Source organism: Gorilla gorilla, chromosome 5, assembly GCF_029281585.2.
Source record: "Gorilla gorilla gorilla isolate KB3781 chromosome 5, NHGRI_mGorGor1-v2.1_pri, whole genome shotgun sequence".
Classification (NCBI taxonomy): Eukaryota; Metazoa; Chordata; class Mammalia; order Primates; family Hominidae; genus Gorilla; species Gorilla gorilla.
In genome coordinates, this window is record NC_073229.2 from 162,610,884 (window position 1) to 162,899,241 (window position 288,358).

Here is a 288,358-nt window from a genome sequence, read left to right on the forward strand (position 1 = left end):
GTAGAAATAACTCATAATGCATGGGTCATCAGGTGGAGTCCTCCAAAGGGTGTTGCCTTAGTACTGAGGTCAAATTGTCCCTAGACCAAAGGCTTCTTTGGACTTCCCCTAACAAAGCTTAAAGACAAGCCTTGGAAGAATCAAACTAATTTCAAGAAACTTAACTGTGAATCAGAATAAAGCCCAATACCATTTATAGGAATATAACAAAATCCATCAACAAACAACATAACACTCATAATTACCAACATTCAGTAAAAAATTACTGGAAACAGAGAAATATAAATTATGGCCCATAGTTAGGAAAAAAAGAGTAATCATTAGAAGTAGAACCAGAAGTGACAGATATGAAGAAATTAGCAGCTTGAATTATGTGATGTGGCAGATCTTATGTATTGGAGGTAGGGGGAAAGAAGATGCAGTGTGGAATAGATGACAAGGCCCAATGAGAGAAGCACAGTGCAGGTCCCTGGGGCCCTGAAGCAAGGTGGTTCTAACCACAGGAGAGAATCATATGCTTTTTGAAAAACAGCCTCTGCTGTGCTACTGGGCTCTGGTAGACATGGAACTTTGAGACCCAGTGATGCTGTATCCAGAACTGCTCGTCTTAACTAGGTCCTGTGGGAAGCACTAAGTCATAAGCTAGTAGGATCGGCAGCAGCCCATTGGAAGATGGAAATGATATGTACAGGAGCAGTTCCAAGCCAGACCGGAGGACATAAGCAAACTGCAAGAGCAATTATTCCAACCGCCATGTCTGCACAGTGGCACCTACATCCCCCCTCCCTGTGGTTGTTGGAGGACCTGTATGATCCACTGAAGGAAGAGGAATGCTTGGGCTTGGTTTATTGATTAGTTATCTTCTGTAGTTGCAAGCTGAAAATGGACCCTCACTCAAAGGTGACATTGAAAAACGGGAAAAAAATTGCAATCTTCCTGCAAAAACTGGGCAGAATTTTTTGAGGTACACTGGATCATTCACCTTGTGAGGGAGGACAGGTAAAATATTTATGGAAATGGCAGAAAATGGCCTGCCAGCTGATCAGGAGTTTGGGAGGAAAAAACATGGATTAGGAGGTCTGGGGTAGAGGCATGTGGATGGGCATATGGAGTGAACACAGAAGTTGAAAAACTGTATCACATGTTAATGCCCACTAGATAGCACCCACCACAGAAGAGGCACTAAACAACCAAGTAGATGAAATGACTTAGCCTGTTCTATTAGCTTTTGCCAGTGCCCACCTCAGTGCTGGTAAAATGCACACACAAAGTGGCAGTGGTGGCAAAGATGGAGGCTATGGATGGAACCCACCAACATGGGCTCCCACTTACCAAGGCCAACTTAGACACTGCTCACTGTGACTATCCAACCTGCCAGCAACAGATACCAATGCTGAGACCCTGATGAGGCTGTGAGGACCAACTGGTCACTTGATAGCAAATTCACTATGGTAGGCTCATTCTTTCCTAGAAGCACCAGCAGTTTATTCACACAAGGACAGACTTCCTATTCTAGGTATGTGGTTCCTTTTGGGCCTACAGGGTCCTGAACACAATCTAGGGACTTACAAAACATCTGAACTGTCAGCGTGGATTTGCTGAATACGTGATCTATACATGTTAACACCCAATCAGGGAGAGTTCGCCACTGGCCATAGGATCCACTGCTCCTATCACATACTGCGCCACCTAGAAGCTGCTAGACTGATGGCATGTTGGCATGGCCTGCTTTAGTGCCAAGTGGGAGACAATACCCTGCCAAGATGTGCCACCATCTCCTGCACACAGTATACTTATTGAATCAGAAAGCCTGTATGATGCTGTGTCTACAACAGGAATATATAGATTTCAGAACCAAGGAGTGGAGGCAGGAGTGACCCCACTTACCATCACACCCAGCGAACCACTGAGGGACTTAGTACTTCCCATGCCCGCAACTCCAGGTTCTACAGCATCGGAAGTCCTAGTTCTCAGAGACTGTATACCTTCTCTAGGCAATATTGCAAGAATCCCATTGAACTACAGTCTGCTGCTACTACGTGGGCACTTTGGACTCTGTGTTCAGGGACCAGTAGGCAAGAAGTCACCATCTAGTCAAGGGTAATTGACCCTGAACTGCAAGAGGAGGCAAGCCTGCTGTCAGAGGATAGGGGCAAGAGCAATGTGTGTGGAACTTAGCGGATCCACTGGAGGCACCCTCTGTACTCCTTGCCCAGTTGTAACTGAATGGACTAGTGCAGCAACCCTGGTCTGAGAAGGGTTTGGCTCCCAGGAGCTCAGGACCCTCAGGAATGAGAGCTTGGTTTATACTATCAAAAAAGCCACCAAGACCAGCAAAGATGACAGTTGTGGGTGAGGGGAATTTAGAATGAAGCAGGGAGTAATGAGAACCAGTTGTGGTTCCAAAACCATTTGCAGGAAGGTGCTATAGTTGGTCCTACCAAACTCCTCTTTCAACATTTATCCTCAGGAAGAGAGGGCCATTGGCGCCCTGGAACAGTCACTCTCTGCGTGTTTTTGGGAAAATGGATCCACATAGGCAAGGGGTGGACCATGGCAGGCATGGAGTGGTGCCACTTAAATCCCCCTTCAAGACAAGATATGCCATCCAGCTGCAAGGAGTGTGGGTAGCTGGCAGCCACCAGCTGCTACTTCACCAGGATCCACCTTAGCTTTCCAGCTGAGGTCACGCTATTCTCAAGACAGGAGGGGTTGGTGGCCAATGATTTCACTAAATTATGGAAATTGAGAGCACGCTTTTCTGAGGGGGCCCTCTTGCGAAAGACCAAGCAAGGCCATGGTACAAGGACCTAGCTGTTTCAGTCCAACACAGGACTCCTCCAATGAGTGACCTTTTTCCCAGAGTTCCCCTGGGATGGCAGCTTGCCTGCTCTCCCTGCCTCGTCCTGCTTCCTCTTTTCCCTTCAAAGGTGCTTACTCCAATAATAAATCCTTTGGTATTCTAACTGTCTACTTCTTGAAGAATCTAAACTGGCAGTAGGATCATGCCCCTTACTGATAGCTCAACCACGTTTTCTATCTTTGGGCCTCCTTGTCTTTACCTAGCACATGAGAAGCATTCATTAGGACTTTTTTTCCCCCATTGCTGAACAAATGACTACAGATTGCTCTACTCCTTGTTCTGTGAATAAAGGCTGGCCGCTGTGGAAGGTAGGTCAGAGCAGGCAACTGAGAGAAACTGTATTACAGTTACCGAGTGGCTTATTAAGGAAAGTGGTGCAAGAATCAGGTCCATGTTTCATTCAAATGACCCTCCATTCCCCCAACAACATCCTCACATCTGCCAAAGCAAATTATGCTGCTGTGCTCATTTGATGATGGAATCAGCATTGCATGCAGGCTGAACCCCTACTACGGCAGAACCAAGAAAGCCACTCTTTCCCCTCTCCTCCTAAGATGCCACCACAGAGCAGGGTGCCAGTGGTGGGTGGGGAGAAAGACGGAGACACAGAAACGTCTCCTTTTCACTGTGATTCTCCTAAGGAATATACAGTCACCCCCACAGGAAAAGCAAGAGTTCAATCAATCAAGATTTTTCAGAAATAGTAGGATGGCAGAAAGCAGATCGCATTGAGGTTGTTTCCAACTGACAGACCAAGCAGTCATTTGTTTCTCTCCCCACTGATAGTAAAAATAAAGTGGAAATAATTTAGGGCTGGGGCTTCTATGATTATCTGGAACTTAAAGTATGAGGGTATGAGAGCCATCAGATCTACCCCTGTGGAGCTTTTTAAGATGCAGTCCATAACAGAAGCGGGCCCCAAGGAGTAGAGTAGCCACATGGAAGGTGCCATGTTTCAGGGATGAGTCTCGATTCTTCTCTCCCTGTATTTCATCCATGCCTGTAAGAAGTTCTCACGTCTCTCCACATGCCACGTCATCTGAACCGCCAGGCGATAGGTTATTCGTATTTTATTCCAAAGTCCACAGGACATGATGTGGACTTGTTTTTCCACATGCCCTTGTAGATGGCGCCATCCAGTGTCTGTGATGTTCCACCTCCTCTGTTGGGTTGTCACCTCCCCCAGAGACCTTCTGGTCTCACTGCTTTTCTGTTTGTATCCAGCAAAACACTAAACAATTCTGTATAAGAACACCTATCTCATTATTCAAAAAAAATGCATGTATAAACAAAAAGAAATGTTTCAAATATTTACTTTACAATTGTTTTATTCAAAGCAAATTAAATACAAATGTATATTTTTCATTAAAAATGGGGATTTAAAAATAGTTTTATAATTAGTGTTATGTTGCTTTATCTTATCTTTGCATAAATTATGTATTAAAGGTTTCTGATATCCATATACATTCTAGTCTTTTTTAGGCAGCTATAAGAAGATTTCATATTCAAAAGCCAACGCCACTTTTCTAAAGAACAAACGATCTTTGTGCCAAATTAGTAGACAGTTGCTCCAAATCTCTGGTCTTGACTTCCAGTTGTGTGAAGAGCAGTGCTTTGTTTTTTTCAGAGAAGGGAAAGAGCCTTCATTCTTTAGGTTTGTTTTTGCCTCAAAGACATTTCTAAATGGGTATCTAAAGTTTTAGTTTATAAGTCTCATAATGATTTGACCCATGCAGTCCAACTTTTAGATAGTATTTCCATACCCCCCAAAAGCTGGCAGGTGGTAGTCGCACTAGATTCAGACCAAGACTCTCCGCATTGTCATCCTAGGTCCTTCTAATGAAGAAGACAATACTCTAGTTTATTTAACAAATAAAGGAGTCTAGGTACATGGAAGTTAAGGGAGTAAGGGTGGGGTAATGAGATTATTACATCAAAATAAAGACTTCACACACTTGTGTCCCATGTCTAAAATTGTTGAAAATCTGATTGGAGATTAGAAGTAATTAGCAACTCAATTATTTATAAACAAATATAAAAACGCACAAACCAAATGATGCAAAAAAACCTTTTTAATCTAAAAATTCATTTACCAGGGCTAATTGATAGCCAGGCCCTACCAATTTTTATCAGTTTATTTGACTAACAAGAGCTATTCAGCATTTTCTTCAAAGTAAGATAATATATAATAGATTTTGATAAATCTTTCTGAATTAGGACATGATACTGTAGGTAGTTCAAGGAAAAAAAAAATAGCCATAACTTTTTCTTTGGTGTAACAAAAAGGATATCCAAAAGTTAGCAAATGTTGACATTTCAAGTGACAGGAAATTGCCTAATGGAAGTTTAAACTCTGGTTAAAAAAAAAAAAGAAAACTGTTGTAAAAGGAAAAGCTCCACCCATAGTTCTGTAGTGCAAGTTTTCAAATTTAATTCTGAAAAATAATTTTATTTCATAGGCAGGAAACAAATTCCAGCAGTGTATCACTTACTCCTTTCCAACCCTTCCCCTCTCTCTATGTCCACACCATCACTTCAGTTGTCAATGACCTCAGCTGCTACTCAAGGAGGAAATTCATTAAAAAATTACCCACACTTCTAAAAATCAGGCTACAATTGTGTGTATGTGGCTGCACAGCAGCAGGCACCAGGTTACAGCATTGCCACTTCTACATGTTTGTCATTTTTACAAAAAAGAAGCAAAGTCTACCTCCCCCAGAAAAAAGTACCTGAACCAATTAGTCACTTAGCCCCTTCCCAGCCTCTCCGTGCTCACCAGACCTGCCTCACCTCAGCAGCACACGTATGCATATATCTGTGTGTTCTGTGCATTAAGAACCAGCAACTCTACTGCCTCTTTCTTGAAGTAACATCTTCTCCTTTCTTACAGAACTCGCGGATTTCCATAAACGTAATGCTCTGAAAGCAATTACTGCCTAGTCCAGAGGACTCGTTACTCTACCAAGCTTAAGTCTGGCTTGCTTTCTTCTATTTCTGTACATGTTGTTTGTGTATATGTGTATTTTTTAAAAATTAAAAAGTGTTGAAAATGCACACACACACACACACACCCAGCATTTAGCAAAAAAAAAAAAAAAAAAAATCTTCCCCAGGAAGCACTTTCAGAAGTTTAAGCTTCTACTTGTTCTTAAGCCACAGGGCAAGTGCCAAGTGAGTCCTAAATAACCCTTCACTCACACTGCAGGGCTGGCAACCCCGGGGCCCACAGCACAGAAGCAGAGTGGGCTCCCCGGGTGAGCCAGGGAAGGGCGCCTAGCAGGCTTCCTAGAGTGCTGCATTGCTCATCTCCCCCCGTGTCACCTGGGAGAGTTACGTTCTTGGCCCTAACTCTCCTCGCTCAGAGAACCGCCACACTGTGGGGAGGGCTCTCTGCCCTCTGCACTGGCTGTCCCATCCACAGGGCCGGGGGCCTGGGGCTGCAGGGAGGCGGCAGGCCCCTCCCCACAGAGCAGGCCGCCCTCGTCCATCTCCTCCCTCGCCAGTCCATCCAGGGAACATCCCTCCGCAGCGCCCAGAGCCCCGCGGGCTATGCTGTCCACAGGCTCCACGGCTTCCCCTTCTCCCTCCGAGATGACGGTCATGGGGCTGCTCTGGATCCGGTTCCGCATGCTGTACCTGCTGCTGGCGGCAGAAGGCGGCGTTCGGCTGCGGCCGTACCTGGGGCCGGAAAAGGACAGACTCCGAGGCATCAAGCCTTCGTTCTTGGCCCACTCCTCCTGCGCCCTTCTGTTCTTGCTTGGGGAGCAGCTTGACGGGCTCTCGGGGGCATCTGGGGAAGGCTCTGACCTCGACCTCTGGAATCTAGGGTCTGTGTTCTTGAGCATCTCTGCTGCAGACATGCGGGCGCTGGTGTCTGAACGACTGCCCTTTTTCAGCAGCAGAGCTTTGAAGTTGTCACTGCTGGTGCTGCTCTTTCGGATGCTTCTCTGAATCGACCCCACTTGCTTTGGAGAGGCCAGGCTCGGGGCAGCGCCGGTGGGTGTCACGGGCGGGGAGGGAGAATGGTTTCGGGAGTGGTCATCATCTGAATCTCTACGGCCGAGGACTTTCCTTTTGGATCTGAGATTTAATAACATTAAGAAAAAGGTTAATTCCCACGGGACCACAGGCTGTCAGCCACAACCACTCTGCTTCTCTTATCGCATCTTCAGGTCACTATCTACTTAAGATTCACTTTCAGAAAATTTATTTTTGACTGGGCACAGTGGCTCACACCTGTAATCCCAGCATTTTGGGAGGCCACGGTGGGAGGATCACTTGAGCTTAGGAGTTCGAGACCAGCCTGGGCAACACAGTAAGACCTTATCTCTATTCACAAAAAAGAAAAAGTAATAAATGCATAATTTATTTTTTTGAGACTCGCTCTGTCGCTCAGGCTGGAGTGCAATGGCGCAATCTCAGCTCATTGCAACCTCTGCCTCCCGGATTCAAGCAATTCTCCCTGCCTCAGCCTCCCAAGTAGCTGGGATTACCGGCGCCCGCCACCACGCCCAGCCCAGCTAATTTTTGTATTTTTAGTAGAGACGGGGTTTTGCCATGTTGCCCAGGCTGGTCTCAAACTCCTGACCTCAGGTGATCCGCCTGCCTCGGCCTCCCAAAGTGCTGGGATTATAGGCGTGAGCCACTGTGCCTGGCAAATAATTTATTTTTAACTTTGGAAAATTTCAAACACCCACACAAAAGAGAACAGCTCACTGCAAGACCGCATGAGCCCATAACTCACCTATGATAATCATTAATTACGGTCACCCTTCTTTTGTCTCCACCCTCCCTATTTGAAACAAATCTTAGACACTGTATTAACTTACTTTGGATAGGACCAAAAGTTTTAATAATGGCCAGTTTTCCTTGATCTCTCCTAGACGGGCTGATCCGGAGTGAATTTCACATGCTGACCCTCCTTTCTTTCTATGCTTCCTTTTCTTGTTCCATGCCAGAATATCCCCTGTACTAAGATGTACCCCACTCCAGGTCCTAGAACAACTCCTCAGCTTCACATTCTCAGTTATTCTAGAAGTTGCCATCAGACCAGTCTTCCTCAGCTCTTCCAGGACCATGTGCCAACTTCTAAAATCCAGCCTTCCAGAAAACAAAGGCGAACCCTCCATGCCAGACCCTGCTTCATGATCGACTCAGCAAACCTTGCACTGATCAAGAAAATGTGAGGGGTGGGGTGGGGTGGGGGAAGACGAAGGGGCAATCAAAGAAAGCTGAAGGTTTCCTGTAGTTATTTCTTGTCCTGAGTCTCTGAGAACCTCACTGTTCAATGTGCTTTCCATTGCCAGTGACAAAGAGATGATAAAGCCAGTGACCCAAGTGGCCCCTTGCTGGTCTCTTCATGACAACAACTCAGTGTGTGTCTCTTAGCTAACTGCAGGAAAACTTGCTTTAAGGAAACTCAACACAGTTAATAGAATAAAAACGTGGGTATATCTCTTTTCCTGCTATAAAATTGTAGAATATGCAGCAGGGAAAGGTTGAGAGTATGATATCTGTACACACAGATTAAGAGTTGAAACCAGACTCTTCCCACCTCTCGCTGTGTGACCTGGGACAAATTACCCATGCATGCCATGCCTCCTCACTTATAAGATACCAACCTCACAGGTTTGTGAAGATTAAGTGAAATAAAGAAGCTAGCTACATAACTCCCACTGCTAAAGCTTCCTTGTTCTGTCACCTTGGACAAGTTAACATTTCTGACTGTATTTTTCCTATCACAAAAAGGGTAATAACAGTATATAGGTCACAGTTTGTCAGTACACATGAATGCAGTGATAGCCATAATTGGTCAGGCACAGAGCAGGTGCTTAACAAACCTTTGAATGTCACATAGAAAATGGACTTAGTTTTTACGTGGCTTACACAGCAAGACAGAGGGCAGCATGGGCCCATGCTGACTGCCCTGGGCTTGGTGTTCCTGGGGTCATCTCCATTCTTCTGGTCAAAAAGATGCCACTAAAGCAGAGGCTGGGAAATGGTAAGGACCCAATACAGAGTCTGAAGGGTGGCCAGAGTGGACAGGGCACCAGACTCTTTGGGACTGCAGAACACGGCCTACCATACAGGTTTCATGGTCCCGCTCAGTAGTTAACAAGAGCAGTCTGCCCTGATAAGAGTTAGGACCGGCTGACAAAACTACAGACATCCTAACATCTAGAAACTGTAGAGCTAGAAAAGACGTTAGAAATGGTCTAGTCCAACCACTTTGGGTTTCAGAAAAGGTAACTGAGAAAAGGTAACTTGTTAGTATGACAACTAGGACTTGAGCTTATAGCACATGGCCTCACCACTTACATGGTCTACTCCCCAAAGCAGCTCTGCTCATTTCATTCTTTTAGGTATTGGCTGGTGACTTAATTTGTAATTTAGATTTTAAACGGTGAGAGTATGCTGAGATCCATTAAACAAGTCACAACTAAACTTGAGTAAAACTATGACCTTTAATTGTAGACATAGAATTAAGAAAGAAGATGGGGTGACCAGCCTGAGCAACATGGTGAAACCATGTCTCTACTACAAATAAGAAAATTAGCCGGGCATGGTGGCACATGCCTATAATCCCAGCTACTTGGGATGCTGAGGCAGGAGAATCATTCGAATCTGGGAGGCAGAGGTTGCAGTGAGCCAAGATCGCGCCACTGCACTCCAGTCTGGGTGACAGAATGAGTGAGACTCTGTATCAAAAAGAAAAAAAAAAAAAGGAAGAAAGATGGGATTTTATGAAAGCACTGTCATCTCTCAAGAGCAGGTGCCCACTAAAATAATTAAATCTAAATGTACAAATTCTTTGCATATACATACACAACACACACACACGAATATGTATTTTTAATGAAGACAGCTATAAAAAGTGCTTAAACAGTTAACACTGATTTTAAAACTAATTACTTCAATAAATATAAAAACTTCACACCTCAACTGGTGTTCTACATTTTCCATCTGGCTTTAAATCTGAAGCGAATTAATTTGCATTATAAAATTTGGAAGCTGTGTTTCAACTTAGATATTCTTTATTTTAAATTATGAGCTTAAGCGCTGAAGGACATAAAAATAAAGCCCTAAAAAAGCACAGACAGTAGATGGATTTTTACTATGTCTGCTAATTTATTCTCAACGCTACAACAGAAATTAGCATGTGTCCTCACTCTCTCTCTGCAATCCATTCCTAAGGCCTACTTGGCTTTGACTTCTCTCATACGTGCACTGAATAACACCAACTGACCGATTTCTACATCTGCAGTCGATGTAACGTCCTAGTAAGAGAAACAACACATTTTTCGATGCCTTAAGAAGGTTGCCAAAATATAGAAGAGGCCTTTGGCATATTTTTGGGAAAAAATATGCAGTAATTTGGACCCACAACAGTTGGGTTTCCTCACTGGAACCAAGTATCTAGTACACAGAACAACCAGGCTATGCAAATCTTCTCTGTGGATGGCTATTATAAATAGATAGATATGCCTGTATATTTAGCAACCCAGTGCATTCCATACTAAATGAAATACTCTGAGTCTTGGAAGAATCTTCTAATGGTTAACTACCAGTTGGTTTCATTTAATTCAGGAAATATTTATTGAGTGCTTCTTATGTGTCTAGCGTGGTTAAGAGTTAGAAACATCTATGGGAACTTCTAGAATCGCCACTGAAGTTTCAAAGGATGCATCATTTATCATTTCTCTGTTTTGAGAAATAATTGGACAACCAGCTACCTTTTCACTTCTAATGAGATTAAAGAAACCAGTCCATGTTAAAAGGGGCAGTCTTTAGGATCTACTATACCAACACTAGAGGAGCGACATAAAGAGCATAATTCTTGACAAGCACATTAATTCACCGGCTTCGTTCCCCCCACACCAAGTTAGATGTTTATGTGTTGCATGAAGAGTTTCAGGTAGGTACAGCACTATGTTTTTCATCTTATGCAATAGTCTTTTCAGGGAGAGTCCAAGAATTGGGAAAGCAGTGCTGACATAAGATCATTCACACACAGAATCAAATGATTCTACAGGATGCTTTGTTTCAGGAGGTTAAAAAAAAAAGAAAGGATCTTCATTCAGGGCAAAATAAGGCCTTGGCAGCATAAGGACATTCATTAGAGTTACCTGGAAATACTGTGGTAGAGAAGTCTAGAAGGAAGCAAAAGGTTTATACAGCATTACGGCTTAACGTAGTTGCACATATACAGTCATCAGCTTTTACAATGACACTGTTGTGGGAATACTCAGCTGTTTACAATCAGAAAAGTGACGCAGTAAGTAAAACTTTAGTGCTAAATCATATTTACTCTTAAAGGTGACCACATATAAAAAGTATAACAGTTCAGGCCATTACTTTGAAAATTTTACCCTTTTTGTTTGTTTTTAAACCCAACGATTTCTGATGCCAGTAGATGGCACTAGTGGTATATTAACAAGCATAAATCATTCTTTTGCTCCCGCTCGAAAGGTCGTACTCTTTTATAGAAACACTTAAGCAGCCACATAAATTGCTCTGTATAATCGTGGTTTTTCTGTAAAATGAAAAAAATTAGAATAAACTAAAACATCTTTAGGAAGAGAGTCCCATGGAGCTAGTCTGTGCATCCTAAGTCCACAGAACGTAGCATTCCTCCTCCTGACTGCACTGTCAGTCGTTTTAATCCGACTCTTGCTAATATACTCTGTCTTATGACTGCCACACTGCGCTCCTTGCCAGGAAGAGCAGCGCCTACCAGAACGTATCACATTGAGCCACTGTCCCCAATGTCATAAAAATCAGTGAGACAAAGTACAACAGAAATTGGAGCCAGAGGAAATAAAACTGTAGAAATCCACTAAAAAATCAACAGTAAAGTTAAGGAGTTATGATTGGGTGACAGAAGAAACCTCAAGGAAGAAAAGTAAATTGAGGTGCTGCTTGGAAAGAAGGAATTACACAGTAGATTAAAGTCAGAGGAAGGAGTTTGAAATACCTGTGAATAGCTGCAAAAAGGTCTTCTGTGGTCCTGGGTCGACTGGGGGTCATTACCTCATCACTCCCGTCTTCCTTGAGGAAGTCACAGGCCTCTGAGGATGAACCGGCTGCGTTGGTCTCCGGCACCCCAGCTACAGAAGAGCAGGCAGGCACACAAGACGCACAAGTGACTGGAATTTCAGTCCTCAGCCAAGCTTCTAAATATGCTGCTTCCCTGCCATTCCCGACAATGTGAGAACCACAGGGAGATGCCGTGGGTCTGTAGTTTGATAGTTTACAAAGAAGGGAGGAAATAACACTAGCCTGAGAGCCAGAGCTCATTCTTTGTTAAAGTATGGAACGCCCATGGCATCTCTCTTAAATTTTGTTGCAACGTTTCTTTGCGCGGCTCTTCGGAAGGGAGGTGTTACCCATTGCTATTGAATACCCAGCCTGCTGCAGATCATCTCCATCCCCCTATTTTCTGCCATGTCTTTAGGTCTAGATTTTAAAAATAATAACAAAATGCAAAGTTGGTAACTTAATCTGTGTTTTAACACAGGAAGCCTACATACTGCTAGCTTTAACAGGAATCTGATCTACCTGGGTTCTTTCCACGTGTGAGCATTCAACAACCCTATCTGGTTCAGCTGCATATGGGCAGAGGGCACAGGAGAGAGAAGCCAGGAAGCCAGACTCACCTGCTCCGTCCTGTTGAGATAGGCAGCTCTCCCCATCGCCCCCAGTATCCGCACTGTTCTCGGCTGGCTCCTCCTGCTTGGGGGCTGGTGAGACATCGGGCTGAACCATGGGGACATTGGCTTCCACTCTGCCGGGAGACATGGATCCTGCAGCTCCTCCCTCAAGAACCGAGGTGCCAGGGTGCGTGGCATGAGAGCCAGCTTGGGCTGCAGAACTCTCTTTTGCCTCCCTGCTGTGCACAGAGCCCTCCTCTCCCCTCGTGGGGCTGGGCACAGCTCGGAGGGCTTCGCTCACGTTCTCTGCGGGCTCCACTGCAAAATCTTTCTGCGGAGGTGGTACCACCAGGAACAGTTTGGGCTTCTTGGAAATGGGGGGTGGCTTCCTGCTGGGTGAAGAGTCTGGGAGTGGGGTGGTGCTGGGGCTGGGCCGAGCCTCTGCCTCCCCAGCGCTTGGAGCTCCAGGGCTGCGGCTCACAGGGCCACCGCGCTCGGCCGCACTGCCATGGTCACCCTGACTCGAGCTCTTGGCAGGCGTCGGAAGCGAGCTTGTCACAGAGGCAGGCTGGCTTTCACTCTCCATTTCATTTGTGCTATTTCGGGATTTCAGGAAAGCAGATGGCTTTAAGTGGTACTGTGGAGCAACTGGAGTTCGTTGTTCCTGAGCTGTTCGTTCAGACAACTGTGCCGCCTCAGCGCCTGAGTTCTTTCTCACGGGCCTCAACTGCACCATCTGCAATGCTTCCGTGGTTATCAGGGGCATGGGGGGCCTGCTGGTCTCCTCCTTGGTAGAAGGCGGCCTCAAGGATCCCCGGGAGGATTCTGGCTGGCCAGAATTTGTGAAAGGCGGCCTGGTGTCTTTCATGAATTTGGGGTCAAGAGGTGGGGCAGGTGGGGGTTCCGAGGAAGCTAAGAGAGGTGGGGGCAATGGCAAGGACACAGGTGAATCTGGAAGAATGGGGCTCAGTGCAGGGCGGGGAGGAGAAAGGCACCAATCAGGTGGGGAGCAGAAAGGAATGAGAGCTTCTGGCGGCGGAGGGGGGAACACAGGAGAGTGAGGCAGAGGAGAGCCCTGGGAGCAATCTGCGACAGGAGGTGGGGGAGGAAGGAAAGGAGACCTGTCTGCAGGACAAGGGGATGGAGGAGAGGGAACAGGAGGAGGAGGAGCCGGGGTAGAGCCCACGGCTGGATCCAGCTTCTTCATAGTGCCACTTCCTTCAGTAGAAGTACTAGAAGAAAGAGAAGTGGACGATGAGGAAATGGATACTGAAGATATCAGAGAGGACTTCCTTTCTGGTACCTTGGGCTTGGGCTTCCCCTTCCCGTTTGCTGGTGACATTGATTTTAAAAACACAGGCACAGGGGTGAGTGCTGTGGGTGTATTTGACTGGCTGGAATACCCACTGGATGGAGAAATGACTCTGTGTGACTTCTCTGGTGACATGATCTTTGGTTTGACTGAACCACCGGGCACTTGGGGCATTGTGGCTCTGGACCCTTCTTGGACATGGCGGACTGGCCCGTTCCCAGTGGGCACCCCACTGCTGGTTGAACAGCCCCCTGCTGGGTTCCCCGGATCTTCCTGCATGCCTGTGTAGTCAATGTAATAACCCCAGGGGTCTGTGTACTCTGACTTGACGCTGCTTGTGTCACTCTGCGACGGCGTGGCCCCGCACAGGGAGTAGACATTGGGGGTGGTGGCAGAAGTCATGCTGCTGCTAGCACTAACTGTGCTCTGGCTCCGGGAGCGGGGCAGCCAGGGCTCTTCCAAGTCACTGCAGGGGCTCTGGGAGGGCGAGCTGCCACTCTTGCCTGGGAGGCTCAGCTGCAGCGAGTGCTGGAGTGTGGCAATCAGGCTCTCGTTGAGCACCTGCCCGTTGCACTGGCTGCTCTTCTTGGGAATCCTGCGGAGGGAGTCTGTCCGGGAGGGTGGCAGGGGAGGCTTCTTTGCTTTCTTCAAAGAGATGTTTCTTGATAGGGATTTATCCTGGTAATTGGACTGGTCCGCTTGGTTTTTCTGAGCTCTTCCAACAAAAACATTGATCACGCTGTGCCTGGGGTTCCCAAAGCCATCGCTGCTATTGCACAGATTCCCAGATCCATGTCCAGAGTCAGTGTGCACAGATGCACAGTAGCCATCGTGGTCCTCAGAATACAGCGACCCAGCATCCTCTTTGTTGGACGTTTGGTCCAAACTGCAGCTGCTCATGTTACTTGTGGGAGTGGAATAGCCAGGAGTTGCTAAATGCGGCTTCAGGGGGGATGCCCTTCCATTACCTGAGGATTTGTATTCCCAGGGCTCCGAGCTGCTGTGCCCTCCGCCCCCTGAATAACTAGATTCACTCTTGCCATCCACATCTTGGGGGTGGGCTGGGAAGGCCAGGTTGTTTCTACAATTATACGGCATAGCTTGGGACCCATTCTCCCTATTTGCTGGAGCATTTAGAGAGACGGCTGAGTCACAGAGGGACAACAGTGTGGATTCGCCAGGGGAATGAGGGCCTAAGTCCTGTGAGAGAATGGTGGTATGGCCCTCATTCCAGTGGCGACCGGACGACTGATGATCACCTTTCACAGCATGCCTGGAGATGAGGTGGTCTCTGGATTTTATCCTTGCATGTGATGAGCCAGAACTTTTACTTTCCCGCTGTCCCGCACTCTGAGCAGTGGGAATAGCGATGACCTCGGAAGAGGAAGACAGTGTGGCATTTGGGATGATGCTGGTGGAGTAGGTTGCATGAGGAGAAACCACACACGCTGGGCTCATTACATTTTCACTCTCGAAGTGTCTCAGTTCCTGGGATTTGGGTCTCAAAAGTGTTCCAGTCCCTGAGGCACCTCCTAAATGGCCTAAGTTTTCATCTGCTTGTGGGTGACCTCTCTGGTAGAGGAAAGTGCCATTCATGTCTCCTGCAGGGCCGAGGGCACCCAGCCTCGGCTCAAGGGACTGAATGTTTGCCCTTGCTCCAGAACGCGGAAGACTATGGAAGCCAGCATCACTGTTGAGGCGGGAAGGGAATACGATCCCTGCAGAATCGCTCAGCACAGACATGTTGCCAGAGGAACCTGAGAAGTGGCCCATCTGGGCAGCAATGCCTTGCCCCTTCTGTGCCCTGATTCTCCTCATGGAAGGTGGTACGACCTTCACATCCTCCGTCTGACAGCTGGAGTCCCTGGTTTCTGAGCGCTGCCCAGCAGACCGACAGCTATCGAACCTTCCTAGTGTAGAGTAGTGATCAGGGGTGTACACTGAGTGGCCATCAACATCATCTTGGCCAGTGCCTGATGCTGGAGATAAAGCAGAAAGAGGCTTGTTACCTGAAAATAAAATCCATAGTTCATCACGTGTACCCTCACCCCTCTGACAGAATTTTTAAAAAATTTTTCTATTTGATTTAATTTCCTTTCTCCTGTAGGTATCTAAGTACATTTAAAAAGTTACTGATAGCTCTAAAATAAAAATTATTGTCATGAATGTCAGGTACTTCTCTTAATTTGTACCTCCAATCCTCCTATGGCTTGAGTGCTGCGTATGGAATTCTCAGGGTATCCCTTCAAGATCAAGGCTGCCGAGGGCTCAGAGGAGGATTTACTTTGAAATAATCACCTTTCAGTAAAGTCTTCAAGGTAGCCTTTCGCCCACTGGGTGACTGTGCAGACCATCTATCAAGCAGTGACACATCTTTCCCAAAGGCAGACGAATGTAGTAATTGAACAATAGGGCCACAGAGATACCATATTTGAGGCGTACTGGTATAAAACAGTGTTAATTACATTAATTCTTTATGTCAGAAGGAAATTCTAAGGCAAAGAAAATTGATTTACAGGCCCATCTGTGTTCCAAACATTTCATTATCCATCTGAAGCCATTATCTGTCTGTTGGTGACATTCAAAATTCAACAGCAATCTGTTGTGTTCTAGTCGGGGAAACCGGCAGGAACTGATCCAGTGAACATTTCCTCAAATTAGGATGATTTATTCGTTGGAGTTTTACAACCAAACAGAGAATAGTATGTTAAAAAAAAAAAAAAGACAGAAAGAAAGAAACACAAAGAAGGGCCAACAGAGAGGGACGTGGATGAGGTAAACTTTAAGTGTAAACAGTTAGATTTCAAGCTACCCAGGAAAGAACAGAGCTTATGAGAAAAAAGAAAAAAAATCACAAAGACAAGAACCTACCCAAAGTGTACTGAGAAAAAAAAAAGTCAATCCTTAAGACAAATCGAATCTCTAAAAATAGTAGTAAAACTATAGTTCTCCCTATGTTATCTCCATCCAAAAAGGACCCAAAAGTATCTATCTCAACACGGGCTTTGCTGAGCAACGCGAGTCAAGCACACCCCTCTGTGTCAGTGGACACCTGGATGCGACCCTAGGACTCATGGGGTTTCTAAGGCTTCCCTCTCTCAACACATAATCTAACCAGGGCATGGACTGGATATAGGTTGCCTTTTGCTCACTCAGATAGCAGAGGGTAGTACTGAAATGGCAGCACTGTGCTTGTATCAACCTCAAAGGAGATGGCACCCTGGAAGGAAGGATCCTGGCATAAAGCCTTCTCCTTCACTGTGATGATGGAGAGGAATTTTTATACTTGTATTTTTAGCGAAGATGATCTATTTCCTCTCTCTACCCTCTTTCAAGTACTCGCTCACTGAAGACAGATAGACAGACACATACACACACACGAGGCTGTACCACACAGAGAGGGAAATGGGCAAAAAGGCAGGACAGAAGAAAAACCCATTTTGAGGAGGTGCAAAATTTTGCCATTTAGTAATTGAGAAGATGGGAAGTTGACTGGTATCGGTGTATCAGTGTATACGAGTTCAATTCCAAACACTCAAAATATCTCATTCCATTCAACAATGAGTTTTGAGTGTTTGGAGTTGAACTCATATAAACAAATACATTTTTTTCTTTCAAAATTGTTCTAGTTTTTGCATGGAGTTAGTGGTAGATTTTTAACTGTCTTTAAGTAGCATAAACAAAATCCTGATACTTTTGGGTAGCAGTTTTAAATGTGAAACCATTCTAGGCATGTAAAAAAATAGAAATATAGCTATTTTATCACCCTCTACAGCTAAGTATAACTTTCTTATTAAAACAAAAACATTTCCTAAAGACCTTAAAAAGCATATGAAAAAACTAATATATCTTATCACAAGGACCACCAAAATTCTATTCCCAAAACAGACCCTCCAATATTTTCACAGTATAAAAAGTTTCAGAATATGATAGGAAACAGATGAATGCTATAGATGCATACGTCATTGTACTGTGCTTAGCTTTATTGTGCATTGCAGATAACTGTGTTTTTTGTTTTTTGTTTTTTAACAAGTCGAAGGTTTGTGGCAACCCTGTGTTGAGCAAGTCTATTGATGCCATTTTTCTAACGTGCTTACTGTGTGTCTGTGTGTCACGTTTTGGTAATTCTTGCAATATTTCAAACTTTTTCATTATTATTAGATCTGTTATGGTGATCTGTGACCAGTGATCTTTGATATTACTATTGTGATTGTTTTGGGGTGCCACAAATCACACCCACATAAGACAGCAAATGTAATTGATATATGTTGTGTGTGTTCTGACTGCTCCACTGACCAGCTGTTTCCCAGTTTCTCTCCCTCTTCTTGGGCTTCTCTATTCCCTCAGATACAACAATAATGAAATTAGGTCAATTAATAACCCTACAATAGCCTCTAAGGGTTCAAGCGAAAGGAAGAGTTGCATGTCTCTCACTTTAAATCAAAAGTTAGAAATGATTAAGCTTAGTGACGAAGGCATGTCAAAAGCTAAGATAGGCCAAAAGCTAGGCCTCTTGTGCCAAACAGTTAACCGAGCTGTGACTGCAAAGGAAAAGTTCTTGAAGGAAATGAAAAGTGCTACTCCAGAACATACACAAATAAAAAAACAGCTTTATTGCTGATATGGAGAAAGTTTTAATGGTCTGGACATTAAATCAAACCAGCCACAACATTCCCCTTAAGCCAAAGCCTAATCCAGAGCAGGGCCCTAACTCTCTTCAATTCTGTGAAAGCTGAGAGAGGTGAGGAAGCTATAGAAGAAGAGCTGGAAGCTAGCAGAGGTTGTTTCATGAGGTTGAAGGAAAGGAGACATTTATATAACATAAAAGTGAAGCAGCAAATGCTGACGGAAAAGCTGCAGAAATTTATCTAGAGAATCTAGCTAGGTTAATTGATGAAGGTGGCTATACTCGACAACAGGTTTTCAATGTAGATGAAACGACCTTCTAGTGGAAATGTCATCTAGGACTTTCAAAGCTACAAGAGGAGGAGTCAATGCCTGTCTTCAAAGCTTCAAAGGACAAATTGACTCTTGTTACAGCCAAAGTAGCTGGTGACTTTAAGTTGAAGCCAATGCTCTTTTACCATTCTGAAAATCCTGGAGTCCTTAAGAATTATGCTAAATAGAGTCTGCCTGTGCTCTGTAAATGGAACAACAAAGCCTGGATGACAGCATGTCAGCTTACAGCATGATTTACTGAATACTTTTAAGTCCACAGTTGAGATCTACTGCTCAGAAAAAAAAAGATTTCTTTCATTTACAGTGCACCTAGGCCAGGGGGCAGTGGCTCACACCTGTAATCCCAACGCTTTGGGAGGCCAAGGCAGGCAGATCACCTGAGGTCAGGAGTTCAAGACCAGCCTGAACAACATAAAGAAACCCTGTCTCTACTAAAAATACAAAAAAATTAGCCAGGCGTGGTGGCGCATGCCTATAATCCCAGCTACTCAGGAGGCTGAGGCAGGAGAATAGCTTGAACCCAGGAGGCGGAGGTTGCAGTGAGCTGAGATCGCGCCATTGCACTCCAGCCTGGGCAACAAGAGTGAAACTCTGTCTCAAAAAAAAAAAAAAATACACAAATACACACACACACACACACACACACACACACAAAATACAATGCACCTAAGTCACTCCAGAGCTCTGATGAAGATGTACAAAGTTTTCATGCCTGTTAACACAACATTCATTCTGCAGCCCATGGATTAAAGAGTAATTTTGACTTTCAAGTCTTAATTTTGTAAGGCCAAAGCTGCCATAAATAGTGATTCCTCTGATAGATCTGAGCAAAGTAAGTTGGAAACCTGAAAAGGATTCACTACTCTAGCACAGTAAGAACAATTTTAATTCATGGGAGAAGGTCAAAATATCAACATTAGTAAGAGTCTGGAAGAAACTGATTCCAGCTCTCGTAGATAACTTTGAGGGGATCAAGACTGAAGTGAAGGAAGTGACTCCAGAGGTGGTAGAAACAGCAAGGAACTAGAGTTAGAAGTGGAGCCTGAAGATGTGGCTGAATTGCTGCAATCTCATGATCAAACTTGAACAACGAGGCATTGCTTCTTACAGATGAGCAATGAAAATGCTTTCTTGAGATGGACTCTACTAGTGAAGATGCTGTGAACATTGTTAGAATGACAACAAAGGATTCAGAATATTATATGAACTTAGGAGATAAAGCAGCAGCAGGGTTTGGGAGATTGACTCAAAATTTGAAAGCAGTTCTACTGTCGGTAAAATGTTAATAAACAGTATTACGTGCTACAGAGAAATCTTTCAAGAAAGGAAGGATCTGTCAGTGTGGCAAATGTCACTGTTGTCTTATTTTAGGAAACTGCCACAGTCATTCCTACCTTCAGCAACCACCACCCTGATCAGTCAGCAGCCATCAAATTCGAGGCAAGACCCTTCACCAGCAAAAAGACGACGACTGTGTGTAGGCTCAGATGATCCTTTGTATTTTTTAGCAATCAGGTATTTTTACACTGTACATTTTTTTTAACATAATGCTATTGCAAACTTAGTAGACCACAGCACAGTGTAAACATAACTTTTATAGGCACTGGAAACCAAAAAATTCGTGTGACTTGCTGTATTGCAATATTCACTTTATTGTAGTGGTCTGGAACTATAGCTGCAATAACCCTGAGGTATGTCTTTACAGATTAAAGGATGAAACAAACTACAAAAAGACAACTACAAACAAGTGTAGACCACTTAGGTGCTGCTCAAACTTGATGGGATTTATCTGATTTTAAGACATAATGTACAGAAATAATTACTTATACTTTTTCTTTTATTAATAATATTTTGAATTTCTAAAAAAATATATGTAATTAAGGATGCTGAATATTTACAAGTTAGTTTATTTAAGGATTAGGCTATGAGTTTTTAAAAAGTCTTGTCAAGTAGATAGTTTCTTAGTATAAACTACCAAAAATTATTAATAAAGGGATTCCTTTAGATGAGGCCTTTTCTGCTTAGAGAATATGTATGGGGATAAGTTCAGTAGCCAAGTGTTATATATATATATCAACAAAATAATCCTATCTGATTCTAAAAGATGAAACCTCATAATATGATGTTCAGATACATTTCTGTACAGATTTAAGATAAAAGAAAAAATTCAAAATGTCCAATTCACTGAAACGAAAGGCAACAAATTTTAGCTTATCAGATAAGTTTTGGAAATAAGCATTAAATATCATACCTTGATTTTAAAGTGTTATATATTGGCTAGTCTCCAGAGTCTATTATTTGTGGATTTTGAAATAAAAACTGCATATAATTAAGGATAATATAAATCCTTTCTAATTCATGGAAGTACCTCTCTGGTTAGATTTTTTTAAAAATCCAAAGCCGCTGGCAACTTGGGCAACGTCTTTTGAACAGGGTGCGTCTTTCCTAGTGAATGCCTTTCCTTTGGGACATCATTTTCTTTTTTGTCTAATTTGTTTGTTATACTTCCCCTGTGTGTCTTATATCTAGAAGACTAATTTTAAAGAAAATATAAAGTGTCTATTTTTGATCATCATTACCTAGGTATGATTTGATAATCATTACCTAGATATACTACCTTGGTAGTTTAAGACTTCCATACCACAGTCCTTATAAGTGTAAAATACTGGGGAAAAAAAGGCAAGATCAACCAGAAGTCCTGAAAGGACAGAACAAATAAATATGTAATCCAATATTTTTGCTAAATAAAACTGTATACAAATGTTAACTCCTCATTCTATCCAGTAATCCTCCAACTGGCCTATCTATAAAACTACAGTCCTTGTCTAATTATCTTTTTTTTTAAAAAAAAACTAGCTCTTAGATACGGTTGTCTCAGTTGACCTCCAGTTCTAATCCAGGTCATGTCATCGACCGTAATGATATTGACTGTCTCGTGTCTGGCAACAGTCACAACCCAGATGATGCGGGAAAAGCTATTTTCTTCCCTCCAGCATTAGTAACAGTTCCATGTCACATGTAAAAGAAATGAACGTGGATTCCAGAGATTTTAATCACTGATTTAAAAAATACTAAAATTACAAAAGATACGATTTATCTAGCTGGCCAGAACATTCTAGTAAGATCAAAGAAACAACTAAGTTATTGGCTTCCATACTGGTTGGTTCAGTAATAAAAGTGATAAAAACTTGCAACTCTCATTCTAGACATCATATTACATATGCATACAGACAGTGCATATGGAATACTTATGTGTATGTGCATCTTTACTTGGGCCACACTATCCTTCTGATCTTACAAAGGGCCTAAATGCCTGTCTTTAAAGTCACTCCTTGAAGGCACATCTCCTAAAAAGACCAGTTAAAGTATAAATGTTGCTGGAGTGCTTTAGGAAATTACTCCATTAACTATCTACTGAACATATGAGTACAGATTAGTTTCCAAATTAGTTAGCTGTCACTTCAAGAATGGAAAAAAGAGTCTGAAAGAATAAGGCATAAACTGAGAGGAGAGAGAGAAAGCACACATGTTTCCTTAAGGTAGGTTGAGGGAAGGTGTCTGGAGACCTCAGGTAGCCACAGAGGAACCAGGCCACTAATAGCAGCAGCATGTGGGGCACGAACCAAAGACAAACTTCACAATCCCACAGGAGCTGCTGCAGTCTTGCCTTCGTTTGCAATAAACCAATCCATGATAGAACAGGGCGGACATCTGTATACCATCTGGGTCACTGTGGCTGCCTGCGGCAAAGGCAGAGCATTGCTATTCTCACCTGACTATTGCTACAGCATGGAAGGCAGAGCATATATACTATAAAAGTGGATGGCAGTAAAGGAGAAAATGCCAGCTAAAGAAAAGTGAGTCTGTGCTCTCTAATACAAGGCATTCAATCAGGGATGTTTGGGAAAACAAACAGAGAAGCACAATGTCTGTAGCACCCAGAAACTGACATACAACCTCAAGGTGCTATCACAGATATATCACTATTGCTGGTTACACTCATTTTGACTAAAAGACTAACTGCAAACTTTAGAAATAATGACTCTGAGTTTCTAGAGTGTAACTTTTGAGAGTAAATAAAAACATCAGGTGAAAGTAACTATTAGGAAATAAGTCCATAGGTTGGCCAAAGAGGAAAGGACACATTTCAAGACAGGTAGTATTAAGTTTCCTATAATAATGACCACAGTAGCTATTACGTTTATGGTAGTACCAGGTACTAACCAAGTACCAAGGGCCTCACATGCACAAATTGTCCTCAAACAACCCTAAGAGGTAGGTTCTATTAACATCACCAAGCCCATTTGTTAAATGAGGAAGTAGACTCAGAGAGATGAAGTTAACTGAGGTCACCCAGAGAGCAAGTGGCAGAGTTAGGGTTCAACCAAGCGGGCTGGCACTGGAGTCCTTAGTCCTAACCCAGGAGCTATGCTATGGTGCCTCTGCAGACCTTCTGGTATTATGGGCCCTATTAGAAAACAGTGAGAGGAAGTTAACCTAGAAAGAGGGAAATGAAGGGATTATCCAAAGCATTTACAATGATAACCAGAAACAAAATGGGTAAGTAATTAAACAACCCTCTTCACCAGCCAAACACAGATTGAACAAAAAGAATTAAGAATAAAGAAGCTATGAAATTGTTTCACTGAAAGTAATAAAGGCACCATCCAACATAAATGACTATTTTCTATCTTATCGACATTTACCAATAATCCCAGACTGTTGTTTCTGATGACAAAATGCCACCAGTAGTGTCATTATAGTTATAGTGAAAGTCCATATTCATAATGTGACGTCCTAGAATGACTTCTGTTTCATGAAAACTTAAGATCTAAATGACAAGCAAATTTAATTGTGGGAATAGCCAATGTTCCATGTCACATAGCAATGATGAGGTAACTATGAATTCTATCATCCCAGTTAATCGTTTTCATGTAAGCTCTTCCTTCTCCTTGTACCTTCTCCCCAAAATTCAATCAACTCTCTCTCTCCACGGGATGTTAAGATTTGCACCTAATGCCTCATTCAGGAAGGAAGCTGGCCTGTTGGGGCACCAAACGGCTATCAGAATGTATCGATTTTATAAGCACCATGAATGAGGTTAGCGCAGTAAGGCCGAGCAGCAGTGAGGGGCAACAGAATACAGTTCTGATGAGCCATACCTAGCTCCTTCTGTATGTTGTCAGGGACTCCTGTAATAGTCTTTCTCCTTTTGACTTTCGTCGGTCGTCTTACCAGAGTGTCTGTGTAAATTAGAGACCGCCGAAGGCTGGCCTGGCGATCGAAATTCTCCCCTAATGTAGAGTAGTAGAACAAGCAAAGCAATGTTATTTTCAAGCAAGCTGACACCATGCACTTTCTTCCAGAAGCTTGTTGTAAAATGATAAGAAGGTATTAATAATGTTAGCCAGTCATATGATGATGAATGCTGAAGGGCAAAAAAGGAAGGAAAGCACATTATCACAGTAAGGCTGTTTTCCAAGTTCTACCTTCCAAAGGAAGCACCTTGATCTCATTTTCAAATGAGCTGGAGTAGCAAATGCAAATTTAATAACACACTGGAAGAGTCACTCTGTGTTATTTAACAAAGCAAAATTTTGGAAGTGTTTCAAATATATCCTCTGGTCACCAAAACCACTCTACATTAGCGTGTAGGTGGTGATGGTAATGAGTATGTTTCATTCATCTGGTCATCTTGCAGAGATCAACATTAATTTCTTGCCTTGTGTGATGAAATAAGTAACTTAATAAAGATTTCTTGAATGAAAAGCTTCTTCTTCAATCAAGGAGGCTGACAATTTGGATAGACTGTGGTAATTGTTGTGGTGTGACATACAACTATAGTGAAAAATGAAACGCCTTATAATGATAAAGTACTTTTACCACAATGAGACCCAGTAGCACTGCTGTTGTTAAAGATGAATTGCTTCTATTTCACAATTACTTTTTAAAGTTGATCTTAATTCAGACATTTCAAGTGATTTTGCAATCAAACCTGGAATGCCACATCATGGGACTTCTTTTTTTCCTTCTAGAGTGTAGGTGTGTTTGATTAACACATCATGAGAAACCATAAAATAATAAAGTATATAACAACATCTGTTATTGATTGATCTGTTTTAAATTACCTGCCAGTTTAAAGTCTTACAGCACTGACCTTTTTGAATGGTTATTCTCCTCAAAAAGTTATTTTCAAATACACATATATATACACATATATATATATACACACACACATACACATTAAAAACTTCTATCATTTTATGCATAAAAGTATAAAACGTTCACTTTTAGCATTATTGACACACATTCAATGTAGGTATATTGTGGACAATGTAACTTCTATTTTGGTAAGAAAAAATTGGGAACCTTATCTAATCAAAACAGAGAATAAAACATCTGAATGATCAAAACACACTTCCCCTACTGAGGAACAAACTTAAATAAATGCTTGCAAACTTACAAACGCTTACAGCCTTGTCGCTAATGGAGAAAAACAGAAATGACTGAGAGAAGACCCTTGAATACCAGAAGGTGCCAATGCTGTGAAAAACTGGGTCGCTAAGTGCAATGGCATAAATGGCACATGTGAGGGGCAAGTCACAACTGCAGTGCTTCATTAGTTCCCTGCAGCAGAAGAAAAAACTTCCTTCCTTGTATCAAGACATTAAAGAACAGACAAAACATTAATAGAAAGTTACACTTAGGCCAGTGTGGTGGCTCATACCTATAATCCCAGCACGTTGGAGAGTTGAGGTGGGTGGATCACTTGAACTCAGGCGTTCAGGACCAGTCTAAGCAACATGGTGAAATCCTGTCTCTACCAAAAATACAAAAAAGGTATCTGGGTGTGGTGGCATGTGCCTGTAGTCCCACCTACTCAGGAGGCTGAGGCGGGAGGATCGCTTGAGCCTGGGAGGCGGAGGTTGCAGTGAGCCGAGATTGTGCCACTGCACGCCAGCATGGGCGACAGAGTGAGACCTCCATATCAAAAAATAAAATAAAATAAAATAAAGTTGCATTTAGTCTCCAGTTTTGCTTCCTAGACAAAAGATAAAATCACCCAAGCTCCCAGAAAATTAAGAAACAAACCATTTGAGGATGAACACCTAAGACACACGTCATTGAAGGCATCAAATGCTTGATCTTGCATCATGACCTAAAAAAAGTCTGTCTCTTCTACTGGATTATACATTTTTTGAGGGTACAGACTGTGATGCATGTACTTTAGCATCCCCTATGGCACTCAGCTAATGCCTGGCACAAAGCAGTTATTCAATAAATATCTGTTGAATTAGTCACTGCCTTTAATTGAAAAATGGCATTCATCAGTCATGGTTACTATTCAGAAATAAACTTGAAAGTCTGTGGGCCTACTCTGGCTCTGGAGGCTGCCCAATTCATGAATTGTTCATTGCTCAATTAAACTCTTAAATTAAAAAAAAAAAAAGAAAAAACTTGGATAGCTCAAACACCAGCACAAAGCCAGTTTGTAAAAATTATTTAAGTATGTTTATCCTCTACACTTATCTTCCAGATGGAAGAGTTGTTGTCCCACATAGCAGATGATAGAAGATATTTATATGTACATATTAACTTAAGTATTTTTTCCTCCAGTTTTAGAACATGCCGAGTGCCCACAAGACTATAACTAAAGGGATTAAATCAGTTTTCAAGCCAGCAGCTCATGGTGCTAACATTCTACCTCTATGCATGGTGGGCTGCACTCTGGATTTGAAATCGCCATTTTTTTTTTCCTGCTGAGCCTTACTAGGAAAATCAAACTAGAGGCTCAATGCTAACCCCAACGAATGAGCACATGACAGTTCCCTAGAGGAATTTTCTTTTTTTAATCTCAAATATCTTCTAGGACTTTAGAAATACATAATTTAAAGAGCAGGAAGCTGTATAACCTATGTCAATTCAACCACTAAAAGTGAAAATTTTAAATTTATTGCTTCTTTATGACAGATTAGAAAAACTAATTCTTTAAGAAATATGTGTGTATATGTGAACACACAGATGTAGAAAATGGATCAATAAATATGTTAGGTATTATATTTACTTTTGGCATTTCTGCAAAATGTTAATCACTCGATTAAAAGTAAATTACATTTTGACATAACTCATACTGCTCTTTCTTTATTGTCATTCACCTTTCCTGAGTAGCATTTTAAAGGCCTCTCTTTAAAGTCTAATTCATCTCTACTTAGTCATCAGATAGGATAGAATTAAAGCTCAGAGACATGACACTGTCTTCTGTTGTGACAGTGTAATTCATTGCAAATAATTCTTCATTCCTGAAACTCTAATTACTCTATTTTAAATCTCTTAATCTCAAGATAATGCATTTCACCTTAATTCCATTAAGGATTGTCATATTTCATTGCACAATCTTATAATATTATTTCATAGGCACTTAATTATATATAATGTAATTACATTTCTGCTGCATTTAATCAATCAAATAATGTAATTCATTTTCTTATAGAAAATAAGCAGCCTTGTATTTCATTGACCAGTACACATTATACTTTGTTCTAAAACATAGTTATACTTTTAAAAATAATCTTTAAAAAATATGATCTAGGTAAATAAGAAACATATTCAGAAAGATCAATAACATTGTTTGCTGAGAAAATGGCTTAAAATGCCCTGCTATTCTTTTAAGATTTAAGTAAAATAAATGTGGAAAAATATATACTGAATTGAAAATAATTCATGCACTTATTTATTAAATTTCTATGGAATTTAAAATATGAGTTCTAAATGTAATTTCTAAATATCTGGTAAGGTTTTAAAAAAAATCTTCAGTGACTATGAAAATGCCATTAGCCCCTTACAAGCTCACCAGTGCCATGGCAAAAAGCTTTCTAAAGCTTTCTAACAGCAGTAGCCTCAGAAGCACAGCAAGGATGCTATGGGTTTCCAGAGTAAATGTTCAGGAAAACTCATTCTTTTTGGTCACCTAGTTTTTTTGTTAGCTTCTGGCCTTAAGGGCCCTGCTTTGTATGAATTGATTATCAATGACCACTATTAGTCATCTGCTTCCATCAAACATACAATTCAATTAATAGTTGAAGCTATTAACTCTTCACATGTCTATTTTGCACTTTGTGCCCTCCCCAAACCACTAACCCATGCTCCTTGTGGGCTATGGAGGTGATAAGGCAGGAAAATTTTGATTTTTTTTTTTTTTTTTTTTTGAGGTGAAGTTTTGCTCCTTTTTGCCCAGGCTGGAGTGCAATGGTGCGATCTCTCGGCTCACTGCAACCTCTGCCTCCCGGGTTGAAGCAATTCTCCTGCCTCAGACTCCAGAGTAGCTGGGATTACACGCACGTGCCACCACGCCCTGCTAATTTTGTATTTTTAGTACAGACAGGGTTTCACCATGTTGGCCAGGCTGGTCTCAAACTCCTGACCTCAGGTGATCTGCCCACCTCAGCCTCCCAAAGTGCTGGGATTATAGGTGTGAGCCACCACGCCCAGCCAATTTTGCTATCTTTTTAGCAGCTCTCCTAAGTTCATGAAAGATCATCTTTGAATTTTATGTACCTTGTCACCTTAATTGTCACAAATGATTACAGGCTGAGTATAATATTCCATAAGAACCTGAATTTCAGGTTTGGTAATTAATATTTGTAGTCTAGCTTAATATAACATATTCTGAAAATTTTATATTCAGAAGAAATTTCGATTAAGTAATGTCTCCTTTTTTCTACTTTAGGAAATTTCTAGAAAATCTATCATTAGAAACATCACAAAATAATTATTTACTTCTGTAAATATTACTTAACCCTTTAGAAGGGAAATATATACTTTTTCTTCATACCTAGGACCACATTTACAAGATGTTTCTATATAACCAAAGGCTTACTAAAAAGCAATTTAATTAAAAGAGACACTCTTAAGATGAATGGTTGGACCACTGAGTTCTTTGACACCAGTGTTTGGCGACATAGTCTTCAAACCCAACAAGCAGTAGACATTTTATATGCACACACATATGTAGTTTTAATATTCCTCTCATTAAACAAAGAGCATGAAGTTGGACCACAGCTATTCACCTTTGATGTAGCAATGAAATGCTAACAGCGTATAACAAAAAGCTGTAGTCATTCTCCCAAGTACATTCTGAACCTGTCTGGCTAGCAAAGCGTACCAGTTATGTTAATAGGCACCACGTCAGCCTGGACTGTTTGGGCTTGCTGTCGCATCTTCTCTTCTGGTGTTGGCAGTGGAAGCGACTTGGTCCAGTTCGTCTGAGTATTAAGGTCGGAGAAGTCACTTGAGGTTGGTGTTTTAGGTCTCCTGATGGAAATAAATCTTTCTTCTTCTGATGAAGACAGAGAACACTGCAGAGAAAAAAGAAGCAGCAGCCACAGTGTATAAAGAGCTGGCAGAAACATTTTAAAATATATTTCTTATTTTTTAAAAAATTGGACTGGTTTAAAAGAAGCCAAAATAATTGATCGCTTTTAGGAACAGAAGCAATGGTTTGCTCAGCCTCTTGAGTCTGACCTATAATATGCATGATTCACACCAGCCTTAGTCTGTAAACTGTGAGGACTGCAAAAGGTTCTGCTGACCCACAAAATCTTTGAAGTCCTTTCTGCTTTCCCTCTATCTACTGTGGCCAGAAAGCTCATGTAATGGCCGGCGTGGTGGCTCATGCCTGTAATCCCAGCACTTTAGGAGGCTGAGGCGGGTGGATCATTTGAGGTCAGGAGTTCAAGACCAGCTGGCCAACATGGTGAAACCCCATCTCTACTAAAAATAAAAAATGTAGTCAGGCGTGGTGGTGGGCACCTGTAATCTCAGCTACTTGGGAGGCTGAGGCAGGAGGATTGCTTGAACCCGGGAGGCAGAGGTTGCAGTAAGCCAAGATTGTGCCACTGCACTCCAGCCTGGGCAAAAGAGTGAGACTCTGTCTAAAAAAAAATTTAAAAAAGAAAGAAAGTTCATGGGTTTAGTTTAACATTAGAAGCCTAGAGAAAAACATCATGGCTGTGGCCATCAGTTTCCATTTTTATTAAAATTTAGTTTTGCTCAAAGTAATTTCTAGCCTCAATCTTATTTCCTTTAGGCTCTGACTTCAAGGGACATTTCCAAAATGATAGAGCTATTGTTGTTCAACTATTTGTGGTCTTCCGAAGCCATTTATATGGGAAAAAATCAGTGTGAAATTGTTAACTTATACGGCACTGACTAAAGCTCTGCTCTGAGCCATATCAGAATTCTACGAAAACATTTCTAGCAGTGTCTGTTTTGATACAGATTAACATCCTCACTGAAGAGCCCTTCTTCAATACCTTTCTTTCCCATAACACCTTAAAAAGTGTAAGCAAGAAAGTTGTGTTGGCGAGCATTTTTTGATGGACTTCAGCCTGGCTCCACAGCAGCTGGTTCTGTGACTAAGATGCTCCAAGAAGGCCAAATGAGTGCAGGGTGCTTAGGAACACAACAAAAAAGGGTAATCGACTTTCGTGGGGGAAATGACAGCTTATAATATAAAATAAATGTGTAATAACTGCTCTTTAAGTCCGAAGCATTTAAATGGAACTACCAATTATGAAAATAAAGCTTTTAGAAAGAATTTCACTGGAGAATAAAAAGTCAGTGAACCTTCCCAAAGGGAATACCTGTACAACCAGCACCCAGTTCAATACACCCGCTACCCCAACCACATACCCACAAACGAGGGTAACTGCTATGCCAACTTCTAATACCACAGCTTTGTTTTGCCTATATTTGAACTTTCTGTAAAGGGAATCGCACTGTCTGTTCTCTTTTGTGACCTATTTATTTCACTTAACGTTATGTTTGTGAGGATTTATCTAACTTTACAAGGCATGTTTTAACCTTTCTGGATTTAATGCAAGTCTCTAAGAGGACACAGATGAGAAATATAAAGAAATGCATTGATTAGAAATTTTAGGCCAGGTGCGATGGCTCACGCCTGTAATCCCAGCACCCTGGGAGGCCGAGGTGGGCAGATCACCTGAGGACGGGAGCTCGAGACCAGCCTGAGCAACATGGAGAAAACCTGTCTCTCCTAAAAATACAAAATTAGCTGGGCATGCTGGCGCATGCCTGTAATCCCAGCTACTGGGGAGGCTGAGGCAGGAGAATCGCTTGAACCCAGGAGGCAGAGGTTGCAGTGAGCCGAGATCGCACCATTGCACCCCAGCCTGGGCAACAAGAGCAAAATTCTGTCTCAAAAAAAAAAAAAAAAAAAAATTCAAACACAAGAATACTGTCATCACTGTTTACTGCTACTGCATTCATCTTGCTGCAAAAATCTGTATTTATTCTACAACTACTAGAGCTCTATAAATCTGAAAAAGACTAGGTAAGAGCTAATGAAAATAGTTTGCTGTTGGCGATAGGGCCCTAGACTAAGAATCCAAAGACCTGAGTCTGTTCCTAAACTTTGATGTTTCCTTTGCTGTAAAATGGGGCTATACAGCCTACCTTTGTGCATCCACAGAGGTGCTCTTAGGACCCAATAAGATGATAAATATTAAAGTGTCTATGACTGTTAAATATCATGGATATGGGCCAGGCGTGGTGGCTCATGCCTGTAATCCCAGCACTTTGGGAGGCTGAGGTGGGCAGATCACAAAGTCAGGAGATCGAGACCATCCTGGCCAAAATGATGAAACCCCGTCTCTACTAAAATAAAAATAAAATTAGCTGGGCGTGGTGGTGTGCACCCATAGTCTCAGCTACTCGGGAGGTTAAGGCAGGAGAATCGCTTGAACTCGGGAGGCTGAGGCTGCGGTGAGCTGAGGTTGTGCCACTGCACTCCGGCCTGGCAACAGAGCGAGACTCTGTCTCAAAAAGAAAAAAATTTGTGGATATGGAGGTGGTGCTGATATAAATAAGACTTTAGAAAAGCAAAGTCATGAATTGACATGTACTCACTTTTTTTTCTTTTACCACAAGGAGACTAACAATAATAAAGGCATGTGGAAAAGATAAATCATATAATTAGATATCTCAATACATTTACTTGATGTTCTTAATACATAAAACACATAAAATGATCATCCAGTTTCTTTTCCACCTAAGGAAAATGTGAAATAATGTTTGTAATTAAATTGACAAATATACTCAACTTATAAACTGAGCATGTTGTTGGTGTCTTATAATACTAAATTGCACTATATCCATTGATACTTGATCTGATTCTGGTTAAAAGGGTTAAAACTCATTTAGATCCTTAAAGAATATCAAAGGGGTTTTTGAGTCAGCAGCAGCTAAGCCATACTGATGTAAATCAATTATTTCCAGCTGTTTTGCAGTTGTGACACTTAAGTTTGATTTATAATACATATTCTCTACCCTTGAGATGTGCACACACACACACACACACTTAAAATTAATGTCACTGAAGAATTTCATGGCAGTTTGTATAAAGGCCACATGTCTGAGTTTGAATTTCAAGCTAGTAAATTAGAGGATTACTCCAATTTCCTGATACATACACATAAATATAATTTTTCAGGCAACCTTGAATTACAGTATAAAGCCTGAAGGCAGTAAGAAGCAAATCCTAACCAGAAAGGTTTAAAAGAAAGAAAAGTAAAGCTTTCAGGCTACAGCTCTCTATGCCCTGGAGCAAGGGCTCCCTTTTCCACATGACGTCTGCTGTGGGAGCAGGATGAAGCACTGTCTACCAATTGTAAGCATCTCAATGGTGCTCATCAGCCCCACTAACCTACTTTTCTTCTAGTTGACTGACATTGTCAGAATCGATAACTCTCATAATGAAACAGCACTTCCCCGTAGGGACAATCACCACGGATCACTCCAGCATGACAACTGACAAAGAGAGTCCATTTTGTAAAGTGCTCCTTTCTCTTACAAGAAAATTTCCCAGACAAGCAGGGCACAGATAAAGTTATATGCAAATGTGACTGTTAGGTCTCACAATCTACTAAATGACAGTAAAACACCAGCATGGATGACTTCCACAATGATATGACTTTCATGCCTCCCAGTGTGTATAAACACAGCAGAGGCACAGAAAAACCTCCCTCATTTCAGCGGCAGAACACATGATTAGCCCATTAAGATGGACATAGTAATACCGGATTATTACACTGGCCTCTTAACTACCCCCATTTTTCTGCCCTTGTTGACCATCCTCCCCTGCTCCTCCTCTTCCAGTAGTCTACTCTCAATACAGCAGGCGAAGGGATCCTTTTAGAAATGTAAGTCAGATCATGTTGCTCCTCTGTTCAAACCCTCCAAAGTCCTTACTATGACCTCCAAGACCCTACATGATCTACCAGCTGGCCACTGTTATCTCCCTGACTGCATTTCCTACTGTTCTTTCCCATATTTATTCTACTCCAGCCACACCATCCTCCATGCTGTACCTTGTACCTTCCATGCACACTCTCACCTCAGGGCCTTTGCACTTGCTGTTCCCATGGCCTGAAATGCTCCTCCCGTAGACATCCACACAGGTAGCCCCTTCTTTTTCTTTAGGTCCCCTTAAGAGTCCTCTTTTGTTGGGGTCTTAACTGTTCATCCTATTCAATTTCAACCTCTTTCTAATATTTTGTATCCCCTTTCCCTGCTCTCTTTTTTTCTCTTTAGTACATATAACTAGTACACATATATTTTATTTATGTATCTTGTCTCTCCGACAAGAATATAAGTTCCATGAAGCTTCGAATCAGAATTGCATAGAAGGTTATTTCAGAATTTGAGCTTCAGAAGGGCCACCATTTAGTAACTGATGGCTATATGCCTTGCCCTTGGTGGGGACATTATAGAACTTATCTCACTTAATCTTCACAGTGTTTGCCTTGTTTAATAATAAGGAAGTGGAGACTCAAAGGAGTAAAGTAACTTGACTTTTGGAAAGTTCACAAGTGGGCAGTTGAGATTAGAAGTCAGAACTGACCCCAAAGTCTCTCCTGTGAAACAGTGTAAAATAACAATGTGGCAATATTTACAATAAATTACTAGGTCTTCTGGTCTCAAAACAAAATCTCCCTTTATGTCTGTAAATAAGAATGGAACCTTTTGAAAAGCTATACAAGTAAAAAAACAGTGTGTACCAGCATCCTGGCACTGTCACTTACTAGCCGTATGTTTTGATCAACTCAATCTCCCCATACAGAGAACAGAATGACCCAAGTAGCATTCAAATGCTTCATGTTAATGAAATCCCTCAATATAGGGTGACTTTTTAAAAAACTGAGTTTAAAATTGCCTTGCTCTCAGAACTTAAATGCAGTTTTGGGATCTGTCAGTTGGTCAATAATGTTCACCAAAACCCCATATCCTGGTCCTGGGAGGAATGGAGAGTCACAAATGAAACATAAGCCATGATTCCTTGTGTCAAATTGCTTCATTTAGAAAGGGAGAGAAACAGGCAACACTGACAGTTACTTTGTAATTTTTGGATGCTGGAAGACCTGTATTTTAGAGACTTCTAGGTTCTACCCGGAAATCAGACAAGCTCTCACCAGATGGACAGTGTGGGGCCTGAAATAGGGTCTCTTTCCCATATATTCTCATACGAAATATGCTCTCTTTCTCAGAACAGCCAACTGATCCAAAAGTGGGATTAACTAAGAAACACAGATTAATTCAGTCTTTTTTGTTTTGATTTGTTAGTAAAAGTTAGAAAACTGAATTATAGCCAGAGCTAAACTTAGTATTCATTTAGAATTATTACATGAAAATAGAGAACAGATGAAACTATATAGAACACATCAACAATACAGAACTATATAGTTGATGTCTTTAAGAAGACAGCCACATACATTCCAGTCCTTTTTGGAAGACACTTAGTCTTTGATGCTCTTCCTCCCAGAATTAAACCTCTTGTGTTGACTCTCGGTTTTCAAGATCCTTAATAGTTTCATAGGGTGCCAAAACGTCTGCAGCCTTTTGGCTATATGCTTCTTCTGTCTTTAGTAGATTTAGACACAAGAGACCCTCACTTATTTCTGTTCTCTGTGCATTCTTTTTTGTTTTTTCTCCTGGCACCACCAACAACAGAAAAAGTGGGGGTAGTGGAAATGAATCCATGTAGAAGCACAGTTCATGGTTCATCCAGCAACTCCATGATGGCCAACAGGTGACTTCCACATCCTATTATTAAGTAACTTTAATTGTTCATTCTTTTTTTCTTTTGAGACGGAGTCTCACTCTGTCGCCCAGGCTAGAGTGCAGTGTAGTGGCGCAATCTTGGCTCACTGCATCTCCGCCTCCCAGGTTCAAGCAATTCTCCTGCCTCAGCCTCCCAAGTAGCTGGGATTACAGGCACGTGCCACCATGCCTGGCTAATTTTTGTATTTTTAGTAGAGATGGGGTTTCACCACATTGGCCAGGCTGGTCTCAAACTCTTGACCTCAGATAATCCGCCCGCCTCAGCCTCCAAAGTGTTGGGATTACAAGTGTGAGCCGCTGTGCCCAGCCTAATTGTTCATTCTTTCATATGTATTATATTAGTCCCTTTACCTCAAATCTAATTGCTTTATCAAGAGCTTTAAACTTTCTTTTGTTGTTGTTGTTTCTGAGATGAGGTCTTGCCCTTTTGCCCAGGCTAGAGTGCAGCAGAGTGATTACAGCTCACGGCAGCCTCAGATTCCTGGGCTCAAGCAATCCTCCTGCCTCAGCTTCCCAAGTAGCTGGGACTATGGATGTGCACCAGTGTCCCTGGCTAATTTATTTATTTTTCATTTATTTTTATTGTATTATTTTTTTTTTGAGACAGGGTCTCACTCTGTCACCCAGGCTAGAGTGCAGTGGCAGAATCACAACTCACTGCAGACTCAAACTCCTGGGTTCAAGCGATCCTCCCACCTCAGCCTCCCAAGTAATTAGGATGACCAGCACAAGCCACCATGCCTGGCTAATTTTTGAAAACTTTCTGTAGAGACAGGGTCCTGCATGTTGCCCAGGCTGGTCTTGAACTCCTAGGCTCAAGCCATCCTCCTGCCTCAGCTGCCAGAGTGCTGGAATTACAGGCTTGAGCCACTGCACCAGGCCCTAAGAGCTTTAAACTTTCTTATCACACAGTGAATTAAAATATTTTGGATCTTAACTATCCCATATTAAGCGATCCTTTCCTCAAATGAAAGAAAATACTTAATTAGAACATATATGTTTAAACTGATATAGTAAGTTGTTTGTAATCATATTTTAGAATAACAAATTATGTATTAAAATCATATAACATAATGAATATTCAAGAACTCACTACTCAACCCATGACCTAAAATATTACTAATAACCTGCATCTCCCTCCATGCCCCATCCCATCTCCCTACTTCCCCAGAGGTGACCACTAGCCTGAATTTTGTGTTCCTAATTACTCCTTGTTATATGTGTGCATGTGTGTGTGTGTGTGTGTGTGTGTGCATAAACTTGCTTTGACTTTTACAAAAATAGTATTATTCTCTTTGTGTTTTTCTTACTATTGTCTTTCTAAGACACATCCACGTAGTTGTGTGAAACTGTAATTCATTCATTTCACTGGGGTATACATTCCACTCCAGTACTAATTTATTCACATTTTTTATTGATGGACAATTGGGTTGTAAAAGATGCTCTTTGTATTATCTCAACAATGCAAAACTCCCCATAAGAGAATGAGAATGGTTAGGAGGAAAGGGCTGTGGCAAAGGCTCTACTCCCCATACACTCATTACTGGGGGAAAAACACGAGCTCTAGAGTCGTAAGTCTAGGTTTAAATCCTGGTTTTGCTTTTAGGGGTGATAGATGTGTTCACTCTCTTGATTATGGTAATGGTCTCCTGTGTGTATACATATGTCAAAATTTATTAAGTTGTATACTTTAAATATGTATAGATTATTTTATGTAAGTTATACTTCAATAAAAGGCGTTTTAATAAAGAAAGATCTTGTTTCAGTATTTAAAAACTATGTCATCTTAGGCAAGTGATCTAATCTCTCCAAGATACAGTTTTCTCATCCATGATATGGGCATAATCAAAGCTACTTTGCATGGTTGCAATAAATACTTAATATATTCACATACAGCACTGAGCACAGTCCCTGGCGCCTGAGCCTTTCCATGCGCCAAGTGCTTGGCATCATACTGGAAACACAGAGATCAACAAGATAGGGATGCTGTCCATTAATCTAGAAGAGAAGGCGGGTATAAACAGACCCTGATTATAGAGTAGTGGGATGGAAACAGCAAGAGAAACTGGAATGGGTCATTGGAGACATTCTCACTGGTTTGCAGGCAAAAAGGCGTGGGAATAACAGACCCCAATTTTCTCATTTTTGTCTGCAATAGCATGGAATAAGAAGGTGCCATAACTGCAGAGCAGTGAGCATCGACTCATTTGTGTTTCTACAGTTTCCTGAAATTACTCACAGAGACCCAGTAACACATGATTGGACACGGAGTAATCACTTCTCGACTGTAAGCTGCCCTAGGCCAAGAATGGGATCCATATACTGAGACCAAGTAGCACTTAAAAACTTTTTTGGGGGAAAAGAAAATTGAGTGAAGCATACCAGACAAGTCAAAGAGGAATAAGAGATGACAAAATTGGGCATAATGAGGAGGAATTGAGGTAACTGAGTAATCTTGCCCTTTTGCTTAACCAGCATGGTGCGATGAAAAGAAATGAGCTCCAAGGAGCCCCGCCTTCACATGCTCCCTGCAAGAAGCCCCGCCTTCGCATGTTTCCTGGTGCTTTCGAGCTATGTGATCTTGAGAAAGCCATTTCATATTTCTGAGTCTCCATTTCCAGATTAAAATAATAGTAATAGCTATTAAAATAATCTGTTTCATGGGGCTGTTTGTGGAAAATAAGATCTAATTTGTGAAAAAGTTCTATATCCGAACGTGTACCCCGATGAACAAGCTAGCAATAGCATAAACACGGTAGTTCCACACCTAGATAACCTGTAAAGCCATGACAATCAGAAATTCGTCAGTAGCTGCTGAAACCTCTCAAATTTATTGCCTTGGGCAGGAAATTCTATGTGGGTGGAACAAAAGACAAGATGATTGGGAGAGCGGCCAAATTTTTATAAAAACAGACATTGTCTATTGCATCATTTTCTTTGAAGCGTGGTTTGAAATACCAATCAGCTTAATAATACTTATCATCATCATCTGAGCATCTACTCTGTGCCAGGCACTGTGCTAAGGGTTTCACAAACATTAATTTACTTCAACCTCACACCAACTCTCCAAGGTAGGTAGGGTAACTATGTAATTTTATCGAAACCAGAACACCTCTGAGAGTGAAAGGGGGTGCAATTAATAATTACACAGAATAACAGCTGTAAACCAGGGCTGTTCTAAGCAAACCGGAACATGTGGTTTATATCTCTTTACAGTTGAGGAACCTGAACCTCACAGACGAAAGCAACTTATCCAAGGCCACTGAGCTCTGACAGGTGGAAAAGCTACCCCAAACCTACACTCTCAAGCATCATGTTAAATAAGCCTCCTGTGTTTACAGGTATGGCAGCAAGGTTACTGCCTTTTCTTCAAAGTCTTCCTTTGATTTAAATATTTCTTATCAACAAAGCCTAAAACAGAAGCTGACATGCCAGTTCAAAGAATAACAGGAAACAGGGAAATTTCGATTTCTGTCACGACTATTAAAGCCAACTGTTTACTGCCAAAAATCTAGATCTAATACATCTCTTTAGGGGTGAATTTTACACAAGAGATTGCATAACTCATGATTGATATCCTTTCTGCTAAGACAATGGGGATTCTGTGAAGGTTTCCCAGATTCAGTGAACATATCATCAAATATAACTTCCGATAATGGCAGGTGGAAAAATTCCTTATCGACTCACAGTAAGTATTTTCGCACTGATAACTGACCTGCCTTCAAATGCAAGAACCTCTTTGGCAGTACTTGGCATATGCTGAAAACTGAAAAGAGAAAAAAGTCAAAAACAGTACACAAAGCAATGGTGTACTCTTTGATTTCAGAGTTGAATGAAAAGGTATTTTCTGGAATTTCTTTCTTTCTTTTTTTTTTTTTTTGGAGATGGAGTCTCACTTACTCTGCCGCCCAGGCTGGAGTGCAGTGGTGCGATCTCAGCTCACTGCAACCTCCACCTCCCAGATTCAAGCAATTCTCCTGCCTCAGCCTGAGTAGCTGGGACTACAGGTGCATGCCACCACGCCTGGCTAATTTTTATATTTTCAGTAGAGACAGGGTTTCACCATGTTGGCCAGGCTAGTCTGGAACTCCTGACTTCAAGGGATCCGCCTGCCTCAGCCTCCCAAAGTGCTGAGATTACAGGCGCACACCACCATGCCTGGCTTATTTTCTGGAATTTCTAAATTGCTTTGCCAACAGCATTTTTTTTCAATGCATCATGTTTACGTTTAGATAATATGCATAACATATACAATTGGAAATATTTTCAACAATTTTCTTCTTGCTACACTATATTCCCACTTTGAACATCAAAGATATGTGTGGATCTCATTAGCAAAACATCTTTCTTCATAACATAACACATAGAGTCCTACTTGGTGTTTCACATTAGGATAATGAGGATAATTATTCTAGAACAATTAGCCAGAGTAAATAACCAGAATCGACGTCCTCTAGGTTCTCTTTTCTAATTTATATGTCCTTAACCTTTGCCATATTAGCAACTCATCTTAAGCACATAATGGATTTTTAATATTTGTTGAATGCAAATTAGATGATTTTTGTAAGAAATACCTCTTTTAAAGTCAATAATTTGTTAACTCATGCATCCCTTCTTCCATATAGTCACTGCTCTTTGTAACACACCCCTCCCCTCAACACCTACTAGGAAATACAAAATAAAAGGTTTTCCAGATCGAATTTCCCTTCCAAATTGACTTCTACACACTCTATATTTAAAATGATCACCTTTGGGAGGCCGAGGCGGGCGGATCACGAGGTCAGGAGCTCGAGACCAGCCTGGTCAACATAGTGAAACCCCGTCTCTACTAAAAATACAAAAATTAGCTGGGCATGGTGGCACGTGCCTGTGGTCCCAGCTATTCGGGAGGCTGAGCCAGGAGAATCGCTTGAACCTGGGAGGTAGAGGTTGCAGTGAGCCAAGTTCACACCACTGCACTCCAGCCTAGACAACAGAGTACATGAGACTCTGTCTCAAAAAAAAAAAAAAAAAAACCAGAAAAAATCTACTCAACGTTTTTATTGGTATTGTGTTAATCTTATAAATTAACTTGGGCAGAATGGTGAGCTTTTTGATATTAACGCCTCTGAGGATGTGATATGTCTTTTCAGTTATTCAAATCTTATTTGTGTTCCATAGTTTGTTTTTGTTTTTGAGACAAGAGTCTTGCTCTGTCACCCAGGCTGGAGTGCAGTGGCACACTCTCGGCTCACAGCAACCTCCACCTCCTGGGTTCTCCTTCCTCAGCCTGCCGAGTAGCTGGGATTACAGGCACACACCACCATGCCCAGCTGATTTTTGTATTTTTAGTAGAGATGGGGTTTCGCCATGTTGGCCAGGCTGGTCTTGAACTCCTGACCTCAGGTGATCCACCCAACTTTGCCTCCCAAAGTGCTGGGATTACAGGCATGAGTCCCACGCCTGACCATATAGTATTTTTTAAAGTTTCTTTCATATAGATCTTGTCCTTTTCTTATTAAATGTATCTGTACTTTGCAATAGCTATTTTAAATAGATTTTTCCTGTTATATCTTCTAATTTGACTTTGTAGATATGAAAGTTATTGATTGCTGTATATTAATTGTATACCTTACTATATCATTGAACTCTGTTATTTATAGAAGTTTTGAAATATTACTTTCTTGGATTTACCCAAGAAAGACTTAACCATGAACAAAGAGTGATAATATAATCTCAATCTTTCTCACTTCTGCACTTTTTATACTACAGCTTTCCTGATTGTGTTGGCTACCTCTTTCCATACTATGCTAAGTGGTAATGATAGTGAATGTCCTTCTCTTATATCTCATTCTAGTGGGAACAGCCCATTAAAAATTGTTGGATTTGGAGGACAAGGCAGATAAATTTTGTTAAGTTCTGCTATATTTTTTTAAATCAAGAATGGCCATCAAATTGTACCAAATAACTTGTCAATATCTACAGTTTTGACTATATAAAATTTTTCTCTTCAGATCTATTAATATTATTAATATATAATTGGATTACCTAGTATCAAGCATCCTTGCATTGCTATCAGAATAAACCCAGGTTGATTTTGGAATATTTCTCTTAATGAGCTGTCAGATTACGTTTCCTAATGCATTATTTATGATCTCTAATGCCAATATTCATGAGTGAGACTGGCCAGTTAATTTTCTGCTTTGTATAGTCTTTGCCAGGTTTTGGCATCAGTGTTAAACTAATTCATTAAAAAGAACCGTACTTTTTCCCTTTGCTCTGAAAAAGTTTTAAGCATTGGACTTACTTACTCTTTAAAATCTTTGGTAGAAGACCGCCCCCACCCAACATACACAAGACCATCTGGGCTTGGCATTTTTTTCAATTTGATGTAAACGTTTGATAAGATTTCTTTTTTTTTATGGTAATCACTCTGACAAAATATTTCCTCTTTTCTAGGGTCAGTTTTGATACAATGTATAAACTGGAAAATCAGTTTCAAAATTACCTATGTATCTCCCATCTATCAAAAGATGATACACGTCAGCCCTCTATAACGTGGGTTCCGTATCTGTGCATTCAAGCAACCATGGATTAAAAGTATTTGAACAAAAAATAAAAGAATGGCTGTGTTTGTAACTGTATATATACAGACATTTTTTGTGTCATTATTCCCTAAACAATACAGTGTAACAACTCTTTACATAGCATTTACATTATATTAGTTATTATAAGTAATCTACAGGTGATCTAGTATATGAGAGGATATGTGTAGGTTATATGCAAATACTACATCATCTGATATAAGGGACTTGAGCATCCATAGATTTGGGTATTTGTGGGAAATCCTGGAACCAGTTGCCCATGGATACTGAGGGATTAGTGTATATAATTTTTATTCCTAATCATAAAATTCTCTGCTTAAAAAATGTATTAGAGATTTCCTGTTAGCTATGCAATAAAGGAATTCCTTCACTTAGCACTGCCCCTCTGTGAGCGCACCTCAGCCTTCCTCCACCAGCATTCCTGTTATCACTCCTGGTGAACTCAATATCCATAGCACGGCCCATCCAACCTGAATCCTTCACAGCCTCGCTTCTAACCTGCCTTGGCTGCCTACTCTATGGACATATTCCCTGACCTACCCATTGCAGGATGCCTGAATTGAGGTTTCAAAGGTGTTTCAAAAATTGGTAATCCTACAGAAGGTGCGAGAAAAAGAAAAGAATTGAGACCAGGCCTAATGTTTTTGACTTAAGTGACTGGTAGAATGGAGTTGTGGTTTACTGAGGTGGTTTTGAAAAACTATGAAAGAAGGAAGTTTTTTTTTTGGAAATGTGAGAATCACATATTTGGATTCGGACAAGTTTGAGATACCTGTAAGACATTTCAGTGGAGATAGACAGTAAGCAGATAACTGCATGAGTCTGGGCTAAAGATATACATTTAGGAAACATCAATGCATGGTACTTAAAGCCACGGGACTCAATGAAATCACCCAAGGAGTCAGCCTGTTACAGAGTAGCGGGGGTACAAGGTTTGAGCCCCGAGTTAAACCAACTTTTACATATTTGGAAGAAAAGGACTATCCAACAAATGATTGAGAGGCAGTGGCTAGTGAGGGAAGAGGAAAACCAGGAGTGTGTTGTGTCATGAGAGCCAAGTATTCTTAGAAGAAAAGAATCATAAACAATGTCAAATGCTGAGAGGCTGAGTAAGATGAGGCCTGAGAATTAACTATTAACTATTAGATTTGGCAACGTGGAGGTGACTGGTAGACTTAACAAGAGTAGTTTAAGTGTGCGCTGGGGATAAAAGTTTGTTTGGAGGGGCTTCAAACGAGATTGTGAAGACAGGAAGTGGAGATGGCAAGTCTAGACAGTTCTTCGGACATGTTTAATTATAAAGTTGAACTGAACAATGTGGTAGAAATTTGAGGGGGATGAAAGGTCAAAGTAGGGTTTCTTCAAGATGAAAGAAAATATAGCATGTTTGTATAATGATGGTTATGATGCAATCAAGACAGAAAATTGATTAGGGCTAAGAGAGAGGGATGAATTGCAAATATGAAGTCCTTGAGAGGTTGGCCTTATTCATCCCACTGGAAAAATACTGAGTGCCTACTGTGTGCCAGGCCCTGAGCTAGCCACTTGGGACACAGCAGGGCATTACAATGGCGGGAAAGGGTGAGTCCATTAAGGAGGAGATGTAAGAAGTTTGATGGGTTTGGTGATGAAAAGATAGGACCCCTGATTGCTTTTGTTTTCCTAGTGCAGCAAATACCAAGGGAAGAGTCTGAGTCTGTTTTCTGTTGCTATAAAAGAATATCTGAGACTGGGTAGTTTATAAAGAGTAGAGGTTTATTTAGCTTATGGTTTCACAGGTTGGGAAGTTAAAGGGCATGGCCCTGGCTTCTGGCAACAGCTCTCATGCTGTGTCAAAACGTGGTGGAGATGATCAAAAGGGAAGCAGGCATATGCAACGAGGGGAGGATCTGAGGGGCTCCTGGCTTTATAACAACTGACTCTCACCGGAACTAATCTATTCCCACAAGAACCAATCCCATCGAGAGAGAGGGCAGAAACTCACTACCAAGCCAGAGAACACCACCAAGCTATTCATGAGGGATGTTCCTCCACAGCCCAGACACTTCCTACTAGGCCCCAACTTCCAACACTACCACAGTGGGATCACATTTCAACGTGAGTTTTGGTGGGGACAAACTCCATCCATATCCAAACCACAGCAGGCAGGATCTGCAAGTGAACCAGAGGAAGTTGTGTTTGGAGATTTGAGAAGGTGTGAAATATTACTTGGGAGAGTGGAAGAATGAACTGATGAGTTAATATAGTAGGACTGCTAGGCAGCACTTGAGGCTTGAGGTCATACATTTACAGTGAAACATACCTTGGCGTTCTTCTCTAGCCTCGTTTAACTAACCAATCAGGCTTTAGTGCAAAGCAGGGAAAAGTTGGATCAAACTGGAGTTGGGTTCTTTGCCAGGAAAGTGGCAGAAGAAGAAAGGAGCCAGCAGAGTTGAAAATGTGTGCAAAGAAGTGAGTGCAATGGCAGGCCATGTAATATAAGCCAAGGAAGGATGAGTGTGGAGATGAAGAGGGCAGGGTTAATGGGTGAGAATTTCTCAGGGGGTGAAATAATTTTTGTAATGAGATTCTAGAGAGACCAAGCTAGAAAAATAGCAGACGGAGTTATCTCAACTCTTCTTTGTCTCATAACTTAAGCGAATCCTGCAGGATTCACTTTCCAAATAAACCTAGAAACCCCACCACTGCCACTCTGGTCCCAGCCACCCTTGGCTATCACTTGCCTGGATTACTGCAAGGGCCTGTTGTCTTGTCTCTGTGCTTCTGTCTTCCACTCTCTATGGTCTAATTTTCCTACAGACAAATCCCGTTAAATAATCAATCAGATCATGTTACTTCCCTGCTCAACTCCTTCAGTGACTCCCCATCTCACCCAGGAGCAACTAATCCAAAATCTTTACTATGGCTAATTAGGTCCTATGTGATCTGGTCCTTGGTTATTTCCTCCAAAGTCATTATCGCCACTCTTCCCCTTGCTCAGTGCCCACTTGCTCTGGTGTGTGGCTATTCTTCTCACAGGATAACTACAATAAGGTTTCCAGGCCTTCCCATGTGCGATGTTCTTTTTAAAAAAAAAAAAAAAAGTTTTATTTTTTATTTCACTTTAAGTTCTGGGATACATGAGCTGAACGTGCAGGTTTGTTACATAGGTATACATGTGCCATGGTGGTTTGCTGCACCTATCAACCCGTCGTCTAGGTTTTAAGCCCCACATGCATTAGGATTTGCCCTAATGCTCTCCCTCCCCTTTCTCCCCACCCCGCTGACAGGCCCCGGTGTGTGATGTTCCCCTCCCTGTGTCCATGTGTTCTCACTGCTCAACTCCCACTTGTGTGACGTTCTTATATGTCACTCGGTAGTCTGCTCTAATGATGACTCTCAGAGTCCTTCTTGGACACTCAATCTAAAATGGCAGTCCTGTTGCTCTAGAACTCCCCTTACCATTGTTTTATTTACCTTCATAACACGTATGACCACCTGGTGTTGTATGACGCTTGTTTGTTCACCATGATCTTTCCTTCAACAGAAGTGGCTTTGGTTCACTTGATGGCTTCTCAGGACTTAGAACAATGCTTGTCATATTGGTAAGACTGAATAAATATTTACTCAGTAAATGAATGAGGGGGTGAGCAAGATGGCGGCCGTGCACGAGGTCAGGTGTTCAGCTATCCTCACCGTTATCTGGTCCTCGATCTCACTCCATGGTTTCTGATGGGAAGCAGTACAGTTATAACTGGGCACCAAGGGCAACCTGACAGAGGCTGAGAGGCTGCTGGCCGCCAGCTTGGCCATCACGGCTGGCACCGTCCTCCTCTCTGCCCACTTCCTGCTTTGGCAGACCCTGGTGTTGTGGGTGGACTGGGCCCTCAGCGCCACACTCCTGGAGCTCCACGGCCTGGAGGCCATCTTGCAGGTGGTCGCCATCGCTGCCTTTGCCAGGGGCTTCTGAAGACAGGTCAGGGCAGGAAGGCCGAGGATGGGAGCGCTGCAGAAGAGAGCAGCCCTAGGCCGCTGGAGAACAGCTGCAGTGCTTAAATTCTGAGCCTCAGTCCACTAACATCTCAGCAGCATTTGCACTTAGCGCTAAACAAATTCTGTCTCTGTGATTTTTTTTTCTATTTCTAGATTTACTATAAGTGATCCTTAAAAAGTATCTAATCTGTTATTTTATAGTAGCTTTCCTTCACTTGTTTTAATTGTGTGTTTTCGATGTTTGGAATAATTACGTTCAAATAGCTAGATATTTTCTCTTCACTTTTTTTTTTTTTTTGAGACAGGGTCTGGCTCTGTCACCCAGGCTGGAGTGCAGTGGCATGATCTCGGCTCACTGCAACCTCTGCCTCGCAGGTTCAAGTGATTCTCCTGCCTCAGCCTCTCTAGTAGCTGAGATTACAGGTGCGTGCCACCACGCCTCGCTAATTTTTGTATTTTTAGTAGAGACAGGGTTTCACCATGTTGTCCAGGTTGGTCTCAAACTCCTGGCCTCAGGTGATCCACCCACCTCAGCCTCCCAAAGTGCTGGGATTACAGGCATGAGCCACCTTGCCTGGCTCTCTTCACCGTATGTTTTACATAAAGCAATATGTATGCCTTCAAAAAAAAAAAATGAATAAACTGCTTGTTCAAAAAGCTCACAGGGTACAATAATACCCTAGGCCTTCACATTCACTCACCACACTCACTGACTCACCCAGAACAACTTCATACCCTAGGCCTTCACATTCATTCACCACACTCACTGACTCACCCAGAACAACTTCCAGTCCTGCAAGCTCACAGAGAACAATCTTACTCCACTCCCCACTTTCTACATAAGGAAATTAATGCCTTAAAGGGGTGTGATGCATCCAAAGAAACACAGCAAGTGGCAGAATTAAACTTGAAACTGATCTCCTAACTCTGAATGCCACCATCTCCTAACTAACCCCCTTCCTCATCATTGACACAACTACACTTTTGGTCTCAGTCCTCAGTGCCGTTTTGCCTGTTGCAACAGCCCCACAACTATTCTTCTTACATACTTTACCCTCTCTGGATCCCACCCCCTTTTCCTGACTATCCAAGTCAGAAGAATTTCTTTTTCACCTAGTACTGTATGCCAAACACTTATAACAGCAGGTTATATATAATGCTTTTTATTCTACTTAGTTCTCCCTACCCTGGAGAGCTGTAAAATCCTTAAGGCATGTAGAGATATCTTATTAATCTTTGCATTTTGCAGCATCTGATATATCTCCTACACTTTTATTTTTTTTTGAGACAGAGTCTAGCTCTATCGCCTAGGCTGGAGTGCAGGGGCATGATCTTGGCTCACTGCAACCTCTGCCTCCTGGGTTCAAGCAATTCTCCTGCCTCAGCCTCCCGAGTAGCTGGGATTACAGGTGCCTGCCACCATGCCCAGCTAATTTTTGTATTTTTAGTAGAGACGGGGTTTTACCATGTTGTCCAGGCTGGTCTCAAACTCCTGACCTTAGGTGATACACCCACCTCGGACTTCCAAAGTGCTGGGATTACAGGCATGTGCCACTGCGCCTGGCCCCACATACACTCCTTTTTTTGGTGGGGGGCGGACAGAGTCTTGCTTAGTCGCCCAGGCTGGAGTGCAGTGGTGCGATCTCAGCTCACTGCAAGCTCTGCCTCCCGGGTTCACGCCATTCTCCTGCCTCAGTCTCCTGAATAGCTGGGACTACAGGCACCCGCCACCATGCCCAGCCAATTTTTTTTTGTATTTTTAGTACAGACAGGGTTTCACCATGTTAGCCAGGATGATCTCAATCTCCTGACCTTGTGATCCACCCGCCTCAGCCTCCCGAAGTGCTGCGATTACAGGCGTGAGCCACCACGCCCGGCCACTGGCCCCACATACACTCTTAAGAAACATTTATTGCACTGGCTGCTTTCTGTTTCTAAAACATTCTTCCAGAAACGAATGATGTTTCTGTTTCTAAAATATTCTTCCAGAAATGCTCATTCTTTCAATCCCAATCACCTCTATGCTGAGTAAGGCCTATCCTTTTCATTTAACATTGCAACCGTCCCTCCAGTTTATTTTACTTGAGCATATGCCACTTTCTAACAGAGCAAAATTACTTACAGTCATATGCAGCATAATGACATTTCAGTCAACAACAGGCCGCATATACGATGGTGGTCCCATAAGATCATAACGGAGCTGAGAAATTTCTATTGCCTAGTGATGTTGCAGCCATCATAACACAGCACAACGCATTACTCTTGCTTGTGGTGATGCTGGTGTAAACAAACCCACTGCCCTGAGAGTCATATAAAAATATGACACATATAAAAATATGAGGCCCGGCTCAGTGGCTCACACCTGTAATCTCAGCACTTTGGGAGGCTAAGGTGGGTGGATCACCTGAGATCAGGAGTTTGAGACCAGCCTGGACAACATGGTGAAACCCCGTCTCTACTAAAAATCTACTAAGTATTGCTGGAACCCAGGAGGCAGTGGTTACAGTGAGCTGAGATCGTGCCACCACACTCCAGCCTGGGTGACAAGAGTGAAACTCCATCTCAAAACCAACAAAAAAACAAAATATGACACAATTATGCATAATACATCATACTTGATAATGATAACAAGTGACTATGCTACTGGTTTACGTATTTACCATACTATATTTTTTGTTATTTTATTTTATTTTATATATATATATATTTTTTTGAGACAGAGTCTCGCTGTCGCCCAGGCTGGAGTGCAGTGGCGCAATCTCGGCTCACTGCCGGCTCCGCCCCCCGGGATTCACGCCATTCTCCTGCCTCAGCCTCCAGAGTAGCTGGGACCGCAGGTGCCCGCCACCTCGCCTGGCTAATTTTTTGTATTTTTAGTGGAGACGGGGTTTCGCCGTGTTAGCCAGGATGGTCTCTATCTCCTGACCTTGTGATCCGCCCGCCTCGGCCTCCCAAAGTACTGGGATTACAGGCGTGCGCCACCACGCCCGGCCAGTATTTTTTGTTATTTTAGAAGGTATTCCTACTTATGAAAAAAACTTAACTGTAAAACAGCCTCAGGCCGGTCCTTCAGAAGATATTCCAGAAGTGGGTATTGTTATCATAGGAGATAACAGCTCCATGGGTGTTATTGCCCCGAGGAACTTCCAGTAGGACAAGATGTGGAGGGGAAGACGGTGATATTGATGCTGCTGACCTTGTATCCTGTGTAGGCCAAGGCTAATATGTGTGCTTGTGTCTTAGTGTTTAATAAAAAAGTTTAAAAAGGAAAACATTTTAAATAGAAAAATGGTTACATAATAAGGATATAAAGAAAATATCTTTGTACAGCTATACAATGTATTTATGTTTTAAGCTGTGTTATTACAAAACAGTCAAAAAGTTTAAAAAATTTAAAAGCTTACAAAGTAAAAAAGTTACAATAAGCTAAGGCTAATTTACTATTGAAGAAAGAAACATATTTCTTTTTTGTAGAGATGGGTTCTCAGTTTGTTGCCCAGGCTAGTCTTGAATTCCTGGACTCATGCAATCCTCCCACCTTGGCCTCTCAGAGTGCTGGGATTACAGATGTGAGCCACTGAAACTGGCTAGAAAAATTTTTCTTTGTAAATGTGCTGCAGCCTAAGTGTGCAGTGTTTATAAAGCCTACAATAGTGTACAATAATGCCCTAGGCCTTCACATTCACTCACCACACTCACTGACTCACCCAGAGCAACTTCCAGTCCTGCAAGCTCCATTCATGGTAAGTGCCCCCTATTGAGGTGTACCATTTTTCATCATTTCTACTGCATTTTTATTGTGCCTCTCCTAGGTTCAGATACACAAATGCTCACCATTATGTTACAATTATCTAGAGTATTCAGTATAATAACATGCTGTAGCCTAGGAGCAATAGGCTATATACTGGGGGTCCCCAGCCCCAAGGCCGTGCACTTGTACCCATCTGTGGCCTGTTAGGAACTGGGCTGAACAGCAGGAGGTGAGCGGCAGGCGAGCAAGCATTACTGCCTGAGCTCCGCCTCCTGTCAGATCAGTGGCAGCATTAGATTCTCATACGAGCGCAAACCCTATTGTGAACTGTGCATGTGAGGGATCTAGGTTATGCGCTCCTTATGAGAATCTAACTAATGTCTGATGATCTGACGTGGAACAGTTTCATCCCAAAACTGCCCCACCCACCCCAGTCTGGTCCATGAAAAAATAGTCTTCCATGAAACTGGTCCTTGGTGACAAAAAAGCTGGGGGCCACTGGGCTATCCCATCTAGCCTAGGTGTGTAGTAGGCTGTACCATGTAGGTTTGTGTAAGTACACCCTATGATATTTGTACAATGACCAATCACCTAACAATGCATTTCTCAGCATGTATCCCTGTCATTACACAATGCATGACTGTATTTGCTCTTAGTGCCTCCCCGTGAAATCAAAGCTCCATCAAAGACAGAGATTTCTTGCATTTGCTTTACTGTTACATCTCCAACACCTAGAATAGTCTCTGGCACATAGAAGGTGATCAATAAGTCCTTATTTTACAGAGGAATTATAATTTTGTGCTTGAAGGAGCTCTTTTTCAGAACACATTACAGAGGGGTGAGGAGTGTTTCTGGGTCCTAAATGACCACCACTGCTGGCTGTACAGCTTGGATGCATCCGTGCATCACAGTGACCTAGTGAATGGCAGGAAGGGCCATGAAGATTAATAAAGATTTGGACTCAGGGCAAATATTTACTTAGTAGCAATAACTCAAAGAATTACTGTTGAATAAATAAGCCAACTAAGCAGCCAATCACGTACTATGCGGATGCACACAAATGAAACCCTCACTTCAACCTGAAGACATTCCCACATGAGTTACGTAGAGGGACCTGCAGGAAGCGGTAGAGAAAACATAAGGCTTATGCGTTTAATTTCCACACCAATTTCAGGATCTTTGTCACTGACAGCAGCACTAAGACTTGTTAACTTTATATAGTTAAGAAGAACAAGGCTGAGCGTGATGACTCACGCCTGTAAGCCTAGAACTTGGGGAGGCCAAAGCAGGCAGATTGCTTGAGCCCAGGAGTTCTAGACCAGCCTGGGCAACATAGCAAAACCCCATCTCTACAAAAAAATACAAGAATTAGCTGGGCGTGGTGATGTGTACCTGTAATCTCAGCTACTCGGGAGGCTGAGGCAGGAGGATCACTTGAACCCAGGAGGTTGAGGCTACAGTGAACCGTGACTGCGCCACTGCACTCCAGCCTGGGCAACAGACTCAACAGAGTGAGATCCTGTCTCAAAAACAAAAAAACAAAACAACAACAACAACAACAGAAACACAAAAAAACAGAGTGCTGCAATTAATCCAATCATGATGAATAAGCAAAAGGATGGAAAATATGCCCTAAGTTCATCGAATTGGCTACGTTATAGTGGGTGGCAAGTGGCTTTTTTGATGCTCCACAGAATCAAGAAATGGTTAATACAACACTGAATGAGGTAGCTCAAAGAGAAGAATGTTAAGGAAAGAAGGGAGTGGGGGAGGCAGGAAGGGGAAGCAGGCAGTTAGCTATTATGACAGTATAATTTGTTAGCTGATATTTAATTAGTATATAATAATATCTAATTAATATATATTTGATAAAATAATTTGATATTTATTTTATTCTGAAACCAATTTCTTAACAGAGATTGCCTTGAGATGACACTCAGATCTAATGATTTAACATTTTTCTAATATACTTCAGCTTGGTTCTACATATTTAAGAAAAGGAAAAATACAAGTTCCCCATAAATATCTCTAATGATATATTCCAAGGATTTCAAAATACTTTTACCCGAGAACAAGATTAACCTGAATTTTTATTTTTATTTTTTGAGACAGGGTCTCACCCAGTTGCCCAGGCTGGAGTGCAGTCGTGCAAACACGTCTCACTGTAGCCTTGACTTCCCGGGCTTAAGCAATCCTCCCACCTTAGCCTCCCGAGTAGGTGGCACTACAGGTGCGCTACCACACCCAGCTAGTTTTTGTTCTATTTTCTGTAGAGACAAGGTCTTGCTACATTGCCCAGGCTGGTCTTGAATTCCTGAGCTCAAGTGATCTGGCCACCGTGGCCTCCCAAAGTGCTGGGATTACAGGTGTGAGCCACCACGCCCAATCAAACCTGGATTTTTAAAAATCACAAAAGTAACGAAAATTTTATAGCAGCAAAGAAAGTTAAGATTTGAAAGTGGCTGGTGCTTTTGTAAGAGACCAAATATAGGAAAGCCATGAGGGCAGACACTGTAACTTGGAGAGGGTTGGGAGGGACCCCAGAAAATAGTTCTCCTCCCACACACACCAGGCAGGTCCTCCCCACTGCCTACCTCCTCCCTTTCACAAAAAGAAGGATGCTGTGGGTCCCAAGGAGACCTGTCAAGGGTCCCACAGTCAACTTCTCATTCCTGGTCTAGTGATGCCAGTGCCAGCAAATCACACTAAGGTAATTATTATGGAAACATTTGTGTATACTGGGATGTCATGACATATCACATCATATAAAGGATGACTTTTATATATACTCCCTTACACACGACCATTTTCTTCGCACTCATTTTCAGCAGGATAGTAGCCTGTTTTCTAGGGGGTGATTTGTCGACACTCTCACACACATCTGGGAGAGGGCTGCTTGGCCATCGGGGTCCGTGGCAATGGTACAGAGGAGTAGAAACTAATGCAGAGGCTAACTTCCCTCAGAGTTGAGTGTCATGATAAGCAAAGAGCTATGTGAGAATTTAGAAATTATTTTTCCATTTTCCAGAAAAATCTTAGGATGCTGTCATGACAATGCCAATTTGCCAGGGGTCTCTATACACCCAGAAGCCATCTGTCTCACTGGACCCCACTATAAACTTCTCTTCCTTCTCTGAGCATCAGTATAAGGCTAAAGTGTATCTGGATAAACAAAAGTCTCACTCTGTAATTCACCTTCTGGTTTTCATTTTCCACTCATGCCAACAAGAGAAAAATAAAAATTTTCAAAACTAAGGTTCAGATTAATTTTGAAATGGCTGCTTTACTCATTATAGTAAGATACTGTCTTTGTATATTTTAAAGGCTCAAAGGAGTAATCCAATATGTGAAAATACCTTTCAAGAAATAGGAAAAACATTCTGTGATAAAAATCTGGGTGGGGAGGTAAGGAATAGGAAGTTGTTGATCAAAGGGGACAACATTTCCGACAGGAGGAATAAGTTTTTAGATCTATTGCACAGCAGGATGACTACAATCTCTAATAATAAATTGTATATTTCAAAATAACTAAGAGTGTAAATTTCAAATGTCTTGCCGTAAAAAAAAAGGTAAGCACAGTGACAGATATGTTAGTCTGATTTAATCATTCCATATTGTATACCTATATCAAATCATCACATTGTGCCCCATAAATGTATATAATTATGACTTATCAATTTAAAATATTAATTAAAAAATGTAGACCAGGTGCGGTGACTCATGCCTGTAATCCCAGCACTTTGGGAGGCTGAGGTGGGCAGATCACTTGAGGTCAGGAATTCAAGACCAGCCCAGCCAATATGGTGAAACCCCGTATCTACTGAAAATACAAAAATCTGCCAAGCGTGGTGGCGTGTGCCTGTAATTCCAGCTACTTGGGAGGCTGAGATACGAGAATTGCTTGAACCTGGGAGATGGAGTTTGCAGTGAGCCAAGATTGCATCACTGCACTCCAGCCTGGGCGACAGAGCAAGCAAGATCTCACCAAAAAAAAAAAAAAAAGAATCTAAAAAACAATCTGGGTGAAGATCATTTGAAGATCAAAAATTTAAGGTAGTAATTTCCCTTTTGCTTTTTGAGGCAGGGTCTTGTTTTATTGCCCAGGTTGGAGTACAATGGAGTGACCACAACTCAAATTCCTGGGCTCAAGGGATCCTCCTGTCTCATCCTTCCAAGTAGTTGATACAACAGATGCATGCCACAATGCCTGGCTTAATTTCCCATTTTTTGATCAACTATTATTTTATTCTCTGAAGTTACCTATTTGAGGAAAAGGACAATAAATTTTGAATAATGTTCTTCAATCAATAAGGCATTTATAAATTGGCCTAATTCCATTGAAAGTTTTTAATTAATTAAAAATGGTTGTGAAACAAAACACTATTCATCAAATCTTATTTTAAGTAATTCCAGTGTCAATCCACATTACTTAGTAAATGAAAATAAAACTACATAAATCAAAATCTTCATACATTTTTATTCTTTCATGTGTATTCAGTATTGAGAAAATTACTTATCTTAAGTGGTTTGTGCATATCACCAGAGACGGCAGAGGAAAAGGAACCCAAATGTAAAATAGCATCACTAAATGAATTGGCTAGTGCAATGATATTAAGTAAATGCACTTCTTCTATTCTGTCTCTATTAATAACACTGAGCACTGTAAACAGTGGGTTCTGCTATTATGATCAGAGTTCTTCTTTGTCATACAACTGAGTCCTTGGTCATATGAAAACTCAAACAACAGAAATAAGCCCTTTATTTTTCTAACCAAAAAAGAATATTTGAGATGCACAAATACACTGATTTTACGTCTCCTTTATGAATTCCTTAGATTATAATCTTACCTTTTAAAAAATTAGGATAGTTTTATATTTTCTGAAAAGCTGCAAAGAGTATTGCAAGTTTCCTGTGTACCCTTTACCCAGTTTCCATTTATGTTACTCTTACATAATTATGGCACATTTGTCAAAACCAAGAAATTCACTTGAGACAATACTATTGATTAAAATACAGGCTCAATTTTGATTTTACCAGTTTGTCCACATATATCCTTTCTCTGTTCTGGGACCCAACCCAGGACCCCGTGTTGAACTTTGAAGCTTACCTTTTGATCTGTTTCTTCATCTTCGTCTTGGTAATCATCACAGAATGGGCTGGCGTTGGCCGCAAAGGTGGGTCCCTGAGAGTAGTACTGAGAACTGCGGTAGCCATCATGCCGCAACTTATCGCATTCTGCAGAGGGGCACGCAGGGAGGGGAAGAAGCCCATTAAAAAGCTGTACTCCTCTTTGCTTACTTTACGTTTACTCCTCTTTTTTACTTTTTAAAGTTATATTTTTCTAGGCATTAATAGGATTTTAAAATAATGATAAAAACAGCTAAGAATTATTAAAGTACCCACTACACACTACATACCATATTTCAATTAAATATTAATTAATATTAAATTAATACTTGATAAGATTGTATTCAGAGATCACAACCATCCTGTGAGGTAGACACCATCATTAATTCCACTTTACTCACAGGACATTGAAGTTTAGGGTAATTATGTTATTTGCTCAATAATGTTATGCAAGTGAGCAGTGGACTCGGAATATTAACCCAGGGCCTTAGTTACCTATGTGATGATATTATTCCACATAAAAAAAAAGCGCGATGCTCATGCTATGCTTGTTTCCTAGACTCATTAGCTGGCAGCGACACATGAGATCATGGATTATAATGCTCTCATTTTATATTAATTTTCTCAATTTAATTTTGATGTCAAACAGCCTGTAAATGCTGTGTGGAATTTAATAGGAAGGCAGGTGCCAGCCTGAGACATCTGCCAGTCCACAGAGGAATGCGTGGCACCACTATGGTGCCATGGATCTCGGGGTACTGGGGCCACTGGCTGTGTGGAAAGGAGGATCCTCTTCGAGGAGAAAGCACTGTGCTGGCGGCTCTCATGGGTGGGGGCCGGTGCTGTAAGAAAACTTCCAATGGCTCTTTAAAGCACCAAGATGCACAAAGGGGCATTTGCCTCAAAAAAGGAATTGCCACAGGGTTCCTTTAAATATCCAGCTTTCTAAAGGAGCACAAAACGTGTGTGGTTTTGGAAAAGTTTTCTCTTTGCATAGCTTTATAAAAACCATGCACCTACAGGCACAGAACTAAACTGGGGCATCTTCAGAGTTCCTTTCTGACATCAGGATCCACGATTCTTCCTCAAAGAGCAGACGGCAGTCACTTCAGTGGAGGGCTAAAAATATTAGACCAATTTTAAATAAGCCAGGGGATAAAAAAGAAAGTCCTGATTCTCCTTTGCTACCTCACAGAGGGAGTGGAAGGACAACATTTACAATTCAGAACTGCAAATCAGACAAAAATGAGGATCTGTTAGAATGGCAAACTAATGAAAAAATGCATATGTAAACATAAAATAGCTAACTAATACTACTTCAGTTACTTATAGGTCAAAAATGTTGTGGTCTGGGCTGGCAACTACTTGTAATATTGATTAAAATTGATATTTAAAGAAAATTTCTGAAAATTCCAGAACACAACATATTTTTAATGAGAATTTACTCATATCAATCTAACTCTTTATAAGAAATATTTTCACATTTTCTCCATTTGACAGTTTTCCTGAAATAAAGAGTATGATTAGAAACTATATTCTCAGGCTGGCGCTGTGGCTCATGCCTTTAATCCCAGTACTTTGGGAGGCCAAGGCAGGAGGATCATCTGAGGTCAGGAATTCGAGACCAGCCTGACCAACATAGAGAAACCCTGTCTCTACTAAAAATACAAAATTAGCCAGGTGTGGTGGCACATGCCTGTAATCCCAGCTACTCAGGAAGGCTGAGGCAGGAGAATCGCTTGAACCCGGGAGGCAGAAGTTGCGGTGAGCCAAGATCGCACCACTACACTCCAGCCTGGGCAACAAGAGTGAAACTCGGTCTCAAAAAAAAAAAAAAAAAAAAAAAAAGTTTTATTCTCACTCTACAGAGATAATGTTATGTGTTATATAAAACATGATTAGTAGTTTTCTTCTTCTTTTTTTTTTTTTTTTTTGAGACAGGGTCTTACTCTGTCATGCAGGCTGCAGTGCAGTAGCATGATGATCACGGCTCACTTCAGCCTCAATCTCCTGGGCTCAAGTGATCCTGCCACCTCAGCTTCCTGAGTAGCTGGAACAATAGGTACATGCCATCACACCTGGCATTATTTTATTTTTTTTATTTTTTAGATACAGGGACTCACTATGTTACCTAGGCTGGTCTTGAACTCCTGGACTCAAGCGATCCTTCCACCCTGGCCTCCCAAAGTACTGGGATTATAGCCGTGAGCCACTGAACCCGGCCTGATTAGTAGTTTTCAAACGGTATTTTCTGCAGAGTTTGGGGATTCTGTAAATACTGGATTAGATTTTCTTTAAATAGCCATCTTAAAACTAAGATTAAAAAATAACACTCAAGAATGGCTATAATTAAAAAGCAAGGCAGGGCATGGTGGCTCACACCTGTAATCCCAGCACTTTGGGAGGTTGAGGCCAGTGGATCACTTGGGGCTAGGAGTTTGAGACCAGCCTGGGCAACACAGCAAAACCCCGTCTCTACTAAAAATGCAAAATAAAAACAAAAACAAAAACAAGCCAGGCATGGTGTCACACGCCTGTAATCCCAGCTACTCCATAGGCTGAGGCAGGAGAATTGCTTGAACCTGGGAGGCAGAGGTTGCAGTGAGCTGAGATTACACCACTGCACTCCAGCCTGGGCAACAGAGTGAGACTCTGTCTCAAAAAACAAAACAAAACAAAAGTCAAAAGCAACAGATGTTGGCATGGATGTAGACAAAAGGAAACATTTACACACCATTGGTGGGAATGTATATTCGTACAACTTCTATGGAAAACAGTATGGAGATTTCTCAAAGAACTAAAAACAGAATGACCATTCAACCCAGCAATCCCACTACTGAGCATCTATCCAAAGGAAAAGACATCATTATAGAAAAAAGATACCTGCACCCATATGTTTATCACAGCACTATTCACAATAGCAGAGTTATGGAATCAACCTAAGTATCCATCAACGGTTGACTGAATAAAGAAAATGTGGTAGATACACATCATGGAATACTATGCAGCCATAAAAAAGAATTAAATCATATAATTTGCAGCAACCTGGACAGAGTTGGAGGCCATTATCCTGAGTGAAATAACTCAGAAACAGAAAATCAAATAGTGCATGTTCTCACCTTATTAGTGGGAACCAAACAATTGGTACACATGGACACACAGATGGAAATAAATAGACACTGGGGACTCCAAAGGGAGGGAGGATGGAAGGAGGTGAGGGTTAAAAATTACCTACTGGGGACCCGCGCCAGTAGCTCATGCCTGTAATCCAAGCACTATGGGAGGCCGAGGCAGGCGGATCACCTGGGGTCAGGAGTTAGAGACCAGCCTGGCCAACATAGAAAAACCCCAGTCTCTACTAAAAATACAAAAATTAGCCGGGTATAGTGGTGGGTACCTGTAACCCCAGCTACTTGGAAGGCTGAGGCAGGAGAATTGCTTGAACTTGGGAGGCAGAGACTGCAGTGAGCCCAAGATCATGCTATTGTACTCCAGCCTGGGCAATAAGAGCGACACTCCATCTCAGAAAAAAGAAAAAAAATTATCTATTGGGTACAATGTTCATTGTTTAGGTGATGGGTACACTACAAGCCCAAAGCTCACCATTATACAATATACCCATGTAACAAACCTGCACATATACTCCCTGAATCTAAAAAAAGAAAAAAAAAAAAAGACTCAAGTTCAATAGTTTTACATACCAAATTTTAAGACAATGAGGGAATTAATTTATTAACTTATGCTGCTAAATTAACTTTCCTGTGGTCCTAGAAATAAAGCTATTCCTGCCATCTCTGTAAAACTAAAGTCTAAAGATCAGAGTGAAACTTGTAAAATAAACCAATATAAACTATTACCATTTGCAGCTACTTATCTATGTAATTCAGGGTTTTCAAATACTTCACAAATATAGAGAGAAGTCCAAAGCTCTTTTAAACTAAATTAATTTGTTGTTCAAAATTGTTTTATTTGTTTCATTAAATGAACCCTATAAGAAGTTTAAATTATAGGGTAGGGCACAGTGGGTCACACCTGTAATCCCAGTGCTTTGGGAGGCCAAGGTGGGAGGATTACTTGAGGCCAGGAGTTCAAGACCAGCCTGAACAACATAATGAGACCGCATTTCTAGAAAAAAATTCTTTTTAATTAGCCGGGCATGGTGGCATGTGCCTGTAGTCCTAGCTACTCAGGAGGCTGAGGCAGGGGCATTGTTTGAGCCCAGGAGTTCGAAGCTGTGGTGAGCTATGACTGGGCTACTGCACTCCAGCCTGAGAGACAGAGCAAGACCATGCCTCTAAAATGTATAATAATAGTAAAATGACTAATAATAAATAATTATGTTTTAAAAATTTAAATTATAAAACTTAACACTACTCAAACATTACTTTTACAAATATATGTAATGTATTGGATACCAAGTAAGACTGTGTTTCAAAAGGACGTTTCCCTGGGAAATAAGAAGAGACTGCTGGGCAAGATCATTTCTAAGGGTGATTATTAGTTTTATATTCTTGGCAATAATATTGAAAATAGCCAAAATGACTTGACACGTGTTAGATTTTAAAAGACCAAATATTGCAAAATCATCATCCACAAGTTAAAAGCATGAAAGACCGGCAATTATTAGTACTTCCATTGTGTGTCACCTTTTTGAGCCCAGTTTAGAAGACAATGCATCTTTTTTTCACCATGAAATTTATGTCACTTTTTTTTTTTTTTTTTTTTTTGAGACGGAGTTTCGCTTTTTTTGCCCAGGCTGGAACAGAGTGCAATGGTGCAACCTCTGCCTCCCAGGTTCAAGCGATTCTCCTGCCTCAGCCTCCTGAGTAGGTGGGATTACAGGCATACACCACCATGCCTGGCTAATTTTTGGTCAGGCTGGTCTCAAAGTCCTGACCTCAGGTGATCTGCCTGCCTTGGCCTCCCAAAGTGCTGGGATTACAAGTGTGAACCACCGCACTGGCCACAAAAATGTTTTAATAGCAGTATAATAAATGGTAGTAAAACAAATGAAATATGATGCTGGATCTAAGATAAGACTAGACAATATAAATTCATGGCAGCTGACCAATTTTTTTTTTTGCTCTTATCACATTTCTGAAATCTAGTAAACTCATCAAATTCCACTGTCATTTATTCCAACTCTAGGGGAAATTCAGAAAATTCTCCTCTTGTCAAGTTGCAACAGATCTCAGGTTCTAAAACCATGGTTTTGTTCATTAGAATTGGAGTTTATTGTCTGTGGGGTGAAACAAAAGTGACAGCAAGCCATCACGAATAAGCAAAGACTTTTTAAACACTGAACTGAGAGAGTAACTGCAAAGCATAGCATAATTTAAAGCCAGGTTATGCCTGCGACCACAGGCTAGAAACAAGATCCTAAATGTAAAAGAAGACCAATTGTTCACACATATTCTTCTTGCAACAGAAATTTACAGCAAAACTGTGTTATTGTTCTCACACTACTGCTTGGATAAAGGTATCACTGTTGGTTGTGTCCTCTAGTTTCCCAACCTTAAATTTCCTCCTCCTTCCTTTCATGTCAATCCATTTTCCATAGCACAAGGACGAGAGACAAACATTTCTTGGTAGACCAAAGTTTCAAATAGAGAAGAAAAAAATAATGTCATAGCGCTAGATGGTCATCTGACTCTCACATGAATTTATTACTGCTGTGGCCTCCAAATCTCTATGCATTAAGCTATTCTTTAGTCATTCAATTTTTAATATAGTGGTCCCTGACTTATACTCAGGGTATATGTTCCAAGACCCCTGGTGGATGCCTGAAACCACAGACAGTACCAAATCCTATCTATTGCTATGTTTTTTTCCTAGACATCTATACCTATGATAATGTTTGAGGTGTGACAGGAAAACTAGCAGGAGCTTCTTTTTCCTTTTTCACAATTTCTCAGATGGAAGATTCATTTTTACCATGGATCTTAGCAATCTCAGCATATGATTTTCTTTTGCTGTCCTTTTTAAGTCAAAAGCTTTCACCTTTTCACTTAAAGGAGACACTTGACAGCTTCTTTGGCATATCCAAATGGCCAGCATTGCTCCTCTTGCCCTTTGGGGCCATTATTAAGTAAAATAAGGGTGACTTGAATACAAGCACTGAGATGCTGACAGGCAATCTGATAACCAAGCTGGCTACAAACTGACTGATGGACGGGCAGTGTCTGCAGCGTGGATCCGATGGACAAAGGGAGGTTTCATGTCTTAGGCAGGATGGAGGGGGCTGTTGTGAGATTTCATCACACTGCTCAGAATGGCAAAAACTTTAAACTTATAAATTGTTCACTTCTGGAATTTTCCATTTAAAATTTTCAGACCATGGTTGACTGCAGGTAGCTGAAACTATGGAAAGTGAAACCACAAATAAGAGAGAACTACTTTAAACATGCTATTATCTACATGAGGAAAATGCAAGGTGCTTTGTGATGCTGATAAACGTACGTGGACATTTTTATCACTGACTTCTGTAATTTGTCATGATGGATTTCTTCATATGTATAATTCCACAAAAGGAAGCATACAATGCAGTGAAAATTTTCCCAAGTTTATTATAAAGATTCTGAAATATAATCTGAAGGGGTAAAGTTCTTAAATAGATGGTTACTAAGTATGACCTGCTTAAATGAGAGGGAGATGGAGAAATAGAAGAAACAGAAATTGAATGCGAAGTGGAATAAGATGGGATTGTTTTTCTATTTCCCAAGAAAATGATATGGGAAGATGAGGGGATGCTAAAAGAAAAAAAGTAAGAAGTTTGTTGACTTCTTAGATTGCGTGAGAAAGGCAAAGAACTGACAAAAGAAGCAGTCATTCCTCTGTATCAGAAGGGGATTGGTTCCAGGACCCCAGAATACCAAAATCCATGCATACTAAACTCCTGCAAATCGCAGACCCAGAAAGTCGGCTTTCTGTATAATGCAGGTTTCACACCCTGTGAATACTGTATTTTCCATTCTCATTTGGTTTCAGATGCAGAAAATACCTGAGTATTGTATTTTCCATTCGCATTTGGTTTCGGTTGCAGGACCCAGAATGTATGGAGGGCTGACTGTATTGAAAAAATCCATATAAGTGGACCCTCCAAGTTCAAATGTGTTGTGTTCAAGGGTCAACTGTATTTAAAACAAGCACTGCAGTGTGAAAAGCCAGAAGGACCAGTTCGGTAGGCCAGTTGTCATTTTTCAGGTCATGGGTAGTGTTGACGTGTATGAGTATGAGCTCCTAGGAAAGTTTTGAAACATTCAGGTCAAAGTATAATTTGTTATTTCTAGAATTTGTTATTTCTAGCATGGTATATTCTACATATACCATATTTTAAAAACTGAATGTGGTTTATTTTTAATAGCATTAAATCTTTTGCAACCTTCCTACTGTAATTCAAGGTCATTAAGCATTGGGAGGACTCCAGTCCCAAAGTTAATTATAAAAATAGCAGTCATGATGTACTGCTTCAGTGAGAAAGTCCTATGATGATCTAGAGTCTAAAAAATCTTTTTTCGGATGACTGATTTTTAAAGCTAATACCACTGACACTTTTCTAAACTGAAAGCCTCTTGTTATCATTACCTGATTTGTGTTTACAATAATTCTCTGAGAATTGAAGGAAAGCAGTTATTGTATCAGTCATACAGATTCTGAAGCCCAGGTATAAAGTTTCTGGTAGATCGAAGTTTTTAAACTTCTATCTCAGTTAATAATCTACCAGATTATAAATAACAGGGTAAAAGGCCAGTTCTATCACAAAACTTCATCTTAGTCCAGAAGGACTGAGAATACATAAGACTACAAACATTCATGTTTAGAAGAAAATGAATTCCAGCCCAATAGCTGAATGAAGTATTGTATAGCTAAATAATCTAGTTTGAGCTTTCGAATAAATACAAAGGAAAAACTGCCTGCACCTAAATATCATGTATTGTGAATATTAGAGAACTTATTTTCTTCATGAAAAATCAAACCAAAGTGCATTTAAAATACAAGGGATTTATTTACCTACCCCTTCATTAATTTGTTGGGCTTGGCAATACTGGAAAAGAGAAAGAAATCATACTGATACAGTTAGGATTCTCCCTTGTCACTCATGCACGATGAATTTTCCAAAATTATGTTTAGATTTTCCATAAATTCTTCAAAGCAGTTGAACTTCAATTTATTTAAATTGTCTTCAACAATAAACAAACTAGAACATAATTAAAAGACAATAGATGTTCAAACATTTAAGTTACTCAGTTGTGTGTAGCATATCAAAGAGGTGAAAAGCTGTTTTAAATCTTAAAGACACTGTGTATTGAATACAGATCTTTTCAATGAATATTTTCCTTTATAATTTATAGTAGTTTTAAATAAGTTTCAAATAAATAGGCCCTTTTGGTTTATTATTAGACTAATGATTTATTCTTTTCTCCCTTCCCCTCTTTTTAGAGCCAGAGCTGTTTTATGTAGCTATACAGGAATATGTATAACAGCATAAAAGCATGCTTTTATATTTCAAGTATTAAACTCAAATTTACCTCCTAATAAATGCAAATTTGAGCCCGTAAGACCACTTCTTCACCAATTATCACTTCAGTGACACTTAGCATTCAAAGCAACATAAAACATAAAAAAGAGAAAATATATGTCTTTAACGAGTAAGCCCAAGACTTTCTAAAAGTTGTAAAAGTAAATATTTTATCTCTTAATGGAATCTATAAAGACAAAACATTCCAGGTAATAGAGTACAATGTGCTTAGCTGCAGGTGAAGCAAGAAAGAGAGGGCCAATATGAAAGTATGCCAACTATCACCCTGGTGTCAGGGAAAAGGGAAATTTCCTGAAGGGACTAAGTCTTACTTTGCCTTAAAAAAGGAAGATGAAGCCGGGCGCGGGGGCTCACGCCTGTAATCCCAACATTTGGGAGGCCAAGGCGGGCGGATCACAAGGTCAGGAGTTCAAGACCAGCCTGTTTAACATGGTGACACTCCATCTCTATTAAAAATACAAAAATTAGCTGGGCGTGGTGGCGGGTGCCTGTAGTCCCAGCTACTCAGGAGGCTGAGGCAGGAGAATTGCTTGAACCCGGGAGGCGGAGGTTGCAGTGAGCTGAGATGGCACCACCGCACTCCAGCCTGGGTGACACAGTGGGACTCCGTCTCAAAAAAAAAAAAAAAAAAAAGGAGGATGAAAGTTATCTAGACTTATACCACCAGCAAGTTGAAAAAGAGAAAGTCAAGCTGGTGACAATTATGTTTTCTTTCCAACCTCCAGGTTCAGTGATTCTCCTGACCTGTGCTTTGGCCAGCCATTTTTTTCTAAACCTCTGAATACTCTTCTTCCAGACAGTCAAGGCAGAGCTAGCTTGAAGAAAACATAGAATGAATACACAGAGGCATCAACACCAGTTTCTCAAGTCACCTTTGCCACCAACGAGAGAGAAGAGCAGCAGCAGTCAAGAGCTCCAACTCTGAAACTGGGTAGCTGTGTCTTAGAATCCTAACTTGTAGCTTGTAAAGGGTAGTGGGACTAAAGGGTTACATTCCAGCCTTCAAGGTGCTTACAGTTTAGCTGCCTGATTAAACAAATTCACAGGCCAATGTACAGAGCAGTGGCATCCCAAATTAAGGTACATCAGAATCCCTTGGAGGGCTTGTTGTAAAAATACTGCGGAGTCCACTCCCGTATCTGATTCAGTAGGTCTGGGATGGAGCCTGAGAACTTGGATTCCTAGCAAGTCCTCAATCACTGCTGGTGCAGCTGTCCTGTGAGCCACACCGCGAGAAAACTGTTTCAGAGTAAGGCAAATACCTAAAGAGAAGTAGAAATAAAATTAAAGGGATCAACATGATATCCATTTAGGGTGGAGGTAAAAGTGAAAGAGGAGAAGTCTTCTCTACTTAGAGGTGGTGTTAGGTGGGGATCCCAAAGAGGGCAATAGAGTTTTGCTTCCTACATATTCCACGTGACAAATGATAAAATGCCCAAAGGAAAAGAAGGTTGGTCTGTTCTTTTTATTACGTCACAAATGATCCACACTCGCCAAGCGAATAACTTAAAAGGGAACATAGGATAAAGAATTTAGCTGATATGGTACAGATCAATGGTGGGGGAATGCTATATCTGGTATCTACTTTTAGTCCCTAAAGAATGCCATTTTGTTTCAGGAAAAGCTTTAGCTTTGCTACTGTAGAAATGTGTCTTACATGTCAAGATTTCCTTAAAATGCTTGGAGGGTTCTTATATTTATTTTAACATTCCACTCCAGCTGCAACTGCAGGGAAAACTTCCTGATCAGGCCTCCACCATCTCTCACCTGATGGTGACCTCCACCTGGTCTCCTACTTTGACACCCCTGTCTCCTTTACTGTGAACTTTCAACACACAATCAGATTGATCCATTTCAAACTAATGAGTCAGATTATGTCACTTCTAAGTTCAAATCTCTCCACGCCCTGAATGTAAAAGCCAAAATCCTACTAATGGTTTCTAAGCCCTACATGATATGGCTCAATGTGGGTGGCTGGCTGGTGCTCAGTGAGTTCCTTAAATGAATGAATGATCTGTATTTGTTCAGTAGCGTGCTTGAAAGGGTACTGTAACTATATGACAAAGGTGATGGCCCCATTGGTCACCCAGGTAGATTTTATCCTCAGCCACATTTTCCGCCTTGATTAACCCAAGGCATATGACCTGACCTCCCATTAAATGGGCCTCTTCTCCCATCCACAACTCACATATTTGAGTAATAAGAGGATGAGAGGAGAGTAGGTGGAACAGAATGAATAAGGAAGATGATGTCTGGTGCACCATCATGGTTATATATCCAAGGAAATTTTGCCTCAGTAGAATTTCAGGGAAACTGACCAATCTAGGATTAAAAAGCTAACTGCATCATGGGCAACTCCCCAAAGCTTTCTAGTCAGACAGAACAGATGCCACAGGAAAGCTGCATTTTCAGAAAAAGCTTGCAGGCAAGTTTAGGCGGGGAGTAAGATGTAAGAGAGGAGGTGGTGACAGAATGCTACCTTTCAAATGGACAGGTTTCTTTGCCAGGGGAGGGGGAAAAAAAAGGAATGATAAGCAGACTGCCTAAAAATTATTTTATAATAACACAATTCCAAATGACTTCTCATTTACAATGTAAATATACAATTTACATTGTATATTTAGCAAAATAAAATGACCAGGTTGGGAAGAACCACAGAGGGAAAATACGCTACTAATTGTGGTCATCGGCTCAACAGTCAAACTGGAAATGAATTTGTTAACAATGCATTAACACATTTTAGAAAGACTGGTTTTCCCCCATGTCTTGGGATCAATATCTCTGTCACTGACATTAAACACCATAGACAATCTCATTTTATGTAGAAGGGTTAAAAATAAAAGGCCATTTTGATTAATATTCTTGCTCTGTGATTAATTCCTATTAGAGTGAAATTAAAACCTCCCAAAACAAAACAAAACAAACAAACAACAACAAAAAAAAAAAACCTTAGGAGTTAAACATTAAAAGTTGAGCCACTGGATAAACTGTCTGTTAGCTTTGTTTTTCATTGCACACCATGGCAAGAATTATTATTAAAATGTCATTTGCCATTGCAGAAAACCAGCTTTTAACATTTCTTCTTGTCACATGCCCAGATTAATTTAAGAAGCCTTGAAGAACTAAATCTGATTTAAATTAAGGTGAGAGCTTTCTGATGCCATGATTAATGTGAGTGTGCTGAGAGTCTGCAAGTCCTAGTTGAGCACCACCAGAGAGAGCCGCCAAATTGGAGGCGATCTCATTTCACTTTAGAATTAAAAAGCCGTATCATTGGCAGCAGAGGAGCATCACCAAGGTTACTCAAGATCAAATCGCCTGCAAAGATTCTAAGCCAACACCGGAGACTTCGGTTGTATCGTGAATGATAACAAACCTTACCAACAGTACCTTCAATGTATCGTTTTTATGCTGCCCTGAGTGAAATATAGAGGCCACTCAAGTTACTTACTTTATCGGGAGTTAAAATAGAATTGCTGAAACAGCAGACTGGCTACAGACACAAAAACAAAACAAAAAGCCTTTTGTTTAAACAATCCGTAGTGCTTTGTTAAGACCTGGATCATTTAAATGACTGTCTTTGCCATTCTATCTTTTCTGTGTTGCTTACCGTTAAAAAAAAAAAAAAACGGTATGGGGGTGGGGGCAACACGTCTCTTTATCTGAAAAAGCAATGATTGTTCATTTTTCCTTTGCTCTTGCATCCAACTTCCCTCTCCCGAGTTAAGGACACCAAGGAAAGCACTTCTTTTGGAGTTACTGTACCCAGAGTAGTACTTAGTATTATAGAAAATTCCGTGCCATCAAATCCAATAGGAGAAGTTAAATAGCCCCTTTTTGTATATAATTCCCATTCTGTTAATCCCATATTTTTGTCTGCTCTTTTCTTTTTCTCAATAGGGCATTTAATCCATGGTTTCACCCGGCTGGGCAACTTTCCCTCAGGACAAAAATTCCAATAGAGCCAAATGAAATACCACACATATTTTTTTAAAGCCTTTAATAACATCATTTGTCTTTGAAAAGTCAACCTAATTAAATTCACAAGACCTGAGCGAGAGAGCACCAAATAAAGTCATCCTTTTCACCAAAGAACTAACAATATGGCGGGGGCCACATTGCAAGCAAGGCTCCCACACCATGTAATGAACAGCCTCAATCTCTGGCTCCGTCTCATAACACGCTTCCCCAATTCCCTCTAGGAGACAGAGGCCGCAACCTCCGACCCTCCGCTTTGCCCTGAGTTGACTGCCTCCTTCCTGCTTCTTCAGGGAACATCCTCCCATTCTCTTTCCATATCTGCAATCCTTTCCCCTCCTGCTGACTCCTTTTTTCTATGGCCCTGTTTTCATAAGCTCTAGTTTTTAAAACATGTAATAATATCAGCTGTACCCTGCCACCACCTCAAAATACTATCCCTTCCCTCTCTGCTCTGTTGGCATCATTCATTCACCTTTATTTCTTTAAAAAAATTACTTTTATTGTTTTTCTGCTTATAAAAATCCTTCTTATCGCAGGAAATCTGGCTTAATCTAAAGACTTCCTTGAAACTGCCCTTTCAAAGGTCACCAATCACCACCTAACAACCGATTCAACAGCCTTTTCTTACAATGACTCTCTCCCCACCTGTGAGTGCCATGATGACTGCCTCATCCTGGCTGACTTTCTTCTTCCCCAGTTGTGCTCTTTTGCAGACTTCTCCCTCCCAGTGCCCTAAAGTAAAGCTTCCAAGCCTCAACCCCCCCTCCTCCTCACCACTGGCCCTCTCCACCCCCAATCTCATCACTCCACATTCTCACTACTTGTTCCCCGGCTTTGACTCTGATCTCTCTCCTGTGTTTTAGGTGACTTTTCCAAACATTTTCAGGCCTTCTACAAACACAACAGTATTTGCAGTCCCAGTCACTGGACTGTGTGCTGGGGACACACAAGTGAAAAGACAAAGCCCTGTTCCCACGGATGTTACTGTCAAGTGGGGAGATAAACATGCAAACACAATTATATAGTGTATCATAAGCAGTAGAATGGTGGAGTGTAAGCTTCCATGACAAGGTAGAAAAGGACTTCCTGGGGCTACCCAGGGGAAATCCAGGAAAGGTTGTGGGGGACTCTAGCACCCAAGGATGACTCACAAAGGGGAAACAGGAGTTGGCCAGGTGTGAGAGGTTGTGGTTCAGAAGGGAAAAAGTATGGCTTGGGACATGCAGTAGACAGAAAGAAGAACAAGACAAGCTAGCATTCCAACTGAAGGACTTTATCATTACACGTGAAGGCACAAAGTAAAAAAAATTGGGTGGAGGAGTAGAGATGTCTGGGGAGCAAAGGTGATTCCGCAGATGAGATGAGACAAACAGGCTTGAGTTCAGGAAGGTTTCTAGATGCTAAGAGCTTAGGTTATATTCTGTTAGTAATGCGGAGCTGGTAAAGAATTTTTAACTAGGGCAGGCTGACCAAGTTCGTTTTAAAGATAACACCCAGGGTTGAGGCTTAATAATACCACCGCTATGAACCTTGCACATAAGCTAGTCATACATACATCTTATCTCTGGCTAGCTTTCAGCCTCTGGAGGAAAGCATTGACGACACTCATCTTTGATTGCACTATAACATCCAGCCCAGTGCTTCACTTGCAGTATGCACTTAGACAATTTTTCCGTCCATACAAACTTAAGATTACACATCCCAGTTTGTCAGGACTTAGGCTCAGCCATTGGTAATATCTTTGTGTCAGTTAACTTCACACATATTACCCTTAAACAGTTAAGTACTGAGAAGCCAATCAGAATTTTAGAGCTTAGAAGGGAACATAGAAATCATAAATTGTTTTTCAGAGGTGGAAGCCAAGTACGAAGATGGGACCTGACTTCCAATATCCTGCAGCTTGCCACTGACAACACTGCAACCAGAATTCTGGTCTCCCATCTCATCTTCTGGAATCACTAATGACAACAAAACAAGATGTCAGTGCTACTGCGGTTTTGCGAAATATGAGACAATTATACTTCCTTCCTCTGTTCAGTTGCTTTTTCAGAATAACATAGCACTCCTCCTGCCCCCCAATTCTATGCCAATATTTGTTTCAACTTGAAAACGATTTAAAATTGTATAAATGAATGTAAGTCATTGAAAGCTTCTTGCTTGAATCTTAAGTGGCTGGGCGTGGTGGCTCACGTCTATAATCCCAGCACTTTGGGAGGCTGAGGTAGGCAGATCACCTGAGGTCAGGAGTTAGTGACCAGACTGGCCAACATGGCAAAATCCCATCTGTACTAAAAATACAAAAATTAGCTGGGCAGGGTGGTGCACACCTGTAGTCCCAGCTACTTGGGATGCTGCGGCACGAGAATCACTTGAACCTAGGAGGCGGAGGTTGCAGTGAGCCGAGATCACACCACTGCACTCCAGCCTGGGCACCAGAGCAAGACTCTGTCTCAAAAAAAAAAAAAAAAAAAAATTAGAATACCTTAGCCAGAGACATCTGACCTTCACCTTTTGCATATCAATTTTACTGAAGTATTCTTTGGGAAGTAGCAAACTAGGCAAATTGTAAACTCAGCTGCAAGTGCTAAATCATTAGTGTATTTATTAATTTCAAATGTTTATCTTTCCTTCCCTTGCAACCTGTGCCTATTTTTTTAAGTCTATTGAGTTACTAATAACCAATTATAACCCTAAAAATAAGCACCAAAAGCCATTAAGATGAAAGAATGGTTATAGATATTAATCAAACATGTCATGTGATGCTTCCTTTATTTCTCTTAGACTTATTTGAATTTTAATGAAATCAGGGGTGAGTGAGGAGACTTCAGGAGTAACCATGAAGTCACCACCTATAGGAAATGATGAGCCAATTTGCATTTCTAAATTAACTGGCTAAAGAAACCAAATCCATCTTTGGCCATGAGATTCCCAGGGTGAGCTTTGTCCCTGTGAACTTCCATAAAGTGGAGGACAGCTGAAAGGGCATCAAAGGGACAGGTCTCTTCAGTGCTCTTGAGGTCTGAGATCAGAATAGGCCAGCATGCGTGAGCACCAGGAACCCTTAACTTCTCTGGGTCTTGCTTTGCTTATCTACAAAATGGAAAGGGGGACTGACCAGAGGACTGGGCAGCTCTTTCCAGCTCCAGCATTCTAGGGGTCTTTCAGAGGTTGATGGTGAGCGGCGAAAGGCATCTTGCTCATGTGGATGAAATGAACCTGAGTATTAAGTGTCCGTCACTGTCATCAGAAGGTGTTCCTTGTTCTGTTCCTTTATCCCTCCTCCCACAGTATATCTCTGGAGCACAACGGGTAGGAAAGAAAGACCCAACTAAATGCTGAGGCCATTTGAGATTTGTAAAATTATATCTATGTTCCATTGCACTTCAATTAAAATGCACCCCTCCCTCCACAGACACATAACTTCCACATTGAGGGGCAGGTATATTGAGATATTAATACTTTACATGAATAAGTTCATTTCATTCCCATGTAAACAGATATTATGGCCTTTATAGATGAGAAAATAACATCAAAATGTTGAAGAAACAAACAAAATTAAACTCAAGTAACCTATACCTAGTATGTAACAAAGTCAGGATTGGAATTTAGATGTGACTCAAAGTACTTCACATGACACCTGGACTTCTGTTAGAAAACAGGAAGATGGCTGGGTGTGGAGGCTCACGCCTGTAATGCCAGCACTTTGGGAGGCCGAGGCAGGTGGACAACTTTAGCCCAGGAGTAAGACCAGACAGGGCAACAAGGCAAAACCCTATCTCTACAAATACAAAAGCTAGCTGGGCACGGTGTTGTGTGCCTGTAGTCCCAGCTACTCAGGGTGCTGAGGTAGGAGGATGGATTGGGCCCGGGAAGTCAAGGCTGCAGTGAGCCGTGATCACATTGCTGCACTCCAGCCTGGGCAACAGAGTAAGACCCTGTCTCAAAAAAAAAAAAAAAAAAAAAAAAGAAAGAAAGAAAGAAAGAAAGAAAGAAAGAAAAAAGAAAGGCAAGCAAGCAGGAACAGGAAGCTTCTGAAGTTTAGGTCACATTTTGACCTAGGTAATGGTTATACAGCTGTTCACTCTATTTCTCAAGCCATACACGTTTTATGTACCTCTCTGTGTTATATGTCATATTTTTTTAAAAGTTACAGAAAAAAAGATGAAGAATTCAATGTGGTTAGCACAAGGTGGGCAAAGCAGATGTCCATCTTGGGCCTGTCTGAGGTTGTGGGCAGATGCATCATGCCATCAGGGAGAGCTCTCAATCAATGTCCACAGGCCATTCCTACAAAGGCACCTCCTAGACAGTTCTGGGAAAGTGCCACAGGACCTTCAAGTGGAGAACCGATGGCGAAAGACAAGGGGTATCTGCGATATCTCAGGGACCCACGTGCTCTAGGCAGATAAATAAGACACACCCTTATCAAATCCAGAAGGAGGCCCACAATCTCTCCCAAGAAACATACTTGTCTACACCAAAAGGGAGCTAGGAGGCTTCATGACAACTAAGGGTGGATGCAGTCACCCTCAAAGTCTGCTGTCGGTAACTGTAGAGAAATCTGGCTGGAACAACTTGGAAATCTAGTCCATAATTTTAGGGAAGGTAAATCATTCTCCTTTTTTTTTTTTGAGACAGTCTCACTCTGTCACCAGGCTGGAGTGCAGTGGCGCAATCTCAGCCCACTGCAGCCTCTGCCTCCCAGGTTCAAGTGATTCTCCTGCCTCAGCCTCCTGAGTAGGCTGGGACTACAGGCATGCACCACCACACCCGGCTAATTTTTGTATTTTTAGTAGAGACGGGGTTTCACCATGTTGGCCAGGATGGTATCTATCTCCTGACCTCGTGATCTGCCCGCCTTGGCCTCCCAAAGTGCTGGGATTATAGGCGTGAGCCACCGCGCCTGGATGGTAAATCATTCTGTAATGTTAAACAGGTCGATGTGTGCACCATTGTTTTTAATCACTTGCTGTAAGTAGTTATTTTTTCACATTGTGTAATAAATTCTCAACTCCTATCCTTTCAGGTATAATAAATATAACCCTCTGACTTTGAATGACATAGGCCAGATTCAACACTCCTCCTTGTGCTCACACTTTTTAAATTCTAGAGCCATGGAGCATGCTGACCTGCTAAAATGCATTTCTTCAGGAAAGAGCTGTGACTAGAGAACATTTCTGATGCCAACAACAGCTGCTCTGTGAACTAATTCAGGCAGGAATGTACACAGAGACAGTAACTAAAGTGCCTGTTAAACATACTGTGAGAAATTATGTTTATCTCTCTCTCAAGTTGGGCTTTTTGGGGATGGAGCCTTAAAAGTGACATGTCTTTATTTCAGCCTTTAATATGCTCACAGTTGTCAAATGAGGTCTACAGGTTACAAAAAAGCAAAATCTGAACCTCTCATTCAGCTTACTACTATCTCTTGATTTCTTTTCCACTTAGTTGTAGCCGTTTCCATAAAGCTAAAAACTATGCAGATAAAAATTTAGCCAGATTTAGGTTACTTATCATCACAGCTATCTCCAGTGAAGTTCATGAAGGATTCAAACAATGATGGATGTAAAAAGGGTAGACTTCTTCTGGAAACTCAGTAAGAAGCTGAGTGAATTCTTCACAGATAATGGGATCCATCTTCAAAAATTTATTTTTTGTTGCTAGCCAGATGTCTATTGAAGCAAATATTAAAATGCCATTTTTAAATCTGGGTAAATGTTGAGTATCTCTTATCCGAAATGCTTGGGACCACAAATGTTTCCGATTTGGGTTTTTTTCTGATTTTGGAATATTTGCATTATAACTACTGAGTGAGAATCCCTAATCCCAAAACCCAAAATGCTCAAATGAGTACCTCCTTTGAGCATCATGTCAGTGCTCAAAAAGTTTTGGATTTTGGAGCATTTCAGATTTCTAATTTTCAGATTAGGGATGTTCAACCTGTACATGTTTGTATCTTCATTAGCAGTGAATCATTACCTAAATCTCCAGTAACAAATCAACAAACAAAACCAAGACATTTAATCTAAGCCTGTGACCATCAAATTTTATCAAAGTCTCCAGAGACTCTCCAGCTGTAAATACAAAAGATATCTGCTATATTCGGATCAGAGTAGAGCGAAATTATACATGGACAAGAGCCTGCTCCAAATGCCATTTTACACATCTTGAAAGACTATCTCCTCTCTCATGTGGGGATGGGAGCAGGAGGGAGTGGGCGAGTGAGGGGACCTCCCAGTGCTTTTCTTTGTTCTCTGACTGAGCCCTCTCTCCCTGTGTGCACAATGTAACTCATGCACACCTCCATCACACTACTGCCTGTTTACTACCGTAAGACAGTAAGCTTGCAGTAGCAAACCTCAAGACAAACTTTGCTACAAGCTGCTGCCAAGACAGCAGGCCTGGCTCTTTAAAATTGAGGACCCAGGAACTTTCATCCGTTCATTTAAACACTCCTGGCATAGAACCGAACAGATGCTCAATATTGATTAATTTATGTCTATTATCTGCTTTTATGTACTAAGTCAAACTCAGTTTTTTCACAAAACATTTTCCAGTAATTCTGTGGCTTCTTCAGTTAATCTGTTAACTACTAAGGATTTATGCATTGTTTTAAAACGTATATGTTTACATTTCATTATGCATTTATTGATACTCACTGTGTCGTTTCCCTTCACACTTTATGGTTCCCAAGAGTAGACTAGCTCCCCATAAAAACTGACAGGCTAATTCACACAATAAGCATTTAATGGCAATGAAAAAGCAATAGCCTGTTTAATATTAAAGAATGGTATTCTTTTCTTAAAATTATGGACACAGTAAGAATAGAAGAAGAAACAAAATAGATTACTCACTGTGAATACCTAGCTACCTTTCTATATTTTTAAGTAGAGAATGCTGAGGTTGAATGAACTTAGACTGATAATTTATATAACATCAAATCTTAATAGTGCCACATATTCAGAGATTGATTTTTTTAATCTTCACTGATAATGAGGTAATAAATATCTTGCACTCATGTTGTGTTTATTTCAGGTTGCTAAGATGATATAGGGGAAGAGGTACGTGAAGTTCTGTACATGTGGTTAAAAGTAAATAACTGAGAACAAAAGAACTCAGATAATCTTTCTCATTTCATCCTTCCCAACCACTGTTCATAAGTCTATAATTTATCTAAAATCTCTTACGAAGTTTTTAAATCCAGACTTTAAAGGTTGCGCTCCAGGAATTTTCCAAAGTTATTAATTTTATTAATAGTAAATCCCTTTGATGAACCATTTTAGAGCATTAAAGCAATTATGAAAGCATTTATCTTTTCAAAATAAAATTCATGTTTAGGCAAAACCAGTGGGGATAGATGATATTTCATATAGATGTACTGCATATTCAAAAAGAAAAGCAGAAATGCCTATAAACAGATGTTCAGTTTTTCAAGGGGAGAAAAGTCAAGTCCTGATCTGGAACTTGAAAATACATGAAATGGGAGTGAAGCACAGTTTCCTGGAGAGTGATCAAAAACAGTCGAGCCTGAATATTCAAACTCACACATACCTTCACGAAAGCGTTTTCTACAAGCCAGACCATGTAGTGCTCTGTTGCTTAGGAGCTGGGCAGAGAAATGCTAACGAGGCACTGCCTCAGGGATTTGTCCTGGGAACGGTGCCATTTAACATTCTTATTAGTAATTTGGTGGAGGAAGGTGAACTATAAGTAGAGAAGTTCCTGGTCACAATTTACTAAAGATAAATCACAAGGAAGTAAAGGGATCTAGAAGAAACTTTGGTTGGATTTAGGTACATTAAGGGACCAATATTATGACAGCAACAAAGCTCAAAGCACAACTCCAAGGCCATTTACAAACGAACCAAACGAATGCCATTCTTCTTATTTAAGACTGAAGTCACTAAAGACAGAGGTTACTCAGGCTAAATAAAAAGGGAAACCAACAATGCCCTCATTTCTGGATAGTCCAATAGCAAAGCTATGAGATACAAGATACTGGAAGATACATTAGATAATCTAAGCATTACAAAAGATTAAAGGAACAAAAAATAGAACCATGATCTGAAATGTCTGCACAGTTCTGTTCAGAACACCAAATCTATGGTGAACCTATGGATAGCTATTCTTTCTCTCTCCAAGCAGAAGTTATCTGCCCTCTTTAATTCCCATACAGCAATTTTTAGTTTGTCTCCTCAGTATTTTCCACATTGTGTTTGAGAGCTAGGACCCTGCCTTTGTACTCTGCACTTCTGCCAGAATAACAGATTCCCAATAAATAAATCATTGTTAAAGGCAGTATAGTGTAGCAGTTAAGAATATGAGCTCCACAGCCTCAGACTGTCCAAGTTTAAATCCTGGTCCTACTGCTAATTAACTTGGAGATCTTGGGAAAGTTTCTAATCGTTGTGCTTCCATTTTTCCATCTGCAACAGTAACAGTAAGCAGTAGGATCACTGGGAAAATTAGATGAGATAATATACTCAGTGGGCTTAGAACAGTATCTGGCATTAGAGTTAAGTGTTTAATAAATGTTATCAGTCATCATAGTGGTGGTACATTAAAGAATTAATCACTTCATAAGTGACTGACATACAAGATAAAATTATTTTTCTAGATTTTCCTTGAATCAATGACAGAATTTCTCCCAAAGTCAAGTCTTCCACAATTAGATAAAATACAGGAGCCCCAGTTAAATTACATTTCAGAGAAATAACAAATACTTCTTTGGTATACTAATGTCCCAAATACTGCATGGTAGGAGAAGTCTGGTAGGAGCAGCATCTGGTAGAATAAGAAGTTTGGTTTGTTGTACTAAGAAAAAGTCTCTGAATTTTACAAGTCACTCCTTCCTCTTTGAAGAACTACTTTCCTTCTTTATCACCTTTAGGCTGCCCTCCTTGCCACACATTTACTTTTTAACATCAACAATAAATTGGGCTGGGTGCAGTGGCTCATGCCTGTAATCCTAGCATGTTGGGAGGCTGAGGTGGGTGGATCACATGAGGTCAGGAGTTTGAGACTAGCCTGGACAAAGTGGTGAAACCCCATCTCTACTAAAAATACAAAAATTAGCCAGGTGTGGTGATGCACTCCTGTAATCCCAGCTACTCAGAAGGCTGAGGCAGGAGAATGGCTCAAACCTGGGAGGTGGAGGTTGCAGTGAGCCGAGATCACGCCACTGCACTCCAGCCTGGGTGACAGAGTGAGACTCCATCTCAATAAGAAAAACAAACCACAATAAATTGAAGTAAAAATGAGAATTTTAAACTAGATATAGGAATACACTCTTCCTATATTTTCTACTTGACCAAGTATACCTTGCTCATCTGCTGGCAGAACCTAGGCTCAGAGGAGCCCAGTTGGGTGATACCCCAGTTCTGATAAATCAAACCATTTGGCATGTCTTCAAAGTCTATATATAGGTCCTTTTTCCAGCCAGCTTGAACTAAACAGAACAAACAAGTGTGTTAAAAAAAAAAATTGGTTTTGAATACTTACAATGGTTTTAAAAAGACAGTGGCAAAACTGCCCATGTCAGCAGTGGTTTATTTGGATCAAATTAACACTGGCGGTTTAAACATGCTAAAGTGTTTCTAAGAAGGTGTGGGCTCCTGGAAACAGATTTGCATATCTGCAAATAGGCAAGTTTCTGCAGAGACCAGAACATCTTAGGCATGTGTATTATCCCATTTTCACACTGCTGAAAAAGATATACCCAAGACTGGGAAATTTACAAAGAAAAAGAGGTTTAATGGACTCACAGTTCCACATGGCTGGGGAGGCCACACAATCATGGAGGAAGGTGAAAGGCACGTCTTATATGGCGGCAGACAAGAGAGAATTGACAGCCAAGCAAAAGGGGTGTCCCCTTATAAAACCATCAGATTTCATGAGACTTATTCACTACCACGAGAACAGTATGGGGGAAATTGGCCCCATGATTCAATTATCTCCCACTGGGTCCCTCCTACAACACAGGAGAATGATGGGAGCTACAATTCAAGATGAGATTTGGGTGGGGACACAGCCAAACCATATCAGCATGTATTAGGTTGTATTTATGATATCGTATAAAGACGTAGCATACTATACATTCAATAAAAGTAGAGCTGGTTTTATAAATAGATATCAGATTTATGCTCTCAGCAGCCAGTAACCCAAGAAAATAAGCTCACAGAGGATGCCATCTTACCCCTCAGTACTGATTTGAGGTTGAGCTTGGCTTGGCGGTGCAGGTCCTCAACGCAGGGGGGTCTTGTGGTGGGAAGGAACACATTCTCCTGCTGGTGCCACGGGGCAGTGTAGTGGACTGTCCATCGGCTTTCCTCATCTAGGTTGGAAACCGCTATAGAAAAAAAGATAGAATACATTCAGGTGTCAACTTCATTGGCTACGAGTTCATTACATCATGATGTGTTTCCATGTCTAACACATCCACGGGTAAGGGCCAGCAAGGGAGCAATGGAGCAAATCCTAAATTAGTTTTAATCTTAGATTCCAGGGGTCTTGCCCATAGTGTTTTACCTATAAAGGAAAAGCTGAAAGTGTCCACCCTCCAAACAATGTTTTCATAGAATCATTTGCTCAGTTAACTGCTTCCCAGCATTTTAGGTCCTCCCTTTACTCCAATGTTTGAAAACATCTGACAGAATTGATAGAGACCTCCAATTCCTACTTAACCCCCCTCGCACACACACAGCAAATAGCAGTTACTCAACTGTATAATGCCATCGCAACAGTAAATGTTAGACTGTCCTGATAGAAATGAATTTCCTACCAGGAGGTTTATAACAAATATTCTCCCTCTACAGCATTATTTAAAGAGCATCACTGTTATAAACTCAATTACATTTTTAAAAAATTAAACGCCTGTAATCCCAGCACTTTGGGAGGCCGAGGTGGGCGGATCACGAGGTCAGGAGATCGAGACCACGGTGAAACCCCATCTCTACTAAAAATACAAAAAATTAGCCGGGCGCAGTGGCGGGCGCCTGTAGTCCCAGCTACTCGGGAGGCTGAGGCAGGAGAATGGCGTGAACCCGGGAGGCGGAGCTTGCAGTGAGCCGAGATCGCACCACTGCACTCCAGCCTGGGCGACAGAGCGAGACTCCGTCTCAAAAAAAAAAAAAAAAAAAATTAAGCGTAAACATTCAACTTACATGTAAATGACATAGCTAATACATGTGGAGACCCATTTGTGTTACAAAATTCTCTCTGCATTTCTTGCTTTCATGAAACCCTTTTATATTAAACATTTTTTAAATTACAATGCAATTGACTCTTCCCAACACAATCCAATTCAACTAAATTTTCCCAGCACAGAAGAGACCAAGACATTAGAGGACAAAATAACAGGTAAAATCCTGAGACTAAGATAAATCTCTACAATAATTTTTCTTTAAATCCTCGGAGGCTTGAGACCTCTCTAGTTCATTTTTCCTGACAACACAAGCTAAGTTGGGGCATCAGTGGAGCCCAAAATGAGGCCGACAGCACCAAAACAAATTCATCGACAATGTTTTAATACTTTCTATATACCTGCCATGTAACCCAGGCATAAGAGAGACTGGAAAGGTATTGGAGAAAGTCCTTGTGCTGAGGCATTTGCTTGAGGTAGCAAGTCTAACCCCTGTAAAGCCAGCAGATACTTGAATTGTGAGTGAGGAGCAAGTCTTCCTGACTCTGATCTATGCTAGAGAGTTCACACTGGGCGTATCCATGTCCCCAACATAACATGTACCTGGAAACTAGACCATAAAATGAATTCTCAAAGTAACGTGAGAACACACGCATAAACTATTAAATCCATTTGAGCATATCTAAAATTCACTAAACATACTCTATAGCACAGTTATTAGGGCTACTCTAAAGATTAAATGAACCAATATACATAAAGTACTTAGCTCAAGAAATAACTCAGGTAAAACACGGTTGTGGCAGGAACAGTAAAAATTATTCTAACGAGGCCCCAAACTTCGAACTGTCACTGTCTCTTGTAAACCTGGGCCACACGCTAGCGCTCATCTCACATACCATCTTTTCTGCAGCTACTAAATTTTACAATCTTATGAAGCTGAAGAGGATAACTCATTTTCAAAAGGACCCCACCTTCTCCGCAAGTTGCTAAATGAGAAAATAAACATTGAGAACTAGATATCAAGTTAAAAACAGAAATGTCCATTGTGCTTTCTGCTTAGTATTTAACAAAAGCAGTATGTGAATTTGGCACCTAGTATTTCATGTAAACTCTTGTTGAGCAAATGTTTTGCATGGTGCATACAACTATCAATCTTAATACACAAAATCCACAAAGACCTGACTTAACTCTCATTTGTGTTTCAGAAGAATCTAGCATTGGGCCAAACTCACCATATGTCCCCCCAAAGTGTAGCCAGAGTTCATCACAGTGTTTTGTGCTGATGTCCGTTTATTTTAAAGACTGAGTTACCATACTTCAGAGTTAGAAACTATTGAAAATGGAAACTTTTCCTATTCGACAATTTCAAATCAAATCCAAGTAATGGCATTCGTGTCTGCACCATCAATCGCACCATCGGCCCCACTGCACAGCTACCAACTGGCTCCTATGAAAAGGTCTCTTCCCCTGGTGTTCCTCACTCTCGCCAGGGCCACTTTTAATCTGTTCATCCAAAGGCAGCCTTTAGCAAGGAGCTGCAGAAAATCAGCCCACCGTGCTGCTCTTTGTAGCTTTCTCCAAAGCTCCTCTTACCAATGCCCCTACCCATGTACATTTATCCAGTATAAGTCACTGGTCCAAACACTAAACTAAACTAAACTAAAATAAACCACCGACTATGTAAAAACAAAGCCAAGTAGTTATAAAAATTATTATTTTCAAGAGAATGAAGAAGCACCTACATTAAAGAAATGTAAGTCAATGGTAAGTACACAATAAAGCCACATTACAAAAGCTCTGTACCCTTACAACAATCACTGATCAGTCTAGACAGTTTGTGCTCGAGCTCTTAAATACACAACAAAGAGTGCCAGGGAGTTTCAGGGGATTATCTCCACCAGAAATATGTGATACATTACACAGAGGCTCCCTTACCTCAGCTGCATATTTAGCCAAAGAATCAAAAAATCATACACTGGATATCAAGGGAAACATAAATTAAGTACAAGAATTTTCCCCCCTCTTCAAAGGACTTCTTTTGAAAAGCACAAAAGAAGTGAATTCACTTAAAACCCCAATCATAAATAAATAAGACATGCTAAGATCACATAATACTGTCCTAGAGTTACAAAAGTCTGAGGTATTTAAACAACCTGGTATAGAGTAGAGTTTAACTCATGCCTATTACGCTGTTTCACACTCTAATTTCTTCACACAAAAGAATGAAGGACCTAAAACACACACATGGACACACACACACACACACACACACACACACACAGGGACATATACACATACGGAAACATATGCACACAATAGGTAGTAGAGAGAAAAGGAACTACTTACTTTTCTTCTTAAAAAGTTTAATTAAAGACTTAATCTTTGCATTAATGAAGACCACCATTTCCAGGGCACCTACATAGAGCTTAGAAATGTAAATCACATTAAAAGCTCAGCCCAGTAGGCAGGTGGCAAGCTTCGTCCTTCTGCTACAGATTCTAACTTTTTCTTCCCCCGGTCTCATATCCTTAGACATCTGCCCAGGCTGATGTAACTGAGGTTGAGCTTATTGTCAGGCAGTTACAAACCATTAACAGTCCTTGAACCTGAAAAACTCCTACTGAAACCTAATCTTTAAGGCTGAGAGCAGCCAGTGACATCGTGCGCTGAAAGAAAGAGAAAGCCAATCACGGTTCTTATTTGCATGACAGCCACATCAGGCTTTCTGCCTCAGTGCCCATTCATTCAGTTTTCTCTCCAACAGATCAGAAGTTCCTCCTCTCTGAGCCCACAAAAATAGTGCAGACTTTCCTCTACGGAAGTCAAGATGAAACAAATGTGTTCCCCATTTCATTAGGCCCCTATGAACACCCAGATCTTTTACAGGAGCTGCCAAGTCTGAGAGCAATTCCAGTTAATTCAGGGTATATGGGATTTGAACTGATTTAGGGGGGAAAAAAGCCAAACTATTGTTTCCCAACCACGCCCCAGGCTCTGCCTCCGATACCAAAGGAACTTGTACAAGCAGTAAAACTTTAGAATGGAATCTCCAAGGAGCTGCAAATGATGACTTGGTTGCATTTTTGTGCAAATTAGGATGCTCTGTCTTCTCACCCTTCTTTGCCAGTGATTGAGAATCAGCATTGTGTGTTCCAAAGCGTGATCTTATTTGCATCTAGCTGCCACAACAATCAAGAAAAAAAAAATCCACCAAAAAAAATACAACTTCCCCACTCCAAATGATAAATTAGATAAAGTACCCTAATCATTTTAATCTTTATTTTATATGTAATTGTCACTTAAGCTCCTGGTTTTCAGAATTCCATAATCGCCCTTCCCTCACTGTCGTCTCAAACAAACATTATCTGAGTTACTCTTTAACTTGAATCTACCATCCAGAGCGCTGGTTCTTTTGCCCATTGGCAATTAACCACAGAGAACTAGGGAAGCACAAGCAGAGACAGAGAAATCAGAAACAGAGTATAAGAAGGCACTGAAAAAACATATTCCAGGGGTAAAGGGATAGGAAAAAAGAGGAGACTATAGATCCGGAAATACTATGACAAGGGAAAAAGGAAAAGAATCTTCCTCACATCTCAGCCCAGTTCCACTTCATGGCCAAACACTTTTGAAACAATTTAGACAACCTCTTATTTCATAGCTTTGGGCCAGACTTATAACTCAATGGAAAAATGTAATAATCCACTAATTCAAAACATTTAGTTTATAACAAAGGCTCTTAGTCAAAGAATAAAATTTATATAAGGGGCTCTGTCTAGGGCAAGCTTTGAAATGATTCCTTCTCAGGTCTTTTTATGCCCTTTATTTTTTCAACAACAACAAAACAAAAGAACACATAGAAATGTTACCATTTTATCATACATATTATCACAGATTTCCAATTTGTGTTATTTCATTCTATATATAGCTTTATTTTAAAGTAATTAAATTGCCAGATGGCAAATGAGAAACGACTGAGCCTGTAAGTCAGATTATGTGGCTGCCTTAAATTAGCGGGCAAAGTTCCCCTTTGGAAAACAAATTTATCTGCAAGAGTGACCTCGCTCTGCTCACTGCATTAGACACAAGGAGAGTTGTGGGCAAAAACACTCATATGCACAATCCACAAGTGTTTGAGGTTAAGTGTCACCATGCAAATGTCCAGTGAAAACAGAAATTGTTCTTTCAAGAAACCCTGATTATGCTCAATCTTCCATAGCATGTAGCTTTCCATGTGCTCAACAATGGCATCTGAATATAGATTCATTCATCAGAAAGATAAATACCAGGCACCAATGCTAACTGCTACTCTTTCATTTAGTTGGGATACATCATTGGACAAAGTAGGTGAGATCCCTGCCCTCATGGAGCTTAAATTATTTGACACTAAACTACAATTTTATGGTATATTAGGAGTTGAGTGCAATAGACAAAATAAAAAAGTTGAGCAACATATAAGGGGGTTTGAGGGTGGCCAGGCTGCAGGATCGTAGGAGTCAGGGTGGTCCTCATGAAAAGGTGAGATTTGAGCACAACCTTGAAGGAGGCAATGGCAAGAAAACAAAACTGTGTAATGAATCTCACTGGCTCCCATTTTAAAGAGAGACAGAGATTCCTCAGGCTGTGAGACACATTTCCATTCCCCAGGACCAGAGAAGTGCTCTTTCCTCTCAGAAAATGAACCATAGGAAGAATCTTGCATGGAGTAATTTCCTTTCTCACTCAATATTAAGTGTGATATAAAGTGGCCGCAGTTGTTCCTCTGTATCCATTCCAGGATGCCCCTTGGATACAAAAATCCTTGGATGCTCCAGTCCCTGATATAAAATACTGTAGTATTTGCATGCAACCTATGCACATCTTCCATTATACTTTAAATCTTCTCTACATTACTTATAGTACCTAATACAATGTAAATGCTATGTAAGTAGTTGTTATACCGTATTGGTTTAAAAATACGTATTTTTTTATTGCTGCATTACTTTTATTGTGTTTTTTTCCCCAAATATTTTTGCTCCACGGTTGCTTGAATCCACGGAAGTGCAACCCGCGGATATGGAGAGCCAACTGTACTTGGTTACACACGAGTAAGTGATAAACCTGGGGGAGAAGGCAGGCTTCCATCCCGGCATCCTAGGATGTCTCATCCTCTGTGCATTATTCCACACTGCCACGTAACACCATAAAATCCAGATCTTCAGGAAATAAACCAAATAAACTATCACATTTCTTGCGTTCTATATTAAGTTGTATTTCAAAAGCGCTTATTAATTAGAAAGTTTCCCCAATCAATTGCCAGCTCTTAGTTTACATCCTTGATATAAGCATGAGCACAGGGAAATGTTTTCATCATATAATTTGCATGCCTCAATGCTGTGGTTGATGGAAGACACGTATTCTTCCGGAAGTGTATTTTTTAATTGTTCAATTTATACGTGCAACAGAAAAGATACAAATCCATGGTATTTCTGATGCCAACTTCAGCCACATATGACAGTGGCGGAAAAAAAAAAGTTTTTATAAAGATAACGTACTATGTTGCCCGGCTATTCTCAAACTCCTGGCCTCCAGCAATCCTCCCACCTCAGCCTCCCAAAGTGTTTGGATTACAAGCAAGGCCCATTGCACAGGGCAAAAAAAGAAAAAGAAATGTTCTAATGAACTAGACATGAAAAACTTGACACTAATGCATAATAGCGAAAAGCAGTCCCCCTCTGGAACCATCCTACCCAGGTTACCAGCCACTGACCAGAGGAGTGACCCCTCCATGCCTTGGTTTGCTCATCTGTAAAACGGGATAACAACAGTGTTTATATCACCAGGTCATGATGAGAACTAAGAGTTATTATTGATAAACTCCTTAGAACAGTACCTGGTATGTAAACATACGTAAGTGTATGTTAAATCAATGAATAAAATCTTAAGAGATAGCTTAGCAAGCCTTCTGCTTAATAAAGGGCCATGCTTTCATGCAAGGGAATCTGTAGCAGACCCCATGGCTGTCTTCCTACTTGTCTCTTGACTTAAACTGCCAACATCTCGAGTAATTGCTCTATATCCCCTGCTTCCAACTTATATCCACATACTATCTTTTCTCTTGTCTAAGATTTTATTTCAATTTTTAAAAAATTCTCAGTGGTTATCGGTGAATTTCTGACTCCTACTAACGGTGTTTTTCTTTCTCCTCACCTTCCTAATGATCTTCTTAATCATATACTTCCAACCACCCAGCTCTTGATCCTCTTCATTGACACTGCAACACACTAGTTCCTCTCCTGCATATGATGGCTCCTTCTCCGAATTCCAACAAAGTCTAACCAAGCTTCAAAGATCTAGTCCCTAAGCCTTTGTCCTACGCTATTTACTTATTTCCCTTTGAAACTTGAATGGTTTTGTTAGTATAGAGCATAAGTCAGCAAATTATGACCCTTTGGCCAAATCCAGCCATTAAATGATTTTTTTAAAGTAAAAGAAGAAGAATATTTCATAACGTGAAAAGTACATGAAATTCAAATGTCAATGTCCAATAATAAAGTTGTAATGGAACACCACCACACCCATTTGTTCAAATATTTGTTGAAATATTGTCTAAGGCTGCTCTTGGGTTGTAACAGCAGGGTTGAGCAGCTACAACTAAGACTGTATGGTCCTCAAAACTGAAAATATTTACTATCTGGACCTTTAAGAGAAAAAGACGGCTGGCCCATGGCTTAAGCTACTGCCTTTAAACATCCTGCTCAACCTTCATTTCTATTATCTTCCATTTGTCTGCCCTCAGTTCCATTTGCTAAGCTCTACTCAGATTTCACATTATCTCAAGTTCAACATATCTAATTTGAGACAATCTGCTTTTCCCCCCAAACTGTTTCTCAGGAACTATTTTTACATCTATTAGGACTATCATCTCTTTTTTTTCCCCCATGAACCAGACAGGTAAATTTAATCCCCAGTTAAAAAAGAAAAAACTGAGGCTGGATGTAATGGCTCACACCTGTAATCCCAGAGCTTTGGGAGGCTGAGGCAGGAGGACTGCTTGAGGCCAGGTGTTCAATACCAACCTAGGCAACCCAGAGAGACCCTATCCCCCCAAAAATACAAAAAAATATTAGCCCGGTGTGGTGGTTCACGCCTGTAGTCCTAGCTACTCAGGAAGCTGAGGCAGGAAGATTGCTTAAGCCCAGAAGTTTGAGGTTGCAGTGAGCTATGATCATACCACTGCACTCCAGCCTGGGTGACAGAATGAGACCTTGTCTCTTAAAAGAAAGAGAGAGAGAAAGAGAGAGAGAACGTATTCGCTGCCTTGTGTTAGGTGTCCAGGTTAAAAATTAATCAAACATGATCATTGACCTTTGGAAGTTCACAGTCTAGTGGAAAAGACACACCCACACAGATAAAAATGATGATATAAAGATTAAGTCTAGCGAGAGAGAGATGATGGTGAAGTTCCTAGGTAAAATAACACACATCCACCTCATTTAAAGGACCACCTGCTATTAGAGTACAGAGAAGAGACTCTTGGGTAAAGCTCAGACCTGGGATGTGGGGAGATATGCTGAAACTTCGGTGAAAGCTCATGGGACAGCCCTGTGGGGAAAGGTGGTGGGGAAGATGGAGAGAGGCAGGGCAGGCCCGCAGCGTCTTGCTTGCCACCGTGGGTGAGTGGCAGGTGGTGGGCAAGGGGGTCCCTGATGGAGGATCAAAGGGGAACCTGTAGGGCCAGTGCTGCATTTTAACTAGAACTCTGGTGTCAAATGACAAGTAGGTTTGAATAGGCTTGACCAGAGGCCGGGAGAGAAAATGGTGCCACAATCCACACAAAAGGTGAAGAGGTCAGAATTCATTCTCAGCTCAGAATAACTTTCTTTCTCTAGAACAACTTGGTTTTATCAGCCTGCGTTTCACCATCTGTAAAATGTTTCAGGAACCAAATAAACCTAAAGTATAAAGTTCAAAAAATTAAACCTTGGCCACTTAAATAAATGACTCTGTTACCACCCATGCTTTTATCTTTAGTACGATCTTAAAGTACACCCTCATTATTTTTATGAAGGCCAAAGATTATATGTCTAAACCTAAAAGCTTCTTAAGAGCAGAGCTGTCTACAGCTTCTAGAACTCATAGACATAGCCTTGCCCATCCCCGCCCCCATCCCTATTTACACAAACCCACAGGCCCTCCTCAGTGTATCAAATGCAGCTGAGGTACTGAAAGTCTTTATTTGGAATTCAAAAACTTTTTCACAAATACTGTTAAACAATATTGACTAAAAAGGGTCATTTTCAAATATTGTACACAGGAGTTTATGCAGAAATGAGCCATGTTTATATCATATGTAGGCACTTTGAATTAGATAAAATTTGAATCTTTGAGCAACTGAAAATGAAATAGGGGCTGGGCATGGTGACTCATGCCTGTAATCCCAGCACTTTGGGAGGCCAAGATAGGCGGATCACAAGGTCAGGAGATCGAGACCATCCTGGCTAAAATGGTGAAACCCCATCTCTGCTAAAAATACAAAAAATTAGCCAGGTGCGGTGGCACGTGCCTGTAGTCCCAGCTACTTGGGAGGCTGAGGCAGGAGAATCACTTGAACCTGGGAGGCGGAGGTTGCAGTGAGCTGAGATTGCGCCACTGCACCAGCCTGGGCGACAGAGCTAGACTCCATTTCAAAAAAAAAAAAAAAAAGAATATGAAATATACAATCAATAAAGATCATTATTTTCTTCCAACCTGAAGAGGAGAAAGGGGAAATAAAAGTCAGACATAATAGAGTTCTGCTCAGGGCTGTGTATTAAATGACCGTTTGAAATGCTTCTCAAAGGAATTTAGCTCTTCAAATAGAAAATTTTTCAGGGCAACCTTATCTATAAATGGTGCTTTTACTGATTGTTAATTCATTTTAGGGTGTTTTTAAAAATCAAGTTTAACATCTAGCATAGAAGACTGTATATGACTAAGGTAATTTAGATGTCATCTTTATGCATGGTTAAAATACTTCAAATACGATTTTTAAATCTATAGACACACCCATTCATTCTTATGCTTTTCAGACTCATTGAAACATTGGAAAACATCACAGCAGAAAGCACAACCCATGCCTTCTGGGCCAATAAAATAAAATGTACAGAGTAGTAAGGGATTTTAGACATTTCTAAAAATTTACATCATCTACTTAATAAACATTCATAATGTTTTACCAATAAAGATAATTTAGGCCTATCCTGTTTATTAAGGAACAAAATCTTCCTATGTTAACTCTTGAAGGTAAGAATTATGTTTCCTGTTTTTATGAATAGTTTCACATTGAGAGCAATTATGTATAGTCTGTAATTCTTGTCTAGCAAAATAACAGTTTTGAATTACTATTCAAACAATTGTTATTGAATTATTGAAGCTGCAAAGCAAACTAGTAACACAGGCAGGTAAATTAATACAGTCAATAAATGTGTAAATAAAACGGCAACTTTTAAAACTAGGGCTGCCAGATAAAACATACGATGTCCAAATAAAGTTGAATTCCAGATAGATAAAAAATAATCTTTAAATATACTATGTCCCAAATATTGAATGGGATATATACTTATGCTAAAATATAATTCATTGTTTCCCTGACATTTAAATGTAAGTGGGCATCTTGTATTTGGTTAATCTGGAAATCTTAAAGTACAATTTTAAAAAATTATCTAAGGTCATAGAATAGTAAGAGTTTGATAGGAGTAGCTGGAAGAAAAATCATTGGTTAGTAATAAAGATTTATTCTTCAACAGTTGACATTATTAAAGGAATTTTCAAAAATCTACAGTAAAAGTTAATACAATTATAATTTATAATGTTAAAAATCACTTTATTTGATATGGCAGATTAAAAAAACTACTTAAGATTAATCAAGACAAATTGAGTGGACTTATAAAGTTCCTGCTGCTGGGCATTTATTTGGACTAGAAACAAACCAAAAGACGAATTAGTCACTTGTGCCTTAAGAATCAATCTCTAATTTTTTTGCATCCGGCATTTTTCTTACAGATTACTACTGTTCATTTCTTAGTAGTCTAAATCTTAGGTATTTGAACTTCTATCTTTCTTTGTCAGTTTTAACTCCCTACTGAAGAGCTGCCATGTAAGAGGAATATTAGAGCAGCCACACAGTGGAAGAACCGGCCAGGCATCTCCCTAATCCAGCAAACACTAATGGTAGGCAACTGATATGTTATGTCCACTGATGTGATGAAATACCAAGCATAAACATCACCTATGGTAAATCAAAGTTTTTTTTGACAGGTTAAATTATCCCAGGTTATAGGAAATAAAAGAGCTGGAAGAAAAAGCAAAAGCAATCAGTCTTAACTTAAAGTGGGATATTATGCTGATCTGGCCTCTCCAATAACTTATCAAATAATTAACACTACTACTACGAATAATAATAGGAATGTGCCAGATTAGAAGAGATTTAAAGAACATCACAACATGATTCTGGATGGGATGCTAGTTTTGGATAAACTAGCCATAAAGTCTTTTACGGATAAGTGGAAAAAATTGAATAGACACTGGGTGTGATCTTACACTTATGCTCTCAATTTTTACTGTTGCATAATGAGGTAAACAGAAACACATACACATTTAAAAGGTAATGCAGAGATACTGTCCACAGAACGAAAACAGAAATCTGATAACAGATACTCATGAAGAGTTATTTTAACTGTCCCACGAATGTTATTTCACAAAAGCATGTTAAAAATCACCAATATTCTAGAATCTCATGGGTACAATGACCTTTTCTTTCTTCTGTTTCTGAATTAATCTTTAATGATGAAACATATGACATACTGAAAAAAAGACAAATGGAAATCTCTCTCTTCATCAATTATGGGGTTGGGGGAGTGGTTGGGGACAGAAAGGGGAACCTTAGGAGATGATAATGTATCAATTCTTTAGAAGAAACTTGATCTGGCATCCACTTTGCCAGTTAATTTTGATGCTAGGAAACACCCTTTACTCTGCATGTGCTGAAGCTAAAGGCTTCTGCTGTGGATCCTAGTTAATAATTTAATCCAATATCATTGCTGCCATCGGCTTGGTCAATTTCTAAACATCTGCTATCACTCTGACTGGTTCAGCCAAGCCACAATATTCATGTGACAAATGTTGAACAAACGAAAGGCGAGGCAGACAGAAAACATGCTATGAAAAAAAGAAACCCAAATCAAAAGTCCAAAACACAAAGGGAGCCCTGCTGACACAGCATTCAAAGTTCAACCACGCCTGCAGGAATGGAAGGCTGCAAAGTCGCTCTAGTGCATGGCTGGGATCATCCAGAGACTGTCCTGAGATGTTAGAAATGAGGTCGGGCTAACATGGGAGAGCTTTGTGAAAGGGATGGGTGCTGATGTTGGAATTATTGGTGAGTATGGAAGTAGCACAGGCAAATCAAAAAAGGGAGATTTCATAGGCCCCTAGAAAGTTAGAGCTGAAGAAAGTCATAAGGAACATTTAAGACAATTTTACAAATAAGTGACCTGCAGTGATCACAGGGCCACCCAGCATCTGTACTGATACCCCATCTTGTGGTCCAGTTTTCAATTCGATGTACTACTTGCTGCCTTCAGTAAGGGCCAGTGAGGTGAGGGATCCCACTGTCCACACTCTTTCCACCTCTATGCCTTTGCACATGCTATTAATCTGCCTGGGATGCTTGATCCTCCACTTACCCACTTGGCATACCTCTATTCATTTTTCAAGTTATAATTCAAATGTTAACCTTTCTTAAGAAGCATTCCTTGACAGACTGTCACTCTTTATTTCAAAAATATGTCACTTTATTTCAAGGATAACTTCCCCCAAAGTGAGCTATGCCTTTCTTGCAGAAAGAAAATAATTTCATTAACTGTAACCTCTTATACTTGAACCAATTATTCTTTGTGACATGTTATACAGCCCTAATCCATCCACCCAAGTAATACAAATTCATCGAATTCATTCTCAAAGGCTATACTAGGTATATAAAGGCTCATTTCAGGAGAGAAATAATGTATATAAGTAGAGCTACATACTGATGAACTCAACTGTAAAGTTAACTCACTTGGCCTTTCCCAATTCAGTCATTCAAAACACATTTTCTGAATGCCTATAAAGGATCTAGAACATCTTAGAGAATACTTTTCAATCACTTAGAAATTAAAATTTATTTCCTGTGCTATTTATACTTAACATAATCATACATTTACAATAACAATAATTCAAACAATGAATCGAAATTTTATTTAAAAAATTGATGCAACCTTTCTTCTAAAATCTTCAGGGAAGAAAATCTCATTGTGGAATGAAAAGTCAAAGTATAATATGATGATCCTAGAGATCTAATTTAAAAGAATTGTGATTAGCTAAGTGCTTTATACTCTGAGCTCCCTCGTATTTTTAAAATTGGATAATATCAAGAACCTGCTTGATTGATGGTGTGGTAAAACCTACAAAGAATCTATACTCGAAAGGAATTTTTTACGTAGAAAAAAATGAGAGCAAAGGAAGACTTCCTAATAAAGACTACCAGGAGAAACTGACAAAATAAAGTAGAAGGTCGCCACCTACAGGGGACACCATGACACTCAACGACACACTGGTGCATGAAAATGATTCCCTCAGCTGTCATTTACAGAAGACAACATGCTCTCATTCATGGTCAAGTCTCAAAAGAATATCCTTGTCTTCCTTCACCAGAGAAAGACATATTCTATGATCCCTGTGCCCTTTTGAGCCTCAATTCGGACAACATTGACATCACACCTTCAAAAAGATCTGTGAATATTCATAAACCACCTAGTGTCTGCAACCAAGCCCACATTAAGGAAGTACCCCTGAGTTATACAAAACATTTCTAAATCAATAAGGGGGCAGCTGTGTTTAACTGAATAACAGGGCTAAGAAAAAAATTTACATCAATTTATAACCAAAAGGTAAAGCCTTACACAAAGGAATCCAAAAGTGTTTTCATTTGGACTGATGAAGATTCTGAAATCACTCTATCCAAGAATACAAAATACAACCTAAAATGACTGAAGGCAAATCAGATTTATCACTGCCTAACTTCTTCCCAATTAATAATCAATAAGTATAAAGATTTAGAGAAAAAGGATAGAGTTAATTATTTAGTAAGCCATGAAACAATCGCTGTGAACTTGTGTTTTGAAGATTAACTGGCTGTTCAGTTTTTCTTTTCTCAGTTTCCTGTGATTTCTAATATTGTTTCACATATGGTTAAGATGAATGCTACAATTAATCGGCTGGTGTGCTCAACTGCTTTTGTTAAGAGGACAGCTGGTTCACATGCAAAATGGTAATGAGACAAATTAGACCATTTTGGTTTGCTGATGAACCAACAGCAAGACCTATAGTTAAGTCTCCAGCTGTACTTGGTTTTCTAGTAATGGTAAAGGTTAATCTAAATGAGGATAATATTTTATTTGATTAGTGTTGGATCTTTTCAAAACATTTTTTTCATTGTCCTAAACTACAGAATACACGGCAGCAAAATTCTCCAAACAGCAAAATCACAGGTTCTTATGAAGCATGAGTGCTACAAGGGTTTTAGAATTATGGCAGAAGTGAGGCATAAGAGCAAAGAAGCTCAGCCTGACCTAAGATGATATTTGAATTCACCTAGAAAGTACAGAACTTCCATTAATGTCAGTTAGCCAAAGACTTTTTAAGTAAATAAAAACCTTCCTATAACCTCAATTTTTCATATTCGTTCACTGATTTTTCTTTCAATCCATATTGAAAAGACCATTTTTAATAAGTAAACATCAAATAAAGGCAAGGGACAAGAACAAAAACATCAATCATTGTATGGAGACATATTGTTTAGTATCTCTAAATTCTAGTACCCTGGTATTTCTAAAGCAAGGATGTCACAATGTAGATTTCTGACTTGATGCCACAGAAGTACCTCCAGGCTTCTGGGTATTCCCTGTTATTAGAGGGCAATACAATTGGGCACAGATGGAAGGGAAGGAAGGTGCATTGATTGCAGATTCCACATAATTTGGCCCACACAGAATCTGAGAAAAAAAATCAACCAGGAAGCGAAACGATAATGCTAATTCTAGGTAATGGCACTGACTTTGTAAAAATGATACGCTTAGCTCTTCTTCATCAGCATCATGGAGGCTTGGAACAGAAAGCAGAAAAATAACAATCGAATTCTTCATATCTTAGCAAATAAAATCATATTTGGAAGGACTAAGATCAGCAGGCTTCCTCGTGTACCTAACAATATTTTTAACTTGCAGCCAAAACTGAAGCTTGGCATTGTAAAGGCAGGTATGGAGATTTCATAATTTGGTCCAAAGTTTGTTTTTTACTAAAGAAAAAAGGTGAGGTAGATAAAAAACCACTGAGAGAGAGAGAGAGAGTGTGTGTGTGTGTATGTGTGTGTGTGTGAGAGAAAGAGTGTGTATGTGTGTGTGAGTGCGTTTTGAAGAAAGTAGGTCTATGGGGTCTCCCAATGTTGCCCATGCTGGTCTCCAACTCCTGGGCTCAAGTGATCTGCCCGCCACAGCCTCCCAAATTGCTGGGATTACAGGCATGAGCCACCACGCCCAGCCACTATAAGAATTTGACCAACAATGAAGACATCGATGTCTTCCTGGAACTAGTAAAAGAAAAATAATAGGCCAGGCAAAGTGGCTGACGCCTGTAATAACAGCACTTTAGAAAGCCAAGGTGGGCAGATCACTTGAGCCCAAGTAGTTCAAGACCAGCCTGGGCAACATGGCAAAAACCCGTCTCTACAAAAAATACAAAAATTAGCAGAGCACAGTGGCACACGCCTGCCTGTAATCCTAGCTGCCTGGGAAGCCAAGGTTGCAGTGAGCCGAGATTGCTCCACCGCACTCCAGCCTGGGCAACAGAGCGAGATCCTGTCTTGAAAAGTAAGATATCTGAGGGAGAAAATAAACAGGGTCTTCCAACGCCAAGTAGTTTTTCCAAACTTCTCTAAAATTGCATAGCAGCTCTCAGAAGAGTCAGATGGATCCACTTGTATCACCTCATCTGAAACACCTATCTCTTTGTGTGCTGCAATGCATATAAATCATTATGTGATAAAACAAGTTTAAATAAAGCTGCCACAATCAATTCTCATTAGCAAACCATATTTAATTAAGTATACATTTAGGCTGCTGAGGGCAGTTTTAAAATACCTGCACTTTCCCATGCTTAATGTTTATGCACAATCATTTTTAATCAGACAAATTTAATTATCTTATTACAACTGCTTTCTGAAGAGAGATACTCACCAACTGCACCCCACGGGAAAGAGGAATCGGTCACAGACTCCAGACAATATATTACATTCATTATCAAAATAAATCCCAGAGCATCTATGGAGAACTCGTTCCGGCACGATGTCCCATGTTAAAATAGGATAAAATTCACTTCTTTGCTCAGTAACCTCCCTCTTCTTCTTCGTTAATACAATTCTAACTGCTCGTCAACAGGATAACTCTATATTCTGAACTTTCTAGCTTTACTTGAATTGTTTTTAACATCCCCCGACACCAGAAAAGAAAAAAAAAAAACCCAGCCTCTTCTTTCTGCAGCTGCTGAATGCCACAAATAGCTTCTTGTATAATTCGACTTAGAATGCACCCCAAACTAGATGTGTTCAATGGCAACGTGAATGCTTCATTCAGAGAGAAACAAAATGTGTAGAATGTCCTAAAAACATCACAGTGGCAAAGGGGATCATTAAGAAGTCTTGGGGCAGACGACCGCTTTCAGCCCTCGCCTGCAAATTCTTCTCAGGTCTATGCAAATGGCGAGAGAAAGGTTTCAGAAGATTCCCACAGTGATCAAAGGAGGAATCACTAATTCCCCTCAGCCTGCCCTGTCTAGATGGGGTTTTCCCCAGTGTTACCTCCCTTCTCCACAACTAATGTGTTTTTTCCTCCTGGTTTCCTAATAAAATGCACTTACCCTCAATCTGTTCATGCTCTGCCATCAGTTACCCAGACCTAAACTAACGTGTTCATTTAAAATTCGTACTTGATGTGCTATGTGTTCTACACATGGCAGACACCCCCTCTGATATTTCTGGAAGCTCCTGGAGGGCCAGAGCCAACTCCATGCCCTTCACTTTGCACAGTGCCAACCTCGGTGCCATGCAAAACCAGCTGTTGTGAAAATGGATACAATGGGACAACAGGTAACATTCATAGAAATGGGTTGGGAAGGAAAAGAGCCTGGCGAACTTTAAAGCATTCTTGTCACATAGTGCCATAATTTTCTAACCTCTATGAAAATTTTCCTTAAGAAACGCCTTGCAAATACTAAACAAAAATGTCCACACATTTATGAATAAACCTAACATTTATCCATGAATGTAAGTAACTTTTTTTTTTCTTTTTTCAGAGACAGGGTCTCACTCTGTCACCCAGGCTAGAGTGCAGATCCCAGTTCACCACAGTCTCCAACTCCTGTGCTCAAGCAGTCCTCCTGCTTCGGCCTCCCAAGTAGCTGGGATGAGTAACTTTTTGAAAAGTTTCCCTGTGTGTTGAAATTGGATTTTATTTTCTTGAATACCAGATATTTTGGCAATCAAATGATTACAGGTGCTGGTGGGTAAAGGAAGAAGCAAGAGTTATCTTAGTTGCTGTGTAAACAGACAGAGGGCCAGTGGGTTGGCCTTTTACCCACTCTCTTCCCATCATCCTTCGGGTCTCAGATTAATTTGCCATTTCTTCAAGGTCTGAATTGGACTCTATTTAGACCTCCTATTGTTCACTTTCATCGAAACCTATACTTTTCTTCTATATCACTACTACTTGTAGTGATTTGTTCAATGACTAATTTGTTCAATCTCCCACTAAACACATGATCTGGACCATGATACAGAGGCATGGCTCACTGAACCTACAGCAACAAGGTGCCCAGTGCCAGGTTTGATACACTGTGGGCATGCAATTCACATTATTTTATTAAATGAATGAATTTAATACAGCAGGAAAAGAAATAGTTTACATTACCAACTCTAAAGACTTTATTCTTGGCCAGGCATGGTGGCTCACGCCTGTAATCTCAGCACTTTGGGAGGCCAAGGCGGGCGGATCACCTGAGGTCAGGAGTTCGAGACCAGCCTGACCAACATGGTGAAACCCTGTCTCTACTAAAAATAACAAAAATTAGCCGGGCGTGGTGGTGAGCACCTGTAGTGCCAGGTAGTCAGGAGGCTGAGGCAGAAGAATTGCTTGAACCTGGGAGGAGGGGGTTGCAGTGAGCCGAGATCACGCCACTGCACTCCAGCCTGGGTGACAGAGCAAGACTCCATCTCAAAACAAACAAACAAACAAACAAACAAAACAAACTTTATCCTTAGAATGTTAAAAAAAAATACAGTAGTTCTCCCTTATCCACAAGGAATACACTCTAAGACTTCCAGTAGATGCCTAAAACCACAGATGGTACCAAACCCTACATATGCTACATTTATTCCTACACATACACATCCACGATAAAGTTTCATTTATAAATTAGGCACAGTAAGAGATTAACAATAATAAAACAGAACAATGACAACAGTATACTATAGTAAAAGTTATGTGGATGTGGTCTCCCTCTCTCTTTTTCTCTCTCTCAAAATATCTTATTGTGGCCAGGCATAGTGGCTCACTCCTGCAATCTCAGCACTTTAGGAGGCCGAGGCAGGTGGATGGCTTGAGCCTAGGAGTTCAAGACCAGCCTGGGGAACATAGGGAGACTCTGTCTCTACAAAAAATAAAAAATACAAGTCAGCAAGATGTAGTGGCTCACACCTGTGGTTCCAGCTACTCAGGAGGCTGAAGTGGGAGGATAGCTTGAGCCCAGAAGTTCGAGGCTGCAGTGAGCTGTGGTCGCACCACGGCATTCCAGCCTCGGCGACAACGCAAGACCCTGTCTCACACAACAACAACAAGAAAAATCTTATTGTACTGAATTCACCCTTCTTCTGAGGACGTAAGATAAAAAAATAAAAGTGTCTACATGATGAGATACCACGACAGATCTGATAACTGTGACTGACGGGCAGGCAGTGTCTACAGTGTGGATCAGCTGACCACATCCTGGGCAGGATGGGGCAGGAGGGTGAGAGAGTTCACCACACTTCTCAGAACAGCACACAATTCAAAACTTATGTATTATTATTTCTAAAATTTTCTACTTAATATTTTCAGATCTCAGTTGACCATGGGTAACTGAAACCACGAGAAGCAAAAACTGAGGTTAACAGGAGACCACTGTAAAATATCTGCAGTCACTCAGATCGGCAGGGAGCTTTTAACTGGAGACAAAAGTTCATTCACAGAAATCAGTTCATTCATCTTCAGCCTCATCTCATTCATTAAGGACTCAACACACCAAACAATACTCTAGGCACCAGAGATACCAAAACAAAGACAACTTTCTCTTATGAAGCCTTCTCTGACTTTTTAGTCTTTCGCATCCTCTCCCCAGGAGAGTGGATTTTTCACTTATTTATGGCTTATCCGCTCCATAATTGTGCTCATTTGTCTTCCCTGCTAGGAGCTGTGCTCCTGGAGGACAGGAACTGGGCCATATTGGCTTTGGAGATGCCAGTAAGTTAGTTGATCAAATGATGCAATAAAGAAATAAACTATCTATTTCTTGTCCATCAGGCATTCTATTGGATGGAAGAAGACAGAATTCAATAAAATGGGAATAAGGTACATTTTAAATTAGAAAGTGCATAACTCTAACAGCTGGAAGTTAATAGTATCGGGGAAAACTTGACATAGCAGGTGACATGTGAGCTAGGCCTGGATGGGTAGGTAAACGTTTGCTAGAGGAAAACGGATATGAAACACATTCCAACTCAACAAGAGGGCATAAAGAAGACAGTGAATCGTCTGGAGTTGGGAATACTGAGTGTGTGTGTCATGATGGCACACGCCGTCTCTCACAGTCCCAGGCAAGCCACCTCCTTGTCCAGTGCACCACAATGAGAGGCTGGGAGTTGGAAACCACATTTCCCAGACTCTTTGACACAGGGGCCTCAGCAGCCGGCCTAGCATTTGCAAAGCAGATGCACATGACTGATGATACAAGTCCTCATTTCCATGCTCCTGCAGCTTCGGCTGTTTCTGCTGCTAAGTCCGACTGTTGAGGTAACTGAAGTCTCAGTGTGCCATCCCTACTTTCATGGAGGTGGGAAGCAAGGCATGTAGTGATCATTTTGCTGGTAAGGTACACAGCTGAGGGAGTGTGGGCGTGGAGTCAAAACCTGGGTGCCAGCTTTGACTGCGGCAGAGATAACAGCTCCTTTGGCCAGCCGAGAGAGCCATGCCTGGGTGTTCAGCTTGGGCCTATTCCTAAAGGTTTTTCCAATGATCATGTAGATACCATATACTCTATTTTAAATCCCCTTCTGCTTACAATGTTGTCTGCAACTGAACGTGCCTGAGACCATCTGCTGTCCTGCTGGGATGACAAAGTGGGGTTTGTGGCAATGGCTGTGGGAGATATGGCTAGAAAAGTTAAGTCATCACTGGTGTCAAGCCAAAGACCTTAGAACTCTCAGTTAGCAATGGTTGAACATCAAAGTTGTTTTGTTGTTGTTGTTGTTGTTTTTAATTTGGGAAAATAGGCAATTCGTGTTTTTGTTTGTTTGAGACAAGGTCTAGCTCTCTTGACCAGGCTGGAGTGCAGTGGTGTGATCTTGGCTCATTGCAACCCCTACCTCCTGGGCTCAAGTCATCCTCCCACCTCAACCTCCCAAGCAGTTGGGACTACAAGTGCATGCCACCATGCCCGGCTAATCTTTGTATTTTTTTTAGAGACAGGGTTTCACCATGTTGCCCAGGGTGGTCTCAAACTCCTGAGCTCAAGCAATCCTCGTGCCCCAGCCTCCCAAAGTGCTAGGATTACAGGTGCGAGCCACTGCATCCAGGCAACATGAAAGTTTTCATGCAAAATAGTCTTCTGTGTTTTAGAAAAACGTTAGAGACATAGAAAACTAAATTTAAAAAATAGACAAAATGTTTAAATCCAAGGTGAACTATAATGTTGATGAGAAAGGGATGGAAGTAAACAGTCTATCTTCTGCACAATGATTTCCCCCATGCCTACTCTTTGGCTGTATCATAACACTTTCTGCCTCTCTTAAGTGTGTTACCTAGTCTAAGATGACACCAACAGTCCAGGAGGTAGGATACTGTCACATTCTGACTCTACTTAGCCTCTGTTCTCACCAGACTCTCTGATTTCATGTTGTTGGAGAATTCTGGATGAATATTTCAGTTCCTGATTATTACCTGCCTTGTCAGACTGATTTTTTTCTACAAGTAGGGTTTGCAGAAACTGGATGGTCATGATTAAAGCCCATGAATGGAAAGCAACAACGACATAAAAAGCTTTCTCTGTATTCATTTTTTAAATGCTGAGTTTTCCCCAATTTTAGTTATATACAGTTCTGAAGTATCACATACATTCTGATAAAGAACATGTAAGATCTAACCACTATCAGTATTTAGGGAAAGAACATCAGATAACTGAAACAAGACAGCCAGTGCCTTGTTAAAGCAGATATGAAAGCAATGTCTGAGCACTTAGAGGCAAACAATAGAATCCAGTCTCATCATATTAATTAAGCAAATCCTATTTATTAAGAGATATTAAGGAGTTCTCAGAATCTCCAGGAGGGCCAGAGGGTAAGTTTACCTGCCAATCAGCCAGGACTGTAACAGTGAAACACTGCTGCTGTTGCCACCTGCTGGTCATCACCGAGCATGCGCAAGTGTGGATGCCTACACTTGTGGAGCCACTGAAGCAGCTCCCAGAGCAGGTCAGTGCTGCTGGGCTTGCCAGTATATCCAGACAACCTACTCAGCTACTGCCTAACATCCCTCAGTTTGGCATCCACATCCAATGAGTGGGTCAGGGTGGCACAGCCTAGGTCACATACCTGCACTGTAGCTGCAAGGGAGTCTGGGAAGTGAACGTTGTTAGTTCTGTGGCTGGTTAGGGGAGGAAGTCAGGTCAGATGGTGGGGAGGGGCAGTGGGGAGTGGGACAGGACTGGAGTGAGAACCTGCTGCAAGATTTCTGGACAAGTTCTTCAGTAAGAACAATTACTAATACAGGTTCCAAAGTCACCTGAGATTTGTGGTCTCTTATTTCAGTTTTGCTTCAAATCCAGAAATACAGTTATTTATTAATACATCTGAACTTCCTGAATCAGAAACTGAAGAGTGTCAGAGAACTCTTTGACTCAAATTGTATCGTGGCCCACAAGAATTCACCCAGTAGCATTTAACAGTGTCACCTGCTAAGTCTATCAACTCAACACAGTCCAGGTTTGGTTTCTTTCCATGGACTCTCTTTCTGGAGAGCTGTAAAAAATTACAGCAGGTTTTTTTTTTTTCAAGAGATGCATAAATTCACATTATATAAGAAAAATAATAGAAGTGAGGGTAGAACGTCCACAGGAATGATTTTTTTTTTTTTTTTTAGAAAAACCCAGAGCATTTCATGGGTTGTTGCAATCTCACTTCAGAAATTAAAAGAACAAGTTAAATTAACTCACTCTTCCAGCTAGTCTATATAATTAAAGTTGGAAAAAAACAAAAACAAAACTAGAAATGTTTATGTTTGGCTTTAATTCTTCACTACATACTACGTTCTAATGGGGAAGACAGTAAGAAATCCAAGCACTGACATAGTAACTTCAATAGAACATTCTAGAATGCCACTGAAGGCCAGGCGCAGTAGCTCACGCCTGTAATCCCAGCACTTTGGGAGGCCAAGGTGGGCAGATCGCCTGAGGTCAGGAGTTCAAGACCAGCCTGGCCAACGTGGTGAAACCCCGTCTCTACTAAAAACACAAAAATTAGCTGGGTGTGGTGGTGCATGCCTGTAATCCCACCTACTCGGGAGGCTGAGGCAGGAGAATCACTTGAACCAGGGAGGTGGAGGATGCAGCGAGCCAAGATTGCACCACTGCGCTCCAGCCTGGGTGACAGAGCAAGACACTGTCTCAAAAATAAATAAATAAATAAATAAATATATATATATATATAAATGCCACTTTAGAATAAAACACTCCACAGCTAACCATCTAATGGGAAAATATAACATTTCTGAGCACCACTGCGTAAATAAGCCTCCTCTGAATGACACAGAAAAAAAAAGCCTTACCATGTATATAGTAACAACTAACAACTTCAATAGTATTTTTTTCAAAGCATAATTTAGTAGTAGAAATTTAAAAGAAAGTGAATCTTCAAAAAAAATCTGCTCTGCCACCCAATTTTCCTTTTGATAAAGCAATGACCTTAAAAAAAATGTGTTATCAAAAACAAATGGAATTTTTATGTCTCTCATAACTCAAAAATATTTATTTCTTCATAAACACCCAAATATTGTAATAAAAGCATTAAATATTAACATTCTTGTCTTTTTTTTTAAACCAGAGAAATATCTTGGATGAAGAAAGTAATTTGCTACCATCACAATACATGAATAATTTAATATGCAAGGCTGAAATGACATTTGCACAAGATTTTTTTCCCATTGTCCATGATACATCAACCCTGTGAGAAAATCAACAGAGGAGTGGGAAAATCTTGTGAAAAATTTTTACAAACAAGCACAGTGTCTGCAGGTTGCTGTCTGGTGCTAGTTTCTTCTTGCACTTCAGAAAGGATACATCTTCACACATACCTAGGCGTCTCTAGCAAGGTAGCTGGAGAAAGATCTAGAACACTTACATGGGCAGTATCTCCCATTCCCTCCATTTCAGTATTCAGATAGAGTTGATTGGCAACTCTTTGTTCCATATTTATATTACTGAAATACTCTTTGTTTTAAAAATACATATTTGAGAGCCATCCCTTAAAAAGTTGATAAAGATGAAGACTAGTTGATCAAAAATTTTCCTACTGCCTCTCAACCTTTTTCACGTTTTATACTTTCCCAGCTGCCTTCAATCCTTTCTGAAACAAGGGGAATACGGGGTTTTTCCCATAAACGTTGGCATTCAGTATACAATTCATTATTGCCCAAATCCAATTGTTATGTGTTCTTTAAGGTTAGTGACAAAGAATAATAACAATAATAACATAATAAGGCAAAACAGATTGTTTTAAAAGAATATAAATCTACACAGTCTTGGCATATAAAATCATACCAAAATAAATATCAATAACTAACCAATAAAATTTCAAAATTGGACACAGTTCTCCCAACACTGAGTGCTGGAATACACTGCCTAGTTTAATTCTTTTTTTTTTTTTTTTTTTTTTTTTTTTGAGACGGAGTCCCGCTCTGTCACCAGGCTGGAGTGCAGTGGTGCGATCTTGGCTCACTGCAACCTCTGCCTCCCGGGTTCAAGCAATTCTCCTGCCCTCCACCTTCCAAGTAGCTGGGACTACAGGCATGTGCCACCACACCCAGCTAATTTTTGTACTTTTAGTAGAGATGGGGTTTCACCATGTTGGCCAGGCTGGTCTTAAACTCCTGACCTCAAGCCATCTGCCCTCCTCGGCCTCCCAAAGTGCTGAGATTACAGACGTGAGCCACTGCGCCCGGTAGTTTAATTCTTTTTACACTTGTATATAACCTTGACCAAGTTAATCTCCTTCTGCTGGTAAAAATGAGGATATTTCTCAAAAATATTTTCCAAATATTTTACCACAGATACTGCCTATGACAGAGCCTGAAAGAACAACTGATTTCCACTTTTTGCGACAAACACATGGGCTTCAACCAGATCTCTTTGGCCACTGTGTGGAGAACAGATTGTGCATGGGCAAGTAAAAGTAGGAAGCTACTGTCATCAACTAGGAAAGAAATATGGTGGCTTGAACCCCTGTTAGAAATGAGACAAATGGGTGGATTGGATATAATTTGGAGGTAGATCAGTGTGAAAGTTATCAGTATCAAAATGGAGCCACTAATGTCAAACCCAAAAAACTGAAGCCGAGAGACCATGAAGGTGGGGCCCTCATACAGGTATGCCTATAATGGGAACTATGCAAGGGATTCCTCAAAACCACAGTATTCCAGATAAACTTTCTGCACAAGTGCACACCTATCAGGTGTGATTGTCTCCACCAATTAGCTAATGCCAACATCTACAACAAGTCCCTGTAACCAATAGTATTCGTTTCAAAAGAGCTTAGGTGGACTTTTCCTTTTTGTCTTTAAAAGCCTCCCCCAGGCCAGGCGTGGTGGCTCACATCTGTAATCCCAGAAGTTCGAGACCAGCCTGGGCAACATAGTGAGACTCCCATCTCTACAAAAATAAAAATAAAAAAATTCACTGGGTGTGACTGTGCACACCTGTGGTCTCAGCTACTTAAGAGGTTGAAGCGGGAAGACTCCTTGAGCCCAGAAGGTTGAGGCTGCAGTGAGCCATGATCACGCCACTGCCCTCCAGCCTGGGCAGCAAAGTGAGACCCTGCCTCAAACAAAACAAAACAGCTACCCCCTGCCTCACCCCCCTGGAATATGCCTATGGTTTGACATAGCATGAGTATTCTGGATTGCAATCCCCTGCTATTCCCAAATAAATTCTTTGCTTTGGAAGAGTTGGTCTCTGTCACACATTTTAGGTTGGCACTGGAAAGGATTAGATGTGGGACAGAAGAAAGAGGAATCAAAGAGGATTAGAGTTTTTTGCTGAAGGTGCCTGAGTGCAGGCTGGTGGTGCTATTTATTGGGGAGAAGAACCCAGAGGAAAGAGTGGCTAGAAGATAATTAGATGGGCAAAGTGGAACATCTCATATGGGCATGGGGTCTGCGTCATAACAGAGGTCAGGGCGGGAGATTTTAAAAACTTTAAAATTAGCCTATAAAAAGATACTTAAAGCCACTTAAAGAGAACATCAAGGGAAAGAGGGCAGGAAGAGAAAAGAGGAAGACTCCTGGTCAGAAAGAAGAGGAGGAGCCTTGGAGGAGGCCCAGAAGTGCGGTCAATGACTTCAGGAAATCCAACAGAGGAAACTGTTTCAGCTCCCTAGAATATGCTAGTAAGTACGGCAAAGTCAGAAAAGTGAGCATTGCGTCTGGCCACGTGGAAACCGTGAATACCCTGGAGGACAATCCTGTGACACTGTGGAGCCAGAAATCCAGAGTCAGATGCACTGAAGAGGAGGTGAGAAAGCAAAAGATCAGATGCAGACTTTTTTATTATTAAATTTTGCTCTGAAGATAAATAGAAAAATGGATGGCCCCTGAAGGACATGTGAAGTCAAGAAAGTAACTTCAAAAATGGAAATCCATCACTGTAACTTCCTTGTTCAAAGAATGTTTGGAGCCTGGGCAACACAGCAAAACCCGTATCTACAAAAATATAAAATTTAGGCCAGGTGTGGTGGCTCACACCTGTAATCCCAGCACTTTGGGAGGCCAAGGAGGATGGATCACCTAAGGTCAGCAGTTCAAGACCAGCCTGGCCAACATGGTGAAACCCCATGTCTACTAAAAATACAAAAATTAGTGAGCCGTGGTGGCGAGCACCTGTAATCCCTGTAATCGGGAGGCTGAGGCAGGAGAATCGCTTGAACCCGGGAAGCGGAGGTTGCAGTGAGCCTAGATCACGCCATTGCACTCCAGCCTGAGTGACAAGAGTGAAACTCCAGCTCACATAAAATAAAATAAAATAATTTACTCAGGTGTGGTGGCGCACATGTGGTTTCAGCTACTCAGGAGGCCAAACTGGGAAGATCGCTTGGGCTCAGGCGGCTGAGGCTGCAGTGAGCCGTGATTGTGCCACTGCACTCCAGCCTGCTGACAGAGCAAGATCCTGTCTGAAAAAAAAAAGTTTACTTTCTCTTTGAGCTCTCTTAATTTGTTTGAGTCCATGGTGCACTGAAAATGAAAAGCCTTTTTAGATTTACATAACAAAACAAGATTTAACAATCTGGGTTAATGAATGACAATAATCTTCAGGCGGAAAGGCAAGGAATTATTTCCTGAATGAATGAGTTTCATTAATAAAATAAAAGGAAGGGTCTCCGTCCCCCCACCCCCACCCTTTCATGATCTCTCTGTATAACATTCTGTAGTCTACCATCAACTAACTGGCTTGGTGCAGATTCCAGAACATTCCTGGAAGGAATCACTCGTCTGGGCAGAATATACCCACTAAGGTCCTTAGGGAAAGTCAGGCCAATAAAGTTTTGTGGCACACCAAGTATTTTCTGTATTTATGAGAAAAAAAATTAATGGTGGGGCAGGGGAATGGTGGAGACACAAGGGGAGCCGGAGAAGGCAGTGAATTAAAGAGAGTTTTTAAATTTTGTTTTTATTTTATTTTATTATGTTTTAGAAATAGGGTCTCACTCTGTCACCTAGGCTGCAGTGTAGTGGTGAGATCATAGCTCACTGTAGCCTCGAACACCTGGGCTCAAGTGATCCTCCTGCTTCAGCCTTCCAAGTAGCTGGGACTACAAGTGCGAGCCACCACCCAGCTAACTGTTTAAACTTTTTGTCGAGACAGGGTCTCGCTACGTTGCCCAGGCTGGTCTAAACTCCTGGACTCAAGCCATCTTCCCGCTTTGGCTTCCCAAAGTGCTGGGATTACAGGCATGAGCCACCACACCCAGTCTAGAGATGTTTTAAAGAGGGAAAAAAAAAAAAAAAAAAAAAAAAAAAAAACAGAGCTAAAAGCTCCAGGAATAGAAGACAGGAGACTGAGACAGGGGAATTCTTGGTTGGTTTTACTGACATGAAATGATTATGAATTTGAAGTACTGAAGAAGACGAGTCATTTGGGATGTGACATCTCCTTTGAATGGGAAAGCCCAAATCCTATGCCATAGGTCCATGCTGTAGGTCTAGCCTGCCGCCAAATGGCAAGATTGCTTGTGTCATAAAAGCATAGAATAGTCTTTAGGGAAGCAAAATAAAAATAATAGCAAGAAGTTAATTGTGCTTACTCCAGGCTGGGAATTTTATGTGAATGATCTCATTGAACTCACATTACAGACCTGAGATGTGTGAGCTGTGATTATGCCCATTTTTGGAGTTGAGGAAATGAAGACTAAGTAGGAAGCTAAGTAATTTCCAAAGGCCTTAAGCTTGCCAAGTGGTGGGGTGGGAATTCAAGCCAGGTCTGGGACCCTGAAGGTTCCCTCCTATTTACCTCTGAAGAATGAGCACTTACCTGAGTAAATCAAGAAGCAAGCCCCACACAGGCTCACACAAAACAGGGGTACTGAAAGCTAAAATTAAGCCTGGTGTTAAGCAGACTTTTCACTGGGTACAGAAAAGAGCACAAATTATGTATGCAGCTCAACGAATTGCCACAAAGTGAACGCCCATGTAACCAGCACCCAGATCAAGATAGAGATCATTACCAGCTCCCAAGACCTCCTGTTCATGCCCTCCTTGCAGCCACTAGCCCCATCCCCACACATAACCATTACCCTAATAAAATCACCATAGATTAGTTTTGCCTGCTTTTGAACTTTATATGGTTGGAATCACACTCTTCTGTGTTTGTGAGATTCATCTATGTGGTTGTGTGTAGCAGTAACATGTTTATTCTTATTGGTATGGTAAAAGATTACTTATCTGTTGTATTATTAATGGACATATAGTGTTTTATTTCCAGTTTGGGGCTTTTAGGAATAGTGCACTATAAACATTCTCATGCATGTCATTTGGTAAACATTAAGTATCTCGTTATGGTGGGTATAATCCCAGAAGGGGAATTTGCTGGGTCAGAGTGTGTGCATAGTCAGCTTCAGGAGATATTGCCAAAAAGTTTCCCAAATAGGAAACACTAGTAGAGTGATTTAAAGGTTTTCTTCCCTAGCAAATGGGCACACAAAAAAATACTGAAGGATCTCATAAAACGTTACCAGAAGCCCATTCTTAAACATCAGAAATAAATTTAAAAGAATACTTAAAAATCATCTGAATGACGGGAGCCCTGCTCGCCAAAGGTTTGTGTAATAAAAGCTAAAGAAAAATTTGGCTGAAAGGATCTTGAAAGGATACGTGTAAGTGGCAAATGGGCGGCTACAAACCACGATGGAGACAGAGCAGCTTTGGCCCACCATGGACATTTCTAGTCCTCACCTTGCCATGTGAGTCCTGGAAGCTTAATGTCTCTGGGCGTTGGATTTTTTACCTCTGTAATGATAGGGTCGCACTAGTTGAGCTCTAAGTTCGATTCTGGGTGCAATATTGTGTCATACAGACAAAAAAGATAATGTTTCAGCCCTATCAAAAACAGGAAGGGGCTGAGCACGGTGGCTTATGCCTATAATCCCAGCACTTTGGGAAGCCAAAGTGTACACACTGCTTGAGCCCAGGGGTTGGAGACCAGCCTGCGCAACCTAGCAACTCTCTCTCTCTCTACAAAAAAATTAAAAAGTAGCCAGGTGTGGTGGTGCACACCTGTAGTCCCAGCTACTCAGGGTGGCTGAGTGGGAAGATCGCCAGAGCCCAGGAAGTCAAGGATGTAGTGAGCTGAAATCATTCCACTACATTCCAGCCTGAACAACGAAGTGAGACCTTGTCTCAAAATAAATAAATAAATAAATAAATAAATAAATAAATAAATAAATAAAAAGGGAAACATGCAGTCCTATATGCTCACTCTATAATGTACCCAAAGCTAGAATATATAAAATCAGGACGTACTTTGTTGCCAAATAAAAAACAAAATAAAAATGAAGGTTAGCTGGGTTGATACAATGAGGGTACATAGGGGAGTTTTAATGACAACTTAAGTGTTGGAGAAATACTTTGGGATCTGATAAGGAAGGCTTTTAGAAAAAAGAATGATTTGAAAATATTTGACCTGGCCAGGCGCAGTGGCTCACACCTGTAATTCCAGCACTTTGGGAGGCCAAGGTAGGCAGATCACCTGAGGTCAGGAGTTCGAGACCAGCCTGGCCAACATGGTGAAACCCCATCTCTACTAAAAATACAGAAATTAGCTGTGGTAGGAGGAGCCTGTAATCTCAGCTACTCTGGAGGCAGAGGCATGAGAATCGCTTGAACCTGGGAGGAGGAGGTTGCACTGAGCCGAGATCATGCCACTGCACTCTAACCTGAGCAACAGAGCGAGACTCTGTCTCCAAAAAAAAAAAAAAAAAAAAAAGAAAAAGAAAATATTTGGGCAAAAATAAAATAAAAAGAATAGAATTTTAAACATGCCCTTGAGTTCCCAGATCATAATGTCAAAACATTCTATTTTGTAGCCAGGTGCAATGGCTCACACCTGTAATCCCAGCACTTTGGGAGGCTGAGGTGGATGGATCACTTGAGCTTAGGAGTTCGGAACCAGCCTGGGCAACATGGCAAACCTCTGTCTCTAAAACATACAAAAATTAGCCAAGCCTCGTGGTGCTCACCTGTAGTCCCAACTACTGGGAAGGCTGAGGTGAGAGGATCACTTGAGCCTGGGAAGTCAAGGCTGCAGTGAGCCAAGACTGCACCACTGCACTCCAGCCTGGGTGATAGAGTGAGCCCTGTCTTGAAAAATAAACAAAACTTCCTATTTTACCACACACAGTGCCCACTCTTCTTCCTTTTTATATTGTACTTGCCACTTCCCTGCCCTCTCTACTTTTACCCAGAACACCTGTAAATATATGAAACAAACTCCAGTGGGTTTGCCATTTTTCTCCTATTTTTATGATAAGCTTTTTCAATGTTTCTTTATACTTTACCTCGAGTTGCGTGCTTAATTTTTATTCTTTTTTATTTTAAAAATATATGAGCTTACTAATTTCCCTCTGCATATAGTTTTGGCCATATCCCATGAGTTTTGAAATGTAACTTTATATCATTCATTTCTTTAAAAAGTCTGCTTTTAAAATTTAAATATCCTCTTTTCCTTGTGTTTTTAACCACTATACTAATGAATTTCAAAATCAGCTGATACATGGTCTGAAATTGAACAGAATCCATCTTGATAGTATCGATAAAGTTTGTCATTCGTGGTAGTTTTGGGAATTCCACCAGCATTTATCCCACTTCTTTGGACTTAAAGATACACTACAGAACGGCACTCTACCCTGTCATGTGTCTAACATTAGCGTCTTTGTCTTTGCTTTGGGGCGTTTTAACAAGAAAGCAAACTGAGCCAGCTGTGTAGGCAGCACACAAATCCGAGCCGTTGCTCTTCAGTCTCCTCCTCTTTATCCTATTGACATATGAGGTCAAGACCAGCGCTGGGAGGCTGCATTGGATTTTGTGCAGATGAGGATTTCTTTCATGGTTACATATTTGGGAAACTAAGATTAAGTACAGAAGGGAAAAAAAAAACACTATGAAACACCAAAAATCATACAGACATTTAGAGGATCGTTCTGAGTTTGCTCACAAACTGCAGTCTGGGAATCTAAAAGAAGGAGGGCAAAAGTGCCCCCTGCCCCAAAAAATTTTAAAAAAAGTTTCTGTTCTTTTTTTAATCTGAAGTGACAAAAGAGTAATAAGGCTTATGAGGCTTGCAGCACCATGAAAACAAATCCCCTCATTTGCATCAGTGAATAGCGGCTGAATTTATAGCTCAAGATAAATGGCAAGTCAGAGAACAGCCGGATTACCAGTGTCCAGGCATTTGTTGAAAGCATTTTCATATGAACAGTGGAAAGAAGTGGGTACATACTACGCCCCTTACCAATCCACTTAGGAGACTGAAAACCCAAAGTGAAAAGATCCTCTTTGAGGCTCCAGCGTGACAAATACCAGTTAGATTTTCAGAGGCTGTGTAGCATTGAACACACACACATGACAGAAAGAAAAATAGTAGTTAACAGTTCCTGGGTCTAGCCAGGTTCCAGGCAAGCTATGCATGCATTGCCCCATTTAAAGTTCATGAAGCTCTTACGAGTTAGGGAATTACCATCTGTGTAGTTGAGATGAAAGAGCTGGGACCTCGGGAAGTTAAGTGACTTGCCACATACTTCTACTGGCTAAGCCAAAGTCATTAGTGATTAGAAAGCCTCAAACAAGAGCCTGTGAACGAATGCCAGACTTTTCTTTTTATTTATGCTTCTTACATTCCTCCTCTGAGCTAAGCGGGCCATATTCCAATCCATATTTTGTAGTGTACTGGAAACTGGTAAATTATACGTATAAAACTCAGGGTGATTGTGGAGAGAAAGCAAGTTATGTGACATAATTATAAAGCTGTATAAGTAAATATAATTCCAGATGATTATATAATAAGCCTAAAATACCAAGATTTTATTTCTTGTATTACTTTTTAAGATATATTCCTAATACTCAGAGAATAGCCAGAGTAACAGAGAAGCAAAGGAGAGCTGCAGAACAGAGTGAAAGAGCCAGAGGTATTCATTCAGAAGGAAGGGATGAGGTCATCTTTAGAAGAAAAAAAAAATCAAGGCAGATATGAGTTGACAACTGTGCCAAGTTCTGGAGTCCAGGAAGAAAGGAAGTGGAGAGTGACGATTTACCTGCCAACCTAACCTGCCTTTTAAATTTTCATTCTTTGACTAGTCATTCAAGAAGTTATCTATAATTCTTGTTATTTGATGATTTGAGAGGGAAAAACATATAATTCATGATTTGTTCTCTAGACAAATGTAGGCAGTAACCACTTAATTTCTACAAAGGTGAGGGATTAAACAGGATTATCAACTGTTAATTTCTAACCGCTATTAATTATCATCCTATACAGACAAAATTGTTCTCGATTTTGATATCAAGTCAACTGTTTTAATATTTAATATGGATGGATTCACCACATTGGCAAAACACAGACCAGACTTAAGTCTTTGTCTATCCTGTACATGACAACTAAAATGAATGGTTTTCAGAATTGCAGTAAGAGAATACAGTATTTCCGGAATGAAGTCAAAATCAAATCCTCTCTTCTCATTAACAAGATTAGTATGTTTCCAGTGTTTGAGGTTCGAGGGAGCCTTTGACAAACAGCATGGCCCTCATAAAGGCGACATTAGAAAAACAGTGCTGAAAAGAAGTAAACATCTCAAATGTCCTATTTTTTACAAAACACTTGGAAAAATTGAGAATGAGCCTTTGATATTCTACTACCCAAAACAATCTTCATTCCTTGAATTTATTATTGTTAACCTCTCCTGAACAAAGTCAGCATATAATAGCATAAGATTCCCTTGACTGATGTCTCCGCTGGGGCCTTTAGAAGTCTGAAACACACTCCGGAGCTTGCATTGGGTCAACTATGATGTTCCAGGGGTCAGGGAAAGATCTCTTGCATCAGCCAGAAATAAAGACTCCCTTGCAGGTGTCAGAAAGGTCATTCAATTTTGGTGTTTATCAGACATTGTCCAATATTAAGGTCTACTGGAAATCAAATCTTTCTAATAGAAAGGTTCCCAAAGCAAGACACTCCTGTCCCTCAACTCCATTTTTTGTTTTGTTTTAATGATGTAGTAGTCTTCTACAGCCTTTCTAAAGGCTCATTCTCAATGTTGCCTTGGATGAGAGCCATGTTATGATGAGTGCTGTTATAACAACTTACCATGAATTTAGCACCTGCAGATAATACCCATTTATTATCTCACAGTTCTGCAGGTTAGCAGTCCAGCAGACTTGGCTGGGGGCCTTGCTTAGGGTCTCACAAGGCCTAAACTTAACTGTCGGCCAGCCTGGGCTTTTATCTGAAGGCTGTGCAGAAGAATCAGCTTCCAAGCTCATTGTTGGCAGAATTCAGTTCCTTCTCAGTCTCCTACTGCTCCCTCTACCTTCAAGCCAGCAACAGCGCACTGACTCCTCACCCACAGAATCTCTCAACTTCCGCTCTGCCATCAACCAGAGAGAGCTCTGCTTTTCAGTGCTCCTGTGATTACATTAGGCCCACTTGGATAATCCAGGCTAATCTCCCTTCGGTAAGGTCATTGATTAGTAACTTTAATGACATCTGAAAAGTCCCTTTTTGCCATGTAGTGTAACATACTAACAGACATGGCAGGAATAAAAGTCACAGGGGTAAAAATTTTTGCCTATCATATTTAGTAGACTGGAGTTGTTTTCCATTATTTGAATTCTTTAATTCCAGAAGACTCAAACAGACCATTTTGCCTTAATAATCAATTATAGATTACAATGGTCTGAATGTTTGTCTCCCCAAAATTCTTATGTTAAAATCTTAATCCCCAATGTGATGGTATTAGGAGGTGGGGCCTTTGGAAGGTGATTAGGTCAACAGAGTGGAGACCCCATGAATGGAATTAGTACACCTATAAAATTAGTGCACCTATAAAAGAGGCCCCAGAGAAATGCAAATTAAAACTGCAATGAGATACCACCTTACTCTTGCAAGAATGACCATGTTGGCATGGATGTGGTGAAAAGGGAACACTTTCACACTGCTGGCAGAACTGTAAACTAGTACAACCACTATGGAAAACAGTATGGAGATTCCTTAAAGAACTCAAAGTAGAAGTACCATTCGATCCAGTAATACCACTATTGGATATCTACCCAAAGGAAAAGAGGTCATTATATGAAAAAGATACATGCACATGCATGTTTATAGCAGCACAATTTGCAGTTGCAAAAATGTGGAACCAGCCTAAATGCCCAACAACTGAAGAGTGGGTAAAGAAAATGTGATATATATACACCATGGAATACTACTCAGCCATAAAGTGGAATGAAATAATGGTCTTTGCAGCAACTTGGATGGAGATGGAGACCATTATTCTAAGTGAAGCAACTCAGGGATGGAAAACCAAATATTGTATGTTCTCACTTATAAGTGGTAGCTACTAAGTGAGTTACCAAATCTAGTGATATATAGCTATGAGGATGCAAAGGCATTAAAATGGTATAATGGACTTTGGGGACTTGGGGGAAAGGATGGGAGTGGGTGAGGGATAAAAGACCACATGTTGGGTAGGGTATACACTGCTCAGGTGGCAAGTGCACCAAAATCTCAGAAATCGTCACTAAAGAACTTATCCATGCAACCAAAAACCACCTGTTCAATAGTTTTTGACTATTGAAATAAAATTTAAAATAATTTTTTTTTAAAAAAAGGTCACAGTTTTCTCCTCTCTTTTTCCATGTGAAAATACTATGAGGAGACAGCAGTCTGCAACCCAGAAGAGGAACCTCACCAGAATTCATGCTGATACCTTGATCTCAGACTTCCAGCCTACAGAACTGTGAGAAATAAAAATTGTGGCTTACAGGTCACCCAGTCTATGGTACTTTGTTATAGCAGTCTGAACTAAGATATAAATCAAAAATTAAACTGTTTGTCTGCATTTTCTTGAATGGGTTCATATTTTTAGTTTTCACCACCATTCCAGGTAATAAACAGCATCACTCCTAGTCTTGAATAACTGCCTTTGGTTGACAATGTCCATTCTAATTTACTCTTACAGAATACTGTGGTATTCCCTCTTAAATACAATCTTCCAGGGCAAGGCATGGTATTCCAGGTAAGAACAGTTAGTTTGTAACTTTTGTAACTTCAAATAAGGGGGCAGGGTAACGCTTTCCATTTTCTTTCTGTTTTTCTTAGATCTACTTCATTTGTCAACCATTTTGTTTCTCTCTCTCTTTTTTTTTTCCCTGAAACAGGGTCTTGCTCTGTTGCCCAGGCTGGAGTGCAGTGGCAACATCTTGGCTCAATGTAGCCTTGACCTCCCACTTCAGCCTCCACAGTAGCTGAGACTACAGGTATGTGCCACCACACCTGGCTAACTTTTTTGTCTTTTTGTTTTTTGTTTTTGTAGGGGCAGGGTTTTGCCATATTGCTTAGGTGGGTCTTCAATTCCTGACCTCAAGTGATCTGCCTGCCTAGCCTTCTAAAGTGCTGGGATTACAAGTGTGAGCCACAATACTTGGCTAATTCTTTTTCTGATATTAAACCAGATGATACACCAGAATTTTCCTTTATATCTTAAATTTTTTTCAATTATTAACAAAGTAATATAGCCAACATTTATGTGCTTCTTGGTATCAATGGTAATGAACAATACACATTCCCTACCCTCTAGGTTCTTATTGCCTAGCACAAGAAAACAGACAGATGTATGACACTGTGATAGGTAACTCAGAGAAGGGGTTACTAACCAGCATTGGAATATGATAGAGAACTTCCAAGAGGAGGTAACATCTGAACTGAATCCTGTAAGTCTAATCTAAAGATCAGGTTGAAGCAACAGGGGAGAAGCAGATATTCCCTCAAGGCAGAGGGTCCTGGCACGTGCCAACGAAGGTGAACACAATGGGAAATATGGATGGGGGAAGAGGCTACTGAGAATTGAAGCTCAAGAAGAAAATAAGGAGGCATTCTGTCATGAAGGGCTCCTCTATGTCATGTTAGGGAATTTACACTTCATCCTGAAGGCAATGGAACAGTGGTGGTAGGGAACTGAAGACTTTTTAACCAGAGAAGAAACAGTTGCAATCTGTTTTTTCATTCTGGATAGAGTTTGGAGAAGGGATGCTAGGTAATTAGCCTAGGATCCGTGAGTCAGGAGCCTAATAAAGGCATGAGATGCTAACAGTCATCTCACTGAGGCAGTGGTGACCCAAGGGCTGGAGAGAAGGGATGGAATTGACAAGAAGTACAAGAGAATGGGAGAGGAGAGAGAAAGAGGGTTCCTAGTTTCTGGCTACATTCTGGGTATCTTATCTCATTTGATCCCCCACAAAATCACCCCATCAAGCAAGCAGGGCAATCACTTCTATTTATTAGATGGCAACAAATGGCTCAGAGTAGTTAGGTGGCTTATTCTGAGTCAATAAATGCGAGACTTGGGATCAGAAACTCTGATTCCTAGGTTAGGGGTCTTTCTGTTTTACATGCAGAAATTTTACTCATGGCTAATAGCATCATGGAAGATTCCAGGCTCATCCCGAATGTGTAATCTAATAAGATCTCAACTGGACATTAAAATGATGAGCCCACTTACAAGACAGAAGCTGAAAAGGCAGCCTATCAGAGGTCAAGGTTCCTATAACTTTTAATAACCATAACAGTTCACAGAAATAAAGGGGAAGGAATGAAGTCCTTACGGTAGCTAAGCACTTAATTACTCAACAGATTAACAGAGTACCACCTCTAGGTGCACTCTGACTTGGGGTCTTGAGTAATAATCAACTCGCTCAAATAGTACCTAATACAGACAAAAACACACAGTGACTTGATTGTGAACACATTTAGAGAAAATGAGGAACAAATGTAATGGCAATACAAAGAAATACATACAGGGGAACCCTAGAAAATAATCAAATGGACCTAAAAATTTAGAACAAAGGGTAGAAAGACCAAATGAAATAAAATTTCAATGAATATTATTATTTTAAAAAATTACTGCCAGGATGGTGGCTCACGCCTGTAATCCCAGCACTTTGGGAGGCTGAGGTGGGCGAATCACTGAGGTCAGGAGTTCAAGACCAGCCTGACCAACATGGAGAAACCCCGTCTCTACTAAAAATATAAAATTAGCCAGGCCTGTAATCCCAGCTGCTCGGGAGGCTGAGGCAGGGTAACTGCTTGAACCTGGGAGGTGGAGGTTGCGGTGAGCCGAGATCACGCCACTGCACTCCAGCCTGGGCAAGAAGAGCAAAACTCCGTCTCAAAAAAATAAAAAATAAATTTAAAAAATACACATTTAAATGATGATTTACTAAGAGAAATAATCTCATATTTCTGAAAATAATTTTTTTTCTGTCTATGATCAATTGCCCATTCATGGGACTATGCATTGGAATGTTTTTCTAAAACATTGAAAACCCAAGAGCCAGGAAAGTGCTTAGATAAAGGGTGTGTTTTTCCTTGGTGAGTAAATCCTTAATCCTTTTTAGTCAAGAGAAGTGTAGCCACTTCAGAGTGATGCTTGAGAAGGGCCAACAGGGAATGGGCCATTTTCCAGACGGTGACCTGCCACTTCTAAGACCAAGAAGCTACATGGGATGCTTATCTTCCTTCCAGTCACCACGAAGCTGAGACTCATTTGTTCTGAATGTTTAAATTTCTAGAAACACATTAACTTTTCTCCTCCTCTATGACCAGCTTCCACATGCTACAGGCCATTAATGACTGAAACTGTTTCATCAGATTTTTTGGTTGAGTTGCTACAAAAAATGAAACTCAGAATTAAAAATCTTTCTTGCTCTGCTGATTAATAGCCTGCGTATTTTCAGTCCCATTGAAAGTAGTACAATCTACTTTTATATTTTAAGCTATTCTCAAAAAAGTCAATTTGTTTTCATAGAGAGTGATGGTTAAAGTCTTTTTACCCAAACTAGATTAAATATTAATATTTCATTCCTTTAAACAGCAATTATCTACTGGAATTCTTCTGGATCAAGTTAATGAACTTAGCCCTCAAGGAGCTTACAATCTAGTTGTCAAAGCAAACGACCCTTGGTACATGACGACCACACAAAAAAAGAGGGTTCAGGTCCCATAGAACGTGCAAATCCCACTCAGTGAGTTGGGTTGGATCCTACTCTCCATTTTAATAATGCTATGAAAGAAAAGGAGCACTTCGAAAGGGTAAAATACCCTGTATTTACCAGCAGAGTCTTTTTCATAGAATTCATCACACATCAACCTCAGCACAACAGATACATGCATACAAATAAAAACTAACCTGCTCCAACATTTAAGTTAGTTCTCTAACTTCTACAGGCTCCCTGCTGTTTATTTCTAACTTAATCCCTATCAATAAAGCCATGGAAATCAGTTTTCCAAAATTCCAACAGAAACTCTATCAAACTTGGTTAATAAAGCCCAAAGGTAAATCTCTGTGGCTGCATTTAGTACACAGATTGCCACTTTTAATGACAAAATGAGATGGGGTGGAACGATCCTCACTTGCATTAAGGAAAAGATGGAGGAGTCTCATTAAAGACCATACCTTCTAGGAGCATCAAACAAGAACACGACTCAGCTGGGACTGTAGTTCGGCAGGGAAACCTTTTCCTTTTCTGCCAGACTAAAGGTTTGATGCAGCTGCAAGTTCTGTAGCTTAGAAAACAGACTTTCTCCTCCTAGGTTTATTTCAGGCCTGTGATTGATATTTCAAAAATAAAGAGAAATTGCCAAGACGAGCTTTTACTCCAAGTGAAATGAAGCTTTAAAGCAAAGGACTGGCACGATATCGCTGGTCTTAAAAGATCTACTCTGGCTACTGGGTTGAAAGTAGGCTATAAAGGGAAGCTATTATGATAATCCAGGTGAAATTCAGGCCAAGCAGGTAGCAGTATAGATGGTAAGAGGTAGTCAGATAATGGGGAAAAAAATTAATATAGTCAATAGAATTTTCTGCCAAATTGAATGTAGGAATAAGAAAAAAAAGTAGTTGCTGGCTGGGCGCAGTGGCTCACACCTATAATTCCAGCACTATGGGAGATAAAGGCGGGAGGATTGCCCGAGCCCAGGAGTTCGAGACCAGTCTCGGCAACACAGTAAAACCCCACCTCGACAAAAATAAAAAAAATTAGCCAGGTATGATGGTGCATGTCTGTAGTCCCAGCTATTCCAGAAGCTGAGGTGAGAAGATTACTTGAGCCCAAGAGGTCAAGGCTGCAGTGAGCCATAATTGCACCACTGCACTCCAGACTGGGCAACAGAACAAGAAGACCCTGTCTCCCCTCCCCAACACCCCCTTACCAAAAAAAGAAGTCATAAATGACTTCAAGGTTTTTGGGCTAAGCAACTGGAAGGGTGGATTTGCCACGAAATGGGGAAGTCTGCAGTGGGATAGATAGGGGTGGGGGACAGGAATTTTGATATGTTCATGAGGTCAGTTAGACATCCAGGTGAAAATGTGGCAGCTAGATATTCATATCTGCAGTTCAGTACACCAAATACCAGACTGCCTTACTGTAAAACAGCAAAAGACTCATGACATTGACTAGGAATTATCGTAAACTGAGAATTTTCATTGTGTGGTGAGGATCTGCTCTGGCAGAGAGAGCCTGTTCTCTCACTTCCCTACAGGGCATCCATACAGACTGACCTAATTTTAGACATAACACTGAGCTAGTTGCTGGGGGGCCAACGTCAAGCAAGAGACAAAGGAGGGTGGCTACTCACACACAGAGGTTGAAGGTCGCTTTCCAAAATTAAAAAGAGGGCAAGGGAAAATTAGAGTAAAGGAAATCTAGTCAAACATAGTCCAAAAGAGCAGTCTGGGAGAAACCTGTGGTATGGCATGTGTTAAAGGAATCTCATTTATTTTGGGGGCTCCAGTTATCCCCCAGCTCATAGATACTTTATCTTTTGCAGATAACACACCAACAATGGATCCATTCTATGGTTTCACAAAGGTGAGTGAGGACTGGGGAGCGACTAAGACAAACTCATTTTCAGCCAAGTGTGTTATCGTAAGTCAAATAACATACAAATAAGGATTTATGATATTTGCCATACCAACCAACATTGACTTTCTGTGGCAAGCAGAAACGACACTGGATGTTTTAGCATTAAAAGTTCTCACTGGACACAGAAAAGCAGCCATCTCTATAGGAGCAGTCTTGTAAACCCAAACCTAAAAGTGATGGCAAACATCAAACTAATGTTTTGTATTTAAATCATGCTTACAGACATCACAAATTTAATCATCTGCATTCAATCTTTTCAGCATTTATAGATTCCGTGGTTTTGGAGAGGGACATATGTCATCTTTTTTTTTTTTTTTTTTTTTTCCACTTTAAGTTCTGGGATACATGTGCAGAACGTGCAGGTTTGTTACGTAGGTATACATGTGCCACGGTGGTTTGCTGCACCTATCTACCCGTCATCTAGGTTTTAAGCCCTGCATGCATTAGGGATTTGTCCTAATGCTCTCCCTCCTCTTTCCCCCAACTCTGGACATATGTCATCTTCTGAGTATGCTACTTGTTTTAAACTTCCATCGTAATTTACTGACTGACAATTCAGGTGGACAGCTCTTACACTCCCTGGCCTCTTCTCTCTAAGATGAAAAATAGGCTGCCAATTACTGACAGAAGAAGAAATACAACGAGAAGAGAAATAACCCAATAATTAAGGGGAGCTCATTCCCAATTCCTCAGTACAGCAGTCAACCTAAAATAAGGACATTTCCACCTATATAAGGATAAAACCATCCACCCATAGATTTCTCTCTTCCTGATGCGGAAAGAGTTTGTAAAAATAAAACAATTTTATAAAAGGCACCATCTTGAGCAGTTCAAATCTTGTTTTAAATTTTTATCAAGTATTTGTTCTGCCAGGAAACATTTCCAAAAAGGAAAGGTTTTGTCTCAATTGCTGTGGCAGCAAACACTTCCGTTGGAGCTGTTAGAGCAGTATCAGGATACTCTCACTGGCTTACATAGCTTTCAAAATATTTGTGTTGCTACCATGCTCCTTTGCCAATATATGTGACTTGTAATACTTTTTTATTCATCTGGATGTATTTATACAACTGTGTAGGTCCAGAAAACTTTTTAAAAGTTGGCGCAAATATGCTGTGATGAAAACTGAGAAATACATCTGCCTTTCTCACTACGTAGAAATACTACATTTGCAAATTAGGGTACAAATCAGTCTTCACTTTCAAAGACCAATTTAAGCCCTTAGAGAGGTCAAATTTAAATAACATCACTATATACTACAGAGAAAATACCAGCATCTTATGTAAGTTATTACTTAATCCTCAATATTTTATTAGGCAGATCCATTCTCAGAGCTAAGGAGATCTTTACTCAAGGGATAAGCTGATATGATTAACGGATAGAGCTGGGATTTCTTGAATATTCTTTACAAACCTGTGTTAATTATTTTTGTTATTTGGGTCATGATTAGCAGGGAAACCCTTTACAAAGTCTCTGGCTTTGCTTTGTTCCCAAAGTCAATCTTGGAGAAAGAACCACCAAAAGCTGGCACAAGCAGTAGCACCTTTACAGTGGGCAGGAAAACAACCAGAAGTCTTGGGGCTGCAGAGACCCAGGCCGGTGAGAAGTCCAGAGCATCAGACAGGAAGAGTTTCCTGGGGGTAGGAACAGTGACTGGCACATGGTGAGTGCTCATCAACACGCAATGAAATAACACACCCCAAATTCTATCAAAATATTTTGGTCAGAGTTGATGAACTTCAGAGGTATTTCAAAATGTCGACAAATCTTGGATACCCTTTGACATATAAATTAGCCACCTTGGGACAATATTGATCTCTTTTGCATAAAATACTGGGTATTCTGTTACAGCAAAACTTTTCCAGGAAAAAAGAAGGGACTTGAGCTTCCTTTGTCCTCTTAAAATTAGGAAAGGGTCTAGATAAAGCAAAAGTGCAAATCTGTAGGAGATGGCTAAGGAAGGAGAGAGAGAGTACCACCACTGGGGGCTAGGTGTGTTTATATACTTCATTTTCTTTTGCCACGCCATCCCACATAGCTAACACCAAGGCATTTTCTGAGGCCCCTTTCTCATTTGCTCTGTTTGGAATTAGAAAAGTTGCTACTCTCAATGCCTGGTATAACCCAGTTTCCCCACGTGATCTTCTACCAAGTCAAGCATCCTCTGGGCATCTGCCAGGCTCATCAGCCAGGCTCCTGTGGTCCCCTTTGCCTTCCCTTTCCTAAGAGACCATGCATTAAGTCACTGTTCATCCTCCCCTGACCCTGCTCCCAATGTTCGCGCCCTCAAGAGAGCAGAGGCGTCTGTCCCAACTTTTATTCTGAAAAGTTCCAGCAACAATGAACCTTGCACAGTTCACTCAGTGAAACAAAATGATGAAGAACATAGATGGCCTCTTGTGGTCAGCAAAGCCGAGATTTTCTCTTTTGCTCTCAAATGCTGTCTTGCAAAATTTCACAAGTACAAACATATGTTATCATCTGACCTTTTGAAAACTATTCTGTGTATATATAAATTCACTTAAAGTGTACTACAACTTGTGGCTCCTAAAGCTCACTTTATGCTATTTATATCTTTTTGTTATAAGAAGACATTCCAAAGAAAAAGTGGTGATGAGCACTCACATTTCTGTTATCATGCACCCCCTCCCCCAAGTTAAACCCACAGTCAAGTCACTCAGGCCTTTTGTTTCAATGGATCTCAGGGTTAACCACATTTTGACAGTAACAACAACAAAAAAAGTTCTAAACGTAATCTAAGTTAACAAAGACTGATAAATGTCACATAATCACCAGATAGAAGATGAACACTGCTGACATTAAATAAAATAGTTTGTAGTTCTGTTGGCTGTCAAATTAGGATCTCTTAATTTTAAATGCAATTGCTACATACGATTTTATAAAATAATTAATGTTCCCAATTTAAGACTACCCATCTTCCACCCCGCATCCCCAATACCATATCCTGCCAAACTGTTTAATCATGCAAAATCTATTAATTGCTTAAAGACCCTCAGGTTGTTTTCAGCAGTATTTTCTTCTGATGTTCAACATAGAAAAATACATACCCCTGCATACCTTTGTACCTGGTTAATGGTGGCGACATGATGTCCTGAGAGGTAAACTGCCTTTATCACACGGGTCCATCTGCCTTGCCTATTAACTATCACCTTTACTAACGCGTGTGTAGTCTACTGATCACATCCTTGTAACCAGAAGGAGTTCAATATGGCTTAGGTGTAATACTGCTCCCCCAATGAGCCATCACAGAGGAGGACAGCTAAGGTGAGGTAGAGGGCCTAAAAAAGACAAACATGAAAATCAGCAAATAAAGGAAACCAGAATAGGTAGAAATGGAACAGGAGATATTAAAATGAAGAGTTTAACTGAAATCTTAGCTAATGCTTTCAGTAATTCAAGTCATTTGATTCAGTTCCACAAAATTACCCAGAGCATGAATCCTTGCACAGAGCATGCTCCAGAAACAAGCAGACCCCAAGTTCTCCTCGTTTTAGGCAGCAAAACTCTGTTAACTGCTCTTTCAGTCCATAGGGTAGCATCTCAATTTATAGTATTACACAACCTATTTAGCATGGTAATCTGGCTTCTACTGCAACAGATTTAAGAAACAGATTTTGACTACTCATGGAAGGAAAAAAAGAGAACTAAAAAGCATGATAACGTTTTCAAGGGAAAGACAAAAGAAATAAAGGGCTAGCCAGGTTTGTTTCATTTATTAAATTCCAAGGGCTTTCCCCACCAGTTTGAAAAATGCATGTTATTACCACTGTGTTTATTAAAAGTGCTACTTTAAATTGCAGATTGAGCAAATGGGAATTCCCTTTGGTAGCTGTAGATTACCCACTAACAATTATATGCAATTTTAAATGAAAAGAGGAGGAAAGAACCAGGAAGAATTGTAGAACAATGGTTCTAAAAGCCACTGATAATTTATATAAAACTAGACATCTAAATGTATGATAGTAAAATGTCCAGAGTCACACAGATGCAATATTCCCAGGGTTGCTTTGCATTTTGATTTTTAAAAGTCTTTCAAAATGGTGCTCAGAATCAACTAGCATAAACTTTGCTCACTGATTATCTGATAGCTTATTACCAGATTTAAGAAGGGGCTAGGGACCTTCCAGAGCAAATAGTTGATTACTAGCTCACTTGAAAAATGCACTTGTTTCAGCACAGAAATAACAAATCTGTTTCTGATTCCTAACATTATTTTCCAAATGCTGCCAAGAAAAGAATCTAAGGAATTCTTTTACATACACAACATACAAAAGACAACTGGAAAGAGGCCTGTGATCTGTTCCAGGGTGCACGATGACGAAGGATAGAGTTAGTTTCTAATATGAACTGCCCTTGTGGGAGCAGAGGCACATGCCTGAGATTGTTCATAGCTGTAATCTCCAACATAACTCTTTGCTATTATTAGACAACTTAAAGGCCTTCCTAAATCAGTAACTTGTGAAGCAGAAAAGAGTATAGGACCCTATCGTTCAGGGCATGCAGGCAGCTGGGACACACCCAATTCCACAGAATTCACTTTTCTGCTCCATGAAACTAGATTTCTACCTCTTGGAAGACACATAAAGGCTGACAAAGGGAAAGAACCTAGTCTAACACAAACCAGGTTAAAAGTCCCTAGAGAGAATGCAAAACCGGTAAAATCCATTAGTAAATTCAGGAACTTGAGTTCTGTGATGCTTATAAAATATAGTGAAATTATTCCTGGGGCATATAAGGATATATGTATGCATCCTGTCCATATTAAAAGCAACATCAGGCCAGGCGTGGTGGCTCACGCCTGTGATCCCAACACTTTGGGAGGCTGAGGCGGCGAATTACTTGAGGTCAGGAGGTCGAGATCAGCCTGTCCAACATGGTGAAACTTCATCTCTAATAAAAATACAAAAATTAGCCGGGCAAGGTGGTGTATGCCTGTAGTCCTAGCTACTCCGGAGGCTCAGGCAAGAGAATCACTTGAACCCGGGAGGCGGAGGTTGCAGTGAGCCAAGGTCGCACTACTGCACTCCAGCCTGGGCAACAGAGCGAGACTCTGTCTAAAAAAAAATAAGAATAAAAGCAACATCATTTAAAAAAATATTACCTCGTTTTTAAAACTCAACAGCAGAGAGTCTGCTTTAAAATTTTCAACATTGTGCAATAATCACACCAATGATTTCAAAAGTACATATTTTAGAATGGTTTACTTCTGTTATACTAATAAGGGGGACTTAGCAACAGAGTCCCCTTTGAAGAGAAGGAGGATAAGCAGGAGAATGTTGAAAGACTGAGTCATCCAACAGACTGAGCTATCTAATGCAACTGTTTAAATTTTTGGCTCACACTGAGTTGACTGCAGTGAACTAAGTTCAATTTTGTTTTTTGTTTTTTCCCTTCTCAGCGGGATAAAAGTTCATGAAAGAAGCCGAATCGATTAAAGGAAATAAAAAGGCAACATTTTCCTTTGCATGACTGATCATAATGGGTATGTACATTTTCAACTCTTCTACCTACACATACAAACTCATCTTAAATTTGCATTGCCATAGTTTCAAAGGCATCCTCAAAGCAGCTATGTTGGATATCATTCTTACAGTTTTCCATTAAACACACTTCCCATGCAGCTGCCCTCAGGCTATGTGATTTTGATTTTACATGCGGTCCACTGAATTGGGTTGAATAGCGTCCTCCCAAAATCATGTCCGCTCACAACCCTGGAATATGACCTTATTTGGAAATACGGTCTTTGCAGATGTAATTGTTAAGGTGAAGTGATATACTGGATTAAGGGTGGACCCTAAGTCCAATGAGTGGTGTCCTTTTAAGAAAAACATCTGACACAGAGACACAGAGAAACACACAGGAAAGAAGGCAGTAGGAAGAGGGGCAGAAACTCAAGTGATGCTACCAAAAGCCAAGAAATGCCTGGAGCCATCAGGAAGTGGAAGAGGCAAGGAAGAGTCTCTCCTGGAGCCTTCAGAGGGAGCACGGCCCTGCCAACTCCTTGATTTCAGACTTCTAGCCTCTAGAACTGTGAGAGAATACATTTCTGGATAAGCCACTCACTAAGCAGTAATTTGTTATGACAGCTCTGGGAAACTAATGCAGATTTGTCTACTAACCAGTGCCAGTAGGACAATACTTCACTACCAGTCCACAATTAGATTAGTACAGGAAATGAGATTAAATGTTTAAGAACTTTTATAGCTGTTTGACAATGTGGTGATATCACACAAGCACATGATTTTGTGTTTTACAAAACATCAGTCTGTAATGGTTTGGAAATTTCTTTTAAAAAGTCTTCACCGAAGTTAGAGAAGCACTGCAAAGATAATTAGTATTTATAAAGTTAAAGCTGATGTGCCATAATTAAGAAATTTACATTCAGAACTATTTCAGAGAAGTGTAATTATGTTCCACGTAGCTTTAGTAGTAAAAACATTTTATTCTAATTTTTATTTATTCTTTAAAAATTTTTTTCGAGACAGGGTCTCACTCTATTGCCCAGGCTAGAGTGCAGGGGCACAATCATGACTCACTGCAGCCTCGAACTCCTAGCCTCAAGCAATCCTCCTGCCTCAGCCTAACAAGTAGCTGGGACTACAGTTCCATATCACCACATCTGGCTAACTTTTTAATTTTTTGTGGAGACAAGGTCTCCCTATGTTAGCCAGGCTGGTCCCGAACTCAGGGCCTCAAGTGATCCTCTCTCCGCAGCCTTCTAAAGCATTGGGATTATAGGCTTGAGACATGGCACCTGGCCTATTCTACATCTTAGAATAATCTGTGAATGGTACACATGGTAGTTTGCTATTAATCATATTATTTGCTATTAATCATATTATTTGATTAGCCATAATTCACTTCCCAGACCATAATGGATCACTTGCTACACAGTGAAGGAACGTACCATGCCTTTGTTAGCCACAGAGACCTTAGCTGAACTTCACAGAACATCTTCACAAAGACTGAGTGCTCAAATGTTGCACATACAAAATGCAGTTGGGAGAAGCTGATGTATCTGAGATACTTCAATAGCAAAGAGTGATTGCAACTATATAAGTTACGATAGTGACAATAATGAGAAAGATGGCATCCTTCTTCAAGGAAGGCCAAATTGACAAAAAGCTGAGCAGACCTGGCTTCAGAAAAGAAACAGTCTAAGTAGAGAAAAGGAAATCCTGCATCAATGTGGGAAGCGATCTGATTTAAATATTTTCTTTCAGCAATTACAAGAAACACACAGGAACATGATTTAAACCAAAGGAAGAGCAATCATGTTTCCTTTAAAATCAATGCTAATCACAACCACATATGCAATAGCCCCTAGGACCTTGGCTAGCCACAGACCAATGAATGAAAGCCACTTTTCCAAAGTAAGAACATAAAGCATCAACAAGTAGCTCTTACTATTCTTCTGCTTAATCTCACTCACCCTTATTTTATCACGGGCTTGCTTCATATGTAGGGCAAAGGACAACTTAAAAATCATTATTGTAAATCAACAAGCTATAAGTCACAGGAAGAAAGTAGAATGTCAACTGTTTGTCCTAGCTGCCAGGAGATCAGAGAGTAGGCTTTAAAAGGGTGCGATTGTGGATTCCTGATTAGAACACACACTTCAGCATAAAAGCACTTAGTTGTCATCACATGCCATACGTTTGAGTTTTTTAAATTTTCTGAGTTACCACAGAAACTAAGAGTCCAAGAAAATGAGAGATTCTTTAATAAAATGAAATGGCTGTTATGGGAATAGGTGGAGAAAAATATGTTGAAGCTGCAGATGTCCTACCCAGTAACAATTCCACAACCATATTCAATTAAAAATTGTAAACCTTAAGCTATCATTGGATTGTAATGATTTCAACTGCACTGTGGAAATTACACTAGGTAGCATGTACCTTCATCCAATAATACCACTGACTCTTCATACCTAAATATTTTGTAGAACAATTTTTTGAAGAAACAGTGTCATGAGAGCTCATAATGCCTTTCACCTAAAATTATTTTTCAGAAATACTTAAATTCATGTCAGCCCATGACTCCTTGGAAATCCACTGCAACTAGATACTCTCTGTAGTAAGAATTAATTGAATGCTTGAGGACAGAAAAATGTGATGTTCCTTTTTGTTCATACCCCCTCAATTTCACCAAATTTGCACCTACTATATAAAGGAATATCCCAAACACCAAGTTCAATATTAAAGACTGGTAGGTTTTAAGATGTCAAAATAAGGTTAAAATTGCAAAGGCTGGGTCTACAAAATCCACGTCTATACCTCATGAACAGACTTTGAGGACAAAGGAGCAATCCACAAAGCAAATAAGCCAGGACCACTTTATTTCCAAAACTTGAAAAGATGTCAAGAATTTCCCATCAACAGAATGACATACACTGAAAGATATGAACAGAACAGTTCCAAGGAAATTCATCTCCCCCTCTACCCCCGACCATTTCAACAATCACATAGACAAACACACTCTCACATGCCTACATTAATTACATTATAACAAGAGTTGGAAGAAAAATAGAGTTGACGGAAAAAATAAATGCCTAAAGAGAGAAAATACTCCTTGACTAATCAGGGAATGACGACATATACTCATATAATCACCATCTTATAGTACTTAGGAAGTATTATAATCCATATGTGGCCAGAACAAGAAGTATGTTCTTTCTTTCCTTTTTTTTTTTTTTTTTTTTTTTGAGACCGAGTTTCACTCTTGTTGCCCAGGCTGGAGTGCAGTGGCGCGATCTCGGCTCACTGCAACATCCAACTCCTGGGTTCAAGCAATTCTCCTGACTCAGCCTCCCAAGTAGCTGGGATTACAGGCACCCGCCACCACGCCCAGCCTAGAAGTATGTTCTATAGTCAAATTAATTTCACTCCTAAGTTCACAGAGTAAAGCTTAAAGCAATAGAATCCTTTACCCTTTCTACTCCTTCTAACCCTTTTACATGAACAACTCCTTACATGAAAATTTCTCTAATAGACTCATACTACTGCTGTAAACTATTCCTATATTTATTAAGTTGATTTTAAAAACCTTCTTTTAAACTTTTAGCTACTTTTGTCTATAACAAAACACATACAAAACACATTCAAACACAGAAATATCCTTTCTGTCTAGAAGAGAATTCCATCTCCCCAGCAGGAGGTCTTTCTTCCTGTTTGCAACAAAAAAGAACAATGACTTTTTCACTTTCATACTTACAAAACTCCCTGAAACTTTGATTTTTACTGGAATCAGCTCTGTGATTTAGACTCGGATGCTAAATGACAATCTTCCCCAAGTAGAACTTTGCCACCCAAATGGACACGAAGTCCCCTCACCTTTCAGACAGAACATTCTGCAGCAGTTCCATGGAGGGGCTGCGCTCTGTGGTCTGATGAAGCCTGCAGTGCTAGGCACAGCTGTCTCCCAGCCCACCTCCTCAGCGCTCACTGCCAGAGAGCGGGGCGGCCAGCCAGCGCCTGTTACTCCAGGAAGCCACTGCCCAATCCCCAGCCTGCTGGGCTGTGCTGCTGACACCTCCCTATCTCTCCTGGGTTATTTCACACCATGGAATCAGCCTGCAATCATCTTGAAAGGGGAAAGGAGCCAGGGGTTAGCAGTCACCGTTCATATAGTCCAGTGCAGATCAGCCCAAAGGCGAGCCCATTTGTTTGTGCTTCTCTCTCAGCATTTTCCACCACAGCGGATGCAGCTCTTCACGTGATCAACAACACAAAAAAGAAATCACTCAATTCAGTTTAACCTTTTGCTATTAATTATGACTTACTATTCACTGACTTCATTATTCCTTTTCTGTTCACATGCTCCCCTTTTTTTTCTAATATAGAACACACCATATACTGGTACATAATTAACACTGCACATTATAATAGGAAACTTTGCACTCCGTTGTCTGAGTCTACGTAAATGAGTGAATATATGTGAAATGCTCTTTCAGTCCCAGACAAATCATAAGCACAAAGTAAGTGCTATCATTACTACTACATACTGCTATTTAAAAACGGGGCGGGCATGGTGGCTCACACCTATAATCCCAGAACTTTGGGAGACCAAGGTGGGAATATCACTTGAGCCCAGGACTTTGAGACCAGCCTCGGTAACACAGTGAGACCCCATCTCTACAAAAAAAAAAAAAAAAACTAGCTGGGCATGGTGGCATGCACCTGTGGTCCCAGCTACTTGGGAGGCTGAGGTGGGAGGATTGCTTGAGACCAAGAGGTCGAGACTGCATTGGGCCATGATCACACCACTGCACTCCAGCCCAGGCAACAGAGTGAGACCTTGTCTCAAAACAAAAAACAAACAAACAAAAAACAAGAAAACCACTTGAGTATTAGGATAAAAATGTGAAGCATGTTACACTTCTATGGCAATGTCATTTTTTCAAATGAGGAAACAAAGGCAGCATTAGAGTATGAGAACTTCTAACTGTACTGTGGCTGTGATCAGATCAGTGCATTCCTTCCCCTCCACTGGAAAGCTAAATTCACTCTGGCAAGTTCAAGGTTACTTGACTGTGGACTCTCAAACACAGGTGGAAAGTGGCAGAAGGAATCTTATGACAGACCTGATGAGAAACAGTCCACAAATACTGCCTCAGGAGCACCCTGCTTGAAAAGTACCATCTGAACCCTAAGTGGTCCCGTGGTCCTTCCCCACAGAGACGTGAGAGTCTCCTGGCTCAGGAAGTGGCCATTGTTCACAGGACCCGTTGCTGTTTGCAGGTCTTCCTTTTGACTCCACAGGATGCAGGAAACTGACTCACAGAACCAATCTATCTATCTGTCTGTGTCCTGGGGTGCTCACTGCCACACAGTAAGGATGCTCTATGTTCTTTTGGTTTTCAATATATGGTGCAGCATATCCCAGCTGGGTTTCTGCTCCCTGTCACCATGAATCACCAATAGCACCTGGGTAATAAATATGTTGTCTACCATAAGGAAGTCACTGTACTAGTTTCTATGATCACAAGAATATATAAGAGGTCTCTAGCCAGAAGCTAGTTAGGATTAAAAAAAAAAAACTGCATGGGGAATGATGAACAGTGATATTAACGCTTCTTCTTCTTCTTTTTTTTTTTTTTTTTTTTTCCTGAGAGGGTCTCACTCTGTTGCCCAGGCTGGAGGGCAGTGGCGTGATCTCAGCTCACTGCAAGCTCCGTCTCCCAGGTTCTCGCCATTCTCCTGCCTCAGCCTTCCGAGTAGTTGGGACTACAGGCGCCCGCCACCAGGCCCGGCTAATTTTTTTGTATTTTTAGCAGAGACAGGGTTTCACTGTTTTAGCCAGGATGGTCTCAATCTCCTGACCTTGTGATCCACCTGCCTCGGCCTCCCAAAGTGCTGGGATTACAGGCGTGAGCCACCATCCCCAGCCTGATATTAACTCTTAGAACAGAATGGGAGGGAACCTCATAGCTCATTTCATTTGTGTAAACCATGAGGTGATTGATTCACCTAACAAACAAGATCAAAACCAGACCAGCTGATTAGCCTCTTCCATCTCACCACGGGACTCTCTCCATGGCTGATCTGAGTTATTCTCTGTCCTCTCCTGCTCTGAATAGTCTCTCCCATGTAATTTACGAATTACAGAGGTATTCCTGAAAATATTTTCATGGGTTACATTTAACTTTTCAAATTGTACAGAGAGAGAAAGGAACTCCTACCTTAGAGACTTAAGACTTTTGAACACAGGCTAATACACAGGGTCTCAGGTGATTAGGCGTATTTAACAGCACTCTGAATACTCACAGTTTAAGCCTTTTTTTTTTTTTTTTTTTGAGATAGAGTCTCACTCTGGCTGGAGTGCAGTGGCACGATCTCGGCTCACTGCAACCCCCACCTCCTGAGTTCAAGCAATTCTCTGCCTCAGCCTCCCAAGTAGCTGGGACTACAGGTGCCCGCCACCATGCCCGGCTAATTTTTTTTTGTATTTGTAGTACAGACAGGGTTTCACCATCTTGGCCAGGCTGGTCTTGAACTCCTGACCTCGTGATCCACCCACCTCAGCCTCCCAAAATGCTGGGATTACAGGCGTGAGCCACTGCACCTGGCAGTTTAAGCCTTTTTAAATAGAGATGACTTTATATGCTGGAAAGTACAGTGGATTGAAAAGTAAAGAGAATCTCATTCCAGTCATATCTATATCACTATCTAGTTCAAGTCTGTCCAACCTGTGGCCCACGTGCAGCCCAGGACAGCTTTGAATGTGACCCAACACAAATTTGTAAACTTTCTGAAACATTATGAGATTGTTTTGCAATTTTTAAGTTCATCAGCTATCATTACGGTTGGTGTATTTTATGTGTGGCCCAAGACAAGCCTTCTCCTTCCAATGTGGCCCCAGGGAAGCCAAAAGATTGGATGCCCTAATAGTTAGTCTCACAGCAGTTCATGGCCTGTAAATGTGAGGACTGAATAGAACAAGGGGACTAAATTAACTCTAAGGTTCCATCTTAACTCAATAATTTTTTATTTTTGGTATGAATACACACACATACTATTAGGTACATTATGTCAGGTCACAGGAAAAGAATCTTCGCCTTCTTGTGGTTTAGTGCAAGAGATGAGTGGAATAAATATAATTCAGTGTGGTAAGTCACATAACAGAAGAATACACAAAATTAATAATGATCAATGGTAGTTCTTGCCTACGCCATCTAATTAAGCTACTCTCCTAAAGTTAAAGCATATATAATTTAATGTAGTGGGTTGAATAGTGTCCACCCCAAATTCATGCCCACCCTCAGAGTGTGAACTTATTTGGAAATAAAGTCTTCATAAGTTAAGGAAGGTAAGAATCAAGATGAGATGATACTGCATTAAGGTGGGCCCTAAATCCACTCACAGTGTCCTAATAAGAGAGAAAATGGAGCCGGGCATGGTGGCTCATGCCTGTAATCCCAGCGCTTTAGGAGGCCGAGGCGGGTGGATCACCTGAGGTCAGGAGTTCGAGACCAGCCTAACCAACATGGAGAAACCCTGTCTCTACTAAAAACACAAAATTAGCCAGGCGTGGTGGCGCATGCCTGTAATCCCAGCTACATGGGAGGCTGAGGCAGGAGAATTGCTTGAACCTGGGAGGCAGAGGTTGCAGTGAGCCAAGATTGCGCCATTGAACTCCAGCCTGGGCAACAAGAGCGAACCTCTGTCTCAAAAAAAAGAGAGAGAGAGAGAAAAGGATACACAGAGACACAGTGAAGGTCATAAAAGATGGAGGCACAGACTGGAGGGATGCTGTCACAGATAAGGAACACCTGGCACCAGCAGAAGCTGGAAGAGGCAGGACAGGATTCTCCCATACTGCCTCTGGTGGGAGCAGGACTCTGTTACCACCTTGATTTTAGAACTCAGGTTTCCTAAACAGGGAGAGAATAAACTGGTTATTTTAAGCCACCACGCTTGGGGTAATTTGTTACAGTGACTCAAGGGAACTTATATATTTAGCAAGGTAATAATTATGGGAGATGGGCATGATTTGTTTTTCTTTTAAATCGTCTTCAATTTATGTTTACATAGGCTTAAAACCTATTTTTTCCATACCCTTGTACTTACTGCAGCAAAATGTTATAGCACTTCTAAACAGCACAAATACCAACCTCTATTAAATTGCTGAAATTATAGGTATCACTATCTGAAAACTTCACAGCATTAACCTCGAGCAATGACAACAAAAGGGGTTTTTCTTAATGTCAAATATAAAGTTATCATATTAAAAAAAAATCCCTTGTGGGCCGGGCACAGTGGCTCATGCCTATAATCCCAGCACTTTAGGAGGACAAGGCAGGCTGATCACCTGAGGTAAGGAGTTTAAGACCAGCCTGGCCAACATGGCGAAACCCCATCTCTACTAAAAATATAAAATGAGCCAGGTGTGGTGTTGTACACCTGTAATCCCAGCTACTCCGGAAGCTGAGGCAGGAGAATTGCTTGAACCTGGGAGGCGGAGGTTGCAGTGAGCTGGGATCGTGCCACTGTATTCCAGCCTGGGCAACAGAGTGAGACTCTATCTCCAGAAAAAAATAAAATAAAATAATTTTAAAAAGCCCTTGTGTTTACAACTGTACATTTGAGAATAAAACATGAAAAGGCACACTGTTCAAACTAGGAAAAAATAAGAACTATCCATTGAAATTATGATTGTCTGACACCATTGATCACTGCTACTGAGATTGAAAAATAAATACCTAGGAAGCTTTGTGAAAGGGAGTAGGTCCGAGATGATGCACACTCACAGGATTTGTAGTCCTCTGGACAGCACAAAGGTCTGGCCTTTGCCAACCATGACCTTAGGGCGGCAACCACTTCTCTCCCTTGTAGGATTACAACATCCAGCATCATGTTAAAGTTTAACATTATTATCTCTACAAGAGGGAGTGGTATCCACACATGCAGCCAAAAATATTTAGATAATTATGTCTTCAAAACCACTCCAGTGTGATTTCACTTGTGTGCTACCAGTTTAATTTTGATTTCCATAAAATAGTGGGGATGAGAATAAATTAGAAATTAGTTTGCATTAATACACAGAATTAGTGCGTCTAGATCAGCTCAAAATTTGACTTCATTCCTGGCAAAACACAAAACAAAATTATACAAGCAAAACAGGCAAACCATATCTCCTCCCTATGTATCCTCTTACTCTTGCCAAAAAGCCCAGATAAAGATGGAAAAATCCTTCTCCATACCCATTCACAGGTCTGTTTCACCTCAACTGCAAAGTACAGTACAGTAGTCCTCTCTTATCCGAGGTTTTGCTTTCGGTACTTTCAGTTACCCCTGGTCAACTGAGGTCCAAAAATATTAAAACAGAGAGAGATATCAAGACAGAGGGAAAGAGACCACATTTATATTAATTTTATTACAGCATACTGTTATAATTGTTCTATTTTGTTATAGTTATGTTGTTAATCTCTTACTGTGCCTAATTCATAAACTATCATAGGTATGGATGTATAAGAAAAATATAGTATATATAGGGTTTGGTACTATGTGTGGTTTCAGGCACCCACTGGGTGATCTTGGAATGTATCCCCCAAGGATAAGGTGGGGCTACCGTATTCAGACAGGCAATGCTTATTTTCATAGCCGTATCTCTAGACATGCTTTTAAAGCACGAGAAGCTTGTGAAGTTGGAGGAGACTGAAGACATATTTCCCATCACAGTGCTTTCCATTTCCCCCTGGATGCAAGAGATTGGAGATGCTGAAACCCTCTGACACTTTTAAGAAGACAATGACCAGGTTAAGCCAATTCCCTAGAGAAGAATCCACTCTGGTGGCACCTATGACCATGACTAACACATTTTACCCAAGTTTTAATCATTCTCCACTCCCCTACTATTCTACAATACTTCTAGTTTCACCAGTATTCTGAATCTCTCAGACAAGAGATTTAATCTGGGTTTTTCTATATATTTATTACTACCTCAGGCACAACAGAAAGAAGAAAAAAATTATAGCATTATAACTTTAAACTGGCTAATTTCACTGTCTCCCTGGCTCACCAGGGAAACTGATTTAAAACCAGTCTCCATTTTAGTGCCTTCAGTCCGTCCAGCTCTGTAGGCAGGGGAATATGGAACGCGGGTTTTTGCTCTGGACACTGCCTCTCACCAACATCATCCGAGCCTGTATCCTGTTTGAGTTTTCTCCACTCCAGAGCCAGGCCTGACCTACTGAGTCCCAAGGGCAACCTTCATCCTCTTTGCATTTTCTTTTAGGAAATAGCTGAATCCTGGGGTATTTTGTGCTGGACTCAAACTAACCATGGAGCAGTAAGGCAACTACACAAATGCTTCATGGAGGCTCTTCAATGGCCTCTGGCCTTGGGTAGACACATTCACATCACTGTATTTCCTCCCTGAATCATGGGAGCTCTGCTCTAATTCGCCATTTAAAAATATACCCTCCTGGGGCCAGGCATGGTGGCTCATGCCTGTAATCCCAGCGCTTTGGGAGGCCGAGGCGGGCGGATCACGAGGTCAGGAGATCAAGACCATCCTGGCCAACATGGTGAAACCTCGTCTCTACTGAAAATACAAAAATTAGCTGGGCATAGTGGTGCACGCCTCTAAGTCTCAGCTACTCAAGAGGCTGAGGCAGGGGAATCGCTTGAACCCGGGAGGCGGAGGTTGCAGTGAGCTGAGATCATGCCACTGCACTCCAGCCTGGGGGACAAAGTGAGGCTCCATCCCCCAGGAGATATATAGATATCTATATACACCCTCCTGAGCCAGTTCTTGAGGTTATTTCAACTTTTTTTTTCTTCATAGCCAAGCCTAGGTCTCTTGACATCAGTCAAGAAAGTAGCCCTCATGTGGCTCCTTTTCATGAAATTTGTGTCTTCACTCATGGCACCCTAGCTGGCTCTCCTAACACTCAAAGTGTTAGATTTTTCTCTTTTTTTGTAAGAACCTTTAGGTCCTTCTGGTTTCATCTTCCCAGGGAAGGTAAAGATGAGTTTCCAAGTTGACCTGGGCTCTTGGCTTAGATAACCTTCCAGCCTCTTTCGGTTGCCCTTAGCTGTGGCAAGCTGCCTTGACTTCCACTGCTGTCCACTGAGCTCCAGTCTGTAACTCCACTCATTTCCTCAGAAGCACAGTGACACCTCACGAGCAGCAGTGCAGAAAGGAGATTTTATTATGGAACCTTGTGCCATTTATCAGCCCTCATGTCGCTTCAAAGCATAGTGCCTATGGCTGAGATGTTTCTTTGAGACAGAGTACTCCTTGGTACCTTTGTAGTTGATATTTTTTCTTTCGAAATCTGACCTTTTAATCCACCTTCACACCTATTACATCTTCCCAAAAGAACTCCAATTGCACCATCCTTTCCCTCCAGAGGAAAAAAAATCATGTTTCTACTTATGTAAAAAACACAAGATAAGGATAAATCCTAAACTCCTCATGTAGCAAATAAAGGCCTGTCTGGACTTGTACTCAGTATTTTTTTCCAAACTATTCTGGATGTATCCCATTAAGTGACCCCCTTGGTAAGCTCTGCGTCATATTCCATAGGGTCTTGTACCTCTATTGTCTTGAATCAGGCTATTGCCTCCTTTGTCTGGAATGCAGCCCTTACCCTCATACTCTGCTTTTTACTTCTCTAAAGCCTCATCTAACCATGCTCTTCTCCATTAGCAGGATCAATCTCAAGCTTGCACCATGTCCCATGGCACTTCATTCACGTGGCTGGCATGGTATTACAATTCTGCCCGCCCAACGTGAGTGCTCCTTAAAGCAGCAACTTGCTCATTCACGCTTAACTTCCGGTACTTTTCAGGGTGCTGGAACATGACAGGTGATCCATGTTTGTTACACAGATATGTAAAGCAGAATTATTATTACTTTGCTATTTCATCCAAAAGCAAATCATTAGTGGAAAGTATATAAAACCTAGATAAGACACATAACCACCAGCATAGATTCCTATGAAAAGTCATCTCTTCCTTACAATTAAATAGATGTATTTTCCCTACACATGACGGTATTAAAACTCATTATTAAATGAAAAGTCAGTGATCATTTATAGTTAAACTTTATGGTGAAATCTTTATAAACTATCATTTCCTTAAAGGATTAATAATCTGAAAGAGTCTCATTTACAAACACACAAACACAGATACCATTCTCTCTCCAGGCAACTTCACCACAACAAACTCAGAAAGCAGTTTTTCCTAATCTCATTCTGCCTGAATTAAATATTTGAAGGATGATGGAAGTGAAAAAGGAAGAAAAATATTTTCTGGAAATATCTCTTACAAAAGAATTAACACCAGTATGTCCAGATGGAGGGAGGATACCGAAAGATGTCATAATAATGTCCCCAAACTCCCTTTCTTAGTAAACTTATAAGGAACTGTATTATAGGAGAGAAAAACAAAACCACTGGAGTCTAAATTGTTTTCTCTTTGCCATTGCCACTATGCCTAACATATGTGTATTATATTTCAGAGGGTTTAGGTTAAAGCACATAAAAATAACCTCATAGGAAAGATACAACAGTAGGTCCTTTCACATTGTGTATTTCTTCAACGTGCTCCCTGATAAACTGACTCGCAACATATACAGATCAACGGGACCCTCCACCCACCAAAAAAACTCATTTGTGTCATTTTCTCCTAAGCATCTGAGTAATCTGAGGAAGTAAAAACCATAACCAACCTTCAACTACAGAAACAGGTGCAACTTCTCCACCCACAAAATCAAGAATTATTCAAGTTCATGTACCAATCAACCAGGCGGACCACAGTTCTGCCACAATATATGTGTTAATAAAACATAACCAGAGAGAGTAACTGGACTATAATTACTTTTAATCATCAAACAAAAAGATAAAATTCCAGAAGACATACTAAGATATTAAGAGCAAGGTATGCCAAGTTAAATGTCCAGGCTTCCGGTAACTTCCACATAGATAATTGAATACATTATTCTAATATTTAACTTCTTTAAGGCCTACTTGTTTAAAATATTGTGTTTTGAAACCAACTAAGTATTTGAAAAACTCAAAGCTCTGTAAAGAACTATGGAATTTCTATAAAAAGGTAGTTTACTTCTGAAATTCACCACATTCACCAACTTTTGTCCCACTTTAACCTTAGTGACAACGTTTCAAGGAAGAAGCTAATAATTTCCCTTTCAACTGCCAAGGCTTCTGAGTCGTGAGGCAGTTTGAAACTTCAGGAATAGTGAGTTACTTCAGGACCCATACGATTTACAACAATAATGGTTTGAGGAAACCACAGCATTTAGGCTCCTTCAGTCTTTTTCCCTGTCTTTAAGAGTTTAAAAATAAGCAAGAAAATGATTCTTCAAATCGGCAGACCATCTTCAGGGGTGGAGTCTTGCCACGGTGCATGATAATCACAGAGTTACAAGATCCACAGAGCACGGTGCGGCCCACAAAAACAGCTCTTCTGACCCTCCTCTTGATCATGCCGTACATGATCTGAGCCTTTTCCTTTCGGATTTTTGTTTTACCTCTCTCTTTCTCTTTCTCTCTAGCTTAAAGTCAGTAAAGTTCTAGTAGAAGTAACTTACCATTCTGTTCATGGTAATGGCTGGGACTTCCTTTGTGTTCTATTTTTATTTAATGCATCTTTGTAAACTCAGCTATTAACTATAATAAGTCTACAGCCACTCAAGAGGGAAAAAGTTCCAAGTCAAAAATAGAATGCTAAGTTTAAAGTTTTAAAATACATCTATTGCTTTCGAGGCAGGTGTGCTTCTGACAGCTCTATTAAGTTACTCAACTGTCTCTAGGGACTTCAGTTCCTAACAAAGAAAGGCTGCAGCCTGGTGCCCTTGGGTTGGTTTTTTGTTTTTGTTTTCTTTTTCCTCTTTCATTCTTTGAAAACTGAATGAATTCTGTTCTTGTGTGGAATAAAAGTGACATGAGAAAGCCTGTTTTCAGGACTGGCGTTCTTCCTCTTTTGTCTTTGCTATGGTAAGTTGCTTATCTTCTGCACATCTGCTTAGAAAACTTTCTGTGTGATACAGAGTGACTCAGACGCTTCCAAAACCTGCTCTGTAAGGTCAGAAAAGGAATTTGTCACTTGACCCTCACAGGGCAGTCAGGAATGTCAAAATTAAAGAGACTAATAGAAAGGAACACACTCTCAATACCTTAAGAGGGGACAAAGGAATGTAAGGACATAGCCTCACTGGGCCCTGTTGGGTACAGGCCTTGAGCAAGCTAACTCACTTTTCTGCATCCTCCCTTCTTAGCTGCCAAACAAGGGATCAGACAGGGTATCTCGGAGGTTCCTTCCAGCCCTGACACGTTAGTTAGCCTTGTTGTTAAGCTAACTCTACTTGGATCCCTTCACATGTCCAATTTAGAGACTGTGTACATATATCTACTAAAATGCTTCAAATGGCACTGAGAGAAGAAAATGTGTGGTCATTGCTTCAATAAGAGCTCTCTCTAAATAATTACTAAAGTTGATTTCTCTCATTAGGTAAACACAAAAGTCAGAATTCTTTGAGTTTTCATTTCATTAGAAAAGAAAGACATCTTTAAAACTATCACTATCTCTGATATTTTACAACCAAAATAGAGAGTAACTATGTAAAGTACCAAAAGCTTTTCCTATCAGGAGTGAGACTCTTCTGTCAATTCTTCAATGTTTAGAGAATGACAGAAGGAGTAACAATGCTTTTGGAAACTATTTTTCTTTTCTCTGAGCCCTGTTTCTTGAGTCACAGAATTTTCTGTCATCTCTATTTTCAATTAATTCAGGTTGCATTTAAACATTTTTGTAGGTCTCCTATGTGCAAATCAAAATACTCATTGAGCAAACACTGTGGATCTAGGATGCAAAATGGGGATTATAGCATTTCAACACAAACTGGTAAAAAGTCATGTGAATTCTCTGCACTGGGATATTAGTGGTTCATTAACAAATTCATGGAAAACCAGAGGGTCAGATCAGCTTTTTCAGCCACATTTTATATCATTCCCATTCGCATTAATGAGGCTCAAATATCATTTAAAGTATTTGGCCAAAAATGTTTAGTAGAGTAGAAGTGGTTTTAAATAATTGAAATACGTCTTATCTTCACTATTTCTTGACTTTTTAAATATAGAGGATACAAACAAGAACATGAACTAGAAATCTGGGGGATGCAATTTCAACCAAATGAAAAATGAGTAAATAAACTCGGTGTCTAAATATCAGATGGAGAAGAGAGAGTGACAATCAACAAGTAATTAGAGAAAGTGGTTAATGGTGAAATCAAGGTTTAAAAGCATACTTGCTTAGTAAGTGAAACAAAGCAGTAGATGATAATCCTCCTTGAAAACTCGGAGTGATTTTTACAGGAGTGATTAAAATGTAATGTTTACAGAAAACACTGGGATGGCCAAATACAGTCCCCGGTCCATGATGTTAACACAAACATGTATTTTATTCCACCGTACCAAAATGAAAAGCCAACAGAAGATAAACATGTAAAAAACACAGTTACATATTAGAGTAACATCCACTTATCAACGGATCATTTTTCTGACAAATTCAACCACTCAAAATATGGCAAAGAAGAAATCAAAATGGCCTCCAACCAGACAGCACTGCCCACAGGATTGTGGCTCAGGATCTCATGCATCTTCCAGTCAATATTGTTGCAATACACTGGGTTACCCAGACCCCCCACACAAGGTAACACATGAGCAACACCAAGCCAAAGAGTGGTGGGGACTACCAGAGACAGGTGCAAGTACACTGTCGAAAGAGAAAGGCTTCCAGCAAAAGTGAAATACAAAACAGTCACTGGAAGTTAAAGAACACTGCAGAGATCCATTTCATGCCAAAGCAAAGATCTCTACAATATTCAGCGGCCACCAGGGCATCACCAGATTATTACAAGGTCCAATGACTAGTCACAGTGACACCAGGGCATTAAAACGAGGTTAAATTGTACTCTTTGACTGAGCAGAGTTGTTGAAGTGTCATGAAGAGTGTGGGACTAAGTCATGAGAAGTGGATTCAAATCCAGTCTATACCAATTATCTCTATGGCTTCAGGCAAGTCTTAATATTGCAGGAACTGCTTGCTCACAACAAAAAGGGGCAATGCCACCTGTCCTGCCACTCCCACAGAACTATCCTCATGATGAAAAAAGACCATGCATGACTACTGCACAAACCATGACCTGTAAACAGGCTCTGGGTGTAGACTATACTTTAGAAAGATGTTCATTAAAAAATATTTTCAATTGTTTTAGAATTCTGAAAGATGAACGAGGCAAGCTTCTGTTATATGGAACTACAAATAAGTAAAAGGCATACTTCTCTAGTATTTTATACAAGTTAATATCTAGTCCATATGATCACAATTTAGAAAAGTATCTCTAACCAATTACCAGGGTTTTTTGGGGGGCTTTTTTTTTTTGAGATGGAGACTTGTTCTATTGCCCAGGCTGGAGTGCAGTGGTGTGGTCTCGGCTGACTGCAACCTCTGCCTCCTGGATTCAAGCAATTCTCCTGCCTCAGCCTCCCAAGTAGCTGGGACTACAGGCACCCACCACCATGCCCGGCTAATTTTTTGTATTTTTAGTAGAGATGCGGTTTCACCGTGTTAGCCAGGATGGTTTCGATCTCCTGACCTCGTGATCCACCTGCGTCAGCCTCCCAAAGTGCTGGGATTACAGGGGTAAGCCACTGTGCCCACCCTTTTTTTTTTTTTTTCCCCCTGAGACAGAGTCTCGCTCTGTCGCCCAGGCTGGAGTGCAGTGGCACAATCTCAGCTCACTGTAGCCTCCGCCTCCTGGGCTCAAGCAATTCTCCTCCCTCAGCCTCCTGAGTAGCTGGGACTACAGGAGCGCACCATCATGCCCAGCTAATTTTTGTATGTTTAGTAGAGACAGGGTTTCACTATGTTCAGGATGGTCTTGATCTCCTGACCTCGTGATCCACCTGCCTCGGCTTCCCAAAGTGCTGGGATTACAGGCACGAGCTACAGTGCCTGGCCCCAATTACCAGTTTTTTACAGTAACTGTTTCAAAAAAAACACTACAGCCAGGCAGTGGCTCACGCCTATATTCCCAGCACTTTGGGAGGCTGAAGTGGGAAAATCACTTGAGGCTAAGAGTGAAGACCAGCCTGGGCAACATAGCAAGACCCCTTCTCTACAAAAAAACAAAATAAAATAAATTAGCCAGGCATAGCGCCAGGCCCCTGTAGTCCCAGCTACTTGGGAGGCTGAGGCAGGAGAATTCCTTAAGCCCTAGAGTTCAGGTTACAATAACCTATGAGTGCACCACTGCACTCCAGCCTGGACGACAGAGGGAGACTCTATCTCTTTAAAAAGAAAAAAAAAGAAAACCACCAAAACATTGCTTTTGTTTTCCAGTTCTGACATAGGATCTCTGCTACATACAGGCTAGAATCCAAAAATTGGAAGTTAAAGTTTTGGACTAAACTTCACAACTAATTTTCCCCTATGGCGGATGGACAGTAGGCTGGTAAGCATAAAGACAGAGAAATCTACAGGATCAGGGCAGAAACTGGCCAGACATTGCTATTCATGGGCTTTCCCTAGGGCCAGTGAGCAGGTGCAGGGAATCAGCCTGAGTGCATTAGCAGGCTCTTCCACACTGCCCTGCAGCAGGCAGCAAGGCTCCCGTTGGCAATCACTCGGTCCTGCTGCCAACTTTCAAGGCTTATACACCAACGGGGTCCTGGACTAGGGGCGCAGCGGGGAACTCAGAAAAGGACTTCCTATGGTGGATGAATGCGTAGGTGGCTCAGAGTCACAAGCTGGGTTTTGGACCAGATGGTTTTCTGAGAGGCATCACTACTCTACACTGTTTCTCAAAGTACTCCTGGTATACCAGGCCTTTCTCCAACACCAAGACAACAGTGGACTATCTACAGAAATTCCATCATAGCTTGTAACTTCTAAATATTGAGAAAAAAAAGCTATGTGATACACATGCATAATAACACCCTACTGAAAAAAGTGAAGTCTACTGAAAGCACCATTTTTGAGGGTCATAAATCAAGTAGTAAGTCAGGACTGACATTTTCTGTTTGATAACATAGAATAGAATAAACAGAGAAAACAGAGTATCATATGTAGACACGCAGTAAAGGTAAATCATTCCACAAAGCTATTCCATGTACGCATGCCATGCATATATGCCATGTGTGGCATGGGAACCAATGTAAAGTGTATTTATCACTTTGGACACAAACAAAACTTTTTAAACTCTCTGACTTAAAAAATAAACTATAATTAAACTTTTCAGGCCCTGAAAATCCCAAAACATTCACACCATAGTTCCTGTAGGAGATTATTTCCCCCATTTGAAACAAGCATGGATTCTAGAGAAAACTAGCTCAACTTTCTCAGAAACTAGAGAAGAATTTACTAATTGGATTTTTGTTCAAACCTTTATTATTAGTTGGAGTTGGAACATAACCTTCGAGATTTCTAAAGTCAGTGGCATAACCTTCCCCTGGTTACAGTGACATAAGAACACAGATCAACTGAATAAACCAACACATTCTCCAGAGTGGCGATGTAACCAAGGTCTGCTGATCCAAAGGAATGTCGAAAGACAGAAACCCCAACCTCGCCAGCTTCATAAAGCATCAATAGCACACAAATGAGACACGGTGGCTCAAAAGTGGCTTGCAAATGGAACAGAGCTAAGATCCTTATGACAGAACAACACTCAGGCATGCACACGTAAGAACAAAGAGCTGGACTTGGGAAGCTGGCAAGGAAAAAATATTTAAAACGTCTTTTTATAATGGGAATAGAGTGTGTTGAAGAACTCAGCAATGAAATGACTTTACGGTAGAAATCAAAGTTCTTTTTCCAGGAAGTCAGAGCATTCTATGTACTTTCTACTGGTGAAAAACTTGTGTAAATAAATAACTACCAGGCAAGATGATCACAGCAACCAAACTAAGCACCAGCCACAACCACCCACAAGGTAAATTCACAAATTGCCTTGTGTCTGCTTTGTAAAAGAATCCCCAACCAATCAAGACTAAAGCAATACCCACCCGTATTCAGGAAGGAATGCTGGTTTATCTCAGAAGGCAATCCAGAAACACCAGATACCCAGTTTCTGCTTTAGCTGAGGCGTTTCTAGTTACAAAGTTAAAGAGAAGCTTAGGGAATAGAGGCAAGGGAACTGTATCGACAATAAAATATACTTATTCTCATGTTCTCTAGTCAAGTTTATGGAAAAGACAAAACTCAAGTGATACTGTTTAAAGAAATCTCAACTGCCTGTGGCTTTTATTAACACTTATGAGTTTTCCTTCGAGAAAGCCAAACATATATTAAGCCCAAGCCTGACAATTTACTTGTACCACTAAAATTATTTTAACCAGTGAATAGATTAGCCTTTATTCTTGTTCTATACCTTTTTCAATAATGCACAAAAACTTATTAAGCCATGTCTTAAAACATAAAAACAAACCTACAATACTACAAGTGTACAATTAGCGATGCAAGCAGCATATTCAGAAATTTGACCAAGCTCCCACAAACCACAATTACTTAGGGGATGGGAATCCAAAAAGTCTTAGCTAAGCGGTGGCAGGTGGGGGGCGTGGAACCGGATCAGTATGGCAGTGATGATCTCTTCTTTCCTTATAGCTTATTCCCTCCTCTTCCCTCCAGGTTACTGCCACCTTCTTCCATTCACTACCATTCCCAATACAGTCTTTTTCAAAAATAAGAGGGTATGAAAATGGGAAAGTAGAGTCCCTCTTCATTCCACTAACCCTAATGAGCTCCCACTCTAGGAAACGCCTTGTAGGCCAGGTTGCTCCCAGTAACTTCACAATTCAAGCCATTTTCACATTGACTTTGGGAAAGGGTCTCTCCTCAGTGTGAGTTACTCAGAAGGTTGCTTTATATGAAGTGTATGCAGCACTAGGGGCTCGCCAAACACAAGAACCCACGATGTGCCCGCCACATGAGGCGCATGCCCAAGCATGCACCCAAACACTAGAAATTAGCCCAGCAAATGATGGTATTGGTAGGGGAAGCACTGGCTGGGAGACTTGGCCAACAAATCCTCCCCCTACAACCACTGGGGGAAGATGGTCTCAGACAACTGCTTGCCTAGGCAAGCATTCACCATTTCTCTTACAGCCTAAATATCCAAAGCAAGATGCAGCCAGCACAGTAACGAATTTTAGCAAAAACTAAGTAAATAAATGTTGGTTTAATGTCTATGATATCTACTAGTCAGTCATCAAATGTCAGCGATGAACTGATAGAGAATGCTCAGAGATGCTGAATTCAACGGAACAGAGAAGAGGTGTGGTACAGGCTGAAGAGGGGCAGACCACAGCTAGACCACTGCAACCAGCCTCACACCACACACATTTGTGTATATGAACAGTGTGTATGTTGATTACACATAAATTTTCCAATCACATTTATTAAGACAGTGATTGCCATAAATATAATCTTTAATTAGGGAGATTAGAAATATAAGGTAAAGACTACCCATAGTTCACAACGCTAGAAAAAGTATAACTATACATTGGAAAAAAATCACAGATGCCGTTGCTAAGGGAACAAGTAATTATGAAAATCTGTGACTTCTCTTAATAAAGATACCCTAACATGGCCAGGTGTGATCGCTCATGCCTGTAATCCCAGCACTTTGGGAGGCTGAGGTGGGTGGATCACCTGAGGTCAGGAGTTCGAGACCAGCCTGGCCAACATGGTGAAACGCCATCTCTACTACAAATACAACAACAACAACAACAAAAACTAGCCAGGCGTGGTGGCACACACCTGTAATCCCAGCTACTGGGGAGGTTGAGGCACGAGAATCGTTTGAACCCTGGAGGTGGAGATTGCAGTGAGCCGAGATCGCACCAGTCCACTCCAGTCTGGGGCACAGAGTAAGACTCTGTCTCACACACACAAAAAAAGATAGCCTAACATGAAAATCTGTGGTTTCATTACTACTTTTCCTCATGTGCCTATATAATCCCTTCAACGAGAACTTTGTCTTTTCTCGGTTACGACAGCCCCTAGATGACCTGGTTCTAACCCCTAATGCTCCGATCCCTTCTGCACGCCATAACCAGAGCAGGTTCCCTCCAATACAGCCTCGACCGAGTATTCACAATAGATATTTACTTACTATCTGCAAAGTGCAAAGCACTTGAAAAAGACACAGGATAGACTTCAAAGGGCTTCAAGTCTAGGAGAAGTATTAAGCGCATACTCAAATATTCTCAAAGCAGAGTATTTGCCCTTAAACCAAAAGTTATTAAGTCCTTGATGCCAAAACGCCCTAGGTGCTTTCAATGTCATTTCTCCCTGCTTCCCCATATCTGTTTCTCTGCCCAGTTTTCAGTTCTCTCTAATGATCTGACCCTTCCTTACCAAACCAACTATTGTTTTTATTGGTCACTTATGATATCCAGACTATGTTTATTAAATGAATGAACTCATGTAAAGTTTTAATAATAGTGTCTCGCCACGGTAAACATTCACTAAATATTAGCTATTGTTAAGCTTATGGGTAGGTCGACTGATTCAGACATGACTTTCAATTTAGTATTTTAATCATTTCAGGATTTGACGTCAACACTGAGATCCAATTCCTTGAAGGATTACGTAAAGAAAGTGATAGGTTCCACTTGAGTTGCCTAGGTTATACAAGCACTCCAGAGACACTTCCACAACTGGAAATTCTAGATAATAGCATAGTCTACACTAGGATAAAGACATTTTTTGACTCAACTGACTATTGATAGTGAAGAGATTATCAATCCAATGGCCAGTATCATTAAATACAATAGATCGAATTTGTAGGCTTACAGCATATCTATAAAACAAACATTCATTTATTCAATAAATAAATTGTACCTGCTACTGGTATGCATGTATGATGAATAGGTATTATCCCATTTTACAGTGTGGAGGAGAGAGTGAGGAGGAAGCACAAGGAGGCAATGGGGTAAGGGAAGCAGAATGTATAGGGCTTAAGAGAGCATTGTCAAGGCTTAGCTATTCAACTCCCTGGAGAAGGAAAGCACCTGAGGGGTTTCAAGCAGTGAAGTTACACATGACTCATGTTTGAGGTTTAACAGGATCACTGAGGCTACTAGGTTAAGATCAGACCAATTGGTGGGGAGGGAAGCGGTGTGTACAAAGGTGAAAGCAGGGAAACCAGTTAAGAAAAGATTGCATTAGCACCATGGAACTTCTCCTTATCAGGCTTGGCATCGTTAATTCCATATCTCTGTTCACTAAAGCCAACTTTACTAATTGGTCAAAACAGCCCTGATCAAATTTTTTTTTATCCAAAGAGCTTGATACATGCATAGTTTGAGTGAAGCAACAGAAAACACCAAAAGTATGCCATCGACATTATGTTCCCACAAACAGAACCCTCTCTTTTATTACACTCAAAAAAGTCCAGAGTTGAGAGCACTGGTAATAAGCATACAGTGCTACCTATAACTTGGACTTCTGAATGGTCTTCTGTCCTCTCTTGCTGTCTCCACTCTTGTTCCCCTTTGATCCATCCTTGTTCCCCTTTGATCCATCACTGTTTCTAGAGTGATCTTCCCAAAACAGGGATTACAGGCAGTGGCTCAAGCCAAGCCTGTAATCCGAGCACTTTGGGAAGCCGAGGCAGATGGATCACTTGAGGCCAGGAGTTCAAGACCAACCTGGCCAACATGGTGAAAACCGTCTCTACTAAAAATACAAAAACTGGCCGGACTAAGCCAAATTCAGAAAGTATTTGCTTAGCACATTAGCCTGTGCACAAAGCACCATTTAACCGAGTCCCAGATGTGTTAAGTTTACCCATTCAGCAACCATTTATTGAGCACTTAGCCTTGGGGATAAAAAAAAAGATTGAGTCTCCATCCTAAAACAGGTCACGGCTAGTTCAAGACACAGACAAGTAAACAAGTAAGCATAAGCCAGTGTATGATAAACACGATTAGAGAGGAATGAAGAAGGCAGAGAAATAACATAGAGACAAGAGCCATCAGCTCTGCCTGAGGATGTTAGATAAGACTTCACAGAGTTTCAAAGCGAGTCTAGAAGGATAAGTAGGAGGTCAACAGGCAGAGGAGGTGACTGGAGCACCCTGGCACAGGGAATAAGAGGGAACGGGAGGTGCCAGTTTCTGGAGTTGTGAAAAAGCAATGAGTCTGTATGCTAGTTCTGCAGGGGAGAGGACGGAGGCAGATCTCGTAAGGTTTCACGCCATGTAAAGTGATGTAGGCTTCATTCTGTAGGCAATGGGGAGCTACAGAAAGGTGATCCAGTTGTTTTTGTGGGTTTTTCTGTTTTTTGTTTTTCTGAGACAGAGTCTTGCTCTGTCACCCAGGCTGGAGTGAAATGGTGAGATCTCGGCTCACTGCAACCTCCGCCTCCTGGGTTCAAGCGATTCTCCTGCCTCAGCCTCCCAAGTACCTGGGATTACAGGTATGCATCACTAAACCCGAGTAATTTTTGTATTTTTAGTAGAGACGGGGTTTCACCATGTTGGCCAGGCTGGTCATGAACCCCTGAGTTCAAATGTTCCTCCCACCTCGGCCTCCCCGAGTGCTGGGATTATAGGCTTGAGCCACTGGTCCCAGCTGGTTTTTGTATTTTAGGAAGATCACTCTGGAGACAGTGTAGACTCATGGATGGATCAAAGGGGAACAAGAGTGGAGAAAGCAAGAGAGGACAGAAGATCATTTAGAAGTCCAAGTAAGAGCTGATGAGGGCCTACGCTCTATGAGGACGGACATCTAGGTGCAAACACAGCAGACCTTTAGGAGATTAAACTGAAGTATTTGATAGAAAATACTGTAGTTTTCAAAAAAAACTCTAGGCTGGGCGTGGTGGCTCAGGCTTATAATCTCAGCATTTTGGGAGGCCAAGGCAGGAGGATCACTTGAGGCCAGATGTTCAAGATCAGCATGAGCAAAAGAGAGAGACCCCATCTCTACAAAAATAAAATAAAAAATTAGAAAGGCATGGTACCCTGTGCCTGTAGTCCTAGCTACTCAGGAGGCTGAGCGGGGAGGATCCCTTGAGCCTGGGAGTTCAAGGTTACAGGGAGCTATGATTGTGCCACTGCACTCCAGCCTGGGCAACAAAGCAAGACCCTGTTTCTAAAAAAAAAAAAAAAGCAAACAAACCCGTCTAATTTGACAGAACATGTTATAGTTAAACCAAAACACCCTGAAATTACATGGAAATATATTTTATAATAATTGCATGAGACATAAAAATTAACCCTAGATAACATGCAGGATCTTTTAAAATTATTAAAAACAAACTGTTGGCCAGGCGTGGTGGCTCACGCCTGTAATCCCAACACTTTGGGAGGCTGAGGCGGGCGGATCACCTGAGGTCAGGAGTTCAAGACCAGCCTGGCCAACATGGTGAAACCCCGTCTCTACTAAAAATACAAAAATTAGCCGGGCGTGGTGGCGGGTGCCTGTAATCCCAGCTACCCAGGAGGCTGAGGCAGGAGAATAACTAGAACCCGGGAGGCAGAGGCTGCAGTGAGCCGAGATTGTGCCACTGCACTCCAGCCTGGGTGACAGAGCAAGACTCTGTCTCAAAATAAATAAATAAATAAATAAATAAATAAATAAATAAATAAATAGAAGTAAACTGTTCATAAAGATCAGTTTCAAAGAAGGTTTCCGTAACTTAGCAAAGACATTTTAATGGAAAAGAACATAGGTTACTCACTTCCAAACTCAAGCCCTGACAATAAGTTCCTTCTTTTTATCACTCTTAAGATACTTTTCATAATTTAAAAAAAACCATATTTTTCATAATTTAAATGCCTCTTCTCAAAACAAATGCACAAAGTTTTTAAACTAAAAAAGGAAGGATACTAGATAAAATATCATTTAAATCGAACTTCAACAATTTAATTTGCAAATAAAGACATATTACAATGAAACAAGGCAGTGAGACAACAGAGTCCCAACTTCAGAAGAAAAAATAATAATAATCAAAGGTCAATAAAGGGCAGTCTCAATGGACCAGAGAAAACATTAAGTGGCACTCACTGTGTGTCTCTTTCACAGAATGTCAACTTCAGTAGGAAGTAAGAGGAAAACCATGACATTCACTGATCTCTTTTGTTAAGACACAAAGGTAAACTTCCTTTGGCTATTTTTCCGATATATGTAGTAACCATCGGAATAAATAAAACTTACTGATCTTGTTTCACTCTTAAATTTGTGATGCTACTTGACAATATTTGTCAATATTTCTTAGGTTTTCTTAATGCCAGAAAGAAGCTATTTTTTTTTTGGAGGATTTTTGTTTGGTTTGAGACCTAGTCTTTATGTTTGTTTGGTTTTGAGACCTAGTCTCGCTGTGTTACCCAGGCTGGAATGCAGTGGTGTGATCTCGGCTCACTGCAGACTCGACCTCCCAGGCTCAAGCGATCCTCCCACCTCAGCCTCCTGAGTAGCTGGAACTATAGGCACACACCACCACACTTGACTACTTTTTCTATTTTTTTGTAGAGACAAGGTTTCGTCATGTTCCCCAGGCTGGTCTTGAACTCCTGGGCTCAAGTGTTATACCCACTTCGGCCTCCGAAAGTGTTGGGATAACAGGCATGAGCCACCACGCCTGGCCCAAGAAGCTATTCCTAAGTCCCACCAATTTAAGGATTTTATTATCAGAAATAAATCACAGCTATTTACATGGAAACAGGATCTTGACTTTAGACCTAGCTGCTTTTGGTTTTTCATGTCATTTTTCTCCACTGTAATATCTGGTCATTAGTAATCTAATTATGTGCAAGGATCCTGCTTTCTGCAACTATTTTATTAGGAGAAAAACTGGGATGAAATTACTTTAAATAGATCCAACTCCCACACTCAAAAATTGATTATCTAGTATATGGATTATTCATTACCCTTGATACCTAGTATGGTCATTCTCCGGCCATTTTTGTAGTGGCTGAGAAGGGAGGACACTGACATTCAAATGATTCAAAGCTGGTAACATTACTAGTCTGTACGATAAAGTCCAGAAGGAAAGGATGAAACATTGTTTAAAGCAAGGCTTTGCATGTCAATTACCCTCTCTATCTGCTGACCTGCCAATACCAGGATCATCAATCACGCTTCTGCCCAGCTAAATGGAGAGCTGGGGATACAACAAAACAAGCTCTGCTCAATGAGAGGACGGACACCCCATTATGATTCCACCTCTTTTAGTTTTATTTGAGTGAGCAAGAAAGGGAAAGCACAGAAAAAATACTACTAGTCATTAGTTTTCCTCAAGCACCTTCCACAGTGCTGGAAAAGCAGCAGGTACTCATTAAATCTTGTTCAGTTAAATGCTAACAGTTAGAAGACCATGCAAAACATGAAAATGTTCCAGATAAAGTTCCTTTATGTGGACCTTCTCATCTAGGTCATCGTGTTGCACTTTTTCACAATTATCCTACATTTTCTCTTTAACCCCCCCTGCTTTAGATGTCTTATCTGCTTCTCCATTTAAGCATGAACTCCATGACTTCAGGGCCGGAGTGCTATCTTTCTTTGTATGCTGCACATAGTATTCAGTAATGATTCCACCAATAAATGCTCTCACAACTTCACATGAAAAGTTACATACTGTCTTATCTACCACTGCATTCCACTTTTTTACTATAAAGAAGATACTGATTCACACCCTTGATTTGTATGGCTAATTAAGTCAAAACATCATCTACTACTGTAGTGGGTCATATCATACTAAGAATATAAGAATTGATCATTGCTGTTACCCAATTCATTCTTACCTCTCTGAGTATAAACGGGGATGGGATTCAAGAGAATTTTGAAACTTGTAGTGTGCTGTCAAACACACATACAAAAGAAAACATACAGATGCTTACTGGTGGCTGCTTTGGACCTATCAATATGTACCTTGTAATTACTTTTTAAGCTGAGGAACAGTAGTCTAATCAGAAAATGCATACTAGTAGCTTCTAATCGTATAAAAAGATTCTCAAAAGAAAAAGAATATCAAGCGCTATAATTTTATCCCTAGTTTCTTGACATTAAATCATAAAGCTATGGGTTTGTTGTACTGAAAGATACCCATAAGGGTAACCACTTAAAAACTTTATTTTGATGTTCCTGATAACAATCCAGCATAGAAATTCCCTATTAAAAGAGCTTCTGTTTCAGAAATTGAATGTGTGTCATACAACACACTATCCACACTGATGGTAGGAGCTCAGCAGGCTAATGGTGCAAAGCATACCTGGAGACAGCGGGCAGGGAACAGGCAAGCAGTGTGGCCTGGCAGCAGCTGCCGGAGGGGAGGAAGAACACCAGGAGCTGCAGAACCGGACCCCCGCCAACCAGAGATCCCACAGGGGGACAACTGATGCGAGGCTGGCTTGTTAAGCTACAGTTGCCCTACGTCTAGCTGTCACTGCATGATGGTTGTGTGTGTACGTGTGTGTGTGTGTGAGAGAGAGAGAGAGAGAAAGAGAGCAAGAGAGAAAAAGAGAGAGAGCGAGAGAGAAAAAGAGAGAGCGAGACAGTGGGGAGGAGGAAGAGTTTTTGGCAATCTGTGTAAATCAAAAAATGTTAATGTAAGTTGGGGGGGTTGCGGAATAAACTGAAAGAAAGGTGGATTAGGCTGTGTGTGATTTGGGCAGAGAGATATAAAAGATGCTACACATTCCCATCAGACCAATGTGTCTCCCAGTGCATATTTATTTGCAACCAAATCCTAACGTGGCCATTGGGCATTCTTAGTATTGACTGATAATCCTTGCTAGAGTTTCAGCCTATTTGATGCTTCTAAGAAAAAACTTCATTTCTGCATAATTTTTCTTGAAGACTTTTCCCTTTTGATCTGCTCACATAAACAAATGTCACTTCTGTATTTCTCCAAAGGAAGGAACTGTGTGGAATAAAGATCAACTGTTATAACATCCCCCTGAGACAAGATGTCAAAGTTGGAAGCCAATTTTCTTTTGTAAGTCAAATGCGAAAACAGAATATAATGCCATGAATTTTGATGTATAAGCAGCTTTTTAAGGATTCTTTCTGACACCGTATGTCAAAAATCATATTATTCATGCCCAATTATTTAAAAAAAAAACACATAAACTTACACCCTGTATTATGCTTCCATTTATCTTCATGAAGCTACTGTATCCCCTATTCCATTAAGGGATAAAGGGCACAATCTTTTGTATCGCTACGTAAGCAAGTCCTCCCTTCACAAGTTGCCCCTGTCCTTTACAATGACTTCTTTATTTTCCACAAGTCACATGTACAGTATTTGCTTTATTTCCCAACTAAAACTAATACACACAAATTCAGTCTCTGTTCCTTTAATGCTAATTCAGATGAAGCATCTACAGTAGAAATCCTACAGCCTCATGCTCACATGTATACAGTCGTTAACAGAGACTTGACAGTGGTTGACTTAAAGTCAAACAAGTCCTAAAAAGCAACCTTTGGCAAAGCCCAAAGGAATCAAAACTATACCCTCTTGCGACCACAGCACTACTGAATCCACCCTCCAAACATTTTTGTTTCAAACATTACAACCCAATCATTTACCAAAACCACAGCTTATTCCTGATTTAGAAAAGTAAAGTTCACGGACTTACTAAACTATACAACTCCAGCCAGAAAGCACAAATGCCTTTTCTAAGCCTGGCAATCACACAGCATTTGAACTGAAAACCCACATTTTTAAGCTCAGAATCAGTGGCTCATTGTTGATCACCTTGTTGATACAATAAACAACTGGTATCTTCAAAGATTATTAGCTAGTCCCTCTTGTGCCATAGTTTAACAGACAAGAACAAATAGTTTACACACACATTCACCCTGAAGAAGGGCTGCATTAATGCTCAGCCTGTGCGACATAATTACTATACTCATAAGCACATATTTAACTTAGTTGATTCTCTCACGTTTCAGTAGTTTTGCTTTCCAAAGCAGGGGGAAGCACAGGTCCCTGAAAGACTCCAGCAAGGTTTCTCTTGGCATGGGGAAGAATGTGACAAACAGGGAAAACACAATCACGCGGAATGTCTGGACTTGATTCCTTTGTGATACTTAAATAGCACTCCCCTACTGGGCTTTGCCCACTGCACCGAATGGAGAAACCATTTTAGAGCTTAACAATTCAGTCCCTACACACAATAAGAGGAAGAATTCAGAAAATCTAAATATAAAATAGGGGTGTGTTAAGAAATATTGAACTGTTTCCCTCTCTCCCAGCAGGACTGGTATTTTTTTTTCATCTTGGAGGCAAAACATGTTAATCCTGAGAAGAGCCAATGTCAGTCTGAAAAGAAACTTGATAGAAATCTAAAAACTCTGGTTAAAAGAAGGAAAGGAGAAAGAAAAAAAAAATCCAGAAACTCCTTGGGACCAACATATCAGTGTTAAGCCCCTTGTGTGTTCATTTTCCTTGATGTCACAGCCCAACACTGGTTTAATTCAAGCATTCATGTAATTCCTCAATCTTAGAAGAAGGATGCAAGAAGACTATGTACGATTCCCGAAGTTTTCTCAGTGCACTTTCACAAGAGTTCCACGTTCTAGCCTCAGATTGCTATAAGGGCAGAAGATTCTCTCTAGCTAGGGTGGTGGGTGGTTTATCATTGAACTTTTCACAAGTCACATGAGCATGTGGCTCTGATGGAGGGAGGGAGCCTGCCAAGAACAAATAACATCTACTTTATCTTTCTTTGAATGATACAAGATACAAGCTCAAGCTGAGGAAGAGCATTTTTATTTTAGACATGTAAACAAATGACGCCGAATTCCAATACAAAAACAAACATTTCAAAAGAAACTCCTAATGGGGGCAAAAATCATGAAGGGGGAGTGATAGAAACAAAGAATTCTACATAACAAACTTTTTCAAATGTTTAAATTTTTTAAAAATCGAGTCACCTTTTCTGGGCTGGGCTCTGTATATCCAGTTTTCGTCATCCACTTCCACCTGCTGCCCACAAACCGAGAGCTCTCCATCACTGCGAAACAGCCTCTTTGTCTGCCTGGACAAGGAGGAGAAATTTATCCAACTCACAGCACGTGAGAGAGAACCTGTATTCGGCTGGAGTCTGAAGGAACCTGAAGAGCCTTCCTTTTTCATCTTCTTTTCAAAATCAACTAGAGACAAAGAACAGCCCAGCAAACAAAACGCTGGGTTTTTTGCATTGGCCCAGGTCCTCTCCACGAGCCTGCTGTTTCCCTCTTAGACAACGCTGACAGTCAGGCACCGCATTATCCAAAAAGACGGCTTCTGTGTCACCCAATTAAAAAGAAAGGGAAAAGAAGGGGTTAAGAAAGAAAAGAAAAATGTTTTACCCTAGCCACATTGTGGACTCCGTTTCTAGATCCGCGATATCCACGGCCAAAAAATAATAAACAAATAAAAGTATAATTTAAAAAATGAAGCAGCGTGTTCATTTCAGGAGCACTTGTCAGGACTTTGCAAAACACAAAGCCAAGGCACCCCGACTCTTTGGCGTGTCCCTAGCATCCCAAATTGTAATCCTACTCCTCTCCTGGGCATCTTTCCCCACCAGGGCAGAAAGCCAGCTGCCCTGGTGAAGTAACTCCTCACCCTAGAGAAAAAGAGTCAGGGTCAAGCCAGGCACCCAGTTTACAGTTCACCCACACAGTTACTTGGGAGAAATCAAAGAGCTCAGCTCACTCGCCCCAGCACAGGGCAGAATCATAAACCGCCCACTTGCTCTCCTTCCCGTCTGTGAAGCGCTCGTTCAGAGCCGCAGGACTCCGCAAACAATAAAACCGGCTGCGTGGCTATTGCCTGGATTACAGAGCAAGCACTCCTGCGAAAGACGATAGGCTTTCCCGACACCAAAGGCACCTCATTGGAGACAGAAAACCCCGCCTCTCCACAGTCAATACTTCAGTGGCAGCTCAAACTTCTGAACTTTAGCGCAGCTAGGGGTATGCAAGTCTGTGCAGAATACAGACTTCTGGGCATAAAGAATAAGAACTTGATTATGAATTATCAAACTATACTTCTGAAACTACAATTTTGAGAAGGGGCTTAATACAGTAGATAGATAGATAGATAGATAGATAGATAGATAGATAGATAGATAGATAGATACATCCAACATTCCTAGATGGATTTAGGAATGTCCATCATTTAAGGAAGTATATTTCCAAAGAGAACATAACGGACCCGGCTATTCACTCCCAGCTTCCAGCAAAGGTGAAACGCAGCCATCATTGTACCTGTTACTGTCACTCCTGCCTGTCACCAGCAGCCAGAGTGTGGGGCTGGATCCTCCTCTGCCGTATCACTGGGAGCCCCTGGGGGTTATTCCTCTCCAACCTTGAATGATCATCCTATCACAAAGAGTCATCAGAGAGCTACGCTAGTGGCACTTAGCTGCAGGCTCTAGCCCTGAGCCTCCTCTGCAAACTATCTAGAGCCACAACTTGCAATGCATTTGGGTGTAGCATTTCACCCAAGGCTAACTTACTGCAATTCCACGGTCCTAGGGGTGTTAAAAGTCCCTGCAACTTTCCATCACAGAGACTTGGGTCGGCATCTCCTTCTCCCAAGCGTTATTTGGGGTAAGGCAAATAAGCAACGAGTAGAGAACTAGGTCTGTAGCACTTTGCTTTACTCAGCATTGATCAAATACATTAAAATTAACAAACTGCAACAGAAAATAAACTGATTAAAAATTTTAAAACCAGAATTTTGCATCATACATCTACTCCAATTCACTGAGATTTTAGGAAGAAGGCTCTACAAGCTTACTGGGACAGGAACACTTGTAGAAGATAGTCAGAAGTTCTACAAAGTGTTACTAAGATAGGCAGTTCATATTACACCATGTAAATAATGACAGAGAACAGGTACTACTAAGGGAGAAGCTACAAAGCAGCCTCAGTTTAAAAGCTAAAAGAGTCCTTGAGATCACGTAGTTTAAACTCCTTGATTTTCAGATAGGAAAACTCAGGCCCAGAGAAAGTATGTTCATACCCAACGTCACACAGAGAAGTCAGTAATGAGGACCAGGCTGCATCCGACACCACCTGGATCAGAGATTCACACACTTACCAGGGATGCTTGCTACATCACCAAGTGCTCTGGGCCTGTTTCAGTTATTAATTGCAATAATATCTCCACCTTGACTACCATTATTTTTTTTTCTTTTTTTGAGACAGAGTCTCACTCTGTCGCCCAGGCTGGAGTGCAGCGGCATGATGCAAGCTCTGCCTCCCGGGTTCACACCATTCTCCTGACTCAGACTCCCGAGTAGCTGGGACCACAGGCGCCCGCCACCACGCCTGTCTAATTTTGTTTTTGTATTTTTAGTAGAGACAGGGTTTCACCGCGTTAGCCAGGATGGTCTCAATCCCCTGACTTTGTGATCCGCCTGCCTCGGCCTCCCAAGGTGCTGGGATTACAGGTGTGAGCCACCGCACCCGGATGACTACCATTATAAAGGCAAAGGTAAAATAGTTGTGCATAACACCAGTGGCTAACATCAAACATCCACTCTCTTCTTTCTGAGTAGAAAACACTTTTTGAGAGTCTCAAAATATAAAAGGAAAAGTAAAAAAAGACCATCTCACCAGAGAAATCCATTAATGCCCCAAATGCTGTTTACCATTTCACTGGTTCACGAGACCCCCTGCCACACATCTGTGCGCACTCAAAGGAGCCATGGAACCCAAACAATGAACACAATTCTCTTCTCCCTACTCTCTACATCCTGCAGCTGCATTTTTAATTTAAAAATATCTGGCTGGGCACGGTGGCTTACGTCTGTAATCCCAGCACTTTGGGAGGCCAAGGTAGATGAATCGTTTGAGCTTAGGAGTTCAAGCCCGGCCTGGGAAACATGGCAAAACTCTGTGTCTACAAATAATGCCAAAAAAAAAAAGAAAAAAAAGTTAAGTCAGGCATGGTGGTACTTTCCTTTGGTCCCAGCTACTCAGGAGGCTGAGGTGGGAGGATCGCTTGAGCCCAGGAAATCGAGGCTTCAGTGAGCTGTGGTTGCACCACTGCACTCCAGCCTGGGCAATAGAGTGAGACCCTGTCTCAAAATAAATAAATAAAAATAAAAAAATTATATATATGCTTAAACCTTGTGTGTTCTTCTTTTTTTGGAGACGGAGTTTCCCTCTTGTTGCCCAGGCTGGAGTGCAATGGCGCAATCTCAGCTCATCGCAACCTCTGCCTCTCGGGTTCAAGTGATTCTCCTCCCTCAGCCTCCCGAGTAGCTGGGATTACAGGCATATGCCACCACGCCCAGCTAATTTTGTATTTTTAGTAGAGATAGGGTTTCTCCATGTTGGTCAGGCTGGTCTCGAACTCCCAACCTCAGATGATCTGCCTGCCTCGGCCTCCCAAAGTGCTGGGATTACAGACATGAGCCACCGTGCCCGGCCCAAGTGCTATTTTTTATTTACCAGAAGTGCTGTTAAGCGCTTTCCTCAACTCCCCCTCCATGGAATGTGCATACACACAGCAGCAAAGGTGAATTGGTATCATTAGTAACTGGCGTGTTTTCCTCCAGGGCCCCCATCCCTGTACACTTCAAGGAAAGGGTTAACAGGAGAAGCTAAAGGAACACTTCCTGCCAAGCAGCCAAAATGATAACTAGTCCATTCAGGGACTAGACTCATGACTATCCCTCAAAGTAAGTGCCCACGTCTGCCAGATTTCCAGAAACCGTGCACCCACAAATCATAAGACCTAGGGATACGTTTGTATAATAACCAATTCTCTGTCTACTGGCTAGTCCATATTTCTGTTATATTGGGCCTTGATTATTAAATCTTCATTTATCTAAGAAAGTCAAATAAATTAACTACTTTTACAACTGGATTAGAGTTCCTGTTGATCAAGAGAATATAATGGTTTAAATCAGCTTTGTAGGTAATAATTAGATCTTAACTATGCATATTAGATATATACTCTAATTAGCTTAGAACATCCTAAGTGGGCTTCTTAAGAAGCTACTATATTCACTCAAGCTATATTTGTTTAGCAACCACGACGAACCCCACATTTTAGTTATGTGGATTATCAACCCAAGAGCCATACAAATCAGCCCCTCCCGGCAGCAGGGCCAAGGCTACTTTGTGCCAAAAGCTTCCTGTATATTATTGCTAACCTTCACAATAACCCTGCCATGGAAAAATCCCTACATTTATTTATTTATTTATTTATTTATGTTGAGGCAGAGTCTCACTCTGTCACTCAGGCCGGAGTGCAGTGGCGCAATCTTGTCTCATTGCAACCTTCGCCTCCCGGGTTTAAGCGATTCTCTTTCCTCAGCCTCCCAAGTAGCTGGAACTACAGGCGCGCATCTCCACGCCTGGCTAATTTTTGTATTTTTAGCAGAGACAGGGTTTTGCCATGTTGGCCATTCTGATCTCAAACTCCTGATGTCAGGTGATCTGCCTGCCTCAGCCTCCCAAAGTGCTGGGATTACAGGCATGACCCACCGCTCCCCGCCTGCAAATCCTACTTTTACAGTAATTGGTTTTTTTAAAAAATAACTTCAGCTATAATCTTCAAAGTAATGAAAACATCTTAATGTAGCTATTTTTCTCCAAGAAAACCTACATTAGACTGCCTTGTCCCCATGTGAGACAGACGTGCTGAACAGATTTTATCTGCCTTCCTTACCGTGCTGGGCTGCCCCCTCCCCTCTCACTGTCAGGCTGTCAAATTCGAACTTCTGCTGTCATCACATGTGCCAATAACTGCTCCCTTCCTACCACTTTGCCACTGCTGAGCTTCAGGCCTTAGGAATCACATAAACAGGCTTGTTTAAATTACGTTTAGTGGGAGTTAATGAGGGCTCACGGAATAAAAGGCAGAGCCTCTGTGGAAGGGCTTTGTCGCAGCTGCCTTTGGCCAGCACCCCCCTCTTTCACCAGCGGGACGGAAGCCCCAGGGTTGAAATGGCTGGAGGAGCAGACCCTGCATAATGACCCCCAGGTGGATCTTTACACCATGTTTATGATCAATTGCATCTTTTATACTTAGTTCTCCACACTTGAGGGTCACTTACCCATCACTGCTGACAAAGGGACACGAAATTACTCTATATTACTCTATATATTTCAGAAATGATTTACGTAATACATTAAGGAAAATTTAACTATAAAAACTGGAGGCACCAGAATAAATTACTAGAGGAAGTTCTAGAATCATCTCCTTTGGGAATTCCTAAGTCAAATGCCCATGAATTTGGAAAGATTTATCTATGCTTTTACCAAGAGTCAAAGGAATAGACTCAATATGTTTGGAAGGTTCTTGCCATAAGACACAATATTTTATGTTTCAACATATACTGGCATCCTGAAAAAGGAGTTTATCATAAATGAAAGTTGGAGACTTAATAAAAAGTGTTAAAGAGGACAGGATATAGGATTAGACAAACCTTTCAACGCAACCAGGCATGTAATTGCTCTACTCGCCATCTGTGTAAAATGCCAGCCAAAAATAGGAACTAATTTCAAGTGCCATCAGTTTTTTGGCCTCACAGGCCACAAATGAGCACTGTGACTTTTCATTTCCATGTGTAGCTTGCCTGCCCTGTCAAACCTAGCAAAGAGAACAAGAGAGGCAGCACCCTGAAGTTAGAAATCAATGGGAAAACACGGCTGGATTGCAAGCGCCACTGGGGTTGGCTGGTTTGGCTGGGAGTAAGGTGCATAAACAGAAGGCATGTGAAAAGAGACAAAGGTGCAAAGAGAACCACATAGAGCAGAGAAGAGGACTACTCTCAATGGTGTCACGTTCTGAAGTGGCCCTGCCTGGGCTGGGAGCAGTGAAGTGTGCCTCTCATCAGATTACCACATGAATCACCCAGACAACCCACAGGGACCTTTAGCTTAGGACAGAGTACAGTAGGTTTTCCAACTGTCATCTCCTGTGAATAATTTAAGAGTACACTTAAATGGAAATCTTTCTATGAGGTAATTTGTACACACGAATAATGAAAGCTTATCTCAATATCAAAAGTAAATACTTTGAGCCAGATATTTATAATTAAAAAAACAAAACAACCAAACCGTATTACCCCCAGGACCACAGCAAACACATTCCCCATAGTACATTAAATCCTTCTTCCTTTATCCACCTTTCCATCCACCAAGGAATGAAACAAGTGATTGTACTCTAGAAAGAAGTCATGGAAGGCAAAACACAGCTAATTACCTAATCAGCGCCGGCCCCGTTTTCAGGTTGCCCTCAACTACCACTGCTTTAAAACTTAAAAGAAGGAAAAGCACTGACTTCTCATTAAACCCTGGCTTTAAAAGCCACAGTGCCTTCAATGGAATTAATAGTGTTGTTCCCCTCAAAGGGAAAGACTCAACACAAACATTTATGCATATGTATCACCACCAGCCCAACTCCCACCTTTCAAAGTCTTCATGCCTGAAAAGGGCGAACAGATCTGACATCCTAAGCCTTAGCTGCACTGTCCCCGTGGGATCACTTGATACAGAAGCAATATGGCAGATTATTGTTCTCAGTCCCCTAAGGTGCAAGGGGACAAAGGATGTCGTTGGTAAAGAAGCCGCCACTGACAGAGAACATGGACGTCAGAGGCTTGGTAAGCAGTACATAACCAAGAATGCAACATCTGTACCAACTTTCACCAAGAAAATGTCCCCAACCTAAGGAGTTCAGATTACAAGAAACCCTAAAACAGCATCAACTTTGAGATTCTTCTAATATAAGAAGACCAAGGGCAAACTTATTCTGAGATCAAAATAAAATTCCAAATAAATAACTTTTTTAAAAATCATGACTTCTTTTGTTCTTGATACCTTTCCTATAGCCTCTCCAGTGATCACTGTGGTTATTATTTTTTTAATCTACTCAACCAGTTTTTCTTTTTTTTTGTAAATTGTATTAAGCACTTAAAATCATAGGAGATCTTATTGAAATGCAGAGTGTGATTCAGGTCTGGGGAAGGGACTGAAATTCTGAACTCCTAGAAGCGCCCAAGTGATGCCAGTGCACAGACTGTGTTTAAGTTAGCACAGTGCTAGACTATAATGCCCCTGAGGCCAGGAAGCTCATCTGTCATCTTCCTGTCCCTTACAGCAGTGGTCCCCAGCCTTTCTGGCACCAGGGACCAGTTTCATGGAGGACCATTTTTCCATGGACAGCAGGGTAGGGGGTGGTTTCAGGATGAAACTTCCACCTCAGCTCATCAGCAGCATGAGATTCTCATAAGCAGTGTGCAACCTAGATCCCTGGTATGCATGGCTCACAACAGGGTTCGCACTCCTATGAGAATCTAATGCCGCTGCCTGTCTGACAGGAGGTGAAGCTCAGGCAGCAATGCTCGCTTGCCCACAGCACACCTCCTGCTGAGCCGCCTGGTTCCTAATAGGCCACAGCCTGGGGTTTGGGGACCCCTGCCTTATAATACCTTACACACAGCCAGCATTTAGCCAATGTTGGTTGACAGGGTGAAAAAAATGGAACCATCCATCATTTCCATGTTACCTTTTTATTTTGATCTTAACAAGTTTCAGCGTAAGGAGATAATTAGGCCTTTATAGCAATCATTCCTTTATCACTAAATCACAAAAAGCAAAAGTAAAAATGTATAAACTGGCAAAAAGTATACAATCCGAATTAAAGGGTTAATAATAAAACCCCATTCATATGGCCATACTGTTTCACTTTGGGAAGAAAGAAGCTTATTAACTGATAGGCGTATGCTTTTCTTCATTTATTAGGACATCTTCACTGCTTCCATCCACGAGAACTTCAGAATCCAATGATCCAGACCAGCCCAGTGCAATCAAGAGTGAGCCAAATCAAAAAGCAGCCTACATTCTACCTGATAATCCACACACAGGCTGGGATCTGCTGGGTTCTACTAGGTGAACTGAATTGCTCCATGCCAGTGGAAAATTTTTTCACATCAGTTTTTCCTAGTAGATGTTTAAAAAATTACAAAGAATTTTCCAATCGACCTTACGTGACCTTCTAAAGCATTTATTCTATTTAACTCTATCTTTAAAACTATACTCACTATGGCTCTATAGTGCTTACACCGAATATATCTGACTTTTAACATTCTATCAATTCAGCCTACTTTTACTGTGCTACTCCTACATGCTAAATATATGTGACACATTGCTTGATACAAGCAGTGATTTCCAGTGAAGCAGATAAATCTTACTTTTAATAATCTATTAACAGAATTGAATATAAAGTAACAAAATTCTTTAATCAGGAGCACCCAGGAAGCAAAAATATCGAGTACGTTTCCAAACAAGGAAAGAGACAGAAATGCCAATACATATATTTAGAATTATTGCAGCTAGGCATCAGTATGTGCATCACCTCCAGAAATGGCAAAGAGCCCAGTTACAGGGATCAGTTCAAATATTTATTGATCTCTTGCTAGGAGATGGGCCAGGCAGACTGATTCTAAAGCACAAAAGATAGGGCCCTCCCCTAGAGGAGTATAAAATGTGTTGTAGGAGACAGATATGCACAGTTACTTTCAACATACTGCAAAAAAAGAAATACAAGAAACAAGTAGTAGGCCTGAGTCAAGCCTCTGGGCTGGAGTAATTTCTTCGGGATGAGATGTACTCTCTAGCTGAGTTTTCTAGCGGTCGGGAGATTTAGCCAACCAGTGGTGTGTTAGTAAACTGGCTCTCTGGGGCGGGGATGAGGGATGTGGGAAGCCATGACTTATAATACATATTTGCCAGTTTCCATGATATAAAGCCTCCCACCATGGCCACTTTCAAGCTACCAACAATTTAACAACCAGCCTGCTAAAATCCTGAAATTAAGAACTGGCTCCCATAGTCAGTACGTGCTGGCTCCAGTACACCACTGAATTTGGCCAACACAGTCGTTTGGCAAACACAATAACTTGGTAGAAAATTAATAGCCCCACAATTACCAATTCTTTAAGTATTAGCATGGGTGGAGGGAGAGAAATCTATAAATGTTACCTGACATGGGAAAAAGATACATAGGTATGATTCAGTTAAGGATCTGGAGATGTAGACTATGGTGGATTAGCGCGGGCTAATATAGCCCTGGGCGGGCTATAAACGCAATCACATGTGTCCTTTCAAAGAGAGAAGCAGGGGGAGGTTTCAGCCAGAAGAGGAAAAGGCAATGTGACCACAGAAGCTGAGATCGAAGTGATTCAGCCACCAGAGCTGGAAGAAGCAAAGAACTGGATCTTCCCTAGAAACTCTGGAGGGAATGCAGCCCTGCCAACACTTTGATTTCAGATTTCTGGCCTCCAGAGCTATGAGGGAATAAATTTCCGTTGTTTTAAGCCACCAAGTTTGTGGTGGTTTTTTAGAGCAGCCGTAGGAAACTGATGCAGTGGAGTACCAATGGGAGTTTTGCAACCTGCTCTATCTTTAAGCATTTCTGTTCATTTTGTAAGAATTCTGAGATTTTTTGCACTTGTACTTTTCAAATTTTCTAATTCCTTATCAGTCCTTTTTTGGTGTTGTTCATAAAAGCAAAAGTTTGGAAGACTAGGCCTAACAGGGAATGAGTAGAGGCAGTTTAAGTTGCCAACAACTAGCAACTCAGAGAAATTTTTCACAGGCCTGAGCGCAGTGGCTCACACCTGTAATCCCAGCAGTTTGGGAGGCCGAGGTGAGAGGATCACCTGAGGTCAGAAGTTCGAGACCAGCCTGGCCAACATGGTGAAACCCCGTCTCTACTGAAAATACAAAAATTAGCCGGGCATGGTCGTGTGTGCCTGTAATCCCAGCTGCTTGGGAGGCAGAGGCAGGAGAATCGCTTGAACACGGGAGACTGAGGTTGCTGTGAGCCGAGATCATGCCACTGTACTCCGGCCTGGGTGACAGAGTGAGACTCCGTCTCCAAAAAAAAAAAAAAAAAAAAATTCAGGAAAAAAAATCAAAGCAGGATCTGCAAGCATTTACACCAAGTGTTGAGAGGCAGTGACACTGGGTTGGTGTGGCCTCAGGCTCTTACTTTCTGAATCTTGTAGTCTACTCTGTTATATCAGAATGCTCTGAATGAGGAAAAAAAATTAGATTTTGAGGTTCTACTTTTTCTTTCTTTTTTTTTTTTTTGGGTCAGAGTCTTGCTCTGTTGCTCAGGCTGGAGTGCAGTGGCGCGATCTCGGCCACTGCAGCCTCTGCCTCCCAAGTTCAAGCGATTCTTGAGCCTCCACCTCCCAAGTAGTTGGGATTACAGGCGTACACCACCACACCTGGCTAATTTTTGTATTTTTAGTAGAGACGGGCTTTCACTATATTGGCCAGGCTGGTCTGGAACTCCTGACCTCAAGTGATTCGCCCGCCTCAGCCTCCCAAAGTGCTGGGATTATAGGCGTGAGCCACTGTGCCTGGCCCAAAGTGGCCTTAATTTAAAGAGCAGTTTTTAAATCACTGAGAATATGTAAATGGAATACTATAAATAATCTTCAACAATTTCAGGGCACTCCATTTCAATACCAAAAAATCCCTTTTCCCCTGAGGAATAACTGGATGACCATGAATGAGAATGTAAAATATTTTTAAAAGAACAGAAAAAAAAGAGATGGGACCAAAAAAAAAAAAGAGATGGGACCAAAAAAACTTCAAAAAATGTTGAAATCAGTAAGCAAATAGTCATAATGACCCATTTGCTTTCAGTCACCCTGTTCTAGACAGATCACTGCTGCCATTTTGGCAGTGTAGATGTATTTGATAGGTGAAGATACTGAGGAAGAATGTGATGAAGTATCTCACCTAAGGTTCTGAGCTGAGCATCCGCCCAACCCCAAGTCAGGAGCCTTCCCTTTAACTCTGCTGAGGGCCACTGCCTGCGGGTGTCTCCCCTGGGCTACTGCCATGCCCTGGGAACTGGGCGACCTGCTTTTGGCTGTGCACCTTCAATCTGTCCTCCCTACCACCAGGCACACCACACTCCAGGCCTCCAGGCCCTTGACTCTTTATCTCCTCCATCTCTGGAACATTTCTCATCTTTTCCACCGGCTTTACTTTTACTCACCCTTCAAAACTTCTGCCGGGAGCTGTCTCCATTCAAATAAGCAAATGTTTATTGGGTCCTGTATCACTTAACTACTGCTGCCTCCCAAACTCCTGCAAAACCCAGTGGCTTAAAGCAGTCATCACTTACAATTTCTCACAAGCTAGTGGGTCATCTGCAGGGCCGTGAATCTCGGCTGAACTCGGCTGAAGGTGGCTTTGCTCCAAGGTGGCTGTCCCCGTGTGCCTGAAAATGAGGAATTTCCTGGGACACGGAACTGCAGTTTTAAAATGGGGGCAGTCCTGGGTACAAAGGATGGCTGGTCACCTTGGCGGTGACCTCCAGGTGTCCCTCCCCCTCCTAGGACTAGCAGGCCAGTCCAAGCCTGTCTTTTCCATGGCAATGGCACCAGAGAGCACAAGCTCAGCTGCAGAAGCTTCCTAGGCAGGAGGGCTGCTCACTTTCCACTGGCCAAAGCAGGTCATGTGCCCAAGCCCAGCATCATGGGGAAGGGAAATAACTCCACTCGCCCAAGGACTTGGGGGCAGGGGGTGAATATTTCTGAATCTCATCTATCACAGGCACCTACTTGGGCAAGTTACCAAGGGTTAAAGGCTCTAAAAACACCATTCCTGACCTCGGGGATTGGGCTATGTGAGGTACCCCTGCTATGTGTTCCCGTAACACCCCACGCAGAGAGATGCTGCGCTTCACCCGTTGCATCTGAAATTATGCATTTGCCATTCCAGACTGTAAACCACCCAAGAGAAAGAACTGAGGCTTCTGTCACTGTGTGCCCAGGACCCGGCATACAGTAAGCACTAAACTGATGTTTGTTAAACTGCACTGGTCCATCATATGCTGTTCATCGTCATGTTCAACTCTCTCCTGACAGATGAACTCAAGTTTCTTTACTGGACCTCCTTTGATATTCCCCCACATAATCTAATCTGGCTTGATTAGATACAGAGCCAGAGAGCATATATTTTAAGGCTTTGTCAACTCTATAGTCCCCACTGCAACAACTCAATCTGCCATATGAGGGAGGCCAAGGTGGGAGGATCACTTGAGGCCAGGAGTAGGAGAGCAGCCTGGACAACAAAGTGAGACACTCCCCACACCCCACCTCCCACCTCGTCTCTACAAAAAATAAAATGAGCTGGATGTGGTGGTGCTCGCCTATAGTCCCAGCTACTCAGGAAGCTGAGGCAGGAAGATCACGTGAGCCTAGGAGTTTGAGGCTGCAGTGAGTTATGAATGCACCACTGCACTCCGGCCTGGGCAACGGAGCAAGATTTTATCTCAAGTAAATAAATAAATAAAATAACATTAAAAACTTTCCACTCACTCTGCAACTAAAGGAACCATAGACTTGGTATCTCTTATAAACTAATTCACCTGATCCTTTTCCTACAACCTTGTTTGTGTAATTAAATGAACACTTCACAGCTGGATATATCTAAAAATTGATCTCTATGTTTCTATATTCAATCTGCAAATTTGATTAAGGGCATAGCTGTTTGTGTTTCTCTCACATACTGTGTATTAAAATTTCACTCTTTTAAAACTTAAAAAATTTAAGATGACTTTATCTTTGTATGTTTTTCTCTTCAGCTCTACACTTTTTTACAGCCATGTGCACTGCCAACTCTCCCGACAGTCATCAAAATCCATAAGTAGAAGGGCTATTTAGTGAAGGGGAATCCAATTTCATAATGACTACTTCAGTGGTCCCTGTGCAATTACTTTTGTTACAGTCTTAAAGTAATGAACTCATTCGATAAGGAGAAATGTAGAGAACAAAAGGCCTAAAGAACACATAAGACACTCAGACACTCAGAAATTTGAGGTTGAAACACTTGTTCCCCAGGACCAAAACTGGGTGTGTTAAATCAAGACAATTTCTATTACCATTATATGCTATAGAAGATACGCCATCAAGAAGAACTTCAAAGAAGGACGAAGTACCTCTACAAAGTAAACACCATGCCCTTTCCACTGATGGCAGACTGGAGTGGACTGATGGAGACTGGCGAGCACAGACGGAGACATTTGTTCCAGAGACTCTCCTTCCTAATCGTCCTCCTCCCAGCCCAGCCACGCAGGCATTTCCCTGAAACACAGGAAGAACTACAACAGAGCTGCTGCAAAATGCACCTGTGTGGGTAAGGACCACAGGGCCTTAACAGCTGTACTCACCCTTGGCTCTCATTTCCCTCCTTGAACCCCGGCATGCTACAGACACCCGGGCCTTTATTTCTTAGAGTTGTTATGAAAACTAAGTGAGAAACGCACATTATTAGCACTCAGTAACTGATAGGTTATTTTCAGCAACAGCAGGAGCAGTCCTTGAAATAGATGTGGCTGGTGGACCAGCACAGATGATTGGCTAAGGCTGGAAGCAGATGATTAGTTACACCTGGTGTGTACAGGGAGCGAGAGGTGAGCTGGGATTGAGAGTCAGATTCCCATCAGGAAAATATTTCCCATCAGGGAGATATTTCACTCATGCCAGAATTATGAGGAGAAGAAATGAGCACCCAAGTCTCACCTGTAATAATACAATTCTAAAAGTGACCAACTTGTGTCATTTCACCTACTTGTGAGGCATATTTTTCTTCACTAAAGGATGTGAGGCAAGGAATGGTTCAAAGAAGAGTGTGAAATTCCGACAAGTTAAAGGAAATTACTACAAAAATAGCACAAATATAGCTACCTTACCTCATAAGGAATGTCAGTTATTTTAAACGACTGAAAAATTTTAAAAAATTGAAAACTCCAAATTTGGTCAAACTTCTCTCTCTCTTATGTTCCATCCTAAAGTTTGTTTCACTGGTAATTTTTCTAAGGAAAAAAAAAAGTGAACACAGAAGAAAAATACCAGGCACTGAATCGCTCCATAAAATACACACCACTGGTTACAGTTGATAAGAAAATGCTTAGTTAAAAGTGAGTTACATTTCAAAATAGGGGGAAAAGGCAAGGAATGTTAGCTCACACCTATAATCCCAGCACTTTGGGAGGCTGAGGTGGGAGGACTGCTTGAGGCCAGAAGCTCAAGACCAGGGAAACACGGCAAGTCCCAGTCTCTACAAAAAAAAAAAAAAACTTAAAAATTAGCTGGGTGTGGTGGTGAATGCCTATAGTTCCAGCTACAAGGGAGCCAGAGACAGGAGGATCACTTGAGCCCAGGAGTTCAAGGTTGCAGTGGAGCTGTGATTGTGCCACTGCACTCTAGCCTGGGCAACACAGCAAGACCCCAACTCTAAAAACAAAAACAAATAAATAAGAAGAAAAAATTAATAGTGTCAAAACCTTTTTTTTTTTTTTTTTTTTTTTTTAGATGGAGTCTTGCTCTTGCCCAGGCTGGAGTGCAGTGGTTCAATCTTGGCTCACTGCAACCTCCACTATCCAGGTTCAAGAGATTCTCCTGCCTCATCCTCCCAAATAGCTGGAATTACAGGCACCTACCACAACATCCAGCTAATTTTTGTATTTTTAGTAATGACAGGGTTTCACCATGTTGACCAGTCTGGTCTCGAACTCCTGATCTCAAGTGATCTGCCCACCTTGGCCTCCCAAAGTGCTGGGATTACAGGCATAAGCCACTGTGCCCAGCCCAAAATCTTTAATTTATAACATAGTCCAACATCAGTTATTCAGCACATAGGGAATTATAGCAGGGTATAGCCTACACTTGAGGTACAGTAAGTAACATCACTTAAGAAGTAACAAAGCCACTTAAGAATTAATATGTCAATATATGCTCAGCCACTTCCAGAAGACACACCCTTTACAAAATGAGATTACAATGAGGTCTGAGGAAAGATTAAAATCTAATTTACTTAACTAGGGTAAGCTTCATAATAAAGTCTACCTAGAGAAATCAATAGTCTCATCAAATGTTCTGCCACCAGCCTAATAAAGGTAGTGGGGAGAGTGTGAAAGAGGGGATGATCAGTAAGCATGTGGAGGTTTAGGATCCAGAGCCAAGCACAGGGCTTGGGACACTGTGAGTACCCTGTGTTTGACAGCCTGGTGCTGCTCAAAAACAAACCACACAGGATGGGCCAGGCCCAACTGAAACTGCATCAGTGCTTTCATTCTCACCCATGGCTGAACATCAGAGCCATCTTTCATAAAGGTTCTTATTCAATAGGTTATGGGTAGAGTGGGTTTGAGGTTTCTTGTTGGGCGCGTGTGTTTTTTTTGGTTGGGGATGGAGTCTCGCTCTGTCATCCATGCTGGAGTGCAGCGGTACAATCTCCGCTCACTGCAACCTCCGCCCCCTAGGTTCAAGCGATTCTCCTGTCTCAACCTCTCGAGTAACTGGGATTACAGGCGCATGCCACCACGCCCGGCTAATTTTTGTATTTTTAGTAGAGGTGGGGTTTTGCCATGTTGGCCAGGCTGGTCTCAAACTCCTGATCTCAGGCGATCTGCCCACCTCAGCCTCCCAAAGTGTTGGGATTACAGGCGTGAGCCACCACACCTGGAGGCACTTGTGTTTTTAAACAGCTTCATGCGCCTGGAGCAGTGACTCACACCTGTAATCCCAGCACTTTGGGAAGCTGAAGTGGGTGGATCACCTGAGGTCAGGAGTTCGAGACCAGCCTGGCCAACATGGTGAAACCCCGTCTCTACTAAAAATACAAAAAATTAGCCAGGTATGATGGCCGGCGCCTGCAATCCCAGCTACTCGGGAGGGCATCAAGAGCAAAACTCTGTCAAAAAAAAAAAAAAAAAAAAGCTTCATGCTCTGTGTAAAGTAAGCCTCCTACCCTACATTTAAGAACTACTGATCTTTAAGAAAGTTTACATTCTTTCTGTTTATAGATAGAGCTGCCAAGTTAAAAGCTGATTCTGTGTTTCAAACAATAATATTTAAAAGACGAAGAAAATGAAGAAGCCTGCCATTTTTTCGATTCTAATATTTTAAAATGTTTAAATGCACATCAGATGCAAAGCCTGAAATTCACTGCCTTGGAAGCTTCCCATGGAACATGCCAAGGTCAATGGGTCTCTGAGTCTAAAAGGACACAACCTGGCTCCATCAGGAAGGACACAACAACAGACACTGCCTCCCACGGTCACTAGGAAAGTTAAGCCAAACACTTTATACTGTTTGTTTGTTTAAGTTACAGAACCTTGGGGCCCAAGAAGGGCTTAGAGATAATCCCATCATACACCTTCATGGTACAGATGAGGAAACAGAACCAGAAAGGTCATGTGCTAGTGGTGATGCTCGCCCCTTGGCGGCAGGAATCTCATCTCAGCAGTCTACTGCTGTGCAGCCCAGCACCTAGCAGGTACTCCATAAAATCGTTAGAAATTAATTCTCAGGGCTAGGTCATCAGCAAAGTTGGGACCCAGAAACAGACACAGTTTAAAATAATAACAATAATAACTGGCTGTGCCTGGTGGCTTGCGCCTGTAATCTCAGCACTTTGGGAAGCCCAGGCGGGCAGATCACTTGAGGTCAAGAGTTCAAGACCAGCCTGGGCAACATGGTGAAACCCCGCCTCTACTAAAAATACAAAAATTAGCTGGGTGTGGTGGTGTGTGCCTGTAATCCAGCAACTGGGGAGGTTGAGGCAAGAGAATCGCTTGAACCCAGGAGGCAGAGGTTGCAGTGAGCCGAGATCACGCTATTGCTCTCCAGTCTGGGTGACAGAACAAGACTTCGTCTCAAAAATAATAATAAATAAAAAATAAAATAACGACACTGCAACTACACTGAAAACAAACTGAGTCTAAGTAAAGCCATTTTCCAAGGTCATACCCCTCCAACAGCATGGAGCTTGAACCTATCTGTCTTCACCACTGACTTGAACCACCAGAATCATCTGTCCATAGAACAGACACTTGGCATATTAAAAAACATTCCTTCTGAGATTAATACAGCAAGCTGATCTCTTAAAACGTGTTGTTGTTATTAAATTTTAACAGTTTGGGTGAAAAGAAAGCTCTAGAGAAGAGGAAATTAACTTTCTTATATTGCAACATTAAGGGTAAATGGTTTGACTTAGAGCACATGGCTCTATTAGAAATAAGACTTTTAACGGCTTCTTGTTAGTATCGTGGTTAGTATCCCCGCCTGTTCGAAATAAGACTTTTTACCTCATCCACACACCCCACTGAAAATCATGTTTGAAATCCGGTCTTCCATATGGAGCCACCCTCAGAACACGACGTGCAGTGCCTGTAGTTGACCAGCAGGTGGCAGAACAGAACAACCCATTCTCAAGAAAAACAGGCAGAGGAAGAGAACTGGTGGGTGGACCACCAGGGAGGGAGGATTTGTATCCTAACACCCGCCAAAATTGCAGTAGGAACCCGCAAAGGATCCTGCATCCAACTAACATCTTAGGGTGGCTCATAAAATGAAAGCAATCAAGTATCCATTAGCTTCAACAACCTGGAGATTAACACTCAGAAGTGTATCCTGTGCGTTCATGGGACAGTATGGGTGAGGCGTGAAGGAGAAAGCACAGAGGGCGTGCCAGCATCCCAGGGGCCATATCAAATGACCTGATCCCTAAATGATGCGGGGTGCTTATTAAAATACAGACCCGGGGCCCACCCTAGACAACCACAGCATGTGAGGAGAGGACCAGAGAATCACCTGGGGGCCTCACGAGCCAAGCGAGGGCCTGGCTGGCTTGTGCACTACGGCACTGCCATAACCTGCCCACAGGTGAGGAGTCACCTTCCACCATGTGCTCAGGGTAGGCAGCAATGTAGAGGCTTGGCAGAGACTCGCTTGCCCCTCGCTGCTCAGCACACAGAGGGTTCAGTAGGGTCGCCTGTGACAGTCTCTCTACCTGTACCCTCCCCAGCCTCCTTTTACCCTAAACCCTTATCTATGCCTTCCCTGTCCTGTTCATTCCACCTCCTTCTCACAGTAGGAATGAATTGGTTTCCTCCTTTGCATCTTCAATCTCTTTTTCTAGATAATACACTCCTTTCCCTCTGCTGACAACCTCTGATCCTCTACATCAGACAGCAAATCGCCCTCCTCAGCTGGCTGCTCCTCTGAGTCAGCACAGCCCCAGCCTCTGCATCCCCAGCACTCCCTCTTCCTTGGCCCTTGCACCTTGGCATCCACACTGATCCTTCCATGGGTCCCCAGCCATCTCACAAATGAAGACACTGAATGTGCTGACTGGGCTGGCTCTGAGCCTGATTGCCAGCCTCTAGTGTTTTTCTACAATATTTCTACTCCTTTATTTTATTTTATTTTAATTTTATTTTATTTTATTTTGAGACAGGGTCTCACTCTGTTGCCCAGTCTGAAGTCCAGTAGTGCGATCTCGGCTCACTGCAACCTCTGCCTCCTGGGTTCAAGCGATTCTCCTGCCTCAGCCTCCCAAGTAGCTGGGACTACAGGTGCCCATCACCATGCCCGGCTAATTTTTGTATTTTTAGTAGAGACAGGGTTTCACCTTGTTGGCCAGGCTGGTCTCAAACTCCTGACCTCAGGTGATCCGTTGGCCTTGGCCTCCAAAAGTGCTGGGATTCCAGGCGTAAGCCACTGCGCCCGGCCTACTCATACCTTTCATGTTGCTCCGGTTATTCCAAACCTTTAGGTTTTCCCTGAAGCCTACTTCCACCTTCCCTCCCAAACTCAAAGATAACCTCCCTTTGCATAAAACTACAAAGAGTCAAGCCCCTCCTTTCTCCCTTTCCCCTCACTCCCTGAGGAAAGCCCCTGCCCCTCTTCCCTCTGGTTCTTCCTTTTGGCCTACACATCCTGCCCAATCAACCACCAACTCCAGCCCTGATCTTGTCAAACTGCTATCCCGGGGCCTCTGCCTCATCAAACCCAAGCTCCTCTGCCTTCCATTTCATCCCCCACAACAGAGTCCAACCTGTCTGTATGGACTCCCCAGTTCTCCATCCTCTTCAGCATCATCCCTGACCCTTGAAGCGGCTGTTTACCCTCTCCACTGGAAGAACCGGCATAGTACCAGGAAGCCTGGTCATATGGGATTTCCCTCCTTTGCCCGTGGGTTACTGATGTCAGACCACTGACACCTCACCTGTCCATCAGTGATAATCAGTTCCTTAAGAAAAAATTTAACTTTGTGGATGGTCAATAAAATTTTACTGGATAATGTAAGAAGCAAAGCTTTAGTCTTTTCCTTTCCCCTCTCAAAAATATGCTGGAACAACACAGAGAGAGGCAAATAGCACAAATATTTGAATCAGGCAGGGCTGGGTTCTAATCCTGATTTCAGCAGGCCTGTGTATTGACCATTGATCTCGGGCAATCCTCTGGGAAGCGCCTCCTCTCAAGAAAAAGAACAGCAATACTGCCACCTAGTGACTGTATGGGGCAAGCACGGAGCACTCAGGAGGCACTCAGACCTATCTTTTTGAACTTGAGAATTTGCAGGATATAATCAGCAAAAGGAATAGGTAAGGGGCTATTGATACCAGTTATTAAGGGGGGAAACACTGGTGCTAAATATTACACTGTGGCTTAAGTTGCAGAAAAAAGAGATAAAATTATGAAAGTTTTCAAATATTATTTAAAGTAGTCCCTCCCCTTTATCTGTAGTTTTGCTTTCTGCAGTTGAATTCAGGTACCTGAGGTTAACCGTGGTCTAAAACATTAAATGAAAAATTCCAGAAATCAACAATTCAAAAGTTTTCTCTTTTTTTCTTTTATTATTTGAGATGGAGTCTCACAATGTTGTCCAGGCTGGAGTGCAGTGGCGTGTTGATCACAGCTCACTGCAGCCTCCACCTCTGGAGCTCAAGCAATCCTCCCAACTCAGCCCCTTGAGTGGCTGAGACCACAAGTACACGCCCCCATGCCTGGCTGATTTTTTTGTTTTTTTTTTTTGTTTGTTTGTTTGTTTTTGTTTTTTTCTGGTAGAGCTATCTCCCTGTGTTTCCCAGGCTGGTCTTAAACTCCTGGGCTCAAGTGATCTGCCTGCCTCAGCCTCCCAACATGCTGGGATTACAGGTGTGAGCCACCCTGCCCAGCTAATTCATAAGTTTTCAATTGAGCGCGGTTCTAAGTCGCGTGATGAAATCTCCCACCGTCCTGCTCTGTCCAGCCCTGCACGTGCACGTGAATCATCCTTCTGTGCAGCAGATCCACGCTGTGGACACACACTCTCCTGAGTTACTGAACAGACTACTCGGTTATCAGATTGGAAAAACGTAATGTATCTAGGGTTCCACAGGATCCATGGTTTCAGGCATCCACCGAGGGTTTTGGAACCTATCCCTCATGGATAAAGGGAGACGACTGTAACTTTGAAAGTTCCCATTTGAAAATGTTTTTTGGGTTTTTTGCTCAATTATTGCATGACAATAAATGCATTCTCATAGCTATAATCAAACTAAAGAGAATTTAATTATCACCCTCAAGAAAACTAGTTTCCTGCTCCCCGAAACACAATATTAAATACCCATATTATCACTTTTCAAGATTGCACAGGTAATTTCTAATAGGTCCCACACCCACATTTCAAGGTCAATTTAGCCTGCATGAAAGAAAACAACTGAATGAAAATAGAACACAAGATTCTTCATATACAAAAATGACTGTGTAAAAACTACATAGGCCAGGCGCGGTAGCTCACACCTATAATCCCAGCATTTTGGGAGGCTGAGGCGGGTGGATCACTTGAGGCCAGGAGTTTGAGACCAGCCTGGCCAGCATGGGGAACCCCCGTCTCTACTAAAAATACAAAAATTGGCTGGGGTGGTGGCAGGCGCCCGTAATCCCAGCTACTACAGTCTCAGGCTGAGGCATGAGAATCACTTGAACCCGGGAGGTGGAGGCTGCAGTGAGCCAAGATTGCTCCACTGCACTCCAGCTTGGGCGACAGAGCGAGACTGTCGCACAAAAAAACAAAAAACAACAACAAAAAACAAAAAACAACAACAACAAAAAAAAACCCTACATATCCAGAACTAAAGAGTGAAAACTGACAAGTATGCAGGTAATTGCCCTTAAGGAAAAATGTGTGTGGATATATTTTAGTGGGCTGGTCTAAATATTTTCTAAATATCATAAGACATATGAAACAGGGTGGCTAGGAGCTGCTATTTCAGCTTTTTAAAAGCAATTGTGATGGAGCAAAAATTTTGCCTGTAGACAATAATTAACTTTTCTCCAAAAGCATCACATATATATCATTCTATATATCAAATGCCACAGCCACAGGAAGTCAGTTGCCCACAGCCTTATAAATCAGTTTACTTGCTTCCTCATTTTCTGTTATGGACTTTCCTAGCCAAACTCTGTCACGGCAGTTCACTTCAAAATTAAAAATAAAGTTGATTTAATGGAGCCTGGATGAATCCCATCTGAAAGCCATTAAAACATACACACCCACTTCCACACAAACCAGAGAATCAGTAGAATTCAAAGACTTATTGAATCCTGAAACTGTAAATGATCCGAGTGACAAATAATTCACATGTCCTCTTATTCACAGGAGGTAGACGGGTTCTGTGATTCCAGCACTGACACGGAGGCAGTCAGGACCACTGCTAGGACTAGAATCCCGTTGTCCTTGCCCCAGTCTAGGCTCTGCCCATTCTCCCAAGCTTCAGGTCTGGCTCTGAAGTTCGTGATTCCCCCCTTCATAGTCTTCAAGTACATCAGTGAGTCACGTTTCCGTTTCCTCTCACTGTTCCAAATGCTGGGCTTTGGTAGCACAGAGTTCATTCATTCACAATCATGCTAATTCACTCATACAGAGAGAGAGTGCTGACGCACTTAGGAATTATGATTTAACACGCAATTCTCAAATCAGTGAGGCCAACAGCTAACTATATTTAAAAATAAAAGGAAATCTAGCCCTTAGCACTCAAAATACTTCCTTTTAACCTACTGTAAAACAACAAACTCACTTTCATTAGGAGATGAAAAGTGAGTCATTTCTTTCTTCCAGTAGACGGTCTCCCCAGGCACAAACTCATGCACATTATATTTCATGGGACCTTTTAAATATTTACTTGTTAGCAGTATTCTTCCTTTCGGGTCAAAGATTATAGTATTTAGCAACACAAAGAAAGCTGAGGGATAGAGTTATGAATTAGTAAACTGCTTTGCCAAGCCTTCCATTTGTTAATTCAGTCCAACTTCAAAGAGGATTTTAAAGAGAGGTTCAGCTGTCAGAAATTAACTCTAAGAAAACTGCTGAATCAAAAAGTGACTTGGGCAGTTTTTCCCAAACTGGTGTTAAGGAAAAACTGTTCAGTTGTAGGTATAGGAGCAAAAAGTATCTTCCTATGCAAATAAGCTTAGGGCAAACAAAGTTTTTAAAAGGTTTTTTGTCTTGTTCACTACAGGACTTTCCCAGCCTTTGACATGCTAATGTTGCTGTAAATTTCCAGGGACGTGGTGGGGGTCAGTTTATTTTGATCACATTAATTATGTGGTTGGGGTATGTGGATAAAATAGGAGAAATGCACTACACTGATTCAGCAGCTTCTAAGCAACAGAGAAAGGGTTTGGCTAAAGTACTAGTATTTTTGGTATTCAGTAGCAAAGAACAGTTAGATTCTCATTCACAACTATTTCAGGACAAGGTGGGAGTATCTATTCAGTCATTTGGGAGAATGAAGCTACGTAGAACTCAATCCTTGAGAGCTTAATTTACTGCCAATAGGACTGCCAGTTTCGCGGGGCTTCTGCAACTCCTCCCCGGCTCTAAGCAAAAACAGCCCCTGTACCTGTTCTTGGGGACTGCCGTGACATCGTTGAGTGTTTTCCCTCAACTCTTTGATCTTCATGCACTTGTCTATTTCAATGTTTTTTGACCATGGCTGTACATCAGAATCACCTAGGGAGCTTTTCACTCCACAGATGTATGGGCCCATTGCCGAATCTACAAAATACAATACGATTCCCAATAAGCAGCACCGAGAGCTGAAAACCACTCTTCTGCTTCCTAGGAAGAGCTAGACAACAGACAAATAATTGAGAGGGTGTGCACTTTAAATTGAGCACATTGACACTGACAAGGAAAGGGCTACATAGCAAGATTTTAATGAGACCCCAAGTTTACAGATTTCTCTGTATCACTCACTCAAAAGTGGACTTTTTCTTTTCTAGATGATTTTCACAAAGAAAGAAAAATGTACTTTGAAAGGAGCAAAGTGCTTAAAACAAGGAGTGCACCACAAAATCGTTCAGGGGCCACCTGCTGTGGTTAGCTGGCTGCTGGTTCACACATGAGCCCAGACCCTGTTCCCCAGCACAAGCCCCATCCAGCACATGACCCTAATTTGCAACTCAACATTTCACTATATGTCTTGGACCTTTGCAAGTCACTTTAGAAATTCAAAACCAGAGATTCCCACTGTGCTGAAGCCAAGCCTACTGTACAATATACATCACAGGGTGTAGGCCTCTGCAGGCCTTCTAAGTACGTCAATCACCTACAGAAGACAAAAAGTGATTTTTTGAAAACCATTTTCTTTCTAAATAATATTTACTTGAGCTATTTTATGCACACAGTCTCTAGGCAGTATATGTCAGGAAAAGGACCAGCCACTAAGAAGAGGAAGAGAGTTAAAAGTAAAGATATAGGCTGGGTACAGTGGCTCATGCCTGTAATCCTAGCACTTTGGGAGGCCAAGGCAGGAGGGTCACTTGAGGTCAGGAGTGTGAGACCAGCCTGGGCAACATAACGAGATCTTGTCTCTGCAAAAAATATTTAAAAATTAGTTGGCTGTGGTGGCAAGCATCAGTAGTCCCAGCTACTCAGGAGGTCAAGGTGGGAGGATCACTTGCGCCCCGGGAGTTCTAGGCTGCAGTAAGCTGGGATCCTGTCACTGTACTCTAGCCTAGGCAACAGAGTGACACCCTATCTCTTTTTTTAAAACAGACATATTAAGTCTTTTTTACAAAAGTGAATTTCAATAACTTCAATATCATAGGGGAACCTGGAATCAATTATAAAAAGATTCTCTCCTTCTTTCCTTTCTTGAATTTTTTTAATCAGCAGAAAAGATATTTATGTACAATGAATGGGTAAGAATAACACAGCATACAGGTGAAGTTGAAAGATTTTGGAAACAAAACGCTGAGTCCTATGGAGACAATGGGTAAGAGAAAGTGGAAACTGAGGGGTCCAGAGGTTGCCATGCCACCCTTGCACCTATGTGCCACGATCTGTATAATTGGCAGAGGGACTCCAACATGGCCTGACTTTCTCCTCCTTATTATTAGCATGGTGGTGTTTCTGGGTCTCTTCCCCTCCAACACTGCCCTTCTTCCCAACCCCAAAAGAAAAAAAGGCCATAAACCCTACTTGGAAGCTAAAACCAAAAAATATCCAGGATGAAAGTATGTTTTCCTTTGCAGGTCTTATGCAAAGGAAAAGGCATAGAAAGGTAATGGTCTGAATGCCTTCCGGTAGTCAATGGTCGATCCAAGGAAGGCAAAGGGGCAGAGGAGGCAGAATCTACCTCTGCCTGGCAATGGAGTAAACCTAGACACATTGCTGAAACCCACTGGACATCAGGACTGAACAACGAAGAGGTTAAATTACCTCCGCAGGGCTCTCCCAGCATTCCATCCAGGGTTCCCATCCACCAGCACTGACGCTACTTGGCAGTTTTGAATAAACAATACAACATCTCAACTATTGTTAAACTACAATGGGAGGCCTCCAGCGTCATGTGGAAATTATTTTTAAAATGAAAGCTTTTTCATCAACTGCATGAAAAAGCACTTAATAAATCCAGAAACAGTCTAAAAGGATTATGTGGACAAGTCAAAATGTGATTTTGATGGACTAAGTGGATTGCTGAGACACATCATGACATTTAAAACCAAGTGCAGAAACTGAACTGTATTTCTTTTGTTAAAACGCTTACGATTATAAAGGAGTGATACATTTGGCAAGGTAGCCAAGGTTCTTGAAAGAATCAGCAGCACCGCAAAAGGACATCGAGGAGCTCGATGCAGCTAATTTAAGCAGACCTGCTCCTGAGAGGTGAACCAAGCTTGGTAAGTTTTTTAAGTTCACGTCCGTTTCTCACCCACATTCAATTGGCGGGGGTGGGCGGGAAGTTCTGAAAGCTTCCATGAGATAATCCTTTAAAATAGTCTCTAGAGGCAGCCGCAGCAGCAAATTATTCATTCCTACCTTGAGTGAGTTAAGCGTGACAGAAAAACTCTCTCAAGCAGAGTTTGAAGTGCTCAGGGTTCCCGCCTTGCAATCAGAAGTTAAGACCTACCAGGAGATGGAGATCAGCCTGGCCCATGTGGCAAAACCCTGTCTCTACCAAAAAAATATAAGAAATTAGCCAGGTGTGGTGGCGGATGTCTGTAATCCCAGATACTCAGGAGGCTGAGGCAGGAGAATTGCTTGAACCTGGGAGGCAGAGGCTGCAGTGAGCCAAGATTGCACCACGGCACTCCAGCCTGGGCGACAGAGTGAGATTCTGTCTCAAAAAGAAAAACAAAAAGTTAAGACCTGCAAACAGCGAATAGAATACAAAAGCCTAATTCAGTGCTGGCATATGAAGCATCAATCCATAAAAATGGCTGGTTAGTTTCCGAAGTTTTGATCTGGTGTCATATAGCCTAAAGAACAAAGAATTTACAGGAAATGATTTCAGGAGCCTGGAAATTTTAATTCCATCTCAGATACTGTTATTTCCTTTTAATAGTAAAATCTATATAACTATTGATTTGACAAGTTTTTCATTTGGTTGCCTGTGCTATTAATCATCACGGAACTTTAGTCCAAAATTCAAATCAAACATCACCGTATGCCTCACTTCCAGGTCCCGGGTACATGTTGTTCGTTTTTGGTTATTCTAGTGTGGACTCCTTGCTTCCTTTAGCAGCTGCACATTAGGGAGACCAAGAAGTGAACATTATGAGCTGGTAAAGTACCTGTAAGCAGCAGGACAAACCAATCACCCTCTACTGTGAAAAGTCGGCCTCAGCACACCCGACAGCAATGAAGTATGCACACTTCCCTGTATGCATGTTATCTTTCAATTAAAAGTTAGAAAAAAATTAAAAACCAAAAAAACTCAAAACATTGCTACGGCCAGGCCCAGTGGCTCATGCCTGTAATCCGAACATTTTGGGAGGCTGAGACAGGAGGATCACTTGAGCTCAGGAATTGGAAACCAGCCTGGCCAACCAGGTGAAACCCCATCGCTACAAAAATTAGCCAGGTGTGGTGGGACATTCCTGTAATCCCAGCTATTCAGGAGGCTGAAGTGGGAGGATAGCTTGAACCTGGGAGGCAAAAGTTGCAGTGAGCCAAGATCACGCCACTGCACTCCAGCCAGAGCGACAGAGCAAGACCCTGTGTCAAAAAAACAAAAACAAACATTGTTCTTTTATGTCACATATAGCCTTACATCAATTCAACAGCTACATTTAAATATAAAAGTATCTAGTAGGTTTACCAACAGGTCATTTGGGGTTAAAAGTAAGAGAAATGCAGATTTGTAATCAAAAGCTAAGGGTTAACAGACAACATTCTAAAAATGTGGAAATCTAATGTAAACTTACAATTTCATATTTCTTAGTTCCAACTCCAGATAAAACAAAAGTATGTATTTTACTGTGCTCGTGAATTGTTGATAGGTATCTGAAATCCTCTAATGAAGACCTCAATCTCTTAATTTTCCTGCATTAAGTGGAAATGAATTAACACGTAGAATGAATGTGTATTTCTTGAGGGCTGCCACACACCAGGTAGAGAGGAAACTAACTGCTAAAAGACCCAAGGATGAAGGAGGGCAACACGTGGTCTGATCTTAGTGGGGTTAACACTCAGGAAGACAGGAAGGCAGTGGAATGTGAGTGAGAAGGCACGATTACAACAAATGGTACGTAACTTTGAAATTTGTGAAAGGCACGGTTTTATTTTACACATACCCTTTTATATATACAATAAAAGATGTGGCATGTATTAACGTTACCCAATGGAGAACTAATTAGTGGAATTCACTAATGAATAAATGGAATTTGTCCCTTTCATTCTTACTGATAGTTGTCGTTTGAGGGGGTTGGAGGGTCTCTTTCACTCTCTCCTTTCTCTTTTATTTTCCTTTGTTCATCTTTGACTTTCTCATCTCCTAGTCTGGTTTCAAACTCATGTCTTTCTTGCTTTCTGACACTCATATCTACATTGCTTAGTTGTTCTCCTTTCGGTATTGACAAGTATTGGAAACTTTATGGAAAGTGCTGGCCTAGCTTTCTATTACCTGATATTTTTCCCCAAATTGCCACCTAGGAAGTCTGAAGTTTCACTCCTATTAGTTCATTGACACGTCTAACCCCAGATCAATTTCTTTCCAAACCAAGCAGGACCCCTCTGCCTCTTACTGCCATTTCTACATTTACTTTTTAGCCTATTGTCATTCACTTAATTCAATAATGCAGAATGCCTGGCAAATCCCATTTAAAAATTTCCAAGCGATGGGCTGAATTTAATTCCAGGGTTTTTTTGTTTTGTTTTGCTTGTTTTGTTTTTGTATTTAGCTGATATTCTGAATTCATTTTTGTTATAGAGAGATTTTTCAGGGAGGGATGGGGTGGCTTTAGATTTAGATAGACCTGAGCTTTTTAATTGGTTTGATCTTGTATAAACTGTACGAATCTGAGGGACACAGAAGGATCTGGTAACTTGCCTGGCATTTCCTCTCAAGCTCCACGTGTGTGCGAAGGGGCAGCTTGGAGAATGTATATAAAGCATTTAGTCAGTTTTGCACGTTACACATGCCTCCATAAATAGTGGCTATTTTAAGTAGCATATATCTGGAGGAATGTGGGCTTCCCCCTTCCTGTGGGAATATTTCTTCCAACCTGCCTTCCTTTCAAGCAGTCATTCTCTATTCTTCTTGAAATCCTGAAGGAACAATCTATGCTGTTGCCTCTATCTTTTTTGTTATTGTTTTGTGTTTTTATTTTCAAAGACAGGGTCTTGCTCTGTTGCCCAGGCTGGAGTGCAGTGGTGTGATCACAACTCACTGTAGCCTTGAAATCGTGGGTTCAGGCAATTCTTCCACCTCAGCCTCCAGAGTAGCTTCCCCCACTCACCATAGAGACAGGGTCTCGCTATGCTTCACAGGCTGGTCTCAAAACTCCTGGCCTCAAGCGGTCCTCTTGCCTTGGTCTCCCAAAATGCCAAGACCACATGCCCAGCCATGCTTCCACTTTTTTTTTATGCACAATTCTTGCCTCCACCCACAGCAACACAACTTCACAACTTTTGCCCCCACTATGCTTATAAATTATAAATGTCTGCAGAGTGTGTTTAAGCCTCACTGCTACATCAGGTAACTGCTTCTTTGCTTTCATCTTCTTTGCTGACCCTTTTCTTCAGACTGCACCTCCAAAGGTGATGTTGATACACGGCCCTTTCTGGGATTCTCTCTTCTTTTCCCTGGTGATAGCTTCCAGTGAACATAGCTTCCACCACCATAACATGTTACAATGACTCTCCAAAAATGCTTTCAGCACGGACACCTCAGTCACCATGCCCAGCTTTCCTGGCTGCCTATGTCCTAACTCAACATTTCCAAATCAGAATTCTGTCTCCTCAAACACAGTCTCTGTCAAGTTAACACCAAACCTATCAACCCCACTACCTAAGGTAGAATTTTTTTTTTTTTTTTTTTTTTTTTTGAGACGGAGTCTCGAGTCTCGCTCTGTCACCCAAGCTGGAGTGCAGTGGCACGATCTCGGCTCACTGCAAACTCCGCCTCCCGGGTTCACACCATTCTCCTGCCTCAGCCTCCCGAGTAGCTGGGAGTAAAGGCGCCTGCCACCAAGCCCGGCTAATTTTTTGTATTTTTAGTAGAGACGGGATTTCACCGTGTTAGCCAGGATGGTCTCGATCTCCTGACCTCGTGATCCGCCCGCCTCAGCCTCCTGAAGTGCTGGGATTACAGGCATGAGCCACCGCGCCCAGCCAAAGTAGAAAGTTCTAAGTCAACATGGGTTCCTCCCTCTCCCTCTTTGAATCTCTTTAATCCATGTCCTTAATTTGGGCCCCAGTTAAATGAAAGGATCTGTACAGTAACAGGTACTCTAAAAAGAACCAAAATCTACAGGTTCCATTCCTCCTTACTCTCCCTTACCTCATAATTCCATGAGAATGGGCTTCTAATAGTTCTTCCTGCTTCCCATTTTCCAGTTCATCTAACCGGCGAAGGCTTCACAAGACCCGCAGGTAACACCCAGATCCTTAGAGTGTCATACTACAATGCCTGTCCCAATTTGGTTATCATATTAGTTAGCATTTTTTAGCTAAACATAACAGCAACTACATTTAAGCAATGGGAACATGTTAGAAGCCCACAATGCTAGCTCATTGAACCCAAGGTTAGTAATACAACTCATGTCCAGGAAAAATGAGAAAAGAGTCAATAATCTGTGAAGTCGTTTCTTTCCATGTCGTTTGTGCCTTACTCTTTCTCTCTGCAAATCACCTTCCTGTACTTCCCGGTCCATACAGCAGGGCAGTGGCTTAGAGCACGTCTTAGGTGTTGAATTGTGTCCTCTGAAAAAAGATGGCAGAGTCCTAAACCCTAATAACCATATTTGGATATAGGGTCTTTACAGAGGTAATCAAGTTAAAATAAGGTCATTAAAGTAAGCCCTAATTCAGTATGCCTGGTCCTTATTGAATAGGGAAATTTGGCCACAGAGACAGATGCATAGAGGGAAGACAGTGTAAAAACACACAGGGAGAAGACGACCATCTACAAGCCAAGGAGAGTGGCCTGGAACAGATCCTTCCCTCACAGCCTTCAGAAGGAATCAACCAGGCCAACATCTTGATTTCAGCCCAAGCACCCAAATCGACTACCCAGAGAAATAGGATCTCTCAGTTTTGCTCTCTCCCACTCATTCTCTCCTTCTTCCTCTCTCTTCCTCTTCCCTTTCAATAACAGTTCCTAGGAGGAAACCCTGCCATCTTGGGACTGCTGTTCAACCTCATCTACTCCACTGAAACTGGGGACCAGGCTCCTTGAACAAACATGGCTTTGGGCATCGGGGATGCAGAGAAGTGTATCCTTATAAGGTATAAATCTCAAATGCAACACAACTGTCATGATTTGGGGACAATATTATAAAAGGCCCCTGCTATTATGTCATAGCAAATACTGTTTCAACTCTATCAGCTTGATTGCTGGTATACACAAGTCAAACACAGCAACACTCTTATAAATGACAGAGTCACACCAAGGGGTCATCACTGATTCTACTGTGATGCCCAAAATTCAGTGGTTGCCAGGCTTTGAAATTTTACAGACAATAATATTAAATAGGTGTTCCTAAGAAACATTCCAATTCACACTCCTTTCACAACAGTATTTAACATAATCTCCAGGTTAACTAGGAAGAATAATGGGGTCAAATGATTTATTTCCCATTTGCTTTAAAAAATGCAAAAAGCAAATTTTTGCTTCACATCAAATAGTGCTTTGAGGTGTCAAACACTATTAAGGATAGAGTTTCACCTTCCCTCTTGAATGCAAAAAAAAAAAAATCTTCAAAATGCTGATACAGATCCTTCCCCACCACTACAAACTACAATTTTTTCTTCTTCCCTCACCATGCCCCCACACACCACCACCCTATGAGAGCCAGAAAAATTAGAAGGTATGACAGAGTGCCTACTTCTAAACAGTAAGCAAATCATCAAAAAGCAGGAGAAAATGAAAGGAAGTTCTCAACAAGAGTAGTGTCTCACCCTAGCAGGCATCTTGGAAATGTGTGGGGCATTCTGGGTCATCAGGATAGTTGGGTAACACCACTGGCATTTGGTGGGCAGGCAGCAGGTTTACTAGAAATCATACAATGTGTGTGACAGTATATTGTCCTGTTCTGATAGATTTAAAAGGCTTTACATGTTTTCGTTGGTTAAAAAACCTCTTATATCATGATATTTTTATTACATAAAAATACAATGTTTGTGTTTGACTTTAATGTATGCCAAAATTTCCTGGAACACAGCTAACACTGAATAGAAAGATCACTTCAGTTTGCTTACTTTGGAATTTTGGCAGGAATTGTTCACCATTTCTGAAAAATCATATCACTGACCACCTAACCGCTTGTAGTGTTTGAGTCACTAGCTTTTCATCATGGTAATTCCACACACATGTAAGCATCCAACGGTTTCATTCCATCTTCCAGTAAGTACAGTTTTGTCTGAGCAATGAATATGAAAAGGTAAAAATGGCCTTCTTTAATTTCTCCTTACATTGCAGGTAGGACATTATATTGACTTTTTAAGCATGCATGAATAGATGTATTATATTGGCTATGTGATACTCATTTCAGGGTAGAAAAAAGATAATAAAAATATTTCTTATGACTGAGAAGCACTGACCTACAGGTTATGCCAGCACTTCCCCAGTGACGATGATAATGTCATCAGTGACCTTGATGATGATTTCCAGCAGAGAAGGCGGTGCGCAGGTGAAACTGTCCCCCACCTTCTTAAAAATCAGCTTTTGGCAGGGCACAGTGGCTCATGCTTATAATCCCAGCACTCTCGGAGGCCGAGGCAGGAGGATCATATCATAGGAGCCAGGAGTTCAGGACCAGCTCAGGAAACATCTCTACAAATAATTGTAGAGATACCCCATCTCTACAAATAATAATTTTTAAAAAAATTAGGCCAGGCGTGGTGGCTCACGCCTGTAATCCCAACACTTTGGGAGGCCAAGGTGGATGGATCACTTGAGGCCAAGAGTTCAAGACCCGTCAGGCCAACATGGTGAAACCCTGTCTCTACAAAAATACAAAAATTGGCCAGGCATGGTGGTGGTCACCTGTAGTCCCAACTACTTGGGAGGCTAAGGCAGGAGAATCGCTTGAGCCTGGGAGGCGGCAGTTGCAGTGAGTCAAGACTGCGCCACTGCACTCCAACCTGGGTGGCAGAGCAAGACTCCATCTTGGAAAAAAAAAAAATAGCCAGATGTGGTGGTGTACACCTGTAGTCCCAGCTAGTCTGGAGGCTGAGGTCAGAAGATGGCTTGAGCCCAGAAGTTTGAGGCTGCAGTGAGCCATGACCATGCCACTGCACTCCAGCAGCCTGGACAACAAAGCAAGACTTCATCTGGAAGAAAAAAAAAAAAAAAAAAAAAAAGCAACATTTGTCTTTCTTCTAAGAACTACTAAAAATATATGTGAACATAGACCCTTTCTCCACAATGCTCACAGATTTGGATTTGCTGACCAGACTAAAACGACGTCCAGCGTTTCCTCATCTCTTTGTGGTAGGGTGGGTGAAGCTAAACAATCCCACTAATACTGAATGCTGCTTTTATTCAAAGACGACTGCATCCTCACACTCTTAAGTACAATAATGAAAATGAAATTAAAGTAAATGGACTTACATGTATTTCTCTTTAATTCAGGTTCACCCATATGTTTCCAAACATTAGACTGCAAAAAGTGCAAGAGTCCAAGGTCAGAGCTTAGGGCCTGGAGATCCATCAGATTCCCTGTTTAATCATCAGCAAGTCACCTACTCTCTGTGTGTCCAAGTCATCTAGCTGTAAAATTTGGATCCTAATTGTCTGTTACCTCTCGACCCAGGCACAGAGTATAACCTAAGAAAACACTCTGAGCTACCTAATTGTTTTGGATTCTATTACATATTTTTTCAAAACAAATTCTACATAATATAGTGTTTTATGGAAACCAGTACTATATAAAAAAATGTAAGGCCAGGCGCAGTGGCTCATGCCTGTAATCCCAGCACTTTGGGAGGCCAAGGTGGGTGGATCACCTGAGGTCAAGAGTTCGAGACCAGCCTGGCCAATATGGTGAAAGCCCATCTCTACTAAAAGTACAGAAATTAGCTGGGTGCGGTGGCAGGCACCTGTAATTCCAGCTACTTGGGAGGCTGAGGCAGGAGAATCACCTGAATGCAGGAGACTGAGGCTGCAGTGAGCCGAGATTGCACCATTGCACTCCAGCCTGGGGAACACAGCAAGTCTCCGTCTCAAAAAAAACAGAAAGATTTAGAACTCTTTAAGGTCTTTTTCTCCTTATATAACATATGCAGAAATAATGGTGCTATTGAAATTAGAATGGACCGAGTGTATAACCCAGATACACAAGAAACTTCCAGTTTCTCATTCAGTGCTTGAGATACCTTAAGATGATCAAATCACAAATGCTCAGTTAAGTCCAGTCAGATCTCAAGGCAAGATCTCAGGCAGGGTCAGCTTAGTACCTATAGAAGGCATCAGAAAGTAACTTTCCAGTGTCACCTAAATGCCTTCCCTGTTGGTGCTGAGAGATTTCAGGATACAAGGAAGAATGAAGTACCTTTAAAATGAAGCAGGCCGGGCATGGTGGCTCATGACTGTAATCCCAGCACTTTGAGAGGCCGAGGCGGGCGGATCACCTGAGGTCAGGAGTTCGAGACCAGCCTGGCCAACATGGTGAAACCCCATCTCTACTAAAAAAAATACAAAAACTAGCTGGGCATGTTGGCATGCCTCTGTAGCTCCAGCTACTAGGGAGGCTGAGGCAGAAGAACTGCTTGAACCCAGGAGGCAGAGGTTGCAGTGAACCAAGATTGCACCACTGCACTCCAGCCTGGGCAACCGAGCAAGACTCCATCTCAAAAAAAAAATTAATTAATTAATTAAAATGAAGCAACACAGAGGTATTTTAAGGTCCACTCAGTGCTTTCTTTTCTTTTCTTTTCTTTTCTTTTCTTTTTCTTTTCTTTTCGAGACCAGTTCTCACTCTATTGCCCAGGCTGGAGTGCAGTAGCACAATGATGGCTCAGGGCAGCCTTGAACTCCTGGCCTCAAGGGATCCTCCTGCCTTAGCCTCCTAAGTAGTTGGGACTATAGGCATGAGCCCGGCAACCTTCCTTCAGTTTGAACTAGCAATGCCTACTGCAAAAATTTAAGTGTTTATCAGCACTGTAAAGGGTCATTAAACTTTAGGTTACTGAGTGAAAAAACCAAAGAACATTCTTTCCAAATGCTTTTAAACTTTTATTTTACCTTTTACTTTGTAACCAAAAGAGAACATTGCTCAAAAAAATCAATTATAATCCTTGCTTCCCTGGGTTTAAGCCATTTGTTTCTCATGAAATTACTATCAATTTAAATGAAAAATAACATTAATACCTTTTAAATTCAGAGCTATACTTAAAATTTTCTTAATATCATTGCTAAACCAACACTTAGATCTTACTATCCCTATTAGAGCTTATAGTCTGGCAATTATAGGGATCAAACACTTTAATTTGTGAGAGAAGAAACTCATGTTTTAAAATAACCCTAACCTCCAATATTTCAACATGTTCTTTAGAAAATTCATCCGACAAAAATGGCCACTTCATTCTGTAACATGATATATCTACAAAAATCACTGTGTGTCAGAATACAATAACCACTTGGAAAGGGCTGCCTGCATTTCTAAATCATGTGTAAATCATTTGAAAGTATTTTCTCATAATGATTATGAAAGCATTAAATTCATTAGAAAACAAAGGATTCCATTCAAATGTATGTCCCTTCATTTACTTTTTAAGGTACTAAATGTATAAAATAGAATCTGGATTAACTGGAAAGAAATGAACATAAAATCTGGTTCCACTATAAATCTGAATCACTTATCCCAGAATTTTTTCTAAAGTAAAACTCACCAGGATTGTTGGGAATCTTTTCATTATACTCCCTGGCCTGACTTTATTTAAATAACTCTTTAATTCTGACATAGCAACCATATTCATTGTTATTTTTTAAATCTGTTATGTTCTCCAGTCCCAAGCTAAACCAACACTTAGATCATTCAGGAAATGTAAAACACTGCTGGCAATCTGTTAGAAAACCCTTTAACCTTTTGTTACACATTCAGCACCATCCCTAGACACTTGTGTGGCTATTGCTCAATTGCACCTGTTATGCGGAAAACTCATACAAGAGGAGTACTATTTTAAAAAATTTACTCTTAGGTGAATCTAAAATGATTAATACTGATTATAAGAGTTTTTCTTGGCCGGGCACGGTGGCTCATGCCTGTAATCCCAGCACTCTCGGAGGCCGAGGCGGGCAGATCACAAGGTCAAGAGATCAAGACCATCCTGGCCAACATGGTGAAACCCTGTCTCTACTAAAAATGCAAAAATTGGCTGGATGTGGTGGCACGCACATGTAGTCCCAGCTACTCGGGAGGCTGAGGCAGAAGAATCGCTTGAACCCGGGAGGTGGAGGTTGCAGTGAACCGAGATCACGCCACTGGATTCCAGCCTGGCGACAGAGCGAGACTCCATCTCAAAAAAGAAAAAAAAAGTTTTTCTTAAATCCAGCAACAGTATCACAAAAACTCAAGAATTTATTTAATAACAAAAACAAAAAACTAAGGCTAAAGAATAAGAAAATGTACACACTTTAACTTTTTCATTGAAAGATCTATCAGACTGCAAACCTATAAAGCCGATAAGTTTATCATTATTTCACAGGACTACAATGAGATAGCAGCATACAGAAAAATGGTAACTACTAATTAAGCTGGGATTTTTAAGATGTGAAGATGAAATATCAGGCTTATGTTTTTAAGCTTGTTATTTTGATGTCACTATCAATTTACTAAAAGTTGTGTCAAATTTATAGAATAATTTGCAGGAGAATTGATATCTTTACTATGGTGTGTCTTCCAATCCATGAAATGATATGTCTCTCCATGTGTTCAGGTCTTTGATTTTATCTATCAGCATTTTGTAATTTTCAGCATACAGATTTTGTATGTTTCATTAGATTTATACCTAAGTATTTCCTTTCTTATGTGCAAATATGGTTATTGTTTTCTGTTTTTGTTTTTGTTTTGAGACAGAGTCTCACTCTGTCGTCAGGCTGGAGTGTAGTGGTACTATCTCAGCTCACTGCAACCTCCATCTCCCAGGTTCAAGTTATTCTCCTGCCTCAGCCTCCGGAGTAGCTGGAATTACATGCTCCTGCCACCACGCCCAGCTAATTTTTGTATTTTTAGTAGAGAAGGGGTTTCACCATGTTGGCCAAGCTGCTCTTGAACTCCTGACCTCTGACGATCCTGCCCATCTCAACCTCCCAAAGTGCTGGGACTACAGGCATGAGCCACCATGCCCAGCCGGTTATTGTATTTTTAATTTCAGTTTCCATGGAAATGCAAATTTTGTTAGATTTACAAATGTTTGTTTCATCTAATTTTTTTTCCCAACAATATGGGGCATTTATCATTTCCCATGGATAAAGAGAATCCACTTGGAACTGAATATAGCATGCCTTTTGTTCTTTTCATCATTGGTAGGTGTAAGTGTTTAAAATTACATTCTCCTCATCAGATGCATTAAGAATCCATGCCTTCGAGGGACTGTGGTGTTGTGACAAATTAAAACAGGATTCCTTCCTGGACAGTTCATAAATCTAAAATGGAAATCATCATGGCTAAATCTATGAAGCACCCGCAGAAAAAGCCCTCCAAACAAACAGAGAAATTACATTATAAACAAAAATTAATTCAGCTCACATTGTTGTTTGCTGGTTTTCTTTTATGGAAAGAAGATACCTTCCACTCCCCAAATTAGCTACTTAAGCAATGGCCAAAATATAACTATCAGTTTTAAGCTTTTAAAGCCAAAGAGTATGTTGAGAGGGGATTATTTATACCATTTGAGGATTCTGAGGGGTTTTTTTAAATTTTACATTTTTTTTTATTTTTTGTAGAGATGAGGTTTGTCATGTTGCCCAGGCTGGTCTTGAACTCCTGAGGTCAAGCGATCCACCCATCTCAGTCTCCCAAAGTGCTGGGATCACAGGGATGAGCCAACTGTGTCAGCCTGGATTCTGAGCATTTTAAAAACACCACCACACACAGTGCTCTAGCCAACAGGGATCTTTGATTAGTGTAAAGGTTTCCCATGCATTCCTGGGTGAGCACTATGAGGTTTGGTGGTACCTGTAAATAGTGTTTTGAAGGTCTTTTAACAGACAATTCCTGAACACCTACAGGCTGCTAGATCCCACACTAGGAGCCGAGGAATAAACAGACATAAATGAGCTCAGCCTTGCCCTCAAGGGGCTCAAAGTCTAATGACAGGAGACAAACTTGAAAATTACCACTATAAATTATTGTAGATATAGTCAGACTTATTTTAGTCCAAACTCCCTTTCTCATACTTTAAGCCTCTTATTCTAAGAGCATCTCATCCCTTTAAAACAGAAGCATGTCAGGTACACTAAATGCTACCAAGGAAAATATGTATAGTTGCAGGGCAATGTAATTTGATGGAAGTTTAAGATTGGTTTTCATTTTTCTTTAAGAGAAAAATCACATACCTGTACCAACCACATATAAAAGAGAGAATGTGTAAAACATATCATGAATTTTAAGTCTTACCTGGAACTAATTTTAAACACCACACAGACTCTGAATAAAAGAGATGTGTCAGGCACACTGGCCCCTTGGAATGGATGGGGCAATAAAAATGTGTTCAGTACCAATACAGTGTTCAGTATGACACGTACACAAGAGCTCCTGCGAAAACATTTTAGAAGCTTCATCATCAGCGTTAAGTTTTGCTAAGTGAGTTGACCACCCAGAGCTAACGTGGATCAACTTAAGTAGCTCTAAATATTTTTGTTTCAGAAGTCAAACTGTTTCTAAGTATCCAACACCTTTCCAATCAGTCAACTAAAAAGAAAAATAAAGAAGTTTGATAGGAACCTTGCAAAGCTCAAGTTTCCCAAAGACAATTAATCAGAAGGTTAATGCATTCAGAATGGCAGAGGCTTCCCTGTATTCATGAAAAGCCATGTATGAGAAGTGATCATCTAAGGCAGCAGTCCTTAAACTTCAAAAATCTAATGAACACTAAGGATACTTTCTGCAGAAAGCACAAATGCTATCCCTAAAATCCACAGCTTAGGGTTAAGAAGCCCTGCTCTACAACTAAGAAGCAAGGAGGGAAGGCTCCTTCTGGTTAACCCCTTACAATAAGGCACAGCTCTCTGAATCTGCAACTAAAATAATGCCTGGCAGAAAGTAAAGAACTCAACAATTATCTGGTGAATGAATGAATGAATGATGAGTATGTTATTTGCACTATGATTTATTTATTTAAAATAATTTTTTTTGAGACAGTCTCACACTGTCGCCCAGGCTGGAGTGCAGTGGCATGATCTCGGCTCACTGCAACCTCTGCCTCCTGGGTTCAAGCGATTCTTATGCCTCAGCCACCTGAGTAGCTGGAACTACAGGCATGTGCCACCAAGCCTGGCTAATTTTTAGTAGAGACGGGGTTTCACCATGTTGGCCAGGCTAGTCTCCAACTCCTGATCTCAAGTGATCCGCCCGCCTCGGACTCCAAAGTACTAGGATTACAGCAAGAGCCACCACGCCCAGCCTGCACTACAATTTAGTCATGACAAATTGTTTCAAATTTAAGGAAAATATCTGACTTACTTGACTGACATATCCTAATTACTTTTCTTTTACCTTTTCTTCTGAAATAATTATAGACTCACAAGAAATTGCCAAAATAGTACAGAGATTGGTACACTCCTCACTCAGCTTCTCCCAACAGTAACATCTTACATAACCTGCACTGCGACTGGCACGAAGCACAATTAACTAGACAATGGACCTGACTTGGATTTCACCATTTTTCGCATGTACTCATCTAACTACCTTTTTTGTTTGTTTTTGAGACAGGGTTTTGCTCTGTTGCCTAGGCTGGAGTGCAGTGGTATTATCACAGCTCACGACAGCTTCAACGTCCTGGGCTCAAGCAATCCTCCCACCTCAGCCTCCCAGGTGGCCAGGACAACAGGCGTGCGCCAACAGGCCTGGCTAATTTCTTTTTTGTATAATTACCTTTTCATATAGGCAAATAAAAATATAAACTCTCACGTTCTCACCCACCACAAAAAAAAGTTTACCAGAATTAAAATACTGTGGCAGTCAAAAACGGAACAGATTTTCATCAGCTCAAAGCATAAAAAGACAAAGGTGTCAGCTATCTTAAAACTGTTCTAGCTCCAGCTTCACTCATATTGTGTCTCCCCACCACGACTTTGATTTGAAAGCTATTTCTAAGACATCAGGCACAAATATAAAGGCAACAATTCATCAAAGAGAAGCATCATATGACTAAAATAATTTTGTTTTCAGAGAACAGACTCAACACCATATTCATCTGATTAAGGTAAGTTTCTACACTGTTAAGAATCTGTTCACTCAATAGTGTCTCTGCTGAAGGGAACTACTTGTAGTTTTGAGAGGAAAATGGCCAGGTCTCTTGAATAGCTAGCAAGCAAGGCAGAAGTGTGGTAATGTGGAAAGTGCGTGAGTACGAGAGTCATAAATTTGGGGTTTATGTAATATCCTTTGATTTCTAATTGCATATCCTTGAACAGCTCACTTAACTTCTCTGAACTTCAACTATAGGAATAACTGGAGAGGTCTGCTGTTCTGCTTTTTAAATACGGATTTTGTGAGCTCAGAATCAATAACATGGATGAAGGGGCTTCACAAAACTGCAAAGTGCTTTGTGTATACAAGTTGTTCCTGCATTCTCACAGCCCCCTGCTGTGCCTGCCACCCACAGAATGACAAGCCACCCACAAATCACAACCCACACAGGCTCCTCTGGCCTGAAGAGGCTGCAGAGGAAAGAGTTGGCACCTTCCTCCTCTTCTTGCAACCAAAATACTTCATTCCCCACAGAGAAAGAACTGTTACCACTGTCTCATTTCCATCTGCGATAGAGTATGCTTAATTAATTTCATCAACTCCATCATCACAACATTTCAAAATAACAAAATGATACTAAGCCCCACGGCATCCAGGACGATGGACTTTTAAAATGTCTGTTGATTTAGTAAGCTTACAGAATCAGCAGCAGCTTCGGCATATTGCCCTTGCCATTCTTGATCAATTACATAGGCTGGGATTAAATCTCTTCTGCACGCTTTACAAAGCCGTCTACGACAAGGGCCCTCATCACAGACCCACTTCATAGGTCTCCTGACACCAGCCACCTAGCATTGTGTCCCCAGTGCCCATATTCCCCAGCAAAATCATGCCATTTATTGCCTCCATGCTTTTTGTGACTGGCAGTGTCCCTACCCCACCTTCATCTGGCTACTTCTTTATCTTTTTTTTTTTTTTTTTTTTTTTGAGACAGAATCTCACTCTGTTGCCCAGGCTGGCGTGCAGTGGCGCAATCTCGGCTCACTGCAAGCTCCGCCTCCCAGGTTCACACCATTCTCCTGCCTCAGCCTCCCGAATAGCTGGGACTACAGGTACCCGCCACCGCACCCGGCTAATTTTTTGTATTTTTAGTAGAGACGGGGTTTCACCATGTTAGCCAGGATGGTCTCGATCTCCTGACCTCGTGATCCGCCTGCCTCGGCCTCCCAAAAGTGCTGGGATTACCGGTGTGAGCCACCACGCCCGGCCCCTATGCTACTTCTTTAATCAGCTAAGACAGGACATCCTCAAAGAGGAGGTGCCCCCAGGTGCTACCATCAAAACCTATGCATCTGTATGTAATGCTCCACACTGTTTGGGAATTATTTCCTCTTCTTTATTTCCCTTTTCCAATTCACTCAACTTTGGATCTCTGGAAATTAGCATCACGCCTGACACTCTTAAGTGCTCAAGTAATAAATGCATCCATTCACTGAACACAAGCTATGGTGTTAATGCTGTCAACAGAAAGATGAATCAGTCAGTCTCCCTCTTACAAGTCTCTGACCTTATTGCTATGAACATTATTTCTAAATATACTATCATCGGACAAAACCAACCAAAAAAACAAAAACAAAAGTATTTACCCAGATTAGCCTTGAAACAAGTGAGAGGTCAAACTACTTCATCTGGTTCATAAACAAAAAAAAAGCAAACAAAGAATATTATAGCAATGTAATTTTCAATTTAGCACACCACACCTTAAAACTGTGCATGTTTTTATGAAGTTGAGTTGGAAGTGAGATGGAATATGATCAGGATTAAAATTGTGATGGTTTGATTTTTTTCTTCAGCATACAAAAGCTTGGGGAACTCTAGAAAAACAAGTTGTGGTACATGGAACAAAAGCAAGAACAAAAGCTGTGGCCAATGCCTCATACATGCAAGGACCACCGGGAGTCATAATCAGAGTGGGGTTTCCTGTGGGCTTCCTTCCTTCCCATGAGGCTTTGAAGTTAAATGCTTCTGTCTCAGAAGGACAACTACTCCAAGGAATTATATTCAAGAGACCAAATGGGTGCTTTGTAATGTCTTCAAATTCATACCTCCTAAGAAACAGAATCAAAAGTTTCATGACTGAGACTCCAAAGATAAGTGACAGAAGGAGGGAGCAGGATGCCTCTTTTGGACCTTAGAGGTCCTCCTGCGAGACACTGTGGCATTCCCATGCACCCCAACAGAAGGGCTGAGCTCCCCCAAGTCCTAGGATGCTAACCTTCAACCCTGTCAGCTCCGCTCACTGTCTAGCTGCAGGACCAAGCGGAACTGCGCAGCAGGGAACACTCTTCTGCAACAGTGAGCCCCAACAAAAGAATTCTAGACCAAGAAAACACTTTCTCAAAGGACATATTTTAGCTAGCGAGATGATAAATCTTACTAAATGAAGGCTTTAGTTTGTTTGAAAGGCACTAACATGTCTGCTGTCAGAAAATCACGAAAATTACTTTGAATGACATGTTTCTCATACTGAGTAATTTCTGAGATAAAGGAAGTCAGTTTCCAACGAGATAGCCTCAAGATTCTAAATCTTAGCACCAATAATCCAAACACAAAAGCTGTAATTCATACATGAAGCAGAATTTTAACAGTTGGCCTTGGAAGAAATAAGGTCATTTTCAAGTTCTCTATGTCCAAGTCAGTTGAAACAGATAAAAAATGGAGTTGAAAATTTTAAAATGAGTTTCAACTCAATGTGAACTCAATAATTCCTGCTTTCTCTATAAAATAGGCATCATTAAAATACAGTAGGATCTGTAGCACGAAAATCCTTTCTTGAGCCTCTTAAGTTTGATAAAACTTGTTATCCATACTGAAAATTTTATTTCTACTTTGTCCAGTTAACTTCCCATAAAGAAAATTCCTGATCAATGACTACTAACTACGAACTGCAGTTACTTGTAATGAAAATAATTTGGCAAAAATCAAAGCAGAGCGGCCTCCTTCAACTGCCACTACAAACAAAGCTCCATAATTTATAAGACAAATAACTGTGCCAGTTATATCATAATATACAAATATATTCAAAGATTGAGACCATCCCTCACTTTTAGGGGATTAGGAAGAAATCTTAAACACAGGAAAGACATTTACACGACAGGAACATTTCATTCAACCCCACTGTCTTGCCCATCTACTCTGTTGGTTACTAGAAGATGCTAGGCATGTAAAGAGAAACTGGTTTTCAGAGTATTTGTAACTCCATGAAATTGCATGCAAATTTACATGCATACACTATATACACTTTTTTTGTTAGGGAGAATAATGCCTATGTAAAGGGTCCACGATCCCCAAAGATTAAGAAATGCTGATACAGACAATATGTGCTGGAGAGTTCCCAATAAATATATTACTTACAAATAAAGTGGCTAAGAAAGGCAGACAAGCAAATGGATGTTGCTTAGGCCTCCAAGGGTGGGCAGAATGCATAGGTCAAAGCTCATAGAAATGGTGCTGGACATGGTGCAAGGGTGAGCTGGGACCAAAGCTATGGAGGAATGTGGATGTCAGGAAGAATGTGAGACGCAGAGTCGAAGCTGCTTGGGAAAGCTGGCAATGCACCGCTGGGGCTCACGCACAGCCCAAGAATTAGGCTGCTCAAGCCCCACCATTACAACTGACCATGTGGCCTTGACCAACTTTCCTAACTTCATTTTCCTCTAAAAAATAGTGCTATCCAGCCGGGCGCAGTGGCTCATGCCTGTAATTGTAATCCCAGCACTTTGGGAGGCCGAGGTGGGCGGATCACGAGGTCAGGAGCTCGAGACCATCCTGGCTAACGTGGTGAAACCCCATCTCTACTAAAAATACAAAAAATTAGCCAGGCCTGGTGGCAGGCACCTGTAGTCCCAGCTATTCGGGACGCTAAGGCAGGAGAATGGTGTGAACCTGGGAGGCGGAGCTTGCAGTGAGCCGAGATTGCGCCACTGCACTCCAGCCTGGGCGACAGAGCAAGACTCTGTCTCAAAAAAAAAAAAAAAAAAAAAAATAGTGCTATCCATGTCATCTATCTCAGACCATTATTACAGAGATTAAGTGAGATCATAAATGTAAAGTGCTCAGCACAGCACCTGGCAGGCACCAATACTCAATAATTTTCATTGTTATTAATATTGCCAGTATGGCTGTAGTAGTAGATGGTGACTACCATCAATGCCATCCTTCTATGAAATGTCCATTTTAAGGCACAGATGTGTTCAGTTGCATGATGCATCTTAGGCCCCCTGCCACACTCCTTTATGATGTTGAGCCTGAGGGTTTACAGGAAATTCTCACTTTTCTTCCCCATATCACACCCACCTGTTTCAACTTCCACAAGAAAGAGGCTGGCTGTTTGCTCCCACAGGGCTCCACCAATGCCTCATCCCAAAATGTCCCCTTCCGAGCCAACCAAAACGTGAGGAGCAAGAAAAGCTAGATTTGGAGGCAATATGTTAGGCATTCAGTAGCAAATACTAAAACCACAACTTAGAAGACAAACAAAATGTGAAGAGCCCAGAGATCATCATTCTCAGCAAACTATCGCAACGACAAACAACCAAACACAGCATGTTCTCACTCATAGGTGGGAATTGAACAATGAGAACACTTGGACACAGGGTGGGGAACATCACACACCGGGGCCTGTAGTGGAGTGGGGGGAGCGGGGAGGGATAGCATTAGGAGATATACCTAATGTAAATGACGAGTTAATGGGTGCAGCACACCAACATGGCACATGTATACATATGTAACAAACCTGCACGTTGCGCACATGTACCCTAGAACTAAAAGTATAATAAAAAAAAAAATATATATATATATATATATATATATATATATATATATAAAGAAAAGAAAGCAAACAACAGGTGATCACAGAACTCCTTCTCAGCTCCATTTTCCTTTGTGTTAGTTTCATCCTATCCCGATAGTTCCACCCAAAGACTCATAGGTAACTATGGCTAGACCTGGGGCATTTGTCCACACTTACTCATCTATTCCAAAAGCCAGAGAAGCCAAGAATGAGACAGGTGGCCTCCCTGCATCCGAAAATAAAGGCATTATTGGCTGGGCGCAGTGGCTCATGCCTGTAATCCCAGCAATTTAGGAGGCTGAGATGAGTGGATCACCTGAGGTCAGGAGTTCAAGACCAGCCTGACCAACATGGTGAAACCCCATCTCTAACAAAAATACAAAAATTAGCCGGGTGTGGTGGCGCATGCCTGTAATTCCAGCTACTCAGGAGGCTGAGGCAGAAGAATCACTTGAACTCAGAAGGTGGAGGTTGCAATAAGCTGAGATCGCACCACTGCACTCTAGTGAGTGACAGAGAGAGACTGTCTCCAAAAAAAAAAAAGAAAAGTGGCAAGGAGAATGGTATTTCAACAATTCATCTCTGAATTGGGGTCATTTTTCTGAAGAAAAAGGAGGCAGGGGCTTCTACTAATAAGAAAAGGGTTGGGAAGATGAATGCTTAGTAGGAAACCATCAGTGTCAACTATAAATAGCAATCAACAGGCAGCATTTTAATAGTGTTTCACATATGCCTCACTAAAGGAGAGAGACTTAAAGGTGACACAATTTCTCAGTGTGCTGTTGCTGCTTCAGTGGTATAGGAATGATTTCATATTTACCACTATTTCAAAGTAAAGCATTACTAAATAGGTATGTGCTAACTGTAGTCCTAGAACACACCATATAATAGAAATGTATGCAAAAGGTAAACATTAAAGGCTGCCATGCCACCACGGTGGCTCACGCCTGTAATCCCAGCACTTTGGGAGGCTGAGGAAGGTGGATCACGAGGTCAGGAGATCGAGACCATCCTGGCTAACACAGTGAAACTCTGTCTCTATTAAAAATACAAAAAATTAGCTGGGCGCAGCGAGGGGCTCCTGTAGTCCCAGCCACTCGGGAGGCTGAGGCAGGAGAATGGCGTGAACCCGGGAGGCGGAGCTTGCAGTGAGCTGAGATCACGCCACTGCACTCCAGCCTGGGCGAAAGAGCGAGACTCCAACACAAAATAAAAATAAAAATAAAAAAATAAAGGCTGCCTAAAGACCTAGAAATAAATGCGACACTAAAAAATATGTTGAGGCCAAGCACAGTGTTTCATGCCTGTAATCCCAGCACTTTGCGAGGCCAAAGCAGGTGGGTCATCTGAGGTCAGGAGTTTGAGACCAGCCTGGTCAACATGGTGAAACTCCGTCTCTACTAAAAATACAAAAATTAGCCAGGCGTGGTGATGGCCACCTGTAATCCCAGCTACTCAGGAGGCTGAGGGAGGAAAATTGCTTGAACCCAAGAGGCGGAGGTTGCAGTGAGCCAAGATCACACCACTGCACTCCAGCCTGAGCAACAGAGCAAGACTCCATCTCAAAAAAAAAAAAAAAAGTAAGTTGAAACTCTTGTATACATACTGCTGATGGGAGGGTATATTAGTATTGCCACTTTAGAAGGAAATTTGGAAGTATCTATTAAAATTTGAAATGCATATACCATTTGCCTCAAATATTTTACTTCTCAGTATCTATCCAGTAGAAACACTCACACATATGTACAGAAACACTAATACAAGAACTGCGTAATTTTAATACCCAAAAAACAAAGCCAGAAACAAAAGCATTAGCAACAACTAAGTGCCCGGGGAAGGATTAAAACCATGGTATATGCAGCAATGAAAAAGAGTAAGTATAAATGTACCAGTATGTAATAACCTTCAAGATATACTATTGTTAAAAGCTGAAAGTTGTATAATGCACAGCATAATACCATATACAGTTTTAAAGATAATTTCCATGGAAAAAATATAAATGCATAGAAAGTCTTAGAAGATACATGAGAGAGTGAAAATACTGGTCACCTCTGAGGAGGGGTTGGTCAAGGAGAATTGTAATATTTGAATGTTTTTCTCTGAGAAAGCTTCTGTATACACACACACAAATTAATGACACACTGCCCTCTCAATCATCTTCCCTTTTAACTAACCTGACACAGTAGCACTTACCTTCTATTTGTGAACTTTAAAAATCTATCTTCCTTTTACAAAATGAGTGAGTTTGTGGAGTTTAAATATCACTAAATGATTTAGTTTTTTCAAAAATTAACTTCCCTCGCTGATACAAATCTCTTTGATGGAGGAAAACTATCTCTTTTTTAAGGAAAGGGCATGGAGATACCACTTTTAGTCTTAGTCGGACCACAAAGCATTTATGCCTTCATCATGAGCCATCGTTTATTGAATTTGCAGTAGCTCTGTATTGAGAGCTAATGGAAGTAGAAAAAGATTTGAAGCAAACCCTGAGAAACCACCACACCAGGCCCATTTTCTTAATGGAAAGTTTGCTGATTCTGGAGTGGAAATAAAATGATGCCAACAGGTATGGAACGCTGCCTCAAGGTTGGCTGGTATTATGCTTTTAACTAACTGCAGGCCAAAATATTGGCCATTAGTGAACCAGCCTATAACAAAGCCCAAGCCAACATTTTAGGTAGTTGTGCCCATCTTGAGAAAGTTTTCACTGTTTCTGATCGAGGTGGAGTTTTAGATGATGGTATCTGGCCTTCTGCCCTTCCCCAAGCTTAGAACCCCTGACGGATGTGTATTAGAAGCACACTGCTCCAGTCAGTGATGGCCACCACAGATGGGAAACACCATGCCTGGGTCCGAGAGTGTGAGCCAAGTTTTCCCCTGCTGACAAATGCAGGCAAAGGCTCTTTTTCATTTCGTCAACACGCAGCATGGGAATGGAATGCCAGGAAAACTGAGGGAGTATGTGCACCTAAGTGTTCGATTAGAGGAGGAAAAAGTGCAGCAAGTGGAGAGCTGGAACTGGACAAATCCCCCATGGCCATGCCACCTGTCCAGTCCCACGTCTTGCGGATAAACGGACTGCCCTGCATCCTGCCTTCAGTGCTAGTGGGGCCACCAGACTGCCACTGCCTCCAGGTGTTCCCCCAAAGCACCCTGGAATTTGCAGGCAACAGAATAAGGACATTTGATATGACATTTAAGTCCCTGGGCAGTAATAGGAGAGGGGAAGCGAATTAGGTTGAGAAAGCAGGAGAAAGATGTAGAATGGATCAGTCGTAGGCCCACATTTAGTGCAGGATGGCCTGGAAGTGAATGCTGCTGCTTCTGCAAATTTCCATGATTCCTAATCAGAATCCTGAAACCTTCTTCCTGCAAGGTTCCTATCTCTAGGGACAGCCACATTCAAGGACAATTTCTATGGTAACAATATTGAGTGCTGCAGCAGACATGGCTGGTTTGCCTACCCAATATCCCTTTTCTAATTCTTCCTTACTACCAATAACAGCCTTGATGTTTGGGGGAATGATAACATGCTCAATTAAAAACTATACTTCCTTTCTTTCCTTATAGATAAGATCATGTGAGATAATTTTGGCCAATGTAGTGTAAATAGAAATTGATGTGTGAGGCTCTCAGGAAATCTCTTTATAAAGAGAGGCAATTCAGCCGGTGCTCACCATTTGCTCTCTGACCTTCCTCTTCTTCCTGCTGGGATGTAAGGATGATGCTGGAGATGAGGCAGCCACTTGTGACTGTGAGATGACAAACGTACACTAAGGAAAGCCGAGTGGAAATACTGGAGTCTGGTGATGGCCTCGTGAAACCATCCTAGCCCTGAGCTGCCTACTTCTGAACTTCTCATTACATGAGAAAAATAAACATCCACAAGTGTTAATCACTGGTGTTTGGGATCTGTTACTTGCAGCTGCATAGTAACTCAAGGAAACAAGTGCTTACTATACAAGCAGGCCTTGTTCTAAGTAAGTTACCCACTGAATCCTTTCAATGACCCTACAAGGTAGCTACTACCCATATTCCCATTTCAACCGAGGAAACTGAGACACAGTGAATTTAAATAAAATACTCCATGTCAGGGGGTCCACAACCCCCAGGCCATGGACCAGTACCAGTCTGGTCTGTTACTTGTTAGGAACTGGGCCACACAGCAGGAGGTGAGTGGCAGGCAAGCAAGCATTACCGCCTGAGCTCCACCTCCTGTCGGATCAGCAGCGGCATCAGATTCTCATAGAAGCATGAACCCTATTGTGAACTGCGCATGGGAGGGATCTAGGTTGAATGCTTCTTATGAGAATCTAATGCCTGATGATCTGAGTTGAAATACTTTCATCCCGAAACAACCACCACCACCCACCCACCCTACCCCAGGTCTGTGGGAAAATTGTCTTCCAAGAAACTGGTCCCTGGTGCCAAAAATGTTGAGGACCACTACCCTAGATCACAAAGCTGGCAAATGGCAAAGCTGGAATTTGAGTTCAGACAGTCAAACACCAAGATGATGGGAAAGAATGAGAGAGCCCAGTCCTCCCCAGGTCTCGGCTTGCAAAATTATGGAAACCTCAGGCCCCACAGGCTGCAGCAGGGCATGAGCCAGGTCAGTGCCATCCATCCGTATTGTCTCTCCAGCCAGGAGAGCCTTCCAGCCCACACCCTCCAGGAAGCAACTTGAGGAAAATTTTGTTGTTGCTTGTTCAAGGCACTCTTATCATATGTTTACAATGTTGCTTTCCAGCCCCTTGTTGTCAACATTGCTATTTTGCTGGTGGAAATTATGATTCTATTCATACACATACTCCCAATCTTCTTTGGCTACAAAAAGACATTCAGGTTATCTATGAATGGAGACACCAGTTTAGGAAACACCTTTTTTATATGGAAATAACCCAAGCATGCAAGCAAGTCAGGTTCTTTTTTTCTTTTTGAGACGGAGTCTCGCTCTGTCGCCCAGGGTGGAGTGCAATGGCACGACCTCAGCTCACTGCAACCTCCGCCTCCCAGGTTCAAGCGATTCTCCTGCCTCAGCCTCCTGAGTAGCTAGGACTACAGGCGCATGCCACCATGCCTGGCTAATTTTTTGTATTTTTAGTAGAGACGGGGGTTTCACCGTGTTAGCCAGGATGGTCTCAATCTCCTGACCTCATGATCCGTCTGCCTTGGCCTCCCAAAGTGCTGGGATTACAGGCGTGAGCCACAGCACCTGTCCCAAATCAGGTTCTTAAAATAAAAAGAGAAGCAGGAAAAGGAGGAAAATGCAAATCCAAACGGATACCAACTGAATGGAGGGGCAATGCCCAAGTTTACATCAATACCTGTGACTCCTGGTTATAACTGTACTGACTTAGATTACTACTCCCCAGGCACTTATGTCTGTAGTCCCAGCATTTAGGGAGTCCAAGGCAGAAGGATCGCTTGAGCCCAGGAGTTTGAGACCAGCCTGGGCAACATAGAAAGACCCCATCTTTATTTTTTAAAACAGAAAAGAAAACAATTACTACTCTATTTCAAAACATTTGCTCTAATCAAATTTACCAATGTCCCAGAAATAATAAATCTATTCTGATTTGCTAGTCTTTTGAGATCAGAGCAAATAATGAACAAATTCATACACAAATTTTTTTATCAATATTATTTCTAAAATACATGCTGAAGAGACCACATGCAGACTATATACATTGCGGCACACCTAAATTATTATTGCACAGCTACCTAAGGTTTAAATTTTCAAAGTGTGACTTCATAAATATTAGATACTTAGCCTACAACATTGTATTCCTTGAACACCAAGATATTAGTCAATGAACAACAGTTAATTCAAGGAGAATACTCTCTCGGATGAGTAGCAACATTTATAGCAGGGGCAGTACAAGCCAGTTTGTGGTATTACAAACTCTTGGGATGGTGGTAGGAACAAGTAAATAGAGGAAGGGGGAGGAAGAGAGGAAGAGGGAACAAGGGGGCAGGCAGAGACAGACAGAGAGAGAGAGAGAGAGAGCAAGTGAGCAAGAGAGAGCACAAAGCAGAAAGCTGATTTGGGTGTACCTTCCCATCCCAAGTATTTGGGTCAGCATTTAGCACGTGTAGGGGTGCTCCACCAAGTCTGGATAAACCAGATCATAGAGCCCACCTGACAACACCTGAACCCAAGGGGAGAGGCCAGAACAGGTCTTGCTAGATCTTTAGAATTTTTGAAACAAGTCTATATCCCTACCTCCTCCTACCAAGACTGTAAGTAAACTGTCTAAGAAAAGAGCCTAATCTGCCAGAACCAGGTCAAAGAAACACAATGGACTCAAGTTATGTTGTTAGAGCTGAGCAGTCAGGGGTAGAGGTTACTCTGTCAACCACCCATTAAGACACTAGCTTAAAGGAAGTGCTCCCAGCAGCTCTCAGAAGGACCTGGAAGTACCGGCATGGCTCTCCTAGGTGCAATAGGAAATGCAGAAGTAGCCTAAAATGCAGCACTATTCTTTAAAAGGTTACTGTCTATTTGGGAAGATAAATTATATGGTTCACATAAAGCAATAAGCAAATCATGAGCAACTATAATTAAGTGCAAAAGCTGGGTAGGGCAACTCAAGTACTATAGTAACTAGCGGGTGAGGAGGAAAAGGTGACCACATGGCAATGGTGAGACATATAGAATGGGACTTTTATATCATAATGACCAAGACTTACATATAAGGGAAAATGTTGGCTAATCAGGGACGGAAAGGGGATCTTTCAGGAGGTGGGAAGGGACACAGGTAACATGTACATGAAGTTGCCATTGCTCCTGTTTGCTACAAGGGAGACCTCGCAGGGAAGAAGACAAACTGCATTCTGCACGCCCTAATGAAATCCACATTACTTCCTAGACTCACTGAAAAGGTCAGTTTCTTTGCCTCACACTGTCTCTCCCCTTTCACCCCCACTAATTCAAAGGCATCAAGTACACTTTCATTTGCTCATCTATTAATCTATTCCTCCCTCTGTCCAGTATTTGTATATAGAGCAAACACTGTTTTCTAGAACAACATGAATCCTTCATGTTGAGGACTGCTGAGAAGAGGAATGCATGCTTGTGGAACAAATAGACAATGAGAACAATGTGCACGCAGACACACATACACAAACACAATGAAGATATTAGACGACTATTAGCTAAGCTTGACAGAGCTTCTGAGAAGGTCAAGAATTCTATGGAACTGCAGGTACTGCGTTCTCATTACTCCTGGAGGACAGGCTGAGTCCCATGGAACGATGTGTGTCCCTCTCCCTGTCAGATCTCAACACAGTCCATCACTGTTCCAAATGACTTATGCCCAGTGGGGTGCAGGGAACTGCAAGGTGATGGCAGCTTGATTCTCACATCTGCAGCCGTCACTGATGCACAAGGATGGGACCTCACCACCAAACATTTCTCATGAAGCAAGGTGTAGATGCAGAGGGACAGCTAAGAAGAAGTGTCAAGTGTCAAAAATAGAAAACCTCTGTTAGCAAATTCATTAAGAGTATATTGATATTTTCATATGGGTATAATTTTATATGCCACGATTTTATAAGCATTAATTTACAGAAACTTATAACAGGGACCTTCCTGCAGGGAAAAAGTATGCAAACATTCTTGGTAATGCTAAAGGAAGAATACCTGTTAAATCAGTTCTTCCTAATCAAGGCTATACATCAGCTACCCAAGGAGATTTTGCTAATAGCTACATGCCCAGGCCCCAACCCCTGGGGATTCTGATTAAGTAGGACAAGAATGATGCACAGATGTGTATATTTTCAAAAAGCTCCTCCAACTGGTTGTGACACACAATTAAAACCTGATTTAAAACCACTGTTTTGAATTCCTGAGAAGATTTCAGGCAATTTGTGGATACTCATCAGTAGTTGTGTTCGAGTCCCATCCAATCTAAAAGGGGAAGCACTTTTCAAACAAATATACTAAGCTGAGAGCAACTGTTTTTCTGACTAGCTGTTTAGGTCATTGCAGAAAAGCTACTCACCTGCTTAATATGACCAGACAGATGTATGATATCTTAGCAACAAGACACAAAATCAGTTTTTTTTTTAAGTGAACACATTTAACTATGATATTCAGAAGAGAAAGGTAGAAAAGGAAATAAACACCATTACGGAAGGGAAGAATATTTTCCCTTCTTTCTTCTGCCTATCTAGAATCGTCTGCTCTTTCAAAACACTTTTATATAAAAGAAATAATGACTTGTACAGAGTGATCTGCCTACTGGAGGCAGCACTTCAACACATCCAGACAGCTGAGCAATAATTGTTTACTAAATCTAATTTGTCACATTTGGCATTTAAAATATACATAATCACCTAAGAAGCTAAAGACCACATGTCATGACCCTCTCATTTCCAAGTCATTTGCCTCAGCCCCTGGGGCCTTGGGTGTCACTCAACCTGCTGCAGGAGTTCCTATCATTTCCTCTGCGTTTTTCTCTTATAAGAGAGCAAGAAAGAGGAGGACACAGGTAACTTAAAATAAAATGAAAAATGTTGGCCAGGTGCGGTGGCTCACGCTTATAATCCCAGCACTTTGGAAGGCCAAAGCAGGTGGATCACCTGAGGTCAGGAATTTGAGATCAGCCCGGCCAACATGGTGAAACCCCATCTCTACTAAAAACACAAAAATTATCTGGGCGTGGTGGTGGAAGCCTGTAATCCAAGCTTCTCGGGAGGCTGAGGCAGGGGAATCGCTTGAACCCAGGAGGCAGAGGTTGCAGTGAGCCGAGATCACGCCATTGCACTCCAGCCTGGATGACAAGAGCAAAACTCTGTCTCAAAAAAAAAAAGTATAAGTAACAACTGGTCCATCATGATTTCCCAAGACCAAGACCTATTTATAGGAGCAGCACATAATCCTTAATGTGCTAAGATTAAAGCTAATTAATTTAGAAGTAGAACAAAAATCATTAAATCCAGAAGTTATGGGAGAGATTGGTTGACTATTACTTTTCGTACCTACTATTCCCACCTAATTAAAGAACCTGCTAAAGATACCCACAATATATGTTTAAGTGGAAAACCAAGTTTGAGGAGTGTACAAATAGTACATTCTCCATGGTGTTTTTTAAAAAGGAGTGGTCAGGCATGGTGACTCACACCTGTAATCCCACCACTTCGGGAGGACAAGGCAGTAGGACTGCTTGAGGCCAGGAATTTGAGACAGATCACGAGGTCAAGAGATCGAGACCATCCTGGCCAACATGGTGAAACCCCATCTCTACTAAAAATACAAAAATTAGTCAGGCGTGGTGGCGTGTGCCTGTAGTCCCAGCTACTCTGGAGGCTGAGGCAGGAGAATTGCTTGAACCCAGGAAGCGGAGGTTGCAGTGAGCTGAGATCGTGCCACTGCACTCCAGCTTGGGCAACAGAGCGAAACTCCATCACAAAAAAAAAAAAAAAAAAAAATAGCAATCTCCAAGTTAAAACCACTCAAACAAAAGCAAAAACAAAACAACCATAAGCTAATAATCAGTTTTTAAACTGTATTCATTTTTTTTTAAAGATACTCCTTAGCACCTGCCAAGAAAGAAGATGAGATAACAATATTTAAGATGGAAACAAAAGAATCCTTCAGATTTAGGTAAAGAGAAAGAAGAGCTTGAAAGAAAATCTGCACAAGGCAAGTAGTCACCACCGGCCCAGCAGTGAGGCAAAGCCCTTTTTTTTTGAAACAAGAAAAATATTTCATGACCTAAATGATCTGAAGCAATTTGTCAACAGATCAACATCTGAGAAAGGCACAACAAAAGCAATAAGGTAAAAAGTGTTTATGAATGAAACTCAGGCCTTCCCCAAAAGGAATTTACTGTGAGCAAAATGTTATTAATACAATTATTTATAACATTAGTTGTTTTTTTGAGAAGTGTAAGGGGTAAGGACAGAACTTCACAAAGGATTATATTACTACAATGATGAAATATGACAAAGTCAAAAAGCTAAACTTTATATCATTTCTAGAAAATAGGTCAATATGGTTGGTGGTTGCTAACATAAAATGAGAAGAATTAAACAATTTTACTAAAAATGTTAATGGAAAAAATGGAAATTGAAGCACTTCCTTTATCTGTATATAACAATCCAAAAGCATGTTGAAAAACATCTAACATTAGAACAAATACACTTTTCCATTCTGCAAGGAGAGAATTCTAGAACTTAAAAAAACATATAATAATACTTCTAACTGTGCCAGTAAATATAACTTCCATCTGCCCCAGCAGCGTGTGGCAATGTTTACTGAGACTACAGTAGATGGACCTCCCAATTGCCCGACCCTCCCACATCCTCTGAGCCAGTCTCCAGTCTTCAAACATCATCCCACACAATGGTAATCTAGAGCAGGAGTAAAGAGAGAGCAATTCCACCTGGCTTCACACAGAAACTGCAGCTGGGGAGGACAGATGGGTTGAGTGAGGGGACACGCTGTAGGACTCCAAGGTGCTAGTTGGGGGATAAGGGAGAAGTAAGAAGGAGGAGAAAGTTGGACACACCAGGCCCCAGTGGCACCACCATGCTTGCTTGGCTCCTGCCCCCCTGCCAGCTTCCCCCAGACACTGCTGCTCTATTAACATTAGTTGAGAAACCTGAAGACGGAATCCTGAATAAAGAGATTGCTGAAAAGGGTTAGTTTTGCTACAAATGGTATGCAAGTCAAACATATGAAAGTTCAAAACTGTCTATAATAAGTATGCATCATTCATTATCATCCAATTTAGTTCCATGGAAAGTCAAAGCTTTAAGTCCATCCCAGAAGGACCAAAGCAAGAAAAATGCAAACACTGAAAGAATAGTGGAGAATAACACAAAGATCTCCATTATATCTGGTCACTTTTGTTATGAAATCTTTCAAATGTAAAAAAGTTAAATTAAAATACAATGAACTTCCTATTTTTAGAAAGTATCATTGATTTTTTTTTTCCCCCAAGATGTAGCCTTGCTCTGTTGCCCAGGCTGGAGTGCAGTGGCTCAATCTCAGTTCACTGCAACCTCCACCTCCCAGTTTCACATGATACTCCTGCCTCAGCCTCCTGAATAGCTGGGAATACAGGTGTGCGCCACCACGACCAGCTAATTTTTGAATTAGTAGAGATGGGGTTTCACCATGTTGGCCAGGCTGGTCTCCAACTCCTGACCTCATGATCTGTCTGCCTCAAATGTGATTGATTAGCTATCCAAAAAAATATGCATGCAAACCAAAAGTAAGGGGGCAGTCCCAGATATACCCAGTCTGTACAAAACCCAGAGTAAAGGAACAATCCCACTGTCACTGTCACAGAAAGGCCATGCTTCAGGGCCAGCCCTAGCAAGGAGGCAGCACTAGGTCCAGATCCCTCTCCTGCCATGTATGTGACTTGGAGAAATGTGTCAGCTTGAGTGCCTCAGCTTCAGCCTCTGCACAATGAGAATAATGCCACCTAATTTGCAGGGATCCTGTGAAGATTAAATGAGGTAAGGTGTGTGAAAGTGACCACCCTCCTATGTAGCAGGCATTCAAAAAAAGCTAGCTATAATGAAATCGAAGAACTTCGGAGTATCTTACAGCAAACAGGAAATTCAAGAAGAAATCATCAAGGAAGGAAGGATGGGGAAGGAAGAAGGTGAGGAGGGAATGATATGAAGAAGTGCATAGGTAAAGATTAACAATAACCTTTTGGCCAGGCGTGGTGGCTCATGCCTGTAATCCCAGCACTTCAGGAGGCCGAGGTGGGTGGATCACGAGGTCAGGAGATCGAGACTATCCTGGCTAACACGGTGACACCCAGTCTCTACTAAAAATACAAAAAAAAAATAGCCAGGCGTGGCCGCATGCGCCTGTAGTCCCAGCTGCTGGGGAGGCTGAGGCAGGAGAATGGCATGAACCCGGAGCCAGGATCGTGCCACTGCACTCCAGCCTGGGTGACAGAGCAAGACTCTGTCTCAAAAAAGAAAGAAAAAAACAATAACCTTTTGGTTCCCACGTGGGGGTGTTTCATGAGGGTACATTAATTTAATATTAAATAAAACAAAGGTGGGGGCAAGTATGGACCAAAGGTAAAAATCTGCCATAGGCCAAGGACTACAATTAATCTAATTATGTGTACCTGAATTTCAGAAGGGGAAAAAAAAATACTTAGCTATCTTTTAGTAATTCCAAGAAAGCAAATGAAATTTCCTAGTCAGTGTAACCAATGCAAGTTGACAAACATCTATTGATTACTCACTATAATTATCAGAGCCTATGCTTGGTACACCAGATATCAGAGATAAATATAAATGCAGTTCCTGCTCCCAAGGGGTTCACATTTTAGTGTGGGAGAGGCACAGCACACACTAAGCATTCCTTTGGGTGGCTGCTACAGAAGTAATGGAGCGCAGGGCAGAGGCGATAAAGTAGGTAACACTACAGTGAATTCTAAGCAAAGAAAAGGAAATGAGAAAAGGGGATATGGGAAAGTAACACACGCATAATACAGGGCCCTGCAACAGCCAGGCATGTTCAGAAAGCCACTTAGAAAAAAGGACAGCAAGTGATGAAGTCACCAAGGATGTTGAGCAGGTGTGCAATTTGGATTTGCAAAATCATTGCATTAATGACGTGGATCTGAGAACAATGCGATGGGAATGTGGGCAAAAGGCCAGTTTAGATGCCCTTACAGTCATTCAGAGCACAGAAAATGAAGGCCTGCACTGGCATAGTGAAGTGAGGGTGGACAGGGAGCTCTGCTCAGAAACTGAGAGGCAGGCAGGTAAATGACTGAAGGAGACGAAGAGACAACAGGGCCCGGAGTGCAACAGAGAGGTACAGGGAGCTTATCCCTCTACAGTGTCTGTCTGGTTTGTTTATTCGTTTATTTATTTTAATTCATAAAATATGGTGTACAACATGATGTTTTGATATATGTATATATTATAGAATGCTAAATCAAACCAATTAACATATTACCGCACATACTTATTTTTTGTGGTGAGAATAAAGGTCTACTCTCTCAGCAATTTTGAAGAAGACAATACATTGTTATTAACTATAGTCATCATGTTGTACAATAGCTCTCCTGAAATTATTACTCCTAACTTAAATTATTACATCTCCTCAGTCTCTCCCTTTGTTTTACAGTTTACAAGCCAAACTCACAATCCTGATTACAGAGGTGATATAGTTTGGCTGTGTCCCCACCCAAAATCATCTTGAATTGTAACCTCCATAATCCCAATAACCTCCATGTCTCAAGGGTAGGACCAGGTGGAGGTAACGATCATGGGGGTGGTTTTCCACATGCCGCTCTCGTGATAGTGAGTGAGTCTCAAGAGATCCGATGGTTTTATAAGCGTCTGGCATTTCCCCTGCTTGCATTCGCTCCATCCTGCTGTCCTGTGAAGAAGGTGCCTGCTGCTTCTTTGCCTTCCACCATGATTGTAAGTTTCCTGAGGCCTCCGCAGCCATGTGGAACTGTGAGTCAGTTAAGCCTCTTTCCTTTATAAATTACCTAGTTTCGGGTATTTCTTCATAACAGTGTGAGAACAGACTAATACAAGAGGTCATCAAAGAGGTACAATCTTTGATGTTATTGATTGATTGGCTGTGAAGAGGTGGCAGCAATGGTGGAGGCTAAGAGAGTACATCTCCACCTTTAACATGCACAGGATCACCTAGACAGCTTGTTAAAATGCAGATCCTAATTCAGTGGGTCTAGGGTGGTGCCTGAGCCTCCGCATTTCTAACAAGCGTAGGTGACACTGATGTGTCATGGACCACATTTTGAAAAGCAAGGATTTGAAAGCAACAAGAATCAGAGAAAAGAGAAGGGAAGGAGGGCAAATGTAAGCGTTCATTGTATGACACAGATGACTCTGGGTCACTGAGGCTGGATATATGAGTCTGGTACTCTACCTGGAGCTACATAGAGAATTGAGAATAATTCATTCACATATACACACTACAAAAAAAAGGAAGAATGAAATTAGATTACCTAGGGAAATCATGTAATCTCAAGGCAGAACAATGGGTGTCCCATTTTTCCTGAATGGACAATTAAGATCTCTCAGAAACCTTTTGCTGAGTGACACTCAGATCACTGAGGCTCTGCCCTGCTCAGAAACAGCCTCCTTCTGACACTTCACCCACCTGAATTAAATAAAATCAAACCTCGTCTAACATTTCTTCCTCATGCAAGTGAACTGATGAACTTAATATTGCTGAGCATCCTAAACTGCAGCAGAGGAGGTGTTTGCAAAAGCTTTGGTAGATCCTTGGAAGGATTCTTCATCAGAACCAAATTTCTTATAATAGCTATACCTGTCTCTACCGTTTTCAATTACAGGTTTTCCTGAAGTTCTTTGCAAGGTCATCATGGAATAAAAGGCCAGAATTGATGATTAAAGAACTCTTTTAGTTTATATATACAAAATATAGTGTGTGTGTGTGTGACAGAGATATTCTGTCTTAATATAAAATCAACTGTATTAATAATTAAACTAAAATGTTAATACGGTGGATATTAATTTACAAAGATATAATTAATTTAAATAATTAAATCATCAATTAACAGTTTTTTTTGTTGTTGTTTTGTTTTGCTTTGCTTTATTTGAGACAGGGTCTTGCTCTGTTACCCAGGCTAGAGTGCAGTGTGTGATCTCAGCTCACTGCAACCTCCGCCTCCCAGGTTCAAGCGGTTCTCGTGCCTCAGCCTCCTGAGTAGCTGGGACTACAGGTGTGCGCCACCACGCCTGACTAATTTTTGTATTTTTAGTAGAGACAGGGTTTCACCATGTTGACCAGGCTGGTCTCAAACTCCTGACCTCAAGTGATCCACCCGCCTTGGCCTCCCAAAGTGTGAACTGTTAATTTGCTATGTTTCTTGATTACAGCTGGACACTGCTTTTCCAGCGTTTAGGTCTTTTTCACATTTCTGGTCTAGAACTTATCACCACTCCTTACTGGGTAACTACTATCTCCCCTTCCTAGACAGTAGCAATTTTATTTTCTCTTTATATATTCTTGAAGAATAGTATAGTGCCATGAGTACAGTATGAGCTCTAAACTACTTGTTTTTGTGCTTTTTTAATTTAAAAAAAAAAAAATTAGAGACAAAGTCTTGCTGTCACCCAGACTTGAATGCAGTGCAGTGATCACACCTCACTGCCGCCTAAAACTCCTGGGCTCAAGATCCTCCCACTTCAGTCTTCCTAGCTGCTAAGACTATAGGCACACACCACCATGCCCAGCTAATTTTTATAAATGTTCTGTAGAGATAGGGTCTCACCTGTTCCCCAGGTGGGTCTCAAACTCTTGGCCTCAAGCAATCCTCCTGCTTAGGACTCTCGAAGTGCTGGGAATACAGGTGTGACCCACCGCACCCAACCGAAAGTATTTGTTGAATGAAAGTTGTTTCCTTATCTTAGCTTTTCTCAATGGAAAACTACTGTTGAGTTTTTCTTCTGCCTTCAGCAACAGTCCAGCTTCTTGTTCCTGCACTGAGGCATTACTGGCTATAAAAATCCACTGTTAGACTCAAGAACAGGCAGAAGGCTGTCTCTGGACAGCCTGGTTTTAATTGATCAAATGATTCCTGGCACTGAGGTGTCCAAATTATTCCACCTGTCTTCCTAGCCAACAGATCAGTGAAAGCAACATATGGAAACAACCATCCAGTCCTGCCTGATCAGTCCACTTGCTTGAATTCTAAAAACTCACTTAGCTTTTGGAAACAAACTCTTTAGGTAGAATGTTAATACAGGAATCTCTTCCCTCGCAAAGCAAAATCTTGAAAGAGCCACAGACATTTTCTCACCAGATTGGTAGATAGGTTGATTATGTAGTCCATAAATTTTACTAAATCACCAGACACACCTGACTTTTCTCTGTGACAGCATAGCTTTAAGTAAATATTAAGAAAGCATTTGCATCCATTAAAACACAGAATTTAAAAAGTAAAAACACCTCTTCAAGCCCTTTGGGATTGAGGGCTCAAGTCCACATGGTAAGTTCTACATTTTCCAGATTCTCAGCGTTAGCAAATATTGTTTATATAATCAAGAAACTTTCTTAAAAAAAATTGTAACTACCACTATAAGCAATCAAGACTAAACAAAAACATTACTGTATATCACATACACCTTCTTATTGAAAGTCTAAAATTCTGCTGCACATAAAACACCTAAAACAATTTAGAACATTTGCCATTTCTTTCTATTCTAAGGGAAATAATAGGATTAATGAGATGTTGATGAGAAATTGTCTTCTCTATGCAACACTGCTCTCTGCAAAAATATCAAACTATGTCAAACCTGTTCCCAAAAGGAAGAGGATTAAGTTCTACACCTAGAAAATTAAATCCTCAAGCTACCTACCACACAGTCTGTCAATTTATATAGGTTACTATAATCAAGAAACCACTGCTTTTGGTCTATGTTTTAAGGATGAATAATTAATACACAAAAAGTTTTTTGATATGTACCAACAATAGTACTTAATAGAATGTTCCTGAATGTATTCTTCTTTGTAAATAATTGTAATATCCACTGTATTAACATTATAGACTACTATTGTGGTAGTGGCTCAACTATTAATACATTGTTGAATTTATATTAGGACAAAACATCTGTCTCACGCACACATCATACATTTGGTATATATAAACTAAAGCTTCTTTAATCGTCAGAAAAAAAATCTAAATTTTCATAGTATTCAAATATATCAGTAGTATACCAGATATAAAAAATTCATTTATGGCCAGGCACGGTGGCTCACGCCTGTAATCCCAGTACTTTGGGAGGCTGAAGCGGGTGGATCACGAGGTCAGGAGTTTGAGACCAGCCTGGCCAACAGGGTGAAACCCTGTCTCTACCAAAAATAAAAAATTAGCTGGGCGTGGTGGCGGGTGCCTGTAATCCCAGCTACTCAGGAGGCTGAGGCAGGAGAATCACTTGAACCTGGGAGGCAGAGGTTGCAGTGAGCCAAGATTGTGCCACTGCACTACAGCCTGGGTGACAGAATGAGACTCCGTCTAAAAAAAAAAAAAAAAATTCATTTATATGAACTCTACAGCTTATTTAAAATATTCTTGTCAACATAAGCTCAAAGTTACTTTTAAGTTTTCAAATACATACACACATATACGTAAAACGTATATCCAGCCGGGCGAGGTGGCTCATGCCTATAATCCCAGCACTTTGGGAGGCCGAGGTGGGTGGATCACCTGAGGTTGGGAGTTTGAGACCAGCCTGACCAACATGGAGAAACCCCATCTCTACTAAAAATACAAAATTAGCCAGGCATGGTGGTGCATGCCTGTAATCCCAGCTACTTGGGAGGCTGAGGCAGGAGAATTGCTTGAACCTGGGAAGCAGAGGTTGCGGTGAGCTGAAGTCTGCCATTGCACTCCAGCCTGGGCAACAAGAGTGAAACTCCATCTCAAAAAAAAAAAGAAAAAAAGTGGTATATCCATAGGTCCATTATGATCCATATTCATGATTTCCTATATTCCATCTTTAATAGGCATATTTTGGGAAGCATGTTAATGTTTGGCATTACAAACGGCAAGGCAATTTTGAGTTACTGTACGGAGCTGAAGACGATAGCTTTATCTTCACACTTTGTAATACTGCAACCTACCCTGGTTAAGCAAATTCCATTTCAGTATTTTACCCTGAGTACTCATAAGAATTATTCAATTATGTGACCAGAAATACTGGTTCTGGATTATTAATTTAAAAATGTTCCACCTGTAATCCCAGGTACATGGAAGGTTGAGGCAGGAGAATCGCTTGAACCTGGAAGGCGGAGGTTGCAGTGAGCTGAGATTGCACCACTGCACTGCAACCTGGGTGACAGAGTAAGACCCTGTTTCAAAAAGAAAATTAAAAAGTTCCTCAATTTCTTTTCCACAGTAACCACTAACCAAGACTAAAGTTTATTTGAAACCACGCTTGTTAGCAGAAATGCTTACTACAGACTCAAATAACTCCAAGAATATTTGGTCCCTTGCACATAACTGGGCATTTAGTAAATATCGATGGGATGAATAAATACTGAATAAACTCAACAATTTTTATCAGAACACTGACAAGACTGAGAAGAAAACATTAGACATGTCATTATGGTGCTCAACTACTTTCAGTCATTCCACGCCAGCCTCTGAGAGGCACAGGCAGAATTCCAATAAAGCACAGTTTTCTTCCAGTTGCAACCTCAAAAAAAGTGTTGAAATTCAAATAATCTTAAGCTTTGCTGCCTGTACACATAGGAATATTCTCCTTATAATGTAACTGAATAAAGTTATCCTCCGAGAGGGAGACAATGGTATCTGCTGCTTTCCCATCAGCTCTTCCAGAAGCTGCTATGTTGGACAACTGAGCTGTAAATGAGGAAGCAAGGAATCTTCACTACTAATTATTTCAATGACAGTCATATCCTATTATGTCCTGAAAGCACCAAATTTATTTGTAGCCCAATAATTTTACATCAGTATTTCTTTCTTTCTTTTTTTTTTTTTTTTTCTTGAGATGGAGTCTCGCTCTTGTTGCCCAGGCTGGAGTGCAGTGTCACGATCTCAGCTCATTGCACCCTCCGCCTCCCAAGTTCAAGCAATTCTCCTCCCTCAGCCTCCCATGTAGCTGGGACTACAGGAGTGCACCACCACACCCAGTTAATTTTTGTATTTTTAATAGAGATGGGGTTTCACCATGTTGGCCAGGCTGGTCTTGAACTCCTGACCTCAGGTGATCCACCCACCTTGGCCTCCCAAAGTGTTGGGATTACAGGCGTGAGCCACCATGCCCGGCCTTACATCAGTATTTCTTACAGAGAAGCAAATGCCTGAATTTAATGCACAGATTTAGTTGTTGTGGCAATTGTTACAGAAGGCATTTGTGGTAAGTGGATTTCTTTCTAACCATATGTGAAGCTTCAAACCTTAATAAGCAAACACATAGTAAGTAGAAATTGATTTCTATAAAACCAGGCTTCATAAAGTTGTAGAGTCTACAGAAATAACACATTACATATTTTTCAGATTTTTTTAGTAGTACACAATTACTTCCTCCAAAGTAGACAAACCAAAGTTTTGATTAAAAGATTTACACTAACTGGCTGGGCTTGAGGCCAGAAGTTTGAGAACTGCCTGGGCAACACAGTGAGACCCTGTCTCTACAAAAAATCTTTTTAAATTACCCTGGCATGGTGGCACATGCCTGCAGTCTAAGCTACTTGGGAGGCTGAGGTGGGAGGATCGCTTGAGCTTGGGAGTTAGAGGCTGCAGTGAGCCATGCTGCAGCTCCAGCCTGAGCGACAGAGTAAGACCCTGTCTCCCCGCCCACTCCCACCAAAAAAAAAAATCACACTGTGAAGCCTTGTAAACTACATACATTGATTATTTTTTTCAAAACCACCTTTGAATGAAATAATTTACCCTTGGATGAATATCTAAATGTGGTTTTTTTCAATATGCTTTAAAGGAAAACTCTTCTGAAGTTTGAAGTTTCTCATGTTTTTTTGTTTGTTTTATTGAGATGGAGTTTCGCTCTTATTGCCCAGTCTAGAGTGCCCAGCCGAGATCACCGCAACCTCCGCCTCCCTGATTCATGTGATTCTCCTGCCTCAGCCTCCCGAGTAGCTGGGGTTACAGGCGTGCGCCACCATGCCTGGCTAACTTTGTATTTTTCGTAGAGATGGGGTTTCTCCATGTTGGTCAAGCTGGTCTCGAACTCCCAACCTCAGGTGATCGGCCCGTGTTGGCCTCCCAAAATGCTGGGATTACAGGCGTGAGTAACGCACCCAGCCTTAAGTTTCCATTTTTATAATCAATTTCATTTTAGCTAAATTGCTGACAGCAGTTCCTAAAACAACTTAGTATTTGTCACTATGTAAATATGCTTGAGCTAAGAAATTTGCAATGGGAAGAGGGGCAAGGCAAGATGGTGGAATAGAAGGCTCCACCCATCGTCCTGCAAAAACACCAATCTAACAACTATCTATACAAAACAAGCAACTTCATAAGAACCAAAAATTGGGTGAGCACCCACAGCACCTGGTTTTAACTTCATATCAGCAGAAAGAGACACTGAGGAGGTAGGAAAAAGTCTTGAATCACAGATGCCGTCCCTCCACCATCCCCCAGTGGCAGCGTGGTATGGACAGTGTTCCCGTGCTCTGGGGAGAGGGAGAGTCAGCAATTGTGAGGCACTGAACTCAGTGCAGAAAGAAAAACCGGACCAAACTCAGCTGACACCCGCCCACGCAGGGAGCATTTAAACCAACTCTAGACAGAGGGGAATCACCGATTCCAGCGGTCAGATCTTGAGTTACTGCAAGCCTCACCACCACGAGCTAAAGTGCTCTGGGGCTCACCATAAACGTTAAGGCAGACTAGGCCACAAAGACTACAACTTCTAGGCAAGTCGTGCTGAACTAGGCCCAGAGCCAGAGGACTAGGCAGGGCATGTGATCTACTGGGACACCAATTGGGGAAGCTAAGAGTGCTGGCATTACCCTTCCCCTAATGCCAGGCTGCACAGCTCATGGCTCCAAAAGAGACCCCTTCCTTCCATTTGAGGTGAGGAGAGAGAACAGTGAGGAGGACATTGTCTTGCATCTTGAATACCAGGTCAGCCACAGCAGAATAGGGCAACGGTCAAAGTCATGAGGCCCCCTTCCCAGGCCCTAGCTCCAAGACATTTCTAGACACACCCTGGGCCAGAAGGAAACTTGTTGCCTTGAAAGGAAAGACCTACTCCTGGCAGAATTCATCACCTGCTAACTGAAGAGCCCTTGGGCCCTAAACAACCAGCAGCTATACCTAGGTACTACCTCAAGGGCCTTGGTGAGCCTCTGAGACTCGTAGGTTTCAGTTATGTATGACCTAGCACATTCTCAGCTGTGGTGGCTAAGGGGCAAGGCTCCTTCTGCTTGAGAAAAGCAGAGGGAAAAGTAAAGAGGGCTTAGACTTGCATCTCAGGTGCCATCTCAGCCATAGGGAGGTAGAGCACCAAGTGGGCTCTTGGGGTCCCCGATTCTAGAACTTGGCTCTTGGACGGCATCTCTGGACCTGCCTTGGGCCAGAGAGAAACTCACTGCCCTGAATGGCAAGTCCTAGGCCAGGCAGCATTCATCACTAGCTCACTGAAGAGCCCTTGGCCCTTAAGAGAACATTGGCAGTAGTCTGGCAGTACTGTCCGTGGGCCTGTGGTGGCAATACCCATGGGAGGAAGCTCCTCTGCCTTGGGAAAGGGGAGGGAAAAGTGGCAAGGACTGCGTCTTGTGGTTTGAGTGCCAGTTGAGCCACAGTACATTAGAACATCAGGTAGACTTGTAAGGTTTTTGACTCCAGTCCCTGACTCCCAGACAGCACCTGGACCCATCCAGAGCCTGGGGAAGCTTGCCACCCTGAAGGCAAGGACACAGGCCTGGTCCACGTTGCCACCTACTGATTGTAGAAACCCAAGGCCTTGAGTGAACATAGGTGGTAGCCAGAGAGTAGTTACAGCAGGCCTTGGGTGAGATCCACTGCTAGGCTGACTTCAGTTCTGACCCAGCGCGGTCCTAGTAGATGGTAACCAAAGGGGTGCTGTGTCACTCCACCCCCAACCAGGTGGCTCAGAACAGAAAGAGGAACCTTTTTTGGGAGAAAGGGAAGAGAGCAAGAGTTTCTGCCTGGTAATGCAAAGAATTCTTCCAGATCTTGTCCAAAATCATCAAGGTGTTACCTCGACGAGTCTGAAAGAACCACAGTATTACTGGGCTTGGTATGCCCCCTAAAGCACTCACAGCTTACAGCACAACACCCAAGTCCTTTTGAAGACCTGGAAAGCCTTCCCAAGAAGCATTGGTACATCAAGCCCAGACTGCAAAGACTACAATAAATATCTAACTCTTCAATACCCAGACACAGACAAACATCTTTAAATATCAAGACATTCCAGGAAAACATGTCCTCACCAAATATACTAAATAAAGCACCAGACACCAATCCTGGAGAAAGAGATAATGTGACCTTTCAGACAGAAAATTCAAAATAGCTTTTTTAAGAAACCTCAAATTCAAGATACACAGAAAAGGAAACAGAATTCTATCAAATTTAACAAAGAGATTGAAATAATTAAAAATAATCAAGCAGAAATTCTGGAGATTAAAAAAATGCAATTAGCCTACTGAAGAATGCATCAGAGTCTTTTAATAGCAGAACTGATCAAGCAGAAAAAGGAATTAGTTTGAAGACAGGCTATTTGAAAATACACAGAGGAGACAAAAGAATAAAAAACAATGAAGCATGACTACACGATTTACAAAAAATAGCCTCAAAGAGACAAATGTAAGACTTATTGGCCTTAAAGAGGAGGTAGAGAAAGAGACAGGGGCAGAAAATTTATTCAAACGGATAATAACAGAGAATTTCCCAAACCTAGATGAAGATATCACTAGCCAAGTACAAGAAGGTTATACAGAACATCAAGTGGGTTTAACCCAAAAAGACCACCTCAAGGCAGTTAAACTCCCAAAGGATAAAGAAAAGATCCTAAAAGCAGCAAGGAAAAAGAAACAGCATACAATGGAGCTCCAATACATCTGGCAGTGGACTTTTTAGTGGAAACCTTGCAGACCAGGAGAGAGTGGCATGACATACTTAAAGTGCTGAAGGAAAAAAACTTTTACCCTAGAATAGTATACCTGGTGAAATATTCTTCAAACATAAAGGAGAAAGAAATCTGTCGTCCCCAGACAAAAGCTGACGGATTTCAATACCAGAACTATTCTACAAGAAATGCTAAAGGGAAAACTTCAATCAGAAGGAAAAGGAAGTTAATGAGCAATAAGAAATCACCTAAAGGTACAAAACTCACTGGTAATAGTAAGCACACAGAAAAACACAGAATATTCTAACACTGTAACTGTGGTGTGTAAACTACCCTTATTCTAAGTAGCAAAACTAAACAATGAGCCAAACAAAAAATAACTACAACTATTCAAGACACAAAGTACAATAACATATAAATAGAAACAACAAACAGTTAAAAAGCAGGGGGATAAAGTTAAGACATAGAGTTTTTATTAGTTTCATTTTTGCTTGTTTATGCAAAGTGTTAAGTTATCCGCTCAAAATAATGGGTTATAATATTTGCATGCTTTATGGTAAACTCAAACCAAAAAACATAAAAGATACACAAAAAATAAAAAGCAAGAAACTAATCGTATCACCAGAGAAAATCACCTTCACTGAAAGGAAGACAGGAAGGAAAGAAAGAAGGAGAAGACCATAAAACAACCAGAAAACAACAAAATGGCAAGAGTAAGTCCTTATTTATCAATAACTTTGAATGTAAATGGACTAAACTCTCCAATCAAAAGACAGAGAGCAGTTGAATGGATAAAAAACAAGACTCAATAATCTGTTGCCTCCAAGAAACACAATTCACCTACAAAGACACACATAGACCAAAAATAAATGGATAGAAAAAGATATTCCATGCCAACAAAAACAAACAAAAAGAGCAGGAGTAGCTACACTTACATCAGACAAAACAGATTTCAAGACAAAAACTATAAGAGACAAGGTCACCATATAATGATAAAGGTGTCAATTCAGCAAGAGGATATAACAATTTTAAACATATACGCACCCAGCACTGAAGCACCCAGATATGTAAATATTATTTGAGCTAAAAAGGGAGAGATCCCAATACAATAATAGCTGGAGACTTCAACACCCCACTTTCAGCATTAGACAGTTCGTCCACACAGAAAAAGAAACACTGGACTTAATCTGCACTGTAGACCAAATAGACCTAAGAGATATTTACAGAACATTTCATCCAATGGCTGCAGAATACACATTCTTTTCCTTATTGCATGGATCATACTCAAGGATAGACCATATGTTAGGTCACAGAACAAGTCCTAAAACATTCAAAAAAAAAAAAAAAGTAATATCAAACATCTCTGACCACAATAAAAACTAGAGATCAATAAGAAGAGGAATTTTGGAAACTATATAAACACATGCAAATTAAACAACATGCTTCTGAATGGCCAGTGGGTCAATGAAGCAATTAAGAATGAAATTGAAGGATTTCTTAAATGATAATGGAAATACAACACACCAAAACCTATGGGATACAACAAAAGCAGTGCTAAGAGGAAAGTTTATAGCTACCTCAAGTACCTACATTAAAAAAAAAAAAAAAAACTTCAAATAAACAACCTAACAATACATCTTAATTAGAAAAGCAAGAGCAAACCAAACCCAAAATTCCTAGAAGAAAAGAAATAATAAAAGATCAGAGCAGAAATAAAATTGAAATCAAGAATACAAAATGTTGTATTTTTGGAATCATGAAAACATGAAACAAAACGTTGGTTTTTTTGAAAAGTGAAACAAAATTGGCAAACCTTTAGCCAGACTAAGAAAAGAAAAGATTCAAATAAATAAAATCAGATATGAAAAATGAGACATTACAACTGGTACTGCAGAAATTCAAAGGATCATTAGTGGCTACTATGAGCAATTATATGCCAATAAATTGGAAAATCTAGAAATGGACAAATTCCAAGAAATATACAATACCAAGATTGAACCATGAAGAAATCCAAAACCTGAACAGACCAATAGAAGTAATGAGATCAAAGAACTTTCCCAGTAAACAAAAGCCCAAGACCCAATGGTTTAACTGCTGAATTCTACCAAACATTTAAAGAACTAATATTAATACCAACCCTACTCAAACTATTCTGAAAAATAGAGAATGAGGGATAGTTCCAAACTCATTCTACGAAGCCAGTATTATGCTGATACCAAAAACACAGACACATCAAAACAAAAACAAAAACATACAAACAAAAAACTACAGAACAATACCTCTGAAGAATATTGATGCAAAAATGCTAAATAAAATACTAGCAAACTGACCTCAACAATACATTAGAGGCCAGGCACAGTGGCTCACACCAGTAATCCCAGCACTTTGGGAGGCTGAGGTGAGCAGATCACTTGAGATCAGGAGCTCGAGAGTAGCCTGGTCAAATAGTGAAATGCCGTCTCTACTAAAAAAAAAAAAAAAAAAAGTTATCCAGGTGTGGTGGTGCAGGCCTGTAATTCCAGCTACTCAGGAGGCTGAGGCAGGAGAATCACTTGAACCCAGGAGGCGAAGGTTGCAGTGAGCTGAGATAGTGTCACTATACTCCAGCCTGGGCGACATAGTGAGACTCTGTCTCCAAAAAAAAAAAAAAAAAATTCATCAACAGAATGAAGGAAAAAAAACATATGGTCATTTCAATTGATGCTGAAAAAGTATTTGACAAAATTCAACATCCCTTCATGATAAACACCTTCAAAAAAACTCGGTATAAAAGGAACATACCTCAACATAATAAATGCCACATACAACAGACCCATAGCTAATATAATGAACAGGGAAAAAGTGAAAGGCTTTCCTCTAAGATCTGCAACATGACAAGGATACCCACTTTCACCACTGTTGTTCAACATAGTACTGGAAGTCCTAGCTAGAGCAATCAGACAAGAGAAAGAAAGAAAGGGCATCCAAACTGGAAAGGAAGAAGTCAAATTCTCCTTGTTTGCAGATTATAGAATCTTATATTCAGAAAAAACTGAAGACCATCAAAAAACTATTGGAACTGGTATGCAAATTCAGTAAAGTTGCAGGACACAAAATCAACATAAAAAAATCAGTAGCATTTCTATATGCCAACAGTGAACAATCTGAAAAAGAAATTTTAAAAGTAATCCCATTCACAATAGCCACACTGAAAATCAAATACATAAGAATTAACCAAAGAAGTTGAAGATCTCTATAATGAAAACAATAAAATACTGATGAAAGAAACTGAAGAGGACACCAAAAAAATGGAAAAATATTCCACGTTCATGGATTGGAAAAAATCAACATTGTTAAAATGTTCACACTATCCAAAGCAATGTACAGATTCAATGCAATCCCTATCAAAATATGAATGACATTCTTCACAGAGACAGAAGAAACAATCCTAAAATTTATATGGAACCATGAAAGACCCAGAATAGCAAAATCTATCCTAAGCAAAAAGAGCAAAACTAGAGGAAACGCATTTCCTGACTTCAAATGATACTACAGAGTAATCAAAACAGCACGGTAGTGGCATAAGAACAGACACACAGACCAATGGAACAGAATAGAGAAACCAGAAACAAATCCACACATCTACCGTTAATTCATTTTTTACAAAAGTGCCAAAAATATGTTAGGGAAAGGACAGTCTCTTCAATAAATGGCGCTGGGAAAACTGGATATCCATAGGCAGAATAATGAAACTAGATCCCGTATCTCTCACCACATACAAAAATCAAATCAAAGATTAAAGACTTCAATCTTAGACCTCAAACTATGAAACTACTACAAGAAAACATTGGGAAAACCTTCCAGAACATTGGTCTGAGCAAAAATTTCTCAAGCAATACCCCACAAGCATAGGCAACCAAAGCAAAAATGAACACACTGGATCACATCAAGTTAAAAAGCTTCTGCACAGTAAATGATACAATCAACAAAGTGAAGTGACAACCCACAGAATGGGAGAAAATATTTGCAAACTATCAATCTGACAAGTGATTAATAACCAGAATATGTAAGGAACCCACCTCTATCAGCAAAAAATCTAATCCGATTAAAAAATGGGCAAAAGATTTAAATAGAGATTTCTCAAAACGAGACATGCAAATGGCTAACAGGTGCTCAACATCACTGATCATCAGAGAAACACCAATCAATACTACAATGAGATATCATCTCACCCCAGTTAAGACGGCTTATTTCCAAAAGACAGGCAATAACAAATGCTGCAGAGGATGGGGAGAAAAGGGAACCCTCGTACAGTTAGTAGGAATGTAAATTAGTACAACCACTATGAAGAGCAGTTTGGAGGTTCCTCAAAAATCTAAAAATAGAACTACAATATTATCCAGCAATCCTACCACTAGGTATATACCCAAAATAAATGAAAATCTGTTTGTCAAAGAGATATCTGCCATATTTGTTGCAGCACTGTCCATAGTAGCCAAGATTTGGAAGCAACCACAAATGAATGGATTTTTAAAATGTAGTACTTATACACAATGGAGTACTATTCAGCCATTAAAAAGAATTAGATCCTGTCATTTACAACAACATGGATGGAACTAGAGGTCATTATGTTAAGTGAAATAAGCCAGGCACAGAAAGACAAACATAACATGTTCTCACTTATTTATGGGATCTAAAAATTAAAACAATTGAACTCACGAAGATAGAAGAGTAGGATGGTTACCAGAAGCTGGGAAGGGCAGTGGGGTGGGTGGGTGATAGTTAATAGGTATAAAACAATAGAAAGAATAAGACATAGTATTTGACAGCACAACAGAGTGACTATAGTCAATAATTGTACATTTTAAACTAAAAGAGTATAATTGGATTGTTTGTAACACAAAGAATAAATGCTTGAGGAGTGGATGGATAGCTCATTTTCTATGATGTGATTATTATGCATAGCATGCCTGTATCAAAACATCTCATGTACCTCATAAACATATACACTTACTATGCACCCACAAAAATTAAAAATTAAAAAGATACCCGCAATACTTAACTTAATTAATCATTTTATTGTCAACAAGAAAAGTATACTTACTGTCATGGAGGTAGGAAAGTTAAGTCCTAATTGAATCTACATCAAAAGAAAAAGAAAAAAAGAAACTTTCTATTTAAATCTGTTGAAAGCTTCGATTATTCAACTGACCTGAGAAAATGAAACTTGGGTACACTATTCCTGGGTGCATTTGCATCTTTCCTCTGAAAGCCCGCATAGGAGCTTTCATTGCACTAACTTCCAACCCTCTGCTGTCTTCCCAGCCACTATGGATCAAGCTGCATATTAATGAGTAGGAGCAGCCAGAATACAGGAAACTCGGCCAAGAATACTAGGACAGACAAGAAAAGAGCTCACTATTTTCAAGAAAACATCTTTTAAGAGTTCTGGGCTCCCAGAAGTCAGGCCAAACCAGAGAGAAACTGCCTTTGGATGGGGATAAATAAGTTTGAGCTTTGTGCCCAAAGGGGATGGTAAAATACTTTTCTTCTTTTTTTGTACCATCTGTTTTAATAAAGGTAAATCTGGGTTACAGCAGCTTCATACTTACATCAGAATTACTTGATTTGTTTGGAGATACAACAAAATCCATAGTATTAGGAATCAAGAACTTGAAGGAATTTATTATTTTTTTAAGAGCCATCTGGAAGCACTGTCAAATTACTTCTTTTCTCTATCTACTCCTGGGAGCAATTATAGATATTCCCTGAAAATATCTTAAAGATAAAACACATTATCTAAAAACTTGAGAATTTGGTGTAAAGTAAATTACATTTGCCACAAAATAAATAATTCCCCTATAACAACTTTTATTCATTGATTTTTTTTTTAAGTTGATGTATGGCTGGGCGCAGTGGCTCACGCCTGTAATCCCAGCACTTTGGGAGGCCGAGGTAGGTGGATCACGAGGTCAGGAGATTGAGACCATCCTGGCTAACACGGTGAAACCCCGTCTTCTACTAAAAATACAAGAAAAAAAATAGCTGGGCATGGTGGTGGGCGCCTGTAGCCCAGCTACTCAGGAGGCTGAGGCAGGAGAATGGCATGAACCTGGGAGGCAGAGCTTGCAGTAAGCCGAGATCGGGCCACTGCACTCCAGCCTGGGCAACAGAGTGAGACTCCGTCTCAAAAAAAAAAAAAAAAAAAAAATTAGCTGGGCGTGGTGGCACGCACTTGTAGTCCCAGCTACTTGAGAGGCTGAAGCTGAAGAATCACTTGAACCTGGGAGGCAGAGGTTGCAGTGAGCCAAGGTCGCACCTCTAGCCAGGCGACAGAGTGAGACTCAGTCTCAAAAAAAAAAAGAAAAGTTGATGTATATGTATATAAATAACCTTCTCATTCTTACAAACCATTTTTCAAATTTTAGTTCAAATTTTAGCTTTTTTTTTTACAAAATGCAGCTTTTTCTCCACAATGCTGTATTTTATCATAAATACCTGATAAAGTTCTATCAGTATTTCAAAATTCTCATCATCGTATTGCACAGACTATAATCTCACAGAGAGCTGCAAACAAGCCTATCTTGGAACTTTTTGTGTTACATGCAAATTGGTAAAGCGCTGCACATTTCTGTAGCACGTCCCCCTTCTGAATAATCTATAGGTCAATATTATCTATAACAAGTATGGATTAGTTTTTCTCCATCTTATAGCATCTTGGTGTTCATCTAGTCTGCAACCTCTATTATACAGTTAGGGAAATCCCAAGGCAAAACTTCCCTTACATTACAAAGTGGTATAGCTAGAAAGTGAAAGGAACCTAACTATTCTGAGTTTTAGGCTAGGGCAAACAAACTTATTCTGTAATTTCTTAGTACTTCTCAGCATTTTCATAGCACCTATCAAAATCCCTAGCATGTAGTAGACATTTAAAAAATACAAATGACCCCTGAACAACACAAGTTTGAAGTACATGGGCCCACATACATGCAGATTTTCTTCGGCCTCTGCCACCCAAGACAGCAAGACCAATCCCTCCTCCTCCTCATCCTCCTCAGAATATGATAAAGATGAAAAGCATTATGATGATCCACTTCCACTAATGAACAGTAAATATATTTTCTCTTCTTTATGATTTTCCTAATAACATTTTCCTTTATCTAGCTTTCCTTACTGTAAGAATACAGTATATATGTAACATGCAAATCTGTGTCAATTGACTATGTAATTGGTAAGGCTTCTGGTCTACAGAAGGTCATTAGTAGCTAAGTTTTCAGAAAGTCAAAGTTATACATAGATTTTCAAATGTACAAGGTTGGTTCCCCTAAACCCCCACCCCTAGTTGTTCAAGGGTCAACTGTATTTACTGGTTGATAAAACTGAGGCCACCTTCAATCTTGAATCCATTCAAGCACATGGACTAATCCATTACCAGACTGAATTCTCTCAACATACACAAACTGTCAGCTTTGCTGACATCAATGGGCAATGGTTTTCTAACTGAAAAATAATGTTTCCAAAATATTGTAGACTTGGTCAAAAGCAGAATTTAAAAGCTAATGGGAAACAAAACAGTCCTCCCACCCCAAAGCCAATCTCAGTTGATGAAGATTCTTGCCCCCCTTAGTTGAGGCAGGCAGATCACGAGTTCAACACCAGCCTGACCAACATGGTGAAACCCCATCTCTATTAAAAATACAAAAATTAGCCAGGCGTGGTGGCATGTGCCTGTAATCCCAGTTCAATGGGATCCCAGCTCAATGGGATTACTAAAACAAGCACTTAGTGCTGTATACATTCTGTAATCTACAATTTTATACACAGAGGAAAACACCAAAACCTGGATGAGTCGGGAAAAGACTTTGAAGAGAACGCAGAACACGAATACACCCTTATAAAATGTTGACTTAAGGCAGAGAAGATGAAGAACCATCTAAGAGGAAAGAATGGCACGGGCAAAAAAGCTTCAAGGAATGCGTGTGAAATGTACAGTGTTGGTTGGTGTGTGTCTCCACTAAATGGTTTAGAAATCATGGAAAGTCAAACTGAATCAAGAAAAAATATTCAGGAGGCTGATGCAGGAGAATCGCTTGAACCCGGGAGGCAGAGGTTGCAGTGAGCTGAGATCGTGCCACCGCACTCCAGCCTGGGTGACAGAGTGAGACTCCGTCTCAAAAAAAAAAAAAAAAAAAAAAATCATGGCAGTCGGGAACTCCTCTGCTTTCAGTATGCCCTATCCAAACCCATCGCTACCTTCCCAGGAACACTGCACCCAACCTTTCTTCCTCCCTTAAATGATCAAGTGTCCCTCATTCTTTGCTGAATTCCTCTGGCCTGTGAAGACATGAAGCCCCTTTCTACTCCTGCCTGAAAAGATATTCCCTCACTCTCAGTCCCCACCTCCTGTCTCCTATATTTTCTTCGATTTCTATAAATATTTCAATGCTTCCCTCACATAAAAAGTTTTCCGAAGTAACAAATTTCCATGTTCTCTAACATATCATTGCAGACTATAAAAAGAAAAAATTTAAGGTATCATGTTACATTTATTACAAATGAATTCTTTTTAAAAATTCAGGTGACATCTCATTAAACTTTCTCTTATAACCCATATTATGTTCCCAAATTCATGCAAAGAATCAATTTTTAAAAATAAGAGTTTAGAGAATCAAATCACTTAAATTTTTGAATTGTCAATACTTGGCCAGACTCTGTTATAGAATACCTAATTCTACAAGAATTTGTATTTCTCTACCCACAAAAATTAAAAATTAAAATTTTTAATTTATATTTCTCCTCAAGTGTTAGATTAAAATGAGCACTTCAGGCTGTATACATTCTCTAATTAATTTACAATTTTATACACACATGCAAAAAAACACCAAAACCTGGATGAGTCAGGAAAAGACTTTGAAGAGAACATAGAACTTGAATACAGCCTTATAAAATGTTGACTTAAGGCAGAGAAGATGAAGAACCATCTAAGAGGAAAGAATGACACGGGCAAAAAAGCTTCAAGGAACGCATGTGAAATGTACAGTGTTGGTTGATGTGTGTCTCCACTAAATGGTTTAGAAATCATGGAAAGTCAAACTGAATAAAGAAAAAAATATGATTATTCCAGATTGTAGTGAACCATGAAGTTTAGGCAAAGGAGTTCAGACTTGGCTTTTTTGTTTGTTTCAGTTTTTTTTAAGCCAATGTAAATTTTAAGAAAATAAGAGTGGAGGGATGTTTTAGAGAATCAGGTCTGTCAACAATGTAAAGACTAGAACAGCAGTGAAGAGGGCGAGCAGCAGAGGGAGGTGGTAGTTAGTAGGGAGAGCCAAAAGAAGGTTCAGACAGTGATGTAGGCACACGCAGATAAGGGCGGTGGGTCGCTGCGGGGAGAAAATCATACAAAGGAAGCTTGAGAGTTCAAAGAAAGACACCATAATTAAAGGGTAACCATTCCCAAAGTATTTCACTCTAAGATTCCCTTAAATATTGGATCTGCTTCATAAACGTCCTCATCAAACACAAGTGGTTATTTTCAAAAGGCTGGTGTTTTAAGCTTACCTATCCCTACCATGAGCTTAAAACAGCAGGTAGAAGACATCTTAAAGATGTTTTAAAGAAAACAGATCAAGCCAATACGATAGATAGTGAGATGATATTTTTTAGCAGCAGCTACCATTTACTGAGGGCTTACTATGTGTCAAACACTGTGCTAGGCCTTCTGCCAACATCATCTTTCCTCCTCACAATTCTGTAGGTATCGTTAGTTCCTTTTCTAAGACTTTATTTTTTTTAGAGCAGTTTTAGGTTCACAGCAAAATTGAGGGAGATACAGATCCCAACCTCCCTACTTCCACACCTGCACAGCCTCCTCCTTTATCCACATCCTCCATGGGGTGGTGCATTTGTTACAACTGATGAACCAACATTGACCCGTCATTATCACCCAGAGTCCATAGTTCACATTAGGGTTCACTCTTGGTGTTGACATTTTATGTGTCTGGACAAATACATAATAATGTGTATCCACTATTAAACTCAGTCTAACAAAAATGATCAACCTGAAGAAGGGTACATCTTTAAAACTAGCAGAGCCAATATTTATCCCATACTATATGTGTTGCATAAGATGGAAACATACCTGAATTAGCACTTAGAACCTCTGACAAATAGTATGCTTTTAATAAATATATCTCAGTCATCAAAATTAGGATATAATTAGGTACTATTTTAACAGAATTGGAGGATTTACACTTTCATTAAAAGTTAAGCAGCTTGGTGGCTCATGCCTGTAATCCCAGCACTTAGGCAGGCTGAGGCAGGTCGATCACTTGAGGTCAAGAGTTTGAGACCAGCCTAGCCAACATAGTGAAACCCATCTCTACTAAAAATACAAAAGTTAGCTGGGCATGGTGACGGGTGCCTGTAATCCCAGCTACCCAGGAGGCTGAGGTAGGAGAATTGCTTGAACCCAGGAGGCGGAGGCTGCTGTGAGCCAAGATTGTGCCACTGCACTCCAGCCCGGGCAACAGAGCAAGATTCCATATAAGATTAAAAAAAAAAAAAAAAAAAAAAAGCTAAGCAGCTCAAGTGCCTCTATTTTGGGATTCAGAAAAGTGTTTTGGTTAGTTGAGAATTGTATCTTTTTATTACAAACAAAACTTACTTCTCAAATTTATATAATTAGTCATTTAAAAAGGAAATCATTGAACAAGACTGCAAAACAATTCTCAAAAACACTTATTTTCAAATTATAATATTCAATAAGAAGCAATTTCTGGCCAGGCGCGGTGGCTCACACCTGTAATCCCAGCACTTTGGGAGGCTGAGGAAGGTCGGTCACGAGGTCAGGAGTTCGAGACCAGTCTGACCAACATGGTGAAACCTGGTGTCTACTAAAAATACAAAAATTAGCCAAGCGTGGTGGTGCATGCCTATAATCCCAACTACTCAGGAGGCTGAGGCAGGAGAATCACTTGAACTCGAGAGGCAGAGGTTGAGGCGAGCCGAGACTGTGCCACTGCACTCTAGCCTGGGCAACAGAGCGAGATTCCATCTCAACAACAAAAAAAAGCAATTTCTTCTGAAGTATCACATAGTTGAAAAAGTCATCTGTATTGAAAAGTTTAAAAACATAAAACATACAAATAAAACCACCTTTTCAAAAAAGAGACACAGGCATTGCTGTGCTATTAATACTGTTATTATCTGAAAATCTGGTTTTTACTTAAAAGGAGCAGGGACTATGAGATAAGGAAATAGGGTGATAAGAAACAAAATGAAGGAGACAAACGATAAATTATTATTTCTTAATAAAAGTCAACTTAGTTTATGTGTTTTTACACGGGTACATATTTTAAATGTATCTACTAACTTAAAATGTTTGTTCTAGAGTCAATTAATATTGGTAGAATACTTACTATGTACAGGCACAGATTTAAGGAATTTTACATGCTTCAACTCCTTTATCCTACAGCTGATTTATATGGTCTCTGACCTTGAATACAGAGTCAATAATTTTGAAACCTAAACATCTAAAAGGCCTCTGGGGCCTGACCAGGAATTCTGGAACAAGAGTCATCTGTCACTGAGGCACAGCATGATGTGTGTAAACCTTTAAAACCATAAAAGGCAAAATAAATGTTTCCAGGTCACATCTTACTATGTGGTTCTGTTCTAATGATGTCTCTGTTTAGTGTTATTGTATGATTTGATGACAGGATAATAGAGTTATATATGATAATCATTTTCAATAAGGTCCACGAACACCAGCATGATCTGACAGCAGTGTGGACCACACTGAAACGTCAATGCATTCCTCCAATGCAACAGGGCCCCGGGCACTCAGCACTCTGGCCTTTCCCTCAACCACGAAGGTTCTCCAGCTCCTCTCCCATCTTTGCTCAAAAGTCACCTTAATGAGGCCTACCCGGCCTACTGAAAATTGTAACCCTCTCTCTCTCTCCTGGATGTCCATCAGCCTGTTTTATTTGTTCTATAGCACTAATCACCTTATAACGTACTATAATATTGACTTTTTGTTATTGTAGTGTTTTTCTTTTTTGAGACAGAGTCTTGCTCTGTTGCCCAGGCTGGAGTGCAGCAGCGTGATCTCAGCTCATTGCAGCCCCCACCTCCTAGGTTCAAGCAATTCTCCTGCCTCAGCCTTCCAAGTAGCTGGGACTACAGGTGTGCACCGCCATGCCCAGCTAATTTTTGTATTTTTAGTAAAGATGGGGCTTCACCATGTTGGCCACGATGCTCTTGATTTCCTGACCTTGTGATCTACTCACCTCAGCCTCCCAAAGCGCTGGGATTACAGGCGTGAGCCACCCCACCTGGCCTGTAGTGTTTTCTCTCTGCCTCCACAAACATCACCAGAGCAGGAATTTTGGTCTTTTTGTTCACTGAAGAACCTGAAGAATTTAAAAGGTGTCTGGCAGAAAATAAGTGCTCAATGTATACTGTTAAAAATGTTTTAAATGAATGAGCGTATGATATAATCAGCAAAAAGATAAACCTAGAGCCAACATTTCTTTATACTCTTTCAGGTGGGAGAAAAACTTAAATACAAGCAGTTACCATAGAATCTTAGTACAAGTTCTCAAGAACCTACAATTTCCTCTTGTCATCTAATTACAGGAATACAATAGCCTTTCCAATGCATCTTTCTTACTCAAGCATCTTCCAACTCAGTAATTCCAGAAACATCTTAACATTCTCAACATACCACACAAATCCCTTGTTACATACCACATAAATCCCTTGTTATAGGTTTTCAATACGGAATTACAAGAAAATTAAATACACCAATATTTTTAACCCCTAACTCCAAAGAACCTATTGTAAGGATTAGAAATAATATATTGAAAAGACTCAGCATATACAGGTACTTGAATTAAAAATTCTTATCAACCAGCCACTTGGGAGGCTGAGGTGGGAGGATCATATGAGCCTGGGAGGCAGAGGTTGCATAAGCCCCTGCAGATTGCACCACCGCACTCCAGCCTGGGCGGCAGAGCAAGACACTGTCTCGACGAAAAAAAAAAATTCTTATCAATACTTCATGGAAATGTGGTAGAATAAATCAGTGACTATCCATGGAGGAAAAAGTAGGAATACACAACTCCCTCAATATAATCTGCCAATCTGGAATTGTTGAAGTTCTACCTAAATCAGCAACTCCTGAGGGTAAGGGGTGAGGGGTAAACTGATTAAAAAGCTAAATTCATTAATTCAAGAAAAAATTGAGTGTGTACTTACAAATGTGAGGGTCTGCCCTCCATTCTGGGTTTACAGTCACGAGCAAATGAAACGTGACTCTGCTCTCCTGCAGCTTACAACCTGGTAAGAAAACATTTCTCTACTTTTACACAATCACACAGTCCCAAGGAGGAAACACTGGTGTGTTCAAATAAGAACTGTTTGAGCCCATTAAGAATTTTAATTAAAATGGCACACACTACTACCTGAAATAAATGAATTATGAGACATGAGTACTTTAATGTGAATGTTGTTCTTCATGTGTCAAAATTGTGATTCCCAGTTTTACAAACATCTGTGATGGAGAGTAAAATCTTGGTCATCATTTGCATCCACTAGGACACAACATCCAACTCTCAGCTTCTCCTTTCTGTACTAATCTCCCAAAAACAGTGAATCACCAAAGGACCAGCATTGGTTACCAAAATGAATATATTTTGTTCTGTAGTTTCCTGTCCTGGGGGCGAAAATACAAAACAAAACAAAAAAATGGAGCAACGTACAGCACAAAATATTCAACTGGAGGCATCATGCCAAGAAAGCAACAGAAAGTTTTATACTTAAGCCAAGACTCCTGGGTTCCTTTCAAAATTTTAAATCGTGACAATTATCTTGATGTTTCTTGATGAATCAGATCTGTCTACAAAACAAAAGCTTGCTCGGGAGTTTTGTGTACTTTGAGGAATAATTATTTCCTAAGCTTATTCACTTTTTTAAGAAAGCAGCTTATAGACAGATTTAGAAGCCGGTGTGCTTGAGTGAAAACATCTGTAATCAGTCAACCTACAGAGGCATTTTGCTTGAAATGTCAATTGAAAACAATTTTGTGAGGAAAAAGAACTTAAAAAATTGATCCCATCAAAAAATATTTCTCACTTTTTTTTTTTTTTTTTTTTTTTTTTTTGAGATGGAGACTCGCTCTGTGCCCAGGCTGGAGTGCAGTGGCATAATCTCGCCTCACTGCAACCTCCACCTCAGGGTTCAAGTGATTCTCCTGCCTCCGCCTCCCGAGTAGCTGGGATTACAGGTGCATGCCATGCCTGGCTAATTTTAGTATTTTCACTAGAGACAGGGTTTCACCATGTTGGCAAGGCTGGTCTCAAACTCCTGACCTCAAGTGATCCACCTGCCTTGGCCTCCCAAAATGCTGGGATTACAAGGCGTCAGCCACTGCACCGGTGTCTAATTTTCTTACACACATTTCTCTTTCAACTTTGCAGATTAAATTGTTGCCAAATTTTTCAAAGTCACCACTACTTTTAATGAGTTATGATATGGAAGCTTGCATTTAATTATAACAGCGCTGCATGACATTCAAATCTCTTCAATTTCACTGTTTCCTTCCCTCTTGGTGTAACTATATTAGTAAATAGTACATAATACACTGATGAACCTATTTTTATAGCTGATTAGCAAAATATATATTTTACTTTTCCAGACCGTACACACACAAACAGTTGCTAAGCAGTTATTAAAATGCATCTATCAATAAACATCAATGTAGGAGTGTTTTCACTTATTTACTGCTGCATAACTAACCACTCTAAAACTTAATGGCTTAAAAAAATGAAAACAGCTATAGACAATCATAAATGAATGATCATGGCTATGTTTTAATAAAACTTTACAGACACTGAAAAAAAAAAAAACAACAATGGATTGTTTTCCTCAAGATTCTGCAATCTAGGCAAGGCTTAGCTGAACAGTTCTTCTGCTCACCTCTCCAGCCATCATATAAGGCTGCATTTAGCTGACCGAGACCAGGTAGGATACTTGGATGGCCAAGCCTCCCTCTCTCCCAGCATGTAGTCCTAGGGCCTCTCTCCATTCATGTGACCTCCCACTAAAATAACTGGACTTCTTAGATATAATTGCTGGGACTTCTCAAAACTTAGGCCTGGAACTTGCACAGTATCGATTCTGCTGATTTTATCAGTTAAAGTCTCAGACTTATGCCACACACAGAAGGAAGGGCCTACCCAATGGTGTAAATACTGAAAGCAGTCGTTTTCTTGGAGCCCTCACTGTAACAGATCATAAGAGCAATTTATATTCCATCTTCAGAACTTATACTGTATTCCTGAGGGCTAAGAGCACAGAAGAGGCAAGAATTTTTTTTTTTTAATTTTTGGGAAAATATTTGAAAGCAAGGCAATAGATGAGTAGTAGATTGGGGGTGAGGAATGAATATAGTCAACTATAAAATAGCATATCTGAACAGCATTAGTATAAAAATGTAGTCCTTCATATACCTTTTTAATGTAACTTGTTTACTGGTAAAATTAAGAAGGAGTTGTATATAGAGGCTTAGTTATTATGCAACACATAATCTTCAAGAAGCTGAACAAGGGAAATGATACACCAGGTTTATTACAGGAAAGTGTATACACTACACTTCATCCACCATTAGGGTGAGTGTCAGGCTAACCAGCAGAATCAGTGGAAAGACAAGAACAAGCAATCTTTTAACCTTTCATCCAGAACTTCTCACAGTCCACTAGCCTGGGAGGGTGTCGGCTCTATACACTTCATCTAGTCAGTCTCTCACTAGGAAAGGCAGAGAATACTCTTATTCCATATACCCTTTGTATTCAATAGCTTTACTTCCTCAAGTCAATGAAGCCATTCTGAAACTTGATACTCTATGGATCTTCCTTAAATTGGACCTATACATAATATATATCCTTATTTCCTTCTATAAAGCCACCCAAAAAAAAAACCAGGGAATTCTATTTCTTTTTTTTTTCTTTTTTCCACCATCAATACATTTATTTGCAGGAGATGGGGTCAAATCTTACTATGAACTGGATAGGACTAGAGACGCTGATCTGCCCAACCTCTGGGTATTCACAACTGCACAGGTAACCAGATCCTATATGTGAGGCATCGCCATTAAACAGATGAGCATTAGATGAGGAGGACACATTCTGAGTAGTCACATGATTTCCCATTCAGAGGAAGGCGCTGACCTCATAAAAAGAGTAGTGTTGAGAAAAACGCAGGCAGAGCCTAGCATTTGCCTACCAGCATAGGCCTAGACATGATGGTGGCCATGTGCCAGGGGATCACGCCCTATTTACAAAGAAGGAGAATGATGCTCCCAGCTGAGCTGCAGGATGGGCTCTGGGCTGACTGGAGGGGTAGATGGGGTGGGTTCTGACCCCATTATCCTTTCCCCGTCCAACCTGGGCCCCCACAAGCCATTCTCCGGCCCTCTGCACAAGACAGACTCAACAAATCCAGGAGGTACGGGGATTCTGCCAACTCCCCATTTCTCCCAACCTTTCCCAGGTCTGGCAGGTGACCCCATCCACTGGGTGCAGCCTCACCTCCACCCAACTCCACATCTGGATAGACACATGGCAAATACGGAAACTGAAGCCCGGCTGGGCTGGAGCACATCTGGTTGTTGTTGGGTTGGAGTCATCTTGCAGGTATCCCGAGATGGTCAGGCCTCACTCATGGTGGCCTGGTTAAGACTGTGTTTTTTAGATGATTCAGGTTACTCCAGGGTGAAAGATGATCCTGATGACACCCAGTGGAAAAGCAGGCTGGAGCCCTGGAAGAGCTGGCCAAGTACATACTCAGCTACTTCCAGCAGTGAATCCAGGATTTGAACACCGGGGAGTAATGGGGGAGCCCAGCCTGCAGCCCACAGTTGTTCACAGCCATGAGGTCGCCGACTAGCAGGAAGGGGTAGGTCAGCATGCTCACTGCAATCCCTGTCAAGCATTTGGTGTGGCTCCGGATGGCCAGGGCCTGGTGGAGGCTGTCATCCACCAGGTAGGCACTGATGAAGTAGGCCAGTAGGTTACAGCCTCACAAGAAAACCACATCACCCAGGAGGTGAGGGATTAATCCAACAAATCCCAGCAGCCCTTCCTCTTTGAAAAGCTTCCCAATGGAGCTCAGCACGCCACTGTCCTTGGCTTCCCATCCCACAAACTGGACCATCCAGCACATTGAGATGACATACACGGGGTGGGTCAACATGCGGGACACGCACTGCATCATTATCCCATAGGAGGTCTCCTTCACAACTTTCTTCAGGGAAGTCTTCATATCACCCTTGTTGGAAACCTGCTAGATCTCATCTAGAGGGAAAGCCTTCTTCATGCTACCCGGGTCACAGTGAAGAGGGCGTCGGACATCAGCCGGGGCCTCGGGCCTCGGGCCTCAGAACAGCCCTATCTTACCACCCACTTGCACAATGTATTTGGCGTAGGTGAAGAAGCTTGGCAGATAGAGGACCTTCCTCCCCAGCACGTGAGGCTTTGTGTTTGGGTCTTCCTTAATTAAAGCAAGTTCGATCTCATTGTAACAAAGTTCTTCTAAATTACCTCGTATTTTGATAACATGCCATAAAACTCATCTGTTAAGCTTTAATAGCTACACATGCCAACCAACTTAATGTAATATCTAATATTTTTCAAAGAAAAAAACGCATATGTATTACAACTGACCTTTATTGGTATTTCTTCAGTTTAACCTAAATGTTGACAAGCTTTTTCCATTTATTATTTAAATTTGGAGAGGTCAAATCTTAGGAAAAGCAAAAACGTTAAGGAACACAAAGAATTCTATTCAAAGAAACTCACAAAATAAATTTCGGAGCACAAACTGTGGTATGACAGTTTTCCTTTGTATTTCTAAACATCTACTAATAAGACTTTCTTTTTGTAATATGCAAGCTTCTTTCATCAAGCCAATTGGTTTAATTAGCATTTACGTCATTTTAAGTTATGACACACGTTAACAAAATAGAATAGTTGTAGAAACAACAAAACTTCAATGCTCACTCAGAAATCACCTAACCCTAACCTTGTCTCCTCTTTCCAGATGTAGCAGCCGCTTCTTTAGACGGAAGGTGAATGGAAAGGAACGTTTTCCAAGAGGAAGGGAATAAGGGTAATAACATGGATCCAGAGCATATATACTATCCATATACTCATGTGAAGGATCTCCTGTCTAACAACATTCCAGAAGCTACATGACAGAAACGTCAGTCATCACACTCACCACCAGCAAAGAGCTCAAGGCGCTTACATGAGCAAAGTTACATTGACAGGAGGTGCCCATTGGAAATCACAATAAGTATCAGATACCTTGCTACCACTGACCAAACACAAATGAGATCAACAGAAAATACCATCACAAAGATATGATTAGACTGAATATGTATAAAATTATTTCACACTTTTTTGGGGTTAAATAATTTTACCTAAATTTAAAGTAACACAATAAGTATACTCAATGTTAATACTGCTTCTATTTCTTATTAACAATATAGACAATGAAACTGTATCAGAACATTAGTATTCAATAATTTTATGTTCTGGTTGATAGTCCTTAAAGAACTTTCACTTCATCTTCTTTGCTAGATGAAATAATATTTACTATTTTGTGTTTACCTTTGCTAAAATGTATCAGTAATACCTTATAAAATTTAAATTAAGGTATGGCTGGCCAGGTGCAGTGGTTCATGCCTGTAATCCCAGCACTGTGGGAGGCTGAGGTGGGCAGATCACCTGAAGTCAGGAGTTCGAGACCAGCCTGACCAACATGGAGAAACCCCAACTCTACTAAAAATACAAAATTAGCCAGGCGTGGTGGCTCATGCCTGTAATCCCAGCTACTCGGGAGGTTGAAGCAGGAGAATCACTTGAACCCGGGAGGCAGAGGTTGCGGTGAGCCGAGATCGCGCCATTACACTCCAGCCTGGGCAACAAGAGTGAAACTCTATCTCAAAAAAAAAAAAAAAAAAAAATTAAGGTATGGCTATATCACAGAACTTTAAAAGCCCAATTTTTCTAAAATTACTTTAAAATCTAGAAAATCATGTTTCCATTCATATCATTTTTTATGAAGATGCAATTACTGAATAAGAGTAATTCAAGTAAGAAAAGTTAGAATCAGTTGAAGTAAAACAAGCAAAAAAATATATAACCACTTAGGAAACACACAGTGCAAAACAAATTAGTTAGATCATCACTGTTATTCTCCAAGCAATTGAAAATACCTACCTCTAAAAGGGGAGAAACACAAAAGTGTGAACAGAATTTCTAACAGAAAGGCCATTGTTTATGCACAAGTTTCACACTGTAGAAATATGAACATCTGCCAGATAATTAAATACACCCACATGCAGAATGTTCCATCACTTTTTAAAATTTTAATTACCTCCATTTATTATAATCACCAACAGGTAATTTTCTAAGCAACATAAGATCGGCACTGGGATTGAGGTTAGCTAAATAGTCTAAATTAGTTTAAGCAACTACTTTTGGATAATCAGTTGCACTTGTGCCCACTCACAGGGAGAGGCTTTTGAAATTCAAGGATTTCCTCTGCATTCTCTTGCCTGCAGAGCTAAACAGCTACCACAGAGTCAAGTTCAGTAACTGCATTGGAGCAAGGAAAAATTAAATTGCTCAGTGAAATTAAATTTAGTAGGGTGTAAAACTTCATTTCTTCATTCTGCACTCAAGACAATTTGACTTTCCACACCTATTATATTTCCAGGTCCAACTAGGTGACATGTATTTCTAAGCATTTAAGTTCCTCTTAAAAAGCCTTAGTCTTGGCCAGGCACGGTGGCTCAAGCCTGTAATCTCAGCACTTTGGGAGGCCGAGGAGGGTGGATCACAAGGTCAAGGGATCAAGACCATCCTGGCCAACAAGGTGAAACCCCTTCTCTACTAAAAATACAAAAACTAGCCAGGCGTAGTGGCATGTGCCTGCAGTCCCAGCTATGCGGGAGGCTGAGGCAGGAGAATCACTTGAACCCAGGAGGTGGAGATTGCAGTGAGCTGAGATGCCGAGATCGCACCACCGCACTCCAGCCTGGCAACAGAGCAAGACTCCGTCTCAAAAAAAAAAGCCTTAGTCTTTAACCTTTAACAAAGTATTGTTATGATTGGCAACTTATTTTGTGAAATGCCACAATCAAGTATGAAACTGTTGCCTCAGGCAGGGCAGAAATAAACTGTGCCTTGAATAAATGTTTAAAGCTGAGATTCTCCATACCAGCATTCCATAGCTCAGAGATATTTCACATCACCACGCAGTATACACATGATATATGCATATATATGTACACAGAAACCCATATTCAAAACACAAATACATATGAAATGTTTCACGAAACATGTCTTACCCTTACTGTATGATACGCTCCAATATTTTATATTCTATTTCTTTGTTTACATTGCTCATTGTCCCTAATTTGATTTCACCAACCCAGTGATGCAGTAGCAACCACAGTTTGGAAAATACAGCTCCCTCTATGCAAATACCAATTCATAGTTCTTCATAAAATTTACTCCTGCCAGTGAGGATCAGTGTGACACCCTGTGCAGATGGGACTAAAAAGACATTCCAAAGAGGTGACTGATTTGTAAATGAGTCTGTTTTTGAAATATGAATGAAATAGGCAGCAGAGAATCCAGAGCAGACGAGCACTAACTGCATATCTAAGAGTAAATTAGTCATTTATCATTAAACTGAAAGTACTCTGTTGCAGACTTTTTTTGGACAGGAAAATGGAAATTTAAACAAGACTTTATTTTTTCTTAATATGCTTGCAAAAAAAATTAACTGATACTATCAAGTGTTGAAAAGCATGTGGGAAAATGTGTATGCTGTTATTAGACTGCAATTTTGTACAGCCTTTTTGGAGAGTGATTTGAGAGCATCATTAAATTTTGAACATGCATATCCTTTGACCCAGCAATTCTTCTAGTTTGTGCTATGTTCTTGTACATGCAAACCAACAGATGTGTAAAGACACTGGCCATTGATAAGAAAATACTTATGGCACAATCATATTTTTAAAATTATTTTAATTTTTTTAAAGAAATATTAAGAACAGCAGGTATTTCCATATCATTCTCTCTTTTTTTATGTGACAAATTCAATTTCTTTTCAGTACACATATCATTGTTTCTCAATGAGATGTTATTAGTATTCTGGGCCAACTATTCCTCCATAAAATGCTCCCACATATTTTGTTTTTTAAATCCCCAGGTAAGGGTGGTACCAGCCTTGACTGAAAAACAAAACAAAACAAAACAAAAAAAAACACTATTCCATGTATACTGAGGAGAAAAGAATTTTTAAAAGCTGTTACGAGGTGGGGAAAAGCCAGTTGCAGAACAATACATACAGTATGATTCTAATTATGTGAAAAGAAACCACCCACGCTCTGAGGGGTGTGCACATGAATGATATGAGTCAGAGGATGTGTGAAAAGAGGTTGACAGTGTCTGCTCTATAAGCTTTGATTTTTAAGAATTTATTTCCATACTGGTGGATAATTTGATTAGGTTACAATATTTTATTTGGGGAAACTAAAATCCATAACATATTCACCCACTGAAATGGCTATTTGAAGCACTGGGAGTTGGCAGAGCTCTAAAACAAGGAGGGAAAGAAACTAAGAGGAATTAACATGTTCTAATGACATCCTTGACTCATAAAGTCCCTTTTCCTTCCTCACTAAAGTGACAAGATCTTTCTGTAATATACTAATTGAGTTTCATAAAAATACAATTAAAAATATGGAAATTAAACAATAACGCTACCTCTGTTTTATGTCCTCACTGTCACCCTCTTCCCGCAGGACTTGTAGAAATGTTTCCTTTAACCTCCATATCCAGCTTGTATTTCATGCTTCCTTTCACTATAGTTACCAACCGCTCTCCCGCTTGACCCAGCAGATTAGAAGCTCTTTGAGGTCAGAGGATATTTCTTATCATTCCCATCCACTGATCTCTTGCTGTCCATTCTCCCTAGAAAAGTAGGCTGTGGAATGATGTTTTAAAAATCCGTGAAATAGACACCTAACTTGGCATGACTTTTAACTAGTTTACAACACTAAGATGAGTCAGAGAAAAATGGATCACATTCAACAGCAATAGTTGAAAACAAAATTACAATTGTCCTTTACTTGCTAATACAATGAGTATTAAGTTTATTTTCATAACTTTGAAACCAAAAAAAAATTTCAGCAAAGCCACATGAAGTACTACCACTTTGATGGGAGCAATTATTTCAAAAGGATTATATCCAAATAAAATCAAAAAAATAATAAAAGCATACCATGGCATATACTGTTGTGCCAATCCAGTACCCATTGCCCTCTCTTTTTGTATTAATACAACACCAATTACTTTCTAGGGCAGCCGTGTGCCCTGATAAAAACACAAGACCCCCACCAAGGCAGCTGGAAGTTGACATACACAGTTCCAATGTGATGAAAGCAGAAGTCACCGGAAAGAGCTTACCTCCCCCAAAAAACCTCAGTCAGAGAAAGCCCTCCCTCTTTCCTCTTCTTTCTGCCGTCAATGAGTCCTAGAGATGCCGCAGGCAACTCGTGACTGAAGAGAAACCCATGTGACAAAGACACAAACTGTGGATCTAAAATGCTTAAGCACCGGTCCTCGATGAAAGGAATGACTTCTTCTGGTATCTTTACAAACATGAATCTTTGGCACTGTGTTTCTAATGTCACCCAAGACCTCTGATAATTTGCTTATAAAACTTTTCTGAAAACTTACGAGTTTCTTTTACAAAATTATAGAAAAGCTCAATAAAATAAGAATTAAAAATGCATTAACTCCAATTTTATAAAATCTGGTTTTTCAACAGAACAAAATCTGTGTTGATTTTTCAGGTGCCTCGGTATGGGAACCTTCCTAAGATGTTGTTTTGGCTGTAAATCATGCAGCCCTCTCAGAGCAACGCATTTGTGTGATTTGCCCAATTATGCATGAGTGCCGTCAGCATGGAAATCCAGTTCAAACTGCAGAAGATCAGCACCTGTGAGCTGAAATATGCATGTGTATTTTACAGGGTGGAGGATAGTGAAGACAGATTCAAGCGATAATACGTCAGGTTTAAATCTTCTATAAATGAGATTGGATTACTGCAGCTGATAAACATGGAAATGAGTAATTAAAACATGGTGTGTAAGGAAACATAAGTTTTCTTTGTGGTTGTCCTCGTAGGATAATTTGTGGTGTTGAGAACCTGCCTCGGGTTTCTTAATAATGTTTTCCTAGCTGGCTAATTAGGATGTGCTATTGATGTGATCCAAAAAAGCGTTCAGCTTCAAAAGCAGCTGCCAAAAAAGGGAAGCCTAAGTATATCCAAGCCTGGAGATGGAATGTCAATTTTATTTAGGGGTCAACTGCAGATGCGAATCCTCAGTGTGCCTGTGTCTATCACCTCATTACACATTAGCAACTTTGGTTTCTCCCTTCTCATTCATATGTGGATTTATTATCTAGATCAGAGCTTTCATTTCCCCATAATATTCTAGATGCCCTTCAAGTCTCAGTAACAAGATCAATGAAAAGTGTGGTACTAATTTTTCCCCATAGATAACGTATCATTAGGAATGCTTTCACCTGCAACAAAAAAAAAACCCTGCAGTGGGGTAAACAGACATTTTTTTTCCTCATGTAACAGAACGTCCAGTCTGCAGTCAGTCCATCCATCCAGGATTAGTGCAGCTGCTCAACAATGTCATTCAGGACCTGGCTCCTCCTATTTTGGAAGATCCATAGATCCTGGCAGGCTGTCAGCCCTAAAGCCAATGCTTTTTCTTTTAAATAGTAAGAATGATCAAACATGAAAACATTTATATTTCATTTCTCATAGATTTACCTTTTATTACACTTGTTAACATAGTAAAGAGAGGGAAGCAACACTAGGGCTGATTCACCTTGTCTGTATGAAACATTTCTTCAATTTCTGTCTGGAAGTTGGGTGCTTCTACAATATCCCTGAACTATTTGAAAAATGAACTAAATATAGGTAAGAAAAAAGAGTCTAGGCTGGGCGCGGTGGCTCATGCCTGTAATCCCAGCACTTTGGGAGGCCGAGGCGGGCGGATCACGAGGTCAGGAGATCGAGACCATCCTGGCTAACACGGTGAAACCCCGTCTCTACTAAAAATACCAAAAAAATTAGCCGGGCTTGGTGGCGGGCGCCTATGGTCCCAGCTACTCGGGAGGCTGAGGCAGGAGAATGGTGTGAACCAGGGAGGCGGAGCTTGCAGTGAGCCGAGATAGTGCCACTGCACTCCAGCCTGGGCGACAGAGACTCCATCTCAAAAAAAAAAAAGAAAGAAAAAAAGAGTCTAAATAATTTCAATGAGAAAACAACTGCCAAAAAAGGTTTTAAGATATAATTAAATATAAGATTTAATATTTAAAAATATTAAAAGAAAAAACTCAACATATTTCTTAGTTTATGAAAGAATAAAATAATAAAACTAGTGATGAGGAAATTGTAAAACTATCTTGGCAGAAATCTTTTGCTATCTACAGCCATCTCCCGAAAATGAAGTCTCTAGCTGTTACTGAGTTCTATTACGGTCCATAAATGAGGCTATAGGAGTCTCTCTAACTCTCCACCTCCTCCTCTGCCCTCAGCTTTACTGAGGTATAATTGACAAATAAAAATTGTATATATTTAAGGTGTACAACACGATTTGATATACATTCTGAGATGATTCTCTTAACAAATTTCATACATTATCATATATAGTTACCAGGCTATATGTTAGATCCCCCAGAATGTATTCCTCCTGCATAACTGAAACTGTATACCCTTTGACCAACATCTCCTGTTTCTCCTACCTCCCACTCCAGCTCCTGGTAACACCATTGTACTCTGTAGAAGTTCAACTTTTTAAAAATTCCACTTATAAGTGATATCATGCAGTATTTGACTCTATGTCTAGCTGATTTCACTTTGCATAACATCCTCTCCAGGCTCATCCATATCGTAGCAAAGAGTGGGCTTTCCTTATTTTTAAGGCTGGATAATATTCCATTGTAAATACACACCACATTTTCTTTATCTGTGCATCCACTGAAAGACAAAGGTTGTTTCCATATCTTGGTATTGCAAATAATGCTGTAATGAACATGGGAGTGCAGGTATCTCTTTGATGTGGTGATTTTTTTCATTTTCTTTGGATATATACCCAGTAGTGGGATTGCTGGGTCCATAAATAAGGCCATCAAAATCCTTCTAATTTTAAATTGAGATTAAAGGAATTGTAAATAAGTTAACAAAATCTACTCTGATGACCAAAGGAATTTCTTGGAGCTAGTAGGAAAGAGATGGACTTTTCTTACATTTTGTTTCTTTTAAATGTATAGTTGTACCCGTTTCCCCCATACCTATTATGTCCACAGCCTGGTAAAGTGACCTGTACTCACACCAAGACAGGGCTGGACACCAACCAAACACTGACATATACTGACAAAGGGCAAGGGAATAAGGAAGTCACTATGTATAACATGCTTGAGATGTGGACTATAATTCTTTTTTTTTTTTTTTTTTTTTGAGGCAGAGTCTCGCTCTGTCACCCAGGCTGGAGTGTAGTGGCAAGATCTCGGCTCACTGCAACCTCCACTTCCCGAGTTCAAGTGATTCTCCTGCCTTAGCCTCCTGAGACGCTGGGATTACAGGCACCCACCACCACATCCAGCTAATTTTTGTATTTTTAGTAAAGACGGGGTTTCACACCATGTTGGCCAGGCTGGTCTCGAACTCCTGAACTCAGGTGATCTGCCTGCCTCGGCCTCCCAAAGTGGTGGCATTACAGGTGTGAGCCATGGTGCCCAGCCTAGACTGTAATTCTTAATGTTTGTAAAAATCACCCTCACACTCCTCTTGGCTACTACCGAACATATTTTAAAATTTAAGATATTTCTGAATGGCCGCTGTGAAGGAGAATTAATATTTCTCCCAAACCAAAGAATAGCCAAGAAAACGGTGGGCACCTCCTGCCAAGTTATGCATCTGGGGTTGAAAGAATGATGCTCTAACACCTAACAGTTGACTCTTTGGGGATGGAAGAGCACAGGAATTATAAAAATACCCAGTGGTAAAAATACTTCATGACGTTTTGCTTATTACATTAATTGAATATAATCTAAGTCTAGCAACTAACATAATGAGCTAATTAAGAGTTATTTTTCCTACCACGTTTTTTTTTGTTGTTTTTGTTTTTGTTTTTTTTTGAGATGGAGTCTCACTCTGTCATCCAGGCTGGAGTACAGTAGAGCGATCTCAGCTCAATGCAACCTCTGCCTCCCAGGTTCAAGCAAATCTCATTTCAGCCTCCTAATTGGGATTACAGGCATGCACCATCACAACTGACTAACTTTTGTACTTTTTGGTAGAGATGGGGTTTCACCCTGTTGGCCAGGCTGGTCTCAAACTCCTGACCTCAAATAATCCATCTGCCTTGGCCTCCCAACATACTGGGATTACAGGCGTGAGCCACCATGCCTGGCCATTCCTACAACATCTTTTCTAAAACACCTGTATGATGTCCTTTCTTCAAATAACACCTCACTTTCCTCTTACTCCGTGGCTGATTCAAAACACTGCATCTCTGAAGACCCATGAGCTCCAGTGGCTTAACCTAGCAGTTTTAACTACAGCTAGCAGGAGGAAATACACCTACGTAGTTCCTTTTCTCAGTAGCATACCCAGTATCAGCACTGCTTTTAAATCCTTTATTCATTTTGTATACTTCCCCTACTTAACTGAGCTGTGTTGAAACATCTAAGGTGTCAGGGATCTATTACTTGAATCTAAGGTTGACATGTGTCTCAGTACTTCCGCCTGAATATTTAAGGAATCAAACTCAGACTTGATTACACAGAACCATTTATATAATAAAAGTACTCCACCCTTGAAATCTCAGAGAGAAAAATATAGACCCTGACCAAAGACACAGAAAGCAATATTTATTCCATCCCCTATACCTCCTTAATTTAACAGCAGTAAAGAGAGATAAGAAATACCACCACCAAGGCTGAGGCAGGAGAATGGCATGAACCCGGGAGGCGGAGCTTGCAGTGAGCCGAGATCGCGCCACTGCACTCCAACCTGGGCAACAGAGCAAGACTCCGTCTCAAAAAAAAAAAGAAAAAAAAAATACCACCACCAGGCTGGGCATGGTGGCTCACACCTATAATCCCAGCATTTTGGGAGGCCCATGCAGGTGGATCACTTGAGCCCAGGAGTTTGAGACCAGCCTGGGCAACATGGTGAAACCCTGTCTCTACAAAAAAAAAAAAAAAAAAATACAAAAATTGGCTGGGCACGATGGCTCATGCCTGTAATCCCAGCACTTTGGGAGGCTGAGGCTGGTGGACCATGAGGTCAGGAGTTCGAGATCAGCCTGGCCAACATGGTGAAACCCGGTCTCTACTAAAACTACAAAAATTAGCTGGGCGTGATGGCGCACGCCTGTAGTCCCAGTTGGGACTGGGGCTAGTCCTTTGGTCTTATATACTATATTATGGCTTCTTTAAAGAAGATTCATACATGATTTGATATACATTCTGAGATGATTATCACAATCAAGCTAATTAGCATATCCAACATCTCCCATAGTTACTTTTTTTATGTATGTGTATGGTGGAAACACTTCAGATGTATTCTCTTAACAAATTTCATACATTATCATGTATAGTTACCAGGCTGTATGTTAGATCCCCCAGAATGTATTCCTGCTGCATAACTGAAACTGTATACCCTTTGACCAACATCTCCTATTTCTCCCACCTCCCACTCCAGCCCCTGGTAACACCATTGTACTCTCTGTAGAAGTTCAACTTTTAAAAAATTAGCCAGGCAAGGTGTTGGGTGCCTGTAATTCCAGCTACGCAGGAGGCTGAGGCAGGAGAATCACTTGAACCCGGGAAGCGGAGGTTGCAGTGAGCTGAGATCATGCCATTCCACTCCAGCCTGGGCGACAGTGCAAGCCCCTGTCTCAAAAAAAAAAAAAAAAAAAAAAGATTAGCTGGGCTTGGTGGGCCACACATGTAGTCCCAAGTACTCAGGAGGCTGAGATGAGAGGATCGTTGGAGCCCAGGAAGTCAAGGCTGCAGTAAGCCATGATTGTGCCACTGCCCTCCAGACTAAGCGACAGAATGAGACCTTGTCTCAAATAAAAAAAAAAAGAAAGAAAAAAAGAAACACCACAACTAATTCTGTTAAAGCATGTCTTCATTAGAGAATGAAGTAAATCTAAGCAGGAAAAAGATTCTTTAATAATTTCAGCTTGGGACAGGCAGGTGGCTCATGCCTATTATCCCAGCACTTTGAGAGGCTGAGGTGGGAAGACTGCTTGATTGAGGCCAAGAATTCGAGACCAGTCTGGGTAACAAAATAAGACTCTGTCTCTACAAAAAATTAGAAAATAATTAGCCAGAAGTGGTGGCACGCACCTGTAGCCTCAGCTACTTGAGAGGCTGAGGTAGAAGGATCACTTGAGCCCAGAAGTTTGAGGCTGCAGTGAGATATGATTGTACCACTGCACTACAGCCTGGTCAACAGATGGAGACCCATCTCTAAAAAATATTAATAACAACAATAATAATTTCAGCTAGAAAGATTTAATTCTAGAATAAGCTTTTTTTCAGAAAAAAAATCTTAGAATGATAATCCTTTGCCCTAAATAGTTATCTTTATAAACAAACAAACAAAAAACAAGAATAAGCACCATAGCTTTCACAGATTCCTTTCTGATCTAAAAGATTCCTGGATTGTCATTAAATAACATTACAAGTGTAGTTTAACCATAATCCACGAGAAAAATCCAATGAACCTATAATATTACTCTTTTAACATTTCTTCTCAGAGGCACATTAAGGTACAAACTGAAAGGTTAGGATCCTGGTCCTTGGAAAGCCATTATTTTTAACTGATAGTTGTATCCTTTGTTTTAGTTTGCAATTGTATGGCAATAAATAAAACATGATTGAATGTATATCCCCCAAAGCCTGGGACTGAGGCTAGTCCTTTGGTCTTATATATCGTATTATGGCTCCTTTAAAGAAGATTCATAGTCATTTGACTTGCCTCCTCCTGTGTTTTCTCATTTCAAACAAACAAGTGAGTCATTCACAAATGCTGCAAGACTGGCTACTCATATTTTGGATGCTTGAGTATTTTGTTCAAACAAGCATGGATATATGATGACTATTCATTTATCCTGGTAAAATCACTAATAGGCTTAACAGGTTGAACAAGATCTGATAAAGAATACCCAAGACTTAGGGGAAAAAAAAACCTGTCTCAGAAGAAAAAAAAAAAATCAGTCATGTACCTATACCTGTTGTAAGAACACACTTCAAATTTCATACACTGCTGGAATTGATGTATATTGGTAAAAAATTTCTGGAAGCCACTTAGGTAACAAATAGCAAAAACCCCCTTTAAAAACAAAATGGTTACCTGTGACCCAGGAACTCTACTTTTAACAATCCATTTTCAGGAAATAATAGCCAAGTACACAAAGCTACATGTGCAAATATGTTCACCGAACTCACGGCAAAAAAAAAAAGAAAAAGAAATATTAAATGTCTAATAATCAGATATTTGTCAAATAATACATATTTCCCTGTAATGGAATACTATGCAGGTATTAAAAATAATATATAGTTAGTAACAGCAAAAGATATTACGACATTTACTTGAAAAAAGCAAGTAACAAAACAGCATATATGGTATGCTGTCATTGTATATGTCTGTGTATATTAAAAATTCTAGGCCGGGCGTGGTGGCTCACGCCTGTCATCCCAGCATTTTGGGAGGCCGAGGCAGGCGGATCACCTTAGATCGGGAGTTCAAGACCAGCCTGATCAACATGGAGAAACCCTGTCTCTACTAAAAACACAAAATTAGCCAGGCGTGGTGGTGCATGCCTGTAATCTCAGCTACGCGGGAGGCTAAGGCAGGAGAATCACTCGAACCCGGGAGGCAGACGTTGTGTTGAACTGCAATCACGCCACAGCAGTCCAGCCTGGGCAACAAGAGCAAAACTCCAACTCAAAAAAAAAAAAAAAAAAATTTCTAGGCCGGGCACGGTGGCTCACGCCTGCAATCTCAGCACTTTGGAAGGCTGAGGCGGGTGGATCATCTGAGATCAGGAGTTCGAGACCAGCCTGGTCAACATGGTGAAACCCCGTCTCTACTAAAAAATACAAAAAATAGCCAGGTGTGGTGGTGAGTGCCTGTAGTCCCAGCTACTCGGGAGGTCAAAGCAGGAGAATTGCTTGAATCTGGGAGGCGGAGGTTGCAGTGAGCTGAGATTGTGCCACTGCACTCCAGCCTGGGTGACAGAGCAAGACTCTGTCTCAAAGAAAAAAAGCATTCTAGGAAAATCTACACAAAACATGTTCATAGTTAACCACAGATAATGAGGTTACAAGCATTTATTTGTCCTTCTTGATACTTCTGTGTTTTCCTGAAATGTCTCTGAAATATTTTAAAGTCTGGCTTTATCTGGCCATCACTGGGCAAAGTCAAGTCTGGATAAAGATTGACAATTTGAAAAACAAACAAATGCGGATTAGATAATGGTCACTGTGGTGTTCCAGAGATCACCACAATAAATTTCACACCTGCGTTCCAGGGGAAGATCCAGAAGATATTCACCATGTGCTTGCCAACCTCTCCTGGCTTTTTGGTCACATTTACTTTACATTTTAATGTTTCTCCTTTTCATTTCTTTCCTAGTGTCATACTTAAGAGTTAGATCACAGCTAATCTTTCACTCAACAAACACACAGTGACAAATTCTTACATGCCAAGTAGGCTGGGTACCCAAGCCACACAAGCTAGTAGGAGCTTCTAGTGTGCAAGAAGTTCACAGATTAGTTTTAGGGAAAAAACACATATGCCAAGAATTACAATAACATAATGGCCTAAGAGAGGTACACACAGAGCACTTACTGGGCAAAAGGAAAATCAGATAACTGCCTGGAAAGAGAGGAACTGTCTGTCAAAGGACTCAAAGAATCAAGGATGGAGCTAAATGCTAAAGAACAAGCTCAATAAATAGAAAACACAATGTTGACTCTAGCTATGTGAAAATCTGTATTAGTCAAGGTCTTCCGGAGAAACAGAACGAATATGACACAAATCAACAGAAAGATACAGGCAAACATACAGACCAATCTGTAGCTCTATCTTTATCTACTGATCAGCCTAGAAAAAGAAAGATTTATTTTTAAAATTGGCTCATGCAATTGTGGGAGCTGGCTAATCTGAAATCTGCAAAGCAGGCCAGCAGGCTGGAGCCCCAGGAAAGAGTTGATGTTGCAGCTCAAGTCAGAAGGCAGTCTGGAGATAGAATTTCTCCCTGGGGTCAGGGTGTGGGGAAACTTAGCTTTTTATCTTAAGACATTCAACTGATTGGATGAGGCCCACCCAGCTTTACTCAAATGAAAAAAAACTTGCTTCACAGCAACATCTAATCTGATGTTTGACCAAACATCTGGGCACTATAGCCTAGCAAGTAGACACATCATATTAACCATCACCGAAGCCAAGTCAGAAAAGTGAAGAGACAGATGCAATAAAATTAGGAGTTATTTTGTCTATTTTCCATCTTCTCTTTTTTCACCCAAATTCAGCGTTAATTTCTCAGTTTTTATTTCTATTTCTAGTAACACTTGGCTTATGTGCTGTGTCATAACACAGATCAACTTAGCTTTCCAATAACTCTGATTCTAATTCTTTGCCATTTTTCACTTCTGTGGCTTCAACCATCTTCAACCACACAGACTAAACTCAAAATCTATTTCAAAATATTCATATTGCCAACATCCTGCTGAATATCCCCTGGAAGCTTAACATCTGTGAGTCTAAAAGCTAACAACATTGTTGAACAAAACCAGTTCCTTCTTCCCGACTTTACAACTTCTGTGGTCAGCCTCATCTTCATAGAGGCCACCTACTCTCCAAGGCCCGCTCAGCACCTTTGGTTCAGCCTGTCCTTTGCACTTTACCAGCAATGCCCAGCACACTGCCTGACTCACAGTGCTGCTCAGCAAGTTGGCTGGATGGATGGATAAATGAATGAATGAACGTTGAACACAATAACTTACCAATTATGGTAAATTATATTCCAAATTATTAATACTAATCCCTTTTTTCCATTATTACTACACAAATATAAGCCAGACCACTTTCATCATATCCCAATTTGTTTTAACTTCTGTCTCAGTTTTCTATTGCATCCTAGACATTACTAACACTTAATTTTTCTAATTAGAGCTATAATCCTATCGCCCGCCCCTCTAATTAAAAAAAAACTTTATTTTCCCACTGAATTAACCACAAGCGTTACTCCCGAGTGATTAAGTTTCTCCCCAGTTTAAGCACCAGGCTCTCTCTGTAGTTAACCCCACTATTCAGTCATACACTGTGTCTATTGAGAATAAAATTATCCATAAGACAAATGCTAGCTCTTGAGGTGCTCAATCCATAAGGACACATACAGTAAAGAAAGAATTGGCCAGGCGCAGTGGCTCACGCCTGTAATCCCAGCACTTTGGGAGGCCAAGGCGGGCGGATCACCTGAAGTCGGGAGTTCGAGACCAGCCTGACCAACATGGAGAAACCCTATCTCTATTAAAAATACAAAATTAGCCAGGTGTGGTGGTGCACGCCTGTAATCCCATCTACTCGGGAGGCTGAGGCAGGAGAATCACTTGAACCCCAGAGATGGAGGTTGCAGTGAGCCGAGATTGCGCCATTGTACTCCAGCCTGGACAACAAGGGCGAAACTCCGTCTCAAAAACAAAAACAAGGGCCAGGCGCGGTGGCTCCCGCCTGTAATCCCAGCACTTTGGGCAGGCAGATCATGAGGTCAAGAGATCGAGACCATCCTGGCTAACACAGTGAAACCCCGTCTCTACTAAAAATACAAAAAAATTAGCCAGGCGTGGTGGTGGGTGTCTATAGTCCCAGCTACTAGGGAGGCTGAGGCAGGAGAATGACGTGAACCTGGGAGGTGGAGCTTGCAGTGAGCTGAGATTGCACCACTGCATTTCAGCCTAGACACAGAGCAAGCCTCCATCTCAAAAAAAAAAAAAAAAAAAAAGATGTGACAAATCTGTATGAACAGACATGGAAAACTGTGAGACATATTGTTAAAAGAAAAAACACTCAAGTCACAATTTATATATAATATGATCCCAGTCATTTTTTTTAAAGAAAGGAATGTATATACGTATATTGATATACAGGAGGGGAACAATAACACAGAATGTGAGGATGGACACTCAAATGTTGACGATGACTCACTCTGAAGAGAGGCGTGCAGGGCATAAATTCTATAACGCTGGAATCTCTTCCATGGGAATTTAATCATACCACAAATAAGAGTACAGACTAAAAATATAAATATATTCACAGATTCCAGATTCAATTTTTTTTAAATCCAACAATGTTTTTAGCAACACCAACGATACTGAATTAAACACATACTCTCTCAAGTGACTATTATGAAAAGAATGCTTTCACTGAAATGTACAGAATTTTTGTCAGTTTCTTTTAATGTCCAATTGCATCTTTCCACTTGCAGCCATTAGCGTTCCAGAGCTGTGTTCCACCAGATAATTTGGGGCCCTCAATACCACCTGCTGTCAATATTTCTAAAATATGGCAATTCCTCAGCAAAGGCAAAGAACTAGAATTGCAACCCCAGCTACAGCTCTAAATGTAGAAAGAGGCAAGAGGAGTCCCATTTCTAATTTTAATTAATAGAACAAGCATAACAAGAAAAACCAAAGTAAATTTTTTAAATTATTAAAAGATAACCTGAAGTCACAGAAAATTTCAATACTAAGAACTGCTTTCTACTCTACACCAAAACCTTGGATTTTTATACATGATACCACAATCTGAGACAATGCAAAATTCATGTCAATGAAACTGCTGTTAAGCCGTATATAAAAAATTAAGGAGGATCGCATAACCATCACTCAGCATTACATAATTTCTCTAGAAAAGACTGACTGGAAATGCATATACTTGAGACATTATTCTAAAGAGGAAAAGAAAAGGAGGATAAAATGTCAATGTTTGTTCAACCACAATGTTTTCAGTTCTCTCCTAGAATTTCATTCACTCACCAAATTCCAAGTAAATCAAAATGCAAAACAGCTAACAAAAAGAATTTCAGACTCTTTAATTGCCTGCTCAGGGAATGTATATTTTGTTCATTATCTTCTCTTCTTTCATGTCCTTTCTATTTTCTCACTAACATTAATGTGGACAGGAGAATATCAAGTGAAGTGCTGATAATTAGAAAATATTCTTGATTTTCAAATGCTTCTGTTATGTACCAACTACTAACGGTGATTATATCTGAGGGTTAGGACTATGAAAAAAGTTCACTACTTTCTTCATAGCTCTGTAATTTTATACAGTTCTATAATTTTAATAGTTAATATTTAACTTCCTTTGAAATCAAAAAAATATTCTAACATCTTTGTTTTTGACTGTGTGGTACACTTAGGACCACTCAGAAAGAATTCATTTTAGTGGACATACACACCACAGGTTAAACCAGCATGGGCAGCCCCTCCAGGAACATGGGGACCTGGTGACTTATCAGACAGAGTGAGAGACCTTGTTAGAAAAGAAATTGTGGCTGGGCACAGTAGCTCACGCCTGCAATCCCAGCACTTTGGGAGGCCGAGGTGGATGGATCACCTGAGGTCAGGGGTTAGTCTCTACTAAAAATACAAAATACCCCGTTCTCTACTAAAAATATAAAATTAGCCAAGCATGGTGGCTCATGCCTGTAGTCGCAGCTACTAGGGAGGATGAGGCAGGAGAATCGCTTGAACCTGGGAGGCGGAGGTTGCAGTGAGCTGAGATCGTGCCATTGCACTCCAACCTGGCCAACAAGAGCGAAACTCCATCTCAAAAAAAAGAAAAGAAATTGTTTTGCTAACTAGCCTGATTTCATCATTTCACCATATATACATTATCAAAACATCATGTTGCACCCCATAAACATATGCAATTATTATCTGTCAATTAAAAATGAAATAAACTTTTTTAAAAGGAAAGAAAAAAAGAATTTAAAAACAAGAAACTTTTTTCTTTTTTTTTTTTTTTTTTTGAGACAGTCTTGCTCTGTAGCCAGGCTGGAGTGCAGTGGCGCAGTCTTGGCTCACTGCAACCTCCGCCTCCCGGGTTAAGCGATTCTCCTGCCTCAGTCTCCCGCGTAGCTGGGACTACAGGCACGTGCCACCACATCCAGCTAATTTTTCTATTTTTAGCAGAGACAGGGTTTCACCATGTTGGCCAGGATGGTCTCAATCTCCTGACCTTGTGATCCGCCCACCTCGGCCTCCCAAAGTGCTGGGATTACAGGTGTGAGCCACCGTACCCGGCCCTAGAAACAAGAAAAATCGTTCACTGGTTGGATACACGATGGAGGAAGCAAGGGAAATTGGCCTCATGACCAGTTGCATTTACTTAGCAAATGAAGTCACCATCTCAGAGTAAAACATTCCACACTTAAGCTGACCCTTAAGTTCTGGTCTGATGGCTAAAAGCATGGTGGTATCCTTCATAGAACAGGGGAGGCGAGGAAAGCACGGGGAAAGGTATTCTGCTTGAGAAGACAGGAAAACACACACATAAAAAGTGTCCTGGAGTTCTAGCAAAGGGGGTGAACTGAACACAGATGTCAAATCTAGACCCCTCTCAAAGCCCCACTGAAACTGCAGCAAAGAGATTGTTTTAAGAAGATGGAGAGAATGGGGGAAGAGGTGACAAAAAAAATTTTCTTAAAGTGGAGAATAAAGGTTGAGCCATAACAGACTGGTGACTTGATGAAGACAATCCTAAACCAACTCGGCGGGGAAGCTAAGAACCTATGCTATTTATACCGCCGAGTTCCCAAAGTGCAGGTATTGGCGGTAACAAGGACTTCTGGAAGTAGAGGTGAATTGATTTTCTTGGGGAAGAAGGAACAGTTAAAGAAGAATTGGTTGAAAATTGTTAACCCTACATCTCCTGACCACATTCCTAGCCACGAGTGGCCACCCTTCCCATCCTGGCAGGAAGCTGGATGTTAAAGGGTTAAAACAGAAGGTTTCTGGTCTGAGAACACAAAGCACAGTTGAGAACCTACCAAACATAGAGGAAGTAAGTAAAAAGATGCATTCTGAATGCTGAGACCCAGGCTTCTTTCCACACAGCTCCTGGAAAGCTGACAGTTGGGCCTTACCAGCCAGCTAAGAGAGTAGAGGGGTCTTCTTTGGAGAAACTGAGCAGCCTAAGATGACCTAAATAAAGTTACTGACAGGCCGGGTGCGGTGGCTCACACCTGTAATCCTAGCACTTTGGGAGGCCAAGGTGGGTGGATCACCCGAGGTCAGGAGTTTGAGACCAGCATGGCCAATATGGTCAAACCCTGTCTCTACTAAAAATACAAAATTTAGCCGGGCATGGTAGCATGTGCCTGTAATCCCAGCTACTTGGGAGACTGAGGCAGGAGAATTGCTTGAACCCAGGAGGTGGAGGTTGCAGTGAGCCGAAATCACGCCACTGCACTCAAGCCTGGGTGACAGAGTGAGACTCCATTTCAAAAATTAAAATAAAAATAAAATCAATCAATCAATCAATAAAGTTACTGACAGGTCCTCTTCCCCACAACGCTCCCACCCAGCCAACAAGCCCCCTTCAAACACTCAGACCTTCCAAGCAGCCTTTGAGTCCCCCACCCTCTTACATGAATAGAGACAGCCAGAGACTACTAGACACCTTAGGAAAATCATTCAAATGGAAAAGAGATCTAAACAGAAAAAAACAACTTGCAGCAAACACCGTTGAAGGTAAAAAAAAAAAAAAAAAAAAAACTTTAAAAACTCGGTCTCAGAGATAAGAAGAGACAGTACATCAATAAACTAAAAGCAGGATGTTATATAAAAGAATACCCAGAACAAGAACAACAAAACAAGCTCTTGCAAATGAAAAACCTGATAGCAAAAATGAAAAGCTCAGCAGAAGGACTGAAAAAGAAAGAATAAGAAATGGACCAGATAGGCCAAGCACAGTGGCTCAATGCCTGTAATCCCAGCACCCTGGGAGGCTGAGGAGGAAGGAATTCAGGCTGAGGCCAGGAGTTCAAGATGAGCAACATAGTGAGACTCCTACCTCTACAAAAAGTGTTTTAAAACTTAGCCAGGCATGGTGGTGCATGTCTGGAGTCCCAGATACTCCCAGGAGGCTGAGGCAGGAGAATCACTTGAAGCCAGGAGTTTGAGGCTGCAGTGCGCTATGAACACGCCACTACACTCCAGCCTGAGTGACAGAGCAAGATTCTATCTCTAAAAAATAAAATAAAAATAGGTCGGGCGTGGTTGCTCACGCCTGTAATCCCAACACTTTGGGAGGCCGAGGCGGGCAGATCACTTAAGGTCAGGAGTTCGAGACCAGCCTGGCCAACATGGTGAAACCCTGTCTCTACTAAAAAATTAGCCGGGCATGATGACGTGCGCCTGTAATCCCAGCTACTCGGGAGGCTGAGGCAGAAGAATTGCTTGAACCCAGGAGGTGGAGATTGCAGTGAGCCAAGATCGCGCCACTGCACTCCAGCCTGGGTGACAGAGCAAGACTCTGTCTCAAAAAAATAAATAAATAAAAATAAATATCAATGTCTTTGCTATGTAGACAAAAACAAAATTTAAAAAAAAAAAAGAAAGAAAGAAATGGCCCAGAAACTAAAATACAATGAGACAGAAAAGCACCGAGAAAAGAAAGTTTAAGGATCAGTCCAGGAGATCTAACATCTGAAAATACAAAGAGAGAAAAATAATTAGAAATTAAGAATTAAATAAAAAAATATTTCAGCACTAAAGGAGCTTCTAGATTCAAAGAACTCATCAAGTACTCAACAAATATTAATTAAAACACACACACCTCAAGGGACATTACTGTGAAATTTCAAAACATTGGGATTAAAAAACTGATCACAGAAGTTTTTATCAAGGAAAAGAAACATACATACAAATGAGCAGGAATCAGAATGTCTTAAGCTTCTCACCACCAACGCTGGAAACTAAAAGGTTAAAGAAGCTAAAGAAACAATGTCTTCAAAATAGAAAGGGTAAGGGATTTTTAATTTAGAACTTCTTAGCCAGCAAAACTATCCATTAAATGAGAGAGGAGACATGCACAAAATATGCATCTACTAATCTTTCTTAGAAAGATACCAGAGGGCCGGGCACAGTAACGCCTGTAATCCCAGCACTTTGGGAGGCCCAGGCAGGAAGACTGCTTGAGCTCACGAGTTTGAGACCAGCCTGGCCAACATGGTGAAACCCCATCTCTACTTAAAAAACACAAAAATTAGCCGGGTGTGTTGGTACATGCCTGTAATCCCAGCTACTCAGGAGACGGAGGCAGGAGAATCACTTGAACCAAGGAGGCGGAGGTTGCAGTGAGCCGAGATCGCGCCACTGCACTCCGGGCTGGGCAACAGAGCGAGAATCTGTCTCCAAAAAAAAAAAAAAGATATCAGAGGCAGGGCTCCACCAAATGAAGAAGTAAACCAAGAAAGTTATTAGGGGAGACAGGCATCAGAAGAGAAAGGAAGTCTCTAGGATGACAGTGAAGGAGGTCACACAGATGGCTGAGAACCAGCCATGGAGGAACACTCATCTAGATTAGATTAAATCAGATTGGAAGGCTCTAGGAGTCATATCTCCAAGAAGACAAAATTCAGTGAATTCTTAAGGCAAAAAGAAGATACTGATAGGGTAGAGTTGGAAGCTGAAACAACAATAAACACATAGAAATATACACACCCCAAAAAGCCGTTATTTATGTCAGGAGAGACAAAAGTTGTAAAATAAAGGAAAAGCAATCGTGTTTGATGATGTGGCTCTGCTCGAATGGTGGACACTGCCTTAACACTATACACACTGAATGCTGAACTAAACAAAGCAATGAAAGAGGATAGGGAAGATGTAGGATGGGAGGTATACCTATAGGGGGGTGGGTTGAGGGAAGGAAAAAAGGGCTAAATCCTCATCTTGAGAGGTCAATAGATACCAATACTTAAAACTAAAAAACCGCAAAAGAGCAAAAGGAGCGTAATGTTTGGAGATACAGAGGAAAATTTCTTTAAAATCAGCTAAAATTTCTGAATGACTACCCATGACCATAGGTTTTTCACACTGGCTCATGCCCAGTGCTCGTGTCTGTGGCCATGCAGTCAGCTCATTCACCAAGAGAGACTGTATACAGCATGAAATGAAAACTTTTTCACCATAAATCCTCTACAACCATTGGGGAAAAAGTCAAAGAAGGCAGCTTAACAATCTCATAACAGTTACATCCTTGAATGCTAAGGAGAATACATTATTTTTTAAAGCATGCAGTAACTATCAGTCAAGAAGGAATTTCATCGCTACCTCCTCCCTATGATTTTCTTTCCCCTTCATAGTTATTCCTCTGACCGCCCACCACTCAACAATAAAACTAAAAATGGAATTAGGCAATTACTATCTATAACCCAGGAAAAAATTTTTTAAAAACCATAGTATACTAAAAGAACACTTCAGCTCGGTCTAGGTCTGTGAAGCCATCTGAGGGGCAATATGGTCTAATTCTAAAGTGGAATCAAGTACAAGCAGAATATCTGAGCAAAAGGAACATAATAGCTAATTCAGAACACTTTCCACTTCTTTTTGAAACAGACATTCACCATATTTCAATTTCAAATACTACATTGTCTCCTAAAACATGAGATATATTCCTTTTTGAGGACTTATAATAAAAATGTTTCAGCTGGGCGCAGTGGCTCACGCCTGTAATCTGAGCACTTTGGGAGGCCGAGGTAGGTGGATCACGAGGTCAGAAGATCAAGACCAGCCTGGCCAACATGATGAAACCTTGTCTCTACTAAAAATACAAAAATTAGCTGGGCATGGTGGCACGCACTTGTAGTCCCAGCTACTCGGGCGGCTGAGGCAGGAAAATTGCTTGAACCAGGGAGGCAGAGGTTGCAGTGAGCCGAGATCACACCACTGCACTCCAATCTGGGAGAGCAAGACTGTCTCATAGATAGCTAGATATATAGGTAGATAGATAGATAATGTTTCTAGATTATTTCTATTATCTCTCTTCTCCATTAGCTCAAATATCAAGAAAAAATGAATAACCAACTGGAATTCCTGTAACTTGGAATCCAGTAACTTGATTGGAATTTCACTGTAAAAACTGTATGATATTTTCTAATCATGCTAAATACTCATTTTTAGCTATTCATATATTTTCAATGAGAAAGTCTGAGGAATTTGCAAAGCAATATTTGGTGGGCGGGGGTGAGGGGGCAGTATTTAACCAGAAAAAAAAAAAAGACTCTTCTTATTTTGTCCTGCCCCATTAATATAAACACACATTTATGTAGCTAAGATTTAAGTGACTAGAACAGTTTCCCAGACTCAGCATTTTTTACTTCTTCTATTTCTTCATTTTTACAGCTACAAAAAAAAAAACAAAAAACACACAGTCAAGTTTCATTTCTGGCAACAGAGATAGGGAAGCCCAATTCCATATAACACAATCATTGCACAAGTCTAAAGGCTCTCACTGAATTTTTTTCAAGTTTAAGTTAAAAAACAGAAGTTAATTTTCACTTTGGAAATTGAACTTGAAAGAAAAATGTGACCTCTCATTACTTAATTCCTTCCAAGAAACTCCTTCTGGAACATAAATTGTTAAGACATGGCCACTTGGGGAAAACATTTTCAAGTCATGTTTGACATGTGAAGCTACATGGCACTTGACAGGAATAATTTTTAACAAGCTCAAGTCTGTCTTTTCTTTACACGATTAACATGATTTAAAAACATGTACTTTACCAAAAGCTTGCAGGATTCTATAAACATTCAGATCCTTTTACAAAGACTGCATAGTGCAAGTGGGAAGGGCTTTTAATGGTCAGCATGCTGTTTGTTAAAACACACATACACACCACAATCTTTAAACAGAAATTAAAGGTAAATGGATGCCCTCATAAAATTGAATGTTTTCTTGTATTTTATCAGTAGATAAATGGGATTACAGATACAAAGCTATAAACTAAGGTATGGTATTCAAAGCAAGGATAAAACTACATATACATGAAAATAATCATTTCCAGCAATAGAGCTAAGTAAAAAAAGCAACAAAATTTTTTTTTCAATTTTTAAAATATATCCTTTATTAGGTAAAAATTCTCCTTTTAATTTACTGAGTTTTTATGAGAAAAGGATGTTGAATTGTATTGAATGCTCTTTCTGCATCTGTTGATATAATTTTTTTAATTTTTCAAGCGTGTAATTTGGTTTATTATTTTATTGTGTGTTTTTTTTTTAAGTTTCAGGGTACATGTGCAGGATGTGCAGGTTTGTTACGTAGGTAAGCATGTGCCATGGTGGTTTGCTGCACCTAACAACCCATCACCTAGGTATTAAGCCCAGCATGCATTAGCTGTTTTTCCTAATGCTTTCCCCTACCCCGCCCTCGCCCCACAGGCCCCGGTAAGTGTTGTTCCCCTCCCTGTGTCCATGTATTCTCATTGTTCAGCTCCCACTTATAAGTGAGAACATGCAGCATTTGGTTTTCCACTCCTGCGTTAGTTTGCTGAGGATAATGGCTTCCCGCTTCATCCGTGTCCCTGCAAAGGACATGATCTTGTTCCTTTTTATGGCTGCATAGTATTCCATGGTGTATACATGCCACATTTTCTTTATCCAGTCTATCACTGATGGGCATTTGGGTTGACTCCATGTCTTTGCTATTGTGAACAGTGCTACAATGAACATATGCGTGCATGTATATTTATGACAGAATGATTTATATTTCTTTGGCTACATACCCAGTAATAGCATTGCTGGGTAAAGACTGATAAAACTTCTGGCCATTATCCATTTAAAGTTCCCCAGCAGCTCAGCAAGGTGGCACGCATCTGTAGTCCCAGCTACTCCAGAGGCTTAGGTGAGAGGATGGCTTCAGCCCAGAAGTTCAAGGTTAAGTGAGCTATGAGAACTATGATCCTGTCATTGTCCTCCAACCTAGGCCACCAGTCTCCTAAAAAAAAAAAAAAAAAAAATCCCCCAGGAAAAAATTAAAAGAGGCACTACAAGCAGCCCCCTATTTACAAACACTCAGATAGAAATGTTCTGCTTACAGTCGCCAATTGCCTGACAGTGGATCTGCAGGCTGCTGGTGGCTCCCCTTCCCTCTTCTGGCTTGGTGCTCTCATCTACAATGAATCCCCACAGCTGAGACTCTAGAGCCTAAAGCTCTCAGTCCCACAAGCCAAAGCACCCTAGAAACTACCCTAAAGCTATCTCCTGCTTCCAAAGCTTCACAACCACATATCTTGCCACCACGATACCACAGGAACCCCCTTCACCCTCCAAAAGGCAAGTGGAGGCCTGACCCAAATCACTCATGTTGTAGACGAGGTCAGGGTCACACAGCTTAGGGAAGAGGGTGGGAGGAGTAGGAAAATGTCATCTTGGTATACTGATTGTCACCTATAATTCATTTTCCCACAGAAAATTCTTACATAATTTATTTATTTATTTATTTTTGAGATAGAGTCTCACTCTGTCACCCAGACTGGAGTGCAGTGGTGTGATCTCAGCTCAATGGAACCTCCGTCTCCTCGGTTCAAGTGATTCTCCTGCCTCAGCCCCCCAAATAGCTGGGATTACAGGCGCATGCCCCCACACCAGCTGATTTTTGCATTTCTAGTAGGGATGGGGTTTCACCATGTTGGCCAGGCTGGTCTCGAATTCCTGACCTCAGGTGATTCACCTGCTTTGGCTTCCCAAAGTGCTGGGATTACAGGCATGAGCCACCGCACCTGGCCTAAAATTCTTACATGATTATATCTCACTGCACTGTAGGTCTACATATCTATATTTGAGGTTGAACAGGCTTTTTGGGGGTTGCCCTATGCCTGGTCATGCTTTGGAAATATGGTTTTTAAGAAGAAATATATTACAAGTTCAAAATAACTTAAAAATTAACTTCTGTATCTCAACAGGTTTCTAAATTAGAGATTACCGGCATATAATTAAACTAATTGGAACCCAACTAAGCAAAACCCTAACTAACTTGATTTTACTGGATCTCGATTTGAAAAGAGGAAAATGACATCAAAATAAATTCACATCAGAGATGTACTCAAAACACCATTTTAGAGAACATGCTGAATAAATTTAATCCAATATTCTATACTTTCAGAATGGAATATCATGATATCAAAAAAAGATCCAAAAACCTCAAAATAACCCAATTAACAAATCTAACCATCAGCTATGGAGAAAACTCAACCAGAACATAAGGACACTCACTAGGAAACCTTACATTATTAAGGTCCAGTCCTTTATTCTAACATCTTGACTTTATTTACACTTATGTTTTAAAATACACTCAGAAAAAAAATAAAACTAGTCTAAAAAATAGTAAGGTCCAATCCAAAATATCGGCTAACATTTATTGTTTATTATAGAACAGGCACTGTTCTATATCTCATTTTATCCACACAATTACCATCTCAAGTATTAGTACAATGCCCATTTTACAGAGGAAAGAACTTAAGCAGAGAGGGTAATATATTCAAGTTCACACCACTAGTAAATTTTATCTCTTACATGCCATGCTCTACTGCCTCCACTTTTTTTTTGTTTGTTTGTTTGTTTTTTGAGACTGAGTCTAGCTCTGTCACCCAGGCTGGAGTGCAGCAGCACAATCTCAGCTCACTACAACCTCCACCTCCCGGGTTCAAGTGATTCTCCTGCCTCAGCCTCCTGAGTAGCTGGGACTCCAGGAACACGCCACTACACCTGGCTAATTTTTGTATTTTTAGTAGAGATGAGGTTTCACTATGTTGGACAGGCTGGTCTCAAACTCCTGACTTCAGGTGATCCACCAGCCTCAGCCCCCACAAAGTGCTGGGATTACAGGCGTGAGCCACTGCCCCAGGCCATCTGCTGCCTTTTATCAAACTGTTTCAATCATGTTTGACCTCTCCAAATTACAGTGGATTATACTGTACTAACAGCTAACTGATGGACAGGTTACAGAATTAAGTAATAAATTATAAAGCTGAATTAGGTAAAGCAAAGCAGGATTCCACTAAAAGCAAAAGAACATCAACTACTCACTAAGTTTTGTGCTTGTAAATTTTTCTCATGTTTATTCAAATGTTTTTATGTCCCATCCACAAGCAAAATTTCCTATGTCTGCCTCAAGTTTTCCTAGTTACATTTTTTAGGAGGCATTCTAAGATATCAAAATGAGGGTTTTATGCAATGAGTATTTAGAGAGCATAATCCTCTCTCCTCCAATTTTGTTTAAAAAGTATGTCCCTACCCTGTGATTGTGTCGAGTCACCTCTCAGCTCTCTGGATGCTGTTTAAAGTTCTAGGAAAAGGGAAATCAAGAGAGGTTGCCCTAAGCCCAAAGGCCCATGAACAAGCCAGTGGCCATGTTACTAATCTTGAAATAGTGAAGGCCTGCTACCAAGTGTACCTCAAAAGAACAAACAGGTGCTTAAAACAAGACTCACTGTTGCACGATAATGAAGCGGTAGTTCTTAAGCCTTTAAAGTACTGTCCTGACCAGAGGCAAAAGCTTTTTAAAGAACCCTCTGGAAATTTAGTGTTGGCAGCTCCAATCACTGCCCCAAGCAGAGCCCACATGCTAAGGTGTCTACGCAGATTCAGTCCTCTGGCCCTGGGCCAGTGGATACTGCAAATGGTATTCTCAAACTGCTGCTTCTCAAACTGCTGCATGTGTTAGAATCACCTGGAGGACTCTTTATGTCACGTCTGCTGGGCCCACCCCCAGTGATTCTGATTTAGTAGGTCTGTGGTAGGGCCAAGATTTTGCATTTCTAGCAAGTTCCCAGGAGATGCTTATGACGCTGCTTCTGAGGCCACATTTTGAGAACCACTGATGTAAGTTAAGGAGTATGGGTCACCATTCTCTTGGCTGGTGCCACCAGCAAGCACCACAGAATTAAAGGTACTTTCTGTCAGTAAAGAGAGAGCAGAGTATTGCAGAGCAGAGTAACAACCAGCTAGTTCTCATTGCTGCTCTCATCCTCCACTTATTAGCAAGGAAAATTCAGCAATTCCCTTGAAATGCAGGCTTGAGGTGGCATTTTATGGTGTCACACTATTTAAATATTGCAAGTTTAGGGAAAGGGGAAAAAAGAAGATTTTTTTCTCCTAACATATAATAAATAAAAATAAGCCAGAAATTTCATTTGTTCCTATATCACTTATCTTCTGACACTGATCATGAATGTCTGGCAAAAGAGGCCAGAATGATAGGCAACACTAACAAAAAGACTTCGTATTTAGAGACTAGATGACCTTTCATCAGTGCAGCTCAAAGAACCAGAGAAACTTTCTGAATTCTCTATAGATTCATAATAGCATTGTCACATGGGACATTAATTCACCTCCCCGAGTCATGCCATTGGACTAGTAGCACCATGATTTAAAATAATCAGGCTAAGACAGAAAATACCTATTAACCCCTAGCCAAACTCAGAAATTTTTCAAAATTAAAATGAATTTAAAAGTTCACAAAAATTAAAACATAAAATGATGCAGATGAAGTATTTAAACACATTACAGAGGCAGTATGAACTCACCTATACCATACTTCATCATTTCATCTCTATCACTGACCAGCTGTGTGACCTGAGGCAAATTACTTTGCCTATCCTTGCCACTGTTTCCTCATCAGTAAAATGGAGGGTTGGTAATGTTCCTCTCTTACAATTTTTATGAGGATTAAATAAAATGGGCACATAGTAAGTATCCTATAAGTGTTAGCTACAAATATTATCCTGTGTTACTATAAATTATTAATATTAATCAGAACTTGCAAATTTGCAAAACAATGTGTTTAGATCATGTGAAAAGTACTAAAGGCACTCAAAGACATTTTTCCCACATCATTTCACACCTTCATCACCTCCCACCTCTATCATGAGTGAATTAGCCCAGAGTCCCCCAATTCTTTTATAAGCTATGTTTTTCAATTAAACCGTCCAACATTTAGAATAAGAGGAGCAGCAGATCTAAGCTTAATCCTCATCTTTCCACAAGACAAGAACCAAATTTGCAGGAAGAGATGCAACAGACCTTTGTTTTAAAATCTTGTTGAGCTAAATCTAAACAGACCCCATATGTTGCCAAAAGCAGGCAACCACCAAGGTGAGAAAAGTTGAGACAGATGTCAGACTGCCATTTTGGTGAAGGGGAAAGGGAAAACTCCACATGCTTTTTAAGAGGAAAAGAGAAACATCACTTCAAAGAAAAAAAAGCAACATAATAATTGATTAGACCAATAGGCATGCTGCTCAAGTAAAGAACCATAAGGAAGTGAGGAGACAACTAACTTTTTTGACTCAATCTGTTAGCTATGATGATACAGAGAACTGTCCTCATAGGCAAATAATCTTAGACATAAAATATGTTTTTTGTTTAGAAGATAATGGTGGCCACTTCTAAGAGTTAGCAATATATTAATACTACAGTAATTGATAGAAAAACACATCTACTCCTAAATAACACATCATGAGTACAATTGAAAGGTTCACAAATAACTAAATCCTTGAAGAAGAGGCCCTAGGAAGCCCAGAAGAATAACAAACTTCTGTCCACTTGATAACTCTTGTGTGAACACACAGACCCCTGAGGACATCAAAAGGGCTTTACCTGGGATCCAAAACAGATTGTCAGAGAGAGGCACCCCAATGCCTCTCGTATTTAAAACAGCCTCTAGATATTTACAACATGCGGGAATAGCTCACAATATAAGCTACACTTTCAAAATTCAGGACACAAATTTCTCTGTTCTCATGAACAGAGAAAGATGCACCCACTTCAGTTTAAAATGCTATCGATTACTATAATTAAATATAGGTAGATCCAAACATATAAATATATTGGCCAAAAAAAGAGAGAAAATGAAGCAATACTCTCTAGGTTATGATTTTTTTCTTCATTATATTTTCTGCACTTTACAAGTTTGGAATTTAGGATGAATATACCTCAATTTTATCATCAGAAACATTTTACGGCATACTTTGTAAGACTGAAAAGTTGTTGATGTATTTTTATTTACACAAAACTTACATGGTGGGTTATGTAATTCAATGATTATGTGTCTGAGTCTATACTTATGAATAATGCTCTTTTTAGTCATTTCTGTGGTAATTCAGCACAAATCTTTGGTCTTAAACTGGCTAACCACTAGAGAAAAATAACTCCACTGACCACGGCTGCTCTATTCAAATGTCTGTCAGTGTCACTCTGCACTGTCGCAGCACCACCTAGTACACCGCAGTCAGGCTGTTAAAACCAACCCAGTGAAATCAAATACACCAAACAGGACTCATGACCAATTGCATTTACTTAGCAAATGAAGTCACCATCTCAGAGTAAAACATTCCACACTAAAATTCAAACACAGTTCTAGATACAAACATACTCCTAAGTCAGAAAGCAATTCACATTTAGCATGTGGATATCTAGATTAAAAGGCAGAAAATGCCTACTTTTAAATAAACCCAACTATGTTGTTGCAGACATTTAACAGAAGCCTCTCCTCCCTTTTCCTCTTTTATTTTATTTTTTTTAAAACAGGTTCTCACTCTGTCACCCAGGCTGGAGTGCAGTGGTGCGATCTTAGCTCACTGCAACCTCTGCTTCCCAGGTTCAAGCGACCCTCCAGCCTCAGCCTCTCAATTAGCTGGGACCACAGGCGCGAGCCACCACGCCTGGTTAATTTTTGTATTTAATGTAGAGACGGGCTTTCACCATGTTGCCCAGGCTGGTCTTGAACTCTTGAGTCACAGTGATCTGCCTGCCTCAGCCTCCCAAAGTGTTGGGATGGCAGGCATGAGCCACCGTGCCCAGCCCCCTTTACCTTTCTTAATATAGGAAAGGCTTAATCATCTCTTGGGAAGCTCATAAACTATTCCTAAAAATCAAGCAATAAAAAAATTAAGAGTTTAACAATTTATTCCAATGTTAATTAATCTTTTTTCCCAAATCAAAAGACTTCCCTAACAACAACGAAATGTAACTGAGATCTCACAAAAAAGAAACCAGCTAAAAGACATACAGAACAATGAGGAAAATAATACTTTGGATTATATATATGAATGAAGAAGAGCAACAGGATAACCCAGAAATTGTGTGTATAAAAAATAGAGGGGAAATAACATAAATTAATATTTTCATATTTGTATACAGAAACCTCTGGAAGCATGTGAAGAAACTAGTAAACGTGGTTATCTGGAGTGGGGAGTTGATGCTGGACAGAAGGAGTGAGACTTTTCACTGCATGGCCTTTGTGTATGCATATTTTTTAACAATGTAAATTACTGTCTATTCAATAAATTACATGAAAATTTATACTGAGGTTACTTGGGTTGCATCATGATTTTTCCACTGACCTTGGTCCTCATGTAATATAAAGGTAAGTGTAAGGAGCACAGGCTATGGAGTCAGGCTGCCTGGAGCTGAGGGCCCACCAACTAGCTAATGAGCACACCTGGAATATCCTGGGAGAAGCAGGCTAGTGCCCTTGCCTGGATGGTGGTCCCAGCAGCAAGACCATCAGCTGAGAAACCACAGTGCACCTCGACAGCAGTTCTCAGATGCCAACATAATCAGGTATAATTGGATTATGCATAACATACCCTCACTTAATTCTATTTCCTTTTTTTTACACATCGTGGTCTCTGAGTCCTCAGAACATTTTATCAGATGTGTAATGCTGTCATGCAGAAAGCCCTCATATTTTACCATGTGTTATTGTAATTTAAATTAGCTAGTTACTACACAGCCCTCTGCATATTACTGATAACACCTTTAACAATTTTTAATCATAACGGGGAGTGCAGGGGAAGTAAAGTATAATAAAGGATTTCCCTGCAGGAATAATCTAAAACCACTGTCTATCCTTCCAAAGTAAGATACCGCTTTTCTTTTTTCTGAGACGGAGTTTTGATCTTGTCGCCCAGGCTAGAGTGCAGTGGCGTGATCTTGGCTCACTGCAACCTCCACCTCCCAGGTTCAAGCAATACTCCTGCCTCAACCTCCCGACATTACAGGCACCTGCTACCAAGCCTAGTTAATTTTTGTATTTTTAGTAGATATGGGGTTTCACCATGTCGGCCAGGCTGGTAACACTGCTTTTCTACATGGGTGGAAATGTCTTATGAAACCAATCAAAAGGGTAAGTGAAAATAAAACAGAAGAAAATTTCCACCATCCCAAAGGAAAAATAAAATTATTCCAGAAGGGTTTATATTTGTTTCTCAGAGTTTAATTTTTAGAAAAAATATGCTGTAAACATTTAAAATCATTATTTTATATGTGTAGGAGTGCCATCATCCCAGAAACTTACATTCAGCTTTTCTAAGTTTGATGTAGTCTCAAAATGCAATTTAAATTGGCGATTTGGAATTCAGAACAGATTTTCTTCTAGAAACAATGTTATAAATGGTCATTCTATTCCTTATTATTTAGTTATATATCTAACCATTCACATGAAACTGTCGAGTACTTCAAGGAAGGACCCTGTGTAATCCTCACCACTTAGCACTAACAGAATAACTCAAAATACAGTTCAGGAATGGATGAATGGATGAATGGATGAATGGATGAATGTCCTGCAGCCCTGAATAAACAAGATGCCTCACACACGGCCTAGATGGGTGTTTCCCAAATTTGCCTCATTGGAATCACCTGGGGGTCCTTGCTAGGGAGATCTGTTCCTGGCCTCACCCGGCTGCGCTGACTCAGAATCTCCAGGGGCGGGGCCACCTGGGGGTGTTTTTCACCAAGCCCCCAGTGACTCCGATGATTCAGAAAGTGTGGGTAACCCGGAGATGAACAGCTGCTGCACGTTCCAAGACGCCCAAGGAAAGCCGAGGTGCAGGCTGAGCCCATCAAGTTCCGGGTGAAAACGTGACATTGGGGGCTCGGATAGCCAACCCCAGGCCAAGTGAGGCACAAGCGACAGCTCTCCCATAGCTAGGAAGCGAGGTGGGAGCTGAGCGGCCCTCCAGTTCCCACGGCAGGAGGAAATGGGGGCGAGAGGGCTCTGTGAAAGCAAGCCCGTGTCCATGTCCATAAAAAGGCCCCGGAAACAGGCCTGGCTTCCCCGGCCCCAGTGAAGCAGACAGAAAGCAACAGCCCTCCACACACTGCTGTCGGGAGCCACATATACTTTCACATGCCTGTGCAGAACTCACTGGTTTTCCAACCAGAGGTATTTTTGTGTTTATCTCTGACACCAGCTCTCATGTAGCCCTGGTCAGCTTTCATCTTCCAGACTTCAGTGGCACGGCCTCCTGCAGACTGGGCCATCTGTGGTGATACAGGGACACAGACGCACACACATGCTAACTCAGCCTTCAATGTCACCAAAACAACAGCAGCAAATGTTAAATAAATGTTAGCTATGTGCCAGGCGCTGTGCTAAGTAAGTACTTTTGATGTGTGTCTCAAATTTCTTGGCCATCTGCTAGTAGTTTGAGAGGTTTCTAAAAGAGAAGGAAAAGGGAAAAGCCCAAAAGCCTTCTTGTTTTTTCCTCAGATATTTGACAGGTTTTCACTGTATCTTCCTGGCCTCATCTGAGTATGGGAAGGTCATAATTTGAAGTTAGATCAGGTAACTGAGAGACACTGCCACGCGATGTTTGGGCAGACTAATCCTGGAGACAGCCCTGGCCTGGTTCAAAGCCTAGCTCCATTGCTTACCAGCTGTGAATGTGGGCAAACAAGTTATTTGTGCCTTCACTGTATCACTGTCACACAGAAATAATAATAATATCCATCTCACAGAGCCATTGTACATATCAAGGTGTTTGGCGTATGGCCAATGTCCAGCATTTGTCGACAGCATCATCAGGCAATACAAAATCCCTGCAAAGCGCTGGGCACAGTGGCTCATGCCTGTAATCCTAGCATTTTGGGAGGCCAAGGCGAGCAGATCACTTGAGGCCAGCAGTTTGAGACCAGCCTGGCCAACATGGTGAAACCCTATCTCTACTAAAAATACAAAAAATCAGCTGGGCATGGTGGTGCCCACCTGTAGTCCCAGCTACTCGGGAGGCTGAGGCAGGATAATTACTTGAACCCAGGAGGCAGAGGTTGCAGTGAGCCGAGATCTCACCACTGCACTCCAGCCTGGGAGACAGAGCAAGACTCCCTCTCCAAAAAAAAAAAAAAAAAAAAAATCCCTGCAAAGACAGTCTGACATCAGAAAGCAGAATTATGCTACTGCCTTGATATTGGTAACAGTAATGACATATTTTGTTTGAATAATGCCAAAGGCTTTCATAGACACATCATTTGTCCAAAAAAAGGGGGAGGCCTGTGGGCGTGGTGACTCAAGCCTGTAATCCCAGCACTTTGGGAGGCCAAGACGGGCGGATCACAAGGTCAGGAGTTCGAGACCAGCCTGGCCAACATGGCAAAACCCCATCTCTACTAAAAATACAAAATTAGCTGGGCGTGGTGGCGTGCGCCTGTAATCCCAGCTACTCAGAAGGCTGAGGCAGAAGAATCACTTGAACCCGGGAGGCAGAGGTTGCAGTGAGCCAAGATCGCGCCACTGCACTCTAGCCTGGGCAACAGAGTGAGACTCCGTCTCAGAAAAAAAAAAAAAAAAAAAAACATGGGGGGCCTGTAAGCTCCTTTTCTCAGAGAGTTCCTCAGTCAAACACAGAAGCTCCAGCTCTTCTACCTTTGCCCAAAGTGCAGCTGAAGTGCGCACTGTGACAAGTGCAGACCACAAATGAAACCGGCATGTGGAACAAGATGGCAGTCAGTACCCTCCTGCTGCATCTGAACTTCAGTTCCTGCAGAAGTCATTCATTCCAGGATAGAAACCAATTTGAGGAGAAACAGAATTAAGTAAGTTACTAGGGGCCTAGTTAGGTGCAAGCCATTTTATTTTATACTTAAAACGATTTTTTTTTTCTTTTTACACCTTCACTGCTGGAAAAACTTGGTTTTTTAAACATAATGACTGCCAGAGGCAAATATTGCATTATTTTTGTTTCTGAATTTTCTCCCCAAAATATTAAGAAACTCAAATGTTTCTCTTTTGTTAAATTTTTTCATTTGCTATTCTCAATTTTAAAATATATACAGCTAAAATGTTAATATTAGGGTTTTCTTTAATATAGCAGAAAACTACATTACTGCTAGATAAATAATTTCAACCTAAATGTAGGTAGCTTTTTAAGCCAGGTTATCATTTTCCCAATACCCAAGAGTCAATGAGGAGACTGATGTTTTGATTTAAAGGATATACTCTCATAATTCAAAAAATAACTCTCCTAGAAATCTGAATATTTGGCAAATGCATTTAAACATAATTCTCTTTCCATAATGACATTGCACTTTTTAAAGCTGAGGAGGAAGCTATGAATGTATTGTGGGCAGAATATACACAAATTAGAAACAAGTACCTGCCTGATCTGCTTGGCAAGTGACTAATCCCTCAACATGTGACGATCCACGCACTCTATGTGAATAAAATATTAGCTAAAAGAGCCCATACAGGCTGGGTGTGCTGGCTTACCCCTATAATCCCAGTACTTTGAGAGGCCAAGGTGGGAGGATTGCTTGAGGCCAGAGTTTGAGATGAGCCTAAGCAACACAGTGAGACACCAATTTCTGAAAATAAATAAATAAATAATTTTTTAATGTAAAAAGAGTCCATACAGTCATGAAGAGTTTATTTCAGACACAAAGTTTTTTTTTTTAATCCCTCATCGAAAGAATCAAAGAGATTATTTATCAAAGTTGTACTTACAAATTCACCTGAACTTGAACCCTGTCTGGATTCAAAGCCCAGTTCCATTGCTTACCAGCTATCAACATGGGCAAACAAATTATTTGTGCCTTAGTTATATCATCTGTCACACAGAAATAAGAGTATCTACTTCATATAGTATTATCAAATAGTCAAAATGAAACTCATAGAAGCAGAGAGTACAATGATGGTCACCAAGGGCTGTAGGAAGAAGGTATTGGAGAGATATTGGTCAAAAGATACAAAATTTCTGTTAAAAGGAATAAGTTCAAGAGATCTATAATCAACATGGTGACCATAGCTAATAACATGTATTGCATACTTGTAAGTGTTCTTACAAAAAAAAAAAGAGTATGTGAGATAATGCCTATATGTTAATTAGCTTGATTAACCCATGCCACAATATATAAATATCATGTTGGTGGGGCACAGTGGCTCACACCTGGAATCCTAGCATTTTGGGAGGCCAAAATGGGCAGATGCTTGAGCCCAGGAGTTTGAAACCAGTCTGGGCAACACAGTAAAACCCTGTCTCTATTAAAAATATAAAAATTAGCCTGGCATGGCGGCATGTGCCTATAGTCCAAGCTACTAGCGAGGCTGGGGTGGGAGGATCACTTGAGCCATTGAACTCCAGCCTGGGCAACAGCCAGATCCTGTCTAAAAAAATAATAATAAAATAAAATAGTTGTTTCCCATAAATACATGCAACTTTTTCTATTTATTTTGTCAAAATAAATTAAAACTTTTTAAATCCATCAGAATCACGAAATGCCAAAATTGGAAAGGCCAGTAGAGATTATTTTTGTCAAGGTCTCTGTTTACAGATAAGAAAACTAAGGCCTTGAGGTGTTGAATAAATTGCTCAAAATCTGTGTTAGAAAATGGCAGAGGTGAAGCCAAGCTCAGGTCTCCCAATTCCTAATCCAATGAGCTTTCTAGACGATTGCAGTGCTTCTCAATTTGCCTGGCCAAAGGACAGCATGGCATTGTTAAACATACTGGAGACTCTGGCTCAACAGGGCTTTGGAAGGGTCTGGGAATCTCTAATTTTAACAAAAGTTCCAAGCAGTTCTTAAAGTTAGTCAAGTATAGGAATCACCTGGCCTCCTTAACCTGATGGTGCAATCTGACCACTCAGCTACCGTCAGTTTCTCTTAATAAATTGAGGGACTGGGATTAGAGGGGGGTGCGGGCCACACAGCCACCAACATCCTCTCTAGCATGTGGTATGTGTCAATGAAAGCAAATCTTATGCCAATTTCACCAAACATTTATGAGTAGGTCAGGCACAAAAACAGCCATACAACCTATTCTTATGCAGTCAGTCAGGCACGGTGGCTCACACCAGTAATCCCAGCTCTTTTGAGAGGCCAAGGAGGGAGGATCGCTTGAGCCCAGGAGTTCCAGACCAGCCTGCACAACGTATGGAAAACTCATCTCTTTTTAAATTAAAAAAAAAAAAAAAGAAGAAGAAGAAGTGCAGTGAACACTCTGTCTTTAGAACTCTGACAAGTGCCTTGCATTCTGAGGAAGAAGCAAAGATATTCTGACACCAGGACCAGCCAACCCTCTGGTTAGGTGAGGGGACAGTCTGTTGTGAGGTATGAGAATGCGTCTCAACACCTAAAATACTCCTCAGAACTATGAGCCTACTGTGTCTGCCAAATTCTCAGTCCTGTTTATGCAAAGACTGTATTTGCAAATGTACAATGATAAATATGTACAATTATTATGTATCAATTAAAAAGTAATAAATGTGTATAATATAACGTGGCCTTCCCTCCTATCTCACAAGGTTTTTAATCAAGTAATAAATATGAATGATACTTTTTCAATCATAAAATAGTCTCAATTATAAAAAGAAACAAATTATGAACTTCGAAAAGTTCACTGTGCTAAGTAAAAAAAGCCAGGCACATGATTCCATCTGTATGAAATGTCCAGAAAAGTCAAATCTATAGAGGCAGAAAGTAGATCAGTGGTTGCCTAGGAATGGGAGGGTTGACAGGAAATGGGGAATAACTAGTTATGAGTATGGGGTTTCTTTTGGGGTGATAAAAATGTTCTAAAATTGTGGTAATGGTTGCACAACTCTGTGAATACACTAAAAACCCCTAAATTGTACACTTTTTTTTTTTTTGGACACAGAGTCTTGCTCTATCTCCCAGGCTGGGGTGCAGTGGCGCCATCTCGGGTCACTGCAATATCCACCTCCTGGGTTCAAGTCATTCTCATGCCTCAGCCTCCCAAGCAGCTGAGATTACAGGCATGTGCCCCTGTGCCCAGCTAATTTTTGTATTTTTAGTAGAGACAGAGTTTCGCCATGTTGGCCAGGCTGGTCTCGAACTCCTGGCCTCAAGTGATCGGCCCATTGGCCTCCCAAAGTACTGTAATTACAGGTGTGAGCCACCCCACCCGGCCAAACAGTATGCTTTAAGTGGGTGAATTGTATGGTGTGTAAATTTTATTTCAACAAAACTATTTTTAAAGAGAAAGAAAACCCAATCACACAGGGCTTAAAAATAAAAACAGGGGCCAGGCGCAGTGGCTCACGCCTGTAATCTCAGCACTTTGGGAGGCCGAGGCGGGTGGATCACGAGGTCAGGAGTTCAAGACCAGCCTGGTCAAGATGGTGAAACCCCATCTCTACTAAAAATACAAAAATTAGCCAGGCATGGTGGTGGGCATCTGTAATCCCAGCTACTCAGGAGAATGAGGCAGGGAATTGCTTGAACCCGGGAGGTAGAGGTTGCAGTGAGCTGAGATCGTGCCACTGCACTCCATCCCGGGCGACAGAGTAAGGCTCCATCTCAAAAAAATTAAAATAAAAATAAAAAAATAAAAACAGGACTATTTGATCGAGTGTCTATTGATTTCTGCTTAGCAAAGTCTGTTTTGATGTTTACAGAGCCAAGATGTAACTATTCACATTGCTGGCTGTTGTCACTATTTTCCATGAGAACTTACTGTGTCAGCAAAATTAATGAAGTCTGACTTTTACAGACAGGAGCAGAGATTGGTGGTTAAGTACTAAACATTAAAGGCAGAAAGTTTACATTTTTATTTTTGTAAAGTAATTGTCTCGATCACTTACATTGGTAGCAGTATTGTATTTTTAGTATTGTATTTTTGTACTTGTACTTAGTATTGTATTTAGTACTGTATTTTTAGTAGGGACGGGGTTTCGACATATTGGCCAGGCCAGTCTTGAGCTCCTGGCCTCAACTGATCCACCTGCCTCAAAAGATCCATCCTCCTTCCTCCCTAAGGTTTTTATAGTTATTCTTCCTGACAGTAAGCACTAAGTCACTAAGTATTAATTCAATTCAAACATCTATTGAGCTATCACATCCAGGCATTGTTCTAAGCTCTAGAAAAACAAAGACTCGGCCATCCTGGACCTCAAAGGTCCTGCTGTCTGGCAGAGGGGTGCAGAAGTCCCCTTGGTAAATGTGGTGATCGAGGTGAACCAATGCCATGGGAACAGCCCCTCAACCTGGGGGTGTCAGGGAAAGAAAGTAGGAGTCTTCAATGAACAGAATAATAACATGCATTCTCCCCAAGGCATGACAAAAAATTATTTTGGATAACTTTCTACCCATGAGATTTTGAGGAATGGCAAACTTGATGAAATACCTCTCAGGATCATTGAGGCCAGCAGGGCCAGCCCACAGGACTAAAATACTGTCTCTGTATTGCAAAGAGTGTTTATACATTTTTTAAAATTGTTCCACTGACATTCTCACATCCTTTCTTATGGTAGAAAGCTATTACTGGTCACTGAAATATGCTGTCCCCAACTGCTAGAGGCTTTTGGTAAACTGCTGGATTCTGTTAATTGCTCCTGGGGAGACTCATTAAATGGTTTATCTGACAAGAAGGGTGGAATTAACGGTCACAGTTATCCTTAGGACTGTTTAAGGAACATATCTAAACTTTGCTCCCCATTTCCACACCTTTTTTTTTTTTTTTTGAGACAGTCTCGCTAATTTTTGTATTTTTGGTAGAGACGGGGTTTCGCCATGTTGGCCAGGCTGATCTTGAACTCCTAGCCTCAAATGATTCACCCACCTTGGTCTCCCAAAGTGCTGGGATTACAGGCATGAGCCACTGTGCCTGGCTCCACACTCTTCTAAAGGGAAGGAACACAGGCAGTGGGACGACAGGCGAGACAATCAGAAGGTTTGGGCTTCAGGCCCGGATGTGTCATTACCCACAGCCTAACCTGGGGTGAATTAACTGCAATGCTGTTGGACTGGATTTCCTCTCTGGGTAGGAGTTCACGAAATGGATGGCCTTTACGGTCAATTCCAAGTCTAAAAGTCTAGCCATCCATACTAATGGAGTATGATATTCTGAAGACCTGCCTAAAATGGCAGAACAACTTCAAACTGTAGTTTTTACACAGGAACAAGGTTTGAGGCATTGTTTTAAAAGAATCCTAACAGATGGTAATGCATAGGCATTTCACTGCTTTTAAGCATATAAAAAAGCAAAGTGTGTGAAGGTGAAAGAAACCACAAAAATTAATGTCTTGATAGTCAGCTTTCTTCTCTACATGTACATTTATACTCAGGCATAATTACATTCAATAAAAAGCCTTCTTGCATGATTACTAAAAAAAAAAAAAATGGGGCCACGTGTGGTAGCTCACGCCTGTAATCCCAGCACTTTGGGAGGTCGAGGCAGGTGGATCACCTGAGGTTGGGAGTTAAAGACCAGCCTGACAAACATGGCGAAACCCTGTCTCTACTAAAAATACAAAAATTAGCCGGGCGTGGTGGCGGGCGCCTGTAATCCCAGGTACTCTAGAGGCTGAGGCAGGAGGATTGCTTGAACCCAGGAGGCGGAGGGTGCAGTGAGCTGAGATTGCACCACAGCACTCCAGCCTGGAAGACAGGTATGAAATCACAACCACTTAAGATTCAAACAAACTTGTGAAAAGTTTTGAAAAGAGTTATTTCAGTTACTGTAATTAGAACAACCTTAGTTAATACGGAGAATTTGGGGGATTTCTGGCTATGGACAGTAGCCTATTGGGGCATATGTACTAAAGAACAGAGAAAAGTGATACATTTAAATGTAAAACCAAACTAGTAAAGGAAGGAGTTCTTGACCTTCAGGGAGTTTCCTCTTGTTTTTTAATTCCCACAATAGATCAGTTCACCTATCAATCAGATCTCCCTCATCACATTCTTTGTCAAGGGTAAAATTCTGGTTCTCCCACGTACCTACACCCTAGACAGAAAACGCATAGAAGCAACTCGTGATTGCCGCGTAGACCATGACATCCTACTAGGACAGTGTATCCTACCATATGCATGAAGTCATCACTCACATTAAGTAGATATATTCTGATTATGTCAACAACCTTATGAGATCACTTTGATTCCTCCCCACTGATTTTTTTTTCTTGGAGGGGGAGGCTCTCCCAGGTTGGGAACTGTCCACAATTCATATGAATGTGTTGACGGCACAATCAAAGAGATGAACGCAAAAATGTAAAACTGCCACAAATTAATTATACAACCTGGAGAAAGATGTATTATAGCAAGCAATCTCACTGAAATTAAATAATTGAAAATTTTGAACTCTTAGGCTGTAAGGTAGTTAAAATATAGCTAAGTTTTTCTAGCTAGCTGGAAAACGAGCTATTCGAGATTGCATATGAAGTGATTCTAGGAGAAAAAACTATTTCATCCAGAGCTGCTGAAATCTAGGCGTGTGTTACACCAACATCTCTCCTCCCACCCAGCAACCCATCGACCATCTCCAATTTATTCTTTACACTTAGGATTACGACCAAGTTCACGTACTTAAAAGGGAGAAACCACAGAGACATCACACTGAAAGTTTCTCTGCTTTGGGCCAGCAGGAAATTCCAGTTGCTTCATTCACCGGAGCCAGTTAAGCTGCTGAAATGAAATGGATCATCGGAGAGATCACTATATCAGGACATAGACTTGACTTTCAGGGTTGGAGGAAGCCGGACAAAGATGAATGGGATTCAGAGCCTGAACTCAAGGTCAAGGTCTTCTGAATCACAAAGAGCTGGTGGGTCAGTCTGGGAGAAGAAAGAAAATTCTGCGCCAAATGGGAAAACCCTTAAAGTCTGCATAGTTTTGCTTGTCGGTAAGAACACAGGTAGGCGGCGGGAAGAGAGGTGGCAAGCAGCCCCAACGCTCGCCGAGATCCCCAGTGTTTTACAAACGGATCGTCCTGAAGTCTCCAAAACTGTAACTACTATATGCCCAAATTTATATTCTCCCCTGGCTTTTCCAACAGGCTACCTGCCTGTGACCGTTTTCCCACGACCTTGGCTCCTCCTCTGTCTACAGCGCCCCGGGGTCTCCCAAACAGACAGACACAGACAGACAGAAGGAGCAGACAAGGGGACTGTCCAATTCCCACCCTCCGCGACCACTCTCTCGAGGTAGCCAAGACCCTCCAGGAGTCCGAGAGTCACAGAGCGCTCTGCGCCCCTGCCACCTGCCCAGCCTCCCGCTGGGGTCCGGCAGTCCCCACTGGAGACCCCGACATCGCGGGGCTCCGCGGCCCCCGTGCCGACCCAGGGCCGCCAGGGGGCGGGCGGGAGCAGCTCTCCGGGTGCCTCCCCCGCCGGTTCCCCTCCCCCGGCCCGCCGGCCACTCACGGATTTTCACTCGGCGGTGGTCCAGGCGCGCAGCGGCGGCTTGCAGGGCGTCGAGGCGGCGGTGCAGCGCGGCGGTGCGGTGGCCCAGCGCGGCCGCCTGGCCCTCGAGCTCGCCGAAGATGTCCCCGGCGCAGCGCGACAGGTCGGCCAGCTGCGCCAGCAGGCAGCCCAGGGCATGCGAGCTGACCTGCTCCAGCGAGCGGAAGAGCGGCGCGCCCGCAGCCCCGGCCCCCGCCGCCTCGGGCCGGCGCAGCCGCGCGGGCTCCAGGGTCCTCTGGTGGAAGGGCATGGCGGGGGCGGGCCGGCGGCGCAGGATCCCTCAGTCCGCCCCCCGTCGGCGCGGGGCGCCAGCCTGCATCCAACACAAAGGAAGTCCCGGGCAGCGGCGGGGCGCCGAGGGAAGCCTGGCGGCCCCTGCCCGCAGGGGAGAGGCCGGGCGGGCAGGAAGGACGGACGGACGGGCGCGCGGGCGAGCGGGCACCCGGGCGGCGCGGGGCAGGACTGGGGTCCGAGCCGCGGCTGCCTGGCGCCCAGCGTTCCTCCACCCGCAGGGCTTCGCGGGCCGCGCGGCGAGAGGAAGTTCCAGGGGCAGCTCTGGGCGGCGGCGGCCGCGGCGGCGAGGGGAGCCGCGAGTCCCGCCGAAGTTTGCAGGCGGGCAGGAAAGCGCCGGCTGCTCCTTCCCTCCCTCCGGATTGGAGAGGGAGGAGGAAGCGAGGGAAGTGCCGCCGACACCGGGCGAGAGGGAGGGGAGGCGAAAGAAAGGAAAGGGGGAGGAGAAAAGGGCCGGCCCGGGAACCACCTGCGGCTCCCGCGGCCGCCGCGCCCAGCGCCCGCAGCCAGTGGCGGCCCCGGCGCCTCAGCGCACCCTACCGGGGCGGGCGCGGGCTCACAGTCCCGGGACGCCCACGTCGCCGCCCCAACTCCCCTTGGCAGTCCCCGGGCGGTGGGGCAGAGCCCTCGCCCGCCCCCCGGGCCGGGGTGGAGCGCAGTGCGGGCGCCGGGAAGGCGGAGGCACCAGGACGGCCGCGGCCAGCTCCGCTCGCTCTGCTCACCTGCGCCCCTGCCCACGGCGCTCCGCAGTCAGGAGCGCCCCGCCCCGCGGGGAACGCCCCGGGCCCCTCGGGGTCCCCCGGTCTCTCCTACTTCCCTTCTGGAAGGTGGCCAACACTTCTGGGCCGCCCGGGTGGACCTCAAAGAGAACGTCTTTAAATGTCCAGTGGCCAAGGGTTCTGTAGCCGACTAGGAGTCAGCGTCCGAATCGGAACAACTCAAGACCTCTTTTCAGGGGGCGTCCAGTGTTTTTTTCAGCAAGGTGACTCCCCCTGTGGCTGCCTGCTACTACAGCTGGAAAGGTCCAAGCTGAAATGTGACTAATCTGAGTTTCTTCCACCAAGCATGTTAGTTAGGGGTGGAGGACTAGAACCTAGAACCCTGAATTCGAGCCTGGAAGATATATAAGCCACATGCTATTGAGATCGTGGTCATGGGACACCCGCTAACACAAACCTTCTGGTAGGAAGTATTTGAGAAGACTGGGTCCAATATCCCCAAGCTAAAATCCCACTGGCCTATCGCTGTGTTTGCTCAGAAAAGGAATCTGGGTTCTTTGGTTTCTGCTTTCCAGTTGACCCTGGTTGCTCCTCTGTTTTACAGCATTTTGGGAGTCAGTCTCCCAGAGCAGCGCTGATTGTAATGAGAAGCGCGTTCCCTCTCTGGGGGACAGGAGCAGTGGGAGACAAATGGGCCTGGGAAAGAGCTCCTCCAAATAAAACTTATTAGACAGATACGGGTTATGGTGTTGGTGGTGGTGGTGGTGGTGTTTTGGTCTTTATCCTGTTGTACAGCGCCTCATTTTTTACAATGTGGGCCAGTAACTATTTCGTATCACCTACTCTGACCACCTTCAGGGTTGTTATGAGGCTCAAAGGAACTGCTGCTGTGAAAAAACATGCTTTGCAATTTATGAAGCACTGGATAAACATCAGGAACGGTATAAAAGCATGCTGCTTACTCAAGAAATACTAGTTGAGTGCCTGTGTGTTGGGCACTGGCTAGAGATAAGGTAATGTGCAAAGCTGGCTCTGTCCCTGCCATCATGAGACTCTCGTGTAGTGGACCATGCATAACATTTTTAAATTATATACAATATGGCCGGGCGCCGTGGCTCACGCCTGTAATCCCAGCACTTTGGGAGGCCGAGGAGGGCGGATCGCCTGAGGTCAGCAGCTTGAGACCAGCCTGGCCAACATGGTGAAACCCCGTCTCTACTAAAAAATACAAAAATTGGCCGGGAGTGGTGGTGGGGGCCTGTAATCCCAGCTACTCTGGAGGCTGAGGCAGGAGAATCGCTTGAACCCGGGAGGCAGAGGTTGCAGTGAGCCGAGATCGTGCCGTTGCACTCCAGCCTGGGCAACAGAGCCAGACTCTGTCTCAAAAAAAAAAAAAAAAAATTACATACAATATAATTTGCCTATTTAAAGTGTATAACTCAGTGCTTTTTAGTATATTTACAATGTTGTGCAAACATCACCATAATCACTTTTAGAACATTTTAATCACACCAGTCTCAAAAAAACAGTTCTCTTTAGTACTCAGTTCCCTCCCTCCCAAACCATCACTAGCCAATTGCAACCACTCATGTGTCTATGGATTTGCCCATTCTAGAGGTTTCATATCAATGAAATCATACATGTGTGATTGTTTGTGACTGGCTTCTTTCACTTAGTGTGATGTTTTCAAAGTTTATCCATGGAGTAGCATGGATCAGTTTTGATTCTTTTTTTAAGGCTGCATAATATCCCATGGTTTGGATATGCCACATTTTGTTTATCCATTCATCAGTTAATGGACATTTGGGTGTCCACTTTTTGGCTATTATGATTAATGCTGCTGTGAACATGTGTGTACAAGTTTTTGTGTGGATGTGTGTTTTCATTTCTCTTGGGTACATACCGAGGAGTGGAATTGATGAGTCATGGTGCCAATCTGTTTTTCCGAAGTGACTGCACCATTTTACCTCCCAACCAGCAATGTATGAGGGTTCCAGTTTCTTCACATCCTCGGCAGCACTAATTTTTATGTCTTTTTTATTACAGCCATTCTAGTGCGTATAATACCTCATTGTGGATTCGATTTGCATTTTCCTGATAGCTAGTGATAATGAGCATCTTTTCATGACTTTATCAGCTACCTGTTTATCTTCTTTGGAAAAAGATAACATTGTAGAAATGTCTGTTCAGATTCTTGGCCATTATTAAATCAAATTTTTGTCCATTTCTTATCAAGATGTAATAGATCCTTGAATATTCTAGATACCAAGTCCCTTAGGTGTAACATTTACTTCCTGATTGCTTTAACAGTCTATTGTGGGTTTTTTGTTTTTTGTTTTGAGATGGAGTCTCGCTCTGTCACCCAGGCTGGAGTGCAATGGCAGGATCTTGGCTCACTGCAACCTCCGCCTCCTGGGTTCAAGCGATTCTCCTGCCTCAGCCTCCCGTGTAGCTGGGATTACAGGTGCCTGCCACCACGCCCAGCTAATTTTATATTTTTAGTAGAGATGGATTTCACCATGTTGGCCCGGCTGGTCTTGAACTCCTGACCTCAGGTGATCCACCCACCTCAGCTTCTCAAAGTGCTGGCATTACAAGCCTGAGCCACAGCACCCGGCCCAGCATTGTTCTTTAGTTTATTCCCTCTTCTATTCCCTTGAGACTTTCCCATTGGTTTGAAAAGAATTATGATTTAGCCACATAAACTAATAAAAAGAGAGCAAGCATATTTTTGTAAATTTGTAATCCTGGGGCAATATCAATAGAATTTTTTTATAAAATGAATGATTTCACTACTCCAGAAGCGGAATGTAAACTCTATACATAACCAGAACATGGAATTAACAGGACTCATGGGTGTATCCATAAAAGCAACTGAATTTTTAGTCTTCTGCTGTCCCGTTAATAATCTGTTCCATGAGGATAGTTCTTCCTCTTCCACAGAATGAAACTCAGGCAGTCCCATAACTTTTTTATTCTCTCAGGTAATAGAAAATCCTGTTACTTTAAGAGGAAAAACCCTGCTCTTAATTCAGTAATTCAAATCTTGTCCCCTTCCCCAACAGGGTCTCCTATGGACAGAAGTGCGGGCAAGGAGCTTTGTTCCTCCCCGATGTCACCCTCCCACAGCCCACATGCTAGCAGGCGAGAGAGGGGTGGAGGCCGGCAGTAAGGCATGTACTGAACTGGACCTCTGGTGGAATGGCATCACCCACGCTGGGCTTGGTGGGTATTTGAAAGTGACTCTTTCGTGAACACTATTGTGAGCCCTCACTGGGAATGTTTGGCCATGCTTCCTGACGCTGGCAATGAATTTTCTCTAGTTGCTTATTCTACCCCAACCTTGGTTTTCCTTCTGTCCCCTCCATGCAGACTCTTACCATCAGGGTCCTGCCAACCCTTCAGTGAGACTTTTTCCAAAGAATCCCTTTTAAAATGACCTCAAGCTGACCTTCCTGCTGCAGATTCCACATATGGTATCTGAGACTCACACAGTGTGGTTGGAAGATAGCACAGTGACCTCCCAGGCACAGCCCTCTGCCAGCCCTCCACTGGCTGCCCTAGGATGCTGGCCTTCCTCCGATGGGAGTTGGGCCCAGTCTGCTGTCAGCCAGGAGAAGCCAGCAAGCTCCCTGCGAGGCCTGGAGGAGCCCTTCTCACTCAGCTTGGTGTTCGATGCCAGTGCCCCCGCCCATTGTGGGGTGAGAGTGGGACTCTCAGCACAGCCCTGTCAAATAAATCCTCTAAAGCCCTCTTCCATCTGCAGTCACTTGAGTCTTTTGTAGCCTGTGTGATTGAGCATCTAAGCAGTCCTCAGCTATTTACTTTGAAATTTCGTAAGTGATTTTGGTGTCTGTCATTTCTTGATGCATCAGTCACAACTCCCCATCTAACATCCCATTAAATAATATATAAAACAGAACAAAAACATTGTGCCAACTTCTTCCAAGAAGAATTTAATGTCACTTCCTAAGTTAAGCAGTTGGGCCCTGTCCCGTGACTGTTCATCTCTGCTCAATAGTCATCAAGAGCTGAGAAAGAAGAAAGGAGCCCTGGGGGCCTAAGCTGTGTGTGTGTGTGTGTATGTGTGTGTGTGTGTGTGTATGTGTGTGTGTGTGTGTGTGTGTGTGTGTGTGATTATGAGAAACACTCTCCATTCTGTTTTTCATTAATATCTAAAGGGAAATTCTATTAAATCAATTCCAAGACCAAAAATTGTGGACATTTGTGTGTTTTTTAAAGACACTAAAAACAAGTGGAATGTACAGATAGACTATATTATTTCCCAACTTTTTGATATATAGTACAAATTGTTCCTGAATTAAAAGTCTAATGATTGATACATTTTTTGTATTATCTTACCTGCTAGGGAAAAAAAAAATTGCCATGATGCGAAAAAGATGCAACAGGCACCATGGGGTATAGCGTGTAGCAGTCTTCTGTCCATGAAATAGTGTGGTTTATATGCAGGATTAGCCAAGTGGTAGAAACCTCAGTCCAGCCAGTCTGGAGACTAGTAAACCAAAAAGAGACTTTTCTGCTTCTAACGGACATAGGCAAGTGGTAATTTCTCACCAAATTAAAAATAACACTGGTCTTTGATTAGCTAGAGAGATCTTCTTAAAATGCTTATCTGATTGTGTCCCCCTCCCTCAGCTCAAAAATCTGTAAAGCTTTTCCATTACTTTTTGGATTAACAAAAATGAGGTCCACAAAGCCCAGAGAGTGTTGTCCCTACCTTTCTCTCTAGCCGATTTCCTGTCTCCCTCCTCCTGTACTGCCTCCCCCACCTTGTGATCCAGGCCATATGGATTCAATGCCTCCTCCATTCTCCCCTCTCTCTCTCCTTTGTTCAGTCAGCTTTTCAGATTTTGGTTCAGATGTCACTTCCTTGGCCAAACTTGCCCTCCCCTCCCAGGCCAGAGCAAGTCTCCCTATTCTAGACTACTAAACTTTTTGAACATTTAAGTGTTTCTATTTATATATTTATATAATTTATTATTATCTATATTAGGGCCCTGAAAAGAAACAAATCAACTCAGAGGGTTCAACTAAAAGAACTTAATGAAGAAACAAAAACCAGAGGTGCTGCGGCACTCAGGAACTAGCAAGAGCAGGAAACCTTTATGAATCCTTGGTTCAAAGGGGTAGAAGGGAGCACCACCTCGATTCCCCACCCCAGGAATGGAGTACTCATCTACTAGCAGTTGGAAGTGCCAGGACCAAAAGGTCTCAACTAAATTCTTCTCTGGGACCTGTCCTTGCCTAAGGGGAACTTCCTCACCCAAAAGCATGCCCCCTTTCCCTGGGGCAGCCTCATGCAATGACTGGTCTGTGCAGAGGTGTGAAGATCCAGTTCACATGCCCCAAATTGGGACAACTAACTACAGGGCCATCCTAGCCCACTCTGCCCAATCCTGATCCTCTCACTCCCCCACCCCAAGTGGTCATCCCATGAACGCTCCCCAGCTAACCTCCTATGGGCACAGTATCAGGGGCTGCTTCGCACAGAACCTACCTAGAGAAAGGCCAAGGTAAAGAAAGTGTCACCCAAGCCCTATAAGGGCTTCCACTTTGGGCAAGCAGTGAGTAGGAAAAACAGATCTCCACCTCTCCCACTTCTCTATTTCCTGCCTGGACCTTCTATTGGTGGAAGCCATTGGGCGACATAACCCACAGGAATCAGCCTTCTGGGGTAAAACACAGCAGAAGATAGATAATAGTGGGGAGAAGAGGGTAGAGACAAAATTTCCCCTTGGTAATCTGGTAGTACATACAGTGGCAAAAGAAGCCCCAAATAACTAAGAGTCTTAGCTTCCAATTTAATAGAACTATGGCTATTGATATAGTTTGGATGTGTGTCCCTGCCCAAATCTCTTGTTGACATGTAATCCCCAATGTTGGAGGTTGGACTTGGTGGGAAGTGATTGGATCATGAGGGCAGATATCTCATGAATAGTTCAGTATCATTCCTTCGGTACTATCCTGACAACAGTGAGTGAATTCTCACAAGATCTGGTTGTTTAAATGTGTGTGGCACCTCGCGCCCTAACTCTTGTTCCTGCTCTGGCCTTGTGATGTGCCTGCTGCTCCCTTCACCTTCCACCATGATTGTAAGCTTCCTGGGGCCTCCCCAGGAGCTGAGCCCAGCATCATGCTTCCTATACAACTTGCAGAACCATGAGCCAGTTAAACCTCTTTCTTTATAAATTATCTAGCCTCAGGTATTTACAGCCATATGAGAACATCCTAACACAGCTATGTTCTCTAGTAGAAGGCTCGTTCCTTCTTTGTTAACAAGGACTTCCAATCAAAAGCCAGCTGGCAAGGGAACCTGAGGAATGCTGCGTAACTCAGCCTTTTCAGACATGAAGTATGGAGGAAGAGGAGGAAGACAGCATGTATTAGGTTGGTGCAAAGGTAGTTGCAGTTTTTGCATTGTTGAAATTTGCTATTTGATATTGGAATACATTCTTAAATGTGGTTATGTTATACATCATTTTAATGCACATTTCACACTTTGTGGGTTTTTTTTTTTTTGCTAATGACTTATTGCTGTTTATTTTATATTTATTTGAGACTATGGAAATGATAGTTAGACAAAAAGCAAATTCAAGCGGTTTTCTTATTCAAGAAAGCAACAGAGACAACTCGCAATATCAACAATGCATTTGGCCCAGGAACTGCTAACGAACATTCAGTGCAGTCATGGTTCAAGACATTTTGCAAAGGAGATGAGAGCCTTGAAGATGAGGAGCATAGTGGCCGGCCCTCAGAAGTTGACATTGACCAATTGAGAGCAATCATCCAAGCTGATCCTCTTACAACTTGCCAAAGAACTCAACATCGGCCATTCTACAGGCATTTGGCATTTGAAGCAAATTGGAAAGGTGAAAAAGCTCGATAAGTGGGTGCCTCATGAGCTAAGCAAAAATTTTTAAAAATCGTCATTTTGAAGTGTGATCTCCTGTTCTATGCACAATGAACCATTTCTTCATTGGATTGTGACGTGTGATGAAAAGTGGATTTTATAGACAACGGCGACAAACAGCTCAGTGGATGGACTGAGAAGCAGCTCCAAAGCACTTTGCAAAGCCAAACTTGAACCAAAAAAAGGTCATGGTCCCTGTTTGGTGGTCTGCTGCCGGTCTGATCCACTACAGCTTTCTGCATCCTGGCGAAACCATTACATCTGAAAAGTATGCTCAGCAAATCGATGAGATGCACAAAAACCTGCAGCACCTGCAGCCAGCATTGGTCAACAGAAAGGGCCCAATTCTTCTCCACAACAACGCCCCACTGCACATCACACAACCAACGCTTCAAAAGTCGAACGAATTAGGCTACAGAGTTTTGCCTCATCCACCATATTCAACTGACCCTTCGCCAACCGACTACCACTTCTTCAAGCATCTTGACAACTTTTTGTGGGGAAAATGCTTCCACAACGAGCAGGATGCAGCAAATGCTTTCCAAGAGTTCATCAAATCCCGAAGCACACTTTTGTTTTTTTTTTTTTTTTTTGGTGACAGAGTCTCACTCTGTCGTCAGGCTGGAGTGCAGTGGTGTGACCTTGGCCCACTGCAATCTCCACCTCCCAGGTTCAAGCAATTCTCCTGCCTCAGCCTCCTGAGTAGCTGGGACTACAGGCACATGCCACCACACCCAGCTAATTTTTTGTATTTTTAGTAGAGACGAGGTTTCACCATGTTGGACAGGATGGTCTTGATCTCTTGACCTTGTGATCCGCCCGCCTCAGCCTCCCAAAGTGCTGGGATTACAGGCATGAGACACTGTTCCCGGCCCCAAAGCAGATTTTTATTCTACAGGAATAAACAAACTTATTTCTTGTTGGCAAAAATGTGTTGACTGTAATGGTTCCTATTTTGATTAATAAAGATGTGTTTGAGCCTAGTAATAATGATTTAAAATTCAGTCTAAAACCGCAATTACTTTTGCACCAACCTAATAGAAAATAACCAGCACCCTACTGTGTTATTGTATTAGTCCATTCTCATGCTGCTATGAAGAAATACCCAAGACTGGGTGATTTATAAAGGAAAGGGCTGTGAGACTGACCCTACACCAATTCGTTAGCTTGTCTGGGCCTCCATTTCCTCATGATGAAAAGCATAAAGTTTTCTCCTCTACCTATACATTAATTTCTGTTTTTTTTTCTTTTAGCTGTCAGAAGCATGGGCATTCTACCTATACATTTAGCTGTGCTCATACATTCATCATTACCTCCTTCCTCCATCCTAAAGCAGAACGCAATTCTATTCAAGAT

At 41.3% G+C, this 288,358-nt stretch overlaps 2 protein-coding genes and 1 pseudogene across 7 annotated transcripts; 1 reads left to right on the forward strand and 2 right to left on the reverse strand.

Annotated features, from left to right (window-relative positions):
- Positions 1–4,173: 4,173 nt before the first annotated feature.
- On the reverse strand, positions 4,174–153,803 carry NHSL1 (NHS like 1). Of its 6 annotated transcripts, none has more exons than XM_055391212.2 (8): positions 152,755–153,803; positions 77,071–77,223; positions 54,336–54,463; positions 28,947–29,139; positions 23,947–24,078; positions 12,520–15,804; positions 11,838–11,970; positions 4,174–6,943 (listed from the first exon to the last, which is right to left on the reverse strand). In XM_055391212.2, exons 1-8 carry the CDS (start codon positions 152,954–152,956, stop codon positions 6,208–6,210), a joined length of 4,962 nt encoding a protein of 1,653 aa, XP_055247187.1. In that variant the 5' UTR covers positions 152,957–153,803; the 3' UTR covers positions 4,174–6,207. The 6 variants fall into 6 exon arrangements, with proteins under 6 accessions (XP_055247187.1, XP_055247190.1, XP_063563963.1 ...); XM_055391215.2 differs by lacking the exon at positions 152,755–153,803 and adding an exon at positions 126,671–127,441; XM_063707893.1 differs by lacking the exon at positions 152,755–153,803 and adding an exon at positions 120,396–120,612.
- A 78,471-nt stretch (positions 153,804–232,274) lies between these two features.
- On the reverse strand, positions 232,275–237,799 carry LOC129534375 (mitochondrial carrier homolog 1-like; annotated as a pseudogene).
- A 34,725-nt stretch (positions 237,800–272,524) lies between these two features.
- On the forward strand, positions 272,525–283,828 carry LOC101153370 (collagen alpha-1(I) chain). Its single transcript, XM_055391618.1, has 6 exons — positions 272,525–272,581; positions 277,528–277,675; positions 278,515–278,606; positions 278,808–281,084; positions 283,137–283,296; positions 283,444–283,828. Exons 1-4 carry the CDS (start codon positions 272,525–272,527, stop codon positions 280,263–280,265), a joined length of 1,755 nt encoding a protein of 584 aa, XP_055247593.1. The 3' UTR covers positions 280,266–281,084; positions 283,137–283,296; positions 283,444–283,828.
- The last annotated feature ends 4,530 nt before the right edge of the window (positions 283,829–288,358 follow it).

Coding starts and splice junctions, on each gene's coding strand:
- NHSL1 (XM_055391212.2), bottom strand. CDS start 152,956: ATGAAAAAGGAAGGCTCTTCAGGTTCCTTCAGACTCCAGCCGAATACA. Junction 54,464..77,070: donor CCTCAAATCAGTACTGAGGG/GTAAGATGGCAT, acceptor GCCCCTCTGCAG/AATGCGATAAGTTGCGGCAT. Junction 29,140..54,335: donor ATGAAGAAACAGATCAAAAG/GTAAGCTTCAAA, acceptor TTTTCTCTGCAG/TGTTCTCTGTCTTCATCAGA.
- LOC101153370 (XM_055391618.1), top strand. CDS start 272,525: ATGAAACTCATAGAAGCAGAGAGTACAATGATGGTCACCAAGGGCTGT. Junction 272,582..277,527: donor CCAAGGGCTGTAGGAAGAAG/GTATTGGAGAGA, acceptor TTCCCACAATAG/ATCAGTTCACCTATCAATCA. Junction 278,607..278,807: donor GTCCTGAAGTCTCCAAAACT/GTAACTACTATA, acceptor CTCTCGAGGTAG/CCAAGACCCTCCAGGAGTCC.